The sequence below is a fragment of the Ischnura elegans genome, chromosome 2, assembly GCF_921293095.1.
Source record: "Ischnura elegans chromosome 2, ioIscEleg1.1, whole genome shotgun sequence".
Taxonomy (NCBI): domain Eukaryota; kingdom Metazoa; phylum Arthropoda; class Insecta; order Odonata; family Coenagrionidae; genus Ischnura; species Ischnura elegans.
Genome location: NC_060247.1, coordinates 12,691,279 through 12,929,934, shown reverse-complemented (window position 1 = coordinate 12,929,934; position 238,656 = coordinate 12,691,279). Strand labels below are relative to the sequence as shown.

Genomic DNA, 238,656 nt, shown 5'->3' with positions numbered 1-238,656 from the left:
GAAGTCTCATTTGTACAGGAAGTGTACGCTATTCAAATTTAATATTTTTTAATGCTCATATCTGAGAAACGACAAAAACAGGATAGTATTTCAACCGTAGTAGTCCAAAAAATAACTGATGTAAAGATTCGAATTAAAATCTTAAAATAGTCTCCCGCTTACCTTGCCGATGGTTTTTTTTAAATCGAATTATATTATCCCGTATTCTACTCTGAGTACAGATCACCTGACGAATAATCGGGATGACTCAATTCCACTTTTTTATGTCGAATTAATTGCCTCTTGATAGCTTTATAATCTCTCTGCGCAATGCACGGCAGATCAAATTGATATGCTCCAAGAATGTATCCCTAGTAACGGACCTCGGTCATTGTTGCGGATTCGGCATGGGCCCTAAACTAAGAATAGCTTTCTATTACTCAATGCAAATCATCTTCAAATATATTTTTATGTTGACAAAAATATAATTCATCATAAACATTTTTATGGCTTGGCTAATAAAAACAATTGAGACAATTTAATTGCGTTGCGTGAGAATGTAGAATGCCCTCTGTAAGTAGACTGCAGAATCAAGTACGAAGACATATTCTCACAACCAGATGGACAATATAACGTAGCGCCATACTTTTCGTTTCTGCTTACCGATACGCGATATTTCATGGCATAGTTTTGTAGATTTTTTACTACTATGAAAACTATTTCATTTTGTTTAACTCCGAACAAAAAACTTATTAATGACATTAACCTCCGTTTGTGAATCACATTTCACGATTATTAATTTTTTTAGCCTTTTAATTTAAGGAAGACTACTATTGTCATTTGGCCGCATGAAACATTTTAAGCATTCATTATCCCTCCCAAAGAACCAACCTTGGAGGTCATGTATTGTCGTGCGACGTCACAGCACGAGACGACAAGCAGCGATTCCTCCGCGGCGTCGATAGACTCGTCTGTCCCCATGACCACCTTTCACCACGGTCGCTTTATCTTCACATTTCTTCAGTTACACTGGCCAAATTAATCCTTAAGATCCTTCCCACTTTTTCTTCAATTGCGTTTGCTTCCGTTGAGGCATCTATATATTTATAAGGTCCTACGATGTTTTTATGCTGGAAGTGGCAACAAAATATTTCAGTCCCTGCCTTCTGCCTTTACCCTGCGTAAATAAGTGTGCCCTTACCACAACCAAATTTGACTTTGTTTAAAAGATGTTTTTTCTACGTAGGGCCAAAAATTTTTAATTTGTTACCCCAGTCATGCTTTATTTCAAAGTCTTTGAAAAAGTTTTTGCAAAATGCAAATTCTTGGCTTCTCGCTAAAGAAAGTGTAGAACAAATATTGTTCTAAAATATTGATGTAAACGAATTATAAATACTACTTTAGTTGTTTTTTTCATGTACGCACTTAAGCTTTGTTAGTATAGATTATCAAGGTAACACAAAATGAGCTACACTATATGTAAAGCATTATATATTATTATTTTGGATGGTAGCCTCAAACAGGTTATCCTTCGCGGCTACTTAAAATTACTCAATTTTGCTTTTGTCATGTAATTTGTGTGTGGAGTAATAAAATTATTTATTATTATTAAAAATTAAATATGATAGACATTAAAATCACCCTTAATGTTATAAGTAGCTGTAAGGTGACGGATCGAACAAAGAGACGCCGAGAGAGAGTGCTGAAAAATTAATGGAACGATTCACCAATAGTTTCGTCGTTTTTGAGTTAAACAAGGTTAAGGTTAATACATTAGATTCCGTTAAATGGGTCCACTGGTTACTTTGGACAGCCGCTAAATTGGGGCTGATCTTGATGAACAGAACCCAATAGAGGAATATCCCAGAGTATTCTCCGCTTTATTGGGCCAAGAGTCAGCGACATAGACTCGACACTCGCGACGAAATTAATTTTTTTGTTTTCAGAATACTATTTTTTATATTTTTCTCCTTTGATTTGCTCTTATTTTTCACAAATGTTCCTATTCTTGCTCTATTTTGAAAGCTCTTGTTGTTATACTACCCGCAAGAGTACGGGACTTTTCTTTAATAGAACTTAGTAAAAGACATTCATTCAGCGTCGCCCGGGGCTGTGAAAGATATTTTTAGCTAAATTGTTATAATTCTTAAAAATTATAATAAATTAACTTAACTCGCTGATTAATAATCAAATTAATATTTTAATAAAATTTTGTTTTATAGTTAGATAATTCATCTAAAAGTTATTATTGAATTATATTTCAATTTTAATACTTAATAAAAACGTAAAAGTTACTTCGTCTTAACAGAAGGACATAGTTTTAGGGATGGAGCTATACCAAATACCAATTAAGGACATATACTTATCTGTATTTCGAGACTTTCGAGAGTCTCGTGGAAGTGGTATCGTCTCGTCTATAAGTGGTCTCGTCTCGAGTCTCGCCTCGAAAACGAGACGAGTCGAGAAATTCTCGAGTCTCGCGGCAACACTATCCACGATGGTGTATCCGTAATGAAAACAGCACTGCAAAAGGGTGTAAAATATTAAACGAGAAAAGATTTCATCAAAACAGGCACACACGATCCTCCGCCAATTCGATGCGTAACACTTGAGAAAAATAAAAAATTAAGTGCATGAGTAATTTCATATTAAGTTTGAAATTTGAGGCAAACTAGAATAATGGTAATGTCCTAAGAATGTCTGCCCGAAAGATAGGCGACAATACATAGCCCCTCGTGTCTCTTTTCCTGAAGAGCCTGACCCTGAAATGAGCGAAAAACCTGTAGAAGCTGGATAAAAAGCCATTCCTTCGAACCATCCCATGGAAAACTGGTTTCTCTCTGAAAGCGGCAGACAGGAGGAGGGAAATTCCGCCGAGGAACACAGGGCTTGGATCGCAGCTGTTATGGTGTTGCCAAATGCTGGCCAAATGCTGACCTTTTATGGAATGCATACCCGAGTGGGTTCGAATGGATACAATGATATTTTCATTATAACCTTTACCACTTTCATGACGTAAACAGGTCTATATGTTGCTAGAATTGAATAAGTAAAGTTTCTTGAGCAGAGTTTTACCGATTGTTTTTTTAATCTTTTTAAATCAGTTCATTATTGGTCATTACCAAAATGGGCCTAGTTTCAGAGTTTTATTCTCCGCAAGTGTTTGTCTCCAAATTCAGCCTTAATTTTCGCCAAATTTTAAACTATAGGGCTCAGGTGGCAGTGATTAATATTATCCGATTTTGATAAAAATCGGATCCGAGACCCTGATACAAACCGACAACTTCTCCGCACTGGAAAAATTTTATTCCGAAAAAAAGTCATTTTTATGCCCACCTTAATGCCTTAGCAGTAAACTCTGAAAATTGTATTTTTACCTATACTTTTATGGATTTTTTAATGCGGAGATACTTGAACACTAGAATTGGTGCCGTGGGTTATGTGCAAAGGAAAAAGTTGCCCTGTGTTATGTAGTTAGAATAAATATTTTTTTCTGCGTCTCGATTAGCATCATCATTAGATTCTATGCGTAACAATTCTGAATTGAAGAGTATCTTGATAATGACACGAAATTTTACTTGAAAATTTTGAGGATTTGTTTATTTTTATTAGGACAGCGTGCAAGTGTTGGAATCACGGAAGGTGGTTAAATGCTTGGCTGCCTGTATAGCTCTGTGGGATCGTTTCCTGGTAAAAATTTAGTATGAACCAATTAGAATTTTAGAGACTAAGGAAACAGAATCTTCCGGAAAGAATAGAAAATGTACACGAATGAATCCTACAGAGCCATCCATGTGTGGCTTAGCTGGCCGAAATACAAACCTTAGCTACAACCTCACCAAATGTATCCATCTTTGATTTTATTCTAACTCGTTTAATCTAAGTTAAGATAAAACTTACGATTGTGTGATACAAGCTATTATAATTGCCCATTAGACAAAAAAAGGCTATTGAATTAAATAGAGAACATTGGATGTAAGGGCATTTATCTTCCGGGAAGTAGTTTTTAATTGCCATGGTTAAGTTGAACAGTTTTCCTTGAAGGAGGGAGCAATTAAAACGATAGAATGGTTTGTGCCTCACTCCTTAGGCAGGAAACAAAGTTAGCGACACCGGAGGGGTAGTAAATTAGTTCAGTTTCAGTGACATTTGGCGGACGAATTCAGTCTCACAGACTCCTCGGAAAATACCACTAACAGATTTGTTCGCAACAAATTTTGCTCTAATTTCCATTGTGAATTAATTAGGTGCCTGTCTACTGGTCGCAGGCTCGAGGTGTAACTGAACCCTTGTTGCCGAAGGGCGAGGGTGCCTGTAATCACCTGAGATTTTAGTACATTAAAAGTTAATGGCAATTTTCAAAAATACTCGTGGTATATTTCCAGCAACTTTGACTCGCTAATATTCTGGAATTCCACCCACTAAGTCCGAAGCAACTCTATACACCTGATATTCCTGTCCCTGAGGCAGTAGGAGACAATCCCTTTGCTTCTTTGACCAATGAAGTGCATAGACCTACCGAGTCGTCAGGGAAAGAAAATGAAAATTGGAGGGATTTGGTTTGAAATTATGCGACCATAATTAATTTGTGTTTTTTTTACCAATTTTCATTGTTATTTCTGGCGATAAACCTAAAGCGAATACAGCATTTGTAACACCCAGGAGACAGCGATTTTGGCTGGGAACTGCGGAACGTAAATCATGAGAAATAGGAGCGAGCGAACCCTAGCAAGCGATGGAAGTAGTGATGGGCAGTGTGCGAGTGAGTCAGTTCAAATGTGCGATTCAGCAGATAGAGCTGTGAGGCGAGAGAGTCTTTATTTGGTGAGTCGCGACTCCCTCCCTCCCCTTCGCAGACCGCACACGATTCCCTCCGCGCACACTGAGCATGTTGGAGCCGTGAGCGGTAGAAGTCGGCTCCATGCGCACACGACTCCCTTCCCGCACAATGTGCGCTGGAATTGAATGAGGCGAAGTCAAGACCATGGTCCTTATAAAGGGCCATGGTCAAGACTCCCGCAGTGGCGGCTTGCCCATAAGGACTCTCGGACGCCGCCCCTCCCAAATAATTGAAAAAGGAAAAAAATAAATACCCATTCAATTATAATTATACATCTAATTAACCAAAGTGTTTTTTTTTTCAATCGCATACATCGAAAATGTAGGAAAAACACGCAAAAATAGCGCGAGAAGTTCGTATTTGTAGCCGCGGGGCGCTGGCCAGAACGTCCCAAACCATCGCTTCGGAGAGAATATTATTTTACAAAGGAATTGTTTAAATTGCCGTCCTCTCTAAGCACAGGAGACGGAATACATTTTCTTCTTCCATGAAAGATATAACGTATCGGCAGAAATGGTTCCTCAGTAATATCACCTGTTAAACATTGTGACTATGCAACACGTGATTGATTTGAAATCAAATTTTCAAATTGTGATCTAGGAAGTGTTGCATTTTAAATGTTCGTTCAGAAATTCCCCCCTCACCACCTCTCCCTCTTCCCCTTTCTTCCACTCCCCTCTCCCCCCTCCCCTCAACCCAGAAGCGCTTTGCTGAGTCGCACTGTGCGAGCGGCTCTCAGGAGTGTGCTATGAGCGGTGAGGCAGATCCTCAAAAAGAGTCGTTTATGCCATCACTAGATGGAAGTGCGATAAAAATTAGACTCAATGGCGGCCATATAACGAAAATCTTACGGATTTGCTTTTTTAATTCAGTGGAATGTGAAACATGTGAGTATATGCTGCAAATTTTCTTGAAATTAGTTCTCTAGGATTTTACACAGTATGATTATTATCATTTACTCACTGCAGTAGATTTGCCCACTAGCCAATGAAACTCTAAGATGAGTGAAGAGGAGGATATTTTATGAATACTATAAGAATACTGTATCCATGCCCTAAAAGACATAGGGCAGGCAAGGATAATCGTGCCTAATATAGAATGCCATTAAGTAATTGGCGCTTTTGATCATTTATGCGCACTATATTCATTGTATACGTGCGGATGAATTTGTTAACGAAGCATGTAAAATGTGATGGCAGGACAGTTTAGAATGTTGATAGGGAGGAATCCGATGAGAGCTCAACTAATTAGCGACACACGCCGTTTGAGACGACCTCATGGTGAAGTTTCGAAGCCAGTTATTATGGTCTATAGTTATTTCAATGAAGTTTGTGACGCAGGGAATGGCCTTGGAAAGTGATCTATTCAGGAATCTAATTCCCCCTTTTTATTCGTATTCTGAGGCGTGACTTACATTAGAGGAGCCGGTTCGAACTGAAAATTGAGCGCATAAATTCGCAGCTTCTTTAATATAGTATTTTTTTAAAGTTAGGTACCTGGACATCAACTTCGGAACTCAACGTAGATAACAACCTCACCCTCATGATATAATTTTCGTAATTTTCGGGTCTCATACAAATTAATTTTTCCGGAAAAGATTTTAAATTGGAACTAATAATTATGAATTAGCTGATGGTTGAAGTTTATTGGATGGAACATATCCTGCCCTTTCCCAAATATTTTTCTTCAATGGACAAACTTGCTTTTCAAATCCTGAAAGCTTAGAATGTTGTTTATGCGTTTAAACGCATTTTGCATTAAAAATACTTCAATGCTGATATTGATTTTTGTCTTCATGACGAAGCAGCTTAAACACCACCTCGTCAGTAAATTATGCGTGGCGCCCCTCATGAGCCCTAGCTCAAATCAGCCAGCCTAATGCTAGCAAGCAACGGACGCGAAACATTTGCGATACATTAAGGCTCATCTCAGTCGTATCTCATTCTAAATTTAGGTACAGCCCAAGTGTTCGCTTTTAAAAAAAGGACGAATCATCCTCAATTATGGCCGGAAACACGGGGAAATTTTTCACCTCATCTGGGAATCGAATCGCGGACATACTGCTTTTCGGGCATATTTCAGAAATTATAAAAAAATTTATATTTGAGAAAATACCGAGGTGAAATCGTCAAAAAAGAGGCACAGGCAAAACAACTTTGGCGATGGTCTCTTCTGCGCACTTTGAAATTTTCAAGATTGATGAGAAGGTTATATGATGAAAAGGACGTAGCGAGCAATACGTTTGGAAAAGAAGGCCACGGGGGAGACGGGAGCGATGCGCTATCCATATGTGTCTGCTTTTATTTCCTTAAAATGTTGCCCCTGAATAAATCGTTTCCTCTCTTTCTCGGCCGGTGGGATTCTTTCTTGTGAGTCATGGGGATTTTCGATGATGGGATAGCAAGTTCACAAAAGACGCGCCCAACTCTATAGCCTTAATCGGCGCTCCACTCATCGCTGTCATAAAGCCTTGACCTTGAAAAAGGGTACTCCGATTTATTCACCCTTTGCTCCGACCGCTAAACTTATATTGGTATTCCTATTGATTGAATTTTATGATGGCCCAATTTCCGTTCAGTTCACGTTCAAGTATCGCGATTAAGCCATACACGAGATTTCAAACCATCAATTGTTGGTTTCATAATTTAATTATTCCTGGAAAGTTGTGTACCTGAAGTTCTGACGCGAGGTTTCATGCATACGATGGCACTTTGGCGGTTGAGGGCCTAGATATGGACCGAGAGGGAGGGAAGTGCATTAAATTCTATTCCTTATTCTCTTTCTCACATCGTCTTATGTGTGTTTATTGCTTTTTATAATGCCCACTCGTTCAGCGGAATAAGCTCCAGTGGCTGCACTGTTGTGCAGATTCGTGATCATGATCCCGGATTTGCAAGTACCACATCTAATTTTTAACTTAAATAAACGTGCAAGGTAGGTCTTGAATTTAAAACTAATTTATATTTTTATTCGACTTAATTAGTAAATTTGCGGGAAAATATAGCTAAATACTTGTAAAGAGTGGTACCTACCATTCGAATATTTCCGTTTCATCTTACGTGTGAATTTCGACCTTATCTCTCTCAAACTACCTGCAATAGGTTTGCCACTGAACCATGGTAGTCAGCCGTATAGGATGGGGTGGGGGCTGTGTGGACTTCATCCCCTGCCCCCCGATTTTTTTTACCTTTCCTGTAGCTTCCCAACTCTGCCTACTCCGGGGGCACCACTACTTACCCCCTTGATTTCCTCTTGAAGCGTTTACCATTATTACGCAAATCAAATAACCATGATTGATAATTATTCAGGACGGAAAATCGGGAGAACAAAAAGGGAGTCATGCAAATTTCCTTTTATTAATCCCTTTTTGTTTATTTTCGCGTCGTCAACGAGAATTGTTGTTTACCATCATTTGACTCTCGTTGCTTTCTCCCGTCGTCAAGGAGAATTGTTGCACTCTCGGCTAATGAATGTTGTGCATGGATATCGGGGTTTCAGATCTGAAATTTTCTCAAAATGGTATAATAATAACAATAACTGATTCCAGAGCTCTAAAGTTTAAAAATTTTCAACACTTGAGGCGGATTTCAGAAACAGACTCCTATGGACACCAATCCCTAATAATTGCGTCTGTTAATCGTAAAACATATAAAGATGAATTTCAATTTCATCATTATGCGAACGAAAATCATGGTTTATGAAACGGAATTTATTAATTTTCGATCGTGGAAATTCACAAACAATTATTGGTAGGGCTGCCCGCATACCTACCACCCCGAAACAAAGCAATTCAGGCCATGTTCTTGATTGATGGCGGTTCAACATTGAATGCTCTTTCAGCAAAAAGAGTTCGAATTCTCGACTAACATTTTCCCTTCCCTTCCACCTCTTCCCCCTGTAAAAACAGTAGAAGACTCTACATACAGAAGAAAACAAGTTTTTCCTGCGCCGGGCATGCACAACCGACGAGTGGAGCTCAAAATTCATGAAGCGGTAGTTGCTAATCAATTAATAATATTATTTAGAGCGGTGACTGGTGGACGCGGATGCACTGAGATGATGAGTAAAGGCACATTAAATACTGAAATAGGGAATTAGGACTTTAATTCCCAAAGTGAATGACACATTAATAATATGGCTAAATACATTCCCCTTGAAAGGATTTAAGTTACAAAAATCTTCCGATAATCTAAACTCATATAAAAGCTACCCTTAAGGCGCTTAAAAATTTATTCTGTTTTCGGAATTTATAAAAATTATTTTCCACGGAAGCACCTTTCTACTCTCGGTGCTCCTAATATCTAATCGAATGTTACGACGCTTCAAACATCAAATATGTATTTAATTTTTTCTCCTCACACTACATCACTAAATATTTTCATAATTTCTACTGCCCGCTCGATTTAGATTTCACCTTCAATTGTATTTTGGATTCGAGGGTGTAAGACAAGAATAATTAGATATCAGGATGAATAGAAAGACAATTATTAACCCGATCTTGTGAATAAAATAACTGGTTATGTGAAACATATTGCACGGTAAGTTTGGAAGCGTATTCTAAGAGTATAACTAGAGAGCCTTAGAAGATACTACATGAATGAAAATATATTTGGCCTGGAGAAGAGTGATTGGTCGAAATCGGTGGAAATGCAATACAAGAAGATGATAATAGAAAAATATGAGAAATTATTCACCAACACATTCATATTGGGGCGGCTATTAATATTTCAGATGGTAGTAAAATTTCCATAGTTCTTAAATATATTACGTATAAACTCAGAAAAGTAATCAAAATTCAATATATAAATCAAGGGAATTGATAAAATTCAGGAAACCTTAATTGGATAAGAAAAAATTGACTTATCATGATGTTTATCATCAGTCGATATTATCGTGATGATGAATGATCATGTATGTTTTTCGATGGAATGGATGGAATGTATTTTTGATTCGAGAAAGCTGTTCGTTGATGTATAAAATAGCTTTACCTGTAAATCTATCATGATGGAGTAAGAGTTCCATTCTCGATCGAGAGCATATTGCTAATGGCAGATAAAAAATAGTTCCAGGAGAATCTTAAAGAGTCAAAAAATGATATTGTGATACCACTTTGCGTACGAAGACAAATGAAAGCAAAGTTACCTAGGAAGATTAAAGGAAATATTTCACGCAACGTATTTTCGGCATAAATAAAATATAATTTGATCTTGCGAAAAATTATTTATTTCCTATGCTTCCAGTATGCATTGGTATTACCTATATATTTTGGTCATTGTCACTTTTGCTTCGACATAGCAAGTGCTCAGAGCCATAAACTCCTATCCAGATTTTTTCAAAATATCCGTGAGGATTAAGATGTTTGTGATCTTGTAGGAGTAATAGGAGATAGTTTTGATGCTGGAGCTCTTTTCCTCCGGGCTTTCTACGTGGCCTGGCATTCGCCCGAGACGTGAGAGAAACCGGAAAAAGCCCGCGCTTGCCACCGTGGACGCATCAGAAGTGGGATACGAGTTGTTAGTTGTCCTTCTCTGTCCATTCCCTCGGGATTTCAGACACGCTATCACCCTAGGGGCCGTTCCACTCGCAGCGATTGGATTGACTTGCGCGTTTGCTGTTCGCTCCATTGAAACTGAGTCATTCTTGCGGTTTCATCACCAAGGCAGATAGAGCATTGTTGGCCATGACACTTGGCCGTGATTATTACGGTGACAATTGTTGCCGCACAAAACGACTTGGTACTCTGCACTGAATCACGAGTACCTGTTGCCATGACAGCAGGGCACATCGACGGAAGTGCAAAGGAACAGTAGCGCCGACTCCATGGGGCCTGAGGGGGCCCGAGCCCCCTCAAAAATTCGTTATGGGTGAAAGGTAAATATGTGTCAGGCTTTGCCCATTTGTCCAGGCAAAATCCACCTCACCACAACTGAAGCATTTGTGGGTGAAACACAAGTCAGCATGTGATAAGAAAATGACAAAATTCGAAGGAAACTTGCGTGAGGAAAATTTTAATAGTGTATAATAACTTGGAAGCTTATAAAAATGATTTTTTTAATCAGTTGAAATATTAAAATGTGTATGAAAATCTAAATAGCATTCCTATGATCACGTGTACTCAGAAGAAACTTGAATAATTACTTCGTTTAACAGCATGCAATTAAAAATGCATTTGGATCCGAAAATACCCGAAGATCCGACACCTGAAATCAAGTATCCGATCCGGATCCGAAAATAATCCTGAATCCATCCATCCCTAATTAATTACTAAACAACGCAACAGGTTATAGCCGCAATCAGTCTCACATCGCTACACGGAGAGCCCTCAACGAGCATTCAACTGGGGGTTTCACTTTGGATGTAGAAGCAAGCGAATGTAACTAGTTTGGGGTATAATTACATGTATTAGTTTTTATTTTATTAATCCTTTGATTGTAAACATTGCTTCATTTCTCCTTAAGAGCATAACAATACACGTAATTCTTATATGTGTGCGTCTCTCTGTCTGACTATGAGGATAGTGAAATATCATCGACAAATTTCAGGGTACTAAGTTTTTTTCGATACATATTCACCCTTGGAGCAGGCACGAAGCCATAAGGATGGCTTTGGGAGCTTCATCCCCCCTCTTTAAGTTTTTCCCTTGTGGTGGCAACCCGCAATGCATGCGCTGAGGCGACCCCAATCCCAAGTTATATGTACTTATGACCCTCCTCTTTTAGAATGCTTTGGTTTGGACTCAAGTTTTCAGACGCCTGGATCGAGTCCAATTTTCGAAGCAAGAGGGTCTTGCGGAAAAATTTGTATTATTAGATAAAAGTAGGCCCCAGGCAAGGGCGTACCCAGGATCAAAACTAGGGGGGAGGGGGGGAAGCCATGGTTGTTCAAGTTATAGGTAAGATTTAAGCAGGGATAAAGTGAATGAAACCAACATTTTAAGGAAACTGTAATAGCTCCTTATTAGTTTTTAAAATGATTTGCTTGAAAAAATATTATTACCTTAAAGACATTTGCGATTTTTGCTTCTTTGCTTCTAGCAGCTGCCCCCTTCTGCCCCATGGCCCAAGGTGAATACTTATCATGTTTGGGAAACCAACTTCCTTAGTTTCATCCGGTTCCAAATTTGACCCCGGCACACTGCGACGCTCGCATTATACTAGGTTGGTATAATCTAATAAAATCTCAGTACTCAATAGTATTGAGATTGACTGTCGCGATTTAAATGTATCGCCAAAATACTAATGAGGGAGAGGGAAAATATTTCTACAAATCGTAGTGGACGACGGTATAAGAAGTCGGGTTGGGTCGCGACGACTCATCGGGGAATAGCAGAGTATCTATAGTCGTAGTCCTTCCGCAAGGCCACACCCATCTCCACCGCAGACAAACTTATAACTACAGTTCACTTAATCACCAGAAGAACAAGTTAATGCGGTTTTGTGAAGCAGCGCGAGCAAGGAATGTGAAACTCAAGGTAAAAGCAGTGGCATGGCAAGGGGGGGTTTTGGGGTAAAAAAAACCCCCCCAGAGCTCAGAGAAATTTTTAAGTTAAATCCATTTTACTTAATTGAATTGATATTATTTATAGAATAGTGTAAGGATTTATAAAATACCCCTCAGAAAGCTGCAAAACTCAATGTTTATCATAAAATTTTTCTGGGGAGGGCCACCGCACCTCCCGCTTACCCTGGCAGGTATGCCACACCCCCTGACACCACAATATTAGTTGCACCTAAAACCCCTCCCAGCCTTAATTCCTAGCTGCGCCCCTTCGTAAAATGAGGTGGGGAAAAACTTCAACAAGTACAGAAATTCAGCAAGATTTTAACTAATTCTCTCGCGGCGTGAAGCGAAAAGTTGGGGGGAGGGAATTTCCTGCTTATGAACGCCACCTTTGCTAACGTGATTCTCTTCCTCATGCCCTTACTGCTGTACCCGTTTACCCCTCATGTGCTGCCCAAATAGTGGAATTGCCCTACTTGTTCAAGTTTTTCCCCACCCACTTCATTCATGAGTCTCACATTCCTAGCTCGCAATGCTTTACAAAACAGCGGAGCCTCGGTCTTCTCGTGATTACTTCTCATGCCATACTCCTCACAGTGCTTGTCAAAAAACCGTTTTACTATGGGGCACGTAATTCCTAAAATCATTGCTTAAGCCAACTCTGCTATTTTTGCTATTTACATACCTATAAAAATCTTTAAAGTGCTGTAAGAATCACATACTTGCACTATTGACAAGTATTGGAATTAAAATTATAAAATATGAGTACTATGATAAATATTGAATTTAGTTCATCTTTGAAATGAGGCTCACTGAACATGCGCTGAGCCAGCCAAGGAGGCAAACGGGAAGGAGGGTAAAGGAAGCATACATTGTTGCCACTTTGACCATTCAGTTGGACAATTTGCAAACTTGATGAAAATATAATGTGCCCCCTTTCACAACATTGTAGCCTCAGGAAAGGAAGAGACGGCTTCATTCAGAGGTTCCTCACTTCACATCAAAGTGAAATTATTACCATAGAGCTAGAGCGTAGAGGAGATTGAGCTTAGCTCATTACGTCACCGCCCACCGTCAAATTAACTGAAACGTGCTGTGTAGAATACCTTTAATCAGGGAATAAAAACATTTACATTGACATTTGATACATTTGTGCTACACAGAAATCAGTCCTTCCAAAAATTTAAAATATCAAATACAAAACAGTAACAATATTTCACCCGGACTCGATAAAAAGAATTAATAAAAAATATGCACAAAAATAATACCAAAAACTGTTATAAAACCATATCCACTCTAGCACTTCAGCGAACGGTTATAAATGGGGAAATTAAAGAATGTGCACAACATAAGTTTAGTTTTCATAACAGAGGGAATGTTGGTTACAAATTAGTGCACATAAATTGTTAATATTATTCAAAAATTTGTTACAATTCTTAAATAACTATAATGAGATAATCTCCATAATAAAATAACAATACAATATCACCAATAAAACTTCATCCGAGGAATTTGCGTGTCAGTCTTGTAACCCATTTACAAACATTTAAGAGATATTATTTGGCTTTAAAAGTAATACTGATATTGTCACACAAAAAAACAAGGAAATGGAAATTCATACATACAGCAAACAAAAATAGGTTCTGTTAGTGAAGTGATACATGTATTGCCCAAGCAGTTACATCTACAACAAAAGAAAGTTAGCAGCTCAATAACAAATTTGAAAAAAGGGAGATTTTAATATAATTAGCCACAATATTATTACCTGTGCTTTCAAGAACTACATATTTATGCAGCAATAAAGAGCCAAAATGAGAAGTGAAGTTGAGGGCACACAAAAATAGAAAAATAATTTCTACAGACCAGAGCTTAAGGAAGAAGCTGTTGACAGTAGACATGCTGTGTAGAAGGTGAATGAATACAAGTAACATATGTTTGAACTCAATTGCAGAAATAAGGATTTTTTTATTAAAAAATTGCTATAACAATAACATGGATTGATACTGAACTTGAAAAAAGAAACAGAAAAACAATTGCAAAATTAACAAAGAGCTACAATAGACCGCTATAAACATAGCGGAAATGGTTGTGCAGAAATTTAATATTATTTTTGCGAAGTACTAGAATTAGCACCTTCTGGCATGAGGTGTTTGCACCTACACAGAGGATCACACATATCATCACTCATTCAAATAAATATTTGGTATACATGAAATAGTAATCATTCAGATTATTAAATATAAGATGCATTAATATTTTGGCTGTGAGATTCCTTTGAAGGTGAATAAGAGCAAATGAGTTACGAATTTTACATAAAAACATATGAGTTAATAAAACTATTGATTGACATACCTCATCATCAACATCTACCTCCAATTCAACTACGTAAGTACTTGGCTACCAACATGAATTCTAATGGCCATGAATTCACTAATGTACCAAGAGTTACCCTGATGTTACATGGTGATAGAGCAATTGCTTGATTCCCAACAAACTATGGTGAAGTAAGCCTTTACTTTAATAAAGTTCTTGACTATTTACCGAAACAACTCAGTAATACAAGTTCCTTCGGTTTTCCACGGGGAAAGATGCTCCTTTATTGCAAAAATTTTCTTACCATTGGAGATCAAATTTAATTAAAAATTAGGTCTAGATGTAGGCAAGTAACTGGAAGCAAACTTCATAGCAGAAAAATGCATCCGGAGGTAAAATATGGCAGTGTAATTTGACCTCTTTTTCAAAAAGGAAATGAGTTGATTACAACAAGAAGGAGAAATAGAGGAGGAAGTTTCAAGAGAGTAACATGCTCAAAAATTTAAATGACATAAATTGGCCTTTCCCTTGAAGCCATTGCCATCATAAATATCTCAACCATAGAGAACAGCCACTTTATAAATAAAATTCTTAGAAATTACAAGAAAATTTGCCACCACAAGAGACACCACATTACATTGCACATATCACAATGCAGGAGAAACAAATGATCAACTTACAACAGCAGATAAACATAGAGACCGTAGAGGAAGGAAAACGACTGTACTTGTGTTGAGAGCGTCAACGTTAACCCATTTCACATGACTCAACACTCCAAAAAACAGTAGTCAATGACCATGTCCTAGTTAAGTTTCTGACTATGGCAATACATATATATATTTATATTTAATTTTGGGCTGTCCCCATCTGCACTCAATGAACAGCTAATTCTATGGCACTATACTTGTCAGGCCGTATTAGCTGAGGATCATGCAATCTACATGAAGGGGCTGGGCTCAAGTCAAGGAGGAGGTTTACATTTTCATTACACACAATTTTAATCACTACAACAGCTGCTTTCAGGAGAGACTTTTAATCAAAAGCACATCTCCTGGATGAAACTAGCTCTGTTTTGTGGTCCCCTAATTGTCGTTACATAATTACTAGAAGGCTGATATCAATGCATGATTGCACTCCACGTTTGTTTTTGCATATCAAGGCGAGGTATACATACGCATATATGGAGCATATTGGCAAAGTAGGAGTAACTGAGGGCAGCTGACCAAAGGGTCATTGGTTCAATTCCATAGGACACCCCCATACTACATACATTAATGCTCACTGAGTGAGGTGGGCCAGGGTAAGGAAGGGAAGGGCTCCCCATCCTACATGTGTAAGCATTACATACACACGCCTGTGGCTTACCTCTACCCTCACTCACTTAAATCAACCTTCAGGTTGAATCACAGAATGAATGATACGTGAATTTAATAAGCAGACAGAGAAAGTCAACTATTCTGACAAATCTTCTTTTGAGGCATTGCATTGAGTGAAGTTTACACAGATATCCTCTTTTATAATGACTGGAAATAGAATCAAGGAAAAAAAAGCCACCAACACAAAATATGAATTGCACAAGACACAAAAAAAATTTATAAATAAGTGACTGTTTGAAGCATTCAATTTAGCTAAGCCATGAACTAACTACATTGATGATTTTTATGAGTGTCTTCCACCATGCAAGTTTGTTCATTTTATATTACTCATATAATACATTATTTTTGACTAGAACTTGTGGAAGCACAATTGAATGAATATTTCTAATCAATTATTAACTTTTTTAAATGCAGGAGTAATTTGATAAAATTGCCAAATGATGTAAAATAATACGCAAATATTCTTCCATAGATTATCAAACCACATCACCCAATATTGAATTAATGCAAGCCTTCCACTGATATGAATCTGCTCGTGTCTATGCAATAGTGTAGTATAATATATTAATGATATATTATACTATATAATGTAGAAATATATTAATTCATGCCAATTTAAGTAGGCAGTACATAGCAATTGCTCTCATTTGGATGCGCTCATAGGATTACACAAGGGTCAATCTATCACTGCTTTAAATGTCTATCATCAATTTTTTTATGAAAAATAGGGATTTTAAAATATTATCTCATTCCACTTCATGCATCTTACAGTGACAAAAACTGGGCTAATTCACCTGTAGACACGCTATATTAGGCAGATTGACTTATACGGAAAGCAAATTGCTCCACGAGCAACTTCTTCTCACAGCATAATAAATTAACGAGAAGAAAATTTGATCCCAAAAATTAGTTTTTTGTTTGACTAAAGAGGAACACCCTTTAAATTGAAAATGCAAACTAATCTTGTCTTAATCAAATAAAAATCAGAGTGCATATATCACTTATTGAACAGTTGAGTCATGTGAAAACAGCTCAAAAACTCCTAACAAGAGAGCATAAACATAAAAATTCCCATTACAAAATTAATTAAACAGAGAGATAAAAACTCAAATATAGGAAAATAACACATAACACAAGTTAATTGAGGTTGAAAATATTATGGCACATAGGACAAATCAGTGGCCTCTTTGAGAATAAAGGACATTGAAAAAAAATTGAGTGATATAATGCACATTTCCATGCTATCAAATATGCACCAATGGTACTGAGCAAGGGAAGTGACTCATAGTTTATTCCAAAACAATGATAAATGCAAAGTGCTTAATATTTAACATATAATTTTCAATAGAAAATCAAGTAAGCGAATCACATACCATTCCAATAACTGGAATTCTGACATGAATTTTTTTGTTTATCATGAGGTGTACAAAATATAAATATATATTAACAACATCACCATATGACTGCTAATGCATTAGATTTTTGGAGTATTTATGTGTGGCATCTATTCCACACATTCACCACACACGAGAAAAAAATATACATATGTATTCCTCATTATTTATTCAGCAGCGAATCAAATACTGAAATCTGAATATTGTATAAAATTGTGCACTTTGATTTTTTTGTTTAAAGAAACATGTAATTCACAAATGAATTGATACATTAGTATTGTCACTTTAGGTCATATTTACTTGAGATCTAAAAAAGACTAAAATGCTACACACTGAATTTCAATCAATCCACAGTTTGATGACACCCTTCACACATGAAATGACAGCACTTCACCCCACAACCCATTCCATTGGAAAAAATGCAAAAGCTCCATTCATCACTAATACATACCTTATCATATATCAACAGATACTGTGTACTTTTATAATTAATAGCATCTTCTCGATGACTCTGGATATTTTTCACGAAGCTCTGACTTAAATTGTCGGAATAGAAGCCGATTGCGTTCCTGATCAGCATCTTTCTCCGGGTGAAATGAGTCTGGAGTCTTTAGACCCTGATGCACTAAAAATGCATTATTGAGCACAGAGAATTTGTAGCCAGCTATGTGAAGTTCACAAACCTGAAAAGTGAAAATTTGACAAAATTTCATCAAAACAAACTTCAGGAGATGCTATTTTAATGATTACATAAACAAAAACACTTTATGACTCCTACAATTATTTTTACATCCTATACATTGCCATGCTATGAGTCTTCTCACAGAATTTAATCATGCCCACACATGGATGTCTTTGGTAACTTACTAACTATACCATATAAATGGCATACTTGTATACACTGATTTCACTAAGCAATAGGGTAGTTTCTTTCATCAAGGAAAACGAAAGGCATTGATTGCGATTCGCTACAAAACATTAGTGTATTCATAATATACAAATTGTTTGGTTTTAGAAATCCCAGTTTAGACGAATGTTAATGGTCAATTTTAACCTCATTTGAAAAAGGCCAGATTGGTGGCCATGCGATGCCACTCAACGTGACGTCACAGGGACCTAGTTTCTATACGAGAAGATAGTAGTTTTACATCGTCTGAGATTACCAATGCATGCATGAGGCACAGAACTCAGGGAAACATCCCTCAATAATCACCTATGAAAATTGCTTATGGTCGGAAAGTTTCCTTCGTTTGATAGGGTAGTAAATATCCTTATTTAAGCCAAGTGCTTTCTGCTAGCACCCTGCATCATTGCGGCGCTCATAGCCTCGCACCAAGGTGCCCTCACACAGTGGCAGACAGAACCAGAATGATGCCACATGGGCTTTTCCCAGCATTCATACTTAGCTGTCGCGTTTTTGCGAACTTAGAAAATTTTCACTTTTCATTTAATCGCAAAAAAATAGAAATCGTCATTTAAAAATCTAAAAGCATGTAATGCGTACCAGCCTTTCGATTTAGGCAATAAAAAAAATAGGAAACCACCCACTTATCCTGTGTATCACAGCCTTTTCACATTCCAAAATAAATTATGCATTTCTTCTCAACTGTACATTTCTCCACTACAAGTTTAAATGTTATCCTTATTCAAAAAAATCACTTTAGACTTTTAAGTGAAACATGGTGACTTCGTTTTCAATGAACACAAAAACTAGTATCAAGTTTTCAAGATGAAAATTCAGATATACCACAGAAAAAGTTTCGATAAAACATTAAGTAAATGTAAAGTCAGTTTTTATCATATAATAGACCCTATCTGATAATACATAATTAGCTAGTAAGTGCACTCTGATTTCCAAATATTCAATCCATATTATATGCAATTAAGTGAACATGAGAAACCATGAGAAATGTATAAGTAGAAAACTATAGGAGCATCTTAATGTGAGGGTAAACTTCCATCAAATAATAAAATTCCATTCTAACAGAATTTCTATCATCAGCTTACCTGACTTATACGATTGAACCCATACTGCTTGAAACGCTCATCATAAAACGGCGCAGTGTTGCGGGATATGTAGAAGGGCTCCCATGGATCTTTCCACAGCACTTCAAAAAGAGGTGCTAAACCTGCACTCGGTGGCTCTTTCTGCCAAGTTTCATAATCTGTGTGTACCTGGACATGGGTTTGAAAGTGATATTTCTCAATTAAGGTACAATCAAGGTCAAAATGAGCACATTACCTAAATTGTAGCAAGATAAATACACACTGATAACAGCAGATAGTTGAAAATAATTTTAAATAATAGCTTAATTTACTAAACCTTTTCATAAAACCGTAATCATTGATAAAATGAAAATATTTTTAGTTGCATATAATGAGCTATTTTCATTAAAGAAACTTTATTTTCAATGGTCAAATGAGGAAATTTTTATTTTTAAGATTCAATGATATGAATTATCTTCATGTTCTTTGCAAAGAATTTAAAGCAAAAATATACTATGAAAATTCTGAGGAACACGGGAAAAATAATCCATTCAAGCTAGAAAACTCAGCAGTTTTAAAATGGCCCCTACCTATCCTTCTAGATATTGTGAAGCTTTCATCCCTTTGGTGTTCAAAGGGTTATGAATGATACCTGTAAATATAATGACTGGCTTAGTAGAATTGTTAGCTTTGAACTCATTAAAACTATGATACCAAGAAATATATAAGAAACACTGTGTGATTTAGTGTTTTAAGACATTTAAAAATATCTGACTCAAGCTGAAATATAGCTTTTCATCTTACCATTATTAGGGAAATATTTTTTAACAAATAACTTATGATCGTATATCGTATCGTATGCGTATGCTATGATATCCTATCGATAACGTATGCTATGTCTCTAACCTGGCACTTCCAGCAGAGCTCAAAATAGAACGGCCGAAGCCTAAAGGTGTCTGAAAGAGCAAGCAATTCTGCCTTATCTCCTGGTATCGGAGCACCTTCATTAGCTTCAAATGCTGGTAGCACATAGACAGTCTTATCTTCCTTTTGGGAATCATCGTAAAGGCGATTTTTCATGGCAAAGTTGGTGAAATCAGCTCGAAGGTTTCGTGAGGGGAGCATGTCAATATCCACCGTGAGTACAAACTCGGTAGAAACGCCACGGCGGGCCACATTCCGGAGGAGGTTGTTAGGATACGGAGGAGAATGAACACCTCCGACACCAGTGCCTCGGGCGTAATTCTTCTTCGTTTTGTCCCTCCCAAATTCACGAAGCTGCTCCAACAGACTGCCACACCTGGATGGCGCTGTGGTTCCGAGGAGGGCGAGGGGTGGTCGACCACCAGGCAGGAGCGGAGACACGAGGTGAAACGAGGCCAGGCGACGAATTGGAGGTGAACACGCTCGAAGGGATGCTATCGAGTTGAGTGCCGTCCCCAACTCAGTTTCTCCAGCAAATACAGCCACAGATATTGGTCCCTAGTGGAAAAGAAAAATCAATGCCTTGAAATTTAGTAATTACAAGCAAATCATAAAAAAGCTGCATATAGGTATGGTATGGTATTTGGAGGAGGCGACCGACAGCTGAGGTCATTTGCGCCATGAGGGAAGGGGTAGGTAAGGAAGGGTGGAGAGAAACCTGACGTCAGCATTAGCCTGCTCTTAACGAAAGGCGCCAAGGGGACCACGGCTTAACATCCCATCCGACGGACGGAATGTTGCGCTTGAAATGTCCTCCACACAACCCTCAAGCAGGGATCGGGTAGTCTCTGAAAATTCTCCGCCACTGCCGGGATTTGAACCCGAGCCCGCAGGGTGGGAAGCCAACACTCTAGCTACCACACCAACCCGATCCCCAAAGCTGCATACACATAGAGAAAAACTGATTTTTCATTAAATACAGAAAAGGGCATTGACAACCTGTTTGGAATAAAATAATGGAGTTTATGATTACTGAAAGCATAAAGATATGCCAGTTGATATGCAAAGGACAGTAGCACATGAACACACTAGGGTAAGGCTGAAGCAGCTAACCATTGCTACACTCAAAAGCTTGGACAACCAAGAACTGGCTCAGAAGAAGGCTGCAACAGATTTCCACAATATAAAAGAATATAGACAGTTATAAATTGTGTATTGCATGTATCCAATTTAAAGTCAGTCCTGACAACCATGAAATAGCACAATGGATAATTTCCAACCTAATTACAGCTTGCTGAAAGTTCATTATATAACTTTTGAATTCCCTTGTATGATGTACACCTTTCTAGATGATACATGTTGACACCATTCTTTGCACACATTACTGTTAGAGAATATGGGAAACGTCAAATTACCTGCCATCTTTCAACAAAAGGGAGGAGGCGGTGCAGATGTTCAACAGAGCAGTGGGTGGCCACAGATATGTCATGAGCGGGAGTGGCCACAGAGGCTTGGGGGAAACTCTCCGCCTTCGCCAACTTGGGCACCACTTGGAACTCTCCACTGGCATCCAAGACACGGCCCGTGACGAGGGCACGAGCCAGTATGGGCAGCTCTGAGTCAACCTTTGTACAAAAAAAGTGCATTATAATTATTCATCAATATGCGATCAGCTGAAAAATTAATAACATAATAAGCGAGTGAAAAATGATTATTTAGAGCTATTTGTGACAGAGAAGAGCCAAATGGATTGGAAACACATGGTAAAACAACAGGTTCTCACAATTACAATAGAGGATGGAAGATATATATCAACATTTCACCTGTCTTACAAGTTAACATTCACAATTTTCAGAGGAAATGATTTTGTAATCTGAATTATTTTTATGCCTTGGTGACAACATTTAGATTTTTCAAAGGATCATCTAACTTCAGGACAAATACAAAGCCGGTTGGCTTGAAAACACTATGGAATTAAATATCATTTAGAAATATTAGTTAGCTAATCCATGGCTACTTGTCCAAATTTTGAACTACAGAGATACATGATCAATTTATGATTACATAGTTTCTTAGGAATTTTTCCATTAGTTTCTGGGTCATGCATTATCTGCATCTTTTGCATCCATTTAATAAAAAAATTGGATTATTTTAGAATGTAGGATGGCATGAGAGGGTTTCAAGCAGAGGTTGGTAAAGGAAGAGCGGTATAGTGCGAGCAGGGGCTGACAATGATGGAGTGCGAAATCCGATATATCCTCTGGATCAGACATGAAATAATCGAGGCTGTACTGAACTCGCTGGTTTTTCTCAAAATCAATTGATACATAAAAGTGATGAACGGTGGAATATACTCGGAAATTAGGCATAAATAATAACTGCGTGAGATTTGAGGTTTGCAATTTATTTTTTTTCTGGGTTACTTCAATGGAATAAACACCATGCGTTTTCAAGCAACTCCCTTTGATCTTGAAATTTGTTCACATGCGCACAACCTCTAATAACCTCAACATTAGTAACATAACAACAGTTCTTTTGCTTTCTTTCTTAGGGGTTTGGTCCAGCAGCTCTACTTAAATTCATTAAATATTTCCCTCGCCTGCGCTTTAATTTTTGGCATCCTCAGACCTTCAGATTTTTTTTACACAATCGATAAAATTAAATTCATTCAAAAGCGGAGAGGATTTTGCACCATTATAACCTTACATAACAAAAGGATTCTATAAATAAAATGAAATGCATTTGCTAGGGGAATAATATTTAATTAATTTAATAATACCTAACAAATCTTCTTGAGAAGGAAATATGAGGGACTATAGCTAGTAATAGGAGGCAAAATTACATAAATCACGAATTATTAATGATGTACGAAATTTGAAACATTGCGTACAGTTGTTTTTGTGATACGTATTGCAGCCGCTAAGTTATCCCGACGAAATAAGACCGATTTGCTAAGATGCATGATGGTTCACGCGAAGCATATCGTCGCCATTGAATTAATGAAAACGATCGCGCCACCCGCAAAAACTGATATCAACAGTACATGTAACCCTAAGAACTAAATAAACAATCATTTTGATCGAGAGAAACCTACGGCGTAGAGTATTGAGTTTCACGTCAATGAGGGCTATTACGAACGGCTCACCGCATGCGGTGAGATACCGCCTGCGGTATCATACCGCCCCGAAGCGCGTTTACCGCCCCCGAGCGATTACGAGTGGCCACCGGTCGGTATCATACCACGGCTTAGGGGTCGGTATGATACCACGGCCAGCTACCCCGGTGGTGAGATACCGACCCCCTAATGGCGGACGTCTGTTTACATTTTTCGGGTCGAGCTGGCGTTTTTAAAACAAAATATCCGACGATAGAAACTCGGAAGCTATCATATTTTGTGTTATTTATAATATTAATGTCTGAGTAAGCGTATAAAATATAAAACTGGAGCCGACTGGAGCAGTTGAACAAAAAATTTATAATACCCATATAACAACGTTGTAGCAGTCTGAGCCACGGCCGTGGGAGATGGATACGTTGATTGTAAGTTGACCCTCATTCATTTATTTAATTAGAACAATTTGGATGTTTTTTAATGTCCGCTATGTTTTTATATGCACAAACCTCTTCCATTTCTTCATAGGTACCGGAAAATTCGTCGTTAAGGACTGCCTGTGCTTGTATTGTATGGTGAATACAGCTGTTGCTCGCCGCTTGGAGATTTCTACGAACATCTTTTGTGGCAAAATATTATTTTTTCAACGTGACAACTTCTTGTATAGCAAGGTGAATACTACTTTTGCTCGCTGCTTGGAGATTTCTACGAGCATTTTCTGTCCCAAAATAGTGTTATTTTCAACGTTACAACTGCTTGAATTGTGTGGTGAATGTAACTTTTGCTCGCTGCTTGGAGATTTCTACGAACATCTTTTGTTTCAAAATAGTGTTATTTTCAACGTGATAACTACCGTTAATCACAGTGCCAGTGGTTGTAATGCACAAGTTTGACGAGGTTGACAAATATCTGCCAAGATCTGTAATTATCAGTGTTCCATTGTGATTGGTTTGTAAACAGTGGTATTACGCTATCGAGAAGTGTCTGATAGTAATGTAAAAATTGTCAGTGGCGTTTTTACCTTCCTCATTCACCGCAGAGATTACATTTCACGACCAAGCTATCAAGTTCAAAGCCATGTGTGAAATTTGTTTATACTAGTATATCAATCGTACCAAGGAATTGTAGTGAGAAAAGTTACCTGTGCCACTTGCATGGGATAATCTGAGGCTTAAAATCAGTGATTAAATAGTTGTTTTCATCATAGCGAGCTCTTCATTTTAAGGTTTACGTGATGAATATAAGAATGGTAGTGACTTCCAGTTTTTGATGATCCTATTTACCATTATTTATAATGGTGTGAGCTTGTATCGATTGTGGATTTTACCTGAAATATTGAAATAAGTTGTAGCCTGTGTGTGTGATTGCCGCGGAACCGATTCGCGATCTCATATGTTTATTGTGGGCAAACTGTTTTGCTGTGGTTGTGTACCCGTGAATAAACCAAAGAAATGGTGAAACTCTGTGACATTATATTGAAATAAAATTTTCTTGTAACCAGTAGTGCATATCTTTTGTTTTTTAATTCTCCATTGCTTTTCATAGATAACAGCCAAAAAGTTATTTTTCGTTATTTTAAAAAGTGCCTTTCTTGTTCTCTGAATTTTCATTAGGTTTCCAAACCCCGTTACTTACACGAAAGGAATGCAGAGCAACAGATATTTTGTCATTTCACAGATGTTGAGTGTCGTATTGTCTGTGATTAAGGGTCTCCAGCTAAGTATTCGTGGTGGATTTTCATATATTTTTTAAGAATGGGCATTTCCGTCAAATCTCTAATGGAATTGGTGGTTCACCTTGCCCGTTGGCCTTAAAAGCACTTCTATCGTAATTTTTCGATGGTCTGCCATGCAATTTATCACTACCTGCGACTGCTCATACGTGATTTTTTGATGATATCTTCTGCAAGTCACTGCTAATTATTGTTTTATTCGACTTTTTATCCTTTAAGTAAGAATTGAGGAGCAAAATTCGTTCATTTGTCAAACTTTTAAGGTGAATTAACGAAGGACACATCCTTATTAATCCATAAATACCACTAATTGTCTTTATCGACTGCCAACAACTCTTGCCGAAATATTCGTCTGCTAGGAACAGTTGCCGCGGAATCGAACACCGCACGCCCTTGCCATTGGCTACACCATTTTCGGGCTGAAGGAGCTCAGAATTTTTCATACAAACGTCACTTCCGCCGCATCGCTCCTTACCGACCCCCTGACACGTACTCTCCGCCCGGCGGTGACTTGCCGACCGTCCCATTCGTAATCGCAAGGGGCGGTATGATACCGTATACCGAACGAAAACTCCGCCCGGCGGTAGCGTACCGCCCGCTCGTTCGTAATAGGCCCCAATGAATCGAATTCAAAATTCGCGATGATATGTCGTGAGGACAGTAAACATCACAGAAGACAGTGATCGTTCGAAAATTTCAGACGATAAAGAATTTCGCACATTTATCCGACTGTTCGGAAATCCGCCGGCACGTGCAAGCGCAGCATTAGCTATTTCTACTTTGATAACATGGTAAAAAATCTAAATGCGTACGTGGAGGCCATAAGAATTCGTGAGGATTAACTAAACTGGCTAACGGGAAAATGCTAGGGATGGACGGATCCAGGATTTTTCTCGGATTCGGATCCTTGATTTTCGGAGCCGGTTCTTTCGGATCGGATATTTTCGGATCCAAATGCATTTTCAAAGTCCTGACGCTGAGATTCCCCCGATGATTGTTCAATCTCTTGGGAAGAGTCACGCTATATGCCAGTCGTATTTTGCCTTTTTTATTTTCCACGGCTGAAATGCTCCTACGTAACCTCTGCGAGAGCTTTCAAATAAAACAGTTCATGAGTAGGACAAGAATCGCATGCGTCGGCGCATTCGAAGAGAGAATCGGAACTCTTTCCACCCTTATTGGGGTGTTGCATTCACTGAAGCTATTATTTAAAATTTCGGATCCAGATCCAATGTCTTCCGCGACTTTGGATCCGATGTATCTGATGAAGGGCAATATCCGCGGATATTTGGATCCGAGGTATCCAATCCGACCATCCCTAGAAAATGCCCATAGAATTCCGGTGATATGGACATTTTTTCAAATTACTTACGTTAATTAATATTCCCGCCACGATCATTCAAAACGGAAATACTATGAAAATAAAAAATGAAATACTCCACCGGGAAGTGGACAGCTTATCTAAACGTAGCAAAAGATAGATGCGAAAGTTACGCTAATAATAATAAGCATCAATTAGCTAGCCCACAAATGTTTTCGCAAGATTTTAATGCCCTGCGCTAAATCTTCATCCTACTTGGATTTATATAATAGGCTAGATATTCTTGTACGGAACCAATCGAATTTCAGATTACTAGCGCTATTAATTCAGCGAGAAAAGGCTAAGGGATAAAATCTGATCCTAAGCGCGGAGAAAATTCCTAAGACCAAAACCTCATGAGTAAGAGCGACTGCATTAAAAGAAAAGACGAAAGTGGTCGAAGCGACGAACAGTGCTTGCAGCCCGAGTGAGTATATTGAAATTCTTAAGATTTATTTAAATATTTAGCACTACATGAAAAAATATTTTATTCTGTCACGCTAACCGCGCTGAACAACTGATGTATGATATATTAAAAAAATAAATATGATAAGTCTTACTCACCCCGTGATGCAACCCAATGAAGATTAGTTAGTATACGGGAGGTTAGCGAATTTGGGAGGATCCATTTTCTATGCGAGGCATAATCTCGGGAAAATTTGAAAAAATAGTCATCTTCAAGTTGACTCTCTGATGTCAGTTTATATCCCACCAGCATAACAAAATACGAGTATCATTTTATAATAAAAATAATTTTAAATATCTAAAAACCACTTTTCTAATCATAACAGACCATAGACGCCTTATCACTATAATCCACAGCCTTATTATTGCATTATAATTAAACTTAGCAATTCACACAGCATAACCCAATTAGAATGTACGCATTTAACCCCAAATGTAACATTAGCCTATGAGCTCCATGCAGATGACTTAGAAAACCTCAATTCCCCTTGGAAATTAACGTATTTCACGTTTCACAGCCTTGAAACGATTATGTAACTTTTAGATAGGTACTTAGTAAGTTAAAACTTCCCCGATGCCCCAAATAATAATTCGGGAATCGCAAATGTAGAAGGCGGATAAATTTACACGCCATAGTTTGATTTATATTATTCACGACCTTAAAGTGTCTTCCATTGCATTTTTCCGAAAAAAAACAATGCTTAATCATCACGATATAATCTTACAAATGAGGATAAAAGAACAGTTAATTTACGCGGTCATTTAAATAGATACGAGAGTTGAAGAAAATGAAGTTTGACTATTCTTTCGCAATAGCGTTAGCACGGAAATAACTGAAAGCAGCGGTGGAAAAACATTACCAATAATTCATATCGCATTTCTTATCCTCGGGATCGCTTAGGCACACGACAAACATCAAAACTGACCACACCAACCGTCCCCATGAATTAGCTGAGTTCCAGGACACGCCCCCGCCCTCAGACAAGAGTCAACAGTCTAAATTGCTAATGTGGAGAAGAGGCGGACCAAGCACGTTCCCTTCCCGGCACCTCGTCGTCACTGTACCCGCGACGAGGCCGCCATGCTGTCCCACTGGATCAAGAGGCCCAAGGTGGTGGAGCCCTTCCTGGGCAATGGGACAATCGCCTGGAATGACGGCAACGCCACCTACCCGGAGAGCAAGCGGACGACGGAGGAGAGGGTTGGGAGGAAGAGGCGCCGCAGGAGCAGCACGAGGCACCCGCGCATCGGCACTTTCTTCCGCACCCTCGAGTTCATCCTGCGGGCCATGCGCATGGCCTCCTGTTTGCCGTTCACCGTGGACCGCGAGAACGACACCGTCGAGTTCCGTCTCCGGTCGCTCTCCTTCGCCTACACGGTCGCCACATACGTCGCCTGGTCCGTCATCGTGTGGATCGTGGCCGAAGAGAGGTTCCAGATCATCGTCAAGTCGAGCCACAGCTTCGACGACAGCGTGGTCGCCTACGTCTTCATCATCTACTTCGTGGAGTGGCCCATCCTGCCCTTCATCCGATGGTTCTGGCAAACTCCGAAGCTGTTGAACTTCATGGCCAAGTGGAAGAACTTCGAGGAGCACTTCCTGCAGGTCACGGGCTCACCCCTTGAGATGGACCCAGTGATGAGCCGAAACGTCGTGGCAGCAGTGGCTGCTTCGGTTCCCATGCTCACCTTTGCAGGCACCGTGGCCTCCCACTACATCATGCCCATGATGCGCTCCATGCACCTGGCAGCCTACTGGATCATTGCCACACAGATGTACCTCAACTCCGGCTTTGCCTGGTCCACGTCAAAGGCACTGCAGGCGGCATCCAGGGGATTGGTCCAAGCAATGCGCCGGGATGCCATTGCATCAACAGGGACGGAGGTCAAGCCTTCGTTCATGGACCCGGGTACAAGGCGCTGGCCACAAGAGTACATGGTTAAGTAGTATCTGAAGTAGTATCATCATATCATAAGTACATATATGGTACGGCATCCTGGGGGTTAGTACAATCAATGCACCAGGATGCCATTGTGTCATGAAGTCCACATCCATGAACCAAGAGGTACACCGTAGGGCCACTCAATTCCATTGCTGAGCTGAATCAGTCCACTTTCCCAGCAGCTGTGAGGTTGATAAAAAGAGGCAGGAGTGTGACACTGCAAGGGAGGGATCATCCAATAGCTACCTATTTTCATACTGCTAAATATTCCAAATTCACCCACCCCTCAGCCCATATTCAGCCTAAAACTTCCTCCCTACTCCACTAAGGACCTGATACTGCCTCTTTTTGTCCACAGATGAAACAAGATACTTTAGCAGCAATGAAGCAGCAAAAACAGTCTACCTGCACTAAAAGTTGCACTATCCATACAATGCAACCTGGTGTTTGAAACGCAAGGCACTCCTCTGAAGCCTGACAACTTCTCCCTCCTTATGTATCACTCAATAGATTGTATTAACTTTTGATGCGCAAGGCATCTTTCAAATAGAAAAATCAGAGTCAGTTGGTCTAGTGGTGAGTGCGAGCGGCTCTCACCTGGGGGGGTAGGGTTCAATACTTTGTGTTCGATACTTCGTCACGGAAGTATATTTTGTAGTTTTCATTTTGATCCTGCGGCAAAAAGTGTTTTTTTACTAATGTTAATTGCAGCAAGCATAGAAATGAGACAACATTTTTATCATCATAACAGCGTTTAGGTATTTAAGCAGTATCATTTCGAGGCGGAGATGAGGACTACACTAGCAAGGTTTGGTGTGCGCTAAAATGTTAATTTTTTGTAATGCTTCCATTGGTCAACCTCCAGATTAAATATAAAAACCATTTCTTTCGAGAGCACATGTCCTTAAGGCCCACGACGAGCAGCAATATGCGTGCAGATGTAATAAATTCGAAGACAAAACAAATATAAATTACCATATCTCTCAAACACTTGTAATTCACATTGCTCTAAAGTTAACTTCAAGTACCTACATACTAAAATTGCCATTCTAAAATGTTAATTCAATTAACACATAGCATGGAATAAAAGTTGATTATTTAAAATCAACAATTACGCCAATTGTGTCTTGTGCTCGCTACTTCCCAAAATCTCCGCAGCCCTCCAACATAATAATAAGAGAATCACCTACAAATGTAATTTCTTCGAAAAAAAAAAAGCCAATGTTATTGCTCACAGTTCATTTTTGCATGTTCTTGAGGACGGTAGCAAGTGTAGTTTTTATACTTCCGCATACAAAGTGACACTGCTTTAAATACCGAAACGCAGTTATGATGATAAAAATTTTTTCTCATACCTATGCTTGCTGCAATTAACATTAGTGAAACACTTGTGGCCGCATGATCAAAATGAAAACTACAAAATATACTGCCGTGATGAAATATCAAACATGAAGTATTGAACCCTAGCCCCCCAGGTGAGAGCCAGATGCACTCACCACTAGACCAACTAACCCTGTTAGAGGAATGGCACTATTTAGGGATTATATAATGCTTATTAAAAATACCACTCGGAAACTAATTAATCACAGTCTAACTAAGGCCCATTCAATGGAATCACTATCAGTTCAGATGTGTGTTCGCCATTCCGAACGCCATAAAAAATACGGCATTGTAAAAAGCGGAGCAAGGTACGTGGTCTCCCCTTGTAAGACAATAACTAACAAGGGGAGACTACGAAACTTGCTCCGCCTTTTTCAATGCCGTATTTTTTATGGCCTTCGGAATGGTGAACACATCCCTGAACTAGTCACACCTGGGCTCACCTTTCATAGAGCCCAAGGAAGTAAGAGATCTTCCCATTGGGGACCTTTTGTCCTTCGTTAAGGACATTGGCCTCTATGGATGATCCATTATCGGTGGTTAGCACAATGGACCTATAGGTCTAAGTGCCCTGGGAGCTGATCCCCCACCGCATAAACTAATCTAATCTAATCTAAATCCCTGAACTAGTAGTGGTTCCGTTGAATGGGCCTTAGTTTGGCTGTAATTAATTAATTTTCATGCTGTACTTTTCACAAGCTGCCTATAGTTCCATAATATCACGCCACTCAGCAGACGGGTCAGGTGGGATAGAGGTATCATTTAAGGCTACCACCCAGGGGACCAGGGTTCAGGGCTTCGTGATGGCTGTATATTTTGTTGTCTTCATTGTGATAATACTGCATCAACATTTTCATTAATTTTTATTGCGACATGCATAGACATGAGACTATTTTTTTATCACCATAATGGCGTTTAGGTACTTGAGCAGTGTATTTCAATCACGGAGATACGACGACTACACTAGCAAGGGCAGGTGTGTGCCAAAATGTTAATTTTTTAATTGCTTATACTGATCAACTTCCAGATTAAAAATGAAAACCACTCTTGCGAGAGCACATACCATCAAAGGCTTGCGGCGATCAACAACATGCGTACAGACATAATTAATAAGAACACAAAACTATTATCAAATGCCATATTTCTCGAATACTTGTAATTCACTTTACTCCAAAGGGAGTTTACTTACACAGTACCTTTGTGCTAAAAGAACCATTCTGAAATATAATTTCCATTAATAAATAGGATGACATAAAAGTTGATGACCCTGGACCGGGCGTGGTGGCGTATAAAATACGTCAATCTTCGAAAACCAAGGATTTCAACATCATACGTACATTCTGGGCTGGAATGGTCTCGTGTATTCCTACAATGTACTTTGACTGTCTATATTGCGAGTTTTCAAAGTTCGAGGTGTTGTAGCTAATTTTTTTAGATCAGCAAGAGGAACGCGTCACACGTGGCGTATAAATTGCACCGCGCGACCGGCCGTGTACCACTTGTGTACCTTTATATCTGCATCACCTATAAATGTACAAGATTTTACTAATTTCTACAAATAAAGATTAATTTTAACAAAAATCGAGTGTTATCATATATGCACATAACATGGGCAAAGTACGCCATTCGCCCGGTTGTGTAGAAATAACAGTCGCGCCCGCAAGAGGGTTAAAAGCAAGAATTACACCAAGTGTGTCTTGTGCTCGCCGCTTCCCAAAATCTTCCGTAGCCCTTCCAATATAATAACAAGATGCCCACCAACAAATGTCATGTCTTCGAAAAAAAAAAGCCACTGTTTTAGCCCCTCGCTAATCTTTCGGTATGTTTTTGAGGAGAGTAGAAAGTGGAGCCTTCACTTCTCCGCGTTGGAAATGACACTGCTTAATTATGTACCTAAATGCCATTATGGTGATAAAAAAATAGTCTCATGTCTATGCTTGTCGCAATTAAAATTAATGAAAAAGTTGACGCCGTATGATCACAATGAAGACAACAAAATATATAGCCAACATGAAGCCCCGAACCCTGGTACCCTGGGTGGCAGCCTTAAGCGCTAACCACTACCCCACCTGACCCAACTGTTAAGGGGAGTGATATTATGAAAGTATACGCGGCTTATGAAAAGTACCACATGAAAATTAATTAATTACAGCCAAACTAAGGCCCATTCAACGGAACCACTACTAGTTCAGGGATGTGTTCACCATTCCGAAGGCCATAAAAAAGATGGCATTGAAAAAGGCAGGGCAAGTTTCGTGGTCTCCCCTTGTAAGTAGGCCGGCCTCAGTAGCAGAGGGGTAAAGTCCTGTACTTCCAAACAAGAGGTCACATGTTCGAGCCCCGCCTCGGTATATTGCCCCTATCCAGGGCATGATTGTCCGCGCATGTGTAATTGTTAAATTTGTTGAAAGCCCCGATGTAAATAGCCAATAAGTGCTGTTTTTGGTGTTGTGGGAATAAATAAATAAGTTATCCACTTTCCTTAATTTAGCATAATTCAGCAGAAAAGCATTATTTTCTGCCACCTCTACTACTTAGGCTTAACGTATAATTGACATCAATATTTTTCATTTCAACTGAGGATATTTTCCAGGAACTATGGAGAAAACTGAGTATCATGGTACGATACAGTGGAAGTGCAGCCATAGGACCTGCCTTCATCCTAAATATAGGAAAAGAATTCCCAGCCATGCTGCTTGCAGCATATGGAGTGATCGCTTGGTTGGATGGAGGAGCCAAGGTCAATGAATCCGGAATCCTAATCATACTCATTCACCATCTCGCTGATCTCATCCTTCTTGGAAATTCAGCCCACTATGCTGCTCACAGTGTAGGTTCTCCATATATGCTAACCATACGGAAGTGACATGAGAGATTTTTATCATAGCACCAGGCGTATTCAGGGAGAGCAAACACTCAGAGCACAACCACATTGACAACTGAGCAATTTCCCCCTGACTGCGACCACTACGTAGCAGCTCAATGCGAGCACTCAGTCATTTCTTGGAGTGGTCTCTTCCACTTCTACTTGCCTGAGCACTCACTGCTGATCTCTGGAAGCTGAAATATTAGCTCTAGGTGGCCAATGGTGTGTTGCTAGATGATTGAAAACCTTCCACATAGTGCCCAATCAACTTTTTCCATTCAGGGAGGCTGAGAATATGCTACATACAGGAGTTTGCTCAAGTGCAACCTCTGAACTCTCACCCCCTCTGAATACGCCCATTATGAATTGATGGCTCACATTGCAGGTTGAAAAATCACACTAGTAAGATGATAATATATATCCCCGATTAACATTTTCATAAAGTAATGCAGAAAATGTCAGCATGTGCATTAAAGCATAAGATAGATGATGTCTAACCTATCCAATGCTGAGTGATGAATAGTTTTCAATAAATTCACTAGTCTTCCTTACGTTTTCATTTTCCTAATTTTTTTTATTTTTCTATTTGACTCTTTAATTTACATCATTGGAACATCTAGCTAAAATTTAAAGCTATAACTATTATTTGTATCATAAGTGAAAACAATGGTACACAAAAACATGCAATGGAATGTGATGTCATTGACTATGTATTTTCCATAGCTTCTAAAATTTTGGAGATTTTGCAATTTTAAGCACAAAATTTGGATTGCCTCCTCAACTATAACGAATTTCAAAACAATTATTCTAAATAAAAGATTTACAAGCACTTTATTATTTATATAGGCATGACTAGCCAATTTTTAGGAAGCATGTATGTAATTGAAACCTCACATCCATCGCCTATCAACAATTAAACTTCCAAACATAAGAACTGAAATACTGTGATTTATCTGATGGTTTCAACGAAATAGATATAAGGTAATACTCTATCTAAGCAAGTAAAAAGTCCATCTAGTTAGATGATTGATTTGTTTAAAATACTTGAATCATTTCATTATCAGTAGAATAACTCTAAACACTGATGGGACAAGAAGGGAAATTTTATTCAAGATGACAGTTAGAAATTACTTCCTATATTGGAAACTATTCTCAACATGAAACTATGTATTCCTTTTCTATTTCTTGCCTTTTATCTCTAACAAACAGGCAGGATCTGACATCCGGGATGAGCTTTCACTAATTATGGTGAGACCAAGAACAAGTAATAAGCTTAAAAATGAGGTAAGTTCATTTCTCTTTTTCTGCGTACATATAAGTTGCAAAATAAGCATACACTGACATCCGCATTTGTGTTCATACAGATACGAGAATTTCTTCAATTGATGGATGCCAGCCCTCCTTACATAACTGTGGGTGGATATGTCATATTGGATAAAGAATTCGTAAGCCGGGTAAGGCATTCATATATATGCATATATAGCCACGCCTGGAACTTGCAACCTTATCAAAGAAATAAAAAGAAATCAGCACGACTTTAAGGCAGAAATTACAATCTAACATTAGCGCCATATTCTTAAACCAATTACACTAAGGGGCGATTCAAGAGTCATGCAAGGCAACTTATGCCACTATTTAATTCTATAGATAAATAACATTCTAAGATTTTGGCATCATTTCCCCATCCCCTTTTAACTTTATCCAAAATTTCTCATTTGCATACTTGTATTATCCAATAAAAATCTCTTCTGAGCCTATCTTGGAACATGGAAGAATTTTTGGTCTTTCAATGATGAGACTCAAGTTGAGCCTAGTACTCCAGGGAGCAAAGGAAATGAAGCAAGCAATTCAGGCAATGGACTAACAATAGATCCAAAGAAGCTCGCAACATTAACCATTACTTACGAATGAATTTGCTGTATTTTAAGTCTTTAAAAGTCAATAATATAATAAAATAAATTTCACTTCACAGCTCTTGGGCACCATGGTGACATATTTGGTTGTGCTGCTGCAGTTTCGTCACGCCATGCACACCCCAACAATCCCCTGGATGTATCATCCAACATCAAACACAACTGCATCCACTGGTGACATGGATGTTGGAATTTCCACTGACAGCTACTAATTTTAGGGTAATTCAAGGGTTTGGAAGCAATGATGATAATGCAGACTTGCTCATTCAAGAAGACAAACAATATTTCGTTTACATTCCTCACCAGGATAAGTTTGGCAAGATAGTAAACAGAAAAGAAAATGACGATAAAAAGAATGATCCAATGATAAATGACAATGGTTTCACATGACCATGATAAGGGTGGAGCTACAGTTGATAAAATCGCCATCATAATATTTGGTGCCTATTATGATTTGTAGCCATCCACATCTTATGTGCATACAATTACAGATATCATTTCTGTGCAATTTCAAGGTTATTTATGTATTCTGACGAAAGAATTCTAGAAAACATAACAGCAATTGACCCCACAGACGATTTTTTGAGGCGTAACAGTACTCTAGAAAGCGTGACGGACAAGCAGTGTCTTGAATTATTGGAGAGTTGAAGGAAGGCTGGATATTTACACTTTAAATAATTTATTAATTTTAGTAAAAACAGCAAACATTTAGAATAAAATACATTCATGCAAAAAAGTTATTTTGAAAGATTGAGACAGCATATATGTAGAAGCAAATCAAATAATAAGCAAGCATGAGAAGTTTGTAGTTTTAAGCACCATAAGCAATCAATTTCCACAAAAATAAAAATTGAAAACTAACACACATTTTTTGTGATATTCACTGGTCTATCGATTACGTTCCCGCCCGCAGGGGGAATAATGAAATGACTGTACCCTTCAATGACATTACTGAGTTCAAGTTCATTTTTCTAAAGAAAAACATTTTCCTTTTCCGAACTTAACCTAACTTGGCACAATGAGTTTTTCGTATAAGGATCCAACGCCTTGGTGGTATGCAACACGCATTTCCCCAGCAACTATTACGGTTGCATACACACCCAGGAGCCTGCTACGATTACCATCTCCACTACTTTGTCTTCATCTACAATCACTTACATTTCTTCTACTCATTTTCACTTATCTGCGAGCACAGTGTCATAGTATGTTTCAAATTATGAATCCTAAAAATAATTTCATGATCATTTCCTCTCCCTCCAACAAAATTATGTCAATTTAGATCGATATTATTGGAGGGATATGTACCCTCCTGTCCATGATTTTATGCAGTTAAGACTCCCCATAACTATAAAAATCATTTGGTATAACTAATTCTTAAAAAGATGCTTGATCATACAGTGCAATTTCAATAAAATTTTAAACTCCCACCAATTTTATCACATAATTTCAGCAAAGCAAACTGTTGCAAAGAGTGGCAATATCTTACCCAAACTCTGGAGTCAGCTGCAGATGTTTCTTGATATGGTGACACTGCAAACTCAGGTCCTCCAGAAAATGAAGAGATACCTCCAGGGGTCACGGAGGCGACTGCGTTGTAAGTTGGGTATTCATCGTCTCCGTCGGATGCAGATGGTGCTCCACGACCACTGTGCTTGCGGTGTCTTGCCTCCAAACGTGATAGCAGCACCAGATGCACCACTTGTAAAACTGCCACTATCGCAACTAACCCCAGCACCAGCTTACCCCATAGAAACTGCCGATGCATTTCAAATGCTACAAACTATTTAACTCACTATGCATCCAAAACCTGTCATCATTTTCAGATTTTTATTGACAAAATAAAATCTAAGGATTCACTAGCATTGTGTACACTGTGGCTACTGCCTACAAGAAAATTCCTCTGGGCTGAAATACAGAGAGAGACGAACCAATTACAACAGTATATACCAGAAAAATTGATAGTATAACTTATCAATTTAAATATGCATTATCAGTATTGGAGGCAACACTCACAGCAAATATTTGATTTTTAATCAACATATGTTCTTTCATGAAGAAGGAAGGAAATTCAAAATTTTGAGTGGGGAAGAAGACAACAGTATAAAAAAACAGTGGAACTTGCAACATCTCTTTCATTTATGATGGATCGATTCCACCTCATGTCCCCTGAAACTACCAGTTTCATAGAGCATGAATCCTATAAAATTAGACAGTCAAACATGGGGAAAATTGCAAACAACTAGAGAGAGCATGTAATATAATGAGAATATCTGGAATCTTCAGAGAAGAGAACATTATGATTTTTTGTAAAAGGAACACATTATTGTACTTACATGACATTTTGAACATAAAAGTAAGAAATGTCACGTATGCAGCTAAAGGAAGAAGTAAAATGAGACATTATGAGCAAGGATGGAGAAGAGCCGGGGGAGAAGGAAGAAAGGGAGGAGGGAAAGAGTAATCATAAGACGATTGACCATATTTCAAAAGAGGGGTCATACATAATACACACTGGAGAAACCTTTGGTGTTCGGAATCTGCCAGATAAATGCAGAATACCAACTAATGGTGAGGATTAATTGACGCAGTTATCAAACTCCGCACATAAAATAAACATAGATGCAAACAATCGGAACAAATGAAATGCAAGGTACGTAAGTGCTTCCAGCAAAGGTAAACTCATCTCTTAGTGGTAAGGGTATATTTATTTGGTTGTCTCCTCCGCGGGTTGAGAAATAAGAGTTATCAAATAGAACTATAAGAAATTAACGCATTGACAATAACCTGAGTTAAATGGGAATTTCTAAAACCAGCATATATTAAATTTAGAGAGTTAATTCCGTTCCGAGGCCATTAGTTAAGGCTTCAATGGGACTCGGCCGTCGCAAGCGAACTAGTATCTCTTCCAGAACGTTTTCTCCACAAAATGAAATAAAATTGGATGGCATTGATGCTAATATAGATACATGCGCATACACAGTAAATATATTAACAATACTTACCTGAAATTGGTCTTTCCTGGATAAAATCGAACGATGTCGAGAGATTCATTGCCGGGAGTAAACACAGCGTCTGCCAGTGTTGGTAGCAGTCACCGTTCTCAATCTCAGCCTCCAGAAACGTGATGCACTTTACATGGTATTGAAAAAGGCCCAATTTTAAGAAAATGATGTAAGTAAGTTACCATCAAATTATTTTTGTTTGGCACTCAAGTCCTCTTCCGTAAACAACATCGACCGATATATTTCAATGCGCTGTACAAATATCGTTCCTCGTTTGTTTTTTTCGATCTTTAAACTGGGAAAATGGTGACTTTGTGAGTATTTGGAATAGAAAGTATAATTGACAACCGACCCTTTTAAATGTCGAACCATCGACATTTTTTTGCAGTACCACAATGAACTCGCGAGTTTCTTTTGCAACTTGTGACGATATTCGTGATCACTGTTGAATAATTTCGATATTCTGATTTAGGTGCAATCCGCCTCAAACTGCATCTCAATTTCTGATTAATTTCTCTGCTATTGCTATTAGCCATGGTAGCAGTATAGTTGTATAGAAGGGACAACTTTTGTCGCATCTTCCTCAAATTTTGGATTTTTACAACTCCTCATTTGATGAGATTATGATTTAAAGTGTTATTTCTGTGGTTAGTGTCATATTAGTGTCATCTTTGTATGTATATATCAATTTGTTGGAATTATTCTTCATTACGTTCTCCTCTTTTCGTCCTCTTAATTCAATCTCTCCGGCGTGTTCCATCGATTGCACAGGTCCTCCACGTATTCCTTCCACCTACTCTGTATCTCTTCTCGCCTGGTTAACATCCTTCCATCTTTAGCCTTAATTTTTTAAATGGCTTGGACTCCTTTGCCGCCCAATAGCAACTTAGCCTTGGCATACAACGAGCCTACCTCTTCCTTGTGAAATTTTTCCATTTCCTCTCACCATTTTCTCTATTGGGCCCGTATCTCTTCATTGTCTTTTTCACTGATCTGCTGAATGAGGTGAGTGCCTGCGCCTTGAAGTTTGCTGATGATCTAAAGATACACACTACAATCTCCTCACCTGTAGACCATCAAAGAATACAAGAGAGGTTATCTGCAATAGAGAAATGGTGTGCCAGAAACAACATGTCTATTAATTCCAGTAAATGTTCTTGCATCACCTTTCATAGAATCAAATCTCCAGTTATACATCGATACTCTATTTCTGGGAGTGAAATCCAACGCTCTCAGAGCATAAAAGACCTTGGTGTCATATTTTCTTGTGATATGGGATTTCATGATCATATAGACTATATCTGCAACAAGTCAAACAAGATGCTCGGCTTTATATCAAGGTTTTCTAGAGGTATTGACAACCCTACTGCTCTACGTTCTCTATACTGCTCCCTTGTAAGACAACTGGTGGAATACGCAAGTCCCGTGTGGTCCCCACACACACTTGGTAACAAGATAAGACTGGAGGCCCTGCAAAGACGTTTTATTCGTCTGGTTGGTGTACAAATGGGTTTCGGCTATATGGATGTTCCTGTGGAAGACCTATCCAGGGATCTCAATCTTCCACCTCTTGCCCTGCGGCGTGACGTAGCCGATGTAGTCCTGTTAGTCAAAGTTAGTAATGGCTACGTAAACTGCTCGGATCTCCTAGTGAAATCGACTTCAGAATCCCAACTACTACAAGATCCCGTGACATTTTGAGCCGCAGATACCATGCAACCAATTTCGACTTCAACAGTCCTCTTGCAAGATTTACCCGCCTTGGAAATCAAGTAGCATCCGAATGCGACCTCTTTTTTGACAGCCTCCATAAAATCCGCAGACGGGCCTCCATTCTCCTGGTTCTTTGACATGTCGTTCTCTTGTTCTTGTTTCTCTTGTTCACTTTACTTTGTCTAACCTTCTTCGTTGTCACACTCCCCTCTGAAAATTTACCAACTTTATACCATCTTATGTTTCATATACCACTTTATATTATTACTGTATATTATCACTGTGTATTATTACTGTATATTATTGTAAATTATTGAATTACTTATCGTAAATTATTGCATTACTATTGTAAATTGGCTGCTGCCATTGGAAAATAAATAAAATGGAATGAAACTGTCTTCAACACCATGCCTCCCTTGCCCTCTTAGTTTCACACTGTAATTGAATATTTATTTCCCTATCCATCATTTCGCCCTGATCTGTGTCCACATTCATCTAGCCCCTTCTCTCTTCCATTACTTTTATCATTGCCTCCATTATCCATGTCGCCTTTATCCATCTACTGTCAACATAGCCAATTGACTTTTCTGCCATTTGGGAAATTCCAGTTTTAATATTATCCCACCCTTCCTCTGCAGGGTATGTAGTTTCAATCTCCCATACTATTTCCCACTAGTTGCTGGTATTCTCTGCTTATGGTCCCATCCAGAGCTTCCACATTCCATTTCTTTGCTTTTCTAATTTTCATGACTTTTTAAAATCATATTTTGCATTTCATGAGCACTTGGTTGTGATCTGAATCAGCATCCACTGCAGGGAAGCTTTGTGAGTTTTTCACACTATTCCATAACCTCTCTCTAACTATGATGTATAGTATTTGATATCACTCCATGTCCCCTGGAATTTTCCATGTTTACCTTCACCCTTAATAGTAATTGAACCAAGTGTTTGTGATGGGTCCCATTAGATGATTTTCTGCTAATCATTCGCTTGTATTCCATGTTTTCAGGAAAGAGATAGTTGGTAGGGTTTCCCACTTCCATTCCAACAGTGTTTTTTATGTGACACCATCATGTGGACTATCTTTCATAGGGTTGGGCTAGCTTTTCCACCATGACTATGTTGTAGCCCAAGTGAAAGGAGAGACAATAGATTCTGAAAATAAGACTATTACCAATAATGACCAGTTGGCTCTGATATACTTTCTAGTAAATTTTCATTTTTTCCACTGCTGTTCCCAGAGTATATAAATCGAAATATTCCTCCTCATGTCTGTCACTGGCTGGCATTGTTCTTGAGACCCCAGTCACTTATGATTTCCCCTGTGGCTTCTGTGATTTCTACTCAAGAAACTCGTCCTTGGACTGCCTTGACTCAGTAACCATGTCTAGAATTTTCTCATCAATTGTTCATACCATCGAATCAGGGCTAAAATGCCAACAAAATACATTGTATGTATCTCCATTGTATAGAATTGGATAATACCCCCATGTCGTTTATAGTTGCACCTCACTGATTAGCCACTTGAAAAGACAGCATATTTGCAATGCATTGGATCTCATCCCTGCATCATGTTCTTGGTCTCACTTTTACACCTTGCCATGACCAAAAAGTTCCCAAAAGAAATGGTTTTCATTGGTTGGAGCACATGTGGATTACTGTGAATGCCATAAAGGCTGCAGTCTACATATTTGACTGCACAAAAAATAATGTTATCAGTATACTTATATAAAAGATGATGTCTGTTTGTCTGTCCACTATGCATTTCCATATGGTAGCATGTATTGCGACAAAAGTTATTACATAGTTGCATCTCATGCTCACAAACCCCATGGCGCTACTTTAGGTTGCATCTTTTGCGTTGATTTCTCAGTACTGTTTGTTACGTCACATCTTACAACTTTTGCAGTTGGACATATTCTGTGCGTAGGCACACCTTTTAACCCACTAAAAGAGAAAACTTGAAAATCCTGCCATGTGACCATGAAATCCAAATTTCCCACTTCTCTGGGTACTATCCTTCCCAATCTACGCATGGGTGGCCTGCAAGTATAAAATGAGTTAATAAAATTTAAAAACAGCCTTTCTTAAAGGACTTATGATGATTGATTCTCATTTATATTCAAAAGCAATTTCCTCATCCAAAAGCCTCATTAGTGCTCTTGAACTTCCCTTTTTGATGGATGGTGTTGATAACGCCAGAAGTTTGACGACCATAGATCAAGCTTTAAGGTTTGTCTCATATAGAACTTCAACCCGGACACGTTGGTGCGAATAGACACTGGTAAATCTCATCTCAGATTAAGATATAGGAATGAGAATATGTACCACATATTCATAGTATGGGAGCCAGTTGCTTTCCCTGAGCCTATCTTATTAGCCAGGATTTTTACTCTGTTTGTCAGCCAAAATTTGTGTCCTGGGGGTTTTGCTTGAATAGGGTGTTTCCTATTTTTTTATTGCCTAAATCGAAAGATTATTACTCCTGGAGTACGTATTTCATGCTTTTAGATTTTTAAATGACGATATCTATTTTTTGCGATTAAATGAAAAGTGAAAATTTTCAAAGCCTGCAAAAACTCGATGGCTAAATATGAATGCTCGTCCGTGTGATGTCATTCTGGTTGTCTGAGGCTGTGTGAGGCCACCTTGGTGCAAGGCTATGAGCACCACTATGATGCAGGTTGCTAGCTAGTAGCACTTGGCTTAAATAAGGATTTTTAATACCCTATCAAACGAAGAAAACTTTCCAACCTTAGGCAATTTTAATAGGTGATTATTAAGAGGTGTTACCCTGAGGAAACTACCCTATTGTTTGAAATTGACCTTGAGGTTGTACTTTTCTCATCACTGACTTGTGTGCGAATGTAAATCCTCTTGTAATCATGAGTTGGAAATTGTCAAATTATTGTGTGGTCATTTATGATATGGTTTGATTGAAAGAGCTAAGAGTATTTATTTTCTTTAAGTTTATTGATTGACCTGGAACATCTCTTGTGTCCATAATTTTTTTCAAACTGTAACAGTAGCCTTAAAGAAAATACAGAAATACACGTCTCAAGATAAGTAGAATTGGATCTCTTTAATCAGCTGGTATTACAACCTCATTGTGTTTTGCTCTCAAATTTGTTTCAATAAGAAGCCTTGGTAAAAGGCATGGTTGAGTCATCAGATTTATATCATTAGAAAAGTTGGCTGTACTATGAAGAAATGTTTTAGTATTGACTTTTTCACATTTAATGAATTTTCTGAAGTTTGCATAATTTTCTTCTTAATTTATATCAAAATTATGGAAAAACATGGAAACAATTAACTTTCAGTGACATAATTTTTCTTGCATCCCATGAAACATAGGTATGTTATTTCATAACGCTAAACACTCGGTCTGCTTTTGTCTTCGTCCACCCAAGAGACCTGTAAAAAACAATTATTTAGGACCTTATTATTGCAATAACTTTTAGAATGAATGAGAATTTGAATGTCACTATCAACATATTACCTTTTCGTAGGAGGTGTTGCCTTGTAATATATCCCCTGTAAGTTGCCTATTGTAAAATAAAATTTTCTGTTATCTTAAATTATGTATTTTTTGTATTTTTATTATTCAATAAGGACATAAAAACTTATCTTTCCCCCATCAAATTTTGGCTATAGCTGAAGAGGCTTTTAATTTACAATGGCTGAACAGATGAAATCAAGTGGCAGGCAGTAATTTCTATTTATTTTACCATTGATTTAATTTTTTTACGATTTCATAAAGTGTAGACAGTATTTTTTTTACCTGAATCTTAGTCGCGGCAGCATCTGCAGACTTAACATCAATGCCATACTTTTTGGTGACCTTTACCAATAGCTCTCCATAAACAATTGCATTATCAACTGCATTCCTAGCAGCTGTTTGAAATGTAAAACATCAGTGAATTTCAAAATGACTATAAGATAATGATTTTATTCAAAGGAGTCAAGGAGAAAAATTTGACCTAGTGCAATGTTATGTAAGAGAGAAAATGGTTGAAATATACATCACCTTTGCAACAATCTCTGGCATCTATTAGTGCATCGAGATAATTTGCAATAAATAAGCACAAATGAACAGGTTGTGCCCTCAAAACCTGTTTTAGGGGAGACGTACCTTGGTACTAGCTTAAGAAATTGCATGGCATTGTCAGTTTACCTGCTTGCTATCTAATTGAATGTGACTTCAGACATGTTTTTGACAGATAGAAGGCAATTAATTGCTGTATCATGCTGTAGCAATGGATCATTTTACCTGAAGTCTACATATTTACTTATAAATGAACATCCTGGTAATTTATAAAAAGAGTTAGTAAATTTTTAAACCTAATTTAATCCCTTTTTTCACTGTGATAAATTTCATTGTCCAATAATCTGTGTCAAGTTGGCTCTAGAACAAGTTAAAATATTTATGTACATGTAGAAGAGACATAAAGCTATTATTTACAGTTTTTATTGATAAATGTAACTGTTACATTAGGAATGTGGCTATTTCAGTGTACATGGAATATTAGTAAATCAAAATTTACCATCAATTTTTAATATACTATTATGTTAGGATTCCATCAGATTAAAACAATTCACTCTAATGGAAGTTGCAATATGTTGGACTTTTAATAGTTACTATAGCTAGACATTTCAGTTAATTATGGTGAAATAATAACTTAATATAATTTCTGGTGTGCATGTTACTATTGTCATTATGAAATTTGACACTTGGTAATGAATGGCTACAAATTAATAGCACCTCTCTTGAAATATCCACCATCAGTTCCTTAAGACCAGCGGGTATCCCATAAATTCGTTTAGCATTGTACTTTTCTAATGCAACGTCCATTTTTAAGTCGATCCCTATGGGTTCACATTGGTTGTCTTGAGCATAGATATATGGTCTTGAATTATCACGTGCATTCAAATGAAGAAATAGAAGTGCATAGCAACTCAAATTTAATCAAAACAATCAATCAACAAAATATAATAAAATATTGTCTTTTAAACCAAAAAATCATCCTATGAATTGTAAAATCACGGAAAAATAATTAGTTGATATGGACTATTTTTGAAGAGTGTACATGCAAGCCCTTTCATGACGTTAAATTTAAATTTATACGGAATTAGCCTCTGAAATAAACTCAAATAATAATCAAATGAGATATTCCATTATTTACAATGTTATATCGATTACTTATGAGCATAAAGCTATGTTACATCGGGGGATAAGCTAAATGGCCAATCGTTCGCCAATTTGGAATTCCCTCCCTAAGTTTCTTCTTTTAAATAGCGCCATTCTATTTCGTTTCTTATTTGTATACCAGTAAATCAAATATCTCGCGTGACGTGGCGCTGCTGAACTCTTTCGGAGACTTTGCAAATTGACAAGGTGTGTGTTGTGTTTGGTGTCAGAATTTTTCAATTACATACATTACGGTGAGAGGATTATTTTATATGTGAATGTTTTCGGTAGCCTCATTTTTGTCGAAATGTGATTTAAGGATTTAATATCCTTTAGAGATGTAAGTTAAACCCGATTTCTGGAAAGTAACCGTGGGCGCCATATTGTCGGTGTTGTGCACGTGTGCGGTAGTGAGGCTTGAATAAGTTTGTTTTATATATCTCCCTGTTCTTTGTTAATTAAGTAACTGCAGCGTTCAATGATTACTACGTGTTTTTGTATTTTTTGCAGATGCCGTCGATCACAGTGAAGGATGTCGATCAACATAAGTTCGTGAAGGCTTTCGCCGCCTTCTTGAAAAAGTGAGTTTCAGCGCAGAATGATTGTGTTACTTCAGTTACCTGTTTTAGTTATAGTTTATCAATTATGTTTTTAGTAGATAAATTTAATGAGGTCCTAGTGGATTCCTTTGTGCATTACTTTATTCTATGTGCTTCAGAGTTTGTGTATTGCAGTAACGAGATTGATTGTTGGTATTTTTTTTCTTAGGAGCGGCAAAGTTAAGGTACCCGAATGGGTTGACCTCGTTAAAAGTGCTAAGTACAAGGAACTTGCTCCTTATGAGGATGACTGGTTTTACACACGGTGTGCAGCCTTGGCTCGTCACATGTACATTAGGTCGCCTGTTGGAGTTGGTGCCGTCACAAAAATATTTGGAGGTAATTAACTGATTAAAAATATCAATTACTTTATCTGTCTGGTCATCATGTATTTATTAACTCGTCCAGACGTTAACTAACGTGATGGGTATCCAGTAAATCTAGCAGCAGAAGTTGTTTATCGATAATTTTTAGGTTTAATATTTCTCCCTTTCACAAATGTATGCAACACTTCAGTTGAGATTTGTGTTGCGGTATGGTTTTAATCATTTAATGGGCGTCGGCGTTGATTTTGGTGTGGGTGAGCTCGTAACAGGTTTGAGGTTGTGAGAAGGGTGAATAGTAGATTTTGGGTAACGGTTCACTTGATTCTGCTAGATTTGACGCATTTTTATTCTTACGGTGACCTTAAATTGAGTAGATTTCCGTATTTCTAGCGAGTTGCCTTATTTATTGTAAGATACGGTCTGTGGATCAGGAAAAGTGGGATTACTTTCTCGTCCTTTTTGTAATTCTGTGACATTCTTGGGTATCCTGTCGCGCTGGTTGTGTAAAGGTGACAATTGTTTCATTACCGTTGCACTTGTACTCGAGGTTCATTCGGGCATGGAACGAAGTTATAGTTATTCCCTGATTTAATTTTGCGAAGTTCGTGATGCATGAATGTATATGGTAAAAGCGTTATAGACAGGGTCCACTGAGCAAGGCTGGTAATGCATTAAATGAATGGGTCAAATCTTCTGTGATGGATTTCTACTTGATGCATGATGGTTGTTATATGATTGCTCTTTTTGATACTTCTCAATATTCCATCATTGTCTGCAATTATTGCTCGAGTATAAAGGATTGTAATGACTTGCATGAATCTCTTGACCTTGTGAATCAAAAATCTGAACCACTCGCCAAAGTAGAAGGTGCCATTTATTCAATTATCTTCACTGGATAGCGTGATGGAGGGTGTAAATTATGAGTATGGGAGTGTTGAGTAACTGGGTTGTGCATTCCAAATTACGAAGTGCTCTTATGTAGATCTGGAAGCATCGAACAGGTGGGGTAATAAACCAGTATACACTCTCCCCTATGCTTCTCCTCGAGAACACAGTTTTCTAACTTCTATTTTATTATATTTCCATAATTTTATGATTTAAGAGATGTTTTATTTAATTTCCAGGCAACCTTGACCTGAAATAAATGATAATCCTTGCAATGAATCTAATTGTTTTCCTTATGACAGAGCAAACTTAAAGATTAGCCATTAATCGCTAACAGTGGAACTGCTTGAGCGTCAACAGTTTCAATTGGACAGGAGTTAAATTTTAAAGGCATATTCTATGTTTTTGGCAGGAGTAGCTTTCATTGATCTTATTTAATTTTAGATAACAAGTAAAAAACATTACATAATTTTGGATCAAGATCTTCGTATTTTTCTGGAAATAGTGGTGCAGATGAGTGTGGAGTAAAAAAAAGTAACTATTGCTGATGAAGATGTGGTAATTGTTAATTGGAGGCAAAACTGTTAACGGATATTATCAACAGTGATAGCCTTGCCCCGTCACAACAGCTTTTATGTGATATTGTTTAAATGAGCCCAGATTGTAAAACTTCTAGAGGCTATGAACATGCTGCTATAGTTTTCAAAAATATTATCAAAATCATTTTCACTTGAGAACTTTTTTTTTTCTTTAAGTGTTGAAAAGTTTCGCTTTTGACAAATTTCTAAAAAAAGCATTCTCAGACACATGTATAAATCACATGTCACTTAAAAGTCATAAAAATCTCTGTAAGCATGATAAAGACCACCAACTTATAAATTGAGTGATATTTGGGACAATTTTGAATTTATTTTTTTGGTAAATATAATGAAAATGACCATTCTGCCAATGTGTTTTATTGCAAAATACCACTTTTTCAATGTCTAATTATAAAAAAGGGACGTCAATCAGGTGACTTGAGTTTTTTTTTGTTATAGCTTGCACTAACCAACCTCTCTGTTTGAAGAAAATTAAACCTGAAGTTGCTCCCATGATTGATAGTGCTTCTGTGATTTATTGTAGTGATGGTTGTAAAATGGCAGGCTACAACACTAATGTTTCAGGGCTTCCCCCTGAGTCAGAAATTTATTTACAAATTGTACCTCCAGTGATTCATGTAATGGAATCCCCGTTAAGGGAATTAGAATGTTACAATCATTCATTATAGCCTTAGTTACTAATTCGTAGGGTGTCGATGTTCCGTGGTATTTTTTTATCCATTTATTAGCAGTTCCCCCGGTGTTGTCAGGGAAGGATAGCTCCTGGAGAAGTTGGAAACTTGGAATTCATGGTCACATAGCAGGAATTTTGTTTTCTCTTAGTGTGTCAAGAGGTTTGCCCACCCTGTAGAATGTTCAACGGCAGATGTTGTGTGACGTAAGATGAGGTACAACTAATGGTTATTGTAATGCTGCATTTACTTAATTACATTGCAGGTCGTAAGAGGAATGGAGTTTGCCCATCCCATTATTGCAGAAGTTCCGGTTCTGTTGCAAGGAAGGCACTACAAGCTCTAGAATCCTTGAAGCTGATTGAGAAAACTGTTGATGGTGGTCGCAAGCTCACAGGACAGGGCAGGAGGGACCTGGATCGAATTGCAGCACAAGTTAAACAAAAGAAGTAAATGTATTATTAATAAAATTGGTTTTTAAAGCGATCCATGTTATTTCTTGTATTGATCAAATTCATTTCCTGGCCCATGTAACTGAGGTACTAAAAGTCTCTAGGGTACTTTTTCCTAGAATACTACACTGTTGTATTATACCATGTTATAAGTTTCCTAAGGTCATGCCTAAATTTTCTGATGGTGATGGGTCTTAATATACTTGATATTTCACTTGTGTTACAATCAATGATGTGTATAGTTGCATCCACTAGTATCCATGACTGGATCATGCGTTCACAGTTAATATGACCAGACAACATATTTTTTCAGTTTTTTTATCAGTCTCCTACCTCTTGATCTATTTGCAGTAAGCAATCAATGGCTTCTACACCTCTGTAGTTACGATGATGTTGCATGCTATGCAGCCAAGTGGATCACCACCTTTCATGTACTGCTCTGGACTCCACCTCAGCATCCTGTTTTGTTATTGTTCACACTTTTGTAAGCAATTCATTCCTTCAATGAGCGTTTCTCTGTTTGAGTGAAGGAACTGGAAATCAAAAGGTTTCGCCACCTTAAAATGTATATGTCAACTTTGTTTTTCTCTTTTATTTAATACTTGGGAGAGATTTTTGTCTAAGATTACCCATCTGATGATTACATTTAATTATGGGTGTAAGTGAAGGATCTCATCAGAGGTGTTGTGGCCGAATCAGACCAAATTGTTATTTGGCTAATTACGAGGTCATTCTGTCACCAACATTCAGAATTTTATTGACAATGTACTTATGATTACGACATCTGTGTGGAGTAATTTGGAAAATACAATTTAGAGTTTAAAAAATTCTTAGTGATGAAATACTGCGGAACGTGGGCATTTAAGAGTCTAGAAAATACGTCCGAACGGGACTCAAAAGTAAGCTCTTTACGCTTTATATTACCACGCAAATACTGCACTCTAGGAATTTAAAGCAGTTAAAAGACATCCTTTTATTTCAGATATTCCTACTGAATAATTATAAATTCAAAGTATTGAAATTATGCTCGTGTCAAGGATATATTTAGAAATTTTTGAAACAATTACAGTGGAACCTCGTTAAAGCGAGTACGGGCTATAGCGACACCCCCGCTATAACGAGAGATAGCCGATGCACTGTTAATTGACCCTATAATAAGCGTGTTAAAAAATTCGTTTTTACGAGACCCTTTCGGCGTTGGCTCTCGCCATAGCGAGGGTTTCACCGCCGGAAGACTTTCATCAAGACTCCTTAACCTCTGTAATTGCTAGCGATCTGTTAGAAATGAAGTTAATGGAGTGCTCAGTCTTAAATTTATGTGGTAAACTGTCGTTCGATAAATATAATGATTGACGAAACAATGCTTTGCACGATTTTTATTCAGTGCGGTGCTTATAAATTGTTTGAATAGTCAGTCGTTATTTGAGTAAGGAAATTTAGTGATGCAAAACAACATCCCCTTTCGTCTGGATTTATGCTTACGTTTATCGGATAGATGTTTATCTGTCGCCGCACCACTCCTGTTCCTGTATATCTGTTCGCAACAGGTATATTGGCTATTATTTGCTCCACCTCCGGTAAAGCGACAATTCGCTATAGCGAGTGTTTATTAGTGTACCGTGGGGTGTCGTTATATCGAGGTTGCACTGTACATTTTTGTGTGAATATGGATAAAAAGAATAGCTCCCTGAGGCATAAAGAAATAATTGGTATTGGTTTGCTCTATATTATCATTATTACGTCTTTAAAAAAAATTAATTGTGCCTTGATAGGCCACTTATTGCTTCGCTGTTGTCTCTTACAATGTTGCGTGGTTAATAAATACTATTTTGTAAGGGAAAATGCCAAAAACTAACCATTTTTTAGAGAAGGGTGAGCAAACTAATGGTGATTGTTTCTGTAAGAGGGGACTTATGCCCAATAAAAGTCTGTCAGTGGAAGTGTTCGCATATTAGAGGTGTGCTCCTTGCATGAATGCATATGCTTCTGCTGTGGGATTGAATACTGTCCTAAAGTCGGGTGTCTGTGGATAAGAGGTTTCACTGTGCTAGTCTTGCAATTCATTATTCATCTAAAGTGGAACGGTAAGATATTTGGGGTACAATGACTATTTGTGTCTCTCCAGTGAATGTGGATGATACATTTTGTCTGAGATGGGGTGTTTGATGAAGGATTATAAAACGATAAACTTTACAGTCCAGCCGGCGAGAGTTGTCTGATGGAAGTTCTAAAGTAGAACCCTGCGGCAGCACGGTTTGCAGCCAATTGCTGTCCCCTTTACACACCTCACCCCCCTTGCCTAATCATATAACATGCATATGAAGCACTGAAACAAGCCTGAGCCACCAAAACAAGCCCTTTCTTCGAATCACCAAATCAGGGTTCCTTTGGGTCCTTCACACTCATCGTCCCTTCCGGCTGCTTCCTTTGTAGAACCCTTTTGTTTACATGTGAGGTGGGCATTGCCCTTTCTTACCTGGCAACCTTACTCCCTACCCCGACTTAGACCCTTCTAAATTTCATCGGACAACTATCAGCGGCCGGACTGTAGTTGAAGACTTCAAGGGTGAAGGGGACAATAGTGCTCACACTCAGGGGTGCCGACTTATAAAAAATATTGGGGGGGCCCACATCGGAGGTCTTGCCCCAGGAAGAGGTTAAATTGAAAGTGTGTCGCAGCACCGAAACACTACCATGATTCACAACACTTGATTCAGTTAACCTCCTTAACCATATAATTATTTGTTTCAACACTCATTGTTGAATTTATTTTAAAAGGTAACTATCGTCAAGAATGTGAAATAAAAATCACCAATATATTTTTGTGATTTCACAAGGCATAATATAACTTAATTATTTTCTTGAATTGTTGAGGGGGCTCCGCGCCCCATGGAGTCAGCGCCACTGCCCACGCTTCATAATTGTTAATTTACTTAAGAGTGGTGTGATTGAAAAAAAATGGATTAAGTGCTGACCTCTCAAATTTTTTATAAAAAGTTTGTGTTTACATTACTAGAAATTTCCAAGTAGTAATAGATTTAGATTCTCCAGTCCAACGCCTAATATTGTCACCATGGTAAACCATTTGAAAGAAAATATATCACTAGGCACGTAAACTTAGCATAATATTTTAGTTGAAAAGGAATCAGGGTCATTCCATGCCAAATCATTACAGCTCCCAACCCGACCATCTCAGATTTGGTAGGAAGTTAAAGCACATGAAATTGTACTCTTACTCAAAATTTTAATCCCCGGCTATACACTGTATGCATACAGCAGGGTGACAAAGAATACAAAATTTTCCCTCGCATGCTCTACAAAAATAAATTATAACTTCGCTAATAATTGTGGTAGTATCTGCCCGTTGGTCTCGTTTTAAAGCTAAAGGAACATAGTTTCTGTAAAAAAATGTTAGGTTTTAAGATACCGATTTTTTTATTCCGAGGTCACACCGTGTGACCTTTGACCTTGAGTATCTACAAAACTACCTTAAATTTTATTGGGAAAAAATATGTTAAACAGTTAAATGCATTCTATCTTTGGTATACATTTCATTTTGGGATGGCTTTGAGAACAGGAGTAAAAAAAATATTGAATTATGAGTTAAATTAATATCCCCTATGAAAAATTTGTACACAAGTTCTAAAGAGGCTGTGTACAATGTACACATTTTACATACATTTATATGCAGTTGTATACAAAAGCATACATGTGTACAATGCACTCAATTTCCATTCAGGATGTGCATTCTATGTCCTCATAGCAATTGTGAATTCTCACTAAAATATGACCCCTCTATTACTTGCTAGTGATTGAAAATCTGCCATGCCTTACCTTGTGCATGTCAAGGCACAACTAACTTCGTCAAGTCTTTTACTCTTGTGTCCTGGCCAAAGAGAATTCCCAACCTCCTGCAGTTATCTCTTGTCAGGGATTTAGATGGCAAAGTATGGAAAAATAATCCATTTTTGTGCACGATGAAAGCATGTTGGTGTTGTTAGGAATCCTTCTCTCAGCTTTCATAGCACACTCATTTCACCCTAATTCTCTAGAAGGTGATTCTGAGCCGTAGAGGAATTTTTTTAAGGTAGCTGTTGTTAGCGATGAAGTGGTCATGATTTAATTAACCAGTAATTTGAGAGGGAGTTTCCTTGGTTGCATTTTGGCTCACTCACCTGAAATGACACGGAAAATGACTAAGCACATCATTAATGGTCATATTTTCTATTAAATACCTTATTATATATAATATTATCTCTTTGCTTTTCAGTAAAACCATTTCACTTATTTCAAATGATCATCAGGATGTAACAGGTTGTACTAAACACGTCTGAAAAAATCTGATCAAGAACTTCCTCCCACCTTTTCTTTCTCCTTGAAAGGGGGTTTCATCGCCTTTGCTTGAAGGCACACAATCCAGTTCAGGTGCTGACCTTTTGGTATCATCTTACTATCTGGAAGGTGGTTGGTGTGACCTAATCCGTGGTGCCAGATCTCTTAGTCAAAGCTCTCTTCGCAGTTAGGGTCACCACTGGTTCAGATGTTGGGGGCATACTTAGGAGGGCCCCCTTACCGCTTGATGATGCCTTCTCAAGTGGCTCTTCTTGTTCATACCAGTCTCTAAAAAACGGTGTACAGGTCATCCTATACTGCTATGGCACTTGAAATATCTTGGTTTTCATTAGTATTATCTAATTCGCAGAAACTCCCATTAAAAATAATGATTTTTATCCCTTCGTTCAATTGTATTAGGCTCAACTATGTTGAAGTTAATACTCGAAAATGAAAAGGAGACTTCGTTGATTTCCACAGATTTATTTCGTCCGTACGACATGTTTCGAACCATAGAGGTCATTATCAAGTACAGTGAAATTGAATGGTTAGCAAACATATATACTCCTTGAAGGGGATGGCCTTTCTTGTGCATCTGTCACACTGATATTTGATTGCCACTTGTATCCGTTGCCCGATACAAATACATACTTAAAATTCTATGTACATCCACCAAATTCATCCCTCTGTCTCATTATCACAGATTTGTTTCCTTTTGGCCACTTTCATTGTCCCTACAGCTGGCCTAAAGTTCTGCTACAACTCTGTTGGGCGTACAGTGAGCATTACAACCACTGTCTACACTCCTTCGATTTGGATTGCTACACTATCCATCCATACAAGACTCGTTCCCTTGCAAGTTTCTTGTCTTGACGGTTCATACCATTGCCCTGCATTTCACTCTCACAATGCCGCTTCCCAGTTTTACATTGTTCTCACACTCATCATTGTTCATTTGTACTCTAGTTTTACTGTTCTTGAATTTTGGCACATTTTTCTCGGATTCGCAGTTGCCAGGTTTGTTTACTCTCAAACTTATAGTTGCAGCTCCACGATAATGTGCACTTTCATTAGTTTTTGATGGATAGATATGGATTTTATTTGCTCTCGGATTGTCCTTTGGAGCACAAATGCGTGCACTCATCAGTTCGAGAAAATCTTGTGGGATTTTCCATGGGACATTGAATACATATTGTTATTAATTGTTGATAACAAAATATGTATCAACATGAATATCTGGAGAAATATTACACTTGTAAAGATCCACTTTCAATACATTGATATAGTCATCAACATTCATATTAAATAGAGGAAAACACAGTAATCAGAGAAAATTTCATAATAAGTAGGCAAAGTACAGTATGTATTTCATACGCAGAAAATACGATAACTTTAAGTATTTTAACATTAACATCAAATTTCATTAGAATAAAATAAGAATAATCTTTTTTTAAATTACATATAGCCGTGCAACACACTTTTCAGCTCGAGTTCGCAAGACACAATGACCGATCAGGCATTACCGAGTTTTTTTTATGGCTACGAAACAATGTATGGAATACGTCGCCAACCGCGTTAATACAGTCGCTTGAAGTTGCGACGCGTCGGTAGTCACGCCGAGATAAAATTCGCCACAAAGTTACCTACCTCAAAAAAAAGGTCAATGTAATCATCTCGGGGGACATGGTGAGACCCGCGGTATATCCGAAACCGCGGTAAAGTGAGGCGCGTAATAACCGGAATTTACTGTATCTACTGTCATGATGTCTTTCAGATGTTGAGGAAAGGAATTCCATTCATAACATGATTTAACGTGAAAGGAATTTTGATACATGGTGACACGGTATAATTAATTTATTTTTGCTCCTATTAGTCCTTGATTTTTTTGTCTAAATTGTTCAGATACGGTTGAAAAATATATGAAGGGGTTTCAGATTTTAAGATGTTATATGTAAATATATACACCCATTTGCCATTTTCTTTGCTGTTTAAGTTTTAGAATTTACGATTTTTGGTATTTTGGTCATAATATGCAATGTTGCAGGTATAACTTGTAGCACAATTTTGTATTTTTTGTTGTTTAGATAATTGTGATTTTGAAATATTTGGCGTAACCAAAGAGCAATTATCTTAATGAGGGATCAACAAAGTACATATTAGCTAGTTTAAGTCACAGTGATGTGGACATCAGGTTGCGAAAACTTTTTAGCTGTTAGAAGGCTTTACTGCTTTATTAGAAACGTTATGTGTTCATCCCAAACTAGGGTTCTGATTATAATTATGCCTAAGTTATTGATTCTATGTTAACAGATTTCAGAATCTTGGAGCTGCCTATAATGATGCCCTTTGTTATCTCTGGGTTTAAATTTAGTAAGTTATCCGATGCCCGTTCACATATGGAAGATATATCTTCGTTGATTCTTGTGACAGCAGTGGAGATTACTGCGTATATAGATTTGCAGGTCATCATCACAATGGTAGTTGCAATAGTGTGTATCTAATTGGAGAGATCTTGGACATAGATGACAAATGGCAATGTTCCAAGTATTGACCCTTGAGGGACACCACGTTTGATGAAAAGTGGTTCTGTGCGTAAATTATTTTGTCAATCACACACCACCTGCTGGCGTTGGCTAAGTTAAGAGCAGGGCCAATTTAAAATGAGTAGATAAATTAAATTTTGATAGTCGCCTGAAAAGTATGCTATGGTTGACATAGTCAAAAGCTTTACTGAAATGGAGAAGAATCAGAGTAATTTTCTGCTTTTCCATTGACATTCTTATATCTTCTGTGATTTTAATTAAAGCTGTTTTAGTACTGTAACCTTTTCAAAAACCAAATTGAATGTCATTTAGAAAATGATTTTTTGATAGATGTTCTATGGTGGAATTGTGCACAAATCTTTCGAGAGGTTTTGATAATGCACACAGTATTGCTATGGGTTGGTAATGGGACATTTCCACAGGGTTGGACTTCTTTTTGATGGGTGGAATGGGTTCATATTTCCTTAAGGAGGGGAAGTGCTAAATAATCTTTTTTATTTACCCAATACTAATTTCATCTGCTCCCATGGAAGTTGACTTCATCGTAGTTGATCATAGAAATATATCTTAGTAATAAGTTGGGGGTAAAATGTGGGAATTAGAAATTTTCATTGCTGAATTTGTTGTCACTTGTATCAAAGACGTTTGCATTTCCTTCCTCTTCCATACTGCTGGGCGATACAGAATTGATAAGGAAAAAATTATTTAGTTCATTAAGGGAGAAATTGATATTGGTGGGTTAATTACGGGAGTGTTAATGCACCTGGCTGACGAATCTCCCTCTTCTTCACAAGAATAGCACACAAGGCATTCTCTTGCAGGGTGCCCTATTTTATGACACTCAAAACACTTGAATTCGAACTAGAATTGTTGGATACAAACTTGGGATGCTATCTCTTGGCTAGGTTTATATCACTTAAATACTTGGTTAGCACGCTTATTTTCTCTGTTCAAGTTTATTCTAGCTTCCTCAGCATGGGCAAGGTATATTTCACAGAGTTTGGGCTCCCTGGTTAGCGTGCTCGCATACTCACTAAATTGCTCCAGTAGAATTATGAAAATGACCGAAGCCAAAGTTCAGTCGGAAAAATCAATAGTCCCTGCAATTGCTGAAAGTTTGCAATGAGTACTTATCATATTAATGTTCTCTGTCCCTGTAATTTTGTTGTCTTTCTCCATCCAAAGAAGTTCCTTCATCATAGCTAGCTGTTGGTATTCATCTCTCTCTCACAAAACTAGGTCTTTAAGATGCCCCGTGCCTCTCTTGCATTATCCAATATACTGCATGTGGGATTATACGATAGTTCTCTTATTAAATGCCAAGGCTGGCTTTTTTTTGTTTGATGAGTTCTTCAACTCTTCTTCGTCTGATCCTTCTTTAACAGCTCCGCACAAGTCACAATTATCAAGAAGATGCTTAGACTTGATACGACCAGGCATAGTATTTATTCGCACCCAGCTTGATGATTGTGTCCTCCTCCATTTCTGATTTTGAAGGTTACTCTCACACCTAAACTCTTTAATGTAACCACGGTCCAAAACCTGTGGTTAGTCCTGAAAAGAAGAACTCTGGAGATAACATAAAATGGTTTTCTCTTTATTGAACTTAAGTATGCTGTCTCCTTCTAAACTCAACAATGACATGAATTATGAAGGATACATGTGCTCTATAAAGAAAAACAAAAAAAATACCCAAAGATAGGCAAACTCAAAAATAATGAAGAACGCACAGGTTAGCCATATCAGTTTCCTGTGGCCCGTTGAACTAGACCCTGTAGTGACTCAGATGCCTTTTCCCCTTATCAAATGGCCATTCCTCTCGTAGATCAGGGGATTGGAATAGGGTCAGGAAATCTCATCTACAGCATGCAGGAAAATTTATAGTGTGTTAAAGGAAAGGAAATCTAAGGAACTGCCCACTGTGAGGTGTTGTATCATTACATGGAAAATACAATGTTGCCTTTAGATGTAGCACAAATTTGATGGAAAACGATTACACTTTGTTTTCTTTGGAAAACCAAGGTTCTGTGAGCATAGCATCACAAGCATTCTTATTACTGAAGTACTTGTTTTCTTGTCTCCAAAAATTCTAGAAGCTAATTCTGTTCCACTCTCAGTTTTACCACACATCTCTCGTTGTAACTTGGACCACAATGTGAGCTGCTCTGAATATCCCTTCTCTTTTTGTTGGTAGCGTTAGTTTGAATATGGCACAATATATTTAATTTTATCAGCCTGAAATTACATAAGCAAATCACTGTTCTCTGCGTACAATGTGAAAATATAAAATTTAAAAAGAATTTTGTATCCAATTGATACTCATCAAAAATGTTATGAATTGATCAAATGAAGAGAGTGGACGAGTCATGAATAATTATAACTATGGATAAAAGTGTTCACTTAAACTTATTTCCACAATTTTTTTCAAATAACAGTTAAAATAATACAGCCCGTCCAGTATATCAGACACCTTGACAGTAATTTGCTATTTTAAGACAATATTACAATGACATATCTATTAAAAATAATTTATTTTGCAACTTTTACAGGATATTCATTGAAATATTTTGGATGAAGCCCGATGTTGCAAATGAATTTTACTTTCCCTTTATGTCATGCACTATGTCTTTTGGTATTATTTAACTGCGGCCAATGGAATAGGCCATCAAATCTGACAGAGTTGATGGGAATAGGAGTACGTTGCCTTGGGTTGATGATTTTCCAAATTTTAGTCTAATCAAAGCAAGTAAACTTCGAAATTTCAAAAGTGACTGTTCTGTTCAGTTATTTTTTTATGAAGAAGCCATTTTACAACTGCAGCACTGAAAACTTTGGCAGCCACCATTTTTTCTGCCTTATTCTGGACCTATATGAAGCAATGAACTGGTCCATTTGATCAACCCCCTCTATCCCTTTGTTATCAGATGAGAAAACTGTGGGCTGAGGCACCAAACTCTTCCTTTTTTCTCTTTTGGCCATCTTTTTGTGGCACCAACAGAAAATTTTACATAGTTTGTTACCACAGTGACTACACCTGAAAAGTAAAGCACTATCACACCTTTTAAATTCATAATTACATCTTTGGTCCTTCTTCGTCAACTTTTTCTTGAGGGGACAATTTTCTACCCTATTCTCTGGTATTGTACCACTTGCACGGATCTTTAGAGAGGCAAAGTTTCTCTTGAGTATCATCGAAGTGAAGTCATTTTTTTTTAAACTTGTGTCCTCCATCTTTTGGTGCGTTAGTAGCAATTATAAGGGATACAACAGCATCTCCACCTTGGCCAAGGTTTATGGGTATTTTAACCTTCATGTAATAGAGTACCATGCTCTCATCAATCTATGTTTTCTTTCAGGCTGCTGTGAAATTTGAAGGCAGCTTTAAACATGAAAAATGGCCTGATTTTAAATAGGCAGTCACTTCAACCATTCAATGAGCTGTAATTCAGGTGTAAATGCCTTGGTATTGTTTCACATCATTCACAGATTGTAAATGGTTACAATGTATGTTTTCTGGTAAAAGTGTGGGCACATCATCCTCTTCGGTCCAAAACAAATGTTCAAGAGGATGTTTAGTGCTGCCAAACATTAGCATACCACTATCGTAAGTTCCTCATTCTCCAATGCTAGGTCGCTAGGTTTACATTTTTCTGGTGTACATACTTCATCTTTTACATCACTTTGTCTGATAATGTGATGTAACAGTTTATCTGATAAAATCAAAAAATATCCTGTGGACTCTCCCATTTTACTACCTATTGAAAAGGAAGAACTGGATTACAATTTAAATTAAACTGGAAAGCAGATACCTGTCCTCCATGGTTTGTGTGCTGTTACAAATGAGGGTTGTCATTCATCATTAGTCATCTCCAGAGGTGCCATTCGGTCTGCAAGTCGTTGTCTTTTGAAGCATTAGGTTGTATCTGACCTATTTGAAGACCAAGACCTTCAGGTGATATGATGTGTTCTTCCCCTTAATCACTCCCGCCAACTTGAACCTCACATGTTCTGAGAAAAATTCTTCTCCCTAGGTGTTTGAGGTCTGCAATGCGCTCTTCATATGAGTTGTCACTGTCCTCACGCATATCTACTTCTTCTGCTATTAGTTCAATGTATGTTAGCATATACTGTGGCGTTACCTGTTTAAATCTTGCATATTTGTAACGTAAGCCCCAGATGCAGGGAACTCCAATCGTCTGTCACTAGCTGGATGAGGGAAAGACCACAAAACAAGAATAATCAGCAGCCAGAGAAACAATGATGACAAAATTGCAAGTCATGTTCAATCAAAATGTATTTCAAGTGGAAATATTCAAAATCAAAATTATTACAAAAATCAATGATGATAACTAATAATCTCATAAGGAACATTACCAATACTTTGAAAAGCTAAGTACAAAGCTGTTTGCCTGCCAGCACCAATAATGATTTTTGAGAAATCACTCAGTCGACCGATGTGGTCGCAATGAAAGCCCATGAGTAAGAGAGCTGCTGGAGCTGGAACAGTGGCAGAGTGGAGGGAGAGAATTACTGCGATGTCTGAGTGAGCTGCATAGGTAAAAAACTCGGGCGGCCGTATTGACTGGAACCTCTGGAACACTTCTCATCATCCACTCAGGGGTTGGGGAGAACAGCTTAGCCCAGGGTTTTTTTTTCATATTCTGGGTTGGAGACATGGCCAAGTGGTACGATCGCTGGTTGAGGCAAGCCATTGGAATTCAAGGAGGGGAAGGACATAGTAGGATGAGGTCTTGGAGGGAGAGAGAGTTATGATAGGACAAAGTGGAGTTCTTCTCACTCAAAACTGCATTCTTATGCCTCAGTACCCACTTCCCCCAGATTGCCAGGTGTAGCTATTCCTCCGCCATACTAGCTATATAAGTCTCCAGGTGGGCTCCTTTGGAGACAAGAGTTCCGAGACTTTGAGTTGAAGGGCCTCGGCACGAAAAACCTTAAGGCGAAAAGTCCTTAACAGGAGAAGTTCTGTGGATAAGTTCGGAGGTATTTCTAGGGGAGTAGGGGGGGTTCACTAAAAAATGCCACAATACATCATCCTCTAGATCTTCCAGGATTTCATGCTCGACCGATAACATTAGTATTACATAAAGCAGCGAAAGGCCAATGAATATTTTTATGGGTAGTTGCTTATGATATGCTTGTATTCCACCATTAAATATAATTAATTTAATTGAACTATTCGGAATAATGTAATAATTTAAATATACGTAAATGAAAAAAATAATAGTAAAAATATAAGAGCAGCCATCATTACATTAGCAATGAAATCTGAACCCAGATCATTGCTTCCAATGTATTAGACGGTCAGTTTTCAGTGATGACAACACATACGTTATAGTAGTGCACAAAATCTTTACATGTGAATATCTCTCGAACCCAGGCCTATGTGGAAGAAAGCTGTGACACTTTTTCTACCCTACCCATGTAAGTACTACATAGTTTCAGAAAATAAAATCCGCATCCAGATCCTGAACATCACACTTGAAATGTCTCCTTGTGAGCTAAACAGTTTAAAACAGATCAGCACAGATACGCAATTGGGAAGCACCAAGTATTGAATCAAGTTACATTGAAGTTCAGCCCTGAAAGACTACGGTAATTCCTGATAACCTCAGTTTTTTTTTCGTGGATATCATAACAGGGAAAGTTTGGACTACATTCAGTGATCTGGAGAATATGGAAAGAATTGAAGAAAAGTAAATATTTTTCATTTAAACATTAGAAAAGGTTCAGCTACAAAAATTTCTCAGTCGTTGTTATGATCTAGTTGAACCTTGTCTCCCAAACTGTCAGGCTGTGCAACACTTTCCTTTCCCATACAACTCCTTTGCATTTGTAAGGGAGGAAGGTTGATCCATCATCTTACATCAGACTGTCTCCTTGATCTGAAATGTTGTAAGATGCTGATATAACCTTTGATAACTTAAGAACCTGTAGCTTTAAGGTATCTAAGACATTTGGACTAAACATTTTCATACAGATATTGTGGGATACTGTTGCTAATTTTGACTATGAAAAAGCAAAATATTAAATTAAGCTAATATTTATTCAAAACCAGGGCTTTGAAAAATTATGAAATCTTCAGCTCAATAAAATTGATTGAAATTGCCTATGATTTATTAAAAGCCTGAGTTGTGAACAGGAGTGGTCGACCGGTTGGCTCATGTCCCCTCACAATGGTCACATCTATTGTGAAGTGTATATGAAAGGTGTAATAAAGGAAGACTCAGATTACATTAACCAATTCACTATATCATGGTTAACAGAATCATAATGCATAATTAAATTCTATAAGCTGTGAAATTCTCACTTTTCATACAACATTATTATTTCCTATTAACTTTTATTTGGTTTTTAAGACCCAGAATAGTGTCAATAGCCATTTCGGGCATGCAATTTTCCAGGGGACAACCATTGCATCCCCTGGTAAGGGAGACCCAGCTGAGGGCCCCCAGACTGCCCCTTCTTGTGAATACATATACTTATTCAAGGATAATCATAAAATATCCTCTGCAATTGCAGAAAATCGAATAATGTTCCTTGGTACCATTTGGTTTGCAACAGATACAGGGAAAAAGAATGGAAGGGGGGTCCCTCAACCATTAACTGAATCTGTCCCCACTCCAAGTCAAAAAATGAGTTTCTCCAAAGTGGCCTTGGGTTGCAATCAGTAACTTGGCAACAAGCTTCAATAGTTTTGAAGTCACCTTGCGGTCAGTATGGCTAGTGGTTAACAGAAATGATAATGGGAAAGGAGGTACAAAAGTAACTGGCGGATACAAGGCAGTTACAAATGTCTCAAAACAGGAGATAAACATAATGAAAGGTGGGTTAGTAATGCGATTTTAAAAGCCAATAAAAATTTGGCTTGAATGATTTGATTTTAATGATTTGTTTTTAATGCTTTCTGCTAATAAATAAAAATACATGAACCACAAATTTGGCATCTTAATGGCATTTAACTCAAAATAGCACCACAATGAGCAATAGTTCAACATGTTAAAGCTAGATGTTGCACATCACCCATTAGAAGTATATAGTGGCTAGCTGAACACGCTGGTGCTTAATTGCTATTTCACCCGCAAGTTAGCACGCACAATACCAACTTCTTATTAAGGAAACAAGGCTGTAACTTTCACAATTTCCAATTCACACATGTATGAAGAACAGCACCTTCGCTCGGGGGTGTAACACAGCATAGTTTCTGAACAACATTAATCGCTTTATTTCTAGTCTTGAAGAATTAATGACCCCATACAACTTCATTCGGGCGTCTCTGATACTTTCTTTATCTGTAGCATCACTTTGATGACTCTATCCGATACAAAATAATTAGCAGCATCTGTGCGAAGGAAGAAACAATCACCAGTGCTATATACACTCAGAAGTCTAGCTGTGTCACCGTGAGTTTGCCGAGAGTAGAGTAATCTGCGATTATCAGTGGAAATGTCAAAAGTATACGTGTAATTACTTGCAAACTTCCTCGGGCCAAGGAATTGAACACAACCCGCAATCTGAGATCGTAGGTAACTAACAAGAAAATTTACACGAAACACTTGGTTGAAAGCAGATACAACCCAATTTTGGGTGAAGTGAACGCATGTATCTAGCTTCAGACGTAAAAGTTGATTCTCTCCATATACTACTATTTTCTTGTGAACCTCAATCATGTGTCCTAAAATATCAGGTTGAAATCCCTTCCACAAACAGTGGGACACAATGCATTTGTACGTACGATAGTGACAATTGGCTTCGTGTTCCCTTTTATTCTGCAAAAGGTACATACCCTTGCAGCCTGAGGCATGATTCCGGCAAGGGAAATACAACTTCTCGGCAACCTGCTCCATTGCCAAATTTCTAGTTTCGTTAAATCGCGAACGACAAGTAGGGCAATTATTTAATTGGGGCTTGCAAGTCGAGCAAACCAGATGCCCTCTTTTGCACTGATTTATAGGTGGAAAAACATATTCCAAACAAACTGGACACTCCAAAAGGCTTATAAGGCTCTGATTTAAGTCCATGTTAGGTAAATCTCCGTCTTCACTATGCGGTTCAATTTCTTTTTCCTGGGGTCGCCCCTCATCTGCTTTGTTGCTCACAGCAGAGCTAGTATCTCTGCCAGAGTCAATGCCAACTGGTTGATCCTTGGCAGAATTCGCACTATGGTCTACAACCTCCTCATTTTCATCGGCGCCAGTCACTGCCGTTGCATTTAAACCAGGTTGATCACTTGTTGACTTCCTTGTATCCGGTGAGAAGCGCTTGGACCGAGGACCAATGGAGGGTGAATCAACAACACTTCTGTTATTAATGGTTGTGAGCTTAGTGGATTCTGCATCCGCGAAAGACGTAGACGGTTCGTTAAAGAAAGATGGTTCATAACGACTCCTAATGTAAGGGCGTGTTGAACTACCCTCATTTTCCACATCCCATGTTCTATCACCAGAACTGTACAGATTTGTTCTGCCGTTAGGGGAATCAGTATTCGCATTGTTCTCACGGCCATCCACAGAAACTACCGAAGTACTACAGTTCACATTAACTTGAGAAAGGCGTATCTTCTTCGGTTGACCTCGGTAATTAGCAGAAAAATCTTGCCAGCAACTATCATCAGGATTATCATCCTCATCTCGGGAGCAAACCCGACCTTCTTGCGAACGATTCCGCATTTTAGAATCGTAGTACTGACTCAATCGGTAGTGCGAAATTGAACAGCTGGCGTTTGAGTCTGAAAAGTAGGAGTTAGTTGAAATAGGAATAGCATGGAATTAACATTCTATTTTTTAATCAAGATCAATATTAGCAGTCGGAATAATTATAATAACATTACCGTCGCTGCTCCACCCTGAGGACTCCGAATCACCAGCTGGTTCTATGATGCGCTTCCATTTATCCATCCTTCCTGAGACCAATTAAGCCATGAAATCCGAAAGTAAACGCCAGTGATTGAGTCAAAATATTCAACGAAGTAGAATAACTTATAAGTGTGAATATACCCCTTTATCCTCTAATACTACAATCCAATAAATACAGTGATACACAGCCACCGCTGCCAACACAGTCTCTCCCTTGCAAGTTGCGCCTCCCGTGTTTTGTCTAATGTAAACATATATTTCAGCTTTCATTTGTTATGTAGCGAAATTCGAAGAACGAATAACATGAATTGCATTCAACTCGTTGGTTGCCGTTTGACATGAGAAGACACCTCGAAGCACCTGTGTATTTCTTGGTTGACGCCTTAACAGATAATACAGGAGATATTGAAGTGTGGGATGTTAGTTCATGGTGACAAGACTCGGTTGGAATAGCCTTCGTCTGAATGTGGCTTGTCATGAGTGCATGGTTTCATTTCTTTGTACCTTAAGTACGAAAGGATACCATTGTCTAAGAAATGAACGCTCATTCCATTACCTGCCAGAAAGAATATATATTCATATAAATATCTGAAAATTTTTGATGCTCCTATTTTGCGTAAGTCTTTATGTTATTTGGTATGTCTTATTCTTTTTCAGCTGTCCCCAGTCGTTTCTTATTTAAATAATTTGTTTCCGTCTTGCACTGTAGGTAACTGCAGAGAATTCTTCTTGGTCCATTCTTAAGTCTTAAAGGATAATTAGAAGTGCCTCTCATTCCTTCCACATCTACGAATATGCAGCTGCTAATCATGAAAGGATTGGTGACACCTGTGAGTTTTTTAATTGGCATTGCAACTGTTTTAGTTCTCATTATTTTAATGGACAGTTTTTATATCCCACCTAAGTGGGAGCCACATATTAAGGGTCACAGTGCATCATTTTTACTAGATTTGCCTGGATTTGATTATTTGATAAATAATCAAATATGTAACGAGTCAAATAAGTCTGATATACGTGTCATAATGATAATAACTTCTCACGCTGGAAACGTGGCCACACGTCAGGCTCACAGGACTGCCTTACCGAAAGATTTATTGACAGTTGTTGGGGTCCGTAGAGTATTTTTATTAGCTGTAGCATCGACGGAGAGCAGTAGCCATCAGTACAGTTCGATAAAACAACAGCTTATCTATGAGGAAGATAATGTCAATGGCGATCTTATCCAGGGAAATTTTAATGAGGCTTATAGGAATTTAACATATAAGCACATGATGGGGCTACAGTGGGTATCCAAGTATTGTAGCTCGGTCAAGTATGTAATCAAAATGGACGATGATATTATTCTTGATATTTTCCAGCTTTTAAAGGCACTGCCGCAAATGGTCAATGATTCCAACCAGTTTCTTTTAGGCTATTTGCTAAAAGGTATGAAGCCAATTAGAGACCCTTTAAATAAGTGGTTTGTTTCTATGAAGGAATACCCCAAAACCTATTATCCTCCATTTCTTTCTGGTTGGATGTATGTGACCACGCCAGAAATAGTATCCAGAATAGTAAGGATTGCTCAAGAACATAGATCCCCGCCGACAGTAAAAGATTCGTACCTGTCTTTCTTTTGGATTGACGATGTGTTTGTGACAGGCATTCTATCAGGCCTGGTTGGTGCAAAGTTGATTGACTTCAGCCGATATTTTGGTGTACACCCTCAATATTTTCAGTGTTGTGTAGAGGCCAACGTAATTGGAAGGGCTCATAAATCAATATCTGATGAAGAATCTCTCTTGTGTGACTACGTTGTTGGGCCAAGTGGAGGGGATATGGATTTACTAATGAAATTCATGGAGGATGCCAAGAAGTGTTGGATTATGGGTGAGCTGTGTATAGGATCAACCAATTCCACTCACAGTACAAAAACATGTGTTGTTGGACGTGGTGGAGCGTATGATTGGGTTAGAAGGCCGTTTAAAAGTGGAGAAGCAATTCTGAAGACTATCAAGCTTTAATTCCTTTGTCACCTGTTCATGTCCTTTGTCCAACCACCTTTGTCACGTTCGGGAAACCTGACTGAAGCAGAAGAAGAAGTGGACAATTTTTAAAGTGCCTGTTAAATCATAAATATGTTTGTTTCTTAATAGAAACTGGTGCAGAAGGATGGGAAGAGAATATTTATTAGGCAGGGAATGCATTTTTACCTAAATATTTATTTTGTTGAAGCCTTCATTCCGCATGATCTACATTCTGTGAGACTCCTTGGTGTTGAAATGCTCACTTTGTGAATTCCTGTTGGTAGAATAATATAGATTCAGTATCAGAATTACAATCTTGATCTAACTGCATCGAAATGTAAATCAATAGAATTTTCTTTTTAAAAACTACTTCTTAAGTTTTTCAGGTGCTGTAAATCAAGAAAATCAGCACGAAAACACATTTAGTATATTTTTGTCTCTCCTATTTAAAATAAGTAAATAATGGCTGGGTAAAGTCCTCACATTCCAAACCAAAGGTTGTGGGTTGGTGTCCCACCCGGGTAGGTGGTCCCTATTCAGGGCATGGTTGTTTGTGTCCTTTAAATTGTTAAATGTTATGAAAACCCTAAAGTAAGGCCAAGTAGTGCTGTTTAGGGTCATGTTGCTGTAAATAAATACATAATGCTATTCAATACTAGGACTTCCTAATTAAATTTTATTCACTGAGAACTCTGAATAGTAATTGACATTACATTGCTGAAATAATGCTGATTATGTTAGGGTAACTCATCATACAATCCATGTGCCTGTAGGAAAATCAATTATTGTTGAATTATATTATTATTTATTCTTGCCAAATTTTGAAACTTGAAGAAAATTAATTCTCGGGTGTTTTATGCTCTGTAAATTAAGAAAATTGGCACAAAAACACATATAGAGTATCCCAAGAGTTATGAATCTGGTTATTTACTTTTCACATCCATCTTAACCATTACAAAGTACTTACTGGGGGTATCCCTCGATATAGCAATGAGGAAACTCCAGCGTTGGCTGTGATGCTGCAACTCGAAACACTTTTTTCGGACATTGCTTATAAGATGAAACCTAGTCACAAGATCCATGGAAAAATAACTGTAGCACAAGCACCAAAAATAGTATGAAAACTAGGCTGTGATAAATTCACTGGAAAGGTAATTTAACATAGGTACTTGAAAAGTCATGAGTTCATCTGTTTTCAAAAACCCATGAATTATTTAAATTTTCATGCCTTTTAAACACTGTTTGTCATGGATTAGGTAGTGCAAGGGAGTTGAGCTTCATTGCTCCCTTTTGGCAACTCAGAGGGTATTGTGTTAGGTCTGTGAAATTGTTGAACAGCAATGTTCATCTCAACCATTTTCCCTTCAAGTTTTCCTCTTTCACGTCCATTTAGCATTCTTCACATGAAAATGTGCTCATTAGAAACATAGCTTAAAATTCTTACGCATTTGATGCTTGATATAACTAAACAGGAAATTACATTAAATCATTGGCTGTGCCTCTGAAAAGCCTGTCGGCCACCAAATGTCTCGTCTATCCTCTAAAATTTTTAATTTCCCTCAAATGTAATTGTTTTAATGTATAAATCTGATTTTGCAATGCAGCGTCAAAACCTAGTTCATGTTCAATAAATCCATGTGGAATTATTTAGTTTCAGTGGAATGTTTCCAGTGAAAGGGGTAAAATATTATTGCATTTTAATTTGTAGCATTGAAAATTTAGATTTACCCAGCCTGAAGTTGGACTGTTTTTATGTATTTTAACCTGATGCAGACAGGTCACAAAGTTACTTGTGTTTAACTCACCTTCTGTTAAAGACGATTCACAAGTTAGCTTTTTTCTTCATTTCCATCGTTATATTCCACCTGCAACAATACATTGTAACTGCTTTGTCATTGTTTACATTAGCAGGCAATACATTGAACTGGATTGCCTTCGTATTTTCTTCAGTAATTAAGTTATTAAATCAGTTACAGTAAACTGCACCAATGCTATCTTTCTGGAAAATATATACATACGGCCACAGGGTTAAGTTTGAAAAAAAATCATACGGTTTTCAAAGTTTTAAGAAAGTACTTTGGAATTACAATTGTATTTTTGTATTTCATATACAATTTTCTTGAGTAACTCAAAAATATCCATTGAGTAATATATATTTGAAATACAATTTTTCGAAGTAATATGTATTTTGTATTTAAAATACAATTGAAATCTATTTTTCTCACCTCTGGTCCTAGCTTTACTGCTAAAATAAAAGTTGGAGTTAAAATAAAAGGAGAGAGAATGCAATGCTGATTGTCTTGTTGAGAAATATATTGTTGAATCTCCTTTTGGTAAAGTTTTTGCTGCCATAAGTGGGACACATTATTATACAATTGCACATTGTGATATAACAATAAGTTTCATACTTTTTGCATACATTTTTCACTTATGTTTTGTTAGCTTAATGCTTTTTTAATATCTTTTATAAATTTTAATCATGAATAGTCAAATATTAAGTTTAATATCAAATCATAATAAATTTAGTGGACACAAGACAAATTTGAACTTTTGGTACCATTTAGTATGCCATTTTTAAGTTTCTAACTCATTCCCATTCAGCATAATTTTACACTGTCAAAGTTTGCTCTTAACAATTTACACAATATTCATGGATTTTGTCTTAACTCACTTAAATAAATAGGTGGTTATGTTTTAACTATTGTTAAATCATGCAATTTATTCATTTGAATAAATTATAAAAGTATTATTTTTTTGTTTGAGACTTCGATTTTTTGTATTTTGACTTCATGTATGTTTACATCATGGTTTTTACTAATAAATTATAATGCAAATTTTGCAATTAATTTTACATTGCATTTAATCCATTACCCTCAGTCACGTAAGCTGTGAATGACACTTATGTATCATTCGTCACACAAATTTACGTGGTTAACTTCGATATATTCTGTCACTTCAGCTGACATATTCAGGAAAAAGTTGACAGTATAATAATGATAATACTGTATTTATTTCCGTACGGTCTTAGAGACATAGGGAGGCATCGAATTAAAAAATATCTCATAACAATCTCAAAAATCAATCGCCTGCTAAATTTTGTATCTTACAATATAGGTCCATCTATGCTGCATATAAAATTTGGATAAAACTATAAATTTATTTTTGGTCAAAGAATTGTACCTTTATCTCGATTACAAGGGGAGTTATGAATTTTTAATGGCCTAACCTCGTCAGGCTTTCCTTACTGGCCTGGGTCTGCGCTGAAAGCTCCCACATCGCAAGGAGACTGTTTTGCCATTAGATAGGTTGGCGAGGTGATGCTGTTCTTCTGACAATGAAGAGATTTTCCGTGAGGCTAGATTTTTTCGCTTCAGGAGACTAATTAAATCCTACTGATATTCATCGCTTCGTTGAATGATCAACATATCAAATGAAATTACTCAGAATTAAAACTCTCAATACCATTACCGCCTATGCCGTGAGCCCTCTAGAATATACTTACTCTATGATAATATGTACATATGCATGATAACTCCAATACAGAAGATTTAAATGCTACTGCGCTATAGGGTGACTGTTTTCAAATAAAAGAATGTCCAACTAATTAGGGCATACTACACTGGGAACTCTAACCCTGCATATTGTTAAGTTGAGGTCACAATATTAGTGGATTTGTTGTGCCACTGCATGAGAATTTATGTGAGTGGGATGACAAACAACATTACTTGGAGATTCAGATGATGAAGCAGGCAGCCCTCTTGATATCAGTGCGAGAAAATTGGAAATTAACTACTTGAGGACTGCATGATTGATAGACAAAAAAAAACGTTGCCTTGGGAAAGACTGTGGTCTGTAGCATGAAAATTTTAAAATAAAGATGAGAACATATCAAGAATGAAATTCTAGTCTGTTTGATTACATGTAAACTCATAATGGCTGGTACAGAATATAAAAAACTGCCAAATCGTGAAATCTAACGTACTAGTGGCATTACAAACCAATTTCAATTGCCATGGCAATAGCCTCTCTGTCACCACGCACAACTCAAGAGTTATGGAAAATTCCAGTGTATCATTCCATTGTTATTTGAAGAACTATGTTAAGTGTTTCTGTCGCTATTACATTCTTCATTCTAACTTCACTTCCACTTTTCTAGAATAAAACCTAATTTACATGTCCCCTTACATATTCTCAGTACTAATGTTCTGGGTGAATGCAACAGGAGGGTCTATTGATTTCCATAAATTAGATGTAGTAGAAAAGTATGTTTTAGACTGAAACTCAGCATTAAATCATTCTCTTCAGTTTTAACAGATGCTCCAATAGTATCAATAGAGTGGTAAAATAAATCTTTACTCCATGTTTTTCCTTTTCATTCCAATAGTTACTAACATTGAAACAGGGAGTTAAAGGTTTAAAGTTTTGCTATTTATTATCATTGAAAGATGTGTCTTGCATATCTCGAATATCTTACGTGGTCTTATGTATCATGAAATCTGTGGATTATTGCTAAGGAAGAAAATTCTATACGCCAGAAGGAATATATTTCATGTAAAGATGATGATGCACCTGATAAATAATATTGTAATTTCCTGAAGAAGTATACAAGGAGACATTCCATTAATATACATTAATCCTTAGTTTAGTTTTTGATAAATAATGTGATATTAGAAGCCTTGTAGCCAAGTTATCTAAATAGATATATTTATCAGGCTGCTTGATAGCAATTTTGCTGGCATCCAAAAGAATGTGCCTGTAAATTTTCCATTTTGTCGAGGATGTAAGTCAGTGGCTGTGCCCTTACAGTTATTTTAAGGCTCCCAGATACCTCGGACACTTTCGAGTTGTGGATCCTTCCCCCACCCCTCAAAAACTCAGCCTAGTGGCTAGTGAGTCTAGCCGACTAGCAAGTGGCCTTGGACTCGAGGGAGGGCGCATGGGGGGCAGTGTTTAGGGAAGGGAGGGGAGGCGATGTGGAGGGGATGGGGTTTATATGATTGAAATTTTGTGAACCCTCTCGCCAACTTGGGTTTGTGACTGTTGAACAGCCAGCTAGCCAAGTGTCACCGCGCATAGTCTCTCCGCCGCATGGAAGTAGGCTTATCTCAAGGCAACACAGATTGGGAAATGGGTATTATTTACGGAGGTGTAGAGCACAGAGATTAGTGAGATTTCGCCTCCAAAAACTTGAAAGTATTCAAATATTTAAAAAAAATTGATGTGGTTACTAATTAAAGCAATCTCATGTAGTAGCGAGATAATCTGGCAAGTAAGAATTGAAAGGTACAATTGAATTATTCCTTGACATTTTTGAGAATATCGTTTGTTCTTTATGGTGTTTTAACCCATCAAAATATCTTAGAGATTTCTTTTTCAATGAAAAACGTAACTCCCGATACATAAAAATATTAATTTCCTACTTTTTCCAATTTAAATATTTCTGGAAGAAGGTAAAATGTTTTTAACTTCTCCGCCATGAGGTTTTCCCATAAAGCCTTGTCCCTCTAATTTTTTTCGGAACAATGTACAATATAAGAAGAATAGTACAAAAGAAATTATACAATACCCTTTTCATGAAATATTCTGTTTCCCCTGGATTTCATAAAAACTTGTGATCTTCGCTTCAGATAAATATTTCCTTCCCGGATTTCACAGTAATCATCAAGTGGAGAATCCCAAGATTTCTTCTTGCAACTGGACGTTTGGGAAGATGATGACGCGTGTTATGGTATTTTAGGCACTTTTACAATTTTCATAAAAACAAAAATGTTAAACATTAATATATTATTACTGAAGTAACCCACCGATTAAGGTAGGTTTGTAAGAAGTATTTACGAAACATTCTGACAGTACGCCCTCCTTTCATGGATTTCCTCTTCAATTCACAATGAAATTCCTTTCCATCAAATCTCTTATTTCCTTCCTATCTCTCGTTTGCCCAACATTCTTTCCTGTACACAGTTTTCTCTCTTCCCCTACTATGTCCTACTCCTCGTCTCCGTCCACTTCACTTTCTCCGTTCTTGTCCACCTACTTTTATCTTGTGTCTCAATCATAGATCTTTACGAATCTCATAAATAAAAGATTAACCAATCTATTTTTATTTATCCGTGGAATCATCATAACAAGCACAGTTTTCAGTTCAAATAAATAAGGATAAAGTAGGAATCCCATTTAGGACTTGCCTGTAGGATACCTCAAGACAAATGACAATACGAATTGAAAAATTAGTAAACTGAGGCCAGATACGAAACATAATAAATGCTTGAAAAGATAGAAATTTTTTGTTAAATCTCAACCTGTCGTGCTAACAAAATATATTGAGCACTATTTGAACTATTGAAACTTTAAGCACTATTAACAAATTATTTTATTTAGATTTTCTACAATAAGTCACCATTTATTTAATCTTTTCAGAAAAAGATATTAAACTATTTGATCCTCTCATACTTTCTGACCATCAAGAAAATAATTTTGTCTTACATAGATAAATGAGCGTTTGAACGGTAAAATTTGGCTTTGGCAAAATATAAATTTTTTTACGTAGATCTTAAGTTCAATACATTGGTTTCAGGTTCTTCTTTAGGTTTATAACCACTTATGGGGTAGAAAATTTTGAATACTTTGAAAAGGTAATGATGACGAAAAGGGAAAACTGTAAATCTACAAATATAGCGAAGGACGGTTCAAATTATATTTTATAGCAATCAGTCTATTGCTTTTTGGAGAATCAGCATCCGATAGCTCAAATATTAATACCCCACCCCAGCAGGTTATCAAGTGGTTTAATTTTGATTGCACTAGCACATTATTAATAGTTTTAATAAATTGTGGGTAGCATTTATTGCAAAGGGAGTAAAACGTTGTGTGGATAAATTTAAATTTCCTGGAAATTTGGTTAACTTAATTCTGACTTTGGTCTTCTTGTGATTAATCCTCATGCCATATTCATCGCATCTCTTGTATAATGCATCCACTAGAGCCTGCAGCCCTCTCGATTACTGGCTGATCAATGCCTGATCGTCCGTGAACCTAACTGATTTTATATTATTCCTCCCACTTTTACTCCAGCTCCCTACTCATCCCACGCTTCTCTTACCATCACCTCATGTCAGCATATATGCTAGAAAGCAATGGAGATAGTGAACAGTATTGCCTTACTACTAGGCCAACGCTTGCCCTCCCAGTTTCTCCGTCCGCTACCTTCACTTGCGCTTCGTTCACCGTTGGGAGAATGCGCTAGTTTTTTCGTCATTCCTAAACCTCTGTTTTACTATGGTGTGGTCTTCCTGGTGTATCTCCGTATCCCTTGGACTTTCCTGGTGGACCTTCGCACTTAGGGATAATTGGACCAGGCCTTTGTGATGAATAACTTGTTTCTCCTGTAATATTTTACTGATTCCTCTCCCCGGTCGTTTCGCGTTCCTAATCCATAATCTCCTATTTCGTAGCCCTTCCTCCCTCCCCGACTGAGGCGTTATAGTTCCCCATCATTACTTGATTTTTTAACCAGGGATTTAACTTATTATTACCTCGTCTACTTCTTTCTCCATATGAATGTTAGCGGACTTGTGGACTTGAACTACTACTAAGTTGGTAGGCTGTGCCTCAAACTCTACAACCAGAATCCATATCGCTTACCATATTTATTAATACTGTTGTGTCAATCAGCTTCCCAGTTAATACTGAAGCTACTTTTGAAGTTAACTTTCTTCTCTACCACAACATATAGCCACCACAATATATGTGGGATGGGAGGTGGCATAAATTCTACCACCATTATATGGGCAATTTCTGCATCAGATTTTATTTGTTTTGTTGGTCTGCTGAGTATCTTCTAGATCTGTATTTGTAGCATCTCTGGAGTCACTATAAATATTATCAATTTGCTCATTACCATCACCATGTATCACAATGATGCTTGCTGTGAGATGGATAAAAATGTTGTGTTATCAGTGCCAGCAATAAAATAAGTATCGAAAGACGGTGCAATACCACTTCACCGATGTTTTCTTCATAAAAAAATATGCTTTCTCTTCTTTGCTTTTTACTTACATACATCCTATTTTTTCATCTGTTAATGCAATAGGCAGTACTATGTAAAGAAAATTTTTAAATCTCTTTTCAAATGCAATTCCCGAAGGCAGTCTTTCATGTAAAAACTAACGAAGCAGAACATATCTATCGCAAAAATTAATTTTATATTTTTTTACTATTTTCCTTTTATAAAATGCTACAGATTAATTAATCAATAGGTATCGATGCACGACGGACTCAATCATTTTGGCTATTTCCAGGCTGTATATCGTTGGTGGACGTTTTTGCCAATGTTAGAATGGGCGTGAATGTTTACATAAACTATGTACGCATAAAAAGTTAATTGTTAAAATTGTTAGTTTTTTTTTTATTTTAACAATTAAGTTTTTATGGTTTTAAGTTGGTGAATATGTTCCTTTGTTCTTCTGGAGACGATTACTTATTCTACCAAAGCTTTCAGTTTGAGATGTGAGTAAAAAAAATTTAGCGACATAAAAGATGCTTTTTGCAGCGTATTTACTACAAATATTGGCTTCGCAGGTAAATGGACGAAATTGTGTACGAGAAGGTGCACATGTTTTATTAATAATAAGAGCGTATAAATAAAATTCTTGAGTAAGGAAGGGCTGCCAGAGGTGGAAGACCAAGTGGCAGCATCAATTGACACATGAAAATCAAGTCAGTCTTCTGGTGCCTACGACCTAAGGCCCTCTGATGTGAACGAGCGGTTCAAGATACGCCCATAATTGCTACCCTGTTTTAGCACTTGCGTGATTTGAACTTGTATCGTCTCTGAGGAAGCATCCAGTGCAAGCATATATTCCAATGACTTCTATCCCAGATTAAAAAATTCTTTTGGCAATCCAAGGGAAATATAAGATTATTCCGATAAAAGAAATAAGCATTTGTCATTGTGATTTTATTCTAATTTAACCAGAAGTCCTTCACTCGATTCCCGGGAAAATGTAGCATTATTTGAAACTAATGCACATTTTTTCTGTTTATAAGGCTTAGTTGATAATGATGAAACTGTGAGCGAAATTGTAGTAAAAACCAAGGGTCTAAGGATAGACGAGAGACGAATAGGACAGTGGGAAGATGAGAATCAAATTATCGCATCTTTATGCAACAAAATATCAAAGCATGCGGTGTGGCAGAGATTGCGATGACGCGAGTGCGGAATCCTTTCCTCATTTGTGCATCCTGTTGCCTCTTTCAAAAATTATGGAGCCTTGAATCAATGACATTGTGTGCGATATGATATTATGTTCAAGTTTAAAATAATGAGAGACACAAAAGTAGTCCTAAAATACGTCATCTATTTTTAAGTTTCCAAAAAACGACACTCATTCCACTGAAAAATTAGACCATTACCTTGTATGTAGGAATTACGAATTCAATAATGCCGCCATATCTTTTGCATTATAACTTACTTATCTAAGTTTCCTTCTCAATTGTTCAAATAGCCAAAAAAGATGTCAGATGTAGAAAAATTCTATTTTAGGGACCGTAGAGTGCAAGTGTGCGTTGAAAGAGACCGATTTCCTAAATATTTTGGTGGCAATTGACAAATGCATGTACCTTGAATGTGCATCAGTTTTTTATGACTTAAGCAAACATATTGCCAATCATTATGCATAGTATAAGTTTTCCATGGGTTTTTGAATTGCAGGTTAGAAAACACTTCAATAACAAAAAATTGAAAATTTCGGTAATAGAACACGGATGTAAATCTGCACGCTGGTACACGATGCGTAATCTATGACGTGACACGAACTATCAAGAATTGCATTTTTTACATAATTTTAGGCATTGAAACTAATGAATTTCTTAAAAATTAACATTTGAGACTCATAAATCTAAAGCTAATCTTTCATTTTTAGCGGAATTAATGTGATCGATCTTATTTTTCGTATAAAATTATAGCAAGGAAGATTGCACCGATGAGAGGAAACTTTTACTCTCCAAATGAACTGATGTATCAGGGTAGAATGCTGTACTGAAGCGGATATAAACTTACCAGCTATTTCACCGGATTTTCTTCAATTATTTTCAGTCCATCTTTGGGAGTTCTCACGAGATAAGAAGATGAATTGTAATTGCTATCAGGGAGAAACCAAATATTCTGAGAAAATATCCCTTTGTATGGGACTGTAACAATAAAGATTTATAGCACCACTCATTAATTGTAACTTGATATATGCTTTCGGAAAAAAATACCGCATCAACTTCCGAGAAGCTCTGCTGCTCATATCGAGTTTCGCCAGAATGCTAAGTCTCCTTCGTATTTTGACATTTATTTCTTTGCGTAAAATGCTTAAATAAACTCAGAAATACATCGTGTTTGGTCTTATTCTTTTTGAAATTACGCGCACATTACTTATATTTCAATTCAATATAGGTGTAACATCAATTGACGAAAGTCATTCTTAGACACCTTTTGTGCTAATAGATGACTCATGCAGCGGTTGACCTCCACAGAAATGGGGAACTTCGAAGCTGGTAGGAAAAAAAAGGTCAGTGGGGGAGAAAAGGGAGGGCCCGAAACACGTTTCTATTGTTCTCGTGTAACTTGGTATTTTTTCGAAGCTAAGGTCTTCGTAATATGATCCCTGCGCGAGCTGTGACCTTTTTTTATTTCGAAGAAGAGGAAAACCTCAGAGGGGGGGGGGGGGGGCTAGTGCTGAATGGAGAGGGATACCGGATCTTGGGAAATGCGCTAATGTAAGTATCCCACGGTACTCACACAGCAGTTGACATCCAGAATTGGGGAACTTCGAAGCAGGTAGCCAGAAAAAGGTCAGTGGGTAAGAAAAGGGGGGAGGGCGTGAAACACGTTTTTATTGTTCTCGTAACTCGATATTTTTTTCGAAGCAGGGGTCTTCGTAATGCGATCCCTGCTTGAACTGGGAACTTTTGTTTGATTTCGGGGAAGAGGAAAGCGTCAGAGAGGGTGAGGCGAGTGCTGAATGGAGGGGGATAGCGGATCGTGGGAAATGCCATAAGGTTGCTATCCCACGGCACTGAGGTTCTCCTAGTGGGGGGAATCGGGGATTTTCGGATTTTTTCACCCGACCATTTTCGGTTCCCCTCGTCGAACTCTTTTCTCCGCTAAAATCCACGAATTTGATGTAATTCGTCAACTTGCGTAAAACGGCGCTGCGAGAACTAAATGACTACAGTTCTCTACATTTTTCCGAGTCAACTACCAACGACGTGCGTGCGACAGTGTATGACGCGAAATTCAAAGTATTCGAGGCGGTACTTTTCGCATAACTATTCGAAACCTCGAATATCGAATACTTTCTAATATTCGAGGTATTCGAGTATTCGCGGATACTATTCGCACATCTCTACTAAAAACGTAACTTCATTTTGTGTTTTTTCATAAAGTGCTACAAAATTCTTAAATTTACATTGGCACTTTTCGCTAGTACCACCAAATTACAGTGGCTCAAAGAGGGTTAAGAATGGACAGGAGAATGTTAAGAATTTAACTTCATTTAAGGATTCACTTTTCACTAAACATTTATTCTTTACAAGATTCTTCCAGTAGAAGTAATTCTATACAAATCAAATCAACATTAAATCTCATAGGTTATATTTCAACAAACAAACTTTAGTAAGAGATCCATTACAATTATGTGCATAAAATGGAGTAATTGCTCAAAAGGTAGGTAAAAATGCTTAGCATTTCCTGTGCGAAAGGGAAAAAAGGAATCAAACTTCAGCAATAGTGTGCTCTACGTTCTACTTTGAACTATGTTTCATTCTATTCAGAAAATTTCATCTTTTACAGATATAAAATTTAACATTGATAATAAAAATAATAATAATAATATGTATCAGACTGCAAAATATCTTGTATATGAATGTGCAACTCTTGAGGCTAGGAAAATCATTGAGTGGAAGGGAATTGCTCGTAAAGACATCAATGCCTCATTTCATATCTTAGTGACTAGGAAATGCTTTTATTGCTCCAAATGTTTTCATTTCATTCTGTTAAGTAAATAATAAAAGATACTGCTCCATGAACAAATAATAAGCACAGCCGTAAGCAGTACATTACATATTCAAAATACATTAGAAATGAGTAGGTGTATATCTCTATTCATTCATTCTTGCCAAATGTTTGGCTTGGAATGTTTTTTCACCATTACAATTATTACATCTTGATGATAACAAGTTACAACAACAAACTTTTTGTAACATAGATGATGGCAGTCATATTTGCATTCCAAAGTGATAGAAAAAATATATTCTCACTCAAAAAAGAAAATAATGCTTTAACAATCATAAATAATTGACACTGATTCAATTCAATTCCTTTTAGGATAACCTCCGTGGCTATCCTTGATCAGCCAAATTCGATCAATCACCTCACCTTCCTGAAAAGTAAATATATAAACAATAAACAGCAATTGTAACATTGAATATACCAGAGCAGATTATACGAGGTACAATGAAACGTTGTTATTTTGGCCATTGGATGGATTACGGGGGCAGCTTGCTTGAGATAAATGTCAGGAACAAAACCCACTTGAGGATTTAACTAGAGCTTTCTTTGATTAATTAAGACAAAAACACATTGAAACGAGCCACTTGATGGCGGTATGTATTCGTCCAAACTCACCAGAAGATATCAATTTTTCAAACATAGACACTTTATTTTCCACACTCTCCCTCTTCATTTAACTTATCTGCTTTCATAGCCGTTCTTACTCCTGATAAGCTGTCACATGACCAAGTGTGGAGGCTGGGAAACAATTTCAATTCAACCTCTGAACCTCTGAATCCCAGATAAATGGTTATAATTTCAGATTTTTTCATTATCACATTTCAAGTATGTAACAGATTAAAAAAAAACACAAAAATTAATTTTAATCCTCAAAAGAGTTTCCTTATGTAAATCTCAATGCCCATTTATGCATATTTATGGAATACTTCAGATAAATGGTGCAGTTGATTAGTCAGGGCAAAGTGTAACAGTACCTACTCCAATTAGCACAGCATTCCAATTAGCTCGGATCTACTGTATTAATTGATAGTTGGTTCAATGACAAATGTTTAAATAATTGAAAGATCAAAATTTCTAGAGCTGGACGAGAATAACATTTTCACAGGTGACCCTCATTAACTTTTCCCCCCTCGCATTAGTTACTTTCTTTTCTCCTTACTGATTCGAATTAAATTAGATACTGTTATTTCTGCTTTGAACAAAGTTTTTTGGTGCTACCGATAATAATTTGCAGGTTTGGAAAAATTTATTCGTCACTGCTTTCAAGAAATTTACTAATGACAATTTCCTGGACAGGTTGAGTTCCTTACATCAAAATGAAAACTGCATTACCACTATTTTTTATCACATAAGGTGCTTGCCTTTTTCTGTACGCATTATTTATGTAGCAACGAGTTCTCTAAATGAAAACTTCCATCAACTTTAAAACATAGAAAACAACCCTGATGTGCCATGTTCTGGCCATCTCTAAGAAAAAAGCTGTTTTATTTTGGAACATCTATTTCACATTTTTCGTAAAATAAAAATCAAAATATACCTGTCACTGCAATTAAATGGGTTGAGTGAACAATAGGCCGGCCCTTATTTTTCAGAATTGAGAAAAGTTATGTTTTCCTAGTCTCAAAATGATCCAAATGAAGTTCATATTCACATGTAAAAATTTGGTTTCTTTAAAATAACGGCAACCCGTGCCCCAAGGGCCCTAAGTACTGAGGACCCTCGATTGAGTTTTTTGGAGCAGAAAAAGTGCTATCCCTATGTAAAACGTAGAAGTAAAGTCCTTTAGGGCCGATTTTATGTTTGTTTCGACCTATCTCTAAGCGTTTACGAGACATCGTCCGTCGTAATGCAATCCACCCCCCCCAGGGCGCTACCCCGCACCGCGGCGCCGCTGAGGTACGGGCCGCACCACTTACTAGACACTTCCCCTCCACCCCCTCTCCTCCCTCAGCAAAGACTTTGCTCCCACTGGCAAGAATAAATGTGCTTACGTTAGAAAGAATTAAATTGCAATGAAAATATTTCCAATCCAATTGATCAATTTATTTTCACGCTAGTCATGAATTTCAGTAGATATAAACCAAAATAAAATACATTTTCCGAGTACTTCTAATCTTTCACTGACACCCCATATTTGGCAATTAAAGTGTCCTTGCGCACGCTAGGGGTTGTGCTACGATGAAAATTCGCACTTAGTAATAAATTTTGAAAGCTTTCTGCCTTAACTGACCTAAAACCTTGAATTTGTTTCACCCCTCTCTCTGCACATTCAATCAATTACCACTTATGGACCGCGAATAATTTGCAAATCGTTCTTGGTTGTTCATCCCATCCTCGCGTGCGCATCAAAGAATGGAGTGCATATTTACAATGTATTAAATAGCTTTCTTGAATTAGTAGTGACAAAATTTGATATAGATACCTTAGTCATGCCTTTATGTTTATAGAATGCCTTCTTCGGTGGATCATATTTTCCCTCACATGTCCTCATACGGTGTATCACGTTTTCCTTTTCATACCTAGAAAAGAATCCGTCAAAGAATGCAAGGCCTACAACTCCTCACTCAGGCACCACAAGTGGTTTGAAAACCTCTTTTGCACTGCTTTCGCTATGTCCAGGTTAACACTTTCGCAATCAACAAATCTTTTTAGGAACTGCGGGTCACTGTTGGGAGCAGATGCACCACAAAGAGCGGAGAACCACATCTTTTTCTTTCTTCTTGAATATATTGAAATATATTCCACTAATAACTGCATTTCGTGCTCCTCTTTGATTGCGTAAGAATTTTACTTCTTCAGCCCAAGCACATTTATCCGAGAGATTAATTGCACTTTCCTCCTCGTGTGTCAAAAACTCAATGGTACCGCTCCTTGCAATGTCAAACAAATCATCAAGTTTTGTTACGAAAGATTCTCTTCTCTTCATATCCACTGTAGTTCGCGCTTTCTTTTTATTTCGTCGCACGTTCATCCATTCTTTGCGTAATTTTTCTAGCTTTTCAATCGCTTTATTTTCCGTAATAATAGAAATTCTCGTTTTGTACGCATGGATGAAACGCATTTCTTACGGTTTTTCTCGCCTTAAGTCTCATGAATTTCGAACCCATTAGGTGATAGAGAAAACACACAGTACTTTACTCAATGTAGGTAACTTTCAGCCAAGTTTTTCTTCACTTTCTTTTCCAACCAGTTCAATGCCTGGATTTAGTCTTGATTTCATTCCTTTCCTTATTGGCTTATTCTTAAAATGAACTATTCATGATAAACTAGTTATTTCGCCATTATTCTCCTTACATCCTAAAAAACTTAGCACTTTCTATCCTTTGCACACTGTACACTAGAACTATCTCTCCACTGTTCGTGAACTGACTGCCTCGTTTCTTCTTCCTTGAATAATTCTATCTACTGTTGGAGCCTTGGAAGCCATGCTCATCTCCTTCATTCCTTTATAAAGGCCGTTTTACACGGCACACGGAATTGCGCAGTCTGACGTACGTGTGAAGGCGCAATCAAAATTGCGTCGTGTAAAGCGGTGAATTGCTAGAACACATGCGAGAATGCGTGGATGCGAGACGGCAAAATAGCCCCTGTTCTAATTTCGTTCATGCATTCGCGCAATTCCACGCCATTTTAGAAATTAATGCAGCTCTAACCTGCGCAATTCCGTGTATCGTGTAAAACGGCCTTAATTCACAGACACAATGCTTATAATATTTTGTGCATAAAGAGCATTTTGGAACTTGCTGGAATGGTTCGCGGCCGTATGGCGGCAACAAATTAAGGTTTAAGGGTTCGGTACCCAGTGCATAGGATGGCACTGAAGGGTTAAAATTGACAATGTAGGCTTAAACAACATTAACCATGACACAAGAGGAACAACCTGTTCAATTCTGTACCACTAGCATGTAAATATTGTCGTCAGCAGGAAAGTCTTTGCTGAGGGAGGAGAGGGGGTGGAGGGGAAGTGTCTAGTAAGTGGTGCGGCCCGTACCTCAGCGGCGCCGCGGTGCGGGGTAGCGCCCTGGGGGGGTGGATTGCATTACGACGGACGATGTCTCGTAAACACTTAGAGATAGGTCGAAACAAACATAAAATCGGCCCTAACCTAAAGGACTTTACTTCTACGTTTTACATAGGGATAGCACTTTTTCTGCTCCAAAAAACTCAATCGAGGGTCCTCAGTACTTAGGGCCCTTGGGGCACGGGTTGCCGTTATTTTAAAGAAACCAAATTTTTACATGTGAATATAAACTTCATTTGGATCATTTTGAGCCTAGGAAAACATAACTTTTCTCAATTCTGAAAAATAAGGGCCAGCCTAGTGAACAAGCATGTCAGAGGGCAAGGAATTGCTTTTACTGTGTAACGTAGTGGCCTGGCTACACGATAAATTAACTCACACAAGATAATGTCAAATGTATGGACACATGAATGACCACAAAAATGCATTGTGTAACCACACGACTAGTGCATTTGCATGAACAGAAAATAAAACTTGTTCTAATTCAATTCATGCAACTGTACATTTTCCGTTCTGGTCCACCCAGTTCCATCCATTTTGATATTAATTCATTCGGGTTAATGTATCACGTAACCAGACCTTAACACTGAGATGTTAATTTTTTCCATAATATGTAAAAAATGTGCATTAGTTTAAAAAAATGTCTTAAAATGCTGATTAAATAACTAACTCATGTTAAAAAGAAATTGACGGACTACATTTAAAAAATCGTTTCTCTTTAAAATTTCTCGAATTCAGATCGTTTTATTAACATTAGTATTCTTGGTAAAATTAACCAAACCAAACAAAATGAGGAGATGTATACCTCTGCTTTTAGAAGTTTCACATAATAATCAAGTACGCAGATTTTTTTTAAAGCGACATTAACTATAAAGTAAAAATTTGACTTGGTCAGGCGGCTCCCTCAATCAGGCAAAACAGAGGAAAGAAAATTATAAGGGGCAATTGTGGGTGATGGTTCACAGCTGAGATGACTTACTTTATCGTCGGAAACCTGCTCCATATAAAGATGGGTGGCATTAAATACTTGCAGTCTTGCGTAGCCATAGTCTGGACTGCGAATAGCAGACCATTCGGGTTGCATAGGCTTGAAAGGATCCCTTTCCTCCTGACAGCCCTGCAGAGTAAAAGCATCATTCATCAATTACTCTTCTTATTCATACCAAAGAACTTTCCAAAATATTAGGGTCAATTTTTAAACTCTATATCATCTTTCACAACCAAGTCTGGTACGTCAATGCTTACTGCTGATCCTGTAGTTATGTGTACTGGTGCGCCTGGGTTGCGATATGGCTCCTCCATACTTCCATTGTACACAGTGTAGTTATACAAGGGCCACATGCGTTCATAAGAATGCTCATGCGCCCAAATTTCTAAATCCACTCCATAATCATAAAAGAGATCCTCAAGGCCAAACCTGAAGCAAAGCAATGAGGGACATCAGTACAGAATGCAAATAATACAATTAAATTTTGAAATTCATAAAAGTTATTGGGCCTAAGGTATGTAGTTAGTAGTGTAACGTAGTATATCTGTGCCCTTTGATAATTCCTAGAAAGTTAGTTGTTATTCAGCAGTTGCAATTACAGTAATTCCACAAATGTAGCACTCCATAACTTGTCATGTCCATTCTTAAACAAAGCACCAGGTAAACTGACAAATAAGGAACTAGAAATCAATCTAGCCAAATTATAAAATATATAATTCAAACAAATGCGGAATACTTAGTGCATCATGCAGGGTGTGTCTTTTGAGTAATGAGATTAAATGCATTGAAAGTAATTTAGTAGAGAGTAGATCACTACAAAACTCCAGTTATCTGCCAAGTACGCTACTCAACATCAATACAGTTCTGCAGGCAAGGTTTCCTCCCTTGGCATGCTCCGTGGAAGTGAACAACCGTAACATACTTCAGAGCATGCATGCATGCAAGGCATTTCGACAGCATTCAAGATTCTTGGTTACCGAGCACTGGACAAAAAATGGCATCATAACAATTCCTCAGCCTTCCTTCAATTGCCCCAATCTTGCCCTAGCAGACCATTCTCTCTTCCCTAGAGTGAAAACTGCCCTCAAAGGATGCCACCACAGGGCCCTAGAGAGGATTTTGTTGTTATGTACCAAAGTGGCTTGCATGCAATGCTAATACTATGAGAGATATTTTGATTGTACACTTCCACAGAGAGTATGAAGCGTGGAAAGATTTCCTGAAGAAGTGAGTTTACACTGAAGGAGCATATTTTGGAGACTACTCGAATCCTCAGGGAATAAGCATCCTTACCATAACAACAGCCCACGTCACGTAACTATTTCAAGATCTATGTGCGAAGGTAGAGCAGTTGGGTTATGCAAATGTAACGACGATAGTTGTATTTTGAAGAGTACCACACTTCATTTGAGTCAATGTCAAGTTTATGTTAGTTAGACTTCACAAATAAATTAAGAGTTTAAATTCTAAAAATTAATAATGAATCTTGGCCTCTCCAAAAGTAAAATCCGACATCCTGTAAAATACTTCTCCAAAAGAAGCCAAGACAAGGTTGTGCAAAATCTTCGAGAAAGTTTATGGTGATTTAGAGGTGGGAGGGAAATCATCAAATGACAATTAAGTAAGAATATTGGTACCCCTATTTTTCACTTGTATAAAGGCTTTGGTATTGAGTAAGAATACATAAATGATAAGTATGAAAACTTCGCAAGCAAAAAAAATGAAATTCGAAGTATTGCAAGCTGAAAATTGAATTATAAAAGTGCCTCAAAACTGCAACCATCTTATGTATCTGCTGGTCATACTCAGCTGGAGAGTTGTGCAACTAATACAATTTATTAGGGAGTTTCTCGGCCAGATTTCATCCCTGGAATGCATGCAATTAATATCCCTCTATCCTCTCCTATCACTCATTCAAACAATACTTACCAATTCAGGAATGGGAGACCTACTCTCACCATAGTCGAATAATATGTGCAATCGTCATGGTTCCAATTTGAACAATACATTGGCCTGTGCCCATATGTAATGATCCAAGGCCTTAATTGTCTATTCTCAGGTTTATTAGCCTCCTGCAATGCATTTAAAATGTGAAAGACCTTGTTTTACTCACATAAATAACAATCATTGAATTCTAGCTGGGGCACTTCAATAGTGCCATACACATAATAAACACAGATTTGACATTTAAAGGGTTCCCAAATGTATAAATTTTTCCTTGAACATGCTTGAAAAAGTCACCTGTTTTGCCCAACATGAGAAAGTTAAATTATTTGCCATCCACCATTGTAAGCAAAACATGTCATCATTTGAGAAATTCATTGGGTTAATGGATTACAAGCATTTTCAGTTTTTGATAAAACAGAAAAGGAATGAAAGACTACTGAAATTACAGCATAGGCACCAATGACAGAATTCAGAGAAACTAAGTGATATTCAGTGTGAGGGTTAACACCAAAAAAAAATTACTTCAGACAAAAAATTTCATTGGGGAAGGACTTATTTTTTCATAATTATTTACAGAGCACTTGAAAAGAATTGAAACATCGAATGAAATACACACTCATCTAGAATATGTATTCCTCACCTTGAGATCTTCTTCTAACCAGTAATACTGCTTCACAACATCTTTAATTCCATAGTTGAGGAAATAGTAAAATTCTGTTGATATGGATATGAAATGGATAGGTCCCATGTTGAAACTATAAAACATACTATCAAACTCTCCAGGCATAGCAAATCGAGCTTTGTAGTTACTGAAGTTACTGTAAGTACAATCATAATTTAGAAAAATATTACCATCATTAAGTTATTATTCAAACTACACTGAAATAAGTTTGATGAGAAGCATTGGATTTATAAATCAAATTTACAAATAGAGAAAATTAAATACTCAACCCTCTCCTGCCGGTGCCTACAATTGGAAAACGTTTTCCGTGCTACGAGTAGCATGAGAATATTTTAAACCTCTCCGTACGGAGGTCGTTTTTGGGGGTGAGTTACCCTGGTATTTTCGTCCCTCAGATTTGGGGCCCAGCTCAACGGGGGCCGTATCTCAGCCACTGGACTGCACCCTCTTATCTAACCTTATCATAGCATGAATCCACGGTCTACTTATTGCGTTACCAGTGTTTTTTTCAACCAAACATAGTATTTGATTTACAATAATTTAAGAAAAGACTTAGCTGTTTCACAAAATATTATTTTGTGAAACAGCTAAGTCTTTTCTTAACCTTTGTGCATCATGAAGGAGTTTCACCATGTTACACCAACCACCATCGCATTTACAATAATTTATTCTTCTACAAGAAATACTGACATTTTTTAATTATAGTGGAATTTTAAACAGATTTCTAGTGTTAATAACAGCAAAGTTAGTATATAAAAGGTAATAGGAGGCTATAACTGTGGAAGTCCGTTATTTTTAATGCCAAAATTTCGTTAATGGAAAATAAAAATATAACACAAATTTAGGTGGAATCTGGATTTCTATAAATATGTACATACATACATATGATCGTGTGACATGAAGATGTCAGAATGTGATGAAACCTATGTTGTGTCCAATTATGTAGCATAGTGAACCCAACAGTATATCTGGCAGTCAAATGTTAAGCACATATGTATGATATCAGTTGCTATTTCATAACAGCATCTTCACAAAAATCTCAGTCTCTGAGAGAGGATTATTTCAAAATTCACTGCATTTTTTTTAGATTGATAGAAAGTACTGTGGAATTTATGTTCCGTACTTACTATGCTTCTTCATGATTACCGGGGCATGTCATGTACGGCATGTAGGCAGCTATGCTTTCTATTTGTCTCATGAATTCATCTCCAACTTCAGCATTTTCCTGAAATAATTCTAGAGATTAATGCATATTTCCTTGATAAAAACACAAATGGCAATTCCCACGCTATTTAATTTTACTTAACTTTTAATCATGGATATAGCAAACTTCCACAAAATCAAGCCTGAAATGATTTTATACATATTTCCTTTCCAGAATCATAAGCAAGCAAAAGCGAAATGGTTGAATAGAAAAAAATATGAGTGGGATACTGGTGCTTTCTAAAAACTGGCCTCTCTATAGTAGAAGACTCCACATTTCTTAAATTGAGTTGAAAGGCTAGTTATCATCCAGAGTAAAGCATAAATATGTTTTGGGCACCTTCCATGTACATGTGTTATGAATAGTTCTAAACACAAAAATCTAACCACTCAAGAGCCAAAAATTTCAATTTCATAAAAAAACCACGCCTTGGTGTCACTTTGGGACTTTCATAGGCAATTTTATGCTCCTAGGTGGCAAAGTTTTTGTGTCCGAGACTGTGCAGACATTAAAAATTTCAAATGATCAGCAGATCAATATCTTCCTATGGAATCCAATGTCAAAGGAAAGGCTAATTAAATGCACAGGCAATGCTCTCCGTTTAGAAGTAGATAGCCTCCACAGCACAAAGTTTTAATGCCAGGTTGACATATAAATTCTGTAGCATTAAGGAACATTCATTTGTCACCAAATGAGTAAATTCCACATTTCAAACCATTTCACTTTGGGGGTTAGTAGTGGTAGGGGGACAGCACTTGGCTGATTTTCAGCATGAGTTATCACTGCACTGCACTGACTACGGAGTGATGAGGGTGGCTGTAAGAATTTTATCATGCAAATAGTTCCCTCAGTACACAGAGAGATGCTGAGCAAAACCCCTAAGCCCCTTACGAAGAGATAGGTAAGGTGCTGGGCTGACAAAAAGATATAATGATGCCTAGAATTTGTCATTAATAGATACATGATGTAGCTCACCCACGAGAAATTTTCACTTTTCAATACCACCCACTCTCTTTAGGTACATGTTTGGACTAAAATAATTAGTTTACTGTACTCAATTACAAGTTACTCTCTGTAAAATATGGTAACAAATTACCGTGTTCATATCGTAAGCAAAGTCTCCAACGTGTAGAATGGCATCATACATGCCACGTTGCACTTCTTCCTGAAGTCGAGGAAGAGACTGTGCATTTATGTTTCCCATATCACCGTACACAGCAAGGAAAGGACTCCAGTCAACTCCATCTTTCATTGTAACAAAAGTGTACAGGCTGGACCATCCAAGGGGACTTCCACAATGGTATGCTGTAAAATGAGTTTAGTACTACTCATCAAATATCTTACCATTGCCTATGACTTTTTATTGATGGTTTACACTTACATGTATGCATCATTTTCATCAATATTAATTAGATACATACAGGTTAATTAGATATACCAAAAATAAATACATATTCAGCTTAACTGATTTTAGTTTTAACTTTCAATTAAAACATGAACAAATTTTTATACAGTATGCCATACATTGGATTTTCAATACCACCATTATCATTTTTAAAGCTATTTAATCATTATTATTAATTTGTTTCCAAAATAATTAATTAATGAAGTATGAACTCTGAGATTATTTCGGCATTTTTATGTACAAATTGTTCTTTCAACTCATCTTTCTTACCCTAAGGCAGTGGCGGCTCGTGAGTCAAATGCTAGGGGGGGCGCACTCCACCGGGGGGTCATAATTTTTTTATATTTCGTGTATTTTATTAAGTTTTTACGGCAATCTAGGAATTAAATTTTGTGATGCCATATGTTCCGTTTTTTCAACAAAAATACCTAGTTCTCCTAATAAAGCTTGAATAATAAATACTAAATGCAGTAGACTCTCGGTCATACGGATCGGCTTAGTCCGGACTCTCGATTATACTGATCAATGATCTTGAAGAATAAAAATATATTTGCTGCGATATTATGCAAATACAAACGAAAATACGTAACTTTAGGTTTTAGCGCCTACATTCTTTGTGCGGATATGCCCGCAATACACTTCTGTTTTCCCTTTGCAATAATAATGCGTTATTTGTCAAATCTATACAACATTTGCAATGATTTAGGTAGCAATGACACTTGTAACACCTGAGGAGGGAGGGGAGTGTCACAGACTTCCACTAGGCAACAAACACTACTAGAATGCGCGCGCTTTGCTATTGCAGATGTACACTTTGTTGGCGGTGTTCGCGTTGTTTCTTGAATACAGTATGATTTAAAATCAGTAATTAAACATTTCTCACACATTTTTAACAAAATCTGAAATACTCACATGCCTTTAGTTATATTGCAGAAGTCCATCCTTCTTTCCTTTTGTCCAGCAAAGTGATCAATTACAAGTTCGTTGAAATCAGCGCCGGACAACGATTTCTTTCCCATTGAACGCATGGCAAGGGCACTAGTCTATAAATAAACAAGGGACGACACAAAATAGGCCGACGAAAAATACGACCAAAAAGAACAAGGTGCCTGGACACAGAATTGGGACAATTTTTCCCTATATTTCCCTAAAAAAAACGAGCACTGTTGATTAATTCAAAATTGTCTTCTTGAATGTACACACAGCGCTAAGAAACTTCTTAATCGGCAATTACGCACAGTTAACTCCTCGAAAATGATGTCTGAACTCATTTCACTCCGTTCCTTCCGAGAGTCTTGCCGTTACTCAAGGGAGATGGAAGTCGTGGTCCACTAATGCTGATTCAGCTGACGGACGAATTTAAGGTCAGCAAAGGCATTCAAACAAACAAAGGACGTCACGGACCATCTCCTTGAGTCTAAGATTCATATGTGGCAAACACACGAGACGCCAACGGGTCGCATTTGGAATAACCATGTCTTCGAAATCATTGCCATGATATAATAGAATATAAATTCTAGATCGTAAAAGACGACGACTCTGAGCCACAGATAGGAGTTGTAAGGATCTCCGCACTGATATGAACTCTTGGAAGCCACTTAAATCAGACCGAAGTGGACATTTTCCGTCAGACAGCTACCGCTCTGCCGCTGAGGAATTAGGTGAACATGGCCTAAAAAAACAAGGACGGCTAGAAAAATGATGAACCTACACACAAAAGGTGCGTTGTACGCGGCACTTCTTGACATTCATTGAATGACTCTATTTAAAGTCACGTTTTACGGGTTAAATCATGTTTAATCCTTCACCCTATCACGCACGCGCCTATTTCTTAAATTATAAATCAGTGGGGAATGTTAACTGATTTTTCCTAATACTGCAGGTCTTTTGATAAATTTATCTGAAAAATAGGTACCGCATTTCTAAACATCGGGAAGATATGAATACATTGTTCAGGCCTAAACATTATAATATTAGTTTCCCCAAGGTTCTTGAAATCCGTAATCATAATAGAACTGTGGCAAATACTCGAGAATAGTTTTCCTACATCAATACGGCCTTTAACTGGTTGGATTTTATGTGTTCCGGAATTCAAACACCAAAAAACGCAATCATAATGGGATAATTTATTTTCTGTAGCAATACCTACCAGTAATTAAAAATTAAAATCGTATAACTACACCCAGTACAGTGACCATTCTGATTCCGTACGTCCCTTTTCTGTGGCAGCACCAAGTAGACGCCAGATTATACGCCCGCCGGCCTGCGCAGCGATGTCAACTCACACGTCGCTCTGCGCATTTTCGGACGACGTCCCAAGACTTCCATAAGACACAACGTTAGACGCGTCATAGCACCAGCGGCCCCCACCACTACCACTCTCCATATAACTGCATGGGGATGGATTGGGACGTTCTGGCCAGCGCCCCACGGCTACAAGTACGAACTTCTCGCGCTATTTCTTTTCGTGTTTTTCCAACACTTTCGATGTATGGGACTGAAAAAACACTTTGATTAATCAGATGTATAATTATAAATTAATAGATATTTATTATTTTTACTTTTTCAAATATTTGAGAGGGGCGGCGTCCGAGAGTCCTTATGGGCAAACCGCCACTGCCCTAAGGTAGGACTCTTATCATTAAAGAGAGTCTATCTATGAGTTATACTAAATTAGTACGTACTATATTTTGTTCCTGGCTGTAAATCTACCAGTTTAACCTTATGAATGTATTGCTTCCTTTTTAGTGAGCCTCCATCTACAAATGCAGTAGGTATATCAATAGCTCTTAAGATGAGTCCTCCAATACCATACTCAACCACGGACGCCTCAGTATCATTCATGGTCGACCATGTCACAAATATTTCTGATGGTTTGTCTGGAAAAGAAACAAGGGGCCAAATTAAGTATAATGTCTCATATTTCGAGAGGTTGGCAAAGTCTGATATTTTTCCAATTTAACATTATCAACAATAATAAGGCTAAGGTAAAATTGACTTCAATCGTCATCCATTGACTTAAAGAGGTAGTGATTACATAGTTCCATTCAGACTTATGGTAATTTCATCTGAGAAAGCTGATAGAGATAATGGAATTTGCATCGATGTTGTAACTCATTCATAGGTAGGACAACAGGATGCAACAAAAATCTTTTCTAGGATAAACTTCACTCGTTTCATTGTCCAGAAAATGTGATGGAAGTCAGGCATAAAGCTTAATGCAAAAATATGCCATTTTTTCTCTTGGCTCCAAGTCCAAGTATGTAGTTATTGCTTGCGATTTTGAAGCTGCAGTTTCCAGTTTATTTATGTAGCTGTCTACTGGGATTGTACACGGCTGTCTCTAAGTGAAAAAATCATATTTACCTGGGAGGATCCCTCATTTGAATGCAGCACTTACAATTACTGTGAAAGGGGCAGTAAATTTCCATGTTCTCAATTTATTAAATTACTATCTCCATTTATCATTTAAACATTTATTGCTTTGATCGTTCAAGAATACCGGATATTGTTGCATGATAGTAAAATGCATAAAATCGCTGCAAAATTCTTGTAAATGATGAAAAATGTTTATGAATAATGACTTCAAAGAAAAATATTAAAATCACGCAATGCACAAGGACTTGAAGGTACCATGACAAAGGGATTAAGTTGACTCAATGACATAAAAAAATTTGGCAACATAGTAGTTGACATCATTGTATCCACCAAAACTGGAAGATACCATTCAAAGATTCACCTGCTAACATTTTAAATTGCATGACATCAGTGGTAAAAAGCCCATGATCACATTAACACATTACTATAAATTTGTATCAAGTACATATTTCTGTATTATGTACTGTAGCAACTATGACCTACTCATAGGAAATGGCTGCAAGAAAAAGCTAGAGATATTTCATAGATAACGAAGTATGTATTACAAAATTCACCCATTTCACATGTATACCAGAGTAAAGAAATATGTAAATACTGACAGGAAAATATTCACCAGGTTTTGATGAAACACAAACGGTCTGAGGAATGCTAAACCTGACTCAGTATCAACAAAAAATTTCTTCCATTTTTAAATTCTTTGGATTTCCAGCAGTTAGCCTCACTTTGAAACTTACACATCCATTTTTAGAAGCTGTTGGTATGTGAATTGCTATGAAATTTCTGAGGGCGTGGTTTATAATTTACTAAGAAGTTAAAGGATTCCATGATGGACAATCTAAAGGCTAATGCTCCAAAGTAATAGAAGCTTGGAGGGCACATAAAGTTTCAAGGCCTAAGAAATAAGTCATCCATTAAGTCATCTATCACAGCCTGTGAATGACTCTTTTGGCTCACCCAAATCGTCAATTAAGGATTTCTGTGGTGCAAATGCTATTTTCAATGAGAAGATTGGGTTCATATGTTCAGGGAAAAATTCCATTGACTGTAGTCCTCAAAATATAAAAATCCAAAATTCTTCAACATTTTCACTGCAGCAGCATGACCCACCAGTGGGTCACACTCTTGCCCGACTGGGTGGTACCATGTAAAATGGTCCATGACTTAAAATCAAAGAAATCCCGTCGGCATGCAATTTTTGTATGAAAGGATAGGCACACAGTGGCCTATATCGGAAAAAGCTGGTCGAAAGTCATTTTTTCAACTTTTTTGGAGGAATTTTTGAATGTACTATTCGTATTCTACACTATATTATCTATGATATAGGCTAGTACTACGACTGTTTCGTGGCTCATTGTAGTATGTAGAACTTGGCAAATATGAGTCCTCCGGGATAAAAATGCCTGACACGTAAAATCTCTTATTTTTAGCAAAGTTCACCTTCATAAAAAAATGTTTCAGAAAATTTATGAACTTGAAAAAAATACAGAACATAAATTGGTACCTGCTTGTACAAATACTGATGAGTCTGTTTTATTTCCATAGTTTTATAGTTTGAAAGAAAAATGTTTTATGGTATTTTTAATTGAATTTTTAAATACAAATAGCAATATCATTTTGGGCACCTCCCCCCGGATATTTTGACGTGCATTGAAAGCATATAGTCTATAGCAAAAGAAAAATCTTGTGATTATTTGCGAATTTGGCCTTAATATGATTTTATGTAGAATGGTGCAATGTTCTGCTGTGACCGCCGCCAGGCCGACCGGGTGGCGGTATTGCGAGTGCGAGGTGTATTCCGAGGAAAGGTTACAATGTCAGGTTTCTTTGATGTTACAGTTCCACTTGTTTTTCAATATGGGATCTACTTATAATAGATTTTTATTTTTTAGTGCATTTAGGGCTTTCCAGTAGCCCCAGTGTACGATATTCAGTGAGGCTTGATGTTCATCAGAAGTAATCTTTAGAACAGCAACAGTGGCGAATATAATCGAACTTATGACCTGTGCAACCTATGTTCCAAGAATTTCTGGATTTTTAACTTTCTCAATATCCAGACAACCCTTTCGTCATCATCCATTGGGAAAGCGGCCTCTTCAAATGTATTTCATTGCACGCTAATTCACTGGAAGCCGCCACACGGTCAGAAAGGAGTATTGCTGCCAAAAAAGGTACATAGTGCCCGGCCGCAGTTTTGTTGCTCTGCAACGAGGTATACCCGATCTCATATTTGTCCTTTAAGTTTATATTGTGCTAGGAATAAATTGCTCTCTGACCACCCTTAATGTCTCCGCACACAATCTTCTACCGATATAAATCAAAGCTCAGCAAACGTCGGTCATAATTCTTCAGCGCCACTCACAACAGCCATACATGGTTTGTAATTTGTTCCCTTACAATCACTATCATTTCCTTAACTTCACTGCGAGACTTACCTTTATCTTTATACACTCCGGATGCTTGAAATATACAAGCAATCAACCATACTGGATATCAGTTATTAAAACATGACATGATGCCTTTACTTTGTATGAATACAAGTTGTGTGCCTTTCTCTGGTTCTTGACAATCGTTAACAAGTTTCGAAAAAATCAAAACAAGCTTCGATAGCTTTGTTAACAATCACATTTGCAATAGTCACAGATTCAAGAGTGCGGACAACGTTTGCATTTGTGCAAGTCATTTTGAGATATCCTTCGTGGATACTTTGAGTGATATTGAGTTCAGCCAGAAATTAGTTGAACTATGTGATTGATGGAAGGGATAAAAGTGACGAACTTTACTCTACACGAAAAATTTATTGATCGTAAAGAAAACTCCATATCCTTCAAGAAGGAATATGTCACGGATTATTTAATCTACATGTTTAATTTGAACAAAGATGTGAAAGCCAAAAATACTATGGCCATTTTCACGAGAAAATATTTTTTCCCTAAATATTTTATGAAATGGGAACAGAGTCATATATCGTACCGCTGGTAACTCAAGAAGTGGAAAGCTAATTTATCCCATTTTTCAATCAAAAATTTCCATCTATAAGGTTTCATGAACTTAATAACATATAATGGATTTTTTTAGGATAGACCTAGAGACGGAAGCAAACAGGCGATGGAAATGAAGAAGAAATGAATTCAGGCCATATTTAGAACGAGAATGGGTCTCAACTTTGACTTCTCTAAATAAGGCTACGGAACAAGCAATGATGGAAATGCGGCAAGAAGTTTTTTTGACGATGCAAAGTTATCAGCTGAAATCACTGGTAAGCATTCCATTATGGCAATGCCGAAGTTTCTTTTTTTATGTCTGTCACTTTCATTAAGGGGTGAAGTTTCATGAGTAATGCTAAAAACTCCATGATATGTAGCAATTTATTTTATGATAGAATAACGATAGGATAAAACCGAACTGATATTTATATATTTCTATTAAAGGAATGAATCAGAATCTTATTCTTCGGTTTGCTGTGATTTTGAAAGTCTGGTTGGCCAGTGGTTTCCATATCAATGAGGCTCCATTCACAAAAGACTGCTCATACACAGCAAGCTTGTACGTGAAACTTTATGCATGGTATTACAAGCCACCGGTGGTTCACAAGCTACCGATTCATGGGGCAGCCATTGACAAGGAAGCCATTCTTCCCATTGGTATCCTGTTAAAAGGGGCGATGGAAGCCAGGAACTAAGATATTCGACGTTTTCGGGAGCAGCACACACAAAAATCCTCGAGAAAGGCAACTAATGAGGACCTTTTCAGAAGGCTGCTTCTAACGTCCGATCCCTTTCTTTCAAATATTTTAGGCATACAGAGAAAAAAATGAAGCCCTTGTCAGCAGAGGTACGAAGTATCCTCAACGTGGATGATTTACCAAGTGATACTGATGAACTCCCAGACGATGATTTTGAGAGCCTGTAACTGCTTATTTAATAATAGCTGATACAACCATAAATAACCTTATTTATTTGATACCCCACCCTCACCAAACAACTTGAAAGTCACTGATCCGAATTTAATGTATGCCTCGAGGGCATTGACCATATATTTGATGAGCATCAGTCAACACCTTGAATGAAAAATTGAATATAATGTTTATTTTTAACATTTAATTGTTTAAATAAATGGCCATATAAAAATGATAATATCAAAGTTACTACAAATATGACTCCAAATTTGGATTTAGTGGACAATAATCTTATAAAATGATACTTCATAGTGACTAATAATAAAAGCAGTAACAATTTTGACCTTTTTTCGATTTTGGATTACCTGAGTGTAGCTCCGAGGTAACTCCATCTGACACAGTCTAACGCTCAAGAAGTTAGTAGCCTATAATCCCATGCCTCATTCTTGAGGCGCTGCCTGGGCAGGGCCTCTCCTAAGCTTCAGTGGATGCAAACGGTGGTGTCACTTCTCTCTTCCCCTGTACCCGCTCCTATTGGCGAAAGGTCTCCAAGTGCGGTACCACCATGTTCTTCCATGTTACCATCTCTAGGCACTGGCTATTACGGGAGCCTAAGCGTGAGTCAAGGGTGGGTCACGCATAGGCTCTGCAGAGGACGTGTTAAAGAAATACCATTTGAACTAAGTACTTGAAACATTTTCAAAGCTCACATTGAGAATGGCAACGATAAACTGTCGTGAAAAGTCATTTTTTGCATCATTATTTTATACTGGCAATACTTATTTACCCACCGTAGTATATTAAAAAAGATGTGTAACATCAGGGGAAAACATAAAATTACAAGGCGATTCAATTCAACTGAGAAATAAGTATTCATCCTTTGATTTCAATATTACATTTTTTTGCTTTAGGTAAGAACTATACGTCTTCCATCAAGTCGTTTGTTTCGATTAAAAAGCAAAATAATGATTGAGTTCGCTCTATAGTATGAACCGAGTATATTGCATTTTTGAGACAGACAAATTATTTTTCATCGCTAAGTTCAATTGAAATGATCAGCATTGGATAATATTTGTAGTAAAATTTTCTTCCAGTGAAATCCTCTACCATGGCAGTGGAGGGACTGCTTCAACGATACGTCCCTTCGACATCCGTCTATCTGGTGTTTTTGTAGTATTTTGTACAACTCAAATCTTGGTTTTGAGAGTTTTCTGCAACACCTGATTGCATAGTGCAGTTCACTGCAGTCAATTCAAGTATTCAACTCATAAGGTGTGCTTGGGTTGTGCTACACTGGTTATTCGATAGGGAACAAATATAAAAATAACTAACGATTGTTAAACACGTTCAAAAAACAACTTTCTGCACAGCATTTTAATTATTAGGGGAATCTTTGAGCCTCTTGGAAATGGAAAATTGTTTTTTTAAATCAATTGGAGTTATTAAAAAGCTGTGTGGAATGTACAAAATAGTTTCTTTTGATGTGCTTAACGCACTGAAATTGCATGAAGTATTGCCTTCATCAACTAATTTAACTAACACCTGTATGTACATTCGCATTGGAAAAAGGGTGCTACACCTTGATTACTGCACCAATTGTGTCACAACTCTTGATACAAACCCCACGATTGACATCATAGATACTCTCCTAAACTGATCCTAAAGACTGAAGTTAATCATTCTCAAATTTTTATTTTTTAAGGACAATTTTAAGCCGTGTCCCAACTCGTTAGCCATTAGGCATCATGTATTTAGCCAGCCAGATTCTGGGCAGCCAACCACAAGGGAGCATGAATTGGGACATCCTTACGGAGGTGCTGCCATCTACTGGGCACTAGGCCAATGCAAAACACGAGATAATCGGAATGATTTGAACAAATGATGAACAAAACCCACCCTAAATTGCTAAAATGTGATTTTGAGTATTAGATATCGGAGAAGAGTATTTAATCATAATTTTAGTATCTTAGACAACCTTTTTGTAATAGTAAAGTAGGGGTATACTTTCAAATTCGTATTTTTAGTTCCGTATGGTTTTGTTAAAGAGGTTTTAGCTAAGTTTGTGGCGAAATGTTAACGTATAGCCCTTTTAAATGGTTTGTAATATTTAAATCGTCTCTCAACCAAGTACTTTTTTGAATTCCTTATATTTTAGCAATTTAATTTTTAGTTTTTTTTTATTAGAACAGGTCTATTTAGTCTATTCAAACGGTTACCGTCTGATTTGGGATTTATTTTCAAAATTTATTTAACGTATGGTTTACGTACATAAATCAGGTTTCGGTATCATCTTTTAATCACCATACATTTTAATTTTTGTTACTTATTCCGATTCCAATTTCGGGACTTTGTCCAATAACATATAATAATAATTGTTTATTCTTACGGGTGTTAACCTAATGTACAAAAAGTGTTAAATAAGAATTTAGACATAGTGTTACATAATTAAGAATATATTAGAAGCATATAAACATCGATAAGCATTATTTAACACGTTAGAAAAGTAAACGGTAGCAAAAGATAACATGTGATCGGTATAAAAAGTTATAAAATAACATATACATACACAAGAAGCATATAAACATTAATTAGCATTAAAATTAACGCCGCCTTCTCTTTAACTAATTTCTCCGTAATTCTTACACTTCCATTAACGCAATTTCATTATTATAAACAAATTAAAAATTAATAATTATTCGAACAAGTCTCAAAATATCAACACTACTTGCAAACAAGTACTATCCCTTGTTGACAGCCATGATGCCCTTTCTCCTGAAGACGCTTTGCACGCTTTGAATCATGGGAAAAGTGGGGCGAAGGATGCACTCCTCGATGCCTAAATCTGGCGGCCGCGTTAGCTGCCTAAATTCCCTCCCTTATGCTGGCTAACGAGTTGGGACATCCTTCCAAGATGGCGTCATGGCTAAATCCTGGAATTGGCATAGCCAAATGGCCAATTGGGACACGGCTTTAGTAATTTAACATTCAGCAGGGATTTACCATCAGTAGGGGAAAGAAAAAACTTAAGGACAGTCCACGAACTTTTAAATTTTTATCCAAGATTACGAACTTTGACTAGTAAACATAGTGCATCCCTCACAGGATTATCAACCAACCGCGGGCCACCCACACAGATGCAAACTTCTACTACAAGAGATGCTATGGTGGTATATGGGTTGCCTATCCTGGTTTTATTTATTTTTCAATTCGGGAAAAATCAGAAGACTATACAATTCATTAAATAAGATAATATTTCGTAATACTGAAATCCATCTTTGGTTTGTGCCGAAGGGACAGTCTACACATTCCACCTGCCCGAAGGCCTGGCTGTCACTCCAATCATGCACCTGTGTCTTTTCTTCATCTTCACCACAAAGATAATGATGATACTCTATGATTTTCATTCCTCACATTAAGGCATGGATTCTTTCTTAAATATATTACTAAATGTTATCCGGTTATAAAGAATGGATGTGTTTCTTCCACGTGAGTCGGTGGCATACATAAATACAGATAACTATATCGAAAAATGGAGTGTGAGAAGATAACTGCCACAAGACTAGTGGTCTGCTAAGCGGACGTATCGCGGGAAGTCTTGACAAGGAGAATACTTTAGGGAGGGCGGGGGGTTAAGCTCACAGACCCCTCCCCCTCCACCTTGGCGACGCGCCTGCCGGGGAGATAACAATGATTCGTGCACGATGTTCTCATTCCTGTGATCACAAATAGCGAGATAAAAGAGCAGAGGCAGCGCACCACCACGTGGGATTACGACCCACAAGACACGCGCCACATCGCAAGCACACATTGTGGCATTTTTTTATTTTTCTAAAAAAATTGTTTTCTTCCAACGACCGAACGTCCGAATGTATAGTCCCGGGCTGTTGGTCCTGTCAGACCATCCTACCGCCGACCGCCCTACCCCGATTACTGTGGCGTCGCAACGTCTGTGCCGTTATCGGCTATTTTTGCAATTAATTTGAGGCTTGATCTTGCCAAGAAACTCCATGAAACACACTTCGCCCGTCCTCAAATAATTTCGGGAATCATTTCCATCCAATTCTCGAAGTATATTCATGTGGGTGAAACTTCAAGAAGCCACTTCTTCGCCCATACTCTTCTCTTTTTTTCTGATGTTATCAATGAGAACCTAATTGGCTAAAGCTAAGCCCATTTTTTCATTTTTCGAAAATTACGGAGTCATTGACAGCAAAAGCCGAAACCAACTTCACTCCACGCGATCACGTTGTGTACTGAGGAGTATTTGGTAAATTGGTCGGGTCGGGTGGATTGGTTTGGACGTCTGTAGAGCTGACCCCGACAGGGGTAGTCAGTTGTGTCGGGTGATCGGGTCGGAACGTGTGTAGCGGCTTTGCCGAAAGTATTTGAGGTCCCGAATTGGCATAATGCCGCTGAACCACGCCTCCGCATCAGGAAACAGCAAATCCTCTGCGTTGGGTGGGCGGGACTTCTCTTCTGTGAGGTCAAAAAGGAGTATTTCGCTCATCGAGGAAGGCTATTTGACCAGCAAAGTAAAGTTTTATGATGAGTTGCGCACGAGTCTTGGCCTCGGAGCGAGCGTGAATTGTTCTTGAGCTACGAAGTATTCTGCTCATTCGAAGCATTTATCATCCGAGGAAAGTATTTTTACGCCCAATTCGCAGTTACAGTAACAAAATGGACGACAATGATATTTTTCATGTTTTTTTAATCAGTCTAATGTGACGCGTACAGTAAACGTTATGTTAGACGGTTAAATATATGACGTGTGGTCAGATAATAACGGGAATTTTGAAATTTCGCGTGTTTGGAGAGTTCGACTGTCAAAATTTTTTATTACCCAGGTATCCATTTTCCCGAAGTAAAATAAAATTTTAAGCAGTATTCATTGAGTTTAAAACAAATTCATTTGATGTAATGTCAATCCTGTGTATTGCGTCTGTGGCAGCCGCTAAGGTTAGACGTGTTTTTGTAAGCTCAGCAATTTTAAGCTCTCACTTCACTGCTTGATTGTGAATATTTGGGCAAAAACAATACTGTAACAATGCCCCGGCCTCCACATTTGCCAGAAAAAGCTCCGTACGTGACTTTTTCCTCTTTCCAAAAATTATGAAAACCATTAAGGGACGTCGTTTCACAAGCAGAGATGACATTTAAAAGAAATCGCTGTCAGAGCTAAAGGCTATCCCAAAAATAGAGTTTGAGAAGTGTTTCGAAGATTGAAAGAAGCGCTGACACAAGTGGCTCATAATATCCGATGAGGACTATTTTGAAAGCGAGAACATTAATGCTGTAGAATAAATAAATCTTTTTTCACTAAAATCCCGTTATTTTCGTACAAAAAAACTACAGCGAGGTAAACATTGAGGATTAATTTAAAACTTTTAGATTTTTTTTAGTTTTCCACGCAATTTTAAAGTATTAGTTTTTTCGTCATTTTTTATGCTTTATTTCCGATACCCTCGCAAAATTAGACTATTTTCGGCCAGCGGAATGCGATAAAACTTTATCGAAACCAACCCATCATTAAAAAAAAAACAATTCCACTTAATGTAATGTCAATCTTGTATGTTGTGGACAGTGCGCCGTATAAATATTTTAATAAAATCTTTTTAAAATTTTAATCCTCCTTACCATCTTAATCACTGGCCATTATCTACTATAGTTCGTTAATATCGCCGGATTAAAAAAAACAACAAGATAATCCAGTTATGAGCATTGTTTCATGAATTGCTGGCTCACAAAGATCCCGTGTTATCAGCGGAAAATTACAAAAGACCCATAAATCCACTTATGGTGGGCAATTAAAACTTATATGAAAGGCGATTATCCTAGTTTAGCCATGCGTTGGGCTAGGCGATGATGCTTGAGGCTGCATATTGGGAGAATCTACTCGTTCGCAACATAACGTCTACCTGAGGAATTCACTCTTGAAAGCAAACAGAAATATGCACAATTAGAATTTTGGTATATTAGCCAATTCACCATTATTGCAATAATTTCATTAAACATAGACCTTGCATATTTCACCAACAGTCAAAGAAGGAAAGAGAATGCGTGTTGTTTGATCTCACAAGGACTTCGGGGAAGCAAACAAAGCTTAATTTGGAGCTCTTTTTTTTTACTAGAGTTTAAAGAACACCCTCGGCTTCCGTGAAAATCCTATGAGATTCAATCTCCCTAATGCTAGTTTGGATAGGTGAGGGTACAGCTCCACAAACACAGCCACAGTGCATTAATTACACATTTTCAGTGTAAGAGAGCAGTACCTTTCCCTTGGCCACCTCGTACTATGAGGATTTTTAAGTTTTCGGGAGTACGAAGACTTTAACACGATATTTGAACCTGGGGCATCATTAGCAAAGCACAGTGATCACCGCTGACACGCTCCTCAAATAAAAAACAAAACATGACTAATAATACGGCGATGCCAATCACGATAATTTGCTCTGAATCAGTGGCGTAACGGCGTAACTATGGGGGATGAGGAGGGTAGATTCCCATCCCCAAGACCTCAGAGAAATAAAGTGGTGGGCAGCTGTGGCTCCTAATAAAGCGGCGCTGTTAAAGCGAAAAGTGGTGTATTACATTGCATTTTACTGCATCAACTGGCAACCAATAAGTGTTCCTACAGCACGATTAACAGCGCTATAGTTACTAAGAAACTCAGGTGTTTATCACCAAACGAACGCATCCGAAAAATACGTAATTTTGATGGGGGATATTAAAAAATACAGCAATTTTGATGAATTATCTTGATGTCGTGATGGTAATCCTTAGGCCGCTTATAAATAAGAATACAATCTTGAATTTAATACTTCCCAGCTCATTAATTTGTGGAGTAGTTTACTCCGTCACAAATTTTCTCTTAAATTATTGAAACTGCTCCATTAATTCGAGTAAACTTTGTTAGAAATATTTCCTTAAAACCTACACCATTTGCTCAAAACTAAGACATGGGTTGTGTTGAAAGTTACCTCCTCTTAAATTAAATTTTAGAAACTCCAATTATAAGAACGTCCAATGATAATAGAATCACAAATAATGGAATGTGTCCTGATAAAAACACAAATGGTAATTTCCACACTATTTAATTTAACACCCAATGGCCGACCATGGTTTCAACACTGTGTCATTTTCAAGGTGACAAGACAAAGACACTAAGTTTTGAAACCATGGTCGGTCGTTGAGTGTTAAATTAAATAGTGTGGAACTTACCATTTGTGTTTTTATCATGGATATAGCAAACTTCCACTAACTCAAGCCTGAAACGATTTATACGCATGGAATGTGTCGACCCATTGCTATCGTGCAGTGCCGTTCGTGAGACAGTGAACACTACGTCAGTAATCTACGACTCATTAATATGTATTTTTAGATACACCTTATGCAGTCGTATTTTTAATATACATATTACTGTGCCGTAGGGTGTTTGCAGAGAAGAGAAGATAGACGTGAAAGAACTGAAAATGGCTAAACAAAGCTGCCACTGACTGTTGCACTTCCCTGCGGATCTCATTGCTAGGTGGCGTTTGCATGGCTTCCGGCTCCCTGCCGCGTTCGTTGGCTTCACGGTACGACAGTTTTACGGTGGAATACTGACTTCCTGCAAACCTCAAGTGAAGTGTCGCTGAAACTTCCGCATAAACATCTAACTGTGGCGTCATGAACAGAGAGCGGTATTTATGAAGGCTAACACCATGACCATAGTCATGACTAATGTCACGGAATAATGCCATTGAAATGACATCATCTTGCATTTTCCTCGAATCCGATTTTAAGAATTATTTAAGATTGAGACTATGGAAATTAAAAATACAATATGTGTAAATAGAGCAAAAATTTAATACCCGGCACTAATAATACACAGGTATTTAAAATCCAGAGCAAAAACCGCTCGTAACTTGAATAACCATTACCAGAGTGGACTTTGTCCTGCAGCCACCCATACCCTGAATTAAATTGCATTGACACTAGCATAATGAGAATTCCATTCTTCGAGAGTCAACTATTGCGTGGCGATTCTCGGTAGGAAACTTCCGTACTTGCCGGAGTACTTAGAACATTTCTCGGCCACCTCGAAATGGTATTGCTCACGTCGTTCATAGATTTGAACTCCTTGATCCATCATCATCTGACTTGAACATCTTTCGGATCATGTATAAAAAGAAACAATACGGAGGCTCATCGATTTCAATCCGACCGCTGTATCTCCTACTTTCAAAAAAGGAGATATCCGTACTGAGCTGCGTAGAGACACGTGTTGCATAGATAAGAGACCTTCGGTTTCATCTAGAGAGGGGTATCCAATTTACAATAGATAAAATGGTAATTATATTCGGACCCCCACTGCTGCTGTGAGGCAATCCCCTCAAACTAGTCCCCCCCTCTGTCTCTACCCTAGATAATAGTGTGGTGTAATTTGATGAAAGCTTCCAAGGGCTTACCCACGATCAAAACTAGGGGGGGGGGGGAGCAAGCCATGGTTGTTGCGTAAGATTGAAGCATGGAAAAGGTGAATTAAATCAACGTTTTAAGGAAACTGTAACAGCTCTTTATTAGTTTTTAAAATCATTTGCTTGAAAAAATATTATTTTCCTGAAAGACATTTGCGAATTTTGCTTCTAGGGGGTGGGGGGGGGGGGGAAAGCTGCCCCTCGCTGGGTACGCCCATTAAAGTTTCAACATTTCCATGCCACCCCGCCCAATTATACTATATACCTGTATTACACTCAATTCCTCCAATAATTCGCGGTACTTATAGCGTATCGTAAAGGAAAGACAAATGGCAATATATACAACAGTTTACATAAGACTCTATTCCACCCGGGTTTCAATGACACTTCATGATCTTCAGGCGAAAAAAATGACGCGGATTCAATGAAAATTTATTTAAATATTTTGGTACTTACATAGCATACGGTATCTTTCCATTTAGACGCCAAACAGATATTTAAAAAAAATACCATATGATACGCTGAAATTTTTATACCATCAGTCGAGAAAATTAAGACTACGAAATCGAAATTAAACCACGCTGGCAGGGATTTCACACAAAATATGCCAAACATGATGACTTGCGAACATGTTGTCCATTGCTGGCGCTTATATTCCACCCAAAAGGAGGAATCTGAACGAAACAGAATATATTAGACGCACCATCCAGCAATCCTTAAAATAATTTCATCTCAATGCTTCAAATGGAAACGTAGGAACGCGTTCGACGATGAAGCAGTATCACCTGCACTCGGTGTTCCTGTCCCAACGAGATTGGTTTGGTTAGATGAGGGCAGATCTTACTTGGGGGTATCAATTAGCCCCACTTTGTTCACACTTATTGCATTTAGCACGACCTTCGCCACATGTGCCAATGTGGACTTGTTAATTCAACATCTTGTTTCGTAAAACCCATCCCGAAGTTCGCTCTGAGAAAATGGCTTGGTGGTGGAACTGGTTAACACGCCCGACCTGCCAGTGGCGGATACAGAAAAAACTCAAGGGGGGGGCGCAACATATCTTGAGTTGTCTTTACTTTTATCGTAATAAAAGATGATCAAGTCACAGGCAAAGTATATGAAAATTTTATTTAAAGTGGTTATAAACATGTAAAAGACAATGCCATCTTATGATATAAAAAAGTTACAATTGTGGTTTTGCAATTTTCGGCAATACAAGCGGACCCGCAAGGGGGGGGCGCGCGCCCCCTGCGCCCCCCATCTGTATCCGCCACTGCGACCTGCCCGTCTATCCGTCCTCACCGTCTGACCCGCCTGACCGTCAATCGGGAGATCCGGGTTCGAATCCCGGCTAAGCCAAATATTTTTTCAGTTTCCTTGTGTGTATTTAACTTTGCACCCGTGCGCGTGACTGTGTTCAAAGTCACTTGTTCCTGCAGTGCTTTGTCTTTAGAATAGGGTGGTTTTCTATTATTTTTTTATTGCCTAAATCGAAAGATTATTACTCCTGGAGTCCGAATTTCACACTTTTAGATTTTTAAATGACGATATCTATTTTTCGCGATTAAACGAAAAGTGAAAAATTTCAAGCGCGCGAAAACGCGACGGCTAAGTAGAAATGATGGGAAAAAGTCCGTGTGACGTATTTCTGGTTCCCCCGCCGCACAGTGGTCCCAAATCGAAAAAAGCTGGCCAAAAGTCGTTTTTTCGAAATTTTTCAAGGAATTTTTGGACCTTATATTCGGATTCTACAGGATATGGTCTAAAAATTACACTACTAAGTTAGTATTTTTGTTCATCAGAGCGGCTGCAGTGATCCGTCAAACATGGAGCATTCACCGTAAAAATCACAGTTGCGTGAAATCGGTCGATTTTGATGGAGTTCAGCGTCATGCAGGACAACCTTTACGCGATATATTTGGCCAAAAAACATTTTTAACTACAAATATAAACATTATTACATAGTGGGACATAAATTTTATTCGGATTTTACTATGTTTGCTATTTTATATATATTTAGTAACTTTTAGTGTTTTTTACCCGAATTTTCAAATAAAATGTACAATATCGTTTAGAGAGGCACGTGAATGCACGGTGTCTTTTGCACCAATACAAAGGGAAAAGTATATGCAACGCAGTAGTGAACAAAATTTTTGCTACTAGTTGCTACTCCGACGTCAGCATTGATTTAACTATAATGATGCAATGCGCTGACGCGGGCGGCAGCCTGGCTGGCGCGTGGTAGGGCTCGAGGAAATCCAGTATTTATGGGTGTTATTCAACATTGTTGGATATTTTATTTCTACAAAAAATATTTACCCTATGAATAAACATCTCTTGCCATACGTAGAACATTTTATCATTAATAGTTTCCCCTTGACCTTACCTTTTATTTACGCGTGCCCATGCTCTCATAAAAATTGCTTAAGGACTCGAGCGGAAGGATATATTTATGGAACGAAAGTTCGCAGCTATGCTTATAGTAATCCTCAAAAACTTGAATGCATTCAAAACAAAAAAGAATCCCTCAAATGCTACTCCACCCTTTCCTTCCATTAGACGGATTAGTTTTTGCCCTCACGCGGCACATTGTCCCTCTGTCGCCTCCTTAGCGGCCTCCTCAACCGCATGCAGGGCAAACGACTGCCGAAAAGGCCTAGGCTATTTATTGCGCCCATTGGGAAAACACAACCACCGCTCTCTGTACACTTCTTATGAATTGCACTTTGGCCACCGGGGATGAACGGAGTAAGCCTTTTCACCCTTTAAATGTGATATTTCCTAGAAAATGGAGACAATAGCATCGCGAACCTCACATTGTGGAACCCCCAAATTACTTCTAGACATCGCTTGCCCGAAATTTTCCCGCCAAAACTCTGTTTTAGTCAGATTTTGCCAAACGAAAGACGTGAAAGTTAGTTTCCTTAAGCGTGAAGATCGAGTCTAGAAAAAGTCGAGTATCCTCGAACTTTTTAAAGAAGACTTGTGGGGTTCAAGAAGAGTGCCCATAGTGTTTTAGTTCGATAACTCTGAAAATTTTCACGCGTCTTGAGATGCATGAAAAATTTATTGAAAGTGGAAAGGCTCCGTATCATTTATAAACCAATACTTATTGGATTGCTGCAGCAACAAATTAGAGTTAGATGAGGACGTTAATTCAAAGTTATCCTAAAAAAATTGCGGAGAAGTGTTTTTTCTCTCAAATTTTTCTCGCCGGTGGAAGGAAAGAAAAAGAAATGACAGGTTTTTTAGAAGAAAGTTCGCTGATTGCCGAAATGAGAAGTTGAAATTTCCTCCGCCTTTATTTAAACGTCAGCCCATTACATCCAGTAAGTATTTTATGTGGAATTTGTGATGAATTTAGAGTGATATTCATTGTACTTAATTCAATATGTTCGTCAAAATTGCTACTTTTGAAGGTTCATCAGGTTTATTGAAATTGATCGACCAAAAAAAATTTGAGAAGTCCAGTGAAAGGGCCTAGAGAAGGAAAACGGAGGATCTTAGAGCTAGCACATCGCCAGTTGCCAGCTAGCCATCCATGAGTTATCGAAGCAAAGGTGATGAGTTCGTGGCGAAAATAATAAATGAGGTGACAACAACCACTCTCTCAAGAGCGCGGAGAGTGTTATCAAAATGGAGAGCCAAGGATGTGAGGCAAAGTAAAATCTCCCACGAAGAAGCCCTTTCTATGATCGTTTCTGGTAATTTCACGAAACATCAGTACTTGCTCCTCCGACGGGCATCTAAAGAAGCTGCCCTTCCTATTGTCCACTTGTTCGAGGAGGCAATGGAGGCGAGGAATAAGGACATAAGAAGATTCTGGGAGCACCATGCAAGGAAATTTTCCTGGATAGCAACGAATGAAGACCTGTTTAAAAGATTACTCCTAACTTCAGATGCAATGATATCAAGTATTTCTAAGGCTCAAAGAAGGAAATTACTTCAATTACCAGTCGAGGTAAAGAGTTTATTAATCCTGGAAGAATTGAGTGGATGACGACTGTGATGAGGATTTGTCGGATAGTGATTATGAATGTATTTAAATTTTTTTCGTAACAATGACTGAGAAAGGTAAGGAGAAATGTTAACTTATTTTTTTGATAATTAAAAAAGCCCAAATTAATGGAAAATCTCATTTAATTTTTCGTACCAAATCATGTGCTCGTTAAATTGATGCCTCACTGCGTAAAGAGATTATTGCAAGCGTATCAATAAATTTGGCGTTTAACTTGAGTTATAGGAGTTATGAAATATTGTTTATAACATTTTAATGATTGTAATAATGCCTCCGTTGAAACTTGTTAAATACGGAACCCCGTTTAAAATTGCTTCCAAATCCATTGGCACGTTACAAGGAACTATAAAATTGTCTACTTAATTAGAATTAGATATTATAATTTTTAAACAATTAATGTAGTACAATAACACTAATAATATACTTATAATATAAATTTCCAATTAATATTAACTTATTTTTCGTATCAAATACGATCAAACATATGAGAAAGTAGAAAATGTTCTCTTGGTTCATTCAAAATCAGTTGTTCAAAATTTGTCCAAAAATAAACAATGCAGTCATTTTATATGCATTTATGTATGTTTTAAATAACTAATTCTGTTTTATGATATGTATAATTTTTATTTACTATCACCAGTATAATCTCAAATTCCAATGCTAAAAACATTAATTGTTTAAACAAAATGTGAAATAACAATAAAATTATTGCAAATACATAAAAAATAGTTATAAATTCAGAATAAGCGGGTCAAAAACAAAAAGAATAGACCTTTAGGTCAAATATATACATAATAACAATAGCGTAATTAATTTTGGCCAGCTTTTTTCGATTTGGGACCACTGTGCGCCGCCTTGTTAGGTGACCTTGGGGCGAGGCTTGAGCGCTGATACGACGCAGGCTGCTAGCAGGTAGCTTAGTACCCTGCTAGCTGGTAGCGCTTGGCTTAATAAAGGATTATTATTCCCCTATCAAACGAAGGAAACTTTCCGACTATATGCAATTTTAATAAGTGATTATTAAGAGATGTTTCCCTGAGCTCTGTGCCTCATGCATGCATTATTAATCTCAGACGATGTAAAACTCCTATCTACTCGTATAAAAACTAGGTCCCTGTGACGTCACGTGGAGTGGCATCGCATAGGCGCCAATCTGGCCTTTTTCAAATGAGCATAAAATTGACCGTTGCCATTCGCCTAAACTGGAATTGCTAAAACCAAATAATTTGTCTATTATGAATACACTAATGGTGGGTAAGGAATCGCAATCATTGCATTTCGTTTTCTTTGATGAAGGAAACTACCCTATTAAAAAGCATTATTTAACTTATTTCCGCATCACTCCCCGTTCTTATCCATGTCCCACCCTTCTGTCTATACATACCATCCTTCACCTTGAAAAACACACTTTCCGCCCCTTCCGCCGCTACTCCACTCCCGCACCCAAATGCCTAAAACGGATTTCGGAGCTTACAACCCGTCATTTGCACCATGATAATGCCTACGAGGTGGGTGAAACCTGGGTTGGTTGTTGAATATTGTGTGGATGTACTAAGTAACTCTTTCTTATCCATTCACTGAGAACGAACGACGAGATAAACCCTCAGAGGAAACATAAAAAAGATCGCTCATTATGGCCAAGTAACCAAAACCCGAGACCCACACTGAAAACCCAACTTACGTATTATAATGACAAATTTTCCAATTAAATACTTTCCATTTTCTTCTTTTGTTTACAACATGATACGTTTATTTCTCATTACTTTATCGGAGATAAAATTTCCGGGCGAAACAAGCAATATGTGAACAAAGTCGTAGAGAGAAAATAAGATCCATCGCGTGATCTAGGTTCTGGCCATTTCAATCTTGGCCACATGCGCAGAAGCCAACGAGTGACTTGGATATACATATTTCCTCTGAATATGAAAATCCCTTACGTGACGTCGGAATGAAAATTTCGTGCACAAAAAATCCTGATTTCGTTGCCAACCACACACTATCAACCACTCGTAATGATATCAGATCGCAATAATTCCAATCCCCCCCCCCCCCCCTCACGGCATGAAATGTTCTTGAAAAGTGATTGTAACGTTCGTCTTATCTACATTCCGCTGCGGAATGATTTCCAACGCTCATTGGAGGAGAGAGACCACGGTTACATACCGAAATTAATTTCGAGCCTCTCTCCACTTCTCCCTTCGACGACTTTGCTTAAGGTGACATCACCCGGGATTCGACCACGGGTCCTATAGATAAGAAGCCAAGCGCTCTGATCTGTTTCCAAGTTTTATAAGAGAATGAATTCATGCGAAAAATAAACACATAGCAACAGAGGAGCCTGCGATATGCAAGGGCGCGATTGTGAACAATCTCCGTATTCTATTATTTATCGGTCAAGAGTAGTGTGATGGCTATCGTCAAGGACGGGATTAACCGGGTAACTGGGCTTATATTCACTCCACGATAGCTCATCCCAGTTGTTTTCAGCGTTCAACTGTTGTTGTAAGCGATTTTATCTCAGGCGATTGTTTTCATTGACTCACCTGCCTATCGAAGGTGATTTACCTCAGCACGCTATCAAGAGTGTTAAAATGCATAACGCATTGCATGCGTTGATTTCGCAGGTTTTTCGCGTCAAAGATGAAGCAGCACAACTGGCCTTAAGCTCGCCAGAGCGTCTACAGCGATCGGCGAAGTAATTGAAATCAGAAAAACTGATGAGTGTTATGAAATAATGTTTTAAAATGTGCAAAGTTACTGCACGTCAACTTTTCTTACATTCATAACGTTTCCTTACACCAAATAATTCCATAATCATCGAATTAAATGGACTGATGAGAAAGAAGGCGATGATAATTGTTGTGCATGAAGGACTCTGTAATTTTACAAAACCACAGCATCAATTCAAATACCAAGGCGAAAGGTATGAGCGCTGCACTAATGTCATCAGGTGGATTTTTGACGATCCTTATCACATCAAGGCAAATACAATATAAAACTTCAGTACCAAATATATACTTCAATCCAATACAATTGTCTTTGATGAAAAGCAAATGGATAAGACAAAGATAATCAATCGGTGAAAACATTTGCCATAAGATATTGCCCGGCATTTAGTCACAAGGCGTAAATGCTTCCATCGAACCCTTCCCACCGGAAACGAAGAGAAAATGAGAAAGCGTAGCTGAGGGAATTAAACTGAAAAGCAATGGGGGAAGCTAGTTATGCTAAATGAGTCCATAGGGACAAAAGGCAAATACTACAACTCAAAATGGCAGTCGTGAAACTGACCTAGAGGAGTGGAAATTTTAATGACGAAGGAGAAGTATTGTGCCCCGACCGAATTAGTGATGGATACTAATTTAAATTTCATTTGAAAAATGGACATAAGTTCCTTAAATATTAAATATAATTAAGCGAGGTAACTGAAACTGCGCAGTGCGCAAAATCCGATTTTCAATGTAAAATCCTGCCTGGTTTAAACATAAAATACCAATAATAGGGCGGTTTCCCTTTATTTTTTTATTCGCTAAATCGAAAGATTATCACTCCCGGAGTACGTATTTCACGCTTTTAGAATTTTTAATGACCATATCTATTTTTCGCGATTAAATGAAAAGTGAAAATTTTCAAGCGCGCGAAAACGCAACGGCCAAGTATGAATGCTGGGAAAACCTCGTGTGATCTCATTCTGGTTCCCGCTGTGGCCGGGTGAGGTGCCTTGGGGCGAGGCTTTGAGCGCTGGTACGATGAAGGCTGCCAGCAGGTAGCAGAGTACCCTGCTAGCAGGTAGCGCTTGGTTTAAATAAGGATTATTAATACCCTATCAATCGAAGGGAACTGTATCACCTTAGGCTCTTTTAATAGGTGATTATTAAGAGATGTTTCCCTGAGCTCTGTGCCTCAGGCATGCATTGGTAATCTCAGACGATGTAAAACTCCTATCTACTCGTATAGAAACTATAGGTCCCTGTGACGTCACGTGGAGTGGCATCGCATGGGCGCCAATCTGGCCTTTTTCAAATGCAGTTAAAATTGACCATTGCCATTCGTGTAAACTTGTATTTCTAAAACCAAATAATTTGTATATTATTTATGAATACACTACTGGTGGGCAACGAATCGCAATCAATGCCTTTTTGCTTTCTTTGATGAAGGAAACTACCCTATTGTAAATAAATGAAAGGCGGTGGATTTTATCCTTAAAAAGCCATTGATTAAGAAAAAAACTAATCGTGAACGAAAATAGAATTGAATTTTGAAAAATATGGGCAAACTTCTCAAACAATGCTGATTTTGATCCGACATTTTTAAGTGAAAAATAATTTATTATAAATAAAGAACGTATCCCCACCGATATCAATGTCTAAATGGGAATAAAAATTAACATTTATAGCCATAAAATAATTCTGAATATTGCTCATAGCATAGCATTTCTTTCTAAATCCGCTTATGATCCACACCACGAATGTGTTCTCTGAAGTCCACGGTCCTATCGCAGTTAGGTTCACATCGGTTGGGCGCCGAACAATGACGGGTATGGATACAGCGTTGTAGTCTTTCTATCGCGCACTCGCTACTTCTAACTCATTAAAAAAGTAATACATGTGCCTAATAAGGTATTCATTTGAATATTTGCGACAAAATTAATGGAAAAAATGAATAGGGATGAGATGTGTAGAGTGAAAGCCATAGCGAGGAGTAGGCATAGGATTAAATCACTAGCAGGAGATAACTCTAGCTTGAGAGAAGGAGGCGTATGAAATGAAAGAAATGGTATATGTGAGAGGACTGCTTATCTCGGGACCTCGAAAAACAAACCAGCACATTGACAGCATTAAACATGCCCCCATTGAGTGAGCTTCTTAACGAAATAAAAACTTGTTATGGCCGTACTGGCAAAGATGACATGATCCAGAATACAAGAGCGGAGAACAAGCAAATAATTATAGAATGCGGAGGAAAAGCATTTTGGAATACTGTTATTTTAAATACTGTACCCCTTAATCTCAATTTAAACTGTCACTGTGTTCACTCAACTAAATTCCCGGAACTTAATTCAGAACTAGTTCCGCGGGATTCAGCTAAAAAAACAGTTCAAGAAACAGAAAATGCTGTCCCGCGTTTAAATGGACGTCATCTGGTTGTGATGTTTTGTCATTTTATTCCGAGGCAGTATAGGAGAAACAGCGATCTTGGTTACAGCGTGTACTTCCGCAGTGATTTCAGAGACTCTTGAAAATCGTCGATGGTTAAAAATGAAATTTAAGCTAGACTTTGTACTACCGTCACAGGGAAATATCGCATTAAATTCGTACGAATTTGAGACTTTCTCCTGATGTAAAATTCGAGCTAAAAGAGTAATTGATTCAATGGAGCGCATATACATCCATATCTGCGGTGGACCAGTCCTGGGGCGAATTCCAGTGACTGCAGTTTAAAGGAATAGGGTAGTTTCCTTCATCAAAGAAAACGAAAGGCATTGATTGCGATTCGTTACCCGCCATTAGTGTTTTCATAATATACAAATTATTTAGTTTTAGAAATCCCAGTTCAGACGAATGGCAATGGTCAATTTTTACCGCATTTGAAAAAGGCCAGATTGGCGCCCATGCAGGGTCGCGGGTTTGAGTCCCGCCTGGGTAGGTTCCACGGACCAGGGCATGGTTATTGGTGTACGTGTAATTGCTACATTTGTTGAATACCCCGGTATAAAATGGCTAATTAGAGCTGTATCCTGCGGTTTGAGAAAAAAAAATCGTCATTTAAAAATCTAAAAGCGTGAATTACGTAACCCAGGAGTAATAATCTTTCGATTTAGGCAATAAAAAATAATAGGAAACCACCCTATTGCCATTAGAAATTAAGAATTGGTAGTGGCTTCATGGAAGTCACAGCCGGTTGAAAAAAATATTTTCGTTTTATTCCTTTCCAAAATAGCTGTTACACATTCAACAACGCACTACATTTTACTAATGTTTTCTTAAAGTAGGAAAAAATAAGACGCGTGCGGTGCATCGCAAGGGGATTAAGAAGTGATCGAAAATTGTGACGCAGTTGACGGGAGAGCGCTGCGAAGTCCTGTGCAAGCGATGAGCCTCGACTGGGATGGATCAGAAGTCCGCCGACCCACTCCCTGATTCTCGACGGCGTAAAATAATGGTGATGGTGACAAAGCAGCTCAAGATTTCACTTCACCGCCCGCATAACAACATACGTATGCTATTCGCGCGTGCGTTTTTATTTTTCGACTCTCCGAGACCGTTTACCCGAATCACCAGTTTGAATTGAGGCATTGCATAACCTCCGGGCGCCCAAGAAATATGGCGCCAGCCTTGATTAATAGAAATAGCGAAGGCGAACGAACATGTAGCTCCATTGAATATTCAATCATTTTCTTTCGATGATTCTGATCAGTGCGCACGACAATATATTTATCCCAATGGCCTTTCATTCCGATTGCTTGGCAACGCAATTTGTTGTTTGAGAATTTTCATTCCGACCCGCAAATTGAGTCGACAGAGCGAAAATTTTCAAAGAAATGCTGATCACATTTCAATCAATCAGAATCAACTCTTCGGAATTAAAACCTTTCGGAATAATTCTGATTAGGGTCGAGCACACCCCTCCCCCTAGTTTCCCACTGCGAGGATATGTAAAGATGAATCCAAACAATCCCATGTCTAAGGGAAGAAAAAAACCAGCATGAGAAAAAAATGCTTATCTGCTGACCCAAACTGCTGAAAAAAAAATGGAAGAGCCATAATCCCACCATTGAAGGCAGAAGACAAATCACATCACCTGCAACAAGCACTGAAATACGCTAAAAAATCCAAAAAGTAAAAAGTAGCAATATAAATGTATCCAACAGAGTATTACCTTATCTTATCAATCAAGGTTAATCATGATAATCAAGAAGACTGTTTGATATGATGCACAATCCAATATTTGCTCTTCATATAACCAAAAAATTCTTCTGGACAAAATCTGGGATCCCTGGGAGTATTTAATTTGAAACATGACACAACTTAAATTGCAACCTTAATGATCATTAAATTAAAAAAATGCTCCCAAAAATTAATTGCTAGTGATCTATCCTCAAACTTATGGCCTAGGGATCAACAAGTTGATGTTGAAGAGGAGAGTTAAAGATGGATTTTGATGGTATACGTACTGAAATGCTAATAGTGCCATTGTTCCTGTAATTTAAGTTTGCAACATACTTTTTAACAAAGGGAAGGTAGGGAGTAAAGAAATCGCCATAAGTAATGGTCAAGTAGTTCATGGGAGACCCCTGTGCAGTCCTTTAGAATTGTTAAACCTTTGCTTTCCGTCGTTGCCGAAAGCTGGAAATCTCGAGACCTGTTATAAAGTTTCCAGTCTTGTGCTTCCCACAAGACTGGAAATATGCATTGCTAGTCTAAAGCATGAAAATTTGGAATTGCATTTCTGTAACTCATAAGGGCAGCTCTAAAATTAGGCAGCTCACTATATCTTTCATTATTTCCAATCACTCACAAAATTGTCAGAGGATTGCAGACAGATGGGGGAGAGTAGCAACCTCCAAAACAAGCATATTTTGATACAGTGGCGCCGACTCCATGGGAACTGGTTGGGCCCGAGCCCCCTCAAAATTTGTTATGGGTGTGAGGAAAAAATGTGTCAGGCTTGTATATTTTCCCCGGAGTGTCCAGATATCGAAATTTAAGTTGTAAAGGTTCTTATGTTCATCATATACTCTTCGAAAATGCTTAAAAAACTTAAAACTCACTACTTATAAAATTTCCCGGGGCAAGGTCCCCAGTTTGGGCCCCCCAATATGTTTTGTAAGTCAGCACCCCTGTTTTGATATATTTCATTCCGAACTATGTGTGCAAAACAAGGTATTTCTCCTCACCCCTCCATTCAAATAACAGCAATAATCAAGGCTGAACAATTAGAATGTATTATGACATAGGTTTTAAATGATGCTATCAATTGCAACCCTTTCTTATTAAAACTCTTAATTTGTGCATCATATTCATTTTCATGAGATTGGGGGATTTTAATGTCTTTGGAGGGAGTGAAATAGGTGCTCATTCTCTAAGGCTTGGAACCTAACATAAATCCTGGGAACATTCAACATCTCCTAATGTAAATATGTGTTCCCAATTACTAGTTTATGAAAAGGTAATGGGCTTGTTCACCGATTTTTCTTTGCTTTCAATTATGATTGAGCTTGAAAAATAAAGAGACCTGCATTTCACTGTTTTTCCATCTGTCATCTACTTCTTAAGCAATTTGCAGTGAAAATTCAATCAGCTTACCCCTTTCTCTGATAAGTCCATGATGTCACTGACCCTGTTATTGTTTGTGCATTTTCTCCCAAAACTGTGGGTCTAAAGTCAGGGACATCAAGAACCAAGATGGGACCAAGAAAGGGATGCGAACCATGCATGCATGTGGGGAAGGGTGGGCTTCGTCAGGTGACCAGGAGCCTCTCTTGGTCCATTGTGCCAACTCCATATTTACTGTTTTTGCCACATGAATAGAAGAGTGCCATGGGTAAGGTAAGACTGGCAACTCATCCAACCCTAATCAAGGCCTAACATTGCTTAACTTTGGAGATGTTAAAGAAACTGGTGGGTCAATTTGGCTAGACACTTGTCCTTACATACAACAAGCACTCCCATCAATCATGAGGTACAAGCTCAATATACGACAGGGATTTAGCCACCCATCCCTTTATGGCTGCCGTGTTTTACATTTGATAACAAGCCAGGAAGTGAGGTATATTTTGCTTAGTTGTAATGATTTCAATGAGGGGAGGTTCTAAAATGTTGTTCCCAACTGGAGGTCAATTAGTTCCACTAGATAAACACAACTTCAGCAATTATTAATAATTTAGAAAAAACTGCGTTAAAACTTAAGAGACTATAATTAGGAGGAGGTATTTAAGATGTGTGCCCTTGGAGGAATAAGGATATGAATGACTCATTGTCAGCTGCCCGAGCAATAAAATATGGCACTGAAAGGTGTAAACGATTTAAAGGTAAGTTATTATGTCTGACGATAGTTTTATTACAGCCTTAACTACTCCTGGAAGGATACATGAAAGAGGGAAGTGCCAGAATACTTAGAAACTTACTGAAAACTTGATAGAAAAGTTTTATTTATTTAATTTCAGAAATATATAACGCAGAATATCAATGGATTTACCAATTAGGCCTTGCTATCACCTTTAATCCTCCACTAAAAGTACAAATATTTTTTTACTGAGGATGACTCACCACCGAAGGAGACGTGAATTTGTTCGGGTTGGTAATGAACGAGGGATGCAGCAAATGGGAGAATCGTCAAGAAAAATAACTTCTTCATTGTTGAAAACTGCATTTATGTAAAAACGAAAATACAAATAAATTGATTAAATCAGGAAAGCAGTTAAATCCATAAATATTGAGAGACCTAATGATTTACTTACATGAAATGCTTCGTCACGTCAATATCATGAAGCCGAGGAGTTGCCTCTAAAGTTTGAACGCAAAACTGGAATAAGGTACTGTGCTCTTCGATTATTGTTTCTCTCGTGAATAACAGTTACGACTGCGTACTACCAGTAATCGCCCGTGAATCCGCGTGAATCCTAGTCATTCGCACTTATATCATATCACGATCAAAACAAACTACAGTGCTGCCATCAAAATAAACGGGAAGCAGCAGCAACAATTTTAGTTAAGAACAATTGACAAACGCATCATGTCCGAGCTATCTGAAATGTCAGAAGATGGAGATGACAGAGAAGCAATTTGTGATTCTGTGGTAAATATGAGTTATTGTCCTCTTGAATTGAAATTATTTTGCATTTTTGTAGTTATCGAATGATTATACACTTGAAGAAATGGTTTTTGTGGGACATGATGGTCAGTATTTGAAAAGTTAATGCATCTTTAAAGAAGCAAATGAAAACAATTGAATGATGTCCAACGTAAACACAAGTTTTTAGTGAATATTTATTAAGGTTTATCAATGAATTGGGAGAAACTATGTATTAAATTTATCTTGCACACGGTTTTTAGCTATCGTGATGTACCTTTTCTTACATCTTTGGCTTTAATATTGTGATGTAATGTTCCAGGCCTCCTTGGTTGAAGGATGTAGGTTGCCGGTGAATATGCATAACGATGATTGGCGTGAGTGGAATTACTAAGTATTTCTGTTAATATTTTTAGGCCTCCGTGCGTTGAATTTTATAGTATGTATTAATATAGTTAATATGTACCCATTTCCTTTAGTGTAATATGCTTGTAACGTTCAATCAAACTTAGCTATTACAATTTTGGTTGTTTGCCCAACATTATTGTGTAATTTATCGCATTGAATGTCATTACTTATTGTTGATAAGTGCCTTGAAAATTTAATTGGTGCACATTCTTTCGCATTTCAGCACTAGCCGAGATCATCAGCATTAAGGAGACAAAAGGAGTCAAGTATTATTATGTACACTATGTGGACTGTGAGTATAAACTTTCATTATTCCCATACGTAGTAAATACCGACATTTCTGCAGAGTAAGCGAAGTTTTCTTTGGGTTGTGTTATAATTAATAACAGTATTAATCTTCTTTCTGTATCGACACGTTTGTGGTAATTACTGCTTATAAAGGTAAATACAATAACTCTAAGCTGAGTAAATGCATGCCTAATTACCAGCCATTTGTAAATGCTTATCCAGAAAAGCTTCAAAAATTCACTTTCGTTCTGATGTCTAATAGGTTTTTATTAAGGTATTCATTTTCTAAACTCTCTATAAGGTTGAATTTATGCTTAAAATACCTTAAAATTAAGACTTTTTTTGAAATCCATTTTTGCAAAAGTTGTAAATTATTCCTGTAAGTCTGATATTAGCTGCTGGGAGTATTAAATCTTATATAACTGTCTGCAATCAGATTTTTTGTAATAGGGGCCATTATGTTTAAGATCTACAGTTTATTATAGAAATATTTTTTTTTTGGAGATCTGAATGCAAAGCTGTACCATTAGGGTGCTCCTTAATTTAAATTTTTGGAATTTCTTTTGAGACATCCCCCAGATTTGTTCCATTTGGTGAGAAAATAAATAATATAAATTATTTTTGCAATCAGCTACCAGGAAACGTGCCACATCGCACTTAAAGTTGAGAAATTTTGGAATTCTTGGGTGTTTTTTTGGACATAACTGAAGATGATGTCACCCTCGGATTAATCTATCACTTTTCGGTTTTCCAACGACTTGCTAGACATTTGTAGTGTATCACCTCCAATTTCTGCCCTTTGGTTCCCGGGATATCGCACCAGGAATGAGCGCACGCCACTCCAGGCAGACACATTGGGTGGCACGCAGGTTGCATACGCTCAATATTTGTTCATCATTTCATTCTCACCCATCGCAAAACCATGTAATTCTTCATATAAACTTTACACTTCGCCAATGTAACCTTGGATGTTATATTTATCACTGTATATTGCCGAGACGGGATAGTAGTGATTTATTCTCCATAAGTGCTTCTATCTAAATTCAGCCTGAATGTTCGCAAAATCTTTAACTTTGGGGCCTGGGGGGCAGTGATTTATGTATAATATTTGATTTTGGATCTTTTCTTCTTGGACTGCTGGACGGTCACGCCTCTGGCCTCATTGGTTTTGGAGGTGCAAATTGATCCCCCAGGTTTTCCTCATCTCAGCCATAAGTTCCCGTACTTTTGGGTCAAATATTAGGTGTGCCACTAAGCTCCCACCGTTTTTTATTAGATGGCTTTAGCAGTGATTGCAGGTTGATTTCGACTCATTGGAAATGTCATGAACCAAACTTTGGCATTTGGTAAACAAACCTCTTCACGGCAATACGAAGAATCTCATGAATTGTTTTCTTACTTCTATGCTTGCGTTCTCAGCTGTAAGAAGATTCTTCTTTTGGTACAAAGTCCACTTCTCCTACGTTATTCTACTATTTCTTTCTTGCCTCACACATAGTTGGTAATTCGGTTTCCCAGTTAAAAAAAACTCTTTCATCTCTTCAAGCTTATGCTTCCCTAGGTTAATGTTTGTCATAACCTCCCCTCGTTTGCTGCATACTAATATCTTGGTCTTCTTTATATTGATTTTAAGCTGATATCTGGCCATTTTCCTTTCCATGTTTGCCAAAGTCTTCTTCAAATCCTCCTCTTTCTTGGGTATAAGTGCTTTGTCGACAGAAAATTGCAGCATACTAATTTCTTCTCCATGACATCTTAAGCCTTCTCCTTGATTTTATTGATGGCTTTCTCGATGTAAAAATAAAAAATTATGGGGAAAAATGCACACCCTTGTCTGACCCCTATTCCTATTCTTGCTTCTGCACAGTTGGGTCCACATTTTATCACAAGCACTTGGTGTTTTTAACAAACTTTGAACAATTCAACGATCATTGTAGAGCCATGCAATGTCTTCCAGAATACTAAGCATTAAATTCTGTTCCACATTATAAATTGCCTTCTCTAAATCGAAATTTCTCCAAATCAGATATTATAAATCACTGCCCCAGGGCCCGAGAGGTTAAAGATTTTGCGAACATTCAGGCTGAATTTAGATAGAAGCACTTATGGAGAATAAATCACTACTATCCCGTCTTGGCAATATACAGTGATAAATATAACATTCAAGGTTACATTGGCGAAGTGTAAAGTTTATCTGAAGAATTACATGGTTTTGCGATGGGTGAGAATGAAATGATGAACAAATATTGAGCGTAAGCAACCTGCGTGCCACCCAAAGTGTCTGCCTGGAGTGGCGTGCGCTCATTCCTGGTGTGATATCCCGGGAACCAAAGGGCAGAAATGGAAGAAATTGGAGGTGATGCACTACAAGGGTGACATCATCTTTAGTTATGCCCAAAAAAAGCCAATAAATTCCAAAATTTCTCAACCTTAAGTGCGATGTGACACGTTTTCCCGGTAGCTGATTGCAAAAATAGCTTGTATTATTTATTTTCCTACCAAATGGAACAAATCTGGGGGTGTGTCTCAAAAGAAATTCAAAAAATTTAAAAATAAGGACCACCCTAATGGTACAGCTTTGCATCCTATGGATATATGGATCTCCAGAATAAAATATTTCTATAATAAACACCCAAAAATTCCAAAATTTCTCAAAGTTAAGTGCGATGTAGCACATTTTCCCGGTAGCTGATTGCAAAATTAATTTGCACTATTTATTTTCTCACTAAATGGAACAAATCTGGGGGGAGTTAATCACTGAGTGATGATGATTCATAATCAGTGGATTTATTATTTGTTCTCCTGGCTTGCAGTTAACAAAAGGCTGGATGAGTGGGTTACAGAGGAACGTTTGGACACACGGAAGGTGTTTTTCCCGAGAAGAGATGGGAGCAGTGGGACGGGGGTCAGCACTCCAAAGAAACTCACCCTCGGAGCTGGTGGCGGAGCGTGCTCTACATCTCGGCCATCTTCACCTGTGCTGCCCAGCACGGAACTTCTTAATGGGAGTGCAGTGTTGGCAGCTGCTCTGCAGAAGAAGATGTCTAGGAAAAGGAAAGCACCCTCGGTGGAAGGAGAGGTCACCACTGTGGTGAGTAGAAGTGAATTTTCTCTCTTTGTTGCTGAAGAAAATGATATCAGGCTTTAGTTGTTGGTTCCAAAGCATTAGGATTTATTTATGTATGAGACTTGTATTTAGTAGTATGAAGTCCTCAATATTCAAGTTGAAATCATATTTTTAGCAGCGAAAATAAAATGCGTACTCGCGATCCAAATCTGTGACTTTTTTTTTGAGGATATGGTAGCATACATAATGCTTACAAGGAAACCAGCGCCTGTTAGTGACTTTAGGTGGTATCTTTCCCTGTTTGAAGCCCTTCCCCTTGAAGCCTTTCTGTACCAGGAGCTATACTGATGTTGCTGGTCATGAAAATTCATGGATGGAACTTATGGGACAAACCCAGTATGACAACAGTTTTTGGCATGAGTGTTAGTTGATTTTAAAATATTAGTGTTTTATTTCATTGTGGAAGTGGTTCAGTAGTGACACACTTTAAGTGAGTGCTTTTTTCTTGTACTTAAGTTATCATGTTTAGTAATCAAACTCAGCCATTAGATGGATCATTTACCACCAATTAGCCAATAGTCTATTGACCTCTGAGAAAAAGTAGTTGAGTCCTTCAGTCAATATTGAAAATCGCATTCCATTTTTGATGCTCTAAGTGAAACTGAATATGTTAATCTGCAAATGTTTAGCATCAAAGTTCTCTTATCATTTGTGGTGTCTCACTGTGCAGTACTCTCCCGATTACCCCAATGGGCTAATGATGGGCAGAGGCGGCACGCATAATCGGAAAACACAGATAATCCAAACTTTACTTTGATATTTTTTTATCATTTTCATATTTACCTTAATCAAACAATCTATTATTACTTACGCACATAATGATAAATACATGCCATAGGCATAATAAACTATTGATGAAAATCAGGAAATATTGTTGCCACATACGTATTCTATAAGTTCTCATCTTTCTCATTTCATTTTTTATTCATTATCGTTCCTGTCTTCTCTCTATATATGTATTTTTTTTGCTCTACAGAGTGGTGCTGGTGGAGGTGGTGGTGGTGGTGCTGGTGGCACCCTAGGGCTTGGGCCTGTGGATTTGCCCGAATCCTCCTCTCCAGGGCCTCGTATTACTGGTAGCTTAGTAGCTCATCATGACGATGTTGTCACACGAATGAAAAATGTGGAGATGATTGAGCTTGGAAAACACAGAATACGGCCTTGGTATTTCTCTCCGTATCCTCAGGTCGGTAATTTTGTTTCGGTAAATTATCCTCCTCTCCCTCAGTCCGGTATGTATTGAAAGTATGGCGTCCCTCCTGCATTTTTTTAATGGATCATCTTGTCTCTTTCAGGAATTAGTGCATTTACCATGCATCTACATTTGTGAATTTTGTTTGAAGTATAGAAAAAGTAGAAAGTGTTTGGAAAGGCACTTGGTCAGTATATTTTGTTTGTGAACCTCAAGAATTAATCATTTAGTGAAGAATTGTGTCTGCCTTATAAATATTTGAGTGCTAAGGGAAGATTCCATGTTTTGTTATTCATGCAGGCCAAGTGCAACCTGAGGCATCCTCCAGGAAATGAAATCTACCGAAAAGGAACCATTTCATTTTTTGAAATTGATGGCCGAAAGAACAAAGTTTATGCACAAAATTTATGTCTCTTAGCAAAATTATTTTTAGATCATAAAACTCTGTATTACGATACAGATCCATTTCTCTTTTATGTAATGACTGATTGTGACAGTCGTGGTTTCCATATAGTAGGCTATTTTTCTAAAGAAAAAGAATCCACAGAAGATTATAATGTAGCTTGTATCCTTACCATGCCACCGTACCAAAGGAAAGGCTATGGAAAATTATTGATTGAATTCAGTGAGTACAAAATTATTTACTGCTTTTCTAACTAAAGATAAATACATAGTTGTTGGCTACTCTTTAACTATTCCCCTTTATATATTTTCCCACTTTCTAGTTGAGTAAAGGCAAGTAGGTTCTCCACTGGTCATTCGTAACATTTAATTTGTTGAAGTCTATAAGTTGTTTTTTTACTATTAAACTGTAACAAAGAGTTAGAATTTATGTATTGTAAATTTTAATGCATGGAGAACATTGCCTTTCATAAATTTTTCATATTGTTGCTGTCATGTTGTTAGACATAGGGTGTTTCAAAGTTGATCATATTTTATATTATGTTCCAGGTTATGAGCTCTCTAAGTTCGAAGGGAAAACAGGATCTCCAGAAAAACCTTTATCAGATCTGGGATTATTATCTTACAGAAGCTATTGGGCTCAAACCATTTTGGATATATTAATCACCATTAAGCCAGTGGGTGAAAATGAGAAACCTCAGATTACAATCAAGTAAGGAAATTACTTGAGTTCTTCTTATCCTCATCTTCTTTCTCATGATCCCGAATATAAAATTATAATAACTGAGGTGAATCTGACCGACCTAAAAGAAAGATAATTTCCCAGCAAAATGTAGAAAATTGATTAACGCAGCTGCACAAGGAGATTAAACTTCAAAATGCACCTCAAATTAAATGCGTTTCTAAGTTATCCTAACCCAGTACGACAAAGAAGTGATGTGTATTGGCCTAGGTATATTAGCCTCCTCTGCTACACTGATGAATATGTAATGAATTCCACGAGGAATAATATCCAGAGTAGAGCCCTCATGCATCCTGCCATGCCATGACATAGGCAGCCGTACCCCAGTAAACTGGGCAAACTTCAACAATTTTGTTTGTCGCCATTAAACCATTCTCTGACGTATTCCCTCATCGAATGAAGGCACAGTTGGTGTCATATCGTAGCTGTAACACTGTAAAATCTTTCCAGTGGATAGTTTACCCATCCTAGCATTGAACCCGTGTGCAGTTGGCAAATGCATTTTCTCCCCTTTGGAATTGTTATTTTTCAAAATTTGAAGCTGGGGTGCAATTTCTGAACTTTGTTTGGTTGAGCCAAAAAATTAAAAAATTTGGTTATTTTGTAATCACAAAGTTTTTAAATGACAAGAGTTCATGTTTTCATAAATTTACTTTGGTTTTTTATTAATTGTTTAAAGTTATTAATTTATGATGATAATTAAAATAATCAGGTTCTATGTACCGTTTTCATTGATCATGTTATACTGCTGATGGAACTAGGTTATCCTCTAGTGGTTACTGTAAATTGGCTTAATTTTTATAAGCTTTATAACAAAATATAAATTAATTTAGATTTTAAGTATGTATGTTTTTTTATCGGTATTTCATGACTTTCTTGGCAATATTTTATTTCTTTATCAGTGAAGGTCTTGGATAATTCATTCTAATTATTGTAAAGGCTTGATATAATATTTTGATTTAAAAATTTATGCTAAGAAACTTAACATGTAAATTTTTGCTGCATTCAGGTTTGCAGTAGGGTAAATTCTTGGGTTCCATCGGCTTTGTCATTTTGATGGCGACATTTCACCTAATGTGCTTAGGGCATTCTAAGGCCCGGCTGAAGTGGGCTGTGTTTCAAGTGTGTCCGATATTTATACGGTAATGCCAGACTGAGAACGAACGCTCTTATGACTTCAAATGCTTTGCCTGCATTTGCCTTTGTCTTTGTCCTGCGAATTCGGCAACAGGGCAAACTTGTTGCCAATTGGAGCTCTTGCCTCAAAGTTCCTGTAGTTAAAAAAAGGTCCGTTTTTGACTTTATCATCGTCAGTAATTTTGTTTTCTACCAGCATCAGTTATCCAATATTAAAATTTCGTAGCATAATTTTTCCCCACCCGGTATAGTTATTCTCTTATAGAAAAAAGCTAATAATGAAATGCAACAATTTAAATTATTTAGCTAATCTTAAAACTACCTTTAAATTGAATGCTAAAATTTTGGTATAACAGATGTCATGTTTTGGATTTTGAAGGTCTTTTTATCATAGGCATGCATACTTTCTCTCAGATAGGTGTGCATTGTGTTAAGGCAGGGGCTATTTTGCCGTCTCGCATCCACGCATTCTCGCATGTGTTCTAGCAATTCACCGCTTTACATGACGCAATTTTGATTGTGCCTTCGCACGTACGTCAGATTGTGCAATTCCGTGTACCGTGTAAAACGGCCTGTACATACAATAGAGCCTATACATTAATTTGCTTGCTGAGCTTTTTCTTTTTTTTTCAGTGAAATTTGTGAAATGACCAGCATTAAGAAAGATGATGTGATATCAACTTTACAAAATTTAAATCTAATCAATTACTATAAAGGGCAGTATATAATTACAATCAATCAAGAGACTGTTTCAAGCCACCGAAAAGCAATGGAGAAAAGGAAAATACGAATTGACTCAAAATGCTTACATTGGACTCCTAAAGATTGGTCCAAGAGGGCTAAATGGTGAGATATTGTGTGTTGTATGAGCTTCTGTCGTGGTATCATAAAAACCATGATCTAAAAGAAGTTGACAGTTTAAGTGCAACATCTCGACGTTTAGTTACATGTTTGGAAGTAAGTTCCAGGTGCTCAAGTGAAAGTTTATTCAAAATATGTTGTATGTTCCCGTATTCTATGAACTTCATAATGCACAATGCAATTTAGAATCATGTGGAATGTTAACTCTGCCTTTGAATAAATCCTGACTGATTAAGATCATACGATCAAGTATCTTTTACATTAATTTAAATAAAGTGATCACTTTAAGTGTAATTTTTAATAAATGTTTTTAAAAACTTAAAATATTTTTCATTGGACCATTGAAAATTTAAAATTAGAGTTCATAGTAGCACATTCTTTTTAATATATATTATTAATAGCTTTACATCTATAAAACCCTATACATATTTTTTTAGATTAATAAGACAAAACCCTTCCTAGTGGTCAAGGTTAATGGTTTTCAATCCCCTCGTGCATCAACAGCACACTTTGAACAGCAATTAGTCGATCATGATTTAATGATCTCTTGGTGCAAGCGAGCCAAATGAATCTGTATGCAGGCTGATTCTTCCCTTGTTTTTCTCCCTTCTGCACTGTGGTGATTAAAGGTTTATATCTTGCTGTTAACGATGGCAAGTGATCAGTGCCATGTCCTTTCACCCAGTCCTGCATTCCGCTCACTTGCTCTGTGATCAAAAGGTGCTCACAGTGCAACTGAATGCACTGTCAGTGCAACTGAATGCACTGTGTGTAAAGATAAATTACCCCAATAATTCTTGGAGTAATGCTTGCATGAATTTGGAAAATAGAAAATCTCTTCCTACCATGGCTGTTAGTTTCAAAATTGGCTCTAAATAATGTTATGAAATTAGATTTATTTAGATGTTGCGATGGTTTTTTATGTCATTGAAATAAAACTTCGTATAAAAATTAAACACCAATGATAGAGATTGTTGTTAGTGCTAAGGGGCCAACATAATGGCAGAAATATGTAATTCCTTTTAAATATCACGTTATAGATGTGAATATGCTTGTTGGTGAAAAATGAGACCAAAGATGCTGGATAATCCTACATCTTATCCATATTTATATTGTTTTATGCATCTAACTACCAGCCTTGTCTTTTTTTATTAGTGTTGAAGTAACAGTGTGTTAGTTTTGTGTGGTAATATTGCTTTATTTTCCAGGGTATATCACATGGGAAATCTCCAGTATACCAATCATTACTAGTTCGCAATTATATATGCCTTAAAAATATTCTGTAGCTATAAAATGGTTGAAAGATCATCTCAAGTAAAATTTAGCTCCAAGAACTTGAGTTGACCTAATGCCTGAATCACACTGTCATTTTTCAGTACCTCATTGTCAGAGTTTTATCTCCTGCGATAACTTTTTGGGGATATAATAAGTGATTGCTTGACCCATCATACTCTGAATCTCACGGTCATTCAGCATCTCTTTTTCTATCGCTCATTCCGTCACTTTTCGAATATCCAAGTCGATACCTTCACAAAGTGCTCCACAATCACCCACCGAATCAAATCTTCTAATCTAAGAGCCCATCAATACGAATTTGCTCAGCTGGCAATAGCTGAATCACAAATGCTCGCCTCCGAAGCTTGGAGAATTGGAGGTGAGCGTTTATGCACCAACTATTGCCAGCTCAGCGAATAGTTTAGTTTCCTATTTTTTTTATTGCCTTAATCAAAATATTATGGCTCCTGAAGTATATATTTCCCACTGTTAGATTTTTAAATTGTGATATATATTTTTGCGATTAAATGAAAAGTGATGCAATGCACACACGTCGCGAGAATGAATTGGCGAGAAATAGGCGGTTAGGAGTGAAAAAATAACAAACAATAGGGTTGATTTCCAACAGTATAATACATTTAATAACCAAAGTAAGCTTTAGGAGCACAATACATAAAATACTAAATTGCCTGAGGTTAATGCACTCTTGCCATTGGGAAGATGCCTGGCACGAGAGGTTCCTTCCTTGTTCGAGGTCAGAAAGCAGAGAGAGCTGGCCGGCTCGCTTACAGGATAGCGACTGCGCTCGAAGCAGGCGTGAGAGGGGAGATGAAGGCAGAGGAGGGGAAAGGTTTCACACTGACGTTTCACCTTACGATTGGCGAGGTGGTGGCGGAGGGTAACGAGAGTTCACACATGGCATAAAGAGGCCGACACCGTTGATGAATTCACTATAAATTGTGAGCACTTTACAGGACGCGAGAATCTACGGCGCGTGGAATCTAGCTGGCACGACGTACTCTGGCGCTTCGCGAGAGTGGTACTCAGGTGCTCGCGAATCGTCTCCTCGTGATGAAGTCTCGGAGGGATTAAGTCTCGGAGGGATTGAGAAAGTGCCCATTATGGCACAGTGAAAATTTTGACATTAAGTATGAATGCTGGGAAAAGCCCATGTGAAGTCATTCTGGTTCCAGCTGCCACTCTGTGAGGTGATTATATAGAGATGTTTCCCTGAGATCTGTGCCTCATGCATGCATTGGTAATCTCAGGCGATGTAAAACTCCTGACTACTCATATAGCAACTGGGTCCCTGTAACGTCACGTGGAGTGGCATCGCATGGGCACCAATCTGGCCTTTTTCAACTGAGGTTAAAATTGACCATTACCATTCGTCTAAACTGGGATATCTGAAACCAAATAATTTGTTTATTATGAAGACACTAATGGTGGGTAACGAATTGCAATCAATGCGTTTTTTTCTTTGATGAAGGAAACTACCCTATTTGTATTGTCAGTCTCCTAGACGAGCAGATTTGATTCGGTGAGCGATTGTTGAGTACTTGTGCAGTGGAGGTATCGAATAGTCACTCCAATTAAAGGCAAATGTGCTGTTACAACAACTGTTTGTGTCCGTGCATTGTGATTGACTGAAAGACTATGGAAACAATAGTTGGTTAACAGAGAAAGGGATGAGCTGACTTATGGAAAAAGGAATTAGATTTCCATCCCCTTTTAAATCACTTGAAATTTCATCCCCATCATGGGAAATGATCTTGTGAAACAGTTTTTTTTTTTGGAGCTATTGCTCATAAGGGACAAAAAATGATTGTGTGGCTCAGGCTTAAGATACATTCATTGAAAGTTGGTAAATTTCACACGCAGAATGGATTTTGCATTTTTTTTTCCGAATATGAACTCTTAAATTTTGTGTGAACTCTTAAGGATTTGATATTTTCCTGATACATGTTCCTTAAAGCGTCATCTGAAGAAGTCTTCTTCTCCTCGTGGTTAGGCATTTTGCTTGATTTGCTATGAGGGGTGTGATGACTCGATTGAAAATAGCTAGTTTGCATTCACAAAACTGCCTGAAAGGTATGTAATGAAACCAAAGCAGTAGAGAAAGTTGGAAATGTGTATGCTGTTTGATTAATAGGTCTGTCAAGATCATTGCAGGAGGTTGGTGAGGATAAATAAAAGAGAACGTTATTATCATGTAATGTAATACAGTTTGTGACTATAATTCCTTTGAGCAACATGAAATAAAGAGAGACTAAATTGTTCAATATTTATGGACTTACAAAAGGCAAAAACATATGTAGGAGAAATACATGAATTGGTATAGGGAAGCCATTGCTAGCGTTGGAAAAATAGCTTTTTAATTAGTCATTTTTTTGGCAACTTAAAACAGTATTAACTTTTAGCCGCTGCACTAAAATGTACAGTCATCTTTTCAGTAAGGTTGTACATCAATTATGTTAGTCTGGAGTCATGGTAAAAATTGTTGTGAATCAATTTGTATAAAAGTTTAAGAACAGAATCATGTTGAGTCTTCACCTGTTACTTGTGTTGAGGCATGTGTCAGGAAAGCAGACGATTGCTTCCACACACAGTTGCTCTTGATGTCTTTGGACACTCAGTGGTCAGTGTTGAGGGAGCACCAGGGGCGCAGCTAGGAATTAGGCTGGTGGGGGTTTAGGTTCAACTAATACCAGGGTGTGCGGGGGTATGGAATACCCACCAGGATAAGCGGTAGGTGCAAGATTAATAAATTGCAGAATTTTAAGATAAATGGTTCAAAATGGAGAGTTTTACAGCTTTCTGAGGGATATTTTATTAATCCTTACACTATTCTATTAGTAATATCAATCCAATTAAGTAAAATGGATTAAACTTGAAAATTTCTCTGTGCTCTGGGGGGGGGGGGTTTATCCCCCAAAACCCCCCCTCGCTGCGCCTCTGGGGAGCACCACCAACGGTCTTAACTCATGCTCTCAGACAGTACTCTACTGAGAGCAACAACGACATGTTAATCTCTCTGCTCGTAAGTTCACGTCGACATGCCTAAAAAGATTGCAGAAATGACACGAAAGAGAAATGGGAGGAAGAAGTGTGGGTGAGCGTGTTTCCTTATTATTCTCATTATTTCCGTTTGTGAACCTCACGGAAGAACATACAGTATCATTTTCTTCTCCTTAATTCCTCCAAAGTTACTTTTGAACACCTCTATTTTTTCTCCTTTTAGCTAGCGTTTTCATGTTCAACGGCTTTCGAAATGACCTAGTCCACATGGAAATGCTAGACACTGAGTGCCGATTTTTGCTCCCATGCCTCTAAAAGTTGATCTCTTTTATATATTCTCCATTTTTACCTAATTAAGTTCTTCGAGCACCATTAAAAATCATGCTTGTACATTCGTTCAACTTGTAAAAAAATTTCTCTTATCATTCTGTGTGTCATCTTCTTTCAGTCCACTTGTGCGTACATAATGGGTTTAAATTATGTATTGTTCAAATTTAATTGTGCTCTAAATATTATTCATATGTGATTTAAATGAAAAATATCTTAGTTTAAAAACGTTATTGAATATTATTATTTTGGTATTGTAACAATATTTATTTTGTGTATTTGAAACTGTCGCTCACACTTTGAGTCATATACATCTTGACTCTCTCTTTTTCTGTTGGTACATATCTCCACTTTTGTCTCCTCCGGTAGAGAATTTGATTTTGTCCTGTTTACAATTAAAAATCACCAAGGCTCTGTGATGCAACCTTAAAAATATTGGAGAAGAAATACATGCTCTAAAGGCCTGGTTACACGGTACATTAACACGTACAAGTTAATGTACGTTTGTGTGAATGATTTTGGTGGACCGGAACAGAACATGTACGAATGCATGAACCAAATTAGAACAGGTTCTATTTTGCGTTCATGCATTCGCACAAGTTGGGTGGTTACACGGTGCATTTTGGCGTTCATTCTCACATTCATACATTTAGACATTAACCCATACATGTTAATGCATCATGTAACCAGGCCTTAAAGGGCTTTGGATATACTGAGGGAAAAACTACAAAAGTGGTAAGATTACTCCACATGAAGCTTTGCTTGTATGGAATCCCTTTGCTTCTCTTTGAAATTTCACTTCTATTTCTAAAGGGAATCCTACAATTAAGCAAAAATGTAATTGGTCATATAATCCGTAAATAACTCTAATTATGAAAAAAAAAGTCTTGGGCATAGAATAGAAACCTATGGATTTGAGGGGGGGGGATGTAGTATGCAGAGAATCCTCACCTAGCTACTTCCGAAGATAACGGTAGCATTTGTGTCGTAAATAAATATACCCATGTTGGAACTGAAATTCGTAAGTTTGTCCATTAATAGCATAAATGCTATGTGATGGCAATTTTACATAACGGCATTTTTAGTTTTGTTGCTTCGAGTATAATGAAATATTAAGGTAATTTATCGAGTCACATTTACGTGCATACACGTATCATATGCATATTGTCCGTGGTCACGTACTTACAAATTACCCGCGGCACATTTTCGCCAAGCGGGCGCATTTGCTCTGTCCATTTTTTGTAAATGGCGGAGGATTGTTCTACTCTGTTACTCTTCTTGCGAGCATAAACATATTAAAGAAATTGCCGGGAAAATATACATCCGAGCTCGGATTTATTACTTATATTTGTGTTTAGCGTAATATACATCAATTCAGAGTGAAGTTTAGTTATGTTTTTGACTAATATTTTGCTGAAAAAGGCAAAGAGCAAGTACGTCCCATCCTCTAGATAAATTGTTTGTATTTCGTTTGTATGTATCTATATGTGACATGAATTTTTATTTTCAGAGAAATCATGGTGTTAATGGAGAGTATGGTTAGTGGGCATAAATATGTCGCTGTGAGGGAAAGACTGGCAGAGAAACTGGAACTGATCCGATTTGATCCCTACAGTAAGTTTTTAGGATTTTCCATTTCTTGAGGATTCATTCGTTACTGACAGAAGTGATGCCAATAACATTTATTGTGTTTATTAACTTTTTAATCTTTCAGTTCGGAAAGATGCTGTATATAAGGAACGGAAAAAGATCAGAAGTCTATGAAGAGGTGATGTGAATTATTTGACCCCCCAACATTGTATATAAGCCGTTATCTTGTGTCTCTCGTCACTTTAATGTAATTTTTTGCAAATTAAATGTAGAAAGATATTCCAGATTCATTTGATTATGGTATATACCAACTTATTTGGAGGATAATACCCCACAGTTCTCTTATCTGCATCATCAGTGCCTTGAAACATTGCCTTATCGGAAGTGGGATAAAATTAACGTTTCGAGAGCAATGTGGCCATACTTTTGTATCCCCGTTGCAGTTAATAATTCACCTCACAAGTGTTGTTACATTTACTTTAAAGAGAAGTGCCGTGGTCAAAGTGGTATTGTCTTGAAACTAAGAATATGATTTGATCTCTAGAGATAAAGATATTTTACTCAAAAGTAATTTGAAAATTATAATGCCAAAAAGGGTAAATAATCAGTCATTAGTAATCAGTTCTTAGATGTGCAAACTCTAGTCATTGAAAACTATTATTACAATCGTATTGCTTGTCCTAAACTTAAGGCCATAGTACTTGATGCTCAAACTTCTTGTGTTCCTGTATATTTTTGTGAATGGTTTTGACTGAAGGGAACCTACACTAATACATGTGCCAAATTTGAACATTTTATTTTCCATCCATTCATTGATGTGAATAGGTTACTCAGTGAATTTTTGCATTAATTCTAAAGGCCTGGTTACACGATACATTAAAACGTACAAGTTAATGTATGGATACGAAAATGCACCATGTAACCACCCAATTTTGTGAACGGAAGGTAGAACCTGTTCTAATTTGCTTCATGCCATACTCCACAAAAATCATTCACACAAACAGATATTAACTTGTACATGTCAATGCTCCTTGTAACCAGATCATAAAGGGTTGTTTACAGGATATATCAACAAGTATGAGTGAATGTCTAACTGTATGAACGATTTTGGTGGAATGAAGCAGGTAAGTATAAACGCATGAATCAAGTTAGAACAGGTTCTATTTTCTGTTCATGCCTTCACACAAGTTAGATGGTTACATAGTATTCATTCAACATTTACTGAAGTACAAGCTAATGTGCTGTGTAAACTGGCCTTGTAGGTGTTCATGATCCCAGTGAGTTACTGGATGTTGAATATACCTTCATTGTTTGGCAGCATCGAATGACAGAACTGATAGTATTCCTAAACCATCGAAACAACTACAGAATTTTCAAGTCTGTCACTACTGCAACTAGGTGTTATATATTCTATGAAAGGTTGAAAAATAATAATACTTCAATCTACACATCGCCAACAAACCAAAATTGATAGCGATTTTTGGCACTAAAATCGCTATCAATAATCAGCCCTCTTAAAGTTAGCAGTCAATGCAGCAGCTGCCTTTGTTTTATTGCATTTACCATGGCAAATTCTAGACTTCGACTTATAGGTATTAAGGACTCTTTATCAACTAGATTATTTGTCTTCTATCCTCCATAGAACGCTCGATGACTAACATCTCAGTCTCAAGTTGTATCTCGGTTCTACAGCTTCTCTAACCACGGGTGTCACTTTTCGACCCTCTTTGGGAGCTTCGTCTTCCCTCCATGGTGGTTGAGGCTGCAACTTAATTTCCAGCAGGGGGGAAAGTCTGTCTTCAGAAAGTAAATTCCATTTCCTAGCCTCCATTTCCATTTGTCAACCTCAAAGGATCCAATCCATTTTGGAATAAGTCAACATAGGATTCCTGTGGCCGAGTTGGTGGTTCCTCCGCAGTAATAGCTGTCCAGGCTGCAAATCTTCTTCAGCATCTTGGTCTTCTTGTTCAGCTTCCTTTTTAAAGTGCTTGGTTGCAACTTCATGCGTCTGGTGAACCTTTCTCTGGTGACTCTCAACTCAGGCAGTATAGGGGATTATCGTCTTCTTCAGCAGCCTCGATTCTCTAGTCACCAGTGCATTAAATGGGTCTTCCTGGGAACAGCTCTGCCAAAGAGTAGCCAGTGACATGATGAACTTGCTGTCCAGTTGAAAAAAAGAGACTCATTCAGGTGCTGGTCCCTTCTGTTTTCTGCAGCTCGTTCTTTCTGTGAGGTTTGTCAGAGGATAATAAAGAGGCTTAGTCTGGACACTGGACAGTGTTCAATTCCCCATGCCTCTAATGGTTGAGCCCACTGTGTTGAAATGAACTGAGACCTGTTGCTAGTGAAAGTACATGTTTTTATAGGATAACCATACCAACTGAACTTCCGAAGATGAGCTGATTCTCATCCAATCTCACGTAGGGGGGTGGGGGTCCTGGGAAGTATCATGTTATTTTTTCGCAAGGAACAGTGTTTTCAAGAAAACTGGGTTGAATTGAGTGAAACATGTTTCTCTGTTAAAATTAATTACCCAAATTGTTTTTTTTTTATAAATCCTAAGCAATGTGGCATAGACTAACATATTTACACTGAGAACACACATTTTGAACAATCTCACATGAGACAAGAGGGCCAAGGGTGGAGCCTAATCTCATGATATCTCACTAAAGGGGTCGGAGGGAGTCCAAAAAATGCCAAAATCACTGCACGTAACTACGGGACACCCCCAAAGCTGAAAGCCCTAGAAACCCATTACCTTCCAAAAATAAGGCAGGCAGATGGGATTAGCAAAAATGGAAATAACATTAACAGGGAAGATAGCAAGCCCCTCCTAAGTGCATTGAAGCAAGTTTGCCATGGAATTCACGTTGCTTGAGCAGCTAATCATGGAAAATCAGACCCCTATGAATGTGTTTATTAATTGGCCAAAAAGCACTGCTTCACCACAACACTGGCCTGAAATAGCCAACTGCAAAACTGTTAACCTAAGAAATGATAATGCATGGAGTAAAACAGCAGAAACTGTTTCATTTAATGTCCAACAGTGAATAGATACATGTTAGGTTGACAAAAATAGTAATAAATTTCTCTCATGGCACAACTCTTTGATTTTTCAGGAATTATTTTAAAATTATTCAACAAGTCAAGGACTTTGAGCAATGATTTTGTGGATATCACTAGGTTGAAGAGGAGACCTCATGAGTCTCCTTTTGAGAAATGCAGCGTGGTGCATTTAGAAAACTATTCAAAGTAGTACTTGGGCAAATCCTTTCTTAGTGGAAAGCTACTCTGAGTTCCAGGTGTTGCCACAGATAAAGTGGCAAGGTTACAAGATCGTTTAATAACATCTTCCATAGTCAGGTTCTGGTGGTTGGCTAAGTAATAAGCCAAAGCTCCAATAAAAGCATCCCCAGCTCCCTGAAAATATGTAATGGGAGTCATGAAACAAAGCATGCATTATTGAAACTGATTGTTTCCACACATGCGGAAGGTGCCTTTAGTTAACCAATACTTCCTTTAAAACAATCATATTACTCTCTATTTATCTGAAAAATTCAGCGTAGAATTTGAAACAGTCATAATTATCTTGGGGTGAAAAGTGCAGTCATTCATTTGCTGTGAATGAAGATTACCAAGGAGTTTTTTTCACACCAACCACAAATGTTGGCAAATTTCACCTTTACCTGCACACATGGCTGTAATTTAATTTTCTTGTTTTTATTAATTTACGATACTTTGTCATTCATGAAAAATTGTAGGATGCACTTACCGTTGTGTCAACGGGTGTTACTTTATTTGCTGCAACGTGTTTGATTTCTTCATCTTCCTTATTAAATACAGCACCAGCAGCTCCCAATGTAATAATTATAGTCTTACATCCTAGTTCTTTAAATTTTTTTATTGCTTTTTCAGCTGATTTCACTGAATCAACTTTTATTCCTGTCATTATTTCAGCCTAAAAAAATATTTTGGTTAGTCTAAATAAACCACCATAAGCATAGTATTAAATTTTATGAAGGTCTTAAATTTTTTATGCTCAAAGTAACTCACTTCAGTTTCATTTACACAAAAGATATCAGCTGATGACAGCAACTCTGGGTCCACATCTGCAACGGCAGGTGCTGCATTCACAATAGATATTCCTTTTGGTAGATGAAATATCTTACTTAAATAAGGCATTTGATGCATTCATTGAATTCATAATTTAATATAAAATTACGATCATGTAAATATGATAAGTTTGAAATTCAGACACTGGATATAGTGGAATGATAACAAATATGTATTACCAATAGCAATTTCTCCTCCCCAGGTAGAGTTTAATTGAATGCTTATGACTTGTGGACTGAAGTCCTCTTTTGAGCTGGATAATTCCATTTGTGGGAACAGCTGCGTATGGAATTTTCATACAGTATTTTTCAAAGCACTCCCATAACCTCGCCCATTTACTTCAGGACATCAGTCTATATCAGTGTGCAATATCTGTATACAGTCCATATCAGTGTCAGACAATCAGTGTAGGTTTAATTGTTGAATGCTATGGAAACCCCGATGTAAAGGCTAAATACCACTGTTTTCGGTGGCTCAGCAATAAATGTACAAAACATTTGCTGTCAACCTCACAGCTTTTAATGAGAGAGGCAAACAAATGGCAAGCCCTTGCAAAATATTCAGTGACTCACCCTGGGTGGGCATCTCTTCCTAATGGCATTGGTACGACTATTCATTCCTTTCCGTACTTCTCTTTGCCCAGACTGACCAAATGCTCTCCTGTTCATGATTCCTCCCAACTTCCCTTCCACTCACAGCTCTTTTGTGCCTTTAAGTGTGCCTTTTTGAGGCTTCCCAGGAGATTCTACTGTTTCTGTTAGCAATACTACTTTATTCTAGATGAAATACTAACTCCATATTCTACCTCTTACAATGGTAAAATATTACAAATTTAGTTTGGTGATCAATAGAAATATGTACACACTTTCCTAAATTTCTTTTCTCGTCAGGCATTACCTGGAGACTGGATCTCCAAAAATTTTGGGGGCCTGCAACTCCTTCCCCTTGCTCACTGCAGTCTTGAAATTATCTATCAATAACATCTCAAAGATCATTTTTCAGTGGCAACTAACTTAGTACATAGTTCACTCTGAACTTCAGAGTGAAATTAGCATCACTCCAATAGCAAATCATAATATTTTTTTCTAAAAAATATTTTTTCTAATTTTATGAATTTAATTTATTTATCTACAAGGTACTACCCCGTAAGTAAAGCTATAACTTCACAAAAAGTAATTATTTTGCATAAAATAAACACATTTTTTGGTGTATTATGATTCGTGCATTGATGAGAAAATACATATTTGAAGTACTTAATGGTGTTCGGCGAGATGTTGTGGAACGTATTGCAATGAAAAATGAAAAACTTCGTTTAAGTCCACAGTATTTATTATCGTACGACGCGTTTCAGCGAATCACCATCTCTATCACCTGATGATGGATGATGATAGCTGAATGATTTTTCATTTATCATTATATACTTGAATCTTTATGGGCATAATCTTGAAAGTACAATGGTACCTTGATTATTTGTTGTTCGATTAAATCTTTCAAGGATTATCCACCTATTACTTCCCCAACCAGCCCTCCAAACTCTTCAATACTCTCTTTTATTCCCTCTTTCTCACCCTTCCCATCTTAAAATGACAAGTGTTTCAACAGATGTGTAACAAAGAAGGCTCGACACTAAGGTCAACGCAAAAATTATCATGAATGAATTATCAGCCTTTTTAGATCATGTTTGCAGGTCCCTCTATCAAATTAAATATAGAGGGCCCACTGTAAATAGAATGACAGAGGATTATGGCTCCACATATTCCCATAATAATATCAAACTTTCAAAAGGACATTTTGATATGGTACAGGTCATTTAAACATAGAACTCATTTAATGTGAATGATTACAATAAAATAAAAATTACAGAGAAATTAATTTAAGCCTCCTTAAGATTGATTTGGCCACTTCTACTGGCCATTTAATCACCCATGACTGGTGGTGATACGACTTTTAACATTTCCCTTACCAGTTCCTGCCTCTTTTTTCATCTGGAGAGCTGCAAGTGTAGTTTCAAGTGGCGTCTCAAACTGGCATACCAATACTGGGGCATTTTTAATGACATCTGCAGCTTCATTCACATCTTCAGGCGATAATTTGGTGTTTGCACCTGCTACAATTACTATTTGGTTTTCACCTAAAATAAGAGTACAAGGCTCCCAATACATATGTAAATCATTTAAATGGCACTGAAAAGTTATATACTTTTACTCCGATGAATATCTTGGGAAAATTTTCCTACGTTTAATTATTCACAGCTTTCACATGAGCAGTACCTATTTGGTATTTTTAAGGAGAATTCCTGGAGATTAACGTAAGTAGGGATTGAAAGTACTGTAGAATTCATGAGTAGCCATCATTCTTAGTTAACTATTGAGTGTTAAGAAAAAATAAATTTCAAAATCAGTAAAGAAAGAGAATTTGGCAGTTATTTTGTTAAGAGAGAGAAAAAAATAATCAAAAGAATGTAGGTGGCGAATATGCTACAGAAATTCAATCTTGAAATACACCCAAGTAGCAAAATCTTATGTAAAAATTATTTTAAAATATATTGCGAGAACATTTTAAAATGATTTTAACATCATTTTGAAAACATATTAGCTTTCTCTGTTTCAACGTTACAAATCTTTTTTTCACCATTTCAAAATGATTTTAACATAAGTTTAAAATATGTCCTACTCTTGTATAAGCTATGAAATATAGATTTTAAAATAGTTTTAAAATATGTTGTAACTAATTCAGCCTCTTTTAAAAATGATTAATTGCTATGTTAATATGATATAAGTAAACACATGTTTGAAATTTCGAACTGTGCCAGGAACAGTAAAAAAAAATTTCCCACCTAACAATTATCCTAGCGCCAACAGACATGAATGTTTTGAAGGAAATGGTACATGCATCGTGACAATTACAGAACCTCCTTCTCTGCGTGCTTTCACGGAAATCTCACCATTACCATACACACCTTGACATCTTGGAAATCAAATGTCAGAGTTTGGATTTGAAACAAATTCATTCTAGAAACATGTATACTCAGTCCTTATCCCTTTTTAGTATGCAATAAAGCACATATTGAGAGTGTTTTCAGGTGTTCCTTGATTGAATTCTCGGATCGTTCACTGTCCATTTTTTGATGATATGCCTTCATTTTGGGATATTTTTCCCAGAAATTCATTATTTTAAATTTCTAGAAATATTATGGAAAACTGCCAAAAAATACTGTTTTGTGGATTTCAAGATGGCGAAATTCAAACTCACTTTTGAAAAAAGGGATTCATTTTTGGTAGACAAAGTCTCCAAAATCATCTGTATTACTTGTTTCATGTAAAGCTACTTGCCAGTTACCACAATCACCTCCAAGGAATGAGAATGTTTATACTGGTTTATTTTATCACACTGGTATGACTAAGATTGAAATGACCTAATTATTTCAAAATTATGTTAAAATGATTTTAACATTATGTTAAAATGATTAGAAAATAATTATCAAATTATTTCAAAATTATTTTAAAATGTGTGTAAAATAATTTTGAAATTGTTTTAAAATAATGTTCACATAATTATTTTTCCGTGAAATTAAAAAACGAACGTTTTTGGCAAAAATAAGCCATTACTTCCTGCATATCCAAGAATATACTATCAACAAAATGAGATCAAATGGTACAAGACTTAAAAAGAGCAACGCCTAATACATTATTTTAAAATCTTGAAAAAGTCATGAATTTAGCCATCTTATGATATTTTGATTTTAAAATCATTTGAAATAATTTTAAAATCATTTTTCAATATTCTTTTGCTACTTGGGCATATCTATGAACTTTTCTATGAAATATATATCTTGTTACTTACCACTGTCTGCCACAATAATTGTGGCTATTCCACTCGAAATATCATCCGTTTTCTTAATAAATTTAGTATAAATCCCAGTTTCCTCTAAATATTTGATGTAATTAGTCCCAAAAAGATCATCTCCTACCTAAAGTAAAGGAATAACCATAGAAATTATCATAACAGCAAAGAGTGTAGCATCTTTTTAATTGTATGTAAACATGTTGGTCAGAAATTCTCAACCACAGATGTGTAAGCAACTACTCACATACGGGAAGAGATGACCTGTGAAAGGAATAGACTGAGGTAACTGGGTTTTGTTTTAAGTTTATGAGATCCTTCACTCTAATTAGGTAATTCGTCATCTAAATAATTTACAAACATCATACCCATCCATCAGCATAACTTTTTCTTCCTATCACAACTTCACCAAACTAAACGAATCAACAAAAAACACTGTGAGTAGTTGTTTAAAAGGCAAAATGCAGGTAATTTAAGAGTATCCTTTAATTATCTATCCTTCACCAGATTTTGTGAATACGAGCTGGCTTAACTGTAACAAACTTTTTTTCACTTTCTTTAGTTAATGATGCCATTGAAGAAAAAAATTTCTAGGTCCACTCAGAGAAAACTGAATTTCTCAAAGATTTCTAAGGGGAGAACTTGAGTATCTTGATCTCCAAATGGCTTTGGAATGCTAAGTCAACTTTGAAACAGAGTGGTACCAAATCAAAACAATTACATAGGTCTTTTCTAGTTGTGGCATAAATTTTTAAAATACACACAATAATGTATTTATCGAAGGAATCTGCACCACCACTAAATTCTTAAGGCCTAATTACACGACACATTATCCTACCCAAGTTAATGTCTAAAGCATGAACAATGTTGGTGGACCAGAACAGAACATGTAAGAATGCATGAGCAAAATTAGAAAAAGTTTTACCTTGTGTTCAAGCATTCATGCAAGTTGGGTTGTTACATGATGGATTTTAGCATTAATTATCACATTCATGCATGTACTTGCACTTGTTAATGTATTGTGTAACCAGGCCATAAGGATATACTGTATGTTATCATCCACCTATCATGACCTACTAATTGGTTTAAAAATTAAAATGACAAAGAGGTACCAGAATGTATATCTTCATTCAACGATGAAAGAGTGGGCATTGTGTTTCTACATGACTACTAGTGAGTCGTTTCAATAAAATCACCAGCAGTGTTAGGCCTGGACTTAATTTGGATGGAGTATTTGCACCTTAAACTAGGCGTACTTGTATCCTGTCTGCAAGTGGCAATCAGGTCAAGCATGGGGTTGGAGCAATGAATCAAGAAAGGTTCAAGTGCTTGTGTTCCCACCAAAGTCCTACCAACCTCTGAATCTCCCAATCACAAAATATGCAACACAATATATACCAACAGTAGTTTTCCTCATTTGATGGAATATGTCGAAAACTAAGAACAGAGCAACCTTGGCCTTTAGTCTATCTGGATTGAAACCCATACAATTATATCATGCCTGTAGACAAGGTAAAGGTCTTCTACCGGATCATTCTTAATAATATAAATAATTATCCTAACTCCCATCGTTTCTGATAATGAGACGATTTTTCCGATGCTGTCAACAGTAAGTACATATTAATAAAGAAGCAATCTGAGAACATTTCCCATCATTCCTGCCGTGAGCGCTTCTTTCAACCAGGGGCAACTCGAACTTAGAAAGCTTTTACTGGCATTTTTCATCATCGTCTACACTATATATTACTAATTGATAAAAGAAAGATAACCACGCAATGTTCTCTGCGTCTTTTTTCGTACAATTTCATCTGCATGATGTTAAGTTCATTTAGTACACAAAAGAGAGGTAAATAGGCTATCATAAGCATCTCTGTAACGTTAACATATTGGCGATTTTATTATGAAGAGAAATAAAAGCCCTAATCGCAATGAATTCCACAACTCGCGCTGAAGACGAAAACTAGAATGGCCTCACAGGTAATAAACTAATTATTAAGTTCCAAAATTAATGCTTACTACAGAAAGGGATTTTAAAGAAGCTATCAGCATAATTACTTACTCGAGCAATGAGCGTAGCTCGGGTACATAGCCGCGATGCAGCTATGCATTGATTTGCTCCTTTGCCACCAAAACCTTGAACGAATTTGTATCCATGTAGCGTTTCACCAGGTTTCGGGAGACGTGGCGCATAGCTTAAAGAAATAGACATTCAGAGATAAACGCCTGAGTTCTGCAATTACGAATTAAATGATTTACTAGCAATAGTACCTGCTAAAATCTATCATGCAAGACCCTAACACAACTACTTTCGAATCCATGTTGTGATTTCTCCAACGTCACGTTATCTAACGCAAGATAAAAATCCGTCGAAGGTCAATAGTAGATGGTGTGCGCGAAAAATATAAAAAAGCTGGAATCATATGGAATGTTTTACTCCTATCAACACGCTGAATTCGCTGAAATTTACTGAATATACAAAGATGTCGCAAAGGGCAATTTAAAATATCTGCCGGCGGTTTCCCATAGCAAATTGTGGGAGAACGGCAGAAAGACGGACTAACTTGACAAAAGAAAACCGTAATTCTCAGTGCCGTTTGCCTCTTGGCGTTGGAGCGTAGTCCGGTTAGTGAAATCGAGTTGATAAGTATTATTATATTTGGTTTATCGGTGGGACGGTGTTTGATAGACATCAGCACAGTTATCAAAGCTACTACAAGGAAAATTATTTGTTTAGACAGTTTTTGCTTTGCAATGAAGGTACAGGATGACTTGCTCTCCATCGTCAAGAATTTTGGTGTGTCACGAAGTCTTCGATGAAAGCAGCCTACCATCTGAAGAAGGTAAGTTAAATGTGTACCCTCTAATTGAACAACACTCAGCGAAGTATGCTTGCTTAGTTGCCTTCAATACGCTATTAACTTGTGTCTCGTTGAAAGGAGTTCGTAGTCACTCGTACCGTTTGTGTAATGTCGTATTTCCATTCGTGTAGTTTATATTCTCACTTAGAACTGCATATTTGTTTTCAATATGTATTTCCTTCAAATTTTCCCTCTATTTTCGTGGTAAGGACCGCAATTAATGAAAACTTTTGTTTAAGTCATGGCTACATTATGCAATCATGTTTTTTATTGCCGATAAAAGGAGTGACTAAATTTTCAGTGGATCTCCATGCTACAGCTGTTTGTCCTTTGAATGTACCTGTGAAGATTGACAGCCATAAATGCTGGTGAATCAATGACGCAAAAAGTTATTTGTCCAGCAAACAACTAATTTCATTATATGTTAAAATCTACAATAGGGATTTTCATGTCTATATCAGACTTTGAAACCAACTCAGCTGTTGAAGAGAGGCATCGAAGTGATACCAATTGAAGGACCAAGTTCTCAACTTGTTTCAGTTGTTACCGGAGTCAGCGAGACAGCGTGTGAATTTCACCCCTATCTACGTTGAATGTTAGCCCGCCTTTCACCGTCTTATGTATATAGCATCTATATCTATTTTTTTTCGCTATATGTGTTTCAATTTAAATTTGATTCCTCCTTCCCGTCAAGATGACGCATGAGCTCTCAAATTAGTCTGTTTGATTTCTCCCCTGCCTAACGGCCCCCGGTTCAAGTTATCCGTGTCCCGTGTCATATCGAAAAAATGATTTTCGGTTTTTCGATATGCAGTGTATTTTCCTCCCATTTTAAGTCATCTGGCATTTGCTTTCAGGTGGTATTCTTTTTTTAATATATGCAATATGCAAGGCAATGACAAATACGCGAGCATGAAGTTGTTAATACAGTTTAAATATGTCCCAGGAGAAATATTTCATCCCGCCAGGGATTTTATGACCAAATGGACCCCGAGTCTCCTTTACGTCATATTCTGTCACGTATTTAACTGGTTATATAGCAATGCAATGTCCTTTATGGGTGCTCTATTGTGTTTATCATGGTGTAAAAGAAGCCATCCAGTAATTTATTGCGCATTTTTTCTAGAGATACTTGTCGTTTTCGACAGGTTATACCATGGTTTGTCGGGCTGAATGTGTTTGCTGACCACATGAAACGTAATTGTTAAGTGGTGATTGTCAATTTTTTACTTGAGAAACGAGCTATTTAAATTTAACTTTGGACAAGGAAGTAAACAGAATGTTCAGTCGCTGAGAACTGCATGTAATTGTAGGAATATATTTGTTCTGGATTCTGGACTACGATTGGTGTCCCCGGTAGATGTATGCCATCGACAGCACGGGTGCGGCATCGTCGCAGGACGATGCAGTAAGATATCGTACAGTCTTTAAGGCTTTTTACTACAACCAGGAAGGTTATTTTTTCAGCATCAGCCATAGCGGGAATATTGAATGCATTTGACTGTGGGGGTTGCTGTTCTCCCTTCTTATTATCTTCCCAATCAATTTGTTTGAATCTTTATGCCATGCATGTGCTTCCGATCGAAGATCACAGACATTAGGCTCTTGAGAACATTATGGCTAAACATGACAGAAGTGTGATCATCTACTTGTTAGTAACCAATGACGATACTGTTGAGATTTACGAAATTCCCTTCCGGTTTCCCTTACCGACTTATTTGCGTTTATGATTACCTAAGACAGATCGCTACATTTATTCATTCGTCACTCCTTTTTTTGTTAGTAATAACAGTAGTGTAAATTTTACGCCAGAATTCCTATGTATTCATTGTCTTTTTTGTTTTCGTAGACTTAAAGCTCAGCATAATGTCCCTCCCCCCGGGAAGGGTTCATTCGGAACAAAAATTAAATCAAACCCTTACCGCGCTAATCAGAGTCTTCCAGTCGAAGTGGCCGGGAGGATTATAATATTATGCACCGGTTAACTTAGGTTTGCATGGAACATTTTGCGAATCATTGTGCTGCCTGTCCCCCATCTTTGAATTGAACTTCCTCCCTCTTCTATTTCCAGGAAAGGTTATTATCATTTCATTATCTTATTCCTTCCTCCTTCTTCCACGCTTACCTCAAATTTTCCCTCTAACATTGGTTTTCACATCCCCTCTCGGCTTAGTACTCGCTCCACCCGGTCCTTTTGTCTCCTCCACATCTCTCCTAAGAGTTTCCTCGCTCGCCATGTCGTGCACTTCGTCTTTTCTCTTTCTCCACTCCTCCTTCCCTATTATCTTCCAGACCCACGTCTGTAATGCGTCTGATCTTTTCCGCACCGTAAAGCGCCACTTTCCAGACCAGACCTTACATTATACTTTTATTGACGCTCATTCGTAACGATTAGCTCTTTCCTATTGATAAGCACCTCCTCGGCTTAAGCAATTCTCTTCCTGCTTCTCGCTCTGCAGCTACAGCTTCCTACCGTATTTCCTATCCTACAGTTGTGATAGGTGCAGGGTTGGAATACCTCGGTCTTATACGTATACCATAGGAAGCAGCTGGAAGGGATCCCGTCTCCCTCAATGGCCTTTTATGAGAAAGACCGCGAGTCTCCACCAGATTTCCCGAACGTCGGAAAACGGGATGGGATGATTAGTTTATGATGGATGGATTAGTTGTTTCGCTTTTAGGCATGGAATTGGCCGAACTAGCCCGTATCAGAGGCGAAACCCTCCGGTCACTAAATATCCGTCTACTAAAGAAAATTTACTTTGGATTACCACGTTGTTGTGTTATCTTCTGTTATCCTAGCCCGTTATGATTCCAGCACTTCTTTCCTGATATTAAGGTTCGGATGGAGAAAAAGAGAAAAACTTTCCCCCGCCCCGAATAATTTAGTTTCGTATTCGCATCACGATGTCGAGTGAACTGATGAAGTACTCCGTGCGCCCGATATTGCTTCTGGAGCTGTCCCAGATTCTGGTGACAATGAGAGTGCGCCCTCGCGCGGCAATCCGGGGGATTCTTATCCAGCCAGGCTGCGGTCGAAATGCCCTTGTTTTCGTGTGATTTATGCGGGGGCGGAGAGTGACACCCACTGGGACGGCTTTCTGCCTCCCCAAGCCTCCGATCTGATCGCTAGTTTAAAGAAGATAGAGGAGAGATGAGATTAAGCGAATGCTCGCCTCTCTCAACACTCACATTTTTCCCTTTACGAGACCTTAAAGTGTGATATAGTTCCCAAAAAAGCCCTCTTGGAATGCTAGTAGTCCAGTATGACTGTGATGTTAGTTACGGATGACTTTCAAGGCTACATAGACATTGCATCAACAAGAAATAATGTGAAGGAATCACGTTTGATTCTGGTAGTTACAGTTTTTTTCCAAGGTCGCATTGATATCGAGCCAATTTTAATGTCTTAGAAACAATTTATAACTTCCACTGGTTAACTGCGCCTATTACACGAATTGATTCTAATAGCATGGCTGCAGAGGAATATTCCAGTAATATCATTTTCTATTATAAATTGGAAAACTATCATATATTAATATTTGGTCCACCAAAATATTGGTACTTAAATGAAATTTTGTTGTCTTTTTCGAGGCACCATCACTTAGTTCACGATAGAAGGGAATGTTAGTTCCTGCAAGTTTTTGGGGGGCATTCGTGTATGTATTCGTTCAAGGATTGAGGCGTTAAAGATTTTCATGAAATAATTGTAATCCCTCAGACGTCTTCTTAGAATCGCTGTAGTTTTTAGGGAAAATAGTATATTTAGTTTAAAGCTGTGACCGTGTGCTATTTAAGGTTTATGTTTCTGAAGTAATGACCATAAGAATTATATAAAAAGTAAAAATATTTTGGTGTTTGTTTTGTTCATAAATTAGCAAATGAATTTCAATCCGGGGCGAAAGCAGGGCTATTGAAAATCAAGCGTGATATATTGTGGATGAATACCCTCTTTGTGTTGGTTCTTACTACGCGGAGGTATTGTGGGTGTGTTCCTATCTCCAGTTTGTTTTACAATTTTATAGGTTGGAGAATGTAAATAACGCTGCTCGTGTATATATGGATCAGAAGGTTGTTTATAAAACGTAAAAAGCTCTGGGCTTTTTTAGCCAAATCTCCCGTAGATTAGGAGTATTTAAGTAGGGATGTGAGTTCCGAAGTGTTGAAGATTTCCGAAGAATTGTTATCTAAATGTGGGGTATGGTTTTCTTAATACTTGGGTCTTGGCTTAAGAAAAATATTGCGTATGCTCTTTAGTTTTAATGAAAACCTGGTGGATTAACTTATTATTTTAATTTGAAAAAAATGATTGCCAATCTCATATTTAATGCAAACCTGTTAATGTTGCTCTTAGAAATTCTTTGATTACAATGTGTTGTCATTCATATACTTTCATGTGAGCCATCGCCGTACGTGCATGTACATATTGCCTGTGCCGGGAACGTGAGGCACCAAGTTGCTCTGTCATACGATCAAATTTTGATTATCTATTGACGCCGTGTGATCCACTACCGCGCGTTTCACGAATGTGATGCGTGAAGCATAAAAGCTAGGATGATAAATTCTGGGAAATCATTTGTGATGAGTTAATTGCATTTGAAGCTTACGCAGTTCCTGAAATACATTTCTACTTTCATCAAGTAATGTCTTAGTTAACCCAGTGGGAAACCTGAGGAGCCTTCCAAGAGGCTGTACGTCAGGAAAACACCCGAGACGACTGTAGTTGTCCCTGGTGGCTGCGAGTTACTTCTATCTTCTCCGAAGGAGAACATTTTACGGCGAATGCCTTGGTGAGGTGTTGGGATTAAAATGAGTCAAAATCGTGAGAGGATTTTGACTAGAGTATTGCTAAGTTGCGCAACCCGATGATTGGCTATAACGTGAGACTCAGATTAAATCCTTTGAAACAAATATTTGAGTGTCAAGTGTTATCCATCATGAGGATTTGATATTTCGGTGACTACGGTAAGTCACAGACATGTGGCTAATGCGATTCTCACTGGTTTGTGGTTGAAACTGCGAATTGGTTGTATATATTCTTTCCGAGTTTTCTCATCCGTTATCTTTTACGATCCAAATCTGCTTATTCGGTATGAGTCACTCATGCTTGAAATAAGGAATGCTAATGTGCACCAGCTATAGGAATGTCTAAGTTATTTTTATTGTGTGTGGGATCATCCTATGCTTAAAATCTATATTGGTGTACGTTGAAAATCATTTTTCGCATCTTTACTCAAGTTGCGTAGGTATCTCCCAAAATATGCAGAAAACCATCTTAGAGAGCTTTTATACCTTGCCATCGTAGTTTTGAACGTGCGGAATTTCGCGTGTGTAACAATATACCTTTGTGTTTGGGAAAATATTAAAATACATTTCGGATATTTACGGGACAAATAACTATCCGAATAACCGATTATAAAGGGAAAATCAATTTAGATACCTCATAGATTAGTACATTAATTTACATCCGTTTGATTCCGCCGTCGTGGTTTCATTTTCAGACTGGTAGAATTGATTGCGTAGAAAATTTCGTACCAGCACACCTATTTTAAGAGAAATAATTTTCTTCAACTCTGGCATTTAGTTTGCCATTTGGGAAAATGGCAACTTTTTCAAACCTTCTTCACCATTCCTGGATTATTTTTTGCCATAGAATATTTGTTACCGCGCTCAATGGTAATGAACATTGAGTTCTCCTTACATGCAACTTTGGAAGCTTATTCTGTTTTATTATTAAAGATTTTCATCGGAAGACAAATATTTCTCTGGTGGAGTTTTTATTTTGATTTTCTTTAGCGGAAGCAAATCCCAGAGTCTTAAATTTTGTGGTGACGGACTGAATGGGAAACGGCTACAGGTTGGTTTCGTTGTGCTTAGAATTTTAATTTCTTTTACCGAGCGAAAAAATCGAGCGTGGAATGAGTTCGATCACCCTCGGATGTAGAATTAGTTCAATTAAAACGGGGGAAAGAAGACAAGTGCTGCCCCTCGAACGCGTCATTCCACACCTTTCATTTTTCCTATTCACATTTCACCTTCCATTCTCCTGGACTCGAATCGCTCTTCAAAGTGTCCATTGTTCTCTCGCTCCTGACGGCATGACTTTATTAAAGGAAGAGTAATTGTAAAGGGAACATCCTGAAGTTTCTCGTGTTGTTTATCTGCTAATTAACCCTCTTGATTCACTAGTGGTGGTGAGTTTCGGAAGGTCTTTCTGCTTCTCCACCGGAAAATGTCTTTGAAATGGTATATTGTGCTTAATCGTCATTTAGTGCTTTCCGATGATAATCCTCAGCGGTTGATGTCGTTCAATTGCTCTATTTTCTCCAACGCTTTATTCCATAAGATTTATCCGCTTTCGTGCATTGTTTTATGTTCTCTTCGTGGTAAAAGTTTCGTGCCTCAATAGCCTAAATGGAATAATCGACAGTTTTCATGCTGATCTTATGAATATTTTTTTCGTATATTTATGGATTATTTACCGTTGTATAATCATACATGCCCCGTGATAAACTTGAGCATTCAGTTTGACGATTATGATAAGCGAAGAATGCCATTTTAAAGGCAGGAAAATATTCCTTTGTAAATCTAGTCCAGTGTTCGTGGATTCCTATGCGTAAGTGCGTTTTCGCTCCAAAGTTCGGACATTTGAAATTGGGATGAGTGTTCTGTGAAATTGTAATTACACCCACGTTTTTGTGACGGAGTTTTCTTTTCGTGAAATTTCTTTCGTGAGTTTTTTTTTTCATTACAAATGTGTGCTGGTGTACTTTACATTTTTACATTAATATTTAACACTATCCTCATTAAATGTCGCGAGTACTCTATTATTTGCCTTTCAATTGTGATTATTTGGACATCTTTTTGGTATTTGCTCCATCTTTTGGTGTGTGATTTTTATTCGAATTTCGCCGCTGGAGTGAGCTCTTTTTCGAATCAAATTATCCTCATGGACTCTTTTGAATTATTCCATTTACTCTATTTGGTATTAATTATTATTCGTGTTACTTTCCACGCATATCTTTTTCGAAGGGCTTCTTACTTTCAACGCCTAAACTTTCGGAAATGATTGCACGTGCGTGGCTCTCAGGATCTCTTCTTGACCCCTCGGGACTAAGCTTTTCCAGCCTGTTTCCCTTGCCCCTGGACGCCTCTTCCCATATTATATCCCGAGGGAGAGAAGTTTAGGAACTGATTTAGGGCCCAAAGCAAAGGTTTCTTCCCACACCTCACTGACTATTTGTGCCGCACGTAATGTTAACTGGGCGTTGAAGCTCCTTCTCCTTGGTCTCCGTCTATCTTTTGGGACAATATTGTGGCCGTTTTTTATTTTTTTATTGCCATATATCGCTCATCAGTTCAAGTGCATTAAACGAAACAGTCACTTTATTCATTATGTTATTACGTCGTTTTCTATCGAGTTAATTTAATGCATTATAGCCCTGGTTTATGAAGAGGTAATCTCTCCCGTTTCGTTCGAGAAATGGGTTGAATCGATACCTTTGTTCTTCTCGTTGATAATGATGAGGACAAAAGTTGTTGCCTATTTTTCAAGGATCTATAAATTTTGCGTGGATATTTTCAAGGAAAAACACAGCATATGCGGTCGATAGAGTCACACACTCACCCACATGGATCAGGATTCTGGTAGAGCCCGTCAAGGTATCGAGGTAAGGGCAGGGAGAAAAGAAAGGACCAAAGGATTAGCCGAGGAATACTTTGAAAGAGGATTACGAGCCAAAGCGGGAAACCTAAAAAAACATCAATGGAAATAAAAAGTGTGGGAATTCATGAGAGCATGGGAAAAGAAGAAGAGAGAAAAAGAGTTCGAATGTAGAATCCCAACCAACCGAAGATTTGTCTAATTTTCTTCCTTTTCCTTGCGGGAGCCGTATTTATCCCTCCGCAGTACTCTCTCGAAATGTTTGGCTCGTTTGGTGTGGTTATGTATTATGTCGCTTTATTTTGGTGTGTACATTGTCATGTACTGTGAAACCTGTCTTTAATGCCCATCCTGCTAATCGGTTGAAGAAAAGTATCCACTGAATAGAAGATATTGCTGTGAGAGATGTGATGTTTAAATGAATGAGTGATAATAAAATGAAGCTAATTTTCTATCTAAAATGGCATGCTTATCTCGCTAGGGTTTTAAAAGTTTTAATTACAAGTATGAAGGCCGCGAGGGGGAGGGGAGAGGGTCAAGTGGTTCAAATCATTGACGAAAGAGTGGGAAGAGTTTCCGGGTTTTCCATCGGGTGCGAGGGTTTCGACGTTTCGGGGGCGTGGTGGTCTGCCGTTGTCTTCTGGGTGATGGAGCAACTAGAAAAATTCTCCGGTTTATATGGAGAGGGTTCAAAGAGGTCATGTGTGCTCGCATTGGTCCGTTTCCCCGCAGCCTTGTTTCCTCTCCTTTTAAGTTTTTTTCATCGTTGGTCTCCTCGTGGTGCTCAGCTTATGTCTCATCTGGATTCCGATCTGATATCCGCGGCTCCTTCAACTTCTTGATCCTAGTGCCTGGACCTAGATCCTAGTAGATCCTTTGCAGGGAATGACCCTCTCTTACAAGTTGAGTCTGTACCCGAACTCAAGGCTGTGCTCGGCCACCGCAGACTTTTCATGTACTCGCTTGGAATAAACAGACGCATCTCTCATTGTCTTTCTATTTTACGACCAGTCTTCCTGACGTACTTGACTGAGATCCGTCGTCACCCCACCTATATTTAGGGTAGATCACAGTGTTAGACGTACCCCCTACAACTCCCCCTCCGAAATAAATTCCCCTCTTCAATATTCCCCGAAAAGTTTGTTCTGCTACGCCCTTATCGTGCAGAAACGCCATTGCCAGGCATGCGTGAGAAGCAGTGCTGGATCGAGGGAAGCCACGTGATTATTTAACAATCCAGCTCCATTTGGATGCTCTTTTTCATGCTGAGTTTCTGTCGTGGAAGAGATCAGTTCCTTAGCGATATTCCCTATAAGAGCGTGGAAGTTAAGATTGGGGCTTCAAGTATTTGCTCTTGACCGGAAAATTAGTCCTGGCCGTTGAAGGAGTCGGCCTCTGAAAATAGGTGTAATGGCCGATTGCTAATTGGGAAATACGTTTGTTTGGAGAGTGAATTGGCCGCTGAATAGAGGTGGTCGTTAGTGCAGGTTCCAGTGCGCATTTCTGTGTTCAAGCTTACTTGGCTCAAAAAGTATCATTTCCTAAAAAATGTTAGATAAGGTGGAAGGGAGGCGGCGTGTTTGAGACGCTTCCGTACTCAACATTCGCGAATAATCTTTTAATCATTACGGAGCTCTGTTCTCGTAAAAAAAAAACTTCCATTCGCCTCTTATTATTTCAGCTTCTTTTCACTTTCCTCTCATTTCAGTTTCGTGACTGATAACTCGAGAGCCAATAGTTTTCTCCTCGTTGTGTGTATGGTGAACGAAAATCTGGAAGGAAGAGAGAAATGTTTTTTTAATGAATGAATGATATCCTGCAAGCCCTCGGAAGGCTGAATGGCAGGCATATGCCTTCATAGTTAACCACACGTTGTTCATCATCACATCACATAAATCCCATTAAAGGCATCGCTTCGAGTACCTCAGCTGTGGTACGATGACAGCTCTAACTAGGGTATTCGTTGAATACCTCTGCGGTTGTAGTAAACAGAGCCACTGCGCAATCATTTAGGACAATATCGGTCCTTTAATCGGTCAATAAAGGACCTTTACGGACCATGATTTAGGAGATTGGTTCGGGAAACGTAGTAAGTGTTTGTGATTTTTAGGTAAATATCCGAGTGCACTCTTCTAATCGTGGTTCATCGATTGGCGGCCAATATAGAGTAAGCCGTTAGTGCTCTATTTTTTGGAAATTGCATTTGAAAATCCACATTTATATATATTCTGGGTCTTATGGCGATGGCAGTCTGAGAGAGTGAAAAATGTTAGAAAATGTACGTTATTTTGGTAAAAATTGAGTTGAATGTTCGTGTGCCTTATGGATCATGATGAAAATAAGGTTTAGGTTCGTCTCCGGATAATTTTATGAGTTATCTGCAAATAAATGCTGTAATTGAAGTCAAATCACGTTTGTCGTACGATAATGGTAGCTGTAAAAATGCTTGCTTTATTATTGCGAGTTTCGAATCATCCTCATTCTGTCCCCTTAATTTGCTTTTCGTTCCATTTGGATACCGTCTATTATAGCAAATTTTATTTGGTGCATATGCAAAAATTATATATTTTGAATCGCGCAGTGTGGAACCCTCCTTAAAGCCAGCGTGAAATGTTTTCATTCGCCTGCCATGTTTTCTCGGAATCCGTGCTCGTTACTCGTGTTCTCTGCGCTATTCTTCAACTGTACTCTATGCAAAACGTAGGCTTTGGTTGAAATTGATTCCCTCCGGCTATCTCTCTCCTTGATATTTCCCCATCCCTCGTTTTCACGTCCGTTCATCTGCGATAAAGCTCTTTTTAGCTTGTCCTTTTTTTGCAATGTAGCGACTTATGGCGGGATTCGTGTGAAGTGAGGACCAATAAAAGCTTGGGAGTGGTAATGTAGTCGTAAGAGATACTAAAATTATAATATTTTATTCAGTGGTGGCCACAACCCACCCTTGCAAATAAGAAATTTATTACCCAATCTAATTTTATTCTGAAGAAGTTAACGATTCCATTTATATAGTCGGTACATAAATTTCTTTAAACTACTCTGAATTTCAATGAAATTTATTGGCTTAGATTGATTATATAAACGGATAATATTTTAATTTATAACTAGACCTTAAATTTGTTAATTTAATAATTTTTATAGTATTTTCTCCTCCTTTAATAACTTAATCGGCGTACTTCAAGACCCTATATATTATGCAGTATATATTTTACCCTCTTCATAGGAATCATTTCACTTCTCGTTCGGTTCCATTTCGGTAAAAGCTGAATGGCACAAAATGAATTAAGATACTACCGCCGATATGGTGGAACTGCACCATGTTGTACTGTTGAATGACTCCAACTTAGAAATGTCACGCTGTCGGAACTATCTCCATATAAACTATTGTATCAATGAACCGGAAGTTGAATTGACGATGTATCAGCTGAATCTTAAATCCAAAATTAAATTAGAGGCTTGCACCTTGGCGTATTATTATTTACGGCCTTTTCAACCTTTATAACATGTATTGTTAAAAGATATTGACTTAAATTTAACGATTGTTCTCAGTGATTAAGGAGTAGATTACGCATAGGACGAATTACCTTTTTCTGAAGAAGTGATATCTAGAACAAATGCGAAAAAGTAACTTTTGCTGGTAATGAGATGAATTTATGATAACATATTAGTATTTATGTATTAATTATACCATTTAGGTTTGTAAAACTTTTTGCGTCAAATTACTAAGAGAAAGGTACTACTATCAAATTCAATTCTCTGGGAGAGGGGAGAAGATGATGCTAACTGGCAAATAAAAATATATGCAAAATGAGGTTGCATTTTTGGCAGGATATTATCTCTGTCGAATGTTTTGCTCGAAATGTATTCATTGCTTTCGCAGTTGAAGCTGATGTAATCTCAAAGGAATGCATATCTATATACGTACGTAGCCCATATCGATTTATGTCCACCACGTGTGGTGTCATACCCCACATAAGACTTCCGTTATGTCTTATGGCTCGCTTTTCTGGGACTCTCACTTCGACGTTTGGGTGATAAATCGACAGTTCCTGGTTGGAAACTCCTTCTACCCGACATTGCGTGCTGTACAAACCACCACGCTGCCGATGTGTGCTGCCTGTATCTCTTTCCTCTAAGCTACGAAAAAAATGACATGCAACGTATTTTCCGGCGACAGCGGATCTTGTCGCGAGCGAGCGAGCGGCCTTCTGCGAACGGATGTGGTAAAAAAGAAATGTCGGGGTAGTGGATTGATTTTTGTTGGGTTTCATTCGCGAGCGGAATAGAGCTATATTCCTCGATGATAAATTCCACGAGTTGTTGGTGCAGCTTCTATGGTGCTATTTTTTGTGGTTAACTTAGATGTATTTTACTTGCTATTCTTTTCCCTATTAAGAGGAATGGCATTGTCATGCTGACGAGAGATGGGCTCCTATCCCATGGGCCGAGGTTGAAATCCAGGTGAAGACGGAAATATTTCCAGCGATTGATTTTTGTTTTTTTTTCCAGACTTCTAAAGTAGAATTCCGTTCGCCAACTGTGCCATTAATGCGATATTCCCGTCGCGCCTTACATTAGCTGATATCGTCTACGTCAGGTATCCCGCCGAAAATTATGCCTTGATGCGCTGACAACTGTAATTGTTGGAATGTTGATCATCTCCCCAAAATCATCAAAAAAAGCGACTGAAGTTCAGAAAATTCCATGGTGCAACGAAACCGTGAATAATGATGTACGCATGTTTGCTGGTAGAGGTGAGGAGTGAGAATCTGATTCAGAGTGTGAAACCGAAACTTTCAGCTTTATTTCACGATAAATTTGTTCAATGATTCAACGGATGCAAATGTCCGTGGCGACGATTATTTCAACGAGCCAGTAAATGTGACTCCAATTAAGGGCTTAAAAGCATAACTTAGATTGAAAGTACAGCATCCTCGGTGGTGCTGAAGAGTTCGCGAGGCACCCTGTCAATTATGGGTGAATGCATGGAGTGCTTCGTGCATTTCTTTTTTTGCCCGTTGCCTGTGACCTCGATCCCTCACTCGAAAGGAGTTTGTGAAGAGCACTTGGACTGCGGTGCAGCGTCCGATGAATGAGGCGTTTAACGGCCACAGCCCCCCTTTCTCCAGATTACGCCGATACGTATGCTGAGCGCTCACTTCAACCATTCCGTAATAATTCTGGCCAAAGAAAAAGTAAAAGAACATCCCACTTCGTCGTGTATGTATCGAACTGCTTTAATTCTCTTTCTCGTGAGGAGAGCCAGCTTCTCTGTAGAGGAAATCGTGAAAAAAAAATGTTGGAGCGGGCTTTGGTTGTACTACTTGAACAGTCCACTTATCTGTTCTGTCATTGGTGTTTCTTAAAGGTTATTGTGATGATTCGGCGGACAAACGTACCTGATTGCTCATTTGTCTGCCAACGGTGGTGGTGGAGAGGGAGGAGGAAAAAAAGATGGCGATCCAGAGAAAACAACCAAGGAAGAAATAAGAGCCACTTTTGTTGTTGATGTGAACTGGGGGGAGAGGGTCTTGATGGATCGAGATACTTTTGTATCCGTTTTGCTGCCTTTTACATTGGGGTAGCACTTCATGTCAAAGCTTTCGATTAATATTTAAGTATAATACCAGCATAATTTGTGGCCGTAGCCTTTAACATGCATAAGTTTAGGACCAAAATTTGAATAATGATTACGAAATGAAAAAACTTTGTTTCATTCCACCAATTTATTTGACGGTGTTACTATTTTCGACGCAGCGGTGTAATCATCAGATACAAAGAGTCGAATTTGTATCGGATGATGACGCCGCTGCGATAAAAGTACTAGTCTGTGATAAGAAGCAAGTCACCCGACTTTTAGGCGCCCTGTGGTCTAAACGAAGAAATCAATTTCAGTAAAACAAAAAACACACGAAATGAGTTTATTTCTACGTTGTATAATTTACCATCGGCCTCGTAGTATTTCCTATACGTAATTTTTTCTCAAGAGGTAATTGAATCATGGTTTTCATCAGAAGGATGGAGTACAAACTTTCTTTTATTTTCGTCATAGTGTTCAAGTTCTTATGTCACCTCGCCGATAATCGAGTTGTACGAATGTGAATTCGGATGAAGTGCATTTTTATGCATTCATTCTACTTGATATTAGTTTAAAACTTGTTTTTTCTTACTTAAAAGAGATATTTTGGAATATTCTTTATAGTTACTGGGCGAAGGGAAAAATATTTGCTTCTTTTTTATTTTCTCTGCAATAAAATTTAAAAAAAAATGCTTTGGCGCTGGGACCATATCGCTGCGTCACATTTCAGCGATTTCCTTCCAGTTGAATATCCATTGAGATCGAAGAGTCATTTTTCGTATCGGTTATCTCTAAGGTCAAGCCTGCGCACGGCTTTGAGACTAAAGTGTGTCCTTTGAACATTTTTTACGTTTCCGTTTTCCTGTGGAGGCAGTTCCCAGAAAACTCTGTTAGACGCAAATATTGATTGTCATGAAAGCATGCAAAAGTACTTCGCTCTCTCCGCTCGGTCTTTTAAAAGCCCTCTAAGCATCCCGTGGAGTTCATTAATTCAAATCTACCTTAGTACATCAACTCATTCAGTTTTTGACTCAAATATTGCTTTTCTTTGTTAAATTAGAACTCTCCATGAGCTAACGAACCAGTTTCTACTTGCGATCATCACAATGATTTGGGTATCTTCGGTAACCGTTCGCGCGCGGCGTATAGATTGCAATTATTTGTGAAAATTACTTACTGGTGGTGACTTAGAAGAAGCTTGTGTGTAAGGCAAATTTTCATAATTCATGCAAGATGTTTGTGGAAACGTAATGCTCATAGCTATCAAATTTGAACTCCCAACTTCCTAAAAAAATTTCTTAAACTCAAGTTATTTTGTTATTCCCATGGTCACAATTCTTTTTTCCAATCTACCCAAGTTGTATGGCAGTGAAATTACAGCAAAGCTTAGCCAATTCTTATTTTCCGATTGGAATCAAAATAGAGAGCAATTATATTTATTTTTTAGTTTCCTTTCAATTCTGATATTCTACGCATGCGCATCACGACTCTCAACAATGGAATGGAAAAAGTCGTATTTGAAATTGTGATAGAGTGACTTATTGCAACGACTTGTGTATAACAGTTACTTCCAGGTAAATCCAGCCTAACGATCTACTGACTGGGCTACCACGCGACGCCTCATCAGCTGTGACAAAAATCTATGAAAGTGGTGTGAAGGAAAACGGGACGCCATTTGTTATGTTTTGCGGTCCACAATGCTGTCCATGTTCCTCCATTCTCGTCGCAAGAATCAAGCGTACTCCATTTTATTTCCTCATTTGTTCTTTCGAGGTTGAATTTATCGCATATGAGGGCTGTCCTTTTCAGCCGTCAGTTACCTAGCGTCGCCCTACCTTTCGCTGGAGATCATCCTTAGAAATGCCAATATTTTAAGACGTTTTTGCTTTTAAGGTACCTTTTCGGGTCAGACTTAAATTCGAACCCAATTTTTAGTGAAGAAGGCGTTTCAACACTCTAGAGAAACCTATTTTTCCGAATAAGCAGTGTTCTCAATGTCTTGGTACGATTGTATGTACGATAATATTGAGAGCTCTGTGACTTCACCGATTATGTTTAACACAGACTCCGTTTTTATTGTACTCTTTAGTGAATCTTCGGACTATGTGCCAATTTAAATTCCATTTCCAACCAGAAATGCCACCTTGGTACGTTTTTGCCTTCGCAGTTATCACGCTTCTCCACGAATTTTTTATCCTTAAAATTGGTGGTATTTTGCTTTCGGATTTCATGTGTAATACATGGTGGCATATTGACACGAAGTCCCCATTTGGCAAAGTTAGCTTTGTTCCTTGATTTTTTATGCATCTAGAATTCTTCAGTTGCCGCGACAGTGGTGGATTATTAATTGCCGAAAGTTAATTTAGTGTATGAGACTTGCATTCGTAATTTGTTTCAATCCATAGTAATGTGCGAGTTGAAAAGTATTGTCAATGCATATTTATTCTATTGTATTTTTGTATAGTCTTATCTAATCGCGCCTTTATAAAGAAATAATCTGCAAAGTTATGCACAATTTATTTGAGAATATGTATGCGAAGTTTCAACTTTCTAGCTCAAAAAAATCGTTTTTGGCCAGCTTTTTTCGATTTTAGCCCACTGTACGACGTTTCGATGTCCGACTCGGCCATAGTCCTCAGGGCTACGAGTGTCGTGAGGGAATTGTTGACCTGTTTATTTACATTCACTCCGGTGGTCATTCCTTGAGCCTCCGAAAGCTGTGCATCTTGTTAGTTACTGCCTGCCACTCGACCTTTGGCCCAAACTTAACTTTACGTTCCCCCAGCGACAGTTATCTGATTTTTCAATCAGTCCCTCCTTCCTCGTTTGCAATCCCTCTTGTCAATATCTTTGAAAGAGATATTACTAGCGATTAAATGTCGTGAGTAACTTGCTGAGAATGAAGCGTGTCGTGATCCACTCGTATGATTTGCAAAGATCTTTAAACTTCCTTCAGAGTACTTCTAGAGTATTCATGAAGTAACTTTTATTCCAATCTACTACAAGAGCGTTTCCCTGGTAACATTTGTATCCAACTGACCCGAATACTGCAATAATTTCGACGATTTTCCAGTCGGACCCTAATTTTTTGTCACCCTCAGCACATTTAATTGTGCTTGCAAAACTCGCCACTTACGTCGCTAACACGCAGAGCGATATATTGCACTCATTGCTGTGATGCGGAAATATTTTAAAACCGATTATAAATAATGCGGCCGACATGGCAATAGAAATGAAGCTCCTCACTGGTCGGACTCCACTATGTAATCTCCTTGCTAATTGAAATCTCCCTCACTCATGGTTTCTACGACAAGGGTTGATTTTGGTAGAACTCTCGTTGGTCGTATCAACTGTTTGGCTCGTGTGGTTTGGATCGCTTGTGATATGACGACTGGCAAGGTACTTAAAAACCGTTGGGGTGTGAAACTCATGCGTGGAGTTTCTTTCCATGGGCCACCTTCGTCTTGTGCCCACCTGCCTTTTCTGACTCACTCCGGCAATTTACGTCCACGAGGTAGCGTGCAAGCCACCGCTAGGGTGTGTGGCACGGGGTGATTCCACACCTGGCATGCAGCACTCATCCTGGCCTTAATCGGACACGCGCTCGCTTGCCGGAAACAGGCACACAGGGCAGCAAGATGCGGTCAGACGAGACTAGGAGAGAGCTAAGGACACGAACATGCTGCCATGCGAATGAAATTATTAGATTACAATAGAAAACGAAAAGTGGTTCATGCATGAGTTATAATATGCTAAGAAATGCATGCAGATTGACAGATATTCACTATTACATAACTTATTAACAATATATGCAGACTCTATTTTACTTTGTCCGAGTCAAACTATCCTAGACTTAAATTATAGCAGGTATGTGGTCCCTCATTGTAAGCGGAAAAACGACATCTTAAATTTATCGGCACTGTTGTCTAATTCGTGACGCTAGGAATTATAGGTAAGAAAATTTGGATTGGATTTAAATCTGACCCGAAGAAGTAACTTTAAAAGAAAAAAACGTCTAAAAACGCTTCCGTTTCTTACGGATGATCTCCAGCGAAAGGTATGGCGACGCTCGGTAACTGGCGGCTTAAAAGGACGGCTCTGGTATGCAATGAATTCATCCTCAAAAAGACCAAAGAAGGAAATAAAATGGAGTACGGATCAGACTAGGATATATTGCGAAAATTGTTTTTTTTTATGCCTGACCATTTTTTTCTTTGGGAACTTCCTCGCTTATCATTTGTAAGCGTGTTTTATTTTTCTGTATAATTTTAGAGGGGAGTTTTGCGGCCTAGTGCTTCGATTACTGATCTTAGGGTTCCAGGTTATAATCTCGAGTGAAGGTTTCGGCCACTCTTTAGAAAAGTTTCAAGCGAATTGGGAGGTGGTCTTTGGAAAGGAATGGAACTCCTTAACCTGGAGGTGGGTATGAGGTCCACACCCTGTGCCTTAAGACTGCGGTGAACTCTACGTTCACTTACCCTAAACCAACTTCTATTTCTTTAAATGAAACATTTATGGCCCAGTTTCGTTAGAATAAACAGACAGATGAATGACCCTGTACTTAGTATCTCAAGTTAATAGGATTGTGTGTTCCATTAATAAGTCGTTATTCAGTATATGAATTCGTCGCGTGCGAGTAAAAATAGATTTTCAGCTGCAAGAGTTTCTTCTAAATTCATCCACTCTCTCATACTTCCTAAGGAAACTCATAAAATTCAAGTCCACTCGATAATTTTGTCTCTCCTATAGAGATCTGATGCAGATCTCAATTTAATCGCTGGAAAGAGAGGAAAGGGAAAGGATTCCTTGGTCGATTAATCGGGATGAGTGATTTCAATGACGTCTAAGCATTCGGTAATTAGTATATATATTATATATATTAGTATATACCCTCGTATTTGTGCATTGCGGGTGACTCCGTAAAAAGTTATCACCGTGGCTAGTCCCGGTACACTTTAATAAGTATATAACCATGTTGCTACCCCAAATATAACATGAAAAATATCATAGCATGGAAAAATTGTGAAGCTATCAGAGTCGGCTGGCAAGTTTAAAAAAAATGGGTAATCGAACTTGAATTTGGTGTCGGAATATGGCATCGAAAGAACAGCGATAATAACCCGCATATTCGGCTTATTAAAAACACTTGTCTGTTTCCACACTCTTTTATTTTCACCGACCATAGTTTCGGCAACTTGTACCTTGAAGTTGCCGAATAACAATGGCACAAGTTGCCGAAACCATGGCCGGTGAAAATAAAAGAGTGTGGAAACAGAGAAGTGTTTTTAATAAGCTGAATATCAAAGATTTCCACCGTATCACGCCGGATACTGTACCTGTATCTTTTAACCCGCATAGTTTACCAAAGTTTAGGTATTTCGATAATGATTTCAACGCTCAGCAAAATACCCTTGTCCATCTAACAATGGACCGTCCATTGTTTCGGGACCGTGTGCCTTACTAAAATCTTTATACCAAGTTACGTGATTTTACGTGAAAGTATTTTGTAATTATTTACCAACATAATATGTGTAATCTTGGAAAATTATGTTATTTGACGCAATAACTAAAACATTATATAATCTTGAGTGGTGCAAAGCGTAATTGCATTACGCTGTAGTTAACAAGTTCCCTGTTGACGTTCATGCTTTATCTGTATTTTGTGTGAATGGATAGTGCGGTTTCTAATATTTTATTTAATCCTTTAAAAGTCGCGGTAAGCAGTCCTGTATTACGAACTCGATACTTTGGAATGATATCCTCTCCATTGGATGGATGGTGCGAAGCGTTTTAACGGCGAATGTGTATATCCTCACCATCTTCCCCTGCGGCGTTTCAGAGGGTAGCAAACGTTATGCGGCCATCGTTATATTTTATTTCATTTCGGACGCAGCACTGTTGATTCTGAACTTTTAAAATGGTGGGCGTGGGATTGATTTTTATTCTCGAAGGCTGTCCGGCGTTGGTCGATAATCGGACTAACCTTGACACTAAAAACCATGGAACTTCAAGCAGTGTGTTAAAAGTTTTGTATGTTTTCGAATTTTTTATACGGTCTATTGGGAAAATTAAAGTGTTTTTCCTCGTAAATAAGAAAATATATTTTACTGGGGCGGGATACCTACTTTACTTTGTCCCCATCAGTTTTCTATTTCATTCCCTTAAATGATGGAATAATTTTCCAAAATTCCTTCTGCCCCCCCCCCCTCCCCGACGTAAATCATATAATCGATAGGCGAAGTGTTTTACGTTTATTAACGTATATGAATTGTTGAACGGACTAAAACTATGATTTCACTCTCTGAGCATTAAACGACCATGAAGTCTTCTTCGTTAAAAGTATAAAATTTTTGATAATCGTCGGTACACAGTTATTGTGATTGCTGTTTTATTAAACATTTTCTATCAAATCTACTATTAAAAGTCTTTGCAAGCTTAACAACAATAAAACATGCAGATGATTTAGATGTCGAACTCCTTATGCTGGACCTCCATCTCCTGCATTTTTTCCGCTTTGGCTGACAACCTTAATAATTAATTTGTTAATAAGGTACAGGCACAATTATTATTTTCATTTCGTCTGTACCTTTGTCGTTTTTATCACATGGCAGCATGAGAGCTCAACATGCTGTGCGTATTTGTGCTTTCTTTTGAATGAAAATATCCTTCCTGTGATATCATATGTAGATTTATGTGATATTTTTGTAAAATGAGATACAACCTGAAGATAATAATATGCGTATCATTTTCCTCGCTTTCTATTGCGGTTTCTGTGATCGTTTCCCTGATATGAAGTAGCTTTCAATTAGAATGCAACACTGATATCAGTTATGAGCGTTTAGACATTTTTTGCTGAAACTTGCCACTGGATGAAAAAGATAAATGAAAAGTCTGTATAATGACTCCTTTTTTGTGTTATTCGTTATATTTATGGATCTAATCATCGCCATTATTTAATCATAATTCTCTCTCCACTATGTAAACATAGATAGCATCCCTTAGCATTGTTTTGATTGTTATTAATTATTTTAGGTTTTACTTCAATTGCCAAGATACATCTTTGTGGATTTCTCTGCAAACTCATGACATTTCTGGTATCATTCTGACGAATGTTGAAAGAGGTGGAGATTTTAAATGAGAGTTTGCTTTAAAAACGTGTGTTTCGTCCGTGCTTCAATGTAATGGGATGAGCTTCTCCATACGGCTTCGTCGAGCGCAAATTTGCTTTTTTCCCGGCAATACCCCAAGGGTGCTTGATTGCTTTTGGGATATGTTCCTCTCCTTTTGAAGCGGCATTTTCGCTTCGTTTTTAGCTGCAGAAAAGGCAAAATGCTGTTAACGTGATAACTGTAGATATATATTCTCACTCTAACATCCTATTTTTTTCTAAGTGTCCATTTAAAAGTCGATTGAACAACCTTTAATTGTAGGAAAATAAGTGTCATTTGCGGGCACAAATAAGCAAACGGACATCTTTTTCAACAAGTATTATATTGCTTATTGCCATTAGTATTTATATTTTTCACTCTCTAGGATTTTTAGTAAAATATCTTTTCTCGTCAAATAAATCGTATTATTCGTACTTTAAAGATGATGTTCTGCTGTAATCAGGCAGTATCGTTTAAACTTGGCATCAAGTCTCTTTAATGAGTCATCAACCAAAACAAGTGTGCATACTACCATACTAGCATGGGTTTCAATGCTTCTCTTATTTATTTTCCTCCGATGGTTTTCCACCGTACGTAATTGTAATTATTAAAATCCTCTTATTTTTCCTTGTATTCACTGTCTACGTTCGTAACATTTTTTTTACGATTCGAAATTCTATAATCCTGACTCATTATGTTTTGAATTATCTGCTATTGTCTAGTCCTCAACTTCTCCAGTAATATGAAACACTTGTTTGTATTCTCCCATAAAAATTGTCATTTCTATTTAGGGAATTAAACGGGTATTTTTTAGAATATTTTATTGCTAAGCCATAAGTATCTCAAATTTGCACCACCTATCCTCAAAAGGATAGTTCGGGTTGGTTCGAGTGTTCCAAAAGTTATTCATTTTTCGGGGCCATTATTTAAAATAGTTCTAAATGATAGTATTAGAGATATGATTTTTTCTGTTCTGAGTGCCTTTCTTATCCTGATATATTGCGGAAAAGATAATGAGGAACCTTTATCGTAATTGTGTTAGAATTAGGAGATCAATGAAAATTAATGTGTCTTAAACAGTTCAATAAGCACAATTGAAATGAATATACCTCGAGTAGTATGTGTTCAATTCAATCAATATACGTATCCACACTTCTCAGAAGAGCCCTCAGTAAAGGCATTTTTACAGTTGTAATAAATATTATAAACGTGAATGAATAATGTAATATTTGATCCATTCAAATTCTCATGCATAACAAACAATTGTTCTACATGCTCAGGCTTTGAAGTCTTTATGTTACATTATTACTGCCTGCTGAAAATTGTCTTTCTCAACACACTAGTGTGGCTGGACGAGTTCTTTCTTGCCAAAGTTGCAAGATTTGGGAACCTTGGGAATTTTTGTTAAAGTTATATCAACGATTTTTATGGATCTTGAACCTTCATGAAATTTAAGTGGACAAAGCGAAGAAACTATAACTGTAGCTTTGTAGACCAAACATTTTTTTCTTTTTTTCTTACTTCGTTTAATCAACCAGAGCAACTCTTTTTTTGTTAATTCAAGAAGAAAACTAAAAGCAACATAGGAATCAATGAAAATTAACGTCGGACGTAAGTACAATTCAAAAAGGCTAAAATGTATCAGTTGCGACGTCAAATACCGCGAAAAACGGGCATTGTCCCCTAAAACGTAAAAGTTACATTTTTCCGTAGGAATCCAAACATTTTTACGTACTCTCTTGGCGTTTTAATAAAGAAAGTATGGTAGGATAATAAAGTATCGCGTATAAGAAAGTATGCGCGATGCAGCGGTCCACTCCGATTACGCCGTCAGGTCGGAAGACGGTCGACCGACGAAAAGGTATTCGGCGCCCACGTCGACTACTATAGTGGTTTGTTTACTGCTGCGTGTACATCAAGCTGAAAATCCTTGGCTAAGGCATTAAAACTACTTATCGACTTTAAAAACGCATTATTACATGAGTTTCATGTTAGCGCTTCCTGTCGGCTAATTTCTTAACTTAACTGACATCGCCAGCTCAGTAGCAGAAACTACTCGACTCGATTCGAATTTTCGAGTACTCGCACATCCCTGAATTGAGTGCCTCTATTTCTTTTAACTTTCGCTAACTGAAAATAGTTTGTCAATGACCAGTCATCTTCGTATATTTGAAATAAAATTTTCGATTAAATCTTGGGAAGGCTCGTGTGTACAATTCCTTCCGATCCCTCCCATTTCCGTGTTGGTGCTATCTTTTTTAAATGAGTATTTTCATGGCACATTACACTACGCGATTATTTTCGTAGGGTGTGTGGTATTATTGCGAAAAATAATTCGTAGGAATTTTATAGATACTCAAATTGTCGTTGCTGATAATTGGTGCGAAGTATGCGCACTGCGCAGTTTCTCACTACCAATGAGATCGTGATAGGAAGGAATATTCCAAGGGAGTTATGCAACTCGAGCACTTTAATGTCGTGGAGCCAGAGAACATCAGAGAATACTTTTAATATGTTCTTTGTATTTTTCGCACATTTCATTTCGCAAGCCTCGTACGGAATAGCGAAAAGCGTTGGATGGCGATGTATTACACGTCGATTCCGCCACTGTATGAATAGCTTTGATGTCATTACGTAATTAGGGTAATCAATATAACATCTTCAACAACGATGAAGAAAGAAAGACAAATGCCAGGCCGAAGGTAAGCCTTGAATGCTTCCGGTGATTCGACCCAAGTTTGGTTATGATTGTTGAGGGTAGAGCTCACCCCGGACTGATCCACAGGCATGTTAATCAGTGTATAGTCGGCCAGTTCCTTTCTCTAGGTCTCCTCGCATTTCTTTAATTTTGTGTGTGGATGTCCGAAGTTTTCTCTCGGGAATGGAACCCGGGACCATTCGATGAGTGGCTTAGCCCTCTACCCTTTGGGCCACCCTAAGGCGTAGTGAAGACCCTCATTTTCGCCATTCATCCGGTCCGAATGCGATCCGCGATAACACTTTGATCGTCGCCGTACCCTCGGTGAACCCCATTCATGTGCATGTGGGTACTTGCATACATACAAGCCATTGCCCCGTCAGCGTGTCATTTTCGATTGCGGGTCAGAAGTGAGTGCCGTAACCCCTCCATTGTTGACCCCTTCCCCCTCCCCCCCCTCCCTGCCCCCTCCTCTCCTCGCCCGCCCGCCCCTGGATGCTCGGGGCCACAGACTCCGGGCGAAAGCGGCTGGAGCGGGCGAGAGAGGATCAATAAACCAGGGGCACTTCCCCCCCCCCCTCCTTCACTCCACTCTCCCCAACATGCAACCCCTCTACATACCTCTCTCCATACTGACTTCAAGGGGTGGAAAAAAATTTCTTACGTTTCTTTAAGTATCTTCGTCACGATCGTTTTTCCTTCCTGAGAAGACATTCGTATTTTCGGTTAGTGTGTTGTGGTGGTGAGTTCGTCGTTTAAGTTGCTATTACCACCTTACTTCCCTAGCATCTTCCTTTACCACCCTACCGATGGGAGGAAATTCTTTTGCATTTAGTATTTTTATTAATTTTCACCTATCACGGCCTTTTTTCCTTCCTGGAAAGGCATACATGTTTTCGGTTAGTTTATTTTGCTGGTGAGTTCGTCGTTAACGTTGCTGTTATCATTTCATTTCCCTATTTACCTCCTCGAATCGAAGAAAAAAGATCTTTTACATATTTTTGGCCGCACATTTTATACTTCACCTCAATAATTTGTACTTACTAGGAAGGCATCTTTGTTTTCTGGTTGCGTGCTGTGTTGGTGGGCTCGCTGTTTACGTTGCTAATAGTTGCCAATTACTACCCTACCCTCCTTCTGGGAGAGAAATAAATCTTGTGCGTTTTTATTATTATTATTTTTTCTGCAGAACGATCCTTTTCCATTCTCAGGATGACGTTGATATTTTAGATGAGTGTGTTGTAGAGAGAATTCCATTGTCTACGTGCTAAGGCTACTTAACTACCCTACTCGCTGTGCAATACTCATCGAAGGAAAAGAAATCTTAAGCTTTGAAACAATTTAATTAATATTGAAATGAATGCTTTCAATTTTCCACGATTATAAAATTTATTACGAATTAGTTCAGTGGTATTAGGCTCAACTATGTGGAAGTTGATAGTCGAAAATGAAAAGAAGACTTCGTTGACTTCCACTGATTTATTTCCTTGGCACGACATGTTTCGATCCATAGAGGTCATTATCGAGTACCTATAATGACCTCTATGAATCGAAACATGTCATACCAAAGAAATAAATCAGTGGAAGTCAACGAAGTCTTCTTTTCATTTTCGATTATTAAGAATTAGTTTTCCGTGAAGATGATTTAATAACTTTGAAACTTAGGTCGCAATAAATTTGATAATCGAGGAAAATTGCAAGTATTTATTTCAATGCGGAAAAATTCCACTCCATCACGCTTGAATCTTCGGATTTTAATTTGATTCATCGTGGTGTCTTTGTTTTCCGACCGGGGAAGCATTTTGATGTTTTCGTTGTGGTGGTGGTGGAATCTGGTCGTCTGCGGTGTCCATTGCCCTCGCCTGACCCCTTTTGCAGTCGAAAAAGCCTCATTTCGCGTCAGTCAAGTGAGCTCGGGCATTTCTGTCAAGGGCAAACAACCTCTCCATCCTCTATCTCCGCGATCTCTTTTGTCTGGTCGGCTTCCTCCTTTACCCCTCCCGCGATGCCCCTAGAGAAACAAAGAGAGAGAGATATGTATCTTGCGCATGCTCTTGCTTCGTTTTTTTTCGCTTTTGTTTGTCATGTCTCCATTCGTCGGTTAATTACCTCCCAGCATCCGTTTGCTTCCCACATTTTCTTTTTATTATCATTATTTTTTTTTGCATCTCCCTCGACGAGTCCGCGAGACGGGTCTTTCTCATTCAGTCCCTTTTCATTTTGTGAAGCCTCCTTTTTGATTGTTTCCGATTCGCCGCTGGTGTGAGCACGGTCTGTGGTCCGACGCCTCTGTCGTGGGCACGGCTCGGGGTCGCTCCTCAAAGGAATGAAATGCTTGTTTTGATTGTATCGATGTGATCTCTCGATGATTTCCTTGCGTCTGCTCCGCGGTTCGTTCTCGAGGAATTGGAGCTATTGAAGACGAGGTGATCCTCATAATTTCACTTTTAGAATCTTCTAATAGCGTCGATTTTAATGCCACTTTTGTTGGTATTTAATAACATATATTAAACATTCTGATAATCGTCTATTGCGTGAAAGTTTTTACCGTTAAGCATAAAGAAAAGCGATTACTGCACAATAAGTCCGTACTAATAAGTCAATAATAATAATTGCATGCCATAAATTCGCACGGTTTATTGCACTATATGTTTAGCTGGAAGTGGTGTTTAATGAATTAGTTCGGTATGCGTCTCAATTAGGAAAGAATTTTAGAACAGTCATCCTACTTTAATTTGGTTTGGTTTCTGCAGAATCAAAGATTTTGAATTCCCTCATGCATTCAGGTTTTTAAGTCGTTTGCTTGAAATTATATGGATTACTAAAGAGATCTTTTATTAACTTCACCTTATTAAGTTCCAATTCGAAGTGAGTGACTGGTTATCTACTTTCTAAAAAATATGAAATCGCATGTTATCCTAAGATGACTCCACATGTATATTTCATGTATACCTCCTTCCTTCGTGTATTTGAGATATTCCTTTGCATGACGTATATCGCTCAAAATCAGAGCCGGAAAGGTACTTAAAGATTTTATGTTAAGCTAACTTTAAAAGCGCACTTTAAGCTTCGAAACAAAGGTCGGTATAATAAGGCGACTAGAAATATGACTCCATATTTCAAGAAAATCATCTTTCCAAAGTGTTCCTGGGTAATTTTGTCCCAGTTTCCCAAATATGTAGCAACCCTGTACGTAAATCGCGCAAGGCTGGAATGAGATATATCAAACTGGATAAAGTTCTTTCGGGTTCCGGGAGATTGGATCTTTCCCGAGGATCGTAACATTCTTCGTCCTAAGGAAATGAGCAGCAATTGAATTATCATTCCACGAGAGCGAGCAACTCCACCGACAGATGGCGATGGATTCTCTCGCTTGGTCGGAAATACAAGAAAAATTAAACCAGATAATTCGCTGGGATAACACCAGATCTTTCATCACATACGTAAAATGTCATTTTAAAAAATTCTGTATGACTTTTTATGTCAAATTTATTAACGCTTGGTTTCATATTTCGAAAGTACAAATGTCATTCCACCAGTGACGTAGCCAGGAATTTCGTTCCGGGGGGTCCAAAACCAGGGAGGAAAATTTTTGAAAAACAAGGTACTTAGTAAACGTTTTAAACTAATTTTAACACTTTTCATAATCGAAAAATTTTATTTTCCAAAGAAATATTTTGTAAATTCATGATTTTTCAATAGTTAGTTTTCTTTAATAATTGTGTTTTTATATAATATTTTGGGGGAGATCCGGACCTCCCGGAAGGCTCCCCTGGATACGCCAATGCATTCCATCTTATGATGGCTTTAGTTTACAACCGTGTCCCTTAAAGAGATATCCTTGCGGCTTTTGTTCCTGCAGGATGTTGAGTTATGGATCTAGACGATGCATGTTTTTTTTTCGCCCAACTAAAGCCTCGTCCAGTCCAGGGTTTTTCCTCGGTCAAAATCAATTCTTCGCTGTCATCCACTCGCTGCCGTCTTTTGTTCCCGGAGATGAGTGACTTATGCGCATTCGCTATTAGATTTTTATCAGCGCCGAAATGGAAAATCGGACTAGAAAGATCTTCTATGGACGAAAGCGGGCGAATTTTCAGAGTCTTTGCCCCAGGCGTCGTCTCGTGTCAAGGTAATCGCGTGACCTTGTCCCCGTGCAGACAGGCGACTCGCGTGTCTCATTCTGCCTCCGTCCAAGGGCGAGCGCGACTTGTCATTAGGATTTCGCTAAATGGCCGAGAAATTATGACTCGCAGCTGAAAGATTGAATTTTTACCGGTCATGTAACACAACCATTAATTCTTGCCTCTCTTGTCATAAGGGTATTAATCACGATCGCTTCACGTTTTTATTTTAACTTATTTTTCAACAGTGCAGTTGACTTCCGATTAGTTTTTTTCATGTTAATTGTTGACGACTTTGGAACCGATTCTATTTTATTTCACTTGTCTGATCGGACTTAGCGTCTCGGAGAATTGTTTGCGTAGATTTATTTTCCCATTGCCTAAGAAATAAATATGTGGACATAGTACATTCATTCATTTATTTTTTCTCGGTTTGTATTCTCAACGAGTACTTGTACTCCTCAAAAATATTAGTAGGTGCGCTCGCTTCACAATTAGTTGTATCCCTCTCGTGGAAAAATTATCGAATTATCAGTTATGAAGTAACCATAGCTACACATTATTAAAAAAAGAGGTATAATTTGTGACACCGAGACTGAAGGGCATAAAAACTAATACATCTGCCATGCTTGATGGGAAGTGATCCCTGTTGGAATCAAAATGGTTATGTATGCATGTATTCGATTGTAAAAATAAAATATTTTGATCGCATTACGCATAAATTAGTACCACGTTTATGTGAATATGTCGATTGTCGATCGGTGAAAATGACGCGTGAAATACCTGCTGAATGCTGATGCTACGGGTTAGTGATTGCCTCGTATCCCTCGTTGACCTATGACCTTTTCAATTTGTTCCTGACGAATCTCCGCCACCAATTTACCTTTCACAAATCCGGTCGATGGATCGTCTCGTTCATTTCATTGTTTTTTTTACGCACTGGGTGAAATACAATTGGTCTTAATTTTGTATGCTTTGCCGCTGAAACTGGTGCAGATTATATAGATTTACATGTGTGTGTACCTTCCAGAAAGGGCAATTTGGAATTTCTGTGCTAACAAATGCTCGATCAATGGAGCGCGTCCATATTAAATTCGCCTTTGATTGCCTTGATAGAGTAGTGTTCGTGAAACCTCGTGCAATACGAGTTATCTCCGCATCTTTTTTGCCATTTCTCATAATGTCGGTGGGAATTGGGAGAACTTTCATTTTTACCCGATCCTTTTCTGTGATATACTTATGGTTTACCATGGCTGACGCTTCTCTTAGATGTTGTCAATCAGTGTTTTCACTCATAGTGTCACCCAAGCAACCCTTTTGGAGGAGTTACGTCAATTTATATCAATCTCTTGTGATTTTAATTCATAGAAAAGACATTTTTACATTTCAAAAATAACGTTCATGGTTATCAAAGATGAAGGAACAATGCAGGTCCACATTGAAATGAAACTTTCATTCAGGCCAAGATTTCGGTACGTAAGAGCATTCGAGTGGTACTATCAGGTACGATGATGCTGCTTTCCAGCGCAAGCATGGGTTTGAATGAATGTTATATTGTTCATTGGATGTTGTACATATTTCCTGGTCTTTGATGGATCATCCTGGAGAAGTTCCTCATTGCTACGGCCGATGCTTTTCAATTCAATCGTTTTCGCATTTAAAAATGTTGAAAGGCTGGGATGGTATAATGAGTAAGGAGTTACGCCACTGATATAATGGTGTCTGTTTCAAATCTGGTGGAATTATGGAGAAAATTCAACAGAATCCCTCGTCGTGTGAGGGGACCCAAGGGTTAAAACTGCGTCAAATTGTAAAACTCTTTGTAATGAGAATAAAGGGGAATAAGCTGTTGTTGTGGGTTGATTTTCAGGGTGGATGGAAATTAATTAGTTACTTCAACCTTAAAAGAACATGTATTCTCCGTTTTAAAGACTCACAAACTTAACTCTGACATTAAATCAGCACCTGTAAGTCGCCAAGGCCCTCTCGTCGTCGTCGCTCGGGGATTGATCGGGAAAATCGCATTGAAAAAGGAAACAACTCATGTCGTCAACAATCACTCTTTAATCTTCCCTTGTTCGTGTACACTCGCCGACTGACTCGCGCGCTGTCATCCTCCCCCTCTGGTAAGCGTTTTTCTGTTATTCTCCGGTGCGGAGCAGGCTCACGTTCTTAAGAAAGATGTCTTACCTTACGTGGCCATGCGAGCACTTCCTGTCGGGGTTGGGTGGTGGGGAATCGTGGGAGCCGAAAGGAAAGGAGTTATCGCTGAGTTTGGATGGGAAAGGAAGTGAGGTAAGGAAGATGACAGCCGCCTCTTACACAACCAACAATGCATATTTAGCCCAGGAAATGAAGCACTTTGGCTTGCATTTTTTTCAAACTGGATGGATTTACTTGAAATTTTGACAGTAGGTAGGATATAGACCAAGGATCAGAATCTATATCATGCCGACGGGCTCTTTTACCCAGGGGGTGGTTCCCACCCCATGTAGGGGGTGGAAATTTTTTATTAAATTTTAACCATATAAATCGATGGGAAAACTAATTATAATCAGAAAATGTTCATTGCATTTTTTTCGTAACATTTAATATTTTTCGAGTTATTCGCGATTGAAATTTACAGTTTTTCATCGAAAAAATCAACGTTTTTGTTGTTTTTTCTCGAATAACTTGAAAAATATGCATTAATCAAGAAAACTATAACTTATAAAATTGTAGCTTACAAAACAACAAAGAAATTTCTTTTTTTTTGTTTCCTTGGCAACCAGTACGAATCGAGATACGGCTTGTTGGAATGTTGCAAAATAAAATTAGTACATATCTGAAGCATCAACATTCCTAAATTAAAACATTGTGACGAATAATTAATTTTTTGGTTAAATTATTTTTTTACATTAACCTCGAATGAGGGTTGATTTTTAAGGGTTGAAACATTCTGAAATTAATTCCAAAGCATAAAATACTCATTATTCGGCTAATCCAAACTAAATTTTACCCATATAAAACTTTTGAATGTAGTTTTTTAACTTTTGGCGTTTAGGGGTAGTTCTCACCCCTAAAAAAGCGCCCATCGGCATAATATAGATTTTGAATTAGAGGGTAGAATTAATCTAATCCCAAATATTTATACGAATCGATTCAGTTTAAAAAATTGCAAGGTTTATGAACTATATTTTCTGGACTAATTGTAGCTCTGAGAAATAAACATTGAAATTGCACTCACTAATACGCCAACATAAGCCGCTTCCCCCTTCCTTGAATGTATGTTATTGACACACCTGAGTCTTAGTCTGGGTTGAGCTCCATCCATACCCTTTCAATTTAAATTTCGGGTTGAAGCACTCGGGGAGCGAATCAAGTCCGTCGCTGGCTAAAATTATGTATAAAAATAACTTAGCTGAGCTGCCTCATTAAAAGCGGTCTGTACAATATAGTGATAAGTGTGGGGCAAATATGATGATTGACGTGGGAACTTACGATGCATTATCAAGGTTCGTCATTCGCTTTTACCTTCCGTGCTTAAGTTTATTATGTGGCAAGTAGTGGCATGAAAATACGCTTTCCATATGATTGTACGTAAACGAAGTGTTGGTTTCTCAAAAGCATACCAAGTGCCGAACGTGAAAAATATTAATATGTATTCGCAGAAATAAGGTGTATGTATACCACTGTATTGTACTTATTATACTTCAGCCAATTTTATTATTTGTTTCACTAGATGAGTGTAATGTGGTAGTATTATTACCTTACTGCTGTGTTTCTATACTTTTTTAAATAGTTCATTTGAGCTCTTCTCCTTTAATATGCATTATAACTTTCGTCGAAGTGATCAGCAGGCGAAATTTGGCCGCCATATTTTTGAAGGCTGTAGGACTGGTTCAGGTTCCCTGCACTAAGTAGAGAGCGTTTAGTTCCGAAAACGGCCATATGTAGTGCTCGTTATGGTGCATGTAGGGCGATATCGGTTTTTGTAGGGGATGATGACGTATCAAGGGTCGGTTGGCCCATAGAGTTAAATGGCTGGCCCTACAAGGTCGAGTGAGAATATGGTCCTCAGTCAAGAGGGTGACACTCATTTGGTATTGTAGTAATTTTCATGGTGATCTTAAGTCTCTGATGGGAAAGATATTATGGACGGCATATGCAGGATTTGGAAGGATGAATGAACTACAACTGTATGGAAGAAATAGTTTTTTTTAACGCCTCTTAAAATGTAAAAAAAATTATTGCGAAAACTGTGAGGCTGCGGAATGAATTGGTAAATAGATAGCTGAAAAGAGTTCCACGATCATAATCAATTAAACTCGAAGATAGTTTTGGATAGGTGAGGGTAGAGCTCACCCCTGACTTAGCCATAGGCGTTGAAGGCGTTGAATATCACTGGTTTAAGAGTTCGGTTTCTTTCCCTGGACCATAATGCACTTCGAGGATTTCATTTTGGGGTGACTAAAAGCATCACCCAGGATTCGAGCCCGGGGCTCTTCGATCAGCAGTCAAACGGTCTATCCACTCCTCTCCACACTCCTCCTTGCATGATCATGCTCTGTAATATTTTGCTCTATCAGTGAGTGTGGTGGCAGCATCGGGCCTAAAGGTCTAAGCCGCTTTCTCGTCCCGCGTAGAAATTCCTAATTCGACTAGATCAATTGTTATCGGAGATTAGACCTTTTCGAGTCATATAATGTCTAATTCAACTTCATCTGGTCTCATCATGAGTTAAATCAATTTTGATAAAAACTTGATAAGGTTTTATCTATTTAGATCATGAAATGAGCTAATTTCAAGCCCGATCATGGTCTAATTGGAAGTATCTTCAAGCATAAAATCTTTAATCTGATCCATTTTGATCAGACAACCTCATTTGGATTTTAACCCGGTTCTTTTCTTTATCTAATTTTTAGATAGTCGTTCTTGCTAAATCGTATTTTATCTTCTCACATTCATGTTCAGTTAATTGCCCTTTTTCCTTTTTTTAATTTGTTTATGGAAGTCCCCTGTGCGTAAGAAATTTCCGAAACAAGTTCCTCGCATTTTTTCCGGAAAACAACTCAGCTTATTCATTTTTAGAAGCGCTTCTCGTAATAAAAAACACTTATTCCTTTTTAATTTAAGTTACTCCTTTTATTTGCGACTTTTCGGCTTTTCTCTGCAAAATAATGTACCTTAGCTTGCAGAAATCCTTCGGTATTGTGTGTTCTAAGATTGATCATGAGGTTAGTCTTTGGGAAAACCTATACAACGGACATTGTGAGAAGAAACGAGTGAATAATTGTATGATGCTATAACTGATCTAATTGGAGTATACAGTTTGATAAAGTTCTGTCTCCTCCTTAATGTAGTCCACCGGTTTTGGAAGCTGTATCGGTCTTTGTGTTCATGACAAAGGGAGGGCTCCCCAAATGATGATTTTTTTGCGTTTAAGCTGTATGCCGCCTGTCGCTTTGAGATGTCGTGGTACTTCCTTGCTGTCTACCAGTGCTACCAAAATTCCATAATTTATTTAAGTGACCCGTTTTTTTTATTATCTTCTTCGTGTCCTCAGTTCTTCGTTGGCCCTCCCCTCCCACCCCGCAAAGGTAGGTATAATCTATATACGCTTCTGTTTCATGGTACTGAAGGATGTATCTCAAGATCTCCACTATTCAAGTAGCGTAACGCGTGATTCCGTCCGTTCCATTTAGAGGCGAGGGTTGGGGGGGAGGAGGAGGAGGAGGAGGAAAGGGACCATGCTGCAACCCGCATTGCTGGAATGTTTTGAGTGTTTTTTTTTTCTCTGGCAGTCAGGCGCATTGCGATGGCTAAATTCCCGTGAATGCCAACGAACGTGTTATTCTAATGTCATGGTCATCCGCGTGGAGCAGCAGCTTGCCAGATTATTATGCTCTCGTCAATTTTTTTTTATTTAGAAATTACTCTTCCCGACTGACGTGCTGTTTTATCCTAGTGAATATTTGAAGCCACGTGGACCCAACGTTAGTCTCCAACACAAACGGGACGTTCACTCTGACCCAAAATCGCGATTCATTAAAGAGATTCGGTACATTGACAAGTAAAGATTAGTTGCGACGAAGAAGAGACGTTCCCCATTATTGAGGCGCTTTCTCGTAAAGTCATGAAAGTTGCCGCCCGTGTTGTTTTTAGAAAACGATGACGTCATTGGAGTTCATTTGCTCGTTCTTGGAGATCCTCTTTTTGGGGAAGAAATCGCACGCTTAAGAGTGTGAACGTGGGAGAACCACGAGAGAATGTTGCACAAGGCAAAGAGGATACATACTGCAGTTGTCCACCATAAATGCGTTTTCACCCGCCGATAAGTTTTCAAAAGTGACCGCTCATGTCGCTGACGGGCCGAGAGATGCGAATGAATTTCGCGGATAAATAAGCTTTGAATAGGGTAGTTTCCTTCATCAAAGAAAACGAAATGTATTGATTGCGATTCGTTACCCACCGTTAGTGTATTCATAACATACAAGTTATTTTGTTTTAGAAATCTCAGTTTAGACGAATGGTCAATTTTAACCTCATTTGAAAAAGGCCAGATTGGCGCCCATGCGATGCCACTCCACGTGACGTCACAGGGACCTAGTTTCTATACGAGTAGATGGGAGTTTTACATTGTTTGAGATTACCAATGCATGCATGAGACACAGAGCTCAGGGAAACATCTCTTAATAATCACCTATTAAAACTGCCTAAGGTCGGAAAGTTTCCTTCGTTTGATAAAGTATTAATAATTCTTATTTAAGCCAAGCGCCAAGCGCTACCTGCTAGCCGGGTACTCGGCTACCTGCTAGCAGCCTGCATCGCAGCGGTACACATACCCTCGCCCCAAGGTCACCTCACACGGCGACAACTGGAACCACAATGACGTCACACGGACTTTTCCCAGAATTCCTACTTAGCCGTCGCGTTTTCGCGCGCTTGAAATTTTTCACTTTTCATTTAATCGCGAAAAATTGATATCGTCATTCAAAATCTAAGAGTGTGAAAGCGTACTCCAGGAGTAATTATCTTTCGATTTAGGCAATAAAAAAATAATAGGAAACCACCCTATTACGGCTAGTATTTGAAATTTATTTTCGTGATGATTTGATTGATCAAATTCACATCTTTTAAATTCTGTAATTCGCGATTGCAAGTACTCTGTCGTAGGGATGTGCGAGTAATCGGAAATTCGAGTCGAGTCGAGTAGCTGAAGGCAGGCGGCGAATATCATGAAACTCAAGTATTAATATTATATTTACAGTCTAAGTCGTTTCAATGCCTTGGATTGCGAGTTTCAGCTTGCTGTATACGTAGTACTTAACACTAAAGTAGTCGACGTGGGCGCCGAATACCATTTCATGAGCCGCGGCGGCCGACCGTCTTCCAACCCGCGGCTTATTGAGAGTAATTGGACTAGCCCGCTGCATCGCTTATACTTTTTTATGCGACATTTTTATACCCTAACCTTCTTTTTTTAATTCAAACGCCGAGAGAATAAGTAAAAAATTTAAGATTTCTATGAAAAAAAATGTAACTTCTAGGTTTTAGCGGACAACGCCGGTTTTCGAAGTTACAAGTAGTTCGATCTTCTAGCCTTTATGAGTACTACGTACCTCCGATGTTAATTTTATTTTATTCCTTTGTTTCGTTTAGTTTCCTTCTTGAAATTATAAAGCAAGATTTGCTAAGGTTGATTAAAGCAATTGAGAATTAAAGAAAAAATATTTGGTATACAAAGCTAAAACTAATTTCACCAGTTCGTTCGCTTCGTCCACTTAAATTCCATGAAGATTCGATATCCATGGAAATCGTTGATATAATTTTATATAATAATTCTCGAGGTTCCCAAATCTTGCAATTTTGGCAAGGAAATACTTATCGAGCCACACATGTCTGTAGCGAAAGGCAATTTTCAGCAGGTAGTAACATGAGACGTCAAAGCCTGAGCATGTCGAACAATTTTTTTTCTGCATGAGAATTTGAATGGATCAAATATTACATGATTCATTTACGTATATAATATTTATTACAATTACACAAATGCCTTTTCTGAGAGCTCTTCAGGGAAGTGTGAATACGTATATTAATTGAATTGAAGACACTTTACTAGAGGTAAATTCAGTTCAATTGTGCTTATGGAACTGTTTAAGAAACATTAATTTTCATTAATCTCATAGTTCTGACACGATTACCAGAAACGTTCCTCATTATATGTTCCTTTTTAGATCAAGCGAAGCATCCAGAACAGAAACTTCACGAGGGGATCGGGAGAATGAGAATGATATGTTGGATTGTGCATTGCTGGATTGCCTATTTTAGGAATTGCCATACTCGACTCGATACTCGCGAGTAGTTTTCAACTCGACTCGAGATTAAAAAGTGTTACTCGCACATCCCTACTCTTTCGAAAATATTGCGAATAAATGGACCGCTGGTCTGCATTCATCTCCGTACGTCCTGCGAACGTTTTTGAAAACTGATTGAAATGCGTAGAAAGCGGCAGCGCGAAAGGGAGCCGCCGCTACTGGACGGACTGCTTGGGCCTCCTCGAAAGAGATCTCTTTCTCATCATTCTCGTTGCACGAGGCCGAGGAGCAGCTGAGACAATCCATTCGGCAGGAGTGCGTGACGTCATCAACTCATCAGAGTGCAAAAAAGTGTTGGGGACGTCTATTTTTCGCCGCAAATAGCCCAAGAAGTGAAACGGAAACGCACGAGTCTCTCTATTTTTTTAGATTTTTTAATCTCAATTGACAATAAAAAACGAGTGTACCAACTTCTGAAATTTGTGATAAAACTATGTTGAATGGATGGAGGGGAATTATTTTTCTTGCTTTTCTGTAATTTTTTCCTATTTTCATTCAAAAAAGTATGCCATGTAAAATATGCAACAAAAACTTCATTCATTTTCTGAGAAACGCAGTTTTGTACCATTTCCTACAATCACCCTCTAATATGGATTCACTCTTTTCCAGCTACTTGTCGTATTGTGAAGCTACAACTTCCAAGTAGTTATGTCATTATTCCAAAAATCTTTGTAGTGTAGTTGATATTTATATTCTGCATGTTATTTTGGTGGCTAGGGTTCTCAAATGCAGCATATATTCCAGTCACCTATTTATGAGTGCACAGTAATAATTGGTGTGCATATATATGAGTGCATAGTAACAGGGGTGGATCCAGGATTTCTTTCTGGGGGGCGGGGGTACAAGCAAGGCTGTATGCAGGATTTTGTTCTGGGGGGGGGGGGCACAAGGATACCTCGTAATACAAAACGAACGCAATGATAATGGGACCGCATTGAAAATCTTGCATATTTTTAAGGGTCTGGGGGGGGCACATGCCCCCCCAACCCAAGATCCGCCTATGCATATTAATTCCAGCCCTAAGGAGTTGGGGTATGGTAATTAAAAAGAGAAATTTTGTCTATTTATGGAATGTAAGCAAATGCAGCTAAATGTTATGACCAGCAAAAATACTTGTTTAAATTCTCCATGTAGTCAGCCTGCTGTACTTGCAATAAGTTGGTTGCTTCAATACCCTAAAAGATACCCAATCTGTCATTTCTACCGTGTGATGCCAACTATTAAACATTGAATTTTTTTTTACAGAAATTAAGGACTATGCAATTAAGATCGGAATTGACCCAGAGACTGAGCCTCACCTCCTGCCCATTGCCTGCAAAGGACTCATGGAAGCTCTCCCTCCTGGCTGGAAACCTTGGTAATTTGTTTATTTTCTTCTCCTCCTTGTATTGTCAATATTGACCAGGAATGCCAGCTCATAAAAATGTTGGGGGTCTTGCCCTGGGAAATTTTATAAATAGTGAGTTTTAAAGTTTTTTCTTAGCATTTTAGAAGAGTCATATGATCAACATTAGAACCCTGGAAACTCGACTCTCGATAACTTGACACTCCGGGGAAAATCGACAAGCCTGACACATCTTTTCCTCCCCCCCCATAGCGAATTTGGAGGGGGCTCTGGCCCCCTCCGGCTGGCGCCTCAGATATTGACTCAAAAATCAGTGATGACATCACTTTTTGTTTTGTATAATTATGCTAAAAAATAAATTTGAATTCAGTAATTTAAGGTATGAAATACAGTTCCCTGTCTGAACAAAACTCCTTTGAAATTATGTATATGCCAGTGAAAGTTGTTCTGAATGTCAGTGCGATTACATTACATCAACAGTGTGCTAAAAGTCAACTTAAGTTCATGCTTGAGTTTGATTAGGGTTGCTTTACCCTAGTGCTCAGCTCGAGCAATGCTCAGGCTGCAGCAATTTTCCCAAGCATATTTCCACTGTGAATTTTTGGACTTAGCTTCTGCCATTCGTTTTGTGTGATCTGCTTCTACTTCCATATTGATTCCTTGCCAGAAAATTATGGATTACCCACCCTCCCATCATCTCTGGCATCAGAACCTTTCCAGTTGTTATTAAATGTAATATATAACGTAGAAATCAAACCCATGCACTAATTTATTATTTCTTCTTTGCACTAGTTATGATGAGGAATCACATGGATATTATTACTACAACACACGGACCGGTCTGTGTCAGTGGGAGCACCCTCTGGATGAGCACTTCAGGGATGCCGTGAAGAAGAGTCGATCTGAGTCAATTAGCTCTGCTGGTAAGAGTAGTACTGGCATTGTCCTCAATAGAAATAAGTAAGAAGGATTTCTAATTCATAATCATGTGCTGCAAATGTCACTTTTTTCCCCTTGCAGCGGATGAGGATTCAAAGACATCTGCTAAAGAAGATTTGAAGAGTTTTGAAGAAGCAGTTACGTCAGAGATTCTTCCAAAATCAATGGACTCAATCAAGCCTGGCCTTGTAAGTAAAGGCAAAGTTTCTTGCGGCAAGATAGTCTGTGAAAATTTGTTCCTATTTTATTTTATTGTTATTTTGGAGAATTTGTAGTCGTTGGGAAACGAAGGGGGCAGGCATGGATATAATTTGCCTAATCCAGTGCTTTTTATATGTACTTTATTATTTGAATTATTGCATCAGAATTATACCACATGATATTAATAATTATTGTAGTTTTATTTGTCCAATGATTAATGACAAGTAGTTACATGCTACAATTGATATAAGGCATGCCAAGCCAAAAATAAGAGAAAAAATACAGAATACAATCATATAATGCATAAAATATACCCATCAATTGAGTGAAACATCTTTGATTTCAAGTAGTTTAGTAATTCACCCTTAAATGAAGCCATATTTTTGTGAGTGTTAAGCTCAGTTGGGAGTTTGTTATCGAGCTGAATGCACTTCAAATGTGGCCCAGCACCTGCACTTCCCATGCATACATAGGAAATATGTGGCTAATCATTCTGCCTTGTTGAGTATTTATGAACATCATTGTTTCTAGTATAACCTGGTATGTTTCTTTGGTTATGCACTATAGGGTGGTGTGAAAAAACTCAAGTTAAAAATTTTGTGTGGCTATAGTGGGGAAAAGTTGTGATATGTTATTAGAAAAAAAAAAGAATCATTAAAACCAGATGTCATCTTCCGATCCCTCAAAGCACCGAAAAGAACGACAAAAATGAAAATAATACAAAATAATAGCGTTAAAAAATATGCATTTAATTTTCTTTTTTTATTACAGGAAAATAAAATTATTTTTGTCATTTTTTTAGGTGCTTTGCAGTATCAGAGGATGACGTCCGATTTTAATACATAATTCTTTTTTTGTGTTTCTTCTACTAATGTATCACAACTTTTCCGTGCTATAGCGACATGAAATTTGTAACTTGAGTTTTTTTGCACCACCCTATTGCGTATATAATATGCGTTCTAAAAATATGCAAAAGCCATTTTATTAATCTACAATAATGTTTGCTACGTATTGTGGAGGATGACTGTTGTAGACTTAGTAGTTTTTCCCTAGGTTGAGTTACAAAGTTCATTAAGTTGGCAAAACGGCTAATTTCATGGTGTGCGGAGTGATTTATTGCACTCGCGTGTTTGCATTTTTGAATTTTTCATAAAACAAAAAATAAATCAGAATTGAGAATAAAATTTCCTTAAAAATGACATATTATTCAATATTATAGTATTTAATGAAGTCCAGATATAAATTTGCAAATTACAGCGGCACATCATTATGACGCCGACAGTAGGAGATGGGCCGCTTTTCTCAATGGGACAAGGTTGGAAATGATCAGCAAAGTTGGAGGAAAATTGATAAAAGACTGATGTAGTCTTTCCTAATGCATTATTAACCCGAATTTGAGACAGAGACTGCTTTCTGAGTTTGTTTCTAGATGAACTCATAATTTTCCAGATTTTCCAAAATTTATTGTCAGTGCAAATGAACCTTTTATCACTGTGACAATATTTTGCTGACTTAAGCATTTAACGATAATGCTTTTCCTTTTCTATGAACATATTAATTCTTAGCTTTGCTATTAGTTTTGCTTTAGATGGCAAGGTTTTTTTTTGAATAAAATGAGACGTAATATTTATTTCATTAGTTAGCCAATGTTTACGCTTTGGAAACTTGGTCCCTTTCTGAAACTGTATGGAAAAGATTGATTATCCCATGGGTCAAGGATTTCTTACAAATTTTGCAAATTGTTTTCCTTTTATTACAAAATGAAAACTGCAAAGTCTTTTTGTGATGCCTGAAACAGTTTATAAGGTATTGTAATGCTGTAAAACTAAAGTATTATAAAAGCATCTTTGCATTAGTCGTTCTATCTTGGGAAATATGGAAGATAGAAAACTATGTGATGGCTCTGTGGTCTTAAAGAGAGAAAGATAATTTGTGGATTAGGTCATGAAATTTGAACTGCTTAATCGAGTTAATAACAAATTCAAAATTTCTTTGGATTTTGTGGAAGTCTGAAGTTGTGGCTACCCCAATGTTTTTCCTCATTTTTTGATGCTGTAATTACAACCCTACCCACTTGCCTTATCCTGCACCCATTTCATCATTTCTTTTGTGTTAAACAGCTATCCTTAAGGAGCATGCCTAAGCTTACATCTACTCTGTCGGCTTTGCCAGAAGAGAGACCTTCCTCTGCTCTGGTCAACGTGAAAAAGGAAAAGAATCTAATGAAGGTGCCTGAGAGACATCCAAAAGCTACAAAGAGGGCAGGGCTTGTCCTTAAAGGTACATGCTGCAGTTTTCCTGCTGGAGGGGATTCATCTTATACTGCACTTCCCTTATTTGTTGATCCAGAGTAAATGATTTTATTTATGTAAACCCCAAATTTAATAAATAGTATATGATGAAGATAAATTTTACTTATGGAATGGGTTTGATATATTCTCAACAAACTGCCTCATTTTGTTTAAATAGTGACCTTAGTTTCACCTGTGATGCAGTTGGCATTTTTTGGTGTACTGATTTTCTTTGGTGTGTGACCATGCCAGATTTCATGCACATTCATATAAGGCTGTGCATGGACTTAGTTTGTATTTATTAATTTTTTTCTCTGCTGCCCCCGTTTTGCTTACAACTGTACTTAATCATCCAACACCTCTCCCCTCCAATGTATCGTAGATGTATAGAAAGGAAGCTCCAAATATTTTTTATTAATTTTTTAGTTTTTATTTAGAGAGAATTTGGCAAATTGGGCAAAAGCAGCTCTACCGTGTACATATATTTTTAGAACTATCTATTCCAATCTGAATCAAAAATCTTTCTTTTTCAACCATCATCAAAAACCAGAAATTTTAATTGGTAAATTTCCAGCAAGGTTTTTGAGATGTGCCTTTGATCTTTTGACTATGCAAAAATATATTACCTTTTGTTTCGTTTTATGTACAAAGCTATTTGTCATTGAAGTACATTAGTATTGGAATTATTAAAAAAAAATATTTTGCGGTTAACACGAGGAAGTTTTTAACATCAATCTGAATTTTAATCTTTTAGTACTTTCCCCAGTCAGCACAAAAGATAGAATACCACATTTTTACCTATATTTTACACGTGCAGAATTATGATAAGAGATGGCAAACCTGTGTGTAAACATATAAACTATATATAAATTTAAGAGGTAAAATTGGAGAAATTTGGTGGTAAAATTTTGTCTTTTTCCTGGTAAAACCTCCCGATACGACATCAGAGCCATTTGTGGAGCTTGAAAAGAAACATGACGCGTCTGTCGGTGCTAATGTGAATTAACATTACATTGACTTATTGCGTTTTAGGAGTTATTACACGATAATGAACGAAATCGACATTGATATTGAAGAATAACTGTTTATTGAGCAATGAAAACTTACTAAATACACAAATACGACATCTATATGAGGAAATAACCACTTGGTGGAAGAGGAATACATAATTACAAAAATAAAACTTACCTTCAGGAGATGCTACATGAGACTCTTCGTGAAACCTACTCGTTGAAAGAGAAATGATTGAAACAAATGAAAGCTATGTTTTAAGTGGAATTGCCGATTTGATTTCTTTTAACATAGAAACAATGTTGGACTTGGAACTAATTTTCTTCCGTTGAGCACACGGTGGCAACATCTTCTACACCAAATGCCTTTGGGCATGATTATGAGGAAAAAAAAGTCACTCAAATGAGAATCAAATAAACAATGTGCTTTTCCAAATTTTTTTTCACCCCCAACGATGCAAACCAATGAAATCACTGTAAATATGTAAAGAGCTCTATACTTTAGCGGAGGATTATAGTTCCCAGGCTTGTTGTTTTTGCAGTTGGGTTTATGTTTCTCCTTCATTATTTATTTGTCCACTCGTAGCCAAAGTTATGGTCCACTTTTTGCGAATCACAATTGAGGATCCAATGTAGTTCATATAATTATTTTAGCAAAAATAGTTATTCTTATGAAAATTAGTATTCTTCTATATGTATTTAAGAAAATAATCCGGTAATTTTAAGTACTTTATTTCTGTTAATGACCTCAGCCTTTCATCGATAGCGTGTACATATATAATGTGACACTTTGTGAAATGAGATCGAAAATAATTTGAAAAATATCGCTACACTTTTTTTGTGGATATATTGAGCTTTATTTTTCTAATTTTAACTTTTCTTACGCACATACAATTGGGTAAATGCCTCATTATTATATTTTTTATACTTCCCTGCTGGCAATTCTGCATGTGAGTTATTAATAGGTAAAGGAAGGGTAAAATTGCCCAAAATTACTCTAATAATTTCCATCTGAATTATCTTTGTGCTGACTGGGTTTGATTGTTCAAAAAATTCATCCAATCTGACACAATATTGTAGTGATTTTTTAAAAAATCGTGAAATCTGTTTTACACTTCCCTTTCAATTTAAACCTCATTTCTTATTACGTATACATATAGTGCAAATATTGCGATATAACTTGAAATTCAAGAAAATTTACACACTCTAGCTTTCCTAATGTCCCAAGGGAAGACATTTTAAAATGTCCATTTTCCTCTTTTTTGCCAGAATGCCCACTCTCATTATTTTTACCATTTCTAATTGATATGGCTTTGTTTTCAGTAGGATTAATGTTTTCTCTTCTGTATCACAGCAACAGTGGGAGTATTGTCTGTAAATTTGGGAACACTCCCAGTAAAGGAAAACAATTGAGGAATGAATGTATATAGGTAATATGTACATGTATAAAATTCTTGTGTCGCACTTTTTTTGTTTTCAAATTCCTCCGAAATGGCTTAACCGATTTCTGTGAAATTTGGTGTGTATGTTCAGTAGGACTGAGAATATGTTGTTAACTATTTTTCATTTTTCTCCAGGGCCCATGAGGCCCTGGCCATGAGGCCCCTGAGGTCCCTGAGTTATTTCCATAAGAAATACATGTAAAGTTCGTTTATAATGCCTGCAGACCTTTTTCCTTTTGCATATTTAAATTAGTGATAATAGTCACAATAAGTTGAGACATATACCATTGGAAAGAGAAAAAAATGCGCATTTATATTCTTGCAATCGAATTTCGTTTTGCCCATCATTTACGGTGAATTTAGAAAAAAACGTCCAAAAAAAAGCTGAAATTTTAGCGTTTTTGGCTTACTGTCCCCTTGACGGCCATCAATGTCGTTTGAAATCTCTTTCTATCACCATAAATTATGAATGGCATGTTCCAACGAGATGTATCACTACCACGAATCCCTATATTATTCCGACAGGTTTGCCAATTGAATACAAACGGTTCAATTTCCAATTAGATTGGCATTCGCAATGACAAGTCTCAAGGCCAAACGATGTCTTTTTGTGGCTTAGAGGCACACTGTGTTCTTCATACGAATAATTGTGCGTAACATGTTCACGCGTGGGTTAACAATCCAGTTTGTTTGTTTTGGCTAATGATAGGTGTACTAAAAATATCCTACACTCCATTGAACTAATAGGCTGATAATATTTTCTTTTTAATAGTCATAATTTGTCATAGAGATGTAATTTGAAATTTATTGAGTATTAGCAGGTCACCCGGTGCTGCTCGGGAAGTATAGTAGGTGCCCAGAGAAGTGGGAAACTTGTAACTGGGAATTCATGGTCTCATGGCAGGATTTTTAGGTAAATGAACAAAGCAGGTCTGATGATGGTATACATATATAACTGCAAACAATGGAAACAATGATTTCTGAAGTTGCATGATGTGACGTAACTAATGGTAATGAAATAAGGACACAAAGGATGTGTCGGACAAAACCAATAGTAGCACTGCGTGATTTGGAAGCATAAGATTCACCTACGAACTGACTTTGGTTGACAAACACACATCGCCTTTTATATGTATGAAAGATAATAAAAGTACATCGAATTTAAAAAAAATATATGTTTACTGTTTTGTATAGGTCAATATAATTTACAGCATATTCCTCTTTCAGTCATATACCACATACCCACACACAATAAGTTAGTAATTTTTTATTTGACCACCAAAATATTCACTAGAAATAATTTATATGGCAAAACAACGTTTGCCAGATCAGCTAGTAACATTATATAGGACTTAGGAACAACTTAGAATAAAATGTAACCAGTGCTAGTTGTCAACAAGTAGTGAACAACTCCTTGGCTACTATTTTCTCAAACATGGATACCAATTGTTATAACTACTGAAAATCAACAAACCTGTTTGCAGAGACTTATCAAAATTTCTATGCCAACCTTTTTTCTAAACAATGAAACAGGTGGCATATCCCTGCAACTCTTCTGAGAATGCATTTGATATCCTTTACTCTTTTAGCAAATGTATTTTGTTAAACCTGGTACTTGTAGACTTATTTAATAAACAAATTGTATTTCATGATTTCACTCAAAAGATTCTCTTGTCATCAGTGAGGAAATGTGAGCTGACTATAATTTCATGAGACTTTACATGCATGGATTCCAGAGGTGGTGGCATTCTACTTATTTCAATAACTCTAATGAAATTCAGTTTTTTGTTTCTCTGGTCTTCTTTCTGCTGCAATATGTTTTGATACTTGATTTGCTGTTAATTTTTTTAGGTGGCGGCATGGATTTCCTTCGTAGGAGTCCATCCACTTCACCTCCAGAAGAGGGTGCCAAAGCTGTTGGGTTGACTCCGACTCCAACTGCGGCTCCAACTGCGACTCCAACTGCGACTCCGGTAACAGTGGTCGTCACTGGTCCTGCAACTGGAGAAGAAGAAAACTACCCGAAGAGTATACTACGGGATAAGTCACCCACTAAACCTTGGGATACGGAGCCTCGAGATTCTGGTAACCGTGAGGAAAACTTGTGTAGACAGTGGTGGCATATTTTTATTAAATATTAGTCAGCATGGTAATTATTAAGTTGCTCAGCTAATTCAAAGATTCTTCCGTGATGCCAACATTAAAGTAAATGTAATCCGAGTACTACAAGGCAGCTGTGCAGTGGCCAAAAGTATAGGTCAACATTGTAACTCCCAACTTCTTAATTATTTCATATCTATAAGGATAAATGGAAAAAAGTAAATAATGCCTTAAAATATAGATTCTTTTCAAATGGAGATACAGTAGATTCCGGTTAATTGGGACGTATCGGGACTTGTGCACTTTGTCCCAATTAACCGACTGCCCCAATTAGGTGAACTATCCTGTATATGGGCCTAAACAAATGTTAAAATGATAGAAAGAAGACTAAAGAATGTTTATAATGCAATATAATTTTATTAAACTATTAATTTTATCAATAAATTAGTGAGTTTTGTTGATTTATTATAATTTTAAAAAATTATAACAATTTAGTTAAAAATATTTTTCGCAGCCTCGGGCGACGCTGAACGAATGTCTTTTACTAAGTCCTATTAAAGAAAATTCCTATCCTCTTGCGGATAGTAAAACAACAAGAGCTTTCAAAATAGGGCAAGAATAGGAACATATGTGAAAAATAAGAGTAAATCAAAGGAGGAAAATATAAAAAATAGAATTTTGAAAACAAAAAATTTTGATTTCGTCGTAAGTATAGAGTCTATGTTGCCGACTCATGGCCCGATAAAGTGGCATGCTGTCCCAATTAAGCGGAGAATACTCTGGGATATTCCTCTATTGGGTTCTGTTCTTCCAAGATCAGCCCCAATGGGGTGTTCTCATAAAATTAAAAAGGTAATTTTTTCAACATGTCTTGTTAAGAAATTTAAAGCTACAGAGCTTCAAAGTTTGCAAAAATAGCTAAATTCTTTCGCGCTACAAAAATGTCCTGTGACGTCAGAATGTGAGTAAACAGATTCGTTCCATGGAAATAACAAAACAGTAACGATGATAACAAACATCTACGATGATACTGAATCATTAATTGAAGGATGTGTCTAAAACAGTTGTAAATAGTGAAAAGTTTTTATTGTGCGTGTATTGCGCAAAGGCTGACTCCAACTTCGTATAGACGCATTCTGTGAACATTCTGAAGGTAGATTAATTCAGGGTCAATTATTTCTTCTCCAATAATGAAGATTTCTCAGTGCGGAGTTGAGAAGCCACGAAATTGAAATGCAACATAAATTAAATCAACAATCTCATTCACTAGTAATCTATAGCTTGGTTTGTATTTCATTTAACTACTGTCATTTACTCGTTGCTTTTAATGTGTACTTGGTGCAATACTGGAATACGTGAAGTTAACGTTTTGGAGAAATACAATGGATCACATTTTACGCCGATATACCTAGCATTCCTAAGGTCTGAAAGAGGTGATGGAAGGTAAGGTGGAAGATATGGTGTTTCATCAGTTTGTTAGGTTCAAGTGTTAATAAATTTGAGCATTTGCACTTTTGGGGATAAGGTGACACCAGAACATAAAGTGAGAACAATAATCTTATACTGTGGAAATTGCCATAGATGAGGAGGATGAGAAAGTAATAAGCGCTATTTATCAAGACTGTGCTGCATCTTCCAGTATGCATACATTCTTTAAACCTATCAATTATTCAGGATATACATTTCACATGACTGATGGTGAAATTAACATATAATGCTAATAATGCATATATATATATATGCTATGAAAAAAATAAATTGTACTGAGATACATGGGTTTTTCTAAAACTGGTGCAAATAGTCTTCTGGCACCACGCAAACGTATTGTTTACTTGACTCTGACGTCACGCTCAGCCAACATGGCGATGGGCCGTTTGGAGGGCAAGATTCAAAGACAATTTTCAAATTCGAATTTTACAAATTTATAATACGCAGGTTAGAGAAGAACTGCTTTCACTTTAATTTTCAGCCCGAAGGATATTTTTTTATCGCATAATCATCTATTTTCAGTGGAATTCCCCATTAAGCGGCTGCCCCAAGTAACCGGTGGACCCATTAAACGGAATCAACTGTACCTTTCTTTGCAGTGTCAAATTTAATGGATGTAATTGTCAAATTCAAATTCGAAAAAAAAGTGTGTAGACTCACTGCTAAAGGTCAAACAATGCTGTTGTGAGAAACGCCCAGGTAGTGATCTTTCCAGATCACTGGGAGGGGATCCCACTGAGTGGTGTGTTTTCAATTTCAGTCTTGAGCACTGGAACAAGGAATCACTCCTTCTGGCCCTTACTATGGGGAACTGTAGAGCATTAGAGCTAGGATGGGGTTGAGTACCTTTTGATCACAAGGGAATAAGCCAACATAATATCGCATGACTATTATGGATTTCCAGGGTTCTCAAGAGTTATTTACTTTTTTACATCCACCATTGCTCCGGTATTCTCATTTGTGCATGGAGACTTGCAAATATTTGTGTAGTTGCCCATAGAAGGAGAATAGGAGGAGAAGAAGTAAGAACTGTTTCCTAGTGCTTATGTCATGTCGGTGTTAATGAATTGGCAATGGTGCTCCATTGTTGGAGGAGATAGCATTTTGTCAGCATTGGATGGAGGCCTAGGGGTGGGCCCTTGGAGGATACGACCACGAGGGCTGAGATCCAAACTCATTCGCCCAGTCATCAGTCATCCTAGGGAGGGGGGGAGAGGAAGGAGAAAAAAGGAACTGAGCCACTGAGTGAGTCCTGTAGAGCATTAGAGCTCTACAGGACTCACTCAGAGATGATGCCTCATGGGTCAAGGATAGGGAGGGGTTAAGATCAAAGAATCCTGCACTGACATTAGGGTGATGAGGGCTAACATTGCCTGAACCATAATTTGATGTACCTACCAACAGAAGGGATAGATTTTTCTAGGAGGAAGAAAAATCCTATGATACGAGGGTGACTTTTTGAATTTCCCTCCTAGTTATTATAAAAACAACAATTATTGCGTTAGTTACCATCTGTTAATAATAAACAGCAGTGAAATTTTGAGCTAGTACCATCATTTAGTTTGCATTTGACAGCCATTGAAAGCAGACAACCTTGTGAATTTTAACAATAACAGAAAAAATTGAATTTTACATTCTAACTAAACATTACTTTTTGAGTGAAAAAACTGTCAGTGAAACCAAGGAAAGACTTTGTAAATATGTACTAGGGAAACTCTGCACCATCAATTTCAATGGTGAAGAAGAGGTACACTGTATTCTGTTGTGGTCGAATCAGCACAGTTGATGTCGAACTTTCAAGATGCCCGAAAGAGGTTGTCATGCTAGAAATCGTGGATAAAATCCATGGAATGATACTGAGCGAATGAACAATGAGTTTTTGAGATGACTGATGATGTTGGCATTTTAAATGAATATTTGGATATGAAAAAACTATCTGCACGATGGGTGCCATGATTTCTTGCACTCGAGCATAAGCACAACCGTATGACTACTTCAAAGGAGTGTTTGGCGATTTTAAGTTGCAATCTGAGCAAGTTTTTGCACTGTTTCTTAACTATGGATGAAACATAGAACTATAACAACACGCCAGAACCAAAGAGCAATGAAGACCATTGGTTTCTGTGGGTGAACGTGCACCAAAGATGGCTAAGGTGGCCAGTCTGCCAAAAAGGACATGGTCATAGATTTCTGGGATGCACGCGGTGTCATTCTCATAGAATACCTTAAAAAGGGTAAAATGATCACCAGAGAATATTATTCTGAACTTTTGGGCAGATTCAATATCAATTTGAAGGAGAAACGACTGTATTTGAAGAAGGAAAAAGTTCTGCTTCATCAAGACAATACAAGAGTGCACACGGGTGTAATCATCGTGGCAAAAATGTATGAATTAGGCTATGAACTGCTACCTCACCCTGCATATTCTACAGATTTAGTTCCCTGTGACTACTTTCTGTTTCGAAATATGAAGAAATAGCTAAACAGTGAGAGATTTGGGTCGAACCAAGAGGTTATCACTGAAACGAATGCTTATTTTGAGTGCCTTGACAAAAGCTATTAATTAGGAGGAAAAAAATATTTGGAAAAACGTTAGACTAACTGTATCAAGCTAAAAGGAGGCTATGTAGAAATAAAACACTTTCTTGCTGAAAAAATATATTATATTCAAAAAGTAGCTGACTTCTTAAACTACCCTCGTACTACCATACAAAGCATTTTGTCGGCAATGAAAGTGGAGTATTGAATTCCCCCTTATTGCAAGGATAGCACTCACTCTATTTTGTAATGATTCTGCTGGAATTTAATGAAATGCAGGCCTCTTTTGAAGGTGTTTGGTCTTTGCCTTCAGTGATAAAATTGAACTAGTAAATTTTTTACTTCCTTTAACACATACATATTTGGACTTAAGTGTTACATATATATGTATACATACATATTTCCATTTTGGGAATGACTCTTTCATGATTATTATCTTTACTTGAGTAGAAAAATGGCAAAAGGCATCTGCATAGAACCTACAGTTGAAAATATATCCTCCTGTCATAAACTTTGGGTGGATGCTGAAGTTTTAGCAAGTTATCAAATATATTTACTTTTTTTGGCACGAGTCAAGGCAAGGGATGAAAGGTCGAAGTTAGTATCATAGTGGTTGAAAGATGAGGCCATTGACAACTTTAAATAATGCATACTTCTGTACTGGAATTCAATGTTTCCTACTTTCGTGGCAAGTGATAAGTTGCCAAATAAAATTCATCAATGGGTATCAATCACAAAATAATTTATTTGTAGAAATAAAATTTTTGGAAGCTAAGGACTGGTATAAAAAAGTGGAGCTGTCACATGAACCCATATCCATATAAAATGGTATCGTGTATGTACAACCTAACTCTCATATAATAAAATTTACCTGAAAGTGTGCTAATTAGCAAATTATGAAAACTATTCTTTGAGAAATGATGGCTATCTTGAGTATGTATTTGCTTGGAAATTTATCAATGAATTGTTATAAGTTATAGAATAAAGATTTTATCATTGGAGAAGTGAATTAAAATAATTATTTTCATTTTTGCTGTTTTGTATTTATGATGGAGTTGGCTCTTTAAGAAATATGGTTTTATGATAACTTTGCATTTTACAACAACACTTAAGCTAGTGGTGTTTTTTCTTTAACAGAAGAAGATAAAAGCCCATGGAGGAAGCATGAACTTGAGGAAGAGAGAAAAAGTGTGAGGTTTAAACTGGAAGAAGAGCTGTTGGTTAATTTCCACCAACCAAGCAATGTGAGTCATATATGCATGTGAATAATTGATATTCTACTGATAACATACATATACCTATCTGCATCTACAAGATACCATGCAAGCCAAGACCAGGGTGTGTGGCATGGGGTGACCATACAACAGGCATGCAATGCTCATCCTGACCTTAATCAGGCACATGCTCACTTGTCTTGCTTGTAATTAAAATTAAATACACCCATGTCTCGTATAGCGCAAGGGATGCGTTTCTTGGGGTCTTTGCGCTATACGAATTTGCGTTATACGAGAGCGTTTATACATTGGGAGGATAGGGATGCGTTCCTGGTAGCATAGGTCTTGGGTATTGAATTTCCTCTAAAACATCTATATTCCCATAAAAAGCCTTAGAAAACATTATTTATATAAATGTTTATAGTTTAAAACATCTTTAAAGATAGTATGCACGCATTCAAAGACTTTTATTCACGTTAAAAAAAATTCTTACGTGCTTTTGAAATACCCTCCTGTCGTGCGGGTGGGCTAACATCTGCTATCTCAGGGGATCGTAATGCGTTACCGGCAGTTGACGATTTTTCAAACTTATCTAAAAACAACTATTGTGTCACCCAGGCCCTTTTGTAGCTCATCGAAATGACAGGAAAATGCTACTTTGAATGCCATTTCATAGCTAGCGGAGTTAATGAATGATAAATCATTTTAATTTGAAGTCCTCCGAGTCATCAGCAGCTACGTGAAACAGTCTTTAAATGCCTTGAAACCTGACCCAGGTTTTCCTTCCCTGAAAATGAATGAACGAGATTGCATTCTTTTCCAAAACAATATCGTCTCGTCAACACTAAAAACTGGTTGAGGGGGAAAGGAGCCACTTTCAATCACAGCTTGGAGTTCATCAGGAAATGTTGTGGTTACTGCGCTATCAACACTTGCAGATTCACCTGATATCGCCGCACTGAAAATACCTGCTTGCCGTTTAAATTCTGGAACCAACCGGAGCTTTCACTAAATGTCTCGGAGCGATTACCACTCGTCTTTTTGTACTGATTCACTATGAACTTTCCGTATGTGTAGACCGCTTGGTTGAAGTTGGTGCGGATGAGGTCACTGATGTTTTAACTTCGTCTTTATTCAGAATAAGGCATCGTGCGTTTAAACTTCCGCGCAATATCTCTTTGACGCTCTCCATTTTCAAAGAAATTGACCTCTTTCAATTCCTCTTCTAGGTTTATAGTTTTTCTTGATAAATTCATGATTTTTCTACACGCATTCCTATTTTTTGCCATAATCTCTTGGTTTTTACTCTGTATGGCTCTATCGAAATCACCTTCCACTGCTGAACTGTATTCCTGAGATGCAGAAGGCCTAAGACTGCGGGGAGGGAACGAAGCCATTGTGTTTGAGACTCTATAGCGGACCCTTTTATGTGTTGATACTATTCATGCGCCACTCGGCCACCGCTCCATTTCTCCCCCGTGAATACCGATGACCTTGAAGGCTTTAGCGTAGACGGCGTGGACCCTCTACCTGGAAGTCAATCGCCCGATAACCTATGACGGCAAAAATACGTCTCAAACCGTATTGCTGAAAAAAAAATCATTTCCACTAGCCCCACGCTTAATTAACGATCTAAAAAATAGATTTCGATTAATATATAAACAAAAAAGAAGATTTGAGGCAAGCAATAATATTAATATGCGTAAAATGATAGAAATTTCGTGTGTACTTAGCGCAAGTTCACGTTTTATCACGAGAGCGTTTAAGATTTTTGATTAGGCTACACTGCGTTGCCATGTTTCCCCGAGGAACGAATTTGCGCTATATCGAAATTGCGCTAATCAAAATTGCGCTATACGAGACATGGGTGTATTAACTTGTTGCCGTTTGATGAAAATATAGACTTTAAAATATATTGTCACGACTGAGCCGTGAAAGTTGGCCACCACGGTGAGAGAATATGACTCTAACAACTACACCAATTGACCCATGTGATGGAGAGCGAGCTGTTTTGGAATTACATATGGCATGTTAAAGCACGCCATGCAAGTTAATTAATTATAGCCAAACTAAGGCCCTTTCAATAGAATCACTGGCAGTTCTGAGATGGGTTTGCCATTAAAAATATGGCATTTTAAAAGGCGTAGTAAGGTACCTGGTCTCCCCTCGTTAAATCTACCAGTTCTGCTGTCTATTTCCCCTATCTTATCCTTGTGGTAATTTCTACCACAGTAATTAGGCTCAGTAAAAATTTATGGGCATCAGGAAAAAGTACATACATATTCTACTTGAAATGTCTGCTAAAGAGTTAATCTAAATTCTCAATTAATTCAGTTACACTACTATGTTTAGCATAGCAATTTTTAGCAAACCTTGCCGCTCGCCTCTATATTCTATGTGCATATATTCAAAACCATTCCTTTTTCGTATGGGTCCTATACACTAGCGGCATACTCTAAATAGGGTCTAAGGAGAGAATAATAACATCTTTCTTGTACTATTTCATCGCATTTTCATAGAATTCTTTGAATAAATCCTTATTCACAATTTTTCCTGCCCACAAATTTCCTGAGTGTGGTTTCCCCAGAATAAGTCCTGGGGAAAAGTAACTCCAAAATACTTTACCAACTCTACAACTTTGTTTGATTAATTGACTATGTTTCATTGGGAAAGTCTTTCTTTTTCCAAAAATGTATTACTACACATTTGTGATGATGTTTTTCTGGGTTTCAGAATGATGATGCAGAAGATGTTGATGAAGCAGATGGAGCTGTGGGAATATCTTCTGACTGGAATTCCGATGATGAGATTCGAGAGGAAGAGGAAATGATAGCCAAAATGAAAGCACTGGGTAAATTTTGCAACTGATTTAATTTGCTTAATTTTAAAACATTCATCTTGGTTCTAAGGAGATGTTTGGGTTTTTATAAAATCCATTTGCAAGGTTTCCTAGGTTTTCCATTTGCTTTGGGCTCTTGCGATATGTTGTGTATGACGGATTGCATCCAATATTAATATGTATTTGGAAAACTGCAAAATGCTTATTCACTCACTCATCTACACAAAAAGTCTCGGTATTGTCTGGAAGGTTTAAGATTTTCAGAGGGTCTTAGTGTAAAGCCCATAAATTAGGAAGTAGGATATGTCAGGGAAAACACTTCCTCAGTACTTGTAAACCTTGGCTCTGTGGAATCTGACCTTTGAATGGATTTGAGGACTTTAAATGCAGAGGTGTACTTGAAGTGAATTGTTGGGCCTTGCCTGAGGGCAAGGTGCTAGGTTTAGAGACAAAATTGAGGGAAGATGAAAAAGTGCATGGAATTTTCATGAATAAATTTAGGTAAAATGCTTCAAATGAATTGAGCACTAGTAATCTAATGAGCTAGCGTGACTGGGTACACTCAGGGCAGGCAAGGTGTAGATAGTCTTTGACTTGCATGGTGAAAAGAGGAAGATAATGCATTGTGTTTGTATTCCCCTCGTCACAATTTTACAGTGATGTCATTAGAAAGGATGAAAGAAATGCTACTAAAATTTAGTGATTTCAGCTCCACAAATTTCTTTAGCATCGAACTGATGTATGATTTATAAAAACGTTAACCATAAGCATGTCCACTTAACCCATCAGCGGCCAACGTTTTTTTAAATCATACATCATTCATTTTTATCAAATGTGATACATATGACCAATGAAGAATGCTCCTAAATTTTTATAGCGAAATATTTTGTAGAACCATGCCGGTGCCATATGGTTCTAAGAAACATGGGCGTTAGCAGGATCTCTTCGCTGCTAAAGGCATTTTGGGAAGAACCAAACACCGTCAACTATGACAATATCTCTATTTTATTTATTTATTATAAGTTAGATTTTGAATCTAAAGTAGTAAACCATTCAACACAAAGACCAATGTTACATTTCTTACTCTCGTTCTTGTTTGAGACATGAAATAATCCCCGGCACATTTTGTCCTATTCCCCTTTTGAGCAGAAATAACAAGGTGGTTTATGCCATGGTGTAGTGTAATATTTGCTGCAAGGCATCCTCATCCGTTGTCCCTGATGTGAGTGAGTTCCGTACTTAACTAGGTACACTTGAACAACAAGCCTCCATACCTCTAGTTGCGATATGTCCACTCCTCCAAATCCAAGTGTTGTGTTCACAGACTCCCAAAAATCATATAAAAATTGGCCACTACCATTTCTCACGGTGCTTGCCCACTCTGTTTTTTCTGCATGTTTTTAATCTTTATAACTTAATTTTGCTTCTCCGTCTGGAAGCATATTCAAGAGATGGACACCTTCCACTCAATCTTATGCAGAAGCATCAGTATTCATTGTACCATTTTGTATTTTTTTTTATCTTGGGCAGAAGAAGATAGAATAGTTGGGCCTATGCTTGAGCCAGGAAGTTCTTCCAAATCCAGCACAGATTATATCCTCCAACCGAATTAATTTTTTTTGAGACAGGACCTGTGTTTAGCTGAACGGTGAAGGAAATATGAAACATTGTACCATAGGACACCTCTCCTCTCTGGCAAAGTTTGACTAAACACATGCTTTGATGAAGATGGTAGAATGTCTGCAAAATATTCAGATATTTCATGCCTCAGATTGTGGCAGACATTCACAGATTCAGATTTACTGGTACTGGTTCATACATGTGTGTTAGTGTTATTCATGAAGAAAGGGATTATGGAGGCAATTGATTATACACACATATTCGAGAATGAGATGAAAGGTACATCTTGTATTAACTTTTTAAACAGATACTCAGTTGACAATATGATCTGAATGGTAATACATCAACTGTACTTTTAACTACTCTTCTGTTTATCATATTTTCCTTTATTATTTTTTCCATAGCTGCAAAGGAAACCACCACTATTCAGGAAGAAAGTGAAGAAGAGGAGGAGGATGAAGACATTGCAGCTCCACCCAAACCAAAAACATTGGTTGTGAATCTCTCTGAAAAGGTGTGGTCTGATAGTGGAATAGAGGTTTCTCCGAAAGATCTAATTGAATCAAGTCAAGAAAAGGAAGCCAGTTTAACTGCTGAAGCAGTCAAAGATCTAGGCGATAAAGAGTCTTCACCATCTGAGGAAGAAGCTGATACATTGAATAAGGAGAAAGAGAAGTAATTTAATTGATATACAACATGCTTTTTCGCCTGTGAAAATGATATTTTATTAATATAATTTGTGAAATATTTGTATTTGATTATTCCAAAGTATAAAATTATTCTACTCTTAATTTTGTTTTCTTTTAAAAATAGATTGCAGCAGGAAATGAAGGATGCTATCAAGATTGAGACTGAAATTGCTAAGAAAGAGCACCAAGAAAGAATTAAGAAATTGAAAGAAGAACACGTAAGATCTCTTTCTCTTTTTTTGCACTCATTCATTTTCCAATAATGTTCATAAACTTAAGGTTACCCTTCAATGTTAAAGAGAAATTTGATTAAAATGTCTTGCAAGATTGTTTTTGAGTGGATGAGTCAGTGGGGATCATTTAGGAAATAGGATGAACAATACTGAGCAATACAGTGTAACCACTATTTTATACTCTTTTATTATATACTTTGAATAATTTTATGCACATTTTATCAGGTCTCCACAAATCTTTTATAGTGTATATATTCCTCTGTTTTATAGTTTCTAAGAATTGAGACATTTTTAGGGCTGACCCTTCAATAGTTTAAAATTGTACATGACAGCTGTTGAAAACCCATCCAAAGTCTTGAGAAAATACAATCAAATCTGCATGTTTTCTTTTTGCAGGCTTGCATTTCTCAGATCATAGGAGGAAATTAAAATAATTCAGGTGTGATTTCTGTTTCTCATTTTTTTAGGGGCGAATCTTGCAGAAAATCAAGCGTGAATTGCTGGAGGAGGAGGAGAATCATAAATTGACGCTCACTTTTGATATGAAAAAGAGATTAGATGCGTTTGAGCTGTCCATCAAAGAAGAGGAAGAGGAGAGAGAGAAGGAGATTCGCAACGCATTCAACAATTCGTTGAAGGAATTGGAGGAAGAGTTGGCCAATCAGAAGGCCGAGAATGCACAAAGACTAGGAGCAGAGAGGGACAGTCTGCAGAAATCCTTCTCTTTGGAAATGGAGGAAATGCTTGCGAAGGAAAGGGAATCCAACAAAAATCTCTTAAGTCAAAGACTGCAAAGCCTGAAGGAAGAAATGAGTGAACAAGCAAACAAGGAAGTAGAAGATTTGAAGGCACAGCTCTCAATTGAATCCAAGACACGTCTGAAAACAGTGGAGAATGAGTTTAAAAAGGTATCTTATTATTTGCTCTTTTTATAATTTTATTTTTCTGTGTTCATTTTCAATTTTTATTTTCCTCATATATTTTGATGCATTTTAGGATGAAGACTATTGCAAATTAAATATTTTTTTTTCATTATTAATCATTATTTTTATTTATCAATTTTGCAAATAACTCTGCCAGTTTTATCTCAGAAGCTATTCACATCTTCATGGATTATTTATGCATAGTATTATTTAATTAAATTTCAAATTATTGAAATAACTGAGCATTTCATATTCATGTACCTGTAATAAATTTACTGTGATATTTGCTGAATATTTCTACTGCAGTAGACCCTCGTTAATACAAACAATGTTTTTACGAAGCAATTTGTTGGTCACGACGAAAAGGCCAATCCAATTTATGGTAAAAGATACGATATTATGAAATTTTTGTTATTACAAAGTTATGAATGTCTGCCCCGGTCCTGGCAGTTAGAAAAAGAACTTTATTATGATGTTCCACGAATAAGCAACGGCATTTAGGAGGATATATATATATATATCGCCGGCCTCAGTGGCGGCGGGGTATAGTCCTCGCCTGCCAAACAAGAGGTCGCGGGTTCGAGTCCCGCCTGGGTAAGTTACCCCTATCCAGGGCATGGTTGTTTGTTACGTGCAATTGTTGACTTTGTTGAATACCACGATATAAAATGGCCTGTGAGAGCTGTATTCGGTGGATTGGGAATATATGCTACGCTACATTATAATCAGTGGACTACATTAAGTTCTCTTGTGCACTGTCCATAGACCATCAATTATGTGTCTTTCTTCAGTAGGAGATATGTACTTCAGTATGTACACAACATCATATAATAAGCTTCACTCCTGGGGAATCATGGTGACTCACTCATTACCTCTCATAAATAGGCTGTACAGTAAGTTCTCTTCTTACAAACATTCGATTGATGAACTTTCAAAGATGAAAGCATTCGAAAAATTCAAGAAATTTCGAATTTAGCACCTTGAGTTGAGTTGAGAGGAAGGAGTTGGCCAATGCGATGCGGGCTGGCACAGAAGGACTCACTCTTCAGACATAATCTGAACAAAGTTTGAAACAAATTCGTTGTGAAGTCAGGAACTGTTCAGCATTTCATCCGTTCTTCCCTCCCATGTTTAGTGATTATTTTTGCCTTCAGCTGCGTCACTCACTCGTCACCAATAGGGTAGTTACCTTCATCAAAAATAATGAAAGGCATTGATTGCGATTCATTGCCCACCATTAGTGTATTCATAATATACAAATAATGTAGTTGGTTTTAGAAATGTCAGTTTAGACGAATGGCAATGGTCAATTTTAACAGCATTTGAAAGAGGCCAGATTGGCGCCCATGCGATGCCACTCCACGTGACGTCACAGGAACCTAGTTTCTACACGAGAGGATAGCAGTTTTACATCGTCTGAGATTACCAATGTCACAATGCATGCATGAGGCACAAAGCTCAGGGAATCATGTCTCAATAACCACCTATTAAAACTGCCTAAGGTCGGAAAGTTTTCTTTGTTTGATAAAGTATTAATAATCCTTAATTTAAGCCAAGCGCTATCTGCTAGCAGGGTACTCTGCTACCTGCTAGCAGCCTGCATCGCCGTGCCGCACATATTCTCGCCCCAAGGTCACCTCACTTGCGGCAGCGGGAACCAGAATGACGTCACATGGGCTATTCCCATCATTCATACTTAGCCGTCGCGTTTTCGCGTGCTTGAAAATTTTCACTTTTCATTTAATTGCAAAAAATAAATATCGTCATTTAAAAATCTATAAGCGTGAAATACGTACTCCAAGAGTAATAATCTTTCGATTTAGGCAATAAAAAATAATAGGAAACCACTCTATTGTGAGTTAATGCACAAGTAATGCAGTGTTTCTTTCTGCAGGATAACCGTGCGTTTCAATTCCTTGCATAGGTTTATCAACTTACGAACAAGGTCTTGGAAAGCATCTTGCTCGTATACCGAGGACTTACTGTATTCGGGAAGATATCAACCCTTGAATGCGTCATGCAGCATTCTTCTATTGATAAAACCAAACCAATGTTCTTGTTTTTATATTAGAGATGTGCGAATAGTATCCGCGAATACTCGAATACCTCGAATAATAGAAAGTATTCGATATTCGAGATCTCGAATAGTTATGCCAAAGGTACCGTCTCGAATACCTCGAATACTATGAATTTCGCGTCATACACTATCGCTCGCACGTCGTTGGTAGTTGACTCGGAAAAATGAGAACTCTAGTCGTCTAGTGCATGCAGCGCCGTTTTAAGCAAGCTGACGAAATACATCAAATTCACGGGTTCGAGCGGTGAAAAGAGTTCGACGTGGGGAACCGAAATTGATCGGATGAAAAAAATCCGAAAATCCCAGGTGTCCCCTATCAGGAGAACCTCAGATCCGTGGGATAGCAACATTGGCGCATTTCCCACGATCCGCTATCCCCATCCATTCAGCGTTCGCCCCACCCCCTCAAACGATTTCCTCTTCCCCGAAAACAAAAAAAAAGGTCCCGGCTCGTGCAGGGATCGTATTACGAAGACCTCAGCTTTGAAAAAAATATCAAGTTACCGGAAAATAATAGAATCGTGTTTCACCCTTCCCTCTTTCTCCCCACTGACCATTTTCCCGCATCCATCTTTTGATAAAATGAGAGGAGGTGTTTGCCGTGTGTCCTTTGTGGCTAATAATGACAGGCACTTATTTTGAATCTTCCCCAGGAGATGAAACTACCATAGGGAGGAACTCACAATGTCAGTGCCGTGGGATAGTGACATTGGCGCATTTCCCACGATCTGCTATTCCCCTCCATTCAGCATTCGCCTCACCCACTCTTGACGATTTCCTCTTCTCCGAAATCAAAATAAAGATCCCAGCTCGCGCAGGGATTGTATTACAAAAACCTTAGCTTCAAAAAATATCAAGTTACGCGAGAAAAATAAAAACGTGTCTCGCACCCACCCCCTTTTCTCACCCACTGACCTTTTTCTACCTACCTGCTTCGAATTTCCCCCTTTCTCGAGGTCAACTGCTGCATGAGTCATCTACTAGCCCGAAAGGTGTCTAACAATGACTTTCGGCAATTGTTATTACACCTTTATTGGATTGAAATATTAGTAATGTGCGCGTAATTAAAAAAAGAATAAGACCAAACACGACATATTTCTGACTTTATTTAAGCATTTTGCGCAGGAAAATAAATACCGGGAAGAAGAAGATATACGACGGAGGCGTAATGCTCAAATAGGGTGGTTTCCTATTATTTTTTATTGCCTAAATCGAAATATTAATACTCCTGAAGTACGTATTTAACGCTTTTAGAGTTTTATAAGACGATATCTATTTTTCGCGATTAAATTAAAAGTGAAAATTTTCAAGCGCGCGAAAACGCGACGGGTAAGTATGAATGCCGGGAAAAACTCCGCGTGACGTCGTTCTGGTTCCCGCTGCCGCAAGTGAGGTGACCTTGGGGCGAGACTCTGAGCGCTATTACGACGCAGGATGCTAGCAAGTAGCCGAGTACCATGCTAGCTGGTAGCGCTTGGCTTAAATAAGGATTATTAATACCTTATCAAACAGACTGTGTGATTATTAAGACATGTCTCCCTGAGCTCTGTGCCTCATGCATGCATTGGTAACCTCAGACGATGTAAAACTCTGATCCTCTCGTGTAAAAACTAAGTCCCTGTGATGTCACGTGGAGTGGCATCGCATAGGCGCCAATCTGGCCTTTTTCAAATGAGGTAAAATTGAACATTGCCATTAGTCTAAACCGGTATTTCTAGAACGAAATAATTTGTATATTATGAATACACTAATGGTGGGTAACGAATCACAATCAATACCTTTCGTTTTCTTTAATGAAGGAAACTACCCTATTGTTTACATAAAATTAAAATATTCCATTAATCAGCTAAATTCCTGTTTGAATCCTTTAAAGGCAATCACAATTACTCGCCAAAACCTTGGGTTTCCTGCTGCATAGGCGACCTAGTCAAGCATTTTCACATTCATCGTTTAGTATTCGAGGTATTCGAAATTCGAGGTATTCGAATATTCGAGCAATGATTTAATATTCGAATTCGATATTCGAATTCGAGAAATCTACTATTCGACCCATCCCTATTTTATATATTTGCACATAATTTAATTATACACGCATATATATAATTGCACATAATTATATTATACACGTGACTCTGAAACTATTCCGCAGTGCGACTTTAAGTACAGGATATTGAAGAGACAAGAAATTTTGACAAAGTATGTTTTCCTTATGATGATTCCTAAAAGAAAGGTTCTTGGGAACCTCTGGTTTTTCAGTCTTGTGAACTTCGTAATAACAAATCTACTGTAATCTACTGAGATACATTCTTATAAAAAGATTTTTGAAGTTTTTAGTTGGAAATGTGTAATTGTTCAATGCAACTACGTTTTTATTGCATGATTTCCTCTTGTGCACGCATTCATTTATATGTGTGGTTAACATTGTCTGTGTTAAAAAACCTTTGGATAAATAGAAATGGTGGTCTTTATTATGGTGCTTTTTATGACAATGTAATCAACATGCTAAAGTTAAAATCATTCCATTAAGTAAAAATCATTCCAAAGTTAAAGTCATTAGTTCAAATTCATTAGCTGGCACATGCACAAATGTTGTGTTCTGCTCCATCCATCCAATAATGGCTGTCATTTGCTTGTAGAGAAAATGTTATGCATGTAGACCAACAGGGGTGGATCCAGGATTTTTTTTCTGGGGTAGCACAAGGGTCTGACAGGTCTACTCATATTTGAGATTAAAAAAATACAATAATTACTGTAGAAAACATTCTCTTTACTTTGATATGAAAGTTATTAATATTAGATTAAATGATTATGAGACTCAGTAATACAAAAAATAAAACAAACGTAATGATAACCATGTTAAAAATTTTGTCTATCTTTTAAGCATCAGGAGGGTGGGGGGTATGTTCCCCCCCATAGGTTTGCTATTGTCTTGCTTTTGTCCTGCTCCATCTTTTTTGCAACTTTTCTGTCTGTTGGTTCATACAAAAATTTGATGAGGCAAAAAGCTTTCTGAGATTTGACTCAATTTTTTTTTTTTTATCTTATTTGTGCTAAAGAATTCCGTTTTTAACAAAATCTCCGTTCTCTTATTTTTTGCAGGAAATTGAAGAGATAGAAAGGGAGAGAAAAAAGTATTTGGAAGAAAAGAGGAAGCTAGAATTATTGGAGCTGAATAAAGTGAAGGACAGTAACTCTGCCCTTGAAAGTTTGAAAAAAGAAATGGCTGAAAATTTAGAAAACCAAAAACAGAAGCTCAATGCTGAGCACGTTGCTGTTATCAATAAATTGCAAGAGGAACACAACAACAAAATGGAGATTCTTTTGATGGACTTCAAGCTAGAGGTATAGTATACGCACCTCATGTACATACTACTCTTTCTTTTGTTCATCGAAAGTATCCAGGTAAATATTCACATTTGAAAATATATTACATCATTCTTGGGTGCCAAATAGAGTTGCATCGGTTTTAAGTTATTGTTTTTTTGTGCTGATATGGTTTATTTATTTTTAACTTTATTTATTTCTGTTAATATTTTCCCCTATTAAAAGTTAAATGTGCATACTTAAACAAGTGATAGAAATTCAATAGGAATTTTAAAAACATGACTGCCAATCATGTATTCATGGTTTTTAAATTAAAGTCATGTATAAAGTTATAAATTTAAATACATTCAGCTAATCCAGCCTGCCAGGGCAGGGGCTGGGCTCGACAGCAATGCCACCTAGGCATCAGCTCTGGACTGACAATTTTTTTAAATCCAGGTTGTTAGTTTTTTAAATAGGACTGAACCTGTTTTGCACCATTATATTTTTCATACTTGACCATGAGTTTGGTAATTTCAGTTACAGTACACTCCCGATTATCCTAATGGCTAATGATGGGGAGAGACGGCACGAATAATCGGAGAACATGGATAACCCAAACTTTCACTTAAATGCAATGCAATGTTCATAATTTACTTGAAACAAACAATATATCATTATTTATGCAGTTATTCTGTCATTTTGGAGTGCTTCCCGGACTCATTGTGAGCTTTCTTCGCCAGTTCGCAATCTTTTTAGCGGCAATGACATGGTTTTACTCCAAGGTTCTTAGAGTAAAGGTTGCCTCATTCGCGACTCGGGCTCCCATTGGCTTGACGTCACTGTAGACCCAACTTCCAGCGCCATTTCAAATTCTAGCCTTTCCGCGGGCGTAACTGCTTACCGCAGCGAGTTCTTTAAGTTACCCTCTATCGAACATAATAAGCCGAATTTTAAATTGAATGCCGATTTATGAAAATAATGATGTTAAAATTTAAAAAAAAGTTAAATTCGTGTATTCAGACGCTATAATTTCCTGATGAAGTGATGAAATGGGAAGGTGTGCGAGTTAATTCCGTGTCCACATTTCCTTCCTGTAACTCTCAAAACACTTTTTTCCTTGGTACGTCCGCAATATAATTTAAACTTAGATTAATATGGCTGGGAGGAAAATACGTAAAAAACGAATTACTTGCTTAAAAAAATTACAGTTCCGCCACTTTTTAAATAGAAATTATGCTTGTTTTCATTCCTCGCCGGGATTTGAAAATATATAAGATTAAAAAAATCATGCAGGAGGACATTGAAATCCTTTACTTCAATGGGAAGAAAAAAATAAGCATATAGAGTGAAAAGAGTTGTAAATTTAAATGTTCAAATCATTCGTAATAGGAATTCAAAGTAATCATACGTTAAGCAAAAAACCATACAGATGAAACGGAACTAACTTAAATATTATGCTGAGAGAAATAAGAATAATTTCTAGAAATGGAAAATGAACCACCAACAATTGCCGTTATCAAAACAGCACCATAGTTGCCCGCTTGTGTGGAGAACAGCCTTCGAATCAAAGGACTCTTCTCTATCTTAAATCCCACAGAAAGTTTCCACTGTAGCCTTTGGTCATAAAACCTAAAAGAAAAATATTTCATGGCACCAAAAAGCACTGCAGGGAACAAATTCGATAATTTTCAGTGACAGTTGCTGTAACAAAAACTTAGACTAATACATATCAGCTATTTGGTCGATCATAGAAATTTAGCTCCACCGTCAAGGTTCATTTTGAAGAGGGTATAAATAATAAGACTCAAGAATTTATGTAAAAGGATTCACTGAACAATTTTTTTAACCTTTTTACTGGCACTACCAAAGTTGCTCTTCCTTGTAGCATTTTTTTTGTTCAAACATTTTATTCTTCTGAAGAAACTCTGCTTGGCGTAACATTTAATAATTGCTTTGTCCAAGTTGGAGACACAGCACAGAACATTGATAATTTGTCGAATTAGTCCTAATTAGAGGGTAGAGTCTACTTCATTACAGTTTGCAGGTAAATATAAACGTGAAAGAGTGCATAAAAATATTATATGGTTTGACTCAAGTCAACATTTATAAGTTTATAAAGGCTATTCTTAACCAATTTACTAGTTCGAGAGAAAATATTATGATTAAAATTAACGTTTCTTTTATGTGAACTACGATTTAACACTCGATTCCTGATAAATATTTTTATACGCACCAAAACTTTTCTTTCCCTAAATTAATAAACAATGTTGCACAACAGTGGCCTCGAAAATTTCTCAATAGCTCTCAAAGGCACACAAAAGGACTCAAATTTACAGACTTAGTACTAGAAATTTGTTTACCTGATATCTTACCATTGGCACATGATGTTACTCATAGCTTATACGAGGTAAACGATGAATTGGCAAAATAGTCCCTGCATGAATGAGTGCGCAAAATATTAAGTTCAATTTGCTTTAAAAGGGAAGAATTCCTGATTTTCCAATGCAATAAGCATTGCAGAATAATGCATCTAAGTTCTTGATTACGAAATCTTTAGCATATCCACTTAGTTTGTCTGACTGATTAACTTTCACCACTTTTTTCACATGTGTGGAGGGCGAGACACGGTCAATGATTCGATTAGTTAATTATTATTATAGTATTCTACCGATTAAGGTAGGTTTCCATGGAGTACTAAAGAGGTGATCTGGGAGCCTCCCTTTCCTTCCAGCACTGCCTTCTGTAATTCACTGTAAGGCCTACTCTCTTTCAATCTATCTAAAAATCCTATTCTTTTCCTTCCCCTCCCTCATTTCCCCAACATTCTACCCTCCAACACCATTTTCAACATCCCTTCACCGCTAAGCACTAACTCCATCCAAACCTTCTGTCTCCTGCGTATCTCATCTAAAAGCTGCCTCTCCTCGCCAACCATATCCAGCACTTCGTCGTTCCTTTTCCTCTCCGTCCATTTCACCCTCTCCATTCTTCTCCATACCCACATCTCGAATGCCTCCAATCTTCTCTCGTCTTCTTTCCTCAGTGTCCACGTTTCCGCACCGTAGAGAGCTACGCTCCAAATCAAACTCTTCACTAACCTTTTCTTTAAACTCTTACACAACGATCCTCTCAGAAGCTCCTTCCTGTTCATGAACGCCTCCTTCGCTAATGCTATTCTCTTCCTGATGTCCTTACTACTGTATCCGTTTTCCTCTAAGGTACTGCCTAAATAGTTGAATTGTTCAACCTGCTCAAGTTTTTCACCACCCACCTTTATCTTGAGTCTCACATTCCTCGCTCGTGATGCTTTACAAAACCGATTAGTTAATATATACAATAAAAAGATTTTTCAATGTAAGCATCCGCCTTTGATATGAGACATTCCGTCCAGCTTTCTTAGTTTTCGACAAGCTGTTGGAGCACGTTGCCGCAGTACAACGGGAGCCTGGCATATCCGACGATTAAAGGCGCCCTTCACCCACAAAAAGTTTGTCTTATGAGTTGTGGATTACAAAGACGATTTCCAGTGAAATTGCAGGAAATGTGTTCAGATTCGCGTTAAACACAAGACGGTGCAAGGTCTCAGGAACTTATTCTCTCTCAATTTCTAGCGTGCAAACAATGAAATGGCTAGGATCAGCTGGGATACAGGGTGTACAGTGACGTAACGGGACTTCTGCTGACGCATGCGCAGTTGCGAATGAGGCAACCTTACAGTCTAAGATCCTTGGTGTGCGTGCACTGTGGCATGAAACTATTGCAAGGAAGTGCAAAATCCACTTCACCACAACTAAAGCATTTGCAGGTGAAACACGAGCTAGTATGTGATGGGAAAGTGACAAAATTTGGGGAAACTTGCATGAGGAAAATTTGAATTCTGTCAAATAACTTGAAAGCTTATAAAAATGATTTTTAATCAGTTAAAATATTAAAATGTATATGAAAATCTAAATAGCATTCCTTTGATTGCATGTACCCAGAAGAAACTTGAATAATTGCTTGGTTTAGTAGCAGGCAATTAAAAATGCATTTGAATCCGAAAGTATCCAAAGATCCAACACCTGAAATCAATCATCCGATTGGGATCTAAAAAGAAATCCTAAATCTGTCCATCCCTACTTAGTACAGGGTGGAATTTGTATTTTATTATAATTTATAGCTTTAAATATACTGCAAAAGCATTTATTGAAGAATACTACCACAGATAACATCTATTAATGTTTTAAATGATTCCTCAAAGACAAATGACAAGAGAAAAACCAATATAAATTTCGGTGAGATTTATCAAATATTCTTTAAATTACCAAATCAATATTACGAAGTACAGAATTTTTCTGTCCCGATGACTTTGTATAATCAAGAGTTTATTGTTCGCCAATTGTGTTACTGAGATATCCAGGGAAACAATGAACTGAGTCTTTTGGTTTTATTGAAATGTTTTAGCCATTGGAACTCATTGCAAATCTTTCTGGACAATATTCTACCGTCATAAAAATCCACTTTTACGATGCATATTCACTCTTTTCCTGTTTGCCTTGCAGGAAGAAAACATGAGGCGTGAGCAGCAGGAGAACCTGGGCAAGTTGAAAGAGAAACTGAACAGTGATCATGAGGCCGAGGTGAAGAAACTCAGGGAAATCATTGAGCGAAGGAATAAGTACCTTGAGGAGCAAGAGAAGCAAGCCAAGCAGGAGATGGCCAAGATAGAGCAGGAGAACTCCAAGTGTGAACAGCTCCAGCGCCAAGTTGAACTGCTCTCCATGAAGCTGCGTGAGGGCAGGCGGATGCTGGAGGAGACGAGAGCGGCCAAGCCGGATGACAGGGTCTTCGAGGAATTGCGGTGCAAGAAGAGGATCCTGGAGGACAAGTACCGCACCCTGAAGGAGAAGTACGTGAAGCTGAAGAGTGAGGCCAAGGCTAACGCAGAGAAGAGGCCCACCAAGAAGGTTGCGGAAGGTGGCAAAGGAGGCACGGGAAGCGAGACGGACAGGTCGACGTCACAGCGAATGGCACAGAAGGGAGACAATTCGCTCGCTCCCACCTCGTTATCTCAGGAGGCAACCCCGAATGGTGTGGCGAAAACCGGCCCAAACAGCCGAAAGCAGGATGTGTGTATTGTTACTGTGGGACCGACTCCGACAAAGGAGAAAGTTTCGTTCCCCGTCCCTGTGGAGGCACCCGACGCAGGCAGTGACGTGGGGGAAGAGGTGTTGAGTGGCGCCACTGACAATGGTCTCCGCCCGCCAGCTACGCCCAAGGCCTTGCCCTCGAGTCCATTGAGTCCAGCTGGGCCGGGTGCGGGAGACTTAAGCAGTAGCATCACCTCACCACCAGAGGACTCCCATACAGGTGGAACAGCCTCGTCCAGTGGCACGGAAAGGCCTCCACGCCCAGCAGGGTTTGAGCCTAGGAAAAGGAAGCAGTTTAGACTGAAGTCGTCGTCCACTTCCAGGTTGTGCAAAGGCCGGGACATGTCTCCCGTGGAAAACTTGAGGAAGCAATTGAAGAAGTTGGAGGACTTAGAGGACCTTTTCCCTGTGACTACCCACACTGACATGTATTTGCGGTATCCCTTTACAGATTCAGGTGAGTGCATTGGGAGACTGCCTTGTACATTTGAGCATAATCTTTTGTTTTTACTGAGATAATTGCCATGAAAAGTGATTGGGTGGCTGTTGCTGATGGCAACCATATTTCAACTGGACCTTAGGCCCAGCGCACACGGTGTGACTGTTTTACAACTACTGTTGCGAACCAGTTGCGCGCGCAACTGTTTTGTGATCGACAATGTATTTGAGTGGGGATGCGCACACGATGCAACTGGTTTTTGACGATCTCAAAACAGTCTGAAACCAGTCACATGCAACCGTGGGCCCGCTATTGCAGTTGCGTTGCAGACTTTAGTTGCACGAGACCACGTGGTCCTTTGGTGGTATTTTGACGGCCGTATAGTGTAGATCTCAAAATGAATGATCAAGAAGTCAACATGAAGCTCGTTGGAGCAGTAGAGAAGCATGACGTCCTGAACAAATACAAACTATCTCATGTCTTTGGTATTGATAATAGTTCACAGCGTCCTCTTCGCTTGACTCAGTGATAGTAAGGGCTGACGGCCAAAGCAAGGGCTGAAAAACAACACGTACCGCACTAAATAAACACTTCACTGATTGCACAATAAATGATACTGATTTTCAACCAGCCCTTTGTCATTGCACCCGTGTGCGGACAGAAGTTTTGTTTCAGTTGCAAACTGGTTGCACACGCAACTGATTCCCAACTGTGGTCACAAAATAGTCGCTCCGTGTGCACTGGGCCTAAGTGTTTAAAACTACTCATTTACATAATGTTGTCATCAATGCATTTGGCCTTAACAATTACATAAGCTACGGAGTCCCATAAACTATTTAAAACTTGTATTGAAAGGGGAAAATAGGTCAATGAGTACATATTCCCAATGTTATAGCAAATTATATTCCACTCTCTTTCTTTGGCTTAATCATTTATGATTCAAGTAACCTGATCCCTAGTGATTCAGGAAGGTGTTCCTTATGGACATGGGATGTAAGTATTGAAATTTTATTTTAGCAAAATAGGGTCTTTATTCAGCCTGGGGCTTCATTCAGACTCATTGACTGAATGTGCATGTAGAGGAAATGTCAGAACATTCTTCTTTTTTTAAGAGGTTTAATGATTTTACAGTCAATTTCACTATCTATCAATTTTGACGTGGGGTAAGCATTATAATTTTCATTACAACGTATTGTTTAAGAAAATAGTTTGAATTAAAATACAGTGTTTAATGACTAATTCATAGCTCTTGAAAAATCTCATCTGCAATGCCATTATGTTTGAGTATTTTTGGTTTTTTAGAATTTGCTCATTAGCAAACATGGATTTACTGTCATTAGATTTCAAGCTTCTCGTTTATGTGAAAGATCGTATGCTATGTAGTTAGAATTTGATTTTTTAGGTATATAATCGGCAAAAATCACTGTACAATTGCTGTCCTGTGTGTGGTTGCAAAATAGCTAAACCTGTGTTTGTCTTACCCCTCAATTGCTTTAATATTTTATTTTCAGGTCAATTTGGGAGTTCAGAATTAGAATTCTTTCGCCATCGCATCCACATGGAGCGTGACTCTGTGAGGCGAGCAAAGGAATTCCTCCGTCAGCAGCGACAGTCATTCCAAAGACGTCAGAGGGAGTTGCGGCAAAAGCAGCACCAAGACCAAATTCAGCTCCATCAGCAAAACCCAAAAACTCAAATGGAAATGTTGCATAGTTCATTTGGAAAGGTTAGGAAATCAATTCTATGCATGCATATTGGGTGATGATCAGAAATTTGTATCATATTTTTGTATTTAAAATTTCATCCCAAAAAGTCACCTGTATTGGTTTTCAAGCTGAATATTTGATGTTTTGGGGCACTATGCGCCCCACTAATTGTAAGATTATCAGATTTCTTTTTTTCTTATAGCTTTCCCCTGCACTTTGCAGGTGCAAGGTGCCTTAAAAAGTGTTGACAGCTAAAAAGTGTAAAAAAAAATGTTGTAAATGGCAGAAAGTAACGTAATTGAAGGGAAGAAAATCTAGTAGGGTGAAACCTGATAGTTGTGAAAACTGAAAGTAGAATAATGGTGCCTTTCATTTTATATTTATCAATGATAACAATGCAAGGGAAATGAGAAATTCAATGAAGCCACCAATCTTTGCCTTTGAATTGCATGGCAGTCCTCTGCTTGGATGTCAATGCTAAAATGCCAGAAGTTGTCTTAAAAGGTTTTGATAAAGAATGCTGGTCTTGTAGGGTGCATGAAATTTGGAGAATCTATGTCATTACAGTCTATTCCTACTTTTTTGTCAGATTAGTTTCTTGAAAGCCATGGCTGAAACTGAAATGACAAAAAGCAGATCTCTATTCTCCACATACTATAACAAACAGAATTTTGAAGCAGTCCTTCATACGTAAAATTTTTTTTATTCCAATGAATACTATTTTGAATGGATGTTGAATGGAAGGAAACTCAATATGTAGTAGTTTCAACGGGCCACTTATTTTGTAATGACAGGAGGTAACAAAAACAAATGAGGTACAACTACTAGAATGATTGCTGCCAGTGAACTGATAGCGAAAGTTGACAACACCAAACTAACAAGCCAATGGAGATAACACAAAGATATGAAAATTTGTACCTAGAGGTACATACTAATAGAGCAATGTTATTGATACTTTAAGTTAGTGTAAATAAAATAATTATTTAAACTACATCAAAGTGAACAAGTATGAACTTAAATATTTATCTAACAGTTCATTTTTGTAGTTTAAATATAATAAAATCATCCGATTGTGTCCATTTTACTCAAATTATCTACAATGTCTATGAATCATCAAAATAAATAGAATAGAATAGAATAGATAGAATAGATATTTATTATGCTCTGGGAAAAAACCCTTGGAGCAAAAAACACAATTTACAAAAATAATGGCTCATCAAAGCAAAAAGTTCATGAAAAATGTCAAGTAAAGTTGTTTGATACGCACCTATAAAAAAGAAATAACACGTAACAAGGATTGAAATTTGACATCATAGGCAGACGGAATATAGTACATAATACATAATAATGATACATAATAGGCTGTATTTTCGTGGGAGTTTATTTTAGCTCTCCACTGAGTAAATCCATGTACAATTTAATTTTAAAAGCATGGATGGAGCCCCTCTGTCTAAGATCCTCAGGGAGAGAATTCCAGAATTTTGATCCCGTTATCAGAAATGATTTCTGGTAGATATTAGTACGTGGAGTAGGATAACATAAATAGTCATTTTTGCGAGATGACATATGGGTGGTTACTGATCTGTTCATAAAGATTTCCCGGAGATAATTAGGGATTCTCTCTCTGAAAATCTTAAAAAGAAGAGCACCGAGTAGATATTTCCTTCGATTACAAAGATTTAGCCAACCAAGGCTGATTCTGTACTGTGATACATGAACATCCTTTCTTAAATTGAATACATATCTTACACATGAATTAAGTAGCCTTTGTAACTTTTTATCCAGCTCTTTAGGCATGTCATTATAAACAAGACTACAATAGTCAAAGGAAGGGAATACCAGGGTAGAAATTAACATTTTTCGGGTGGATATAGGAAGTAAGTGCTTGTGCAGTTTTAGTTGATACAGTGTGATATTGACTTTATTACAGATTTCGTTCACATGTTGGTTCCAAGACAAATTTTTTGTGAGGGTTAGTCCAAGAGTGCGAACAGAGTCGCTGAACGGTATTTGATGGTCACCAACTACAACTGGAGGAAGGTGATTATAATCTATTTTGTTTAGGATCCTTGAGCTACCGATGATTATTGCTTTCGTCTTCAAACAGTTCAGTATGAGGTGGTTTTTACCCACCCATTTTGTGATTTCTCTCACGTCATGATTCACTAGATTAATACTATCAGCTATGTTTTTAATCGAAGTATGGATGTATATTTGAAGGTCATCTGCATATATCATATATTTACAATTTTTAATCGCAATTGAAATGTCATTGACAAATATAGAAAATAGCAGAGGTCCCAGGACAGATCCTTGAGGAACTCCGAAAGATACTGGAGCCCATGCGGATAAGTTATTTTCAGGTCCTAAGACTGCTTGAAATCTATTGCCTAGGTAGGAGCAGAACCAGTTTAAAGCTGAACAAGAGAAACCAAGCTTCACCATCTTATGGATTAGTAGATTATGATCAGCTCGATCGAATGCTTTACTGAAATCAAAAAGAACTAGTATTGTAACCATACGCTTATCAATATGAAGTCGAATGTCATCGGTTATCTTTAGTAGTGCCGTCTGCGTACTGTATCCATGCCGAAAACCTGATTGCATAGCGTCAAGTTTGTTATTGTTATTTAGGTACTCTGTAACTTGCTTGAAAACAATTCTCTCCAACATTTTCGACAGGGCGCACAGAATAGAGATTGGCCGGAAGTCAGAAGGTAATTTTGCATTTTTTGTCTTCTTTATCGGACGAATAAGTGCTTTTTTCCACTCCGATGGAAATACTGAATTATCGAGAGAATGGTTGAAAATTTCAAGGATGTAAGGTAATAGGGCATATTTGGCAAGTTGAATAATCTTTACTGGAATGTCGTCAACTCCAGTGGCATTTGACTTGGAGAACTCCAATACTTCGATCAGAGTCTCAGGAGTTACGTGCTTAAAGTAAAAGTTGTTGTCACTGAATGGTATAACTCGCTCAAGTCTGGAGTTAGCTGGGGCATCATTATGACTAATCGTAGTTGACAAAAAGTAGGAGTTTAGCTGATCATGCGGAGATTACTAAATAAGGAATAGGTTTTGTTTCATTTCTACATGGCATTTGATTCAGACTACAAAAAGTGAGACCAAATAAATTGGGACTGCCTGTATTTGTAGCCTATTTAGTTTGATAAAGAAACACAATTCTGTTATATGTAGGTCATGTCAATATCTTCACAGCATTGTTCAGAGAACATTGTTGTATTGGTTGCATGACTTAACAGCTTTTTCTGTAGCATTCCCTTAGAAAGCCTGAAATGTTTCCTCTGTATGAATTATCTTACTAAATTTAAGATTCGACTGCATAATTGAATTGAGGTTCCCTTTTCCACTTCAAATTTCTCTGAACTTTTAAGACCCCAGTGGTTGCAATTGGCTTAATCCAATTGTTCTATTCCTTAGAAACTTTTTTCTCATTCATTTGACATTTTGTTTGAAAATTACACCATCTAAACATAAGGTAAGGATTGAGTATTTGCTCTCATTTTGGCAAGTATTCAAATTTACAGATTGCGAAATGGAATTTTCCTTTCATATGCACTTATTCTCCTGGTAACTAATTTGAAGAGCAAATTGCTCATGGTAATAGCAGCCCAGTGAAACAAGCTGTAGGAATGAATGCCAAAAACTATTTCATCTCAAAAGACTTCTTCGAAAGTGAAACCTTACTTCCTTAAGTCTTTTATGTCTTATGTGCTCCCGTTTTGGCCAATACTTTCCCAGATTTAGTGGAAAATTCTATATTGATCTTAATAATTTTATCGTGTAAGAACTCATTTTTGTTGTTTTGTAGGAGGAGCGAGAGCTAACGGACATGGAAGTGAGCCTCCATAGGACGAGGAGTCTTTTGGGGGAAAAGATTATTCGCTTGCGCCACCTGGAGCAGTCTTTGCAGAGGGCCACCTTGGCATCGGCATATGCTGCCGCAGCGGCTGATGGCAATGCACAAGGTGCAGAAGAGCCTGCTGCCAAAAGAACGTCGGCCATTCCCCCCCACATTGAGAGGACGTCTGCGGGGGGGGCTGATGCCACACTCAGTGATCTGTCTTCACACAGCGGCAGCTCTGGTTTCAGCAGCACTGAGCTTGGAACAGAAACAACAGGTTATTATACTACTGGTCCATCATTTCAGGAGTACGGGGCCTTAATGTGTTTGCAATATGGTCTCAAGTTGGTCATTAGGCAGGCGACCCCCACAGCATGAAGGGCCTCTCTCTCCATATGAGTCATGTGGACTGGTCGAATATTGTTTATGAAGTTAAAGCCTACTAGTTTTTCCAAAATACTCACATTCTCCTCGCTTTCAAGATTAGCTGGAAGTAGTAATATTAAATTTAAGAGTTAAAATTCACATTCGCTTATTATATACCATTATGTATTCAAAGTGGCATTATATCTGATTGGGAGGATTTGATAATTACCGATACGTTTATGTTATTGGTTGTGAAAATGGCATGGGAATTGCAACAGGTGCAGGTTGAAAAATATGGGGGGGCCTAATATTGATTGTAAAAACGTGTTGCCATTTTCCTTCAATTTACAGGTGGTCTCATCAAAATTGCTTCTTTTTCGAATAATCTACCTTCGGGATTTACGGATGATGAACTTCTTCCAATGTTTAGAATCTTTTTTTTTAATCACGTCTTTAATAATAAATTTTATGAATTTGATTGATTTTTCCTCATTGCTTGACCCTTTTCTCAACAATGCCTCATTTCCCGTGATGCCAATGCACGTTCCAAAAAAATATTTAAAAATCTGTGTTATAGTGTTGCCTATATCCAGGTAATTGATCTATTCATCTGAAATATCGTTAATTGAAGATATCATTAATCTGAAATGCGTCTGGTCCCAAGCACCATTTTTCCTTCATTTTCAAAAGAAAAGAGTGGAACTGTCCCTTCATAAGAATGCCAATGCTGTTGTTTTCCATTTAATAACATATGTTATCTTGTGCCAATATATTTATGAATTATTTTTCTCCTAAATTCATAACCCTAATAATAAGGTGTGCATTATACATGAGGGTGCATGGTACATGAGAATATGTTGCATTTTGTTGTTTGATGTGCGACAATTATTGTGGAATTTTCGTGATAAACGCAAACTTAGCTCTAGTAGTATATATTACTGGCAAGAACCATTGTACGTATTAGTTTGTTATTTTCATGATTATCATAGTGTTAATCTGCATATGTGTATTGTTTTTCATATCTGTAGGTCTCTATCATCACATTCTATTTCCTCTTTTCCTTTTGCATGAGGGCCACCTCTTATTATCCTATTTGTAAATCCTGTTCCGTTCCTCATTGCTTGAGGCAAAATATGAAAAGCACATGGTTTAAATCTTCCTCAAGCGATGGAATTACAATCAGGGAAGCTCAGTGGCATAGGATTGTAAACTACGTTGCACATTTCCCAAAATCCCTCTCCCGTCAGCACTCGTCCCATCCCTCGGATGCTTTTCTCCTCTGTGAGACCACCCAATAATAATAATAATAATAATAATAATATTTATTTTCCCAGAGGACACAGTACATTATGATACAAACATAGTGTAAGTATATAGGGCATGTCAGAAAGAAAACTCTTTTACAAAAGATTACGTTACAATTCATTATAAATTTACTCTTTTACACCTTTAATAAGTACTCTGAAACTATCTTTTTTTTTAATATTTAAACTGTCTTATGTTTTTAATTGATGCTGGTAAGTTATAGTATAATTTTGTGCACATGAACTCAGGGCCTTAAGATGTCAGTGAAAGGTTTGATATTTTGACATGAATGTCATTACATCTCCTAGTTTCATGAGAATGGAACTCATTTTTTATAAAATTTGCCTTATACCTTTTTACATACATTACAACCTGATGTATATACAGTACATATACCTACACATGGTACAGCTAATAATTCCAGTCTTTAGACTATGAGCACGATATTTTAATTTGCACATACTTCTTACTACCTTCTTTTGTATAATGAACACATCATTAAGTAGGGAGGAAGAGCCCCAAATTACAATACCATATGACATTCTAGAGTATAATAGGCCATAGTATAGGGTATTCAGAACGTACTGACTTACACTATGCTTTAGCACAGATATTAGATAAAATACTGTATAAAGTTTTTTTACATAAGTGTGCTATACAGTGAGTCCTCGTTTAACGTCACTTACCGTTCCTGAAAAATGTGACGATAAACGAAATGACGTTAATCGAAGCATAATATCCCATAAGAAACAATGTAAAAAGTGAATATCGGCTCCTAGACCTCACAATTCCTACGCGAAAAAAATGTTAGCATATCATATCTGGGGCATTTTTTACGATGGGAATGCCAAACTATCGCATAAATACGAGTTTCTGTCTTCATCGACGACAATAGCAGCAGTGACGTAAATCCTTCTCCATTTTTGTGTCTTCCAGCATTTGCTTTTCGGCTTCGCTATGGTGGTCGCCCAGGCGAGCGTCGCCTGGGCATCATCATCGCTGAAACATCGTCGCAGTTACAGGAACCAAAATTATTGTGAACTCGGCGAAAAAAGTTACAACAAAAACTCCGAGATCTACTTGGAAAAATGCCTTGAAATCACTTTTCAGGTTCCTGAAAACCATTATGTCAAGTAAAACCTTGCGCACCTTATACGCAAGAATTCATTTTGCAGAAATTTTTGCCAAAACCGTAATCGCAATTATCAATAAACAACACCGTTTTACACTTTGTATAGACTGACTACATTACCGCCCACAAAACGAACAACCTGCAACGCCCGCCGCTTCGCCTTTTTTTTCGCGCGAAATTTAAAATACTTGACGTTATCACGAAATGATGTTAAACGGGGTGACGTAGAACGAGGACTCACTGTATGTGCATTCCACTTCAGATTACTATCAACATGAATTCCTAGATATTTTATACACTCCACAATATTAAGATTGTAAGTCGTCTTCGCCGACGGTAAAGGGGTTCGGGGGAAACAAAGCAGGGAACAAGTCCAAATTCTCTCACACAAGCAACTTCCTTTATTCAGTCCCAAGCCATACACCTTGTTTCGCTGCACAACACCAACTGCCGACCCTAGCGGCCACAAGCCCACGCCCTGGAGTCACCGAAAGGGATCGTTTTTTCAAGCGACCCTTCCGATGATAGCAGGAACGTGCTTAATGGCTGAGTCTCAGAGGAAGTCCGTTCGAGGCGACCCTCGTCGTCTCGCACCTTATAATAATCTAAATAAAACTGTGCTTACAAGATCATTGTTTCTGCACTGCAGCAGATCATCGTCCCTTTTGCTGTGCCGAGCAGAAAACAATATCACTTGGGTTTTATCATAATTTAACATTAGTTCATTGTCATGACACCATGTTTGCATGTGTTTCATTGTACATTGAGTGGTATCAATAGATGTTACCACATTTTTACTTTTTGACATGATGGTTATATCATCTGCATACAATTAGGCCCCAGACAGAGTTTTATTGTACAGAGACTGTAAATCATTATCTGCAAAGGAAAATATGTATCAAGTTACCCAAGAACAATGGAAATATGATTCTCCTTGATATCTTCCTCAGTATTACCTTGCATTCTCTGTAAATTTCAGTATCTCAGTTCAGTGAGTGCATTCATACTCTTTACCTCTTATATTTATCTAATATCCTAATTCCAAATCAACCAATCCTGAGATAGAATGCCTGACATCTACATACTATCCTGCAAGCCACCTAAAAGGTGTGTGGTAGGGGGTGTAAGGACACCAGCCATTTACACATGAAAAGGAAATGCTCCAACGAAATTACGACTAGCATTTATTAAAGTACTTGATGGTTCGGGGGAAAAACGAATTCCCATATCAATCCATTCGGCAAAACATCTCTCTTAATTTATCGCTTCTGTCGGACCTGGAGATATAGTGTGGCTCTAATATTATTTATATTAGAGCCCCGCTATATTCATGAACTTATATTTCAAAATCCTTTATTTTATTTATCATATGGACCACCCCTCAAAATGTACTTTCAAGTGAACCCTCCTAGAGATTTTCCTAGCATCAGCCTCATCCATGGCTCTAAACTTTCTTTCTGTATGCCCTCCTTGTCTAAAAATCATCTGATGCACAATTCCCAAATTTTTGAGAGAGCCTCCATGATGTTTACCAAATGGCATATGTGGCAGAATCTGAGGGCCTTGCTAGAGATATTATGATAGTAGGACTGTTCTTAAGTAGACTATAATAAAGGGGGTTTCATTCTAGATTCATCAAAAGACCTCTTAAATACATTATAAACTTGTGTAAGAGACACACCTTTTTTCCCAGAAATTGCTGCTGAAAATGGAGGTTCGTCTCTTCCACGAATTTATAATCTCCCCCCCCTTCCCCTGATTCAAGTCCAAAGGGGAACTGAGTTGCCTTGGTTTTCAGCATGAGTCAGTCATCTAAAAACCTAAGTCAAAAAACAAGTGGGAGGCTGGGGAGTTTCTCCCTTAGCCAGTGGCGCAGCGAGGGGGGGTTTTCGGGGATAAATCCCCCCCCAGAGCTCAGAGAAAATTTTAAGTTTAATCCATTTTACTTAATTAGATCAGTTTTACTTATAGAATAGTGTTAGGATTGATCAAATATCCCTCAGAAAGCCGTAAAACTCGCCATTTTGAACCATTATTCTTAAAATTTTTCTGGTGGAGGGCCCCCACAACTCCTGCTTACCCTAGCGGGTATGCAATACCCCCATACCCCCAAGTATTAGTTGCGCCTAAAACCCCCACTAGGCTTAATTCTTAGCTGTGCCCCTGCCCTTAGCAACGTATTTTTACTATGCTCCTGTTTGCGTTTCTTACTCGTTAGTATCGCGCCGTCATGTCAGTATCTCAAAGGTGACCATGGAAAAGATTGAGTGGAGTTTTTCGCTCCGGAGAGTGCACTAAATAAGGAACGAGAGAAGTCATTGTGCGCCAAATCATTGCATGCGAATATCTCTGGAACCCAGGCCTTAAGGGAAGAAAGCCTTGGTACCTTTTCTTCATTACCAGTATACATAGTTTCAGAAAGAGGAAATGTCATCGGCATTCAGATTCCGAACAATGACTCACAATGTCTTTTTGTCAGTCATTATATTGGTAAAAACAAAACAAATCATCTAGTTCTGACCAACTTGACAGCTTTTGCATTGGTAAAATTCATAAAATAATACCCCTAAGATCAAGATTAAAATTTTTCTGTGAACTTTCACTATTTTTTAAAATGTTACTTCTGTTATCCAGGGCTAAGATGAATCCATGAAACCAAGTATCATTAAAATCATTACAGCCATTCTCAAGGCGTAAATGGTGTAACTAACACAATTTTTTGTTTTTATGCATATGTAGATTTGGTTTTGTTTTATAGAAACTTTACTCTCTTCCAGGGAGAGCCAATATAAATGATGGGCAAGCAAGGAATTACCAGGAGTCCTCAGCTATTGTGCAAAGCCTTGAGATACTTAACTCGGAAATACGCAGCATTTGGGAGGTTTTAAGCAAGCAGCATGGTCTGGGTAATATAAAAATGGGTAAGCCACCATTTGTGGCCTCTGCCAGTGATTTCTTGCTTCGTACAAACTACATTGAGACATTGAGACCAAGTCCTTGGATGTTGAATAAACCAGGATCGAGAGATGAAGGTATTGTAGTTTTAACAATAGGAGTGAAGACATTCTCAGTGTTCAATGGGTGGGAGAGAGGGAACTTGGAGAGAGATTATATTGTTTTGGATAAATACCTATTTTTTAGTTAATATTCAGTGTGTATAATTTTTTTAGCATTATACTTTATTTTAATTTTTCGTCCTTTTGATTTTTTGAAATTGAATATCTTTCGCTTTTCTCCTCCTCATGGTTTAGGTGAGTAAGACATACTTCCTAGCAAACTCATTGGCAGTTTTTTCCAGGAAATTGCATTCTACTGGTCTCTTTTCTTAGAAAGGGGATCCATGCCGTTTGATCCATCTTATTGCTGTTACTTTGAGTTTCAGCATAGCTAATTCGGTCATCCATCCAGCTATAATTTTTTAGTGGTTGGAATCTATCCCTTACAGTTTCCTTCACTGCTCAAATTTGCATTCGACCAGACGATTTTAGCTCAGTTAACCCTTTGCCGTCCAACGTTGAACCTGGAAGGACAGGCCTAATGCTAAATGCCTAAATGCTAGATGTTCAACGATGAGTTAGCTCAGCATCACAAGGCATTAAGATTATACAAGGGAAATATTTGAAGAGATATCACTCATTGAAAATTTTCAAATAATAAACTCTTTGACTGAACATGTGTCATATATTGATCAGTGGAGTTTTAATTTTAACAATAGAATAAGGACATTTAAAAGGTCTACAATCTATTATCGATTTTTTCTTTTTCCCTAAAAATTAATTCGGAACAAAATACTTGAATTAAAAAAAAATTGGACCGCAATGGGTTAAGATGTGCTGGTATTCTACAAGACCTGGAATTTTTTTCAATGCATGTTTACCATTTTTATATTTTGATCCATCTCAATAGTGAGTTTTGGTTGTTTGATATCTAGCTTGGACTTAATGAAACTTCTCAAGGTCCAATCAGGGGTCCATTATAAATATATTTTGGTATGTTAGTGAAATTAAGTTTTAAGGAGGATATTTTGCTTGGGGAGAAGTCATGTCCTCCCTTGGAGAGAACTCTGACAAATGACCTGTCTAAACTTGAGGAGGTATGTACGTAAGTGCAAGTCTTGACAGTGCAAGTCATTATAAATATATTTTGATGTGTCAGTAAAATTAACTTTTATGATCATATAGGCAGTATCCGTTGAGGTCAGTAAGAAAAATTTGGGTCCTCACAGTGTGGATATTTCAATGGTTTAGTTTTTAAGATAACCCTTTTTCCTGCTATTAGAGCCACCCATTGGCACATTTTCGTGTAATTAATATGATTTGGCTTTAATTACATCATTAATTTCTCATTGCCTACAAAATACTGTACTTAAGTCTGGTGGCAAGTGTAGTTTTGTTTTTCAAAATGAGATATTTTTTCCAACATTTTTCAATGCCATTCGAAATCTTAACCGAACATGTACAGCCATAGGAGCCTGCCTATAAAAATGTGGATTTTCAGTTGTAATCTACAGAAGATGTTCTGTCAACATTGCATGGAATGCCTGTTTTTTGCTCTCAGTTGATGAATTTCAATTGGTGCATGCTTTGAAGTTTTCTGAGAGTTAAAAATGCTTCATTTGTTGGTGTAGCTTCCTTATAAAAACTTTTTCCTGGACTGATGGCATGAAATATTTATTAGTCAATATATTCATAGTTTTTGCAAGTGAAAACTTTTCAATGTATTTTTATTAGTTGCACAAGGGATATATTTCTGTGCACATATTTATTTCTCTTATGTGTGTAACAAATGATGAACTGAAATATATGTATTTTGAAATCTAATGAAAAGTAAGTGTTCAAATTTAAAGCAATTGCAGCTGGTTGTCTTAATGTTTCTATCAGTGCCATTGAAATTCTTCCAGCTTTACGGAATTATGTTTGTAGCTTTCAGATTGATAAGAAAAGCAATCATAAGAGTAAGAAATTTGAGCCTATGTGCCGAAAATTCAGATTATTTAAGTTCTATTTTCAAGACCAAATGTTGGATCCTAAACTTTTTTTTTGTGCCTCAGTTGCGAAAGAGGTGTAATGATTTTTGAGGGAATTTCAATCCAGTAAGCCTGTGGCTTCATTCTTGTTTACAGCCATTTCTGATTTGTTGAAAACTCAAATGGCAAGATTTGTAAAATTGGAGATTTTGGCATCAGTAAACATTATACAAATTGATAAGTCCAAATTTGATTGCCACAGTAGATCTAAATGTTGGATATGCAACCAAATGAGCTTTGAGAGATTGCAGTCACAAAGACAAGGGTATTCTTCTATTTAAAAATGAACGTATTACCTCACTAAAGACCTTGGTTGGGAAACTTAAAGAAAAATGACCTGTGGCATTTGAATGGACCAAGAGAATGTCATGCCTAAATCCTGCACTTGCTCTGCATGCTCCACAAACACTTCCCATATACTTTGGAGATGCCTGGTGAGAAAAACTGGAGATCCGGGGAGGCTGCAGAAGCTGTTGAACGAAAGTCCGAGGCTCTAATAAGTTCTGTCAGTGTCAAACAGACTTAAGTCAATAGTAAAAGTCTGAGTCTGAAAAGTCTGAATGCTTGGACAACTTTTGGTGTGAATTAATTTCAATTCATGGATAATGAATCGAGTTTTGATGATCTTATGGGGCTCATTAAAATTGTGTTGGTTCTGTCTCTTGGGATCTTGATAGAGGGTTTTCTATAAAGAAGATCGAGTCAAGTACCAACTATGTACTCGACTTGAATTTTTACTTTCACGGATCCTTTGAGATGAAGAATTACAAGCTGCCTTACGAGAAGAGGCGTGGAAAGAAGAGGAAGCAGTACAAGGACCCTTAGTAAAAAGATCATTGCCAATGTTTTTATCATTTAGCAATTATGAAAAACCCTAAGTTAAGACGTCCAGCCCTAACCATGGTGTTGGCGACATCACGAAAGAGCTGGGAAGAAAGTGGTCCTATGCCAATCCTGATACTAAGTCCTGGACGGTACCTATGAATGATCTTCAAGCAAATCAAACAATAATGAATCTGGGATTTGAATCAGATGCTGAGTGTTCACTTCCAGGTCAACAAGTATAAAACTTAGTCACGTTTCACTGTGCATCAGAAGGTGTACATATTGCGTCACGGAGTATTCACTTTCTGAACTCCTTCTTGGATGTCATCTCAGCAGGCATAGTGATAGAGTGACATCCTTTGGATAAGGTCTCATGGTTCACCCAGGAGAGTGGATAAAAGGATGCCAGAGAGAAGTTGATGAGACACATGAAATGGAGACAAGATGGCACTAAAACAGGCTGAAGGACTCAACATGCAAGAAACCATCTTTCAGCCAGGAGAACAAGTTTTGCAGTGCAAATGAGGAAGGCTGGATTTTGTTTTAGTAGGGAATTTTTTTGTTTTTAATGCTCTGTTTTCATTTTTCCTGTAGTTTTAATTAATTGAAGTATGGGAAATTTTAAATTAACATAGTTTTAAAGGGGAATGCAAGAAATTAAAAAAACGCATAGTGATTTTTGTGGTAAAGTAAATGGTGATTTTTTTTATTGTGGAATAAATTGTTGTGTGGTTTTTAAAAATTGATTTGATCCAAAAAATAAAAAAAGCACATAGTACAAAATAATGATAAAAAAATAATTCTACCGCTTTGATATGTTGGATGATGGTAAAACATTGTAGTTACTTATTTATTTTCATCATACTTAAGCATAATGGCTGAAAGCAGTTTTCCTTTGAGCCCTTCTTAATCGAATGATTAGCAAATTTCCCGTCTTCTACTCAAGACATGAAATCCTGAAATTAATTTGCAAAGCAAATCTAAAACGTGTGTAGTGACTAGAAGTAAGTGCCTTACTGAATGAGGGAGATGGTTTCACATCTGGTTGTTAACTCAAGAACTGGTGGAACTGAGAACCGATTAACCGAAAGGGCCCATCCCTGATAATTTAAATCTGAAAGGGTCCTGGTGATTGTGTCCCACACTCTGTGTCTACTGGTCATATATTTTTTATGCTCTTGAAAGTGAAAGGAATATTGTATTGCCATCCATCTTGTCATGGTTGTATCTATTCAACTCTATTTCCCCTGAACCCCCTCAAAGGAATATTGATATAATACGTGAAAGGAATATTTTATTGCCATCCATCTCGTCATGTATACATTCAACTCTATTTCCCCAGGACCCCCTCAGCTGGTGCTCAATCCGCCTCCGGTGGGCTGGCCCCCCATGCCAAACACCCAGACAATGAGGCCACCACTCTCGGAGCAGCTTCAGTCATTCAGGAATCAGCACCACCTAGCCATTGGACGAGGCAGCCCAAGTCGTCCCACTTCATTGGCTGAGCGAACGCAGAGCCTTCGCACGTGGCTGCGGCAAGCGAGAATGGATTCAACGACTACTCGTGCCAATGGAGGGCTTGGTAGTCTTTAAGCCATTTATTATTTTCCCATGAATTTTAAGCTTTTTGCATCACATCTCAATGATAGCTATGGTTGCATGTGATGCTTACGATGTGCCAACAAATCTAATGAAATACACATTGTAAAAGAGCATTCCATTGTTGGTAGGAAGGAAAAAAACATTTAGCTGAGCCATCCACTTGTATGTGATACTATTCTAGTCTCAAATTAATGTTGTATGGTACTATTAAAATATAACTTGCTGGTGAGTAGTACATATATGTACATTAAAAAGGTGTACCAAGTAAAAAAAGTCTAAAGGTTTATGTACAGTTTTGAAGGTAAAAATGGCAAGTTATTGTATTTACATATTTTTCATGACTACTTTCCTTTTGGGGTTTGAAATTTAATCTAAAAGTTTTGGTAAAATGTTAGGACTGTATTAAATATTGTGTCACCATCTCTACCTGACTTTTATGTGTATTTCAAAGCCCTGTATTGTGATTTAAAGTGCGTTGTCATTATTATATATGTAGGCATTTTTGTGATTGCATGTAACTTCATCTTTCTAAATTAATGTGCCATACGGTATGCGTATCTAGTCCAAAGTCATCTAAAGACTTACCCATTCATGAACTATGCCTACTTTTTGATTTAGAAATGTTATATTTGTTTATTTTTGTTATATTTTAGTTTTTTGTGATAACATCCTCCGTCCATTATTTTCATCTATGAAGTTGACTATCGGGCTTATTATAAACTTATTATTGGTGACATTCCTTCCACCATAGGTAGTCAACAATTTTTGTGATAAATGAAATCTTTACTTTCAAGTTTCATGGCATTGTCTTACAAATGTCCTTCCTTATAAAATTGAACTCTGTTTGATTTTTTAACGTGCTTCATTTCCACATGAATATTGACCTTATTTAAAATTGCTGTTCAATTGAATGCATGATACTCTCTCTCTCCTCCCTTACACAAGAACCCCTAAGAATAGGAAACAAAACTATATATGACTCTCATGTAGGTACCACAGGAGTCTTCTTTTTAATTGCTGATGGTACTGTAATGGTTCTTTCAATCCCACATAATTTGATGTTCAAATTTTGGTCTGTTGAATTGTGAAGGGACTGCTGTTTTCCTTAGATATTGATAATCAAACTAGACAATTCTCCTCTCTGGTTTTTTTTACTCTTGTATGTATGCAATTGAACAGTTTCCTGCTGATAAAATGGATTGACTTTTTTGTTAACTGACCAACAGCTGATAAATCCTCAGTTCCGTATCCTCCTGCTACATTGTCTTAAAGTCATGACAGTTTTAGTGCTATCCTTGTAATAGTTCTTTTTCATCCATGTGGTCCAAAAGAATGCTAATAATGAGTTATTTATTACACAGATTACATGTGCTAGTTCAAATGAATGTTTTAGAATGAAAGTATCAGCCCCAATTAACTCTTAGTGTGACACCAATAACAAATTGGGAATGCAAGTGACTATGTAATGGATTTACAACTCAACTCGTGCTCACATTTTATTTCATGCTGATATATTGCAAAATGGAATTGTTATCAGCAAAAGATGCAGTATTTTGAGGATCGCCACAAGACTGAAAAAGGGTGGATTGTCCCTGAAATGATAGGAATATATGACATTCTGTTCATTTTCACACCCTGTTGTAGCTCCCTTGGTGTGCAATGATTCCAAAGTTCTTCTTTTTTGAACTTAATATTAGTTTAAATCTTAAGGGAGAATGTGTTCAAAGACTTCTTTGTCTTCTCAAATAATTGGAGTGTTTTTGTACCATATTGGTATTTGTCATTCTTCTTGACAATGAAATACAGTAGCAACCTTAGCAATTCTTCATGAAGTACATCTAACTCTTGAAAAGTTTCTCTTCTTGGTGCCATCCCTAAAATTGAAAATGCAATAGATACTGATGTACGTTGTAGTGCTGATTATCTATGTTAACAAGAGGAAATCCAATGTAATGCATGCATGGTTGAAAAAGACCAAGGATCATTTTCCATCCCAGCAATTGTTTGGATCTTGAACTGTGCCCTCTTCTCTTTCTCTGTCTTTTGCGCCTGCCACCCGGAAATTATTTTTGTTGCTCTAGTCTTTTTGTAAGCCCATGTTGCTTAAATCAGTTTTGACTAGACATTCACCACTTAATAACATTTAAAGTAATGTGTGTCGATTACGTCCATTAGAGACAAATCAACAAATTTGCTGGACATCAAGCGGTAAACTTAATTTCAGATGTGCGGAGCAGTACCTTTTTCCAAGTAGCAAGCATTAATGATATTTGTGTTGCGGTAACAATAATAACCTTCACAGTTTATGCAGATAACTTGCACAGCTATAGTTACTGGAAAAATCTGTGTAGAGTGTTGGACTTAGTCTTCAGGTAGTTCGTTTTATGATTGCATTTGACTTGGTTTCATAAAAATGTAGAGTTGAGCAGAGGAATAGGGTACTTGCTGAGATGAGTGTAGTTGCAATAAATGAAGAATTATTGATTGAATGTGGGGTGAAAAAAAATTGATTGAATGTGGGGATTCAGGCTCAGCTTAGGAAAATGGTGAAAGAAAATTAATTGCCAACGGGGCATGTAAGTTGTCTACATACTGCCCGTAACTTAGAGCTATGGCAGTTCTTCCTTTCCATCTCCTAGTCGTATTGCTCTTTCTTAACCTAGCCTTACGTTGATCTTGGCTTCCTCTTTCTTCTCCAAAGATATACACGTCATTTTCAACTCTGGACTGAATATTTGATAACTTGTGTTTCATTGCACTTTGTTAACACACAAAAATTACATTCCATGCCTAAAGAGCTTAAAAATACTGAATGAAGAAATTGGGAAGGTTGCTACTCGATCTCTTTTAAGTTTCAAGTTATCCCAGACTTGCATCAATCTGTCATAACAGCACCTTAGCTTTCATGACTAATTTTTTTCACTCTTGTACTTATGTATTTAAATTTGCCACCCATCATTTGTTGTTCACTCTTGGAATTTTTAATCAGTATGTCTCAAATACCGTATGTATATAGCAAATATTCGTAGGTATCTATTCCCAATGGTCGTCTTATACCAAAATTTCACTTACTATGTTTTCCGGCTCCAATTTTTTCCATCGTTTCATACTGTTGTAATCCACATGTCTCTAGATTTGCTCAGTCAACTTATAAATTAAGCCTGCTTTGTCAGGACTGCATTGTAGTTTTGTTCTCTGATATCACACCACTGCTGCCAGAAATAATTTTTACCGTGATGATGTGATTCGTGTGAAACATGTACATATAGTGTTTATATTGGCTAGGTATTTATTGCTCAAAAATTTTGCATCATATTTATTTTTGCTCATCATTCTTTTCATTCGGATCTTCTGCACTTGTGTTCATGAAAAATTTAAGGAAATGGGAGATTAAGATGCCACAATGGTCAATGAAATTGGATGTGTCGTTAGATAGAATGATGGAACTCTATGAAGTGATGCAACCTTTAAGCAAGTGTTCCTTAATGGTTTTCATATTTTCAAGTTTGACTTTGCCATGACGTGAAGTTGGATTTTGTTCAGAAAGCTCTAAGTGGTTACGACTGTGAGCCATCGTCATATATGAATTAATATGATACACATTTCTATAATTCTATTAGAATCATATGACCTTAATTAATTGTGATAATATATATGTATTTCAGTGATGGGATCCATATCCATTATTGATTTTATTTTATTTTTGCTATCACTTTTTTCATTTATATCAATTTTTATTTTTACCATTGTTTTTACATATCCTCTATTTATTTAATCATGTACATATAAATTTATTTTAAAGCACTCTAGTCATTAATGAGAAGCTGAGGAATAAAAATAACTTAGTTTAGTTGTGTTCATTTTATATTTTTTAATTTATGAAGATATTTTCTTTGCCTTTACATATTCTCATGATCTCCAGTTAGTTTTTGCTCTTGCTCTTTTCATGAAATCTTTCATTGGAGATATTTAATGAAAATTGAGAATTCACTTGGAACATTTCGAACATTTTATTAGGGATGGTCGAATTGGATATCTTGGATCCAAATGTATGCAGATTTCGCCTTTTGCCAGATGCTTCGAATCCAAATTCACTGAAGGCATCAGATCTAGATCCAAAATTTTAAATCCCCCCGAATAGATCCCCGTGAATGCAGCGTCCCATGAGAGGGAGAGGAAAGAGCTATCCTTTCTTCCCATTCGCCATTTCATTGCAATGCCTGTTGTTAATTGTTAATTTTGTTGCAGATTGTGCAGTTGCAAGTTAATTCAATGATGTATTGATAAAAATGTCTTTCATTGAGTATAAACTTTTTCAATGACACAAAGAGAACCATGTGCGTGCACTGTGGCGTTAAATTTTTTGAGGAAGTGAAAAATACACCTCATCACAACAGAAGCATTGGAGGGTGATAAACAAGTATACGATGAGAAAGTGACAAAATTCGGGGAAACTTAAGTGAGGAAAATTAAAGTTCAGTAAATAGTTTATCCTAAGATTGAAACTTATTTTCATTTCCAAACGCAAGCGTAACAGTTTAGATTCTGAGTGATTGTATGTACCTAGAAGAAACTTGAATAATTACTTTGTTGTATAGCAGGCAATTGAAAATGCATTTGGATCCGTAAATATCCGAAGATCCGTCACCTGAAATCAAGTATCCAATCCGGATCCGGGTCCAAAAAAATCCTGGATCCATCCATCCCTATATTATATGCCTGTCAGGTTTTATCCAATAATGATTTATAATAGCGGGGAAAAATGCTGCAAAATATCAAGAGAAATGAGCTGTGTAAGTTACCCTTATCTCCACTGAGCATAAGTAATCATTAGAATCAGCATGCCTCATCACTTCCTCTTGTAGCATTGGGGTCAAATGTTATTTTGTTTTGACTAGGTTCATATTGATTCCATCTTCCATTCTTCTTTATACAAAAAATTGTCCTCCAATGCCCAACTCGTTCTTTAAAAAATAGGGAAGGACAGTTAATAGATATTAATACTCTCAAGTATTTTATACCTAAGGTGCTATCTAGTCCAAATTGTATTGAATGGCATACAGTCTTATAAATTTTACCCTCCAACCGACATGAATTGATGATCAATGCCACTGATGTGTTGTCATTCGTATTTTTTTATATCACCAACAACTTGTTTGACTAATTTATTTAATGTGTTAATAAATCCTAACTATTTACCAGTAGAGAACAGCCAAAGTTTGTCTATTTCAGAGGTTTTGGAATTATGTATTCTAAACATGGACAAGCTTAAAGTAGTGTTTCTACGAAATGACATTTGTATAAGTTATCTTAAAGCAATGCTTTGGATGCTCAGGCTAAATACCACAAGTATTTGTAAACATAATTTGTCTAGCCTGCAGAGCTACTATTTTTAGATTGATGACATGCTCATCTTTGAGAGTAATCATGTTCGCCTCTATCACAATTTCATCAGCATTAAGGGGTTTGGAATTGATAAATTTAATTTAACTCTCTACTTCGGGAAATTTAAGGAACTTTGTGAAAATTATTCTATATATAATACTGGTTTATGAAGTGCAATCCTTTTATATCTTTATGATTTTTCTTGTGGTAAAAGTTACTGTACGTTTTTAGTTTTTAAAACCAACATTGAGGAGACCTATTTTAATAATCTCTGAAAGTTCATTAAGTTATCATTTTTGTGAAAGGTTCTTCCTGCAAAAATTACTGGACTGCATTCACTGTACATATTCTATCATGAGCTGTGTTCTCTCAGTCAGTTAACTTCCAATTTCATTCTGGTCCTACATTTCCTGCTACATTTAATGTACTAGAAATGAAAATTGAAAATATTCAACCTTTGTATCCCAAAAATATATGTATCACCTTCATCTATGGTTTTCTCCTTTTTCCTTTCTCTAAAATAATTATTTTAGTTCAATCATGCATTGTTTCAACTCAAAACTTAATTCATTAGGGTGAGTACACATCATCCCAGACCAAGCTATTGGAATGAGTTTCACTCTTTTTAGGTTAGGGGAGGATGTTTATGAATCAGTGTCTCCTGTAACTAGTGCAAAATTTCTGTGAATTAGGGATTTTTACTTCAAGGAATTCAGTCACGCGTGTCGGAAAGCTTTGCCGGAATTTGCATCTAAAACGCTTCGGTTGTACCTTATCCATCGACACAAGTTATTGTTTTGAGTGCTTTATATTCTGTTATTGTCATATAAATCATTAGTATATAACTTAGTAAACATTGTGAGGTATTTTTCTGCTGTTTAAGATTTACTTTTTTCTCGTGTGAGATGTACAGAAAACTCGAAAATTGCAAGTTCAAAAGAAATATTGGTGCCTGGTGGAATATTTTGTAACATCAGAGATCCCAAGGGCTCATTTACTGGCACTTACAGTTAAGAAAGGAAGATGTATCATTTAATCATTTGTATGAAGGAATTTCTCTGGAATGGGGAATGAAAAATTAATTGTGAATGAAAGTCAATGCTCAATTTGCATTTGTGTTCCTTGTCTAGTTCATTCCACTTCTCAAATTCTTGAATTTTCCATGGTGTTATTCCTTTAATGTGTTGTCATGTTTATGAGTTTCATATTAAGCTGTCTTATCCATTGTACTCAGATACTTGGCTGGATAAAGATGTGTTACTAAGGCATTATGAGGCTGATAACAGCCTAGATTCTCACCATTAAATGTGATATTGTATTGGTAGATCATTTTTTCATGATTTCTATAGTGATACAGTTACTATTGAAAAATTATGCCAAGTATTCATTCCACTCTAAATTTTCATTGTTATAATTTTTACGTGTTAATATGACATATATAAATTGACCAGTATACTTGAATTATTGGTGGCATCAGTATTTTATGTACATATGTGAATGTTTTTAATACATGTAATGGTATCTGTTGACTTTAAGGCTGTACCTAATTGTGTTAACAGTGATTGACTGCTAGGCCTTCAGAACTCTCGGAGCAAAAAGAAATGGGTTATGACAACCCAATTTTGTCTTCGTGAATTTGATCTAGTCCATATGATTACCATTTGTGCTCCACTAATACTCATAATTATCTTAATGTGCACATTATTTGCTAAGTTCATCAAAAAGTATTCACCTAAGAAATTTTCCTCATTGTGCTGCAGCAGATCCGGACTAAAGCCTTGAAATTCAAAACTATACCATAGAACTTCAGTACCTATTAAATAGGGTTACCAGCATGCCAGAAAGATATGAGCATGTCCTACATTTAAGCATCCATCTGGTGAACGGGAAGAATTTCCAAAATATCCTTAATTTCCCCTTTTTTTTGCAATGATATTGTCCAATAGGTTTTCTTAAAAAACTTTTAAAGCTATGGATTTCATCGATTTCTACAATTAAATTTTAAAACAGGATTTAAATTTTGCTGGAATTCAGTTAAATTCCAACTCATGATTGATAAGTATTGTGCGTTTCTTTATAATGATTTTACTGTTAGGCTATCAACAATGCATTAAAACATAAATATTGACTTCTATCTTGGTTCCCATACTTTAAAGTAATTCTGTATGCTCTATAGTTTTGTTTAATTTTGTTAATTGAGAATAGTGTGTTCTAAAGTTTTTTCGTAAGGATTGTTGGTAACCCTGTATTCTTTAATAATGTATTTTGACTAGAGTTCTTTGATCAGCTGCCGAAGTGTGCACCTTCCTCGCATGGGTTAAGGGAGGTCACTGGGGCACTGTGGTCTCAACCCCTGCTCTCTGTGGTCTTTTATTATTCTCTCCATTGCATTAATTTCTGTTAAGAAAAAAGATGGTTGAATGGGCACAGAGAAATCCTAAATTCTTAAAGGTGTGTCCTAGTTGTATCCATTTGTCAAAAGTTTTACCAGAAATCCCTAGCTCCCAAGAAAATCTGCCCTACAACTGACGACCTCCAACTCTGCTCTTGCTGCCTCAAACGAAATCATATTTCAGAGCATATTGTGCTGCTAATTGTATGCTGTAGCAATGGGAATCTTGTTAAGGAAAAAGTGGTTGAAATTCCTGTGATTACTATTTACTCTACATCATAACAAAATGGTACTCAATGTTAATAATGCCTATAATTTTTTTTGGCCCCAAATTGAATACTATAAATGAATCTATGCATGTTCTTCTGGCATCACATGCAATGACTTACCTTTTCCCTTATTCACAGTATATTGGATTATTATAAAGTACCATGCTACTCAGATTGTCGTACACACTATGATTGTGTCATTTGCCAAACTTGGGTCTTCTAGTTCTATGATATGTGAATATGATGACTCATATCTTTATATTGGCTTGGCATAAGGCTGCCAACTGTTAATATCTGTGGTGAATCTGCAGATTCTGCTGTTTGTATTCAGGGGCTGAGAAAGGTCACTTTAAGTATAAATTATTTAAGGTTTTACCTTCTTGTTGTATTAGTTATCTCTTCTGTCATTATGTCGTAATTATTATTTGTTGTCGTACACATCTTTTTATTGGTAAAAATAAGGCTAATAAATTTCATTATTTGGTGTTTTCAGTATATATTTATAACATATGTCATGTGTTTTCGTCTAGTAAAGATAATGACAGACAGTATTTTTCCTACACTTAAATGTCAAATATATCCTGTTGTTATGTCAGACAAATTTTTATGCTTCTTTCTTCCCTTACTATTGATATAATTTTTATTGCAGCTTCATCAATGTTCTGTGGATTTTATGACCTAAGAATTGATGAAAGTCATTATTCTGAAAGTGTTCTTCAGTGGTACTATCGAACTGCTGCCCAAAACAAGTATGGAAATTCAAATGATCACTTATAAGTATCTTCAGTCATGCAGGTAAAATGCTTTATGATTGAATGAGAGATTTTTAATAAAGTTGTATAAAGGTTTATCAGTTGACTGATTAATAACCAATGTAACAAATTCTGTGAAAAAAAGGATAGTCTGAGAAGTTTGATTATGATGAGATTGATGCGTGAATTGATTTCTAAAATATAATAGTACACATGTATTCATATCTCCTCGAGGATATGTTGGATTCAAATGCCTGTATCCATGGATAACGCCCTGCACCGGATAGTCCTGCAAAATCCAATCCGAGTTTGCTGAAGAAATCAAATATGAATCCAAAATTTGAAATTAATGCTCCAGTGAACGCATCATCCCATCAGAGGGAGTGGAAAGAGTTCCTCTCCTCTCTTCGCATGTGCCAATACAATGCTATGGTTGTCCTACTAATGAAGCATTTTCTTTAAAATCCATTTTTTCCGGGGTTATGCAACAGAATTTTAGCCATGAAAAATTTTAAGACAAAATATGACAGGCACATAGTGTGAATCTTTCCAAAAGATTGAACAACCATCGAGAGAAGCTCAGCACCGTATGATAGTAACCATGCCGCAGATTTCAGAAAACCATTAACCCCCTCCCTCAGCCCATGCCTCTGGAATTTTTTTCCTCTCTTAGACATAGACCATAAATTATTAGCTTCAAAGGAAAATATCAAGTTAAACAAAAACATAGAAACATGTTTCATCCCATCCCAGTCTTACAAACTGTTTTTCGGCCTACCTGCTCCTTTGCTCCCCGTTTCTGAAGGCCAACTGCTAGGTAAGTCACCTGTTGGGCCTGAGGGTGCAAAGGGTAATGTTTCGTAGCATTTGGCAATAGGATGAAATGCACGAGATTCAAAAAAGGATGAGACCAAACACAACACAGTTGTCTTTATGGCAGTACTTTAGTTTATTTAAGCTCTTATAGATTAACACTAAGCTTTTTAGTTACAAAAAGGCTATACTAATTTTCAATATTGTCCTAACAGCACAATTTTCAAAGAAACAATCGTAGTGCGAGCACACTCAAACGAGGCTAGACTGTCTTCGCTTTGAAGGCAACAATGCCACAAAGTTTCAAGATCGGACGTGTTTGTCCCGTGACTCTCTTGTTCATGACCTCATTGATTGAAAGACAAAGGGAGCATGCCCCTTCCCATCCATCTCTCCTTTGCGCACTTCTGCTGCCCACCCCTTCCTCTTGCTGAACAGTCGTGTCATTCTGATATAGCTCACGCACCTTGCCACACGTGGTGTCAATATTCTTTTAAATATTGTTAGTTATGTTCTGGATTTTGCAGTTGCTATTCAGTTTAAATTTATGCTGATAAAAACGTGTATCATAGTGTGGAAACGTTTTTATTGCGATAGTATAATCCAATTTTTTGCCATGTGCAAGCATTGTGGCGTGAAAGTATAGCAAGGAAGTGCAAAATCCACCTCACCTCTGCTGAAGCATCTGCAAGTGAAATATAAGTCAGTATGCGATGAGAAAGTGACGAAATACGGGGCAAGGGCATGCGAGGAAAATTTGAATTCAGTCGATATTTACTCCAAAGATAGATGTCTACATTCCTTTTCTCTTGTAAGTTTAAAGTACGACAACTTAAAAAGTTGCTGCCCACTTTTCTTTTGTTAGGAATGCCATTAGAGTTCTGGTTTATCATCTAGGTGAAGTAGCACCTTTCCTTGATCGGACAAGTATTAAAACAACAGAAAACAACGTAAGGTCTATGCACAAGGCTAAGGAGTTGCTGAGAAGTGGTGCATTGCTCAGTAGAAGTGCAAGATATCAACTTTTCTGCGCTAGGGCATCAATGTTTCTTCACTAGTAACTGAAGGAGTTGGCGACATCAAAAAATGCTAGAAATATGATGTCTTTATTTTTTCATCTCTATCACACTTGACAGTAAAAAATTAATTTGGTGAATTAGGTCATCAGAGGTGATGAGGCCAGCTCCTATGTAATGAGGGCCAGCCCAACCTGCCATTCCAAGTGAATTTATTTTTCTTACTTTTTTTCCTCTTTCTAGTCAATATGCCATGAAATATTTGATCACTTTCTTCATACAGTGTGGCTGAGAAAGTTTCTATGCATGTATTAGAATTGTAATGGTTTTCTTCCCTTGTTTATCAGGGCAGCATATATGTCATATTCGAAGATCTCCTTTCCCATTATTTTACAGGGCCTCCTCAATGCCCTTTTTCTTAACATTTTCAAAGCCAAAGTTCACAACAAATTACAGTTTTAAGTTGATATGTAAACATATTGTGTGTTAGGACATAATTTGTGAGCCACAAGAAGAATCGGTGGTGAAAATGCTTTGAATAAAAATATGTATGATATCCTTTGTGTAAGAGAGGCTTAAAGTTGAGTATTGGACTGAAAAATATATCTAATTTTTCATTAGGGATGTGCTTGAATTTCCAATTAAACCTAGAATATGTATTATTCATAGAAGCTATCCCTGGGCAGCTGCCCCCTGCTGGGTATGCCCCCCCTAAAAGCACAAGTAAATTTTATTTCAAAATGAAAGTTTTGAACAAATTTTCTTTAAGTCCAAGAAAAGTGATATTAGTATGAAACATTTAATTAAAATGAATTTTTTTTCGAGCAAGTAATTATAAAAACTAATAAAGCACTGTTGCAATTTTCTTGACATTTTGGTTTCCTAAACCTTTTCTGTGTTACAACTTTAACGTTTACGGTTTGTGTTCCTCTAGTTTTGATCTTGGGTATGCCCTTGAAGCTATCATTAAATCCATGGTGAGCATTTCACCGTTGGGCTATGTCATCATTTAGAACGAGAATATGTAGCACACATACTCAAAGTTGAGCAGTCACTTATTGGTGCATTAAATCACTTCAAACCTCACAAGATGTGATTTTTGCTTCTTGACAGCATAGTAAAAAAATTATTTTAATTTCAAATGAAGTTTTTATTTCCTGGCATTCTTTGCCACGGAGAATATTAACCCATTAGACACTGATGTGCAGGGAATCATGTCATGGAAGTAATAATTAAGGGGAATTGCAGTACATATTTTGTTTACTCTTCTTGATTATACGTTAACATGTGCATCCAAAAATGCACTACTGTGTACTCAATTTTAAAGATTCCCAAATTCTTTAATGACATAGTTTCTCTTTTAGATTTTCATATGAGGGCTGGGTATATTATGAAGGGGATCTTTTGTACTTTTTTTCCTTTTTAGAAGGGCACATTAAAAGACTAGATCCCTCTTAATGTATCCAAAGTAAGGGGATAAAGCAAATTATACTAATTTTAAGTGCATGTTGTGTGTACTTATGTTT

The 238,656-nt window shown here is 37.5% G+C and overlaps 11 protein-coding genes across 21 annotated transcripts; 6 read left to right on the top strand and 5 right to left on the bottom strand.

The window, feature by feature from the left end:
* Positions 1-13,412: 13,412 nt before the first annotated feature.
* LOC124153395 (beta-1,4-glucuronyltransferase 1-like) lies at positions 13,413-38,971 on the bottom strand. Its single transcript, XM_046526523.1, has 6 exons — positions 38,086-38,971; positions 36,570-36,988; positions 21,728-21,937; positions 20,295-20,870; positions 19,410-19,577; positions 13,413-18,085 (listed from the first exon to the last, which is right to left on the bottom strand). Exons 2-6 carry the CDS (start codon positions 36,846-36,848, stop codon positions 17,891-17,893), a joined length of 1,428 nt encoding a protein of 475 aa, XP_046382479.1. The 5' UTR covers positions 36,849-36,988; positions 38,086-38,971; the 3' UTR covers positions 13,413-17,890.
* Positions 32,753-36,552, top strand: LOC124153397 (gustatory and odorant receptor 21a-like). The gene is made up of 4 exons (XM_046526524.1): positions 32,753-33,134; positions 34,380-34,454; positions 34,535-34,624; positions 35,143-36,552. The coding sequence occupies exons 1-4, from the start codon at positions 32,922-32,924 to the stop codon at positions 35,293-35,295; spliced, it is 531 nt and encodes a 176-aa protein (XP_046382480.1). The 5' UTR covers positions 32,753-32,921; the 3' UTR covers positions 35,296-36,552.
* A 3,779-nt stretch (positions 38,972-42,750) lies between the features above and the next one.
* On the bottom strand, positions 42,751-45,062 carry LOC124153394. 3 transcript variants are annotated; one of them, XR_006863638.1, is made up of 6 exons: positions 44,982-45,062; positions 44,561-44,705; positions 43,826-43,910; positions 43,580-43,692; positions 43,298-43,343; positions 42,751-43,212 (listed from the first exon to the last, which is right to left on the bottom strand). XR_006863638.1 is itself a non-coding variant. In XM_046526522.1 (5 exons), exons 1-5 carry the CDS (start codon positions 44,648-44,650, stop codon positions 43,163-43,165), a joined length of 384 nt encoding a protein of 127 aa, XP_046382478.1. In that variant the 5' UTR covers positions 44,651-44,756; the 3' UTR covers positions 42,751-43,162. The 3 variants fall into 3 exon arrangements, 2 of the variants coding, with proteins under 2 accessions (XP_046382478.1, XP_046382477.1); XM_046526522.1 differs by lacking the exon at positions 44,982-45,062 and having other exon boundaries at positions 44,561-44,756; XM_046526521.1 differs by lacking the exon at positions 44,982-45,062 and having other exon boundaries at positions 42,751-43,343; positions 44,561-44,758.
* A 42-nt stretch (positions 45,063-45,104) lies between these two features.
* On the top strand, positions 45,105-49,099 carry LOC124153393 (40S ribosomal protein S19-like). Of its 4 annotated transcripts, none has more exons than XM_046526518.1 (5): positions 45,105-45,193; positions 45,497-45,567; positions 45,755-45,924; positions 48,332-48,515; positions 48,870-49,099. In XM_046526518.1, the coding sequence occupies exons 2-5, from the start codon at positions 45,497-45,499 to the stop codon at positions 48,898-48,900; spliced, it is 456 nt and encodes a 151-aa protein (XP_046382474.1). In that variant the 5' UTR covers positions 45,105-45,193; the 3' UTR covers positions 48,901-49,099. The 4 variants fall into 4 exon arrangements, with proteins under 4 accessions (XP_046382474.1, XP_046382473.1, XP_046382476.1 ...); XM_046526517.1 differs by having other exon boundaries at positions 45,145-45,240; XM_046526519.1 differs by lacking the exon at positions 45,105-45,193 and adding an exon at positions 45,393-45,411.
* A 5,504-nt stretch (positions 49,100-54,603) lies between these two features.
* LOC124153387 (E3 ubiquitin-protein ligase sina-like) lies at positions 54,604-64,473 on the bottom strand. Its single transcript, XM_046526509.1, has 2 exons — positions 64,242-64,473; positions 54,604-64,139 (listed from the first exon to the last, which is right to left on the bottom strand). The coding sequence occupies exons 1-2, from the start codon at positions 64,306-64,308 to the stop codon at positions 62,674-62,676; spliced, it is 1,533 nt and encodes a 510-aa protein (XP_046382465.1). The 5' UTR covers positions 64,309-64,473; the 3' UTR covers positions 54,604-62,673.
* An 85-nt stretch (positions 64,474-64,558) lies between these two features.
* Positions 64,559-68,304, top strand: LOC124153391 (beta-1,3-galactosyltransferase 5). The gene is made up of 2 exons (XM_046526514.1): positions 64,559-64,882; positions 64,976-68,304. Exon 2 carries the CDS (start codon positions 65,061-65,063, stop codon positions 66,267-66,269), a length of 1,209 nt encoding a protein of 402 aa, XP_046382470.1. The 5' UTR covers positions 64,559-64,882; positions 64,976-65,060; the 3' UTR covers positions 66,270-68,304.
* Positions 68,305-77,819: 9,515 nt separating this feature from the next.
* Positions 77,820-117,923, bottom strand: LOC124153390 (acid phosphatase type 7). Of its 2 annotated transcripts, none has more exons than XM_046526512.1 (10): positions 117,782-117,923; positions 117,591-117,687; positions 91,259-91,453; positions 88,266-88,474; positions 87,093-87,190; positions 85,924-86,101; positions 85,266-85,408; positions 83,594-83,765; positions 83,328-83,465; positions 77,820-78,697 (listed from the first exon to the last, which is right to left on the bottom strand). In XM_046526512.1, the coding sequence occupies exons 2-10, from the start codon at positions 117,676-117,678 to the stop codon at positions 78,629-78,631; spliced, it is 1,290 nt and encodes a 429-aa protein (XP_046382468.1). In that variant the 5' UTR covers positions 117,679-117,687; positions 117,782-117,923; the 3' UTR covers positions 77,820-78,628. The 2 variants fall into 2 exon arrangements, with proteins under 2 accessions (XP_046382468.1, XP_046382469.1); XM_046526513.1 differs by lacking the exons at positions 117,591-117,687; positions 117,782-117,923 and adding exons at positions 94,226-94,229; positions 111,638-111,643.
* A 110-nt stretch (positions 117,924-118,033) lies between these two features.
* On the top strand, positions 118,034-126,594 carry LOC124153388 (histone acetyltransferase Tip60). 2 transcript variants are annotated; one of them, XM_046526511.1, is made up of 9 exons: positions 118,034-118,119; positions 118,436-118,490; positions 118,745-118,813; positions 121,623-121,900; positions 122,913-123,122; positions 123,232-123,315; positions 123,429-123,753; positions 124,080-124,242; positions 126,043-126,594. In XM_046526511.1, the coding sequence occupies exons 1-9, from the start codon at positions 118,057-118,059 to the stop codon at positions 126,257-126,259; spliced, it is 1,464 nt and encodes a 487-aa protein (XP_046382467.1). In that variant the 5' UTR covers positions 118,034-118,056; the 3' UTR covers positions 126,260-126,594. The 2 variants fall into 2 exon arrangements, with proteins under 2 accessions (XP_046382467.1, XP_046382466.1); XM_046526510.1 differs by having other exon boundaries at positions 122,913-123,140.
* Positions 126,595-132,093: 5,499 nt separating this feature from the next.
* LOC124153392 (39S ribosomal protein L33, mitochondrial) lies at positions 132,094-132,759 on the top strand. Its single transcript, XM_046526516.1, has 3 exons — positions 132,094-132,323; positions 132,401-132,504; positions 132,605-132,759. Exons 1-3 carry the CDS (start codon positions 132,283-132,285, stop codon positions 132,652-132,654), a joined length of 195 nt encoding a protein of 64 aa, XP_046382472.1. The 5' UTR covers positions 132,094-132,282; the 3' UTR covers positions 132,655-132,759.
* Positions 132,760-135,490: 2,731 nt separating this feature from the next.
* LOC124153386 (ribokinase-like) lies at positions 135,491-142,938 on the bottom strand. The gene is made up of 7 exons (XM_046526508.1): positions 142,705-142,938; positions 142,496-142,628; positions 140,437-140,563; positions 138,557-138,724; positions 136,534-136,625; positions 136,253-136,438; positions 135,491-135,900 (listed from the first exon to the last, which is right to left on the bottom strand). Exons 1-7 carry the CDS (start codon positions 142,752-142,754, stop codon positions 135,724-135,726), a joined length of 933 nt encoding a protein of 310 aa, XP_046382464.1. The 5' UTR covers positions 142,755-142,938; the 3' UTR covers positions 135,491-135,723.
* A 102-nt stretch (positions 142,939-143,040) lies between these two features.
* LOC124153385 (centrosomal protein of 164 kDa-like) lies at positions 143,041-235,399 on the top strand. Of its 4 annotated transcripts, none has more exons than XM_046526504.1 (18): positions 143,041-143,276; positions 180,099-180,210; positions 180,991-181,121; positions 181,219-181,325; positions 183,459-183,618; positions 187,933-188,166; positions 193,345-193,451; positions 196,155-196,272; positions 198,285-198,555; positions 198,694-198,787; positions 199,270-199,710; positions 204,902-205,144; positions 209,650-210,694; positions 212,188-212,402; positions 216,215-216,524; positions 221,828-222,082; positions 226,244-226,483; positions 235,199-235,399. In XM_046526504.1, exons 1-18 carry the CDS (start codon positions 143,201-143,203, stop codon positions 235,324-235,326), a joined length of 4,287 nt encoding a protein of 1,428 aa, XP_046382460.1. In that variant the 5' UTR covers positions 143,041-143,200; the 3' UTR covers positions 235,327-235,399. The 4 variants fall into 4 exon arrangements, with proteins under 4 accessions (XP_046382460.1, XP_046382462.1, XP_046382461.1 ...); XM_046526506.1 differs by having other exon boundaries at positions 143,042-143,276; positions 221,828-221,956; XM_046526505.1 differs by having other exon boundaries at positions 143,042-143,276; positions 221,828-221,971.
* Positions 235,400-238,656: the final 3,257 nt, after the last annotated feature.

Excerpts from the sequence above, each read along its gene's own strand:
- LOC124153397 (XM_046526524.1), top strand. The coding sequence starts at position 32,922 with ATGGTACGATACAGTGGAAGTGCAGCCATAGGACCTGCCTTCATCCTA. Across the intron at positions 33,135-34,379 it reads CCCACTATGCTGCTCACAGT|GCAGGATCTGACATCCGGGA; the intron begins GTAGGTTCTCCA and ends TCTAACAAACAG. Across the intron at positions 34,455-34,534 it reads GTAATAAGCTTAAAAATGAG|ATACGAGAATTTCTTCAATT; the intron begins GTAAGTTCATTT and ends GTGTTCATACAG.
- LOC124153395 (XM_046526523.1), bottom strand. The coding sequence starts at position 36,848 with ATGCATCGGCAGTTTCTATGGGGTAAGCTGGTGCTGGGGTTAGTTGCG. Across the intron at positions 19,578-20,294 it reads AGCTCTGCTGGAAGTGCCAG|GTACACACAGATTATGAAAC; the intron begins GTTAGAGACATA and ends ACCCATGTCCAG. Across the intron at positions 18,086-19,409 it reads GGTTCAATCGTATAAGTCAG|GTTTGTGAACTTCACATAGC; the intron begins GTAAGCTGATGA and ends TTCACTTTTCAG.
- LOC124153394 (XM_046526521.1), bottom strand. The coding sequence starts at position 44,650 with ATGGACGTTGCATTAGAAAAGTACAATGCTAAACGAATTTATGGGATA. Across the intron at positions 43,911-44,560 it reads TGGTGGATATTTCAAGAGAG|GTTTTGAGGGCACAACCTGT; the intron begins GTGCTATTAATT and ends CCCCTAAAACAG. Across the intron at positions 43,693-43,825 it reads TGCCAGAGATTGTTGCAAAG|CTGCTAGGAATGCAGTTGAT; the intron begins GTGATGTATATT and ends CATTTCAAACAG.
- LOC124153393 (XM_046526518.1), top strand. The coding sequence starts at position 45,497 with ATGCCGTCGATCACAGTGAAGGATGTCGATCAACATAAGTTCGTGAAG. Across the intron at positions 45,568-45,754 it reads TTCGCCGCCTTCTTGAAAAA|GAGCGGCAAAGTTAAGGTAC; the intron begins GTGAGTTTCAGC and ends TTTTTTTCTTAG. Across the intron at positions 48,516-48,869 it reads GCACAAGTTAAACAAAAGAA|TAAGCAATCAATGGCTTCTA; the intron begins GTAAATGTATTA and ends ATCTATTTGCAG.
- LOC124153387 (XM_046526509.1), bottom strand. The coding sequence starts at position 64,308 with ATGGATAAATGGAAGCGCATCATAGAACCAGCTGGTGATTCGGAGTCC. Across the intron at positions 64,140-64,241 it reads CTCAGGGTGGAGCAGCGACG|ACTCAAACGCCAGCTGTTCA; the intron begins GTAATGTTATTA and ends CCTACTTTTCAG.
- LOC124153391 (XM_046526514.1), top strand. The coding sequence starts at position 65,061 with ATGCAGCTGCTAATCATGAAAGGATTGGTGACACCTGTGAGTTTTTTA.
- LOC124153390 (XM_046526512.1), bottom strand. The coding sequence starts at position 117,678 with ATGAAGAAGTTATTTTTCTTGACGATTCTCCCATTTGCTGCATCCCTC. Across the intron at positions 91,454-117,590 it reads AATTCACGTCTCCTTCGGTG|ACAAACCATCAGAAATATTT; the intron begins GTGAGTCATCCT and ends TTTCTTTTCCAG. Across the intron at positions 78,698-83,327 it reads AGCAGGTTTCCGACGATAAA|GAAGGTGAGGTGATTGATCG; the intron begins GTAAGTCATCTC and ends TTTACTTTTCAG.
- LOC124153388 (XM_046526510.1), top strand. The coding sequence starts at position 118,057 with ATGTCCGAGCTATCTGAAATGTCAGAAGATGGAGATGACAGAGAAGCA. Across the intron at positions 121,901-122,912 it reads AAGGAGAGGTCACCACTGTG|AGTGGTGCTGGTGGAGGTGG; the intron begins GTGAGTAGAAGT and ends TTTGCTCTACAG. Across the intron at positions 123,754-124,079 it reads AAAATTATTGATTGAATTCA|GTTATGAGCTCTCTAAGTTC; the intron begins GTGAGTACAAAA and ends ATTATGTTCCAG.
- LOC124153392 (XM_046526516.1), top strand. The coding sequence starts at position 132,283 with ATGTTTTTGACTAATATTTTGCTGAAAAAGGCAAAGAGCAA. Across the intron at positions 132,324-132,400 it reads CTGAAAAAGGCAAAGAGCAA|AGAAATCATGGTGTTAATGG; the intron begins GTACGTCCCATC and ends TTTTATTTTCAG. Across the intron at positions 132,505-132,604 it reads GATCCGATTTGATCCCTACA|TTCGGAAAGATGCTGTATAT; the intron begins GTAAGTTTTTAG and ends TTAATCTTTCAG.
- LOC124153386 (XM_046526508.1), bottom strand. The coding sequence starts at position 142,754 with ATGGATTCGAAAGTAGTTGTGTTAGGGTCTTGCATGATAGATTTTAGC. Across the intron at positions 140,564-142,495 it reads GAGCTACGCTCATTGCTCGA|GTAGGAGATGATCTTTTTGG; the intron begins GTAAGTAATTAT and ends CCTTTACTTTAG. Across the intron at positions 135,901-136,252 it reads TAACACCCGTTGACACAACG|GGAGCTGGGGATGCTTTTAT; the intron begins GTAAGTGCATCC and ends ACATATTTTCAG.
- LOC124153385 (XM_046526504.1), top strand. The coding sequence starts at position 143,201 with ATGACTTGCTCTCCATCGTCAAGAATTTTGGTGTGTCACGAAGTCTTC. Across the intron at positions 205,145-209,649 it reads TGATGGACTTCAAGCTAGAG|GAAGAAAACATGAGGCGTGA; the intron begins GTATAGTATACG and ends TTTGCCTTGCAG. Across the intron at positions 222,083-226,243 it reads ACCAGGATCGAGAGATGAAG|GACCCCCTCAGCTGGTGCTC; the intron begins GTATTGTAGTTT and ends CTATTTCCCCAG.